This window comes from Grampus griseus, assembly GCF_964374135.1.
Source record: "Grampus griseus genome assembly, chromosome: 20".
Taxonomy (NCBI): Eukaryota; Metazoa; Chordata; class Mammalia; order Artiodactyla; family Delphinidae; genus Grampus; species Grampus griseus.
In genome coordinates, this window is record NC_139014.1 from 19,045,915 (window position 1) to 19,328,869 (window position 282,955).

A 282,955-nucleotide genomic window follows, 5' to 3' on the forward strand; every position below is an offset into this window, starting at 1 on the left:
ACAAGAGTTCCAAATTCTCCACATCCTTGCCAACACTTGTTACTTAAAAAAGAAAAAAGTAGACATCTTAGTGAATGTGAAGTGGTATCTCATTGTGGTTTCTATTTTATTTTAAATTAAAAAATGTTAAACATACAAGCATGATTTTGTATTTTTACTATATATTTTTTTGTTTTGAAATTTTACATAAATGGTACCAGAGTGTGATATCCTTTTGTAACCTGCTTTTCCCACCCTACATTAGATTTTGTGATTTAGCCATGTTGACACATGTAGATTTATTTCATTCCTTTCAACTGCTTCAAAGTATTTCATTGGATGAATAAAACCAGTCTATTCTATTTCCATACAGGGCCAGTTAGATTGTCTCCACTATTCTCTCTTACATCAAGTGAGTACAGGACTCGTCCACTTGTGAATGTGAAGGAAAATATCTCTACCAAGGAGATAGCAGCTTCAACTTTACAAGGTTTGGCATATTTTTTCCTAGATGGTTGTACCAATTTACACTTTTACTAGCAACATAATTCTCATTTCTCTATACTCAGTTCCACACGCGTTATCAGATCTTAATTTTTGTCAATCCCACAGATGCTTAATGGGATCTCATGGTTGTAACTTCCAGTTATGATCACAAGTAAAGTCGATTCCATTTTCTTTTGTAACTGACCTTCTGGAATTGCCTGTTCATTTCCTTTGCCCATTTTGTTTTTCTATTGAGCTGTTTCTCTCAGACATTTTAAGATATTGTACGAATTTCTTCTCGGTTGTATGGGTTGCAAATATTATGGGGTCTATGGCTTGTCTTTACACTTTGCGTGTGATGTCTTTTGCCTTAGAGACGATTTTCATTTTAATGTAGACAAAGTTATCCATCTCTTCATTTACATTTTGCACGTTTTAGACCTTGTTAAAGGAACTGTCCCTTCTCCCACTATTATAAAGCTGTCCTTCTGTGTTTTCTTCCCAAAGCCCCATAGTAGTTGTGCTTGTTTCCTGTAGGTCTTTAGTGCATCTGGAACCTATTTGGAGGCCTGCTGTAAGATAGGGATCTACTTTATCTTTTCCATATGGATGGCCAATTGTCTCTGAACCAATTATGGCAGCGTCGGTGCAGTCTGCCCTCACCCCCACCCCAAACTTCCAAGCACCCGCTCCGACCTGGGCCGGCTTCTGGCCGCTCTTCCGCTCAGTTGGGCTGTCGGTCTGTCCCCGTCTGGCGAGCTTTCTCTGGGAGCCGTTGCAGAGGCGCTGGTGAAAGCACCACGGCCAAGAGTCATGCTCAGACGAGGTGTTTTTCTTGGTTTCTTTGTTGTTGTTGTTGTTGTTTTCTCTCTCTCTCTTTTTTCAAAAGAGAACTCGGCCGCCGTCCAGCTCTGGCCGCCAAGAATCTTCAGGGCTTCGTTAGAAGGCTCTGGCTTGCCCCACGCCTGCCCCCTCCCGGGCTCAGTTTCCCTCCCCTCACCCCACCGGGCCTCCCCGCCCGCTCCCTCCAGCTCCCGCCGGTATGTCGGAAGAGCTCGAGCGACCTCCTGGAGGATCTGCAGCCCAGCCTTTTCAGGGAGGATCTGGCCGCTCCCTTTGAAGTTTGAGGGTGGGGTCGGAGCTCCTCCTTCAGCCCCGTAGCTCCCCTCCCCCGACAGATCCTCTCCTTGGGGCCCCCTGTCTTCAGAGGCTTAGCCAGGCCCCTCTCCGAGTCTGCCCAGGTGAAGTGGAAGGCTTCTGAGGTGGGAGTGAACTTGCCAGCCCTCCCCTCCTTGTGGCTCTGGAACGGCTGTTTGCTTCCTTTAAAATAATAAGCTGAAAGCAGTTTATGAACACTTGTGAAACGCGAGACTTTAATTTCAGCCTTTTTTTTGATTAATAACAGTGCCTTGCTCCTCCTTCTAGTCTCCCAGAAGTGGGAAAGCTTCCTTCAAATCTTAGTTTATAGGCAAACAGGTTAGAACGTGTGAATTTCTCTGAGTTGGAGAAGTTGCAGTGTAAGTTTTCTCTAAGAAGCCATCTCTGACTAGCTAGAGGCTCCTGCAAGTCTGTAGACATGGGTTGGAAACTGAGATGCTTGTGTACATTAGCAGAGCTGAACATAAATCCTCCCAGTTATTCGCAGGCTGTGCTTTCCGTTTCTGCTGAGAACTGACCTGGCTATCTGGGTTAAATGAGATGATGCATGCGCACTTCGCACAGTGTCTGACATAGTCAATGCTCAACAAATATTAGCCGCTGCTATTATCACGAGTTGCAACTGGAACTCAGGTATAGCTCGGCGGCTGCTGCCACAGATAAAGATCTTATTCAGAGTAAAAACAAAATGAGTGATTGCTTTAAATACATCTGAAAAAATTAAAACCTAATTACTGTGTGATGATCCTACAGATTCAGTTTCAGATCTGACTTCTGTTGAGGTTGAACAGAAGGCCCAGGTTCATGGTCCTTCTCATAGGGTCTCAAGTTCATTACCCATGGCTTGATTATTGAGTGTTGAGTTTAATTTGCTTGGCTCCGTATTCTCTAATCCAGGTTATGATAATGTAATGGGGATGTGGCATTCCTTTGTTTGAGGCCTTGGTTTGTGTCTGATAATAAATGTAGCATTTGTCAACTAACAAGTTTGTATATGTCCTAAGCATTTATTGAACATTCCAGGTTGAATAAGACATAATTTTGACTTTTTTTTTTTTTTTTTGCCTCACCTTGCGGCATGAGGGATCTTAGTTCTACAACCAGGGATTGAACCTGGGCCCTCGGCAGTGAAAGCATGGGGTCCTAACCACTGGGCCGCCAGGGAATTCCCAATAAGACATTATTTTGGATATACCTTCATCTCTGGCCTTTCCTGGATGCCTGGCCCGTAGTATGCCGGGAGCATGGGTATCTTGGGAATTAAGGAGGCAGAGGTGTGAGGTTTGGAAATGAGGGTGTGTCTCAGGGGCTGGGAGATTTCGGGTCTTGGGACTGGGATCCTAGGACCCCAGGGACTTTAACTTTCAAAACGATGCCAAGGAAAAAAATTAAACAATGAAGGCAGAGAGCTGAAGCTCTTTCTGTGAAAGGAGTTATGCTAAATTCATATTTGGTTATGAAATAGAATAAAACTGGGTATTTTGTTCTGTATCGTTTTCTCAAGGAATAGGGAAAAGAAAATAAGCCTGAAGTTCATCCTATTTGCCAATTATTTGCTCATTCTTTTATTATGCACCTATACTACGCAGGGCATGCTAATATGAGCTGGGGAAATAGAGGTAACAGACCCAAGCACTCATGAACTTGTGGAGGAGATAAACTCACAGCAAGGTTGATATGTAGACAGTGCAGAGTTGGGGGCTTAACTTGAGGGTAGAGGCAGGGAGAGGCCAGAGAACTGGCGAAGACTTTTTGGAGGAGGTGGTACCTGGCCTATCTTGAATGTCTGGTAGGAATTAGGCAGGTGGAGAAAGTGGGGGTGGGGGAGTGGGGGGTGGATACAAATCAATAAGAAGAAAACAAACACTCAGAAAAAAATGGATGAAAGGAATAGATGGTTCATGATAAGTAAAAAATATATAAACAGATGCTCAGTCTCACTACTAATCAGAAAAACACACATTTAGGGACTTCCCTGGTGGCACATTGGTTAAGAATCCTCCCTGGTCCGGGGAGGGTCTGGGAAGATCCCACATGCCGCAGAGCAACTAAGCCCATGCGCCACAACTACTGAGCCTATGCTCTAGAGCCCGCGAGCCACAACTACTGAGCCCACGCACTGCAACTACTGAAGCCCACGTGCCTAGAGCCCGTGCTCTGCAACAAGAGAAGCCACCATAATGAGAAGCCCGCGCACCGCAACGAAGAGTAGCCCCCACTCGCTGCAACTAGAGAAAGCCCGCACGCAGCAACAAAGACCCAACACAGCCAAAAAATAAATAAATTTACTAAAAAACCCCCACACATTTAAGGCAAAAAATTATATGAGCAAAAATTTTAAAGATTGACAGTATCTAGTGTTGATGAAGATTCTGAGAAATGGGTGCTTTTATACACTATTTTATACACTATTTCTATACACTATTAGTGGTAGTATAAATGGATACATTCTGGAGGTAAACTGGCAGAATGATTGATATGTCCATCAATAGAGGTATAGTTAAATAAACTACTCTTAGCCCTACTAAGGAATATAAAGGAGCCATTTGTAAGAAAGATAAGGTAGGAACTTCCCTGGTGGTCCAGTGGGTAGACTCCACGCTTCCAATGCAGGGGGCCTGGGATCGATTCCTGGTCCGGGAACTAGATCACACATGCATGCCACAACTAAGAAGCCCGCATGCCACAACTAAGAAGCCCACATGCCACAACTAAGAAGCCCACATGCCGCAACCAAAGATCCCACACGCCCGCCGCAACGAAGATCCCTCGTGTACAACTAAGACCCGGCGCAGCCAAAAGAAACAAATATTAAAAAAAAAAAAGAAAGATAAGGTAGAGCTGTCATTGGTGTGGAAAGGTGGCCAACCATGGCAGCTGACAAAAACAAGTTACAGAACAATATGCTCGGTCTCATTCCTTATGACAAATCAGAAACAAAAGTATTTTTTGAGTGCATGTGGAAGGAAAAAAAGGTGTGTGTGTGTGTGTGTGTGTGTTTGTGTGTGTATGCGTGTGTTGAGGGAGTTTATGGTGTGGAAGAAACAGCATATGTACGGTCCAGATGTGGGAGATGGCATGTTGAGTTTAGGGGGAACGAGGGAAATTTCATGTAGTGAACTGGAGAAGTCAGCAGGCACTAGACCTGGATGCTCCTTGAGGACTAGGAGGCCACTGAAGGATCCTGAACAGGGCTGGGACAGACTCAGATTTGCCTTTTAGAAAGATGCTTCTGGTATCAGCGAGACAGGCATGGAGTGGAGCAAGAGGCAAGGTTACCAGCCAGGCCTGAAATGAGGAGGGCCCTGCCCAAGGGACAGAGTTTAGAGATACTGAGTGGAGAGAATCTAGAGCAGTTCAAGATGACTGAACGTGTCATGGGGGTAAGGGAGAGGGAAGACTCTGAGTGGACAGATTTCAGTCTTGGGATGTTGGGTGAAGGTAGGGCCATGTACTGAGACACAGGGAATTCAGGAGGAGTGTGTTTGCACAGGTTGAGTTTGAGAGGCCTGAAGAATATCCAGATGGAAGTCAGGGGCCAGTACGCAACAGGGAATACGCAGGCCTAGAGCTAAGGAGCAATGTCTAGGTGGAGAGTCGGCTGTACCCAAGTGGCAGTTAAAGCCATAGGCCCGAATAGGGTCACTCAGGGAGACTGCATGGTGTGGGATGGTCCTAGCTTGGAAGAGGACTGGAATAGAACCTGATAGAGTACAACACCTAAGGGGTAGGAAGACTGTATTGCAAAGAAAAATGAAGGAGCAAGCAAAAAGGCAGAAGAAAAACGAGTGCATATCAGTGAGGTTTGATTGCCTACCCTCTTCATTCCTGGCAGAGCCCTGATTTTGTTCTGCATTCCACCTTTCCTCCAAGCAGCAGTAAATCCTGATTAATCCAAGCCAACTCTGGTTATCACAGTGTCCTTGCCAGCAACTGATTTAGGAGGTGACATGTGATGCAATTTAGGTCAGTGAGATGTAAGGAAAGACTTCTGGGGTCTTCTGGGGAATGTCTCCTCACTGGATAAAAATAGATAGGAAGAGGGAATTCCCTGGAGGTCCAGTGGTTAGCTTTCGGCGCTTTCACTGCTGAGGCCCGAGTTCAATCCCTGGTGGGGGAACTAAGATCCTGCAAGGTGCGAGGCGTGGCCAAAAAGAAAAGAAAGGAAGAGACACACTCTCTTCTTCCACTGCATGTTGGGGGGCTTCCCTGGTGGTGCAGTGGTTAAGAATCTACTTGCCAATGCAGGGGACACGGGTTCGAGCCCTGGTCCGGGAAGATCCCACATACCGCGGAGCAGCTAAGCCCGTGCTCCACAACTACTGAGCCTGCACTCTAGAGCCTGTGAGCCACAACTGGTGAGCCCTCGTGCCACAACTACTGAAGCCTGCGCGCCTAGAGCCCGTGCTCCGCAAGAGAAGCCCCCACTCGCCACAACTAGAGAAAGCCCGCATGCAGCAATGAAGACACAACGCAGCCAAAAATAAATAAATTAAAATAAATAAATTTAAAAAAAGAACACAGGTTTGAGCCCTGCTCCGGGAAAATTCCATATGCCACGGAGCAACTAAGCCCGTGCACCACAACTACTGACCTGCGCTCTAGAGCCCGCGAGCCACAACTACTGAAGCCCACGCACCTAGAGCCTGTGCTCCCAACAAGAGAAACCAATGCAATGAGAAGTCCACGCACAGCGACGAAGAGTAGCCCCCGCTCAACTAGAGAAAACCCGCGTGCACAGCAGTGAAGACCCAATGCAGCCAAAAATAAGTCAATAAAATAAATAAATTTATTTTAAAAATTGCATGTTGGCACCTGGAACTGCAACAGTCTTCTTTTAACTGTGCAGAGAGCATCTTGAGGATAAGCCATCGTGCTGAGGGTGGTAGAGCAGAAAGATGGAAGGCACCTGGGTCCCTGATGAGGCAGCCCTGGAGCTGCCTCATATCTGGGCCTCTTAAAATGTGGGATATTTCCTTACAGGTTAAATCTTAAAAAAAAAATTTTTTTTTTTACTTGCAGCTGGAGGCATGGCCATAGAGAAGGATACTGCAGAAGCCTAGGAAGGAGAAGTTTCCGAGTAGGAAATGATTTGACATCTGAGGCTGCAGGGAGATGGAGTAATATGGAGATAGAAAAGAGTCCTTCTAGTGTGGGGGAGCACTGGTGACTTTGGTGAGGATAGTGACCCTGGGCTACGAGAATAAAAACTAGATTGCAGAAGGTTACTTACCCTTATACATAGTTGGCACTAATGAATCCTAAAATTAAGACATGAATGAAAGATAAGGAGGTGGGCAGGGAGTATAGACTTTAAAACAGGGGCCTTCATCTGGGGCTCACTGATCCCCTCCAGGGGAATCCATGAACTTGGATGAGAAGAAAATTACATTTTGATTTTTCACTCACCTCTAATTAAAATTTAGCCTCCCCTTCCATTATAACTGTAGGCTCACATTTCACGAGTATTAGCAGTGACTGTGACTTTGTCGCCTGTAAAAATCACAGCTATTTTTAGATCACATGACAGTTGATGCAGATGTTGCAAAGTATTGTTTATAATCATAACTGCTTGCGAATATGGGAGCTATTAGACTCACTTCAAGATCTTATGTATTTATTTTCTTTTTAAAAATATTTATTTATTTATTTATTTGGCTGCGTCGAGTCTCAGTTGCAGCATGTGGGATCTCCGTCGCCATGTGCCGGATCTTTCAGTTGTGGCATGCAGGATCTTTAGTTGTGGCATGCTAACTCTTAGTTGCAGCATGTGGGATCTAGTTCACTGACCAGGGATCGAACCCGGGCCCCCTGCATTGGGAGCTCAGAGTCTTAGCCACTGGACCACCACACACGTCCCAGTATCTCATTATTTAATGCATTCATGGATGACAGAAAAATAAAATGAAAGCAGCACATGTATTACTGTGTCACAAATTTTAATCTATTGTAACAACTGTATTTCAATATAATTGGTTTCCATGGTAATTCTATGTGTATTGTTTTTTTTTTGTTGTTTTGTTTTGTTGTTTTTTGCAGTATGCAGGCCTCTCACTGTTGTGGCCTCTCCCGTTGTGGAGCACAGGCTCCGGACGCACAGGCTCAGCAGCCATGGCTCACGGGCCTAGCCGCTCCGCGGCATGTGTGATCTTCCCGGACCGGGGCACGAACCCGTGTCCCCTGCATCGGCAGGCGGACTCTCAACCACTGCGCCACCAGGGAAGCCCTGTTTTGTTTTTGATTATGAAATTTGTGATTTTATTTCTAGGAATTGGGTTCATAGTTTTCATAAAATTCTTAAAGCCAGAAAAGGTTAACAAACCCTTGAATCAAAATATGCTATTCACCATTCTCTAGAAATGCCCATCTTCCTGCAGCTGATTTCTTGCTCTCTATTATTCTTACTCTGTTCCATCTCTGCCAGTTGGAATCTTATCAGTTTTTCGAGGCCCTTCTCAAAGGCTACTTCCTCCATGGAACCTTTCCTAATGTGATCTCTTCCTCCCTTAAATATCTAAATCTTTTTGTTTGTAACTCTTTGGGGGACAATTAGTATATTTTCCCTCACTTCTACTATTCTTTATGCTTGTTATTTCCCCTTCCAGATTATGAATATCTTTTTTTTTACATCTTTATTGGAGTATAATTGCTTTACAATAGTGTGTTAGTTTCTGCTTTATAACAAAGTGAATCAGTTATACGTACACATATGTTCCCATATCTCTTCCTTCTTGCATCTCCCTCCCTCCCACCCTCCCTATCCCCTATGTGTATTGTTGTATGCATTCAGAAATCTACCAGACTGCCAAAAGCATCCGTGGTGTGAAAAAGTTTAAGAATTCCAGCTTTAAAGGGGAAAAGAGGGAAAGGGAGACTTTTACAGAGGAGGTGGGAATGTAGCGTCTGGGGAACACTGCTGTTTAGAACATGGGAGAAGTTTGCAAAAGCCTCCGTATTTCAACATCATGTTGAAATACTGAAGGGACAGAGAGGATTCTAAGAACCAAGTCCCTGAGGAGACTGGAGCTATTGGGACGCAGGGCTCAGGTGGAGGCATTAACTACAGGAAGGAAACTTTTCCCACAATGAAAGGGAGGAAAGGATGAGTGTGGATAAAAATAAGTGTTTTAGTGGGGTGGGAGTGGGGGGCAGGAAGTTGAGGGGGATTCTGCCTGATGGCTTCTATTTTCACTGTCAAGTAGGAGTGAAGTTATCTGCTTCGAGTGAGAGTGAGAGGGGAGGTGACAAAGGTTGGGAGCAGAAGAGAGGGCTGACAAGGACAAGTAGAAGGACTCCCAGCCCAGGGGCTGGAGAAGGTTGGGGCAGTTAGGGACCATCAGGATGTCAAGGCAATAGTCTGCGGTGGGGGGGGAATGCTGCCTCGGGCAGTGTTCAGCTGCCCAAATGTGGGTGTCAGAGGCAGATCAGTGAGAGCCAGGGCTGGGTTTTACCAGGAGGGTGAGGTAAAGATCTGGGGAATAAAGGAGGGATGGATCAGATTATCCAGACTGCCTGGACAAGAATGTAACGCTAGGAAGGGGCTGATTGCTTGGGAGAGGGAAATCAACATTAGAAAGAAGAATGGGACAAAGGGAATGAGAAGGTGGAGGTGCAGGAAGCTGTGGTGCAAGAGTGAGACAGTCAAGTTTGAAGTTAAGGAGTAGTTTGTGGGATGGCAAGTGCTGAGGTCTGTCCATAGTGTGGGTGACAAGTAGAGAAGTGGTAAAGGGCATTGGAGGTGAGGAGGTCAGGGAACAGCCAGTACAGTCAGGACCATCCATATGATGGTGAGGCTTGGAGTGGAGAGGAAAGTCTGGAGAATGTGGAAGAATGATTTGGAAGTAGGTAGGTCTTTGGAGCAAGCAGTAGAAGAGTGTGGTGGTGGATAACAGGTGCCTCAAAGGAGGAGGAGGGGTGCTTCCCTGGTGGCGCAGTGGTTAAGAATCCGCCTGCCAATGCAGGGGACATGGGTTTGAGCCCTGGTCCGCGAAGATCCCACATGCCACGGAGCAACTAAGTCCATGTGCCACAACTACTGAGACTGTGCTCTAGAGCCCGCGAGCCACAACTACTGAGCCCACATGCTGCAACTACTGAAGCCTGCATGCCTAGAGCCCGTGCTCTGCAACCAGAGAAGCTGCCACAATGAGAAGCCCGCACACTGCATCGAAGAGTAGCCCCCACTCGCTGCAACTAGAGAAAGCCTGCGTGCAGCAACGAAGACCCAACACAGCCAAAAATAAATAAATAAAACAAATAAATTTATTTTAAAAAAAAAGGAGGAAGAGGGCTTTTTCAACCAGGTAAAAGAGTAATTCTCTAAACCTATGGACTGGGAGAAAATATTTACAAACAATGCAACTGACAAGGGCTTAATTTCCAAAATATACAAACAGCTCATACAGCTCAATAACAAAAAAACCAACAACCCAATCAAAAGTGGGCAGAAGACCCAAATAGACATTTCTCCAAAGAAGAATCCAGATAACCAACAGGCACATGAAAAGATGCTCAACATCTCTAATTATTAGAGAAACGTAAATCAAAACGACAATGAAGTACCACCTCACACCAGTCAGGATGGCCATCATTCAAAAGTCTACAAATAACAAATGCTGGAGAGGGTGTGGAGAAAAAGGAGCCCTCCTACACTGCTGGTAGGAATGTAAGTTGGTGCAGCCACTGTGGAGAACAGTATGAAGGTTCCTTAAAAAACTAAAAATAGAACTACCATATAATCCAGCAATTCCACTCCTGGGCACATATCCAGAGATAACTCTAATTTGAAAAAATACACACACCCCAGTGTTCATAGCAGCACTATTTACAATAGCCAAGACATGGAAGCAACCTGAATGTCCGACAGATGAATGGATAAATAAGGTGTGGTATACATACACAGTGGATTATTACTCAGCCATAAAAAAGAATGAAATGATGCCATTTGCGGCAACATGGATGGGCCTAGAGACTAGCATACTAAGTGAAGTAAGTCAGAAAGAGAAAGACAAATACCATATGATTTCACTTATATGTGGAATCTAAAATATGGCACAAATGAACCTATCTACAAAATAGAAATAGACTCACAGACATAGAGATCAGACTTCTGGTTGCCAAGGCGAAGTGGGGAGAGGGATGGACTGGGAGTTTGGGGTTGGTAGATGCAAACTATTACATTTAGAATGGATAAACAACAAGGTCCTACTGTATAGCACGGGGAACTATATTCAATATCTCACAATAAACTATAATAGAAAAGAATCTGAAAAACAATATACCTGGATATCTATATATATCTGAATCACTTTGCTATACACCAGAAACTAACACAACATTGTAAATAAACTATATTTCAAAAAAAAGAGAGTAATGTCTAAAAATAGCAATAAGGAGATGAAAAATGCCTACCCACCATGAGGTGAAAAGTGAGGACCCATGCTGTGTAGTCAGGCCTTCAAACAAATAAACAAACAAACCAACAAAAGAAAAAAACAAAAAAACACTAGCCTTTATCGAAGAGGCCAGGAAGAATCACATGATTTTGGACCAGACACCATATAGTACGATGGTTTCCAACCCCAGAAGGTAGTCCCCTACCATGCTCCACCCCAACCGGAGGTAGCAGCAGCAAAACAGCAGAGGCCTATTTGGTTTTATCACAAAGGTGGGTGTGGGCAATACTGAGTACCTAGAGATCAGAGTTACTAAATGTCCTGCAACGTACAGGACAGACCCATACTGCGGGTGCCAAAATGCCAGTAGTGTATCTCATACACTTTACAAATGAGGAGACTGGGGGGTCAGAGAGCTGAGACGTGTACTGAGGTTTTGGAGCTTCTGTCTGTCTTGTTGTTATATTAAGATCTGTGTCTGTGTCTTAGATCACTGTGGTAGACATTGTTGGTTGGCGAGGCCAATCCCCTCTGTCTAGTCACCTTCCAGTGATTGGTCTATGGTTGCCTCAGTTCTGGCCAGTGGGATGTAAGCAGAAGCCATGGAGCGAGACTCCTGGGAACACTTTTTCAGAAGGGCAAGTGCAGCCGGATGCCCCTTCCACCTTTGCTCTATTCCCTTCCTTCTGCTTGGAACTTGGTTCAGCAACTATCTTGTGTCCATGAGCACAAAAAGCCACACATTAGTGATGGAAGAACACAAAGACAGAAAGGCCATGTGTCCTGATGGCTTCCTAATAGGTACCTCAACACTGAACTCCCCACCTCTGGGTTTACCAAGTGAGAAAAACAAAATACTATTTATTTAAGCTACTCTTCATTGAATGCTCTTTTAATTGCAGCTGACTGCATTTCTACCTGATGGAGTCAGAGGGCCAGTTAGTAACAGAGCGGCGGTTAGACCCAGGTGTTCTCTCTCCCAATCTAATATTCTTTCCTTGAGAGCAGTGATTCTCAAAGTGTGGATCCCAGACAAGCAACATCAGCATTGCCTGGGAACTTGTTAGAAATGCAGGGAATTCCCTGGCAGTCCAGTGGTTAGGACTCGGTGCTTTCACTGCCCGGGTTCAATCCGTGGTCAGGGAACTAAGATCTCATAAGTCTTGCAATGCGGCCAAAAAAAAAAAAAAAAAAAAAGAAATGCAGAATTTCAAACCCCACCTCAGATCTGGGGGTGGGGCCCAACAATCTGGTTTAAGGAGCCCTCCCCATGATTCTCATGCACCTCAGTTTGAAAGCCATTGCTCTCTAGCTATGCTCCTCAGATATGGTTCTGGCCCAGCAGGTTCAGCCTCACTTAGAGACTTGTTAAAAAATAACAAGGTCCCACCCAAGATCTACTGGATCAGAATCTGCATTTTCAGGAGATCCCTGGGTTATTTGTATGTACATTGAACTTTAAGGAGCATTGCTCAACAATATGCTCAATTGAGTCTTTTTATTTCTCTTATTGAAGCAAGAGTGCTAAAAACATAGATCACTGACCAGGCTGAAATAACACACTCAGGATTCAGCTATGCACATCACATAACAAAATCTAAACATTTTAAAATTAGAAAGATATAATCTATAATTAAACTTTCAAACTTTTGATTTTGGACATTTAAAAACATAAAAAGTAGCAAGGATCATATAATTGCACCCTATGTACTTCATACTTGATTTCAAGTGAAGAATTTATCCTAGGTATAAATTTGAGAACGTTCTTTTAGGAATCTCTTGAATGCTAAGGTAAATTTGTGTATGCCATCAGTGCTCTGTAAAAAAATCATACACTATTTTAGGAATAAGTGATTGGGGCTTCCCTGGTGACCCAGTGGTTAAGAATCCGCCTGCCAACGCAGGGGACACAGGTTTGAGGCCTGGTCTGGGAAGATCCCACATGCTGCGGAGTAACTAAGCCTGTGCGCTGCAACTACTGAGGCTGCGCTCTAGAGCCCTTGAGCCACAACTACTGAGTCCATGTGCCACAACTACTGAAGCACGCGCACCTACAGCCCATGCTCCACAACAAGAGAAGCCACCTTAATGAGAAGCCTGCGCACTGCAACAAAGAGTAGCCCCGACTCGCAGCAACTAAAGAGAAAAGTCCGCTTGCAACAACAAAGACCCAATGCAGCCAAAAATAAACAAATAAATTTATAAAAAAAAGAATAAATGATTGTGTTTTAATATCTTTATACCCACTAGAGAAAGGATAGGGGCAAATTTCAATTTTTTGATTTTATTATGTATTTTTTGTATCCTTTTTTATACTACTTATTGGAAATTATGTATTTCATGATGACAGTTTCAGGATTCTGTGTTTGTCCTTAGTTCATGTCCATGTTATCCCTGTAACTGTGGCTGGGGAGAATGTAATGGCTACATTCTCTTAGTTGGAAATAGCTACAGTTACAGCCATCAAATGGATGACCTTAGGCCCTCATTTCAGTCTGCCCTAAAACACATTTTGCTAGGAATGCCTGCTTTAAAATGTATTTAATTTTTTTAATCTTGATATTCTTTAAATGTACTTTCCAGAAAAGTAGCTTTTAGAGAGATAGAAATGTTTCTGTCATTTTCATTATTTGTTATAACTTCTTTGTGTAGAACGGGGGGTTCTGTCTATTCAAATTGTTGTCACTGTGCATTACAATGTTCATTTATTGGAGGCATAGTGACAGCATGCTAGAGCTGGATGGGACATAAAAATCATTTATTAATTAAACCTTCTCAACCTTTCCCCCACAGTGTTCACAGAGAAAATGACAACTACACCCTAAGGAAAGGGAAGGGTAGAGACAGTTCTCCTCGGGAGGGGTTGCCTGGGGGCTCCTGTCACCCCTATAGCTCATTTACCATTATAACCATTTTTAAATGTACAATTCAGTGGCATTAAGTACATTCACACTGATGTGCAACCATCGAGATAGCTTCTTCTTTTCTTTTTTATTGAAGCATAGTTGATTTATAATGTGTTAATTTCTGCTGTATAGCAAAGCGATTCAGTTATACATATATATACATTTTTAAATATTCTTTCCATTATGGTTTATCACAGGAAATTGAATATAGTTCCCTGTGGTATACAGTAGGACCTTGTTTTTTATCCATTCTACGTACAACCGTTTGCATCTGCTAACCCCAAACTCCCAATCCATCCTTCCCTATCCCCCAAGATGGCTTGTTTTTTGTTTTATAAATTTATTTATCTGTTTACTTTTGGCTGCATTGGGTCTTCATTGCTGCGCGCAGGCTTTCTCTAGTTGTGGCGAGTGGGGGCTACTCTTCGTTGTGGCCCGCGGGCTTCTCATTGCTGTGGCCTCTCTTTTTTGCGGAGCACAGGCTCTACGCGCGCGGGCTGCAGTAGTTGTGGCGCATGGGCTTAGTTGCTCCGCGGCATGTGGGATCTTCCTGGACCAGGGCTCGAACCCGTGTCCCCTGCATTGGCAGGCGGATTCTTAACCACTGCGCCACCAGGGAAGTCCGAGATAGCTTGTTAACGCATAAAACGTTTGATCACTAAATACTCAGTCTATTTCAAGTTTTCATTTCATGAATGAGGAAACTGAGGCTTGTTTCTTTTTCAAAACATATCTTTGCATGATCTACTAGTAATAATATTGTTCATGGTCTGTATTTTCTGTATTGTGAAAGTTGTATTTTTTCTCCTTCTTACAGTAAAGATGATTTCTGTTTAAGTCATGATATATTTGTGTTGGTACTCTTGGCAGAATTCCTTTTTAAGATCCTATTTTCCCAGCCATGAAAAAATTAAAGCAGATTTTTTTTCTGATGAAATAAAAAAAAATATTTCCACTGTGGTAAGATGTAATATCTTCTGTTACTGCTTTAATATGTTATATTTAATAATTTGATCTCCTCAGGTATCTGGGACTAAGTTATTATTTCTAAGGCTTCCACTGTTTTTATATGTATGTTGAAATTTGTAGTCCCTTTTGACTCTACTGATGTTTATTATGCTATCAATACGTCTCTCCAGCTATGCCGGGCTAGTATATTTGGCTAATTAAAACTATTGGGCAGATTATTAAAAATTAACTTTTGACATAGTTTTAGTTTCCTGCTCTCTATCATTTGCTTTGTTAAATCAACCCAACAAATTTCTAAGAAGAGTTATTTAACAGTCTAACTGAGAATTGGAAAATCCAGCCCTAGCACTTTTTATTCATGGTTTTTGTTTGTGTGTTTTGGAGCTCTTGTTTTCTGAGTCCTGGCCTGCCTGCCCCTCGGGCTCCTTACCTCTCCAGTTTAAGACCTTGGCGGTTGAACCCCAGGGTTTGCAGGTCTCAGACAGTCCCTTTGTGCAGGCTCTCGGGGGGGGATCTGTGTCTATGCTGAGGTTTCCGAGAGAGAAGTGTCAGAGTCCCTTCCCTTACTTACTTCAACCCCATCTGTAAATGTGTGATAGAAGCAAGTCATCGAGTGTGTCTTCTGGGTGGATTGAGACCAAACAGTGCTCCCTGGTTGAATCACCCCGTGATCAAATAAGATGAGAGTCCAAAGAACCCTGGAAAGCCTGTGTCCACTTCCCTCTGCCATAGTTCTTCTGTGGCTCAGGAATGATACATGACTTAACGGTGTTATTCTGTTAATCACATGTTGAAGCAAAGTCATTCTCAAATTGTTCTCATGTGTTGAATCAAAGTAATTTTAATCTTATCTTCCCTAATCTGAGTTGACATCTGTTGTGTCATGGCTCTTCCTCTTTGGCATATCTTAAAAGCGTTTTAGTGTACAGAAAAGAAGATTTTATATTCTGGTAGTCTTTGCTTTGTTAATGTAGAGATATCTTTTTTTTTTTTTAAGAAAAGAATAAAACTGTATTTACAGAAGACATAAGACAAGATTGTACATAGAAGATCCTAAGGACTATTCCTTCAAAAGCTACTGGAACTAATAAGGGAGTTTAGAAAGATTACAATACAAGGTCCATATACACAAGTCAATTGCATTTTTTAAAATAAAACATTTTTAATTATTTTTTTTAATGTGATAAAAGATACATCACATAAAATTTACTCTTTTAACCGTTTTTAAGTGTACAGTTCAGTGTAATTTTTTTTTGGCTGCACTGGGTCTTCGTTGCTGCACGTGGGCTTTCTCTAGTTGTGTCAAGCAGAGGCTACTCTTCGTTGCGGTGCATGGCCTTCTCATTGTGGTGGCTCCTCTTGTTGCCAAGCACGGGCTCTAGGTGCGCGGGCTTCAGTAGTTGTGGCTCGCAGGCTTCAGTAGTTGTGACTCACGGACTCTAGAGCGCAGGCTCAGTAGTTGTGGTGCACGGGCTTAGTTGCCCCACGGCATGTGGGATCTTCCTGGACCAGGGCTCAAACCCATGTCTCCTGTACTGGCAGGCGGATTCTTAACCACTGCGCCATCAGGGAAGCCCTCAGTGTAATTTTAACGTGTAATATTCAGTAAGTACATTCACATTGGTGTGCAACCATCAAGGTGGCTTCTTAACACGTAAAATTTTTGATAAATATATATTTTTGATAAATATATATCAAATATACATAGATATACTTTTATCAAAAATATATATATAGGGCTTCCCTGGTAGCGCAGTGGTTGAGAGTCCGCCTGCCGATGCAGGGGACATGGGTTCGTGCCCCGGTCCGGGAAGATCCCACATGCCGCGGAGCGGCTGGGCCCGTGAGCCATGGCCGCTGAGCCTGCGCGTCTGGAGCCTGTGCTCCGCAACGGGAGAGGCCACAACAGTGAGAGGCCCGCGTACCGCAAAAAAAAAAAAAAAAAAAAAAAAAAAAAAAAAATATATATATATATATATATATATATATATATAAAACTGATGAAGAATTGAAAATGGGATGGGGAAGCCTTGTATTTTACCTGTATTCCTACTTCAAGATAGAACAAAATCTAAGCACTGAATTGTAGATATAACTGACTTACCAGTCATTTTGCATGTGGCAGTATCAGATTCCACACACTACCTTGGGAAGACAGGAAAAACTAATAAATATTTTAATGGGAGAGGACACACTTTATTCTATGTAAAATAATGACCTTACCAGGTTTAAATATTACAACATCAAAACATTTATTGGGCTTCCCTGGTGGCTCAGTGGTTAAGAATCCGCCTGCCAATGCAGGGCACACGGGTTTGAGCCCTGGTCTGGGAAGATCCCACATGCCACGGAGCAACTAAGCCCGTGCGCCACAACTACTGAAGCCCATGCACCACAATTACTGAAACCCGCATGCCCTAGAGCTCGTGCTCTGCAACAAGAGAAGCCACTGCAATGAGAAGCCCGTGGGCCACAATGAAGAGTAGCCCCCACCTGCCGCAACCAGAGAAAGCCCACGCACAGCAACAAAGACCCAACACAGCCAGAAATAAATAAATTAATTAATTAATTTAAAAAATATTTATTGTAGTAAATATAGAAAAAACAGGTAAGCAGAAAAAGAAAATAGCTTGGAAGGATTGATATTGACCTTTTAGGCATTCACAACTCTGTTCCTCTCAGTATTTGAGGATTTAAATTGTATCAACTAGTGCTTGTGAGTTAATTGTAAGCCACATTTAGCAGACTTTAGTTCAGTAGCATCTCAGTGTGAATGAGTTCCCAGCAATCACAGATCAATAGGTTTTATTTCTGGTTTTTGTTTGAAAGAAAACCTTATGATAGATTCATTTTATGTGTGTATGGGTTTGGTTATTTTCCCCCTCCTAAATGATGTGTTTGTTTCATCAACTGGTTAAGTATATATATGACACAAGTATACATAATGTGTTTTCTGACCTTGGAGTTGGAAGAGACTTGATTTCACCAAGTGTCATTTACACTCGTAGGTAATCATTGGAATTGGATATTGCAAAGGTCTGATAATGAGAATCTGGCTACTCTTCAATTTGAAAGAGGTGTTGGTGCCAAATGGTAAACTGCCAGTGGTAAATGCCTTATCTGCACTAGTGGAGGGTGGTTTGCACACATTTCCCTGAAGTGAAATATCCAAACGGCTGCTGGGCCCTTTTGGAATGCATCATGATCTTAGAGTAACAGACTCTTTCATCTGGAAGTCCAACCCCCTTATTTTTACAGACCCCTCTGCCCCAGTCAGACACAGGTTCTCCCCTCCCAGTTTTCCTCTAGTACCTTGTCTGGCCTCCATTATTACCCTAGTGTGTTATTGCCCTAATTATGTGTTAATGTAAATAACTCATGCAGCCATGTGATGTGTTATTTACATTAATACATAAACAATAGAGTGGGAAATTCTTCAACCAGTCTATATCTTGCTCATCTTTGTTGTCATTAGCACTTAGCACAGTGCCTGGAGCTTACTAGATTCTCAATAAATGTTTGTTGAGTGAATGAATGATGAAACAGAGGCCCAGGGACAGGTGCCCTGCCCAAGATCACAAATCTAGTTATTAACAACGTTCTGAGACATAGGTTATGATAACATTTTAAGTACATTGCACTGCTTGACAGCATGTCGGGAGAGGCCAGAATTGGACTGAATCTTGGAATAAAACTCTGGTGACATGTTATTCACATGGATTTCTAATTCATATGATGGTCCACGGCATCAAGAATTGACTCTGAGGTCCATCCTGAGAGGTTTTTTTTGGTACCTTACAGTTTTGTTTCTCCTGGCTGGACCTCAAGGATGAAATGCTCTACCGGTAGGAAAGATGGTATATGTGGGGAGGAGGAAGCTTTCCCACGATTGGGAAAGGCTAGAGTGGGAGAAGTCCCTAGTCTATGGAAGGGCAGGGAAATCTCTCCCTATCCCTGGGGTCCACAGACTCTAGATTATGTTCATGGTCAGTCTTTGTTAGAAATATGTAATCAGGGACTTCCCTGGTGGCACAGTGGTTAAGAATCTGCCTGCCAATGGAGAGGACACGGGTTCAAGCCCTGGTTTGGGAAGATGCCACATTCTGCAGAGCACCTAAGCCCGTGTGCCACAACTACTGAGCCTGCGCTCTACAGCCCGTGAGTCACAACTACTGAGCCCGTGTGCCACAGCTACTGAAGCCCATGCACCTAGAGCCCATGCTTCACAACAAGAGAAGCCACCACAATGAGAAGCTCGTGCACAGCAACGAAGAGTAACCTCTGCTCGCCGCAACTAGAGAAAGCCTGCATGCAGCAATGAAGACCCAATGCAGCCAAAAATAAATAAATTTATAACCAAAAAAATGTTATGAATGCCATGCAATACATTATTGACTTTTTTTTTTTTTTTTTTTTTTTTTTTTGTGGTACACGGACCTCTCGCTGTTGTGGCCTCTCCCGTTGCAGAGCACAGGCTCCGGACGTACAGGCTCAGCGGCCATGGCTCACGGGCCCAGCCGCTCCTCGACATGTGGGATCTTCCCGGACCGGGGCACGAACCCGTGTCCCCTGCATCAGCAGGCGGACTCTCAACCAGTGTGCCACCAGGGAAGCCCTATTGACTATTTTTTTTTAAAAAAAGATATGTGATCATTTTGGGCATTGGTTGGGGAAGGTTGGTGGCAACCCTCTGTGTGTGTGATGACCACTTAGTTTTGTGCCAAGATCAAGGCTGTTTTGTTTTGTTTTGAGGCAGAGAGGGTTGAAGTAGGATGTCAGCATGAGAATACCAGCTCCGTGATGGCTGTGGCCTTTGAGGAGGTCACAGTGACCCAGGAAATGGAATCTGGACAGTGGCTGGGTGACAGTCATGACTGAGCTCAGCAGAGTCCTCCCTGAAGATGTGCTCTGGGAGAAGTGCTCCGGGGGGGCCTCAAGATGCTGACACTGGCTGTTCTCCTGAGTGACAGCTGGAATGTGTGTGTGTGTGTGTGTGTGTGTGTGTGAGAGAGAGAGAGAGAGAGAGAGAGATGAAGGTAGAAGAAGGAAATATAGAAAAGGTGTGGCCTGGCAGACCTGGAGGAAGTCCTTTTCATCCACTATTTCAAGGTGACAAGGTAGCACCAGAGTCACCTGGCTTGCCTGGATGGCCATAGGGGAAAGGTGTGTAAGGCCTGGGCTAGCCCCATAGGTGGGAGTGTGTTGGTGTGGGCAAGGGCAGGGGCCTGTGTCTGCCAGCCTCAATGAGGAGATGCTGCCTTGGTTGGTCATTATGAGCCTAGCCTGCTGCCTGAGCTCGGTGGACAGCTGAGCACAGCCCCTGGCTGGACCTCAAGGATGAAACTGACAAACTTTTGTCCCCAAATCTTCTGCAGGCTTTTATGCATATGGAGAGCAAGTAGGTTAAGCTGTTGCTCTTTTTTATTTTTCTTTGGCCGCGCTGCGTGGCTTGTGGGATCTTAGTTCCCTGACCAGGAATTGAACCCAGGCCCAACAGTGAGAGCCCTGAGTCCTAACCACTGGACTGCCAGGGAATTCCCCAGAGCTCTCACTCTTCTGACTGCCTGTCTCTTTAGAAGGGTCATCATTTCTTGCCATCAGGAATTGTTAGCATTGGGTTGGAGTCCAAAAGATGGGCTTTAGGAATCAAGAACCCCTTAACATTATTTTCAAATTCATATGTTTACATTCTTCTGGGGAAAGGTTCGTAACAGATTCTCAAAGTGATCCATGCACCAGCAAAGGTTAAGAAGTCTTGGTGTAGGGGAAACAGAAGGAACGCTTGCATTTATAGGGGGCCTTGCTGTTCACATGGCAAGGATATAAGTGCATGGAGTATGGCAGGGTAGGAGAATCAGTTTAGTGGCTCAGGGCCTACGGATTAACAGCTGCTGCATCTCCTGATAACAAAACTTACCTGAAGGCATGCACTCACATGTGGGTTAGAGGCAGTGGTCAGAAACTTACTGAATGAGCAAGGGACAACTGCAGTGTATACAGAGAAATAAATAGCGTGAGGCCAAGGGAACATAGCTGGTTGGAAGAGAAGAGTCACTACGGGGAGATCCCTGAACACAACTGGACCCCAGAGCAGAGTATCCCAGTGCTCTCAGGAGTCCATTTACAATCCACGAGAGAGTGAGGTCACAAGGATTTCCAGGGGCCACACTAGACTTCAGTTAAGGTTGTCCCAGGGCTTTGGGTGGGGGACCCTCTTAAGCTTTATCGTCTATAGTTATGTCCTAGAAGCAGAGGTAGTAGTCTGGCCTTCATTAGCTCCTTGACATGAACCCTAGTATGCTCATCGCTACTTGATCCTTTTCATGAACCTCAGGTGACTTGGTGTTTCTTTCACACCAACTCTGTGGCCAGTGCCCTGTGTGATTCCTTTCTGCCCTTGGGGTCCTCCCTGCTGATAGGATACTCAGAATAGTAGCATTTCCAGAACTGGAATCTAAGTGGGCAAGAGAAAAGTTTTGGGGAGCGGTTCTCTCTAGGTTCTGGAATCCTAAGGAAGAATGGGACATGGTGGGAGTCAGGCCTCTCAGGGAGGACGGTAGGTTGGGGAAAGGAAAACGTTCATTTTCCTTGAATCACTTTCAAGTCTCTGGGCAAGGTCTGGGGCTCTCTGGCCCAGTGTCTTTCTCATTGGCCCAACCCGCTGTAGCTGGGTGTCGATGAGGCTCGCTCTCATTCCTCACCTCCTCCTTTCTGTCATCTCCTGGCTGCGGCCCTGCTCCTTGAGAAAGGCAAGCCGCTGCAAAGTTGTTTCAAAGGAGCACATCCAGTTGGCAACTTTGTCTTACCCTGTGGGTGACCTTCCCGCTGTGCCAGTTCTGACGCCCTCTTTCCCAACTGACTTTGCAGGGAGGGCCTTGGAACTGCCATACCTTCCACTGATTTTCTGTTTTGGTGCAGCCGTCTACAGATCTAGTTCGTGATTCATGACTATGATTTGATCTTGTAGGAAGTAAAATACTCCTAGTCACTAGTTTGTTTCCATTCAGGCGCTAATGGCACATTGTATAATGTATCCATTGGGAAGATTTCCAAAGGATCAAATATCAGAAATTCAGCTACAACAAGCCACTTGGTTCCTGATACCGTAAAGCTATTCAGTGTAAGAATCTGGGGATCGCTTTCCTTACGTCATGCATAAAAGGAATTGAAAAAAATTTGTCTCTGTAAGTTGCAGAAATGACATCTCTTGCCCCCTTTTCCCTCCTTTTTTTTTTTTTTTTTTTGCGGTAGGCGGGCCTGTCACTGTTGTGGCCTCTCCCGTTGTGGAGCACAGGCCCTGGACGCGCAGGCTCAGCGGCCATGGCTCACGGGCCCAGCCGCTCTGCGGCATGTGGGATCCTCCCAGACCGGGGCACGAACCCGTGTCCCCTGCATCAGCAGGCGGACCCTCAACCACTGCACCACCAGGGAAGCCCTTCCCTCCTTTTTGAAAATGGTCTGGGATTAAAGTCACAATGTTCTTGATCTGAAGGCCAATGTAGTGAACACACAAATTTATCCTGGGGTACACTATTATGTGATTGTGTGGCAAGTCTTTTATTGTCTCCTTGTTAAAGGAAAGACAGTAGAAGCTATGGCCTTGACACTGTTCTTTCACTTATTTAACAGATGTTTGTTGAACGGTTACAATGTGCTAGGCCTGCGGTAGATATCAGGGCTACAGAGATAAAAGACCCTCTCCCAGCCCACAAGAAATGCATAGGCCAGCGGGGGAGACAGAGAAGTGAATCATTAATTGAAATGTAGTGGAGTAATTGCCAGGAGAGCAGTGAACAGGGGGCTGGTATCCCAGAGAAAAGATACTACCCCTTTCAGTGGAAAATCAGTAGCCCCTCACTGTTTAACAGGAAAAAAAAAAAAAGATTTTCCATGTAGATAAGTGGATATTCCAGATAACCAGGCTTATCTCTTTAGGTCTCAGAACTTAAAACATTTATATATATATATATATATATATATATATATATATATATATATATATATATATATATATATATATATTTCTGATGGGAGTATATGTAAAATGTACTCTTCTCTTTTTTCTTAAATGGAATATACTGAATGAAATTCAATCTTTTCTCGTTGACTCGAGGCACTGCATGAATGCTAGGCTTTGAGTTTGGCCGTGCTGCCCAAAGACTCTTAAGTTCTCCCCTAAGCCAACTGGCCCTTCCTTATGGCTTTTGGTAATGTTTCTGTTTCTTCTCTCCTTATCAGGATGATTGTGCTGGTCCTGACTGCTTTTTACTTGACAGTCCCTAGTAGCTCTCTCCTTTCTCCTTTCAAATTTGTGTTGGTCTAGGAATTCATGCATCTAAACAGGTCAGACTTTTTGTTTTTTAAAGGATTTAAAAATTTTTTTAACTTATTTATGGCTGCATTGGGTCTTTGTTGCTGTGCGTGGGCTTTCTCTAGTTGCAGTGAGCGGGGGCTACTCTTCGTTGCGGTGCGCGGGCTTCTCATTGTGGTGGCTTCTCTTGCTGTGGAGCCCGGGCTCTAAGCGTGTGGGCTTCAGTAGTTGAAGCACACAAGCTCAGCAGTTGTAGCTCATGGGCTCTAGAGTGCAGGCTCAGTAGTCGTGGCGCATGGACTTAGTTGCTCCAAGGCATGTGGGATCTTCCCCGAGCAGGGTTCGAACCTGTGTCCCCTGCATTGGCAGGCGGATTCTTAACCACTGCGCCACCAAGGAAGTTCCAACATATCGTTATTTTTTTTTTGGTTGCCTTGGGTCTTTGTTGCTGCGTGTGGGCTTTCTCTAGTTGCGGCGAGCAGGGGTTACTCTTCGTTGCGGTTCGTGGGCTTCTCATTGGGTGGCTTCTCTTGTTGCAGAGCACGGGCTTTAGGCACGTGGGCTTCAGTAGTTGTGGCACGTGGGCTCTAGAGCACAGGCTCCGTAGTTGTGGTGCACGGGCTTAGTTGCTCCACGGCATGTGAGATCTTCCCGGACCAGGGCTCGAACCCGTGTCCCCTGAACTGGCAGGCGGATTCTTAACCACTGCACCACCAGGGAAGTCCCAACATATCCATTTTTATATTTCCTGTATTTGTAGAAATTAGTTCTGAGGCAAAGTTTGATTTAGTGTATAACTCTTAGGAATTATAATTTTCACAAATACTTGTTTTTAAACAATAAATCTTTTTTTTAAATTTATTTTTATTTTTTTGGCCACTCTGCAAGCCTTGTAGGATTTTCGATCCCCTACCAGGGATTGAACCCGGGTCCTCGGCAGTGAGAGCACAGAGTCCTAACCACTGGACTGCCAGGGAATTCCAACAAATCTTTTTTAAAATAAAGAGCTAAATTATGGGGACTTCCCTGGCGGTCCAGTGGTTAAGACTCCACGCTTCTACTGCATGGGCTCGGGTGACCGATCCCTGGTTTGGGAACTAAGATCCCACGTGCCTCGGTGTGGCCAAAAAAAAAAAAAGCTAAATTATGTTTGGTGAATATTAAGAAAAGAGAATTTCTTATCTATATTACTTTCTACTATGGAAATAGATATAGGAATGTAACATCTAGTTGATTATGTAACTGTATTATTCAACTCACTTAATAAGGCACTAGTTCTTAAGTTAGCCATGGGGAAATTGGCCTTTTCTATTATCTTGATTGAATCATGGTTATATGACGATTAGAAATTGCCTTATAATTGCCTTCTTCAACCTTACCCCTGGACCCAAAGCAATATTTTATTTTGCCCATATTTACATTCTTATAAAGGGGCAAGCCTTCATATCTGTGGTAGATTGTTGCATTTGGTGGCCCCTAATGACCCTGACTCTCAGTATTCCTGCCTTTGTGTAGCTCCCTCCCTAATCAACTTTGGACTTGACCAAGAGACTCATGAATCACACAAGCACGGGAGGGTAAGCGCTTGTGCACTGGGGCTTGCCCTCTTGGAACCCTGTCCTGTACCAGTGTCTAGTCTACTGGAGGTTGGGAGGTCACAAGAAGAACTGAGACTCCCTGCCCAGCACCAACTGTCAGACTTGTGAATGAGGCCAACTTGGAATAAATTTCCAGCTGTTCCAACCATCTGTAGTAGCCCAAGTGATCCAGAAAAAGAACTTTGCAATCAACTAACAGAATCAAGAGAAACAATAAATCAATATTTTTTGCCTCTACGTTTTGCGATGAATTTTTATGCAATCAATAAATAACTGAAACAATGTCCTTTTACTGTGCTCAAGTTTAACCTTATAAAGGCGGGCTAAGATAGAATTATGAACAACACTTAGATGTTTTACTTTGTAAATCGCTCTGTGGGAGATGGAAAAAATTTTACACCTGGAAAGGAAGGGCTTATTTTGATCTGTTGGTAAAGTAAACTTCAAAACAAGTTAAAATCTACCAGAATTTTTTCCAATTTGAAAATTGTTGGATCACGCTATTATAAATACTATGGTATATGTTATAAATTTCTTCAAGATATTATCCTCATAAAAGTAATGGATTATCACTGAAGAAAAATGGAAAAGACTGGAAATTGTAAAAATAAAAAGTAAAATAAAAAATAAATCAAGCATTATCCACAATCCAGACATCTATTGACAATCGTTTTGCTGTATTTTCTCTCAGCAATTTTTCTGTGCTCCATTTAATATTTTTTCGTATTTAAATCAGGCTGAGGGCAGGGTGAGTGTGGATATAAAAGGGTGGCATGAAAGAGTCGTGGGATGTTGTCACAATGAAGCATCATGTTTATTGTGGTGGTTACATGAAAGTACACATGTGATAAAATTGCATAGGGCTGCACACACACATGAGCGAACTATATGTGACAGGTGAAGTCTGCTTATGCTCTGTGGATTGTGCCAACGTCAGTTTCCTAGTTTTGCTATTGTACTATAGTTATGCAAGATGTTAACATCAGGGAAGGCTGGCTGAAGGGTGTCAAAGACCTCCCTGTATGTTTCTTTGCACTTTCCTGTGAATCTATCATTTCAAACTAAAAAAAAAAAAAAATCAGTTTGTAGCTAGAGTTTTGTACCCTGCCTTTCCCTTTATATTTTCATTTTTAACGAAAAAAGAGAATGTCCATGTTTCATATCCACGTCTTGATTACTTTAAAAAATGAACTGAAGAAACTGTCTTAATTATAGAGTTAACTGCTAAGGAAGGGGGGGTACATTTCAAAACCAACTTTATTTGTTGGAACTTAATTATTGCAAGAATGCCAAAGCATTTTATGGACTACATGGGGTTGTGTTTGAGAGGTTAGAAAAGGAAATTACATGACAAAAATATAATTATAACACTAACAAAATATTGTGAAATTATGCATCTGGTGGACTGCAGACAGAAAGGGGAATGTTGTGGTTGAGCTGGGGGAGGAGGCCCGGCTGAGCCTGTCAGGAATGATTTGAGGGCTTTGGGGGAGGGAAGGAAGCAGGGCAGGCTGCTGAGCAGAACTGGTCTGGGGCAGCTTAGGGCAGGGCAGGCCATGGCTCCTCAGAAAAAAATGATAAAGAGCAGGCCGTCAGCGTGCTGGCAACAGCATCTAAGAATCCACCTTCAGAAAGGAGTGGCAGGGCATAGACAAGAGTTTTGACATCAGATTTGCCAAATATTGGTTGCAGAAAAAGTCAGGGAACAGGAGGGAAGAGAAAGCAGGGGATGAGCAAAGCAATAGAAATAAAAGCAAAAATAAACAAATGGGACCTACTCAAACTTTGCACAGCAAAGGAAGCCATAAACAAAACCAAAAGACAACCTACAGAACTGGGAGAAAATATTTGCAAATGTTGTGACCGACAAGGGCTTAATTTCCAAACTATACAAACAGCTCATATAGCTCAATAACAAAAAAAACAAACAACCCAATCAAAAAGTGGGCAGAAGACCTAAATAGACATTTCTCCAAAGACATCCAGATAGCCAACAGGCACATGAAAAGATGCTCAACATCTCTAATTATTAGAGAAATGTAAATCAAAACTACAGTGAAGTACCACCTCACACTGGTCAGAATGGCCATCATTCAAAAGTCTACAATGGGGCTTCCCTGGTGGTGCAGTGGTTAAGAATCCGCCTACCAATGCAGGGGACATGGGTTTGAGCCCTGGTCTGGGAAGATCCCACATGCCGCGGAGCAACGAAGCCCGTGTGCCACAACTACTGAGCCTGTGCTCTAGAGGCCTCGAGCCACAACTACTGAGCTTGCGTGCCACAACTACGGAAGCCCGCGTGCCTAGAGCCCATGCTCCACAACAAGAGAGGCCACCACAATGAGAAGCCCGCTCACTGCAATGAGGAGTAACCCCTGCTCGCCGCAACTAGAGAAAGCCCACGTGCAGCAACTAAGACCCAATGCAGCCAAATAAACAAATAAATAAATAAATAAATAAACTTTAAAAAAAAGTCTGCAAATGACAAATGCTAGGGAGGGTGTGGAGAAAAAGGAACCCTCCTACACTGTTGGTGGGAATGTAAATTGGTGCAGCCACTATGGAAAACAGTATGGAGGTTCCTTAAAAAACTAAAAATAGAGTTGCCATGTGACCCAGCAATCCCACTCCTGGGCATATAACTGGGGAAAACTCTAATTCGAAAAAATACACGCACCCCAGTGTTCATAGCAGCACTATTTACAATAGCCAAGACATGGAAGCAACCTAACTGTCCATCGATAGATGAATGAATAAAGAAGATACGGTATATATACGCAATGGAATACTACTCAGCCATAAAAAAGAATGAAATAATGTGACTTGCAGCAACATGGATGGACCTAGAGATTATCATGCTAAGTGAAGTAAGTCAGAAAAAGACAAACACCATATGATATCACTTATATGTGGAATCTAAAAATATGACACAAATGAACTTACGAAACAGAAACAGACTCACAGACATAGAAAACAAACTTATGGTTACCCAAGAGGACAGGGGGTGGGGGAGGAATAAATTAGGAGTTCAGGATTAGCAGATACAAGCTACTATATATAAAATAGATAAACAAGAAGGTCCTACTGTATAAGGCAGGGGACTATATTCAATATCCTGTAATAAACCATAATGGAAGAGTAAAAAAAAAATAAGAAAGAAAGCAGGAAGGGGCGTGGGGGTCATTTGGGGGGGAAAGTCCAGAAAGGGCAGGCTGGTGACTGGAGCTTCCCAGGTGGCCTTCAGGGGTTCCCCTTTGCTCCGAGAATAAAGTCCAAACTCTACATGGCATAAAAGGCTCTACATGACCTGTCTGGTCTTGGAATATCTCCCTGACCTGGTCTCCTGTTGCTCCCCCACATGCACCTCTGAGCCTCTGCAGCTTCCAGAACCCTGTCCTGTTTTGGGGGCTCCCTCCTCTCTCAGGTGCTCTTCCCTGTGCCTACCATGCTCTTCCCTCTGGGTGTCAGTGCGTTAACTGCTCCCCGGCATACAAGGCCCTGCTGGTTTCTCTCTGTGAAGCCTACTATCATACCTGGGTTGGGCCACAACCCCTTTTCTCTGCCTTTGGTCTCCCCTCAGCCCCAGGTGAGCGCTGGTGGCCTCATTTGCCTGGTGTGAGCTTCCCTTCACAGCCACTGATGGGAAGGGAGGGGTTGAACTTCAGAAGAGAGGTGAGCTGCAACTCGCGCTCCCCTGCCCAGCCTGGGCCTTTGCACATGCCAGCCCTCCTACTCTCTCATACGTCTCCACTTGGAAAGCTTTCCCTCAGAATTCAAGACCCTGTCAAATGATTGTTCTCTGTGACTCCCACACTGGCCTCTCACAGCCTTTCGTTCTTGCAAGTATTCAACAAATTATATATATATATTTTTAGCTCTTATTTTAAAAATTTATTTATTTATGGCTGCATTGGGTCTTCATTGCTGCGCGCGGGCTTCCTCTAGTTGCAGTGAGCAGAGGCTACTCTTCGTTGTGGTGCGCGGGCTTCTCATTGCAGTGGCTTCTCTTGTTGCAGAGCACGGGCTCTAGGCACGCGGGCTTCAGTAGTTGCGGCACGCGGGCTTCAGTAGCTGTGGCTCGTGGGCTCTAGAGCACAGTCTCAGTAGTTGTGGCGCATGGGCTTAGTTGCTCCACGGCATGTGAGATCTTCCTGGACCAGGGCTCGAACCCGTGTCCTCTGCATTGGCAGGAGGATTCTTAACCACTGCGCCACCAGGGAAATCCTCAACAAATATCGATTGAGCACACACTGTTGTGATCCTTCTGATGTTTGCTTACCACCTTGACTGTCACTTTCTGCATAGATGTCTTGGGCTATGAATTTTTTGAGATTCAGCACCTTAGTTTATTCATTTAGGTATCCCCAATTCCCAGAAAAGTTCAGGCACGCGGTAAGCCCTTAATATATTTGTTTTGAAAATGAATAAGCTTTACTATAAAAGAAAGTGGTTTTCAAGAAATTCCTAACAGTCCTTAAGGCTGGAAGGCACATTGAAGGTCACCTCATCTGGGAATTCCCTGGTGGTCCAGCGGTTAGGACTCTGCTCTTCCACTTCAGGGAGCACGGGTTCGATCCTTGGTCGGGGAACAAAGATCCGGCATGCTGTGAAAAAAAAAAAGGTCACCTCATCCGTTTCCTGGGATCCATCCATTCCAGGCAAGTCGTCATGCAGAATCTGCTTGACCGAGTTCAGTGGAGGGGGACTCACGGTCCATGTGGCCACTCATTGCACCTGGTAGACAGTATTGATCATGGGGAAGTTCTTCCTGCTGCAGAGCTGGACCCTGCCCCCCCCATAGTTCCCTCCACTGGTCCTCATTCTGCTCCCTGGAGTGTTACAGAATGAGTCTCCTCCCTCCTGCAGCTGACAGCCCATCATATATTTGGCAGTCACCACATCTCCTCCTAAGTCTTTTCTTTCCAGGTGGGGAAAGACTACTTACTAGCCATGTGACCCTGAGCTTCACTTTCCTCTAACCTTCGGTTTCCTTGTTTGTAAAAATTGCGCTAAAACAGTACCTATCTATATGGTTGTTGTCAAAATTAAATGAGCTCATATATGTAAAGTGCTTAGAACAGTGCTTAGTGTATATTAAATGCTCAATAATGATTCCAAAATTATTTTGTATTATATTTTACATATAGCACTTAAAATTGGACAACATAGTTTGAGACATTTAATTAAGAAAAACAATATATGATCACATGCAAAAATATTATTAATATTTTATAAATACATAATATAAATTACATTATATATTACCCACTCCCAATAAAATTGGAAACCTCCTTAGGTAGGGTCCATTGTGAAGCTTAATGGGCAACTTGGTCTCTATTTTTTTTTTTTTTTTTTTTTTGGGTTCACGGGCCTCTCACTGTTGTGGCCTCTCCTGTTGCGGAGCACAGGCTCCGGACACGCAGGCTCAGCGGCCATGGCTCACGGGCCCAGCTGCTCCGCGGCATGTGGGATCTTCCCAGACCGGGGCACGAACCCGTGTCCCCTGCATCGGCAGGCGGACTCTCAACCACTGCGCCACCAGGGAAGCCCTCGGTCTCTATTTTTAATAAATGCTTGCTTAATTAGTGAACACATGAACTGTTGTCTACTTGGCCTTGATTCAGCCCTGATCACTCACTTGTACTGCTTTGAGATTTCCCAGTCATTCTCTATGGTGTTCTTTAATTTAGGGTGACCAACTGTCCTGGTTTTCCCAGGAATGAGGGAATATGGGAATTTTAGTTTTAAAACCAAATCTGAGGGGGTTCTTGGGACTCAAGACATTCAGTACTAAAACCAGGATGAGTTGGTCACCCAGGTGATAATTCAGTACCACTGGATTTGAGGGTTGAGGGTTACATAGAAGAACTGCCTACCTCTGGATTCCATGGCCAAGGTTACCACTACAGCAATGCCACAGATATGCAGATGGTGTTTCCAACTGGGTCTCGTGGGGGCGTTAGACCCTGACTGATGGGGCCTGCAGCTTTGCAAGGAACTCAGTTTCACCAATTCACACTTAGTGATCAGGCCCTAGGGAATTTAATTTAAACTTACACATGATGGATTAGTAAATCAGAATGTCAAGTTAAATGTTCCTGTGACTTTTCTAGGGCAGCCCCTTACCTGCTTCAGATCCTCAAGTGGGACTGGAAAGTGAGCAAGTGGTAGAGGGGTGGGCATTACTGGAGGGGGGACTGTATGTTGGATTTTTAATTTTTTTGCGGTACATGGGCGTCCCACCGCTGCGGCCTCTCCTGCCGTGGAGCACAGGCTCCGGACGCACAGGCCCAGCGGCCACGGCCCACGGGCCCAGCCGCTCCGCGGCACGCGGGATCCTCCCAGACCGGGGCACGAACCTGTGTCCCCTGCATTGGCAGGTGGACTCCCAACCACTGCGCCACCAGGGAAGCCCTGTATGTTGGATTTTAAGATACAGTCTGGGCACTCTATCTACTGCAGAGTGCCCATTTCCAGGGATTTCTAGAATACTCGTGTCCAGTGGAGACCAGGGGTAAGGCTTGCTAGACGATTCACCAACTCGGTGCAGTGGCTGTGCTCACCCTGAGCCTCCCTACCCTTGTGCTCATTACCTCTTGCCTTCATCTCCACACACTTTCCAAAATTACAATGCTGAGGTTTCAGATTGGTTTATACCACGCTATTTTTAAAGTGCTTCCTGCTGCTAGATCTCTGTCTCATGCGTGTTTCAGGGTCCCTGGGGTCACATCACACTGGAGTGTTCTAGGAACATTACCTTTAAATGGCTCATTTTCTCTGATTTGTTTAGTCAAGAGAGATTCCTGTTCCGGCTTGAGCATTCTGCTCTCTCCAGCTCTTCTGCGGCAGCCCTCGTCTCACTGTTACTTCTGTGGCTGGCAGGCTCTCAGACTGCAGGGATTTTTCACCACCAGCACCACCTGCTGCCCTGATTCCCAGAGGCCTCCCTCCCTTTCCACCTGGCCTCCTCTCTGCCCTCTGGTTGACATACTTTGGGGTGTGCTGCTGGCCAAGAACAGGGAGGGGCTGTGCTGGTGTGGGGTGATGGGTGATCTGGAAATAGCCTTGGGGGAGGGGCCTGGCTCTGAAGCTGGCATTGAGGTGTTTGTCTGCGCTTAGACACTCAGCGGTCCGAAAAAGGAGGCATCTTCGTTAAGTCCAGTTCTCCCTCTCAGGGATGGTATTCACCCCTCTGGGTTGGTGACTGTAGTAATATCCACACACAATTTACTCCGGACTACCTAGGTGTTCCCTCCCCCTGGGCTCCACACTCTTTAACTAGGTCTTGCAGATGAGGGCCCTGGGATGGCTTGTGGCCTGGAGGGGGACCGGCTGCTATTCACACATAGCAGCCTCACCCCATCTGCCAGCTCATGATCCCTTACTAGCACCGGCCACTCGTGCAGATGCCCCAAGTGATGAAAGGCTGGTCATCAGGGTCAGAACAGGAGCCAGGCAAGGTACCCAGTGGTGCAGGGCTCAGAGGTAGAGCTGAGAAGGGACCCGGTGCCCATAGGTTTTCCCGGAAGTCATCTTCCTCCCTACTGGATGAAGGGAGGAAGCTGGCTGACACCAGCCAGGCTGGCTCTCCCTAGTCAGTCACCTACAGACCCTGGCAACCAAAAGTGACAGGCTCGTGCTATGACGGCGGTGGTGACAGGCTTGTGGCCTCCCTGCCACCCCTCAGGCAGCCCAGGACCTGGCCTGTGACTGTGCGTTCTCTGCCCATCAGTCCTGTGTCCCCTTTGTTCATGAAGGTCTGGCCTGTATGTTGCTCACTTTGTTCACGTCCAGAGCTTTATAAAAGATAAACTGGTTCGTGGAAGGAAAAGTGTGTCCCCAGGCTAACAGGCAGCAAGAAGGAAAAAAGTCTTAGTTCACCCAAAGCTCCTGTGTACTCTTCAGCCTCCACAGAGTTGCAGGAACTTTCTTGGGCTGCTTCATCTGCTTGCTGAGCCCGGCCAGCCCCAATCCTTTGCCCTTTTGATCCTGAAGATTTAGGCCACTATGTATTGACTACTTCCCTGCAATCTTGCACCAGAAGTGGAAGGCTCTGGCCTTTGAAATAACTGGAGACCACCTGAATACACTATTATGGTGCCCCAGATATGGGCCCATTTTGGCCCTGCTTACAGTCTAGACTTTGGATTTGGTCTCCTGATTTGATTGTCCTAGACTCCAGCTGCCTGACCAGGGCTCTCCCGGACTGGCTTTCTGTCACTGCTCTGCCTGCAGAAAGATTAAAGGCACTTGGGCTGACTCTATTGCTTGTCCGGAGCTTGGTGGTGAGGGTGGTGGCCACAGGCCTGCTGCTGTGACGACAAACAGAACACTCTGATGTGGGAATGTGAACCTGATGGAATGGTCACCATACAGGGAGGGGTGGGAGGGAACTGGGATGTGGAGTGTCAGATAGAGAGCAAGGCAGTATTTGTGGACCTTTTTGTCCTGGAAAGGAACGTCTCAGGTGGGCCAACCTCACCCATGTTCTCCAATACTGGGCGGGAGGAGGAAAACCTAGGGGAGGCCATTTGCTTAGAGTTGAAGGTGTAGGAGGTAGAGGAAGACCCTGTCGGAATGATGGAGAAAGAATAGGCACCACCTCCCCCAGTTCTCCAGGGCTTCCAAGAGACCAGTGACTTGATTTATAGCCAGTGCTTTATTAAACATAAATAGTCTCAAAAGAGGAGAAGTACATGTGTCTCCTGGCCATGTACTTGTATGTTTATAAGAAAGAGGTACGAGGTCCCTGATCTGTGCTCTGAGGGGGTGGTCAGGCAGGTGGGGCCTGGGCCAACCAGTAAGGCAGATGAGGGTCCCCATCCTGAGGACTCACTGCTCCTGGGTGCCCCAGGAGATGTAGTCGGGCCGCGTGGCTGCATGATACTCATCGATGAGCTGCTGCACGATCTCCCTGGACGTGTCCAGCTCGTCAAAGTTCTCCTTGAAGATGTCCTCCTTGCGGAACTGCTCCAGGAAGGCCTCCCGCTTCCGCAGCTTGTCGTACTGGCGACAGGTCCGCTCGAAGAGCTTGGGGTGTGCAGAAAGCAGGGGTCACAAAGAACCTCAGCGAACAACATGGCTCAGAGAGCCAGGGAACCAAGGCTGGGCTATCTCCACAGTAAAAAAGCCAGAAGCAGGGGCAGCAGGGGTGCGGCACAACCAGGACAATACTTATGTGCCAACTGTGAGACTCACCGAGGAGATGCTGGTGTGGTTGGCCATCATGAGCCCGCTGACCCTGTGGGCAGAAGGCAGGTAGGGCGACTTTCTGGACAGGGCCACCTGGATGCTGGCTGGGCCCCAGGGGATGAAGTTGGCCAACTTCCGTTCCCGGATCCTCTGCAGGCTCTTGTGCACCTGGGGTGGGCACAGGAGTGGTGGTGGTAGCCTCTCCTCTACCCCGTGGGCTCTGGGGGTAGAACGAAGGGGCCTCACCTACCTGGGTGGGGTCCACCTCCCCCTGGATGATGTTGAGGATGGCGATGTAGCAGTGGTTGGTCTGGCGATCCCGGCCCGTGGACACCATCACGTTCTTGGGCTGCAGGAGCCTCCTCATGACATCCAGGACCGTGGTCTTCCTCACGCTGGCCACCTGAGGGGACAGTGGCCACAGGGCAGGCCAGCACTCAGGGCACAGTCGAGAAACGCATGGACAGAGAGCAGCAGGCAACACACGTCCCCGTCAGACGCCGGGTAGTTTGGCCTCTGTGGGGAGTGTCCTTAGATTCAGGTCCACACTGAGCCTCTGCTGTGGGATCAGGGATCTCAGTCCTCCTGAGCTCAGCAAACTCATGCCCTTGTGCAGGAGCATCAGCAGACCCCGTACAGCCCGGGCCCTGCAGGGAGCCCCAGGCAGAGGGAAGAGGAGAGCAAGTCAGCCAGGAGGTCGCCCAGCCTGTGCCAGTCCCTGAGCGCAGGGCCCCTGGGGGCTGCACGGGGCAGCTCCGGGTGCAGCAGGAAAAGAGAAAGGCTAGTCAGGGCCTGCTGGGCCTGCGGGCTGCTCTTACCGACTGGTCTGTGGTGAGGGGTGTGTAGCCGGTCATGAGGAAGTGCAGCCGTGGTGTAGGAATGAGCGAGGCGATGAGGCCGATGAGGTCGTTGTTCATGTAGCCGGGGTAGCGCAGGGTGGTGGTGCTGGCCGACATGATGGTGGACACCTGGGGACAGGGGTGCTGTGTCAAGGGCCTTGTCCTGCGAGGCCTCCCCTCCCCAGACGGCACTCCGGTGAGGCAGGGTTCCAGTCCAAAGGAGTCTAGGAGTGAGGGCTCACCAGCTGGTTGATCTGAGAGAAGGATGGGTTCTGGATGTGCAGGCGGTCTGTGGCGATCCGGTTCAGGGCTGTGTTGTCCAGCACCACCTGGGGGGACCGAAGAGGGTGACAGATTTATGGGGCCAGAAAGGACAGGAGCTCTGCCTGATTCTGGGCTCTGAAGCTTAATTTCCTTGGCGCCAGAAAGACCCATCCAAAAGGGACTTGAACAGGACTGGGGCACAGGAAGGTCCCAAATGGACATTTAAAAATGCATGAAAATGATAAAATAGGAAGGTTGGGAGTGGAGAAGGGAGAATCCAGGACTCACCACACAGTCTGCGTTCTGGGTCAGCCTCTTGAGCGTGAGCAGTGAGTTGTAGGGCTGGACCACCACATCGCTCATCTCGTCCTGGTTGGGAAACACCGAGTATGTCTGCACCAACTTTTTGGGGTACCTAGCGGTGTTTGAGAGAGGATGGTCAAGGGCAACAGACTGGAGGCTTGGTAAACTCGGGGCATCCAATGACTGTCAGGGTGGGGACATTTGGGTGGGGTCACAGAACAGCAGAGAAGGGAGACTTGACTTTTGGAAGTCTGTAATCCAAAAGCGGGGAAGGGTAGAGAGACATCTTAGGACCTAGGGTTCTAATTCCAAACCTGCCATACTCCTTGAATTTTAATCTAAGGCTGAGATGCTAGACTCCATTTCCATCCACTGGGAGTGTGATTGGGTTCTTGGTCATTGTACCTTGTCTTTCCTCAATACAGGAGGGAATGGAAGGGCCCTTTCCTGCTCCAGGAGGGCCTCCCAGTCACCTGGGAAACCAAATCCTCCCAGCCCCTCAAAACACAGACTTACCTGTCGTTGAGCCGTTCTAACAGGTAGGAGCCCAGGCCAGAGCCTGTTCCCCCAGCGATGGAGTGACATAGCACGAAGCCCTGTATGGGGAAGGGGCCGACAGTGTCTACATATCTAGTGGCAGGATTTCAAACTGGACCCATCTCATAATTTCTTGGACTCCTATCTTCCCAGGCCCTCTCTTCCACTTCCCTCCCCGCCACACATATGCAGCTTAGGAGATTCTGCCTTGTTTCCAGCAAGGCCCTGTGGCTTCTGACCAATGCAAAGGGTACATGGGAAGGTCTTGTACCTAACAGGTGGCTTCTAAAGGGTGTTGCTGAGCCTTCCCCATGTCGGCTCCCACCAGCATTCCTGAGACACTCACCTCTAGACTGTCACTGCCATCTGCCTCCCGGTCTATGATGTCAAAAATGTCCTCATGGATCTTCTCTCCCTGTACAGACATGGGGGGTGTCAGAGTGGGACAGGACTAAGGGACAAGGACTCTGACCTCAGAAGAGCCACCCTCGATTCTCCTTATAGCACCTAAAAGTCCTTTTTAGGAGCACAGTGGTCCTGCTTTTTATTTGCACTGAGAGGTAGTACAGCCTAGCGGTTACAAGCAGGCCCTCTACATCCAGACTGCCTGGGTTCCTATATTAGCTCTAGTTCTAGTTGGCTGGGTGACTCTGGGCAGGTTACTTCATCTATACCTCAGTTTCCTCATCTGTATAACGAAGGTACTAATACAGGTCCGCAATTCCTTATCTAAAATTCTTGGGGCCAGTTACGTTTTGGAATTCAAGTATTTCAGATCTAGGAAGGCAACATAGAATGTATAATACGTACCAAGTAAAATGCCAGTGGGGGTCTGAGGGGTGCTAATCAAATACATTAATATTTCTGCAATGGAAGTTATGAGTAGTGACAAGTTGCAAAGAAACTATAAAATAACCTGTCTCCATTGAGATTTGGTTTTGCTGCTAAATGAGTTGTTATAAATCATCTTTTGGTTTCAGAGGGTTTTTTTTAATTCTGGAAACCCACAGAGCCTGTGGACCTGTAGAACCTACCTATAGGGTTGTTGGGAGGTTTAAATAAGTTAATATACGTAAAGCACTTAGTATGGCCTGGCACACAGCACTAGCTAGTACAGTTTCTTAACAATATTACATAGTTGGCTTAGAACTCCCCTCAGCCATGTCTCTCTCTCTACAGTCACACATCCTCCATCTGGTTCATCTCTCTCTAGGAAGTCATAGGGCCTGTCCCCACACGGGAATGGAGTTGTTCTGCCAGGGAACAGCAAATGACCTGGGAGAATCCGCTGGCCCAGTTGTTGCCAGCTCCTCCTCCATGCTCTGACAGGTAGATGTTCTCTGGGTTGTAGAGCTTGGCATAGGGGGAATTGAGGATGGAATGGATCACCCGCGGCTCCAGGTCCAGCAGCACCGCCCTGGGGATGTAGTGCTCATCGTCTGCCTGTCAAGGAGAGTCCAGGATCGGGCCCAATAAGCTCGGGCCCACCCACTCCTCCAGTCCTCCCAACTCTGGCTCCTGCCTGCCCTCCCTCTTCAAGCCAGCCGCCCTGGCTCCTCTGCCCAGCGGGTTTCCAGTACCAAGCCACTGCCCTTCCCTTCAGGCCCCCTGGGCCACTACCGGCCCTGGCCAAGTCGCTGGGGGCACCTGGTAGAAAAAGACGTCCTTGCGGTCAGTGCCTTCGGTGGCGAACTCCTCCACGATGCCCTCGGGGCTGATACCATGCTCGGCGCACAGCTGTTTCCAGAACTCGAACCCAACTGGGGGGAGGGGCGGGCGGGGGAGAAAGAAGATATCTAGGTCTGGGTAGGTTCCAGCTAGGAGCGGGGACTGAGCGCCTGGGTCCAGGGATAGGAAGTCAAGCTTCGGGAGTCTCCCGTGTCAGAGGAAAGGGCTGTATGTCAGCGACTGAGCAGGGGACGGCCCCTCGGGGTTGGGCAACTGGACACTGGGTCAGGTATGTCCTGCCTTTCGGAGAACTACGATTCTGGGAAGGGCCGATGGAGTCCAGGATCCCACAGCGAGATCCCATAGAACCTAAGGAACCTGGCTAGTGGAGGGGCCGGAGGTTCGCTCACTCTGATTGCCGCACTGGCCCAATTGTAGGGTGATGATCTCCCTCGGCATCGCTCCTCAGGCACCTGCGTTGCAGCCGCTCCCGCCAGCCCAGCCGCGGCTCGCTAGCCCGCTAGCCGGACGACGCAGGCGCCAAACAACTCGCTCCGCCCACGAACATTCTTCGCTCCAATGAGAACTGAGTTCTGCCGACCGCACTTCCTTAATCACTTGGTTTCAGTCTTGCAGACTGCGCGTGCGCGGCTCCTGATTGGGGCGCCGGGGACGTACTTTGACGCAGCGTTCTTCTCTCTGGGTGGACAGGAGTTAGACCCTATGCGCAGGCGCACTGTGGAGGGAAGCGGCCTTCCCGCCGAATCTTGCACCTGCGCAGTTGGTGTTATTGTGACTGTCGAGCCGTGGCCCCGGATGTTGTGGCTGCCGGGGGGAGATGGCGGAGGCTGAGGGGGTGGCCGTGGCCCCAGGCCCAGCTTCGGGGCAGACTTTCAGGGGCCGCCGCAGTATGTCAGGCTCCTGGGAGCGTGACCAGCAGGTTGAGGCGGCGCAGCGGGCCCTGGTGGAGGTGCTGGGGCCTTACGAGCCTCTGCTGAGCCGGGTGCAGGCAGCCCTGGTGTGGGAGCGGCCAGCCAGGAGCGCCCTGTGGTGCCTGGGGCTGAACGCGGCTTTCTGGTGAGAGAACTGGATCCTCGGAAACCCTCCGAGGCGCGAATTCGTCAGGTTTCTCTAAGACTCTATCTCTCGCCCCCCCTTATTTTCTTCGCTGCATTGGCTCCTTCCTGTACCTGCCTAATTTTGCCTCACCTTCCACTGCTTCCCGCCTGCGGCTTTAGCACCGCAGTTCTCCCCAGGGCCTTCCAGTTGTTTCCCGTGCTTTATCTGCTCCCGCACCCTCGCCCCGCACATCTGGCAGGAGCTTCTAGTAACATCTTGAGCCGCTCGCAGTGAGCGAGGGCGCCTCATTTTAGCCAGGGGAAGCTGTGTCCCGTTAAGGCCATCACCTCCCTTCTCTTGTCTGCTCAACAGTGGTTTGAAGACTGTCTCCAGGGATTTTAGTAATTATTATTGGGGTAGATGCGTGAGGTGTGAGCTCTTGAAAAGGTATACATAGGTGTGATAAGAAAACAAACTTGAGCGATCTGAATTAGCATGTTAGATAGATATCCTTTCGCCCACTCGGGAAGTTTGCGAAGTCTGAGCGTCCGTGAGAGCCTCCATAGTTGCAACTTGAAAGAAAATTGTAAGCTTTTAAAGAACAGTTATGAAATAGTGATTGTGAGATTTCACCCGTTTCAAAGTCACGTATGACGGCAAGTCTTCCCTGTTCCAGGGAATTAGAGAGGCATCCTTAGCCACGGTTTATAGCCAGGGAAATTGAGGGTGTCTAATAGTGTGTGTATTTTCCTGAGCTGGAAAAGTGGGGCTACAAGTATGCTTTAAGAATCTGTCTGTGTCATGCTCTGTGAAAATGGAACTGCTGCTTCTGAGTTGTCATCACCTAAAGTGGACTTAGGTCTTCATAAGATGTGCCAAGCAGAGTTTGGATTTATTAATAACTAGGGAAGTATTATTGATCAGATGCCAAGGGAACTGAAGTGTAGGGTGGCTTCTACAGCTGAGTGAAATAAAGCTGTTCTGGATAAGTCTGAAACAGAACAAAGTGTGTGTTTCCAAAACAAAATTGTTTTTGCTAAAAATACATTTCCTCTTGAAATTCTTGGTTTTAAAACCAAAACATTTATTATCCTTTGTCTGAAAGAAGACTTTCAGTGAGCTGGAGCAAAATGAATAATTCCAAGTTCATTGACAGGAAGACACACTGGTGCTTATTACATTAATCCTCTCACAGTTTGAAGGAGACTCAGGTTAGAGGTGTCACAGCAGTTGTTGCTTCTAGAGTCTTGAGCAAACTTGATGATAAACTTCTCCTACAGCATTCTTCATTCATTCATTCATTTATTTTTAAATTATTTTGTGTCCCTCATGACTTTTTTAAAGAGTGTTCTTTTTTTCCTTCATTTATTTATTTATTTTTGGCTGCTATGGGTCTTCCTTGCTGGGTGTGGGTGTTCTCTAGTTGTGGCGAGCGGGGGCTACTCTTCATTGTGTTGTGCGGGCTTCTCATTGCAGTGGCTTCTCCTGTTGTGGAGCACGGGCTCTAGGCACGCGGGCTTCAGTAGTTGTGGCATGTGGGCTCAGTAGTTGTGGCTCGCGGGCTCTAGAGCGCAGGCTCAGTAGTTGTGGCGCACGGGCTTAGTTGCTTCACGGCATGTGGGATCTTCCCGGACCAGGGCCCGAACCCGTGTCCCCTGCATTGGCAGGCGGATTCTTAACCACTGCGCCACCAGGGAAGCCCCATTTATTTATTTATTTTGTTATTTTTAAAAATAAATTTATTTATTTATTTATGGCTGCGTTGGGTCTTTGTTGCTGCATGCAGGCCTTCTCTAGTTGCGGCAAGCGGGGGCTACTCTTCATTGCGGTGTGCGGGCTTCTCATTGCGGTGGCTTCTCTTGTTGCAGAGCATGGGCTCTAGGCGCACAGGCTTCAGTAGTTGTGACTCGTGGGCTCTAGAGTGCAGGCTCAGTAGTTGTGGCGCACGGGCTTAGTTGCTCCGTGGCATGTGGTATCTCCCCGGACCAGGGCTCGAACCTGTGTCCCCTGCCCCTCTTCATTTATTTATTTATATATTTATTCTTTTGCGGTACGCGGGCCTGTCACTGTTGTGGCCTCTCCTGTTACGGAGCACAGGCTCCGGACGCGCAGGCTGCGGACGCGCAGGCTCAGCGGCCATGGCTCACGGGCCCAGCCGCTCCGTGGCATGTGGGATCCTTCCGGACCGGAGCACGAACCCGTGTCCCCTGCATCGGCAGGCGGACTCTCAACCACTGCGCCACCAGGGAAGCCCCTTCATTTATTTTTGATAGTGTTTCTTCCTTGATCCCCAGGTATCTACTTCTCTCCTTGGCTGTCTGTCAAAAACCTTAACTGTAGCACCTCATTCTGGAGCAGTTTCCAAAATGACCTTTTCTTCTTTTCCTGTCACCTCCCTGTCCCAACCTCTAACCGCAGACCATTTAGTCAGAACTTCATTTCCTACATTGGGTTTCCTAGGGGGCCTAGGAAAAAAGTTGATCATAAACCAGTTTGTGTCAGAGTGTGACTGATATATAAAAACTTTATCAGGATTTAAATGAATCCTGAGAAACCAAGGGTTTATTAATGCAAATAGATCAGTAGCATGTATGTTGTTATTTTTGAGGAGAGGGCTTTCCACATCCCCCTTGCCTGAGAGAGATTTTCAAAGTAGAATGTGGGGTTGAGGTCTGCACATAAGGAGCCGCTCTGACTGAGACACATCTTTAAATGTTAGTTATCTTTAATTTACTGGCTCCCAATAGTATATACTTAAGTTTACTAATATGCTGTGTTTAGAATCTCACTCAGATCCCCTTTACCTACTCTGAGTCTCTTAAAGCATCAGCGTGATTGGTCTTTATCTCTGGCATTTCCTGGTAGCTTGCCTGTTGTGTATCCAGAATGCAGTTACTCCTGTTACGTTCCCATCAGGCTCTAAGTAGCTGAGGGAGAGATGTAGCAAAATGAGGGTGTGACTCTTGAGAATGAAAGAGCAATTGGGTATGCCATTTTTGGAGAGGACTCATACCTGTGAAGGGTGCAAAATGACTGACCCCAGAGGCTAGGGTAGTTTTAGCATTGGAATTCACAGGATTGTTTGTTTTAGGAAATGAGCTTCCTTGGAAGGTAGTGTGAGGTTCAAAATAAAAGTTAGACTTCACATTCCAGTAGCGTCAAATTGAATGTGGGTGTTGACATTTTGCTTAGGAATGTTGAAGAGTAACTGCTTTGTTCTCACTTTATTTAAAAAAGCAATTTAAGAAACACAGGTGGATCCATTAGCTCAGGTCAGAGAAAAATCAAATCTGAAACATTTTACTTTTCTTTCATTATTTGTTTTGAATAATGATATGTCATTACCTGAGGTGTTTTATACATTTTGAGGTATTAGAAGACTGGATAGGAATACAAACAAATCATCAGAATTCAGGCAGGTAGCTCTTAACTTTCAGTGTTCTGTCTTCTCATTTGAGGTTTTTCCATACCTGTGAATGTGCCCTCTTACATATTAATAAAAAACAACATAAAAGATAGGGATAGATGTAGATGCCTTGCTCCTATAGTATTTCAAGGCTTTCACTCTTATTTTCAGGTTCCAGAAAAATTATAGTGATCATATTAGAGATCTTCCAGCCTATATTGCTTCTGGTCACTTACGTTATTTTCTCTAGTGTAATAACAGAAATGTCAGGCCTTCCTTATCAATAGCCTATATTTTCATTAGCCTCAGCACCACCTGTAAATGAATGATTTGGGGGAAGAATATGAGTCAGCAAGAGTCTGTCGTGACGGGATCAGAAAAGAAGAGTTTCAGTAACTTTTTAGTTTGACTCATAAGATAAGGGGAGGACAAAGGAGCCCTGGAAACGTGTGTGAACTCTAAGCCCTCGCACCGCCTCCTATGAAGTACATATGGTTCAAGGAGGGCTAGATGACTGCTGAGCTCCTTTTCAGTTTTTAGCAGTCTGTGATTCTAGATGGTCTTCAAATTAGGAATATTGATTTAGAGCAATCCACAAGCTGTTTTTTTGTTAAGATCTCTGTTGGGATCTGCTTTTACAGTCACTAGTCTGAGTTAACCAATCCCCCCCATCCCCCCCCCAAAAAAATGACCGGAGAAGTGATTAAAGGTATACCACAATGCTGATCTAAAAGGTTAGAATTTGAGGGACTTCCCTGGTGGTCCAGTGGTTAAGACTCAGTGCTCCCAATGCAGGGGGCCGGGATTTGATCCCTGGTCAGCGAACTACATCCCGCATGCCGCAGCTAAGAGCCCGCATACTGCAACTAAAAGATCCCGCATGCAGCAACTAAAGACCCTGTGTGCCGCAACTAAGACCGGACGCAGCCAAATAAATAAATAAATATTTTTTAAAAGTTAGAATTTGAGTAAAAAGTAATAGTGAGAGATAGGAGATGGAAGGGGGGGCCTATTTAAGTAGAAACATTTGTTCTGTGGAAAAAAAAATCTACACGTCAAATTTCAGATGAAATCTATTGAGCAAATGTTTCTGATGATAGTTTTGGAGGGTTCTTGTTGCTTTTGATAGCAAGGAAGACTCCCAGAGATGCCTTGGCTTACTTTTTTTTTTTTGCCTCTCTTTTGCCATCAGTTTTTATCTCTTCTTATTATAAGGTTGGGTGCTTTCTTTTTTTTTTTTTTTTGAATTTTATTTTATTTTTTTATAGGTTGGGTGTTTTCTCTCCATTAACATAAGGTAGGTCATTTGCAGCTAGCTGGTTTCATTTCTGGTTTTGTGCAAGCAACAACTATCTCTACATGATATTGGTTGGGTTAATTTGTTTTCATTCTGATTTACCAGTGACTGGCTCATTAAGCAGACAGCCACAAGTGCTCTACAATAGTGGGCTTTCTGTCCCTATAGGATGGGATGCTTTGTTCGAAGTGCCACTGAGCGAAGCTTACTCCATAATAACAAAGGAACCCAGAAATAGTATCTTCTTTGATTGCAATAGACTTGGGATCTTTCTTTTGTTTATGATTATAACAAACTTTAATTTATCTGTACTAATGATGAGGATCCATGGTATATTTGACCTCAGAAAAATTGTTTATTTTTGAAATTTCTCATGATTTTTCTGGACACCAGATTGTTTTTCCAAGGAGTATTCTATTTAGACTGATAATTAATTGGATTTTAGCCCATAATAAAGGGGATGGACAGTTTATAAAAAGACAAAAAAACCCAAATAATAATAAATCAATAGATATATAAATTTTTACGTATTAGTAATAAAAAATTCTAATATAAGTGGCAGTGAGTTACTAATTTCTGCCTATTAGGTTTTTAAAAATGATAGTATTTAATTCCGGGCACAATATGGAAAAACTGGTTTATGGTTGATAGGAACATAAATTCAACAGACTTTCTGGAAAGTAATTTAGCAACATGTATTAAGATACTTAAAAAGTTATTACCTTTTCAGGGGCTGGGAGAAATGGGGAGTGATTGCTAATGGGCATGGGTTTCTTTTTGGGATGATCAAAATGTTCTAAATTAGATAATGATGATAGTCACACAACTCTGAATATACTAAAAAACATTGAATTAGTTTGAAAGGATACATTTTATGGTATGCAAACTGTATCTCAATAATACTGTTACAAAAAAAAAAGTTAATGCTTTTTGACCTGGTACTTCTATTTAAAGTGGCTAATCATAAATAAGGTCAAAGATTTATGCTCAGTGATATTAGTTCAGCTTTATTACATCAAAAATTGGAAACATCTCAGTTCAATTAGGGAAAGGTTTAGAAAACTAATTGTAGGGGCTTCCCTGGTGGCACAGTGGTTAAGAATTCTCCTGCCAATGTAGGAGACAGGGGTTTGAGCCCTGGTCTGGGAAGATCCAACATGCCGCGGAGCAACTAAGCCTGTGCGCCACAACTACTGAGCCTGCGCTCTAGAGCCCACGAGCCACAACTACTGAGCCTGCGTGCCACAACTACTGAAGGCTGTGCGCCTAGAGCCCGTGCTCCACAAGAGAAGCCACTGCAATGAGAAGCCCACGTACCGCAACAAAAAGTAGCCCCTGCTCACCGCAACTAGAGAAAGCACGCGTGCATCAAGGAAGACCCAGTGCAGCCAAAGAAAAAAAAAAAAAAACCACCTAATTGTATCTGTGTATGATGTAATCATTTTCAAGTTGTGGTGCTTTTCTGGTGATGAAGGAAAACATGCCCATGTATTTTTAAATGAAGGAGGAGGTTTTTAAACCAGATATTCTATATACTTCCATGGAGTTTTTATATTTGAATATTTTTTTAAATGAAGAACCTCTGTTGCCATTTTAGGATATGTGTGTAGATAATAGGTTATTTTTTAAACTTTTTACTATGGAAAATTAAAAACATATATATAAGCAGTCAGAATAATAGTATGTATTACAATTGTACCCAGCTTTAAAATTTTTCATTTCATGGCCAATTTTGTGTCTTCCATACCCCAGTTCTTTTCCGCTTCCTTTCTTGTTTTGAGGGAAATCCTAGACATCATGTCATTTAATCTCTTAAGTGTTTCAGTATGTGACCCTGAAAAATAAAGATTTTTTAAAAAATCACTACCATTATCACATGTAAAAAATTAATGGCTCCAGTCAGTGTTCAAATTTTCTCATAAATGTCACTTTGTTTTTTCAACTGTTCTTTGGGGTTAGCATCCAAATGCAGTCCACATATTGTGACCGATTGTTCTGTTTTTAGCATCTCTTTTACTCTGTTGCTTCCCTTTCAGTCTTTTTTCCTCTGCAATTTATCTGTTGAAGAAACCAGTTTGTCCTGTAAAGTGTCCTACAGATTGAATTTTGCTGATTGCATCCCTGTGGCGTAACATGCTCCCCTGTGCTCCTGTGTATTTCCTGTAAATTGGTAGCTAAATCTAGAGTCTTGATCAGATTTAGTTTCAAAAAAAAAATTTTTTTTTTTATTGGCAAGACTGTTTCATACGGGTGATAGTGTACTAATTATTTTTATTTTCTTCCTTAATTAGTAATTATATTTTCTAAAATTTCTCCTGTAAACATGCTTGCCTTTAGAAATATGAAAAAATAAATATCATTAAGGAAAAGTCTATTGTGAGCCTACACTGGGTAGAAGGAGTAATGGGCTATGGGCAGTAACCAAATTAAATAATTCACATGTGAATATCCAGAGTTGACTGCATTTGTAGTTATCTTTGCTAAATTGGAAAGTTCTCATGCTGATTATAGTTGCTGAAAAATGTTTTGCATGTTGTCTTATCAAACTTGTACACATATCTGCATGTGAATTTTTTGGCCTGCGTGAATAGACGTTGCAGGACTAAACTAATCCAGAGGAATCCTCCCTTATTTTTCTTCATTCCTTACCTATACCAATCTCACAAGTACTTTATCTTCAATTTTGTCTTGTCCTTGTGCATAGTTGCAGAGGTTTTTTTACAGGTAGGCTGGCTTCCAAGTTACCTCCATAAAATAAAAGTGTAGTGTGACTTTAGTATATCCCAAACACATGCGCCTGAGATTGACATTTCCTTTTTGTATAAGAATTTAGTATTGAGGGCTGAAGGAAAGGAGCACACACTTATCCATATTCTTTTATATTTGATAGACCCCCTAAGGGAATTAATAATATTTGATATTAATTGTCTGGTTACCTTGGAGAGGTAACTCTAGTGGTTTGAGGTGGTCTTTCCATTAGTTAAGATTTTATCTATATGGAAGAAGCTATTTTTCCAAGAATTGTTATTTTGCACCACACAGAAAAACTCTTCTTCCTCTTAAGTTTCTGCATTGGCTTGTTCAAGGAAAGGTTATCTTATATCTGGCTCTAAAATTGAATTATGGACCAGGATTAATCTGGTTCAAGAAGATGCGCACAGTTTCAGCCTTCATGATCCAGAAAATATACCCTTTGTAAAACTCTTTGCTGATTCAACTTTATCTGCAGGATAAAATCCAGTACGCTTTGTCATGAAAGGCCCTTCGTGATCTGACTTCTGCCTCTCTCCCCATACTCATCCCCTCCCTCTGTTCTTTAAGTTCCAGTTCTATCATACTACTTGTAGTTCCCTAAATACGTCATTCCAGCTGGCTCTTCTCCCTAACTGAATGTCCTCTCTTTCCCCGCATCCTTTTGCCCTGTTGTCTTACCATTAATCTTTCAAATCCCAGCTTAGATGTCCTCTTTGTTATCGTTAACTTGTCATGCTATATTACAAACACGTACTGACATAAATACACTTGAGGGTATGGTCCATGTTTTACTCTTTTCTGTAATTGGCCTACTTACCACAAGGCCTCAGCATATAATAGGCAATTAATAAATGTTTGAACTGAGTTGAAGCATAGGTGGGGGCTCTAACAGGTTACTAAAATAGTCCAGCTCTTGGAGAAACCGTATTTTTATTGCCATCATCTTTGGAAAACTGACCTTTCTTAGGAGAGCTTAGTATCCTTTCCCTACCCCAATTTATATTTGTGTTAATAATCATGATTTGGGAAGCAGAGATTGCAGACAGCCTGGATTGCCTCCCCAGAGAGCCCTTTCAAGTACTCCAGAGAGAACAGTCGTGCCACATCCTGCTGCTGGGACATGGAAGCAGCAGCACTGGGGAGCAGGATGCCCTCGAGCCCTTCTCCTTGGCCTTGTTAAATTTCCTTGTTTGTTGGGATGATGAACTGGCTTTGGAGAGAAGATTAATGGCCTGGGGCAGCTCTAGAGGCTTAAATCTATTAAACTACTTTCATTCTGTAATCTCATATGTAATTACAGTATCCTTCAAGTGATGGAGTGGAAATATTGGAATAGGGTTGTCATTGATGACTGGATTTCTAAGTTCTTGGTTTCTTCCATCCCCCATTCTTTGTATAGTTTAAAAAATTATGTGACATAGATTCATGTTTATTGAAAACAGTGCAGAAACGTCTAGAGACCAAAATTAAAGTTCCTCTGACAATTCCTGCTTGCATATACGTATTCATAGATCCAGATAAAGCTTTTTTTTTTAATGTAAGGATTATACTCTTAGTATGGTGTTCTGTGAATATGTCATTAGGTCATGTGTTGAGGAGAGAAGAGGTCATTTATAACCAACTCTTGGTCATCCTTACTCTTGTTTGATCAGTTGCTGTGATGATAGCTAACGACACTTCTACATTGTAAAACTGAATAGGACATATATTAGGCTATATTAGGTGCCTTGTATTTTCTTGTCTTTTTAGCAAGATCAACTATGATACTTTTTTTTTATTTTGTTAGTTGTTTTCTTGCTGCTTTTCTAGCTCTCTGTTCCTTTCCTTTTTTAAAATAAATTTATTTATTTATTTATTTATGGCTGTGTTGGGTCTTCGTTGCTGTGCCTGGGCTTTCTTTAGTTGCGGTGAGTGGGGGCTACTCTTCTTTGTGGTGTTCAGGCTTCTCATTCTCGTGGCTTCTCTTGTTGCGGAGCATGGGCTCTAGGCGCGCAGGCTTCAGTAGTTGTGGCACGTGGGCTCAGTAGTGGTGGCGCACGCTTAGTTCCTCCGCAGCATGTGGGATCTTCCCAGGCCAGGGCTCGAACCCGTGTCCCCTGCATTGGCAGGCGGATTCTTAACCTCTGTGCCACCAGGGAAGCCCAACTACGATATTTCTATAAGTGATTAAGTATGTTGTTTCTAATACCTACAAATAATCTTGCATGATTTGTTATTTTTTAAAAAAATATTTGTCTGCATTGGGTCTTAGCTGCGGCATGTGGGATCTTCATTGAGGCATGAGGGGTCTTTCATTGCAGTGTGTGGGTTTCTCTGTAGTTGTGGCCTGTGCGTTTTTCTCTCTCTAGTTGAGGCGTGCGAGGTTAGTAGTTGTGGCGCTCAGGCTTAGTCGCCCCCGCGGCAAGTGGGATCTTAGTTCCCCGACCAGGGATCAAACCTGTGTCACCTGCATTGGAAGGTGGATTCTTTACCACTGGACCACCAGGAAAGTCTCCTGATTTGTTATTGTTAACATCACATATAGATGAGGAAACTGAGGCTTAAAGAGGTAAAGCTAGTTTATTCAAGGTCATCAACTCAGAGTGGCTGTTCAGAGAAACAAACTCAAGTCAGTCTAAGAGCCATGCCTGCTGAACCGCCTGTTGTGATGCATTTGGCTTCCTTCAAGATCTTAGAACACTGTTTCTCAAACGATCTGCAGTGAAGGACTAGTGTTGTCGTTTTCCCCAGTCTATTTCTGAGCAATACTTTTGTAAAATACAGTATAAATGAGTTACTAGATATGTTTAAAATGCATACAAAATACAAGCCCAAATATACCCTTAGATTCAAAATTACTTGGTCAAATTGCTAAATTCTTACTTTCAATTTTTATACTTATTTCCTCACAGTCTGGTAACGTCACTGGACTACAGACACTGTACAGGGCATTGCCCTAAAGGCTTTAGAGTTGGATCATAGAAAGACTCATAAGAACTAGCTTTTTTTGAAAAAAAATTTTTATTGTGAAAGATTTTAATTATATAGAGGTAGAGAGAATAGCATAAATAATCTGAAGTACTCATCACCCAGCTTCAGCAATTGCCAGCTCGTAGCCAATCTTGTTTCCTCTTCTTTCATACCCTTTCCCTTGCCAAGCTATTGTTTTGACACAAATCCCAGGTATCATCTCATTCATAAATATTTTAGTATGTATTTCTAAAAGATAAGGACTCTTTAAAAGCATAACTTCCATAACATCATAGCCCCCAAATTACAATAATTGCTTAATATCTTCAGATGTACTGTCAGTGTTCAGATTTCCCAGATTTTTTGTAAATATCTCTTTATGGTTGATGCCTTCTAATAAGAACTAGCTCTTCCTTTATTCTCTTAATGTGATACATTACAACTGTTGAGTTTTTGTATGTTGAACCACCCGTGCATTCCTGGAGTAAATCCCAGGAATTGGTCATGGTGTATAGTCCTTTTAATATGCTGCCGAATGCGTTTTGAATATTTTATTGAGGATTTTTGCATCTATATTCATAGGTATCAATATACTTTAGTTTTCTTGTAGTGTTTTTGTCTGGCTTTGGTACCACAGTAATGTTGCCCTCATTAAATGAATCAAGAAGTGTTCTCTCTTTTTCAATTTTTTGGGAAGAGTTTGAGAAGGGTTGGTGTTAATTCTGGAGAACTGGCTTTTAGATGTAGTTTCAGTGCTCACTTTCTGTGTGACCTTGACCAACTCGTTTTACTTTTTTGAGCCTTAGTTCCTTCCTCTGTAAAAGGATATCTAATTGAATTAGGTGCTCTTTAGTGCATGTCTGTCAGTTTGTTGCCCTGAACCAGGGTCTAATTTGGTAGAACGATGTTTGCTTTCATCAAAACAACTTGGTCAGTACAAGAATGAATTTCGGGAATTCCCTGGCAGTCCAGTGGTTAGGATTCTGCATTTTTCCCTGATGAGGGCCCAGGTTCAATCCCTGGTCAGGGAACTAAGATCCCACAAGCCGTGCTGTGTGGCAAAAACAAAAACAAAGAATGAATTTCTCCTTGATATTAATAGAATCACAGGCTTGAAAGTTGAAATGGGCTTTAAGAGGTTATTTGGTTTAGTCCTCTGCCTTTACAGAAGCAAATTATTATCTCTGCACCATAGGTAAAATAGCTGAAGTCCAGAAAGTTTAAGTGATTTTTCCCAAGGTGTATAACTAACACTTAAGTCTGTTTACCACAGGACCAGTGGTGCACATATGGTCTTTTCTGAAATTAGCTTAATTGGATAATGATCTTCTGTTCTTCCTTCTCTTTAGGTTCTTTGCCCTGACATCCCTTCGTCTTGTGTTTTTACTTGCATTCAGCTCAATGATCATTGTGTGTATAGATCAATGGAAGAGCAAAATCTGGCCTGAAATAAAAGGTAAGTCTGGTAGCATTTAGAACAATCTGAACCTGAAATGGCTTTTCTGTCATTTTTACCTTTAGTTTTAGGGGGTTTGGGGAGAGTATGTGGAGCTGGGAATATCTTTTGAAGTCTGAATTATTTGCTTTAGGAGACGTTTGAAGGGCTAGTGCCCCATCTGTAGTTCCTTAGAGCTGAGTTCTGTCCTTCTCATTGTTTATTAAGCTTAGGAAATCTGTATCCGCCACCTGAGATATTCTTGCCCTCATAATTGGCCTGAGGAATAAATAGTCCTCAAGTTGTTAAAAAATAATTCTCCTCACTGGGTACTACATCATTACCAAGACAGTATCAGTTTGCCTCTGGAATTTCTTTTAAATTGTTTATTTGCAAAGCACTAAGTTAGGTATTATGACTTAGATAAAGTCCTCTAAGATATGGTTCCTTTTATCCAAGATGATACGTACGTAAACATAAGAAAAGTTACAGAACAGCACCAGAGATGTCACAGTGCAGTATGTGATCAGTATGTTTGTCATGTATTTTGGCCCTAGCTCAAGCCTTGAATGAAACAAAGGATTTGGACAGGTAGAGAGATAAGTGGGTTTCTATGGGGGTCAGAGGCTTGATTAGTCTGAGGAACCAGAAGCTGCAAAGCATCTCCTGAGGGCAGGGAACTGATCATTTTCACAGGAGTGGAGAGGTCATTAAAGGGAGTGCTAGGAAATAAAGTGTGTTGGGATTAGATTTTATAAGGGCCTTTAAGTTAGGCTTAGAACCTTTATCCTATAGATAGTGGGTGGTCCCTGATAATTCTTTTTTTTTTTTTTTTTAATTATTATTTATTTATGGCTGCGTTGGGTCTTCGTTGCTGCACGCGGGCTTTCACTAGTTGTGGTGAGCGGGCTTCTCATTGCGGGGGCTTCTCTTGTTGTGGAGCACGGGCTCTAGATGCACGGGCTTCAGTAGTTGTGGCTTGCAGGCTCAATAGTTGTGGTGCACGGGCTTAGCTGCTCCGCGGCATGTGGGATCCTCCCGGACCAGGGCTCGAACCCGTGTCCCCTGCATTGGCAGGCGGATTCTCAACCACTGCGCCACCAGGGAAGCCCCCTGATAATTATTTTATTAGAGCTATGTGCTGAGAAGATATTAAAGATTAATTTGATAGCATTTTACCCAACCACATGGTTAGAGAAAAGGGCGAAGAAGGGAGACTCTGGCTGTATCTGTGTGAGAAGTAGTCAGAGAGGTATCAGTGGAAACAAACGATGGATGGCTTGGAGAGCTGTGAAGACGGAAGACACGTCAAACTGATAAGTAGAGGTTAGGAGAGTAAGGGATAACAGCAGCTTTGGGATTTCAAAGCTAGGAGAGTAGCAGTGGCATTACAGTTAGATGTAGGCAACGTCAGGCAGGGCAGTTGGTTTGGGTGGGGAGTGAGAGAGAGGAAAATTGATGTAGGTCGGACATGGTAATTTTGAAGTGTTGGCAGAATATTCAAACCATAGTATACAGCTTTTAAATACATTCCCATCCTATTTTGGAGAGACTTCAAGGAATCAGGTAGTTCGCCCACCTGTCTCATGGCTAGTGAATGTCAAAAGACTTTACGTCATTGATTGTAGTTAATGGGTCTCTTTTTAAAGAGAATAGGCAGATTTCTAGAGTTGAAGTAGTCATATAATGCCTTCGTAACCTGGCACACACTGATGCATACGCGCAACCCAGACACACTTGAGGGGTGGGATGGACCTTTTTTTATGTGCGCCTTGGCTCTCAACTGTAGTAATTAGAAGGGGCCCTAATGCTCCATTTGGATCCCCACCCCATCCCACCAGAGAAAAGAGCAGGCATCAGCCATCATTCCCTTGTCTGCAGCTCCCTAACTCTGGCAGTATAACATGGTGTCTCCTTTTTGTTGTCTATTACTGTTTCCTTTTCCCCAAACCCATTAAAACTTGAGCTATCAGACCAACAGCCTAACATTTTCATGTTTAAGTTTTCCTTACCAACTAATGCTGGTGTTTGTTTTAATATTGTAGTGCCAAGACCCGACGCATTAGACAATGAGAGGTATGGAACACTAATTAAATCCCTTTTTGTTGCTCTGATTGATTCTCTTGTTGTAATATTCTGGTTATAGGTTGTTAACTCCATGTTCTAGATACAAAGTATAAGCTGAGAACCTAGTCTGTTACAAATAATCATTTTAACAAATCCTCAAGTTCAGGAAGGAATATGTTAAGATGGCTAGTGTCCTCTGATATTTATAAAAGATGTTTCTGAGAAAGAAGCATTACAGTGCCCCATAACCTGACATAACCAAGGAATTGGCTGCATTATTCAGCTCTAGTATGAAAACTTAGAGGCAACTTACTTCATTTGTCTCCTGGCTTTTATACCAGGTCATTTAGTGTTTTCTGTAACCTCTGGCTGTTTCAAGTTCCTGGTCAGAAAACACAGTGGTTCCTGGCATCAGCAAGCCAAAGATTCCCCTTGTGGCTTACAGCTCCTGCTTTCATTTCTCAATTCATTCATCTCATATATTTGACCCAAAGAATTTTCTTTGCCATGGTTTATTTTGGTTTTGCTTTGTTTTCTCTCTCAGGGGCACATCCTTTGCCTCTCGCCTCTGCAGCAGTGGTATCAGACTGTGCTCTACTTTTTTCCCTGCGTTGCAATCACAGTGAATTGCAATGGTCTGAGCCCAGGAAAGATGTTTTTAAGCACAAAGGGCCTTGGAGCTGGTGGCAGGTTTACACACGTGGATTGGGCTGCTTGCTCATAGGGTGGAGTTGTCAGAACAAGTCTGCCCTCCTAGTCCTTAAATTCCAGTTTCAACCTGGTGAGCCAAGAAGAAAGTCATGCTTCACCTCCAGAGCAACTAGGACTAGCCACTTCCCAGACCCTATTTAAACCGGAAGGATTGGCTGACTTCACAGTGAGATGCGGGGGGAACCTTCAACACCCTCCTTTCACAGCTCCCCCTTCTCTCTCCCATAGCTGGGGCTTTGTGCACCCTCGGTTGCTCAGCGTGCCCGAGCTCTGCTACCACGTAGCTGAAGTCTGGGTTAGTGGGACCATTTTCATAAGGAACCTTTTGCTTTTCAAAAAGCAAAACCCAGGCAAGGTAAGACTCTTCCCTTTTTCACTCTCATTTCTGCCTCTCAGTTCAGTTCATGCTAAACTGAAACAGCCCTTTTACTACCTACCCTCCTTCAAGAAAGGAAAGACCATGGTGTTTGTATAGACAAGGGAAGTTGTCGGAAGGGGCTTCTGACTAAGACTAAGGCAAGAGCTTGACGATTCCTTCTTTGGGTGCTTGCTACTTAGATTAGGCCATCTTCCTGCCCCAAGATGGGAAAGAAAGCTTGCTTGTGTGCATTCTGTGTCGTTAAACATGTGGTAGGTGGTTGAGTTTTTTATTTTATTTTACTTTGACTTAAAAAGCCCACCACCAACACTTGTTTTCAGAGAGAACTTTTGGCTGAGTCCTATTCAAACCAGTTTGCCAGCATGAAAGGTGCGGCCCTGTGGGGTTAGCCATGTGAGAAGAGTTTGAATAGAAGTGGACATCCTCCCTTTCCTCCCAAACAGAATCACCACTGGATGCAACAGTAGCTAGGTACATGTCATTCTGACATGTCCATGCTTTACTCAGAGGTCATAAAGAATCATTTCTATCACATCTCCATCTTAGCCGCCCCCCATGCCCAACCCAGTCCCCTGCCGTATAGCAGAAGCTTAATACTGTTTCCTGACGCCCCCAGTTCTGCTTGCTGAGCTGTGGGATACTGACCTTTTTGGCTGTCTTGGGCCGCTACATCCCTGGGCTCCTGCTCTCCTACTTAATTCGTAAGTATGGTATATACCTCCCCCACAAGCTTACCCTCCTCATAGCTTTTCCAGCCATAGCTAACTCTGGGTTTAGGGAGAGGACTTTTATATTTTGGTTCTCCAGGAAATGACCTTTTTATATTTTCATGTCCTGTTTAGTGTCATGAAAATATCTTTCTTCTTACCTGTATCAGGCTCCCCACATATAAAGTCCTTTTCTTACCAAGTCAGCTTTAGAAACTGATGAGGGTCCACTAACATATATTGTGTTACCAGCTATAAAGGACTGTCTGTCCCTATTTCAGGAGGGAATTTTTAGAGTCAGTGTATTGTATAACAGTAGAACATAACACTTAGGGGATCCTCTACTAGCTTCTGTTTACCCTGGAGCACTTTTTTTCCCCCTGGAGCACAGTTCTGTAAATTTAGTTGCTTCATACTGGCATGAACTCTGTCTGCTTGAGACTGGAAGAACTGAGCAGTGATGGCCCTGGCCATTATATATCCGAAGCTCACATGATTTGTTGTGTATTTGCTGAGGCATTGTTACCATTTGGCCTTATTTATGGCTCAGCAACACCCATATGCAAGTGACAGCACTGCCTGGTCCTGCCCTCGATGTGTCAGCATGTACTCCGCTATGCACAGCCCTGTAGGTGACTGCAGAAGTCTTTGCCCTCCGGAACCTTCACATCTGTGAAGATGACCAGCAGAATTAGAATTTGTTGTGTCCAAGCCCTAAGGACACGATAGCAGAGGGACAGTCAGGACTGTTTCATGCAGCCCTTTCTCCATTTTGCCACTCTTTCCCACTCCTCTCAGTTGTCACTGTCATGATGTGGCCCCTTGCTGTGTACCACCGACTGTGGGATCGAGTGTACGTACGACTGAAGCCAGCTCTGCAGCGGCTGGACTTCAGTGTCCGTGGCTACATGATGTCCAAGCAGAGAGAGAGACAATGTAAGTGTCAAGGGGAAGCTTCCTTCCACTTGGACAATTTGGGGAGGAGAAGGAGAAGCCCGTAGGTCTGACATAATAGGTCCTTGAACACGGAGAAGTGGGATGTGGTTGGTGTGTAGGGGGTTGGTGGTAAAAGTGACCTTCTATTCCAGGGAAATCTGTGCAGGCTTACTAGTTTTTCCCGTTTGGAATTCTAGACGCTCCCATTTTAAACAAATAACGAGAAAAGTTCTCCCAAGTCAACTAAAAGACAGACAGTGAAGATATTCCCAGTGTTAGCTTCTTTTTATGAAGCACGTCCCATGTGCTGGCTGCTCTGCATACGTTGTCTTATTTAACGTTTATAACAACCTTGAGAAGAGGGTGGTATTATCTTTTTCTGGTTGAGTTTCTGGTTGAGGAAACTGAAGCTCACGGTTAGTAAATGGCAGAGCAGGTCTTTCAAACTCCTAAGCTCGGCCTCCATTCAGTACTGAAAGCTGCCTTCCAAAAGTAATTTAAAACTGGCTTCAGAAGCCAGAAGTGTACTAGCCCAGGATCTTCCAACACACGAGTGACAGTCGTGCGAACTTTTCCCTCTCTTCTGTGGTATGGTCAGGTTGGGTTTTCATTAAACCCTGGCCCTCTAAGAGCCCTGCACATGGGCACCAAGGCCCAGCTCCCCCTAACGCAGCCAGTTGAATAGTACCAGTCCTCAAAAGGCTGATTCAGCCCAGGTGGGGCATCTCCCTTTGCCCTCTCTGTGACAGTGTCCGCTTTACACATTGACATCTGGTCTGTCCCTAGCTGATCCTGAGAGTTGTTGACAAGCCTGGTAGTTGATCATCTGACCAGAACAAAAAGGGAGGGATGTTGGAAGAGAGATCTTTCTCCTGTGTTATCAGCTTACCTTGCCACTTAGGCTCAGCAGCTCCTCCCTCAGGCGTTGTTATGTAGGCTTAGGGGGTTCATTCTCGTGTTCTGATTTTATGCCTTTGAAAGCCAAAGGGGACAGGGGTTTCCCCTCAAGGGAAGGCGTCAAGGCGTTTTTGCTCTTTCCACACAGTGCGCCGCAGAGGTCTACACGCAGAACGCGCTGGGGACAACCACAGTGACAGTGAAGAGGAACTTGCTGCCTTCTGTCCTCAGGTATCTTGGGTGTGGGAGCTGCGTCGCTGGCCAGGTTTTTTTTAGCTCCTTTTTAACCATCTGGCACTCATGTTTAGACAGTAACCAGGTTTTCAAGCTCCCTGTGGGCTCTCCAGGGACCCAGCTTCTTGCCCTTTTCCAAGGACCTCACTGCCCCAAGAGCAGTGAGGAGAGAAGCTAGTTTTATATTGGGACTTTGTATGTAGAATCTCAGTTTGAGCCTGGTGACCAGCACACCCTCTTCCATGCCTCCTTTTAACCCTGCCATCATGGCAGAACTTCTGCAACTGGTGTGATCATTTTTTAAACAGCCCGGCTTGCCTTAGGTCAGGCAATGTGTGCATCCTCCTGGCACTTGTGAAAAGTATTCTCTGGATCAATTATTTGCTTAAGAGTAAGTGGCTGGTTGACACCCAAGACTGCTTTCCTTCCTGTGCTCAAGACCGATGAAAAAGGGTGTTTTCCCTGGGGGAGCAGCCTAAAAGGGGTCAAGATTTTGACTCAAGTCCCCATGCATGCCTGGTTACACTGTTGGCCTTAAGGTAGCCTTTAGGGCCAGCTCACTGGTGAAGCTGTAACTAGGGAATTGCGCACGTTTCTAATGGCACCATCTCTTCAGGCGTGTTGGTCTTTTCTTTTCCTAAGCTGGATGATTCTACTGTTGCCAGGGAATTGGCCATCACAGACTCTGAGCACTCGGATGCTGAGGTCTCCTGTACAGACAACGGCACGTTCAATCTTTCACGGGGCCAGACACCTCTAACAGAAGGCTCTGAAGGTAGAGGAACCTTGGACCCAAGTTGATATTGGCCCTGACTGTTGCCTCTCAGCTTCCCGGGCAGCGGGGATACTGCCCTCGCTTCTCCTGTTTTCTGAGCTGTGGAGCAGGTGGCAGAGCAGCTTTAGGGGTATGGCTCCAGCCAGGTGGCACTGCTGCTCTCCTAGAAATCCTCAGTCCCTTATAGCCTCAGATTCTCGGCTTATGGGGGACATAGCAGAGGAAGAAAGGGGGAGTTCTCTGGCCAGTAGAGGTCACAGCAGTCTGTAAGTGGAGGGGGAAAGCTGACCGGTGCCAGAAATCCAGAGTGGAAACATCTGGTTACTTGGAGATGACTTGGTGGGGCTAGGGCATAGGAAGGCCAGGCAGTTGCCATGTCTCAGACACTCCTCTGTTCTCCCAGACCTAGATGGTCACAGTGATCCAGAGGAATCCTTTGCCAGAGACCTTCCAGACTTTCCTTCCATTAACGTGGATCCTGCTGGCCTGGATGATGAGGACGATACCAGCATCGGGATGCCCAGCTCGATGTACCGTTCCCCACCAGGGGCCGAGGAGCCTCAGGGCCCCCCTGCCAGCCGGGACGAGGCTGCACTGCCGGAGCTTTTGCTTGGCGCCCTGCCTGCAGGATCCAACCTCACCAGCAACCTTGCTAGCCTGGTCTCCCAGGGCATGATCCAGCTGGCCCTGTCAGGGGCCTCCCAGCCAGGCCCTGCTGGCCTACCTCCCCGGAGAGCCACAAGAGGTGTCCTCCGGGCCCCCAGTTCAGACCTGGACACTGATGCTGAGGGGGATGACTTTGAACTTCTGGACCAGTCGGAGCTGAATCAGCTGGACCCTGCCAGTTCCAGGAGCCACTGAGGCAGAGACTCCCCTTGGGGTCATTGTGGTTTAGGTTTTTTTGCTCCCCATTCCACTTAAGGTGAAGGGGCAAGGGAAGAACCCAGGTCCCAGCCCCCGAGTTATATATGTATGCTCAGTAGCCTGGCAGATGCGCAGAGGCCTGATGAGAGAGGACACTCACTCCTCTGCCACCAGCTGGACACTGACTTCTGAGCTCAAGTCACTGAAGTGAGAATGTGCTCCCCTGAGGGACACTTCTCTCCATCAGGATGGTGGTATTTCTGGGGAACAAAGTAGTCAGGGGTATTGGTTCCCTTTTGAGGGGATGCTGCTGTGTGCTTCTAAGTATGGGTGCTCAGAAGCCCTCAGTGATAGATCCCTTCCTTCCTCCCTCCCTTTATCATCTCCCGAGAGCTCCAAGTCAGGCAGCTGGGAGAGTTACACTGTCATCTTCCTCTTTTGCTAAGCCATGCTTTGATTTGCCTTTTTCTAAGCAAGCTTGTCCTTTGGTTCTGCAGAGCAGGCCTGTTCCCTCTGCCCCAGCCCATCCTCATTTCTTGAGGCCTAACCTCCAGTGCTCCAACATATTGCTTGTGAAATTTAAGAATGTGAACATGAGGTGGGGGTGGGCCTCTTCTACATTACTTTGGGCCATGGGGTCAGCTGGCTGGGAGGGTGAGTGCCTCTATATCTCATGGTCTCACTGAATGTTTTGGAGCTGCCTGGTTATTTTTGGTGCTGCTAACCCCTGGCTCCATTTGCCCATCAGCCTGAGCAGTGAGCAAAGCAATACCATGCCATACCCATTTCCATGTTCCTGTTCCTTCCCCTGCTCCTCCTCTGGAGAAGCAATAATCCCACATGGGCAGTGTCAGAGTAGCACTTTACAGATGGCTCAGTGGCATTCATCCCAGGAGCCACCAGTTCTTCTTGCACCAGCTATTCTTACTCCTTGTTCAGCTCCTTTAATAATTTTGTTTTCAACTCCTCCCCAGTTTGGCAGGGCTTCTTTTAAGGATGAGCCCAGTTAGCAAGAATGTGTCTATAATCAGCAGAGACCCCAGTAAAGGGTATCTGTTCTACTGCCCCTAATAAAATCATGTGAGACAAAAATTTTAAAAGGTCATTAGTTCTAAACCTGTGCCTCCCCAATCAGAGCTCAAGCTGAACTCTTCTGTCCTCTTTCCCTCTGCATTAACCCTTTGCTGATCCTCAGGGACCACTCCCCCAACACCCCTGTAGCTGGGTGAGGGATGTTGGACAGAGCCCATTTTCACGTGCTGCAGGTGGGAGTGTGCTAACATGTTTGCTCTTGGTTGATGGACAAGGTAGAGGCCAAGGAGTGAAAATAGTCAACGGTGAGAAGGGAGAAGAGCTAGGTGTCTGATTCATAGTCACTTCCCTTTGTGGAAGGTTAGGATAACGGCCTCTCCCCACTTTAGTGTTCTCAAACAGACTTTGGATACCTTCTCTCTTCCCAGAGCCCAGATGTCTTACAAGTGAGCTCTGATGTGGAAAAAACAGGTGTGGGAAAGGAGTGGGACTTTGTGTGTTTGCATGAGTGTGTTTAGCTTCAGGCCTTGGAAATTGGCAAGAGGGAGGGAAGGAAGGAGAGCAAAATCTTTGGAAGGTGTTTCTTGTACCTGCGGATCCTGCTCTGAATCTCCTTAGTCCTCCACTGTGAATTGGGATGGGGATGAGGGAGGGAGGGGTGCTGGGGAATAAATCTTGTATGAGAACAATCTTTTAAGAGACTGATGTTGAATGGTGCCTTATCCTTTGATAGGTCTTGTTAATCTGAGATGATATTAATTTGAGGAGGTGATAGCCTCAAAAGAGGAAGCCCATGTGTGAGGGACCCACCTGCCCATCCCTGTTTTTCCTTCTGTGATGGCCGGAACAATCACCATGGTGGGAGGCTACTTCCCCTCTCCAGGAGAGCCCGGATGTGAGCATAACCGGCACTCTCGGCTGGCATCTAGCCTGCAGTTCCGTCATTTCTAATTCTTAATATTGTCCCCTAAACGTGTGAAGACAAGCACAGGTTTCAATGGCTAATGAGATTTTAGGTAATAGAAGCTTTAAACATTAGCACCATGGCCCTCTGGATTGTTTGAACCTGCAACTCAACAGCTGCTCTTTGGCCTTCAGCTGACCTCAGAAACTAGAAATACTTATTTCAGGCTTTGTCCCATTGGCCAGTGTGGGCAGGAGTGGAAAGCACCTGCCAGGTGTTGCCATAAGATTGTCTCGGCCAAGAGGAAACTTCTACAAGCATTGTGGCTTAAGAGCAGCGCCTCCCAACCCTACCTTCAACCACAGCATGTGCTGAGCGCCCCCTGTGTGCGAAGCTCGGTAACGGGCAAATTAAGGCAGCGTTATTCTTTCCAGGGCGCTTACCCCTTCTATTGTCTTCATAACTCCCCTCCTGCAAACACCTCTTGTTGCCGTTTTACAAAAAATGAGAAAAACCGACTGAAAGGTTTGGGCCGTGGGAGGGGACACGTCCGTAGGTAACTAGCCCTGTGACCTTGAGCAAGTCGCTTGCCCAGCGGGAGGTGATGCTGAGGTTTCTTTCCGTTCGAATACTCAGCCCAATTCAAGGTCACGAGTGCTCAGCGGCCGCTAGAACTGGGTCCCGAAACATCAGCGCGTCATTCCCTACAGCCCTGGTTCCGAGAGGAGTAAGTGAAAGGTTCGAAGCGCGCGCCCCGCCTCCCCGGCAGAGGCCGTGACCCGGCCGGCGAGACGTAGGCGCCCGAGTTCCCGGCCGAGCTGAAACACGGTGTCCGGGAAGGACTGCTCCGCCCCTCGCGAAGGCTTCCCTCCGCCAATCACCACTTGAGGCCAGCCCGGTTCATCGCCGGAAGGAGCTGTTGCCCCGAGCAACTTCAACTTCCGGCTTTCGGAGTTTTGTGGCGGTAAAGGACATGAGTAAAGGCCGGGCGGAAGCCGTGGCGGGAGGTAAGGGCCGTGGCGGGAGGTAAGGGCCGTGGGCGCCGGGAGACCTGGGAGAAGGGCGGGCAGGGGTCGGTTGAGGGAACCCCTCCCCTCCTCGTCTCTCTCCGTAGCCTCCGGGATCCTGCTGAGGTACCTACAGGAGCAGAACCGGCCCTACAGCGCCCAGGACGTGTTCGGGAACCTGCAGCGGGAACACGGACTGGGCAAGGCGGTGAGGACCCTCTCCTGGGATTCTTCCCCTGGGACCCCTTGAATCAGCCTGGATTCCTCCCCTCCCGAGGCTGCCATTCTAGCCTTGGGCTTCCTAAGGCTCTTCGGGCGCTTCCCGCCTCATTGGTGACATTCCCCAGCCCGGCCCGAAGTCACTCCCCCGACTTCTCCGCCCCCTCCCCTCTGCCAGGCGGTGGTGAAGGCGCTGGACCAGCTGGCCCAACAAGGCAAGATCAAAGAGAAGATGTACGGCAAGCAGAAAATATACTTTGCTGACCAGGTGAGGGAAACGTGCAGATTAGCACGTGTGGGAGAGTCCGGCATTAGGTGAATCAGTCCCTGGTATGAACTCTCTTTGGGAGAATTGAAGCATCCTGTGAAATTCACCGGTCTTAGGCCAATAAAAGGGTCCCAGCCAGCCTTTAAGTCAAAGTGTGGACCCCCTTTGCTGTCATCCAAACTTCACGAGATTTCCAGACTTGAAATATGATAGAGGACAGAAGATCCTGAGTTGTTGCTATCGAGATCCATTTATCCTTGGAAGTTCTTATTCCCAATCATCTAGATGAGAACCACCGTCTTCCAAATTATCTTCCTTCTGTCTCCACCCCCTTCCGTAAACACGTGACATTAACTTTGTATCTCCAGCCCAGACCCCCCTCACCTGGATGCTTTTCAGGCCATTCAGAATCAATATTGCCAAAGTAGAATGCCTCATCTCTCCCCTAAACTGGCTCCTCTTGTATTCTTCTCCCTTAATGGAATCACTCTTCACCCAGGCCAGAGACCGGGGAGTCATTCTTTATTATTATTATTATTATTTGCTTATTTTGGCTGCATTGCGTCTTAGTTGCGGTGGGGGGGCTTAATTGCCCCCCACCCACCCGCACGTGGGATCTTAGTTCCCTGACCAGGGATCGAACCCCCGTCCCCTGCATTGGAAGGCGGATTCTTTTTTTTTTTGAAGAAAATGAGTATATTTTATTTTTTTTTTTAACATCTTTATTGGGGTATAATTGCTTTACAATGGTGTGTTAGTTTCTGCCTTATAACAAAGTGAATCAGTTATACATATGTTCCCATATCTCTTCCCTCTTGCGTCTCCCTCCCTCCCACCCTCCCTATGCCACCCCTCCAGGCGGTCACAAAGCACCGAGCTGATATCCCTGTGCTATGCGGCTGCTTCCCACTAGCTATCTACCTTACGTTTGGTAGTGTATATATGTCCATGGGAAGGCGGATTCTTAACCACTGGACCACCAGGGATGTTCCTGGAGTCATTCATTCATTCGTTTATTTCTGCATTGGGTCTTCGTTGCTGCGTGCGGGCTTTCTCTAGTTGCGGCGAGTGGGGGCTACTCTTCGTTTCGGTGTGTGGGCTTCTCATTGCGGTGGCTTCTCTTGTTGCGGAGCACAGGCTCTAGGTGCGTGGACTTAAGTAGTTGCAGCACGTAGGCTCAGTAGTTGTGGCACGTGGGATCATCCTGGACCAGGGATCAAACCTGTGTCCCCTGCATTGTTAGGCAGATTCTTAACCACTGCGCCACCAGGGAAGTCCCGGGGAATCATTCTTAACTTCCCTTATTTCACATGCCTAGTCAGCCATCAAGTCCAGTTGTTTTCCTCTTCTTGAATCCATCCTCTCCTTTTCCAGCTGCCACCACTGCTCTAGTTTAGGTGCTCCTCATCTACTGCAATATCCTTCTAACTCCTGGCCTCCTTAAACATATCTTAAACATTGCAGCCAGAATAACCTATGTACGTACAAATCTAGTCATGCCGTTTCCCTACTGAAAACTCTGGTGCTCCCTAGAACAGATGAAAGGCACTTGGAGACCTGGCCCCAGCCTGCCTCTAGCCTCTCCTGTCCCTGTTATTTCTCCATTCATCAATACTAGACCATTTAGATGTGTTTTACTCCTGTGGCCTTTGCTCATTGTCCTTCCTCTGCTCAGAGTTTTTGAGTCCCTTCTTTCTCTTTGCCCGGCTAACTCTTACTCATCCCTTAGGATTTCACGCAGGGCATCACCTCCAGAAACCTTCCCTGAATGCTATGAGCTAACTGCCTTCTTCGGGCACTTACCTCTTTTGAGGCACACTCTATTGTAATTGTCTTTTCACTTGTCTCCCTCACAAAACTGAAGCTGTTCTGGGGCAGACCCCATTTCTCATCTTCCTTTACTCAGTAACCCCACAGGATTTAACATCCACCGTCAAGGCTAATTATCCCAAAATAGATTTCATTATATTACTGCTCTATTGACGATCCCTTAAAGAAGTTGGCAGATTTTTTTTTTTTTTCTGTAAAGGGCCAGTTAATATTTTTATGCTTTGCAGGTTAGATGGTCTCTTGTCCCAGTTACACAACTGTCACTAGTACTCAAGTCTGCCACCGTAGAGCAAAACCAGCCATGGACAATATGTAAGCAAGTGGATGTGGCTACGTTTCCATAAGTTTTTTTCAAAAACATGCATTTGGCAGGATTTGGCCTGCAGGCTGTAGTTTGCTGCCTCCTGCCCTAATGGTTTACCTCACCTGAATGTAGAGTCCAAACTGCCTGGGCTGGTATTCCCATCCTTTCCATTCTGCTTCCCGTCACCACTGACAAGACCCCACTGAGCCCCAGCACAGGCCTTTTCTAGCTGCTGGTCTCATGCAAGAGGTTCCTCAGACTTCACTGGTTTCCTTTATCTAAATACCTCCCACCATGCCTCTTCACCTGTCCAGATTCTTCCTATTGTGGAAACCCATAATTAGGTATCATCACCTTGAGAAGAATGTTCCTTTACTCCTTCAGCCCAGTGAGTGGTTTTGCCAGTAACCTGAAAGATATTTCTGTCCTGTTGTTCAGTATCCTGCACCTCAAAACCCCTTGAGGACGAGTATCAGGTTTCAACTTGTTCTTTTACAGCTTTTTGAGTGGACTGGTACTGAACTGACTGCTCGAAAGTACCCTCTCACTATCTTCCCAGGCCCAGGTTCGCGAGTGTGTATGAACGTGGCCTTCCCAAACATGGGTTCCCTTCTTGCTTCTCCCATCAGCCTGCTTCTGTTTTTCCTTTTGTCTCTGGCAGGAACAGTTTGACACGGCCAGTGATGCTGACCTCCAAGTCCTGGATGCCAAAATCGTGGCCCTCACTGCTAAGGTGCAGAGCTTGCAGCAGGGCTGCCGCCACATGGAGGCTGGTAGGACTGGGCAACCCCCAGAAGGAACCCCTAGTGTCAGGGTCAGTCCGAGGTCAGGAATTACCAAGTGAAGGGTTTGTTGACTGCAGTGTTGTCTTCTTGCAGCAAAGATCCCTTTGCTGGGCTATCATAAGCATTACCTTAAAATCAATGTCTAACAACTAATGGCTTTTGAAGACAAGTGGGCAAGTCAGGCATTTGCCTTCCCTGCTGTGAGTACCAGTATACGGTTCCCACACTTCCCTTTACTCTGCTGCTTTAACTGACTACAGCTAACAGTCTACTCAGACTCATTCCCCTCGACTATTTGTAGATGGGGAAGGAAAGAAAACTAGAATAAACCGACAATTCTGTAAGCCTTAATCTCTCTTGAGGATTTCCAGAATATGGGACCCATTCTGGACCCTGTGTATAGAGCCCAGAGCAAGGTGGAGGCCTGGTCTCCTACCTCAGGGTAGCCAGTGACCTCTCCGGGGGATGTGGTTTTAGAGCTGAAGGAGTTAGCTAGTGCCCTCACCACAGCGGAGATGCAGAAAGAGATCCAGGAGTTAAAGAAGGAATGTGCTGGCTACACAGAGAGACTGCAGAACATCAAAGCGGCCACCAACCACGTGACTCCAGAAGAGAAAGAGCAGGTGGGTGGGGAGGGGGTGGGGAGCAGGGAGGGCTGCCTGTGCAGGTTCAAAGTGAGGAGGGTCGACCCCAGCGGCTGCTGTGGGGCTGAGGGGGTCAGAGGAACCTGTTTCCCTGTCTAGGTGTACAGAGAGAGGCAGAGGTACTGCAAGGAGTGGAGGAAGCGCAAGAGGATGGTAAGTGCGGGGGAACTCTAGGCGGGCCCTGGACAGCGGCAGCCACCGGGGGTATCATGGACGCGTCAGGCAAGCCGAGTACTGCCCATCTGAAAGGGGGCGGTTTTGTTTCTTGTCAGGCAACAGAGCTGTCTGATGCAATCCTTGAAGGATACCCCAAGAGCAAGAAGCAGTTTTTTGTAAGTGATGTTCTCCCTTCCTTGCTCCCCTGGGGCCTGCGTCCAGGGAGGTCTCATTCACTTGTCTTGCTGCCCCTCCACCGCAGGAAGAAGTTGGGATAGAGACAGATGAAGATTACAACCTCAAGCTCCCAGATCCCTGAGGCCCTCCGGCAGGCCTGGGAACACAGATGTCCTGGACTGGCTGCCTTGTTTAGGTCAGCTTTTTTGTTGTTCCTGCTGCTGTCCGCTTTTGGGCACACACCAAAGTACTGGGTGGAGCACTGGTGGCCCAGAGAGGATGGTTTCACTCATTTCGTCATCCACGTTTTGACTGCCTGAACTTAACAGTTAGTTAGATGGGGAACAATGCAAAAGGAAAGCATTTGGCAATATTTATTGTAATATAATTTGATATAAAAATATTTAATTTCCTCTGGATAATCAAACCTCCCAGATATCAAACCTGAGGAAGGCAAAAGAGCTTGGGGGACAAGGGCAGGGAGAGGCTACTATGCACAGCATTCAAGGAGCCCAGGGCCTCACCCAGGACTCTCCTGGGCTCTACACTCCAGGAGACCTTTAGAAAATCTTCTCTACCCACCTTCACCCCACCCTAAGTCCTGGGAGAAATGCAGGCAGCACTGAGGTGGTGGAGACCCAGATACACTTGACAGAAAGCCTGGGAGTGGTCTTGAGACCAGTTTTCCAAAATTGTAACTTTAGCAAAATTGCATTGTTGGTGTTTAGAAAAATTAAAAAATTTAATATGTAGTGTTGTGTCACATTTGACTTTGCTGTGCAGTGCTACTGCCTGTGGGGACACAGAGGGCAGGAGTGGGTGAGGAGGTTGCTTCCCTCCACCACCCAGAGTAGGAGGCAAGGGCAGGAACCTGGCAGCCCTGCCCTGAGCTGGCCAGAGAAAGCTCTGGCCTCACCTTGGGCTGACCAGGCAGCCCTAGCCTAGGCATGAGGCCACCTTTCACCCTTCATGGCTGTGAGAGCATTTTCCCTTCCTCCTTTCTTCCCATCCAACTACTGCCAAAGTGGCCAGACTCAGGCTAAAGGTTGCCAGAGAGACCAGAACAGGCAAACGGTAGTTACCAAACAGGAGCAGAAACCTGAGGCCTAGACAAAGGGAGAGGCCAGGAGCTTTCTAGGGTTCCCAGAGCAGACCCCATCCCGAGGACTTCTATGGGGAGGGGGAAAGACTAGGTAGGTTTGAGATCTATGGTCAGTATAATAAATTAATCAAAGCTTTCATAATAACCTTCCCCCCTCCCCAGCCCCACTGAAGATGGGGCTGAGGGGGAGGGGGGAGCTGGGGAGCCAAACACTGAGGAGAAAGCAGCTGACTGGTGTGCAGTGTCACAGTCCAATCTCATAAGCCCAGTGGCTCCACGGCCAAGTAGGAGACTCAAGGCCTCTTGTTGGCTGTTCTGCAGGTTCCAAGAGCTGGTCAGTAAAGCTGGTTCTTCAATTGATGTAGAACACCAATCACAATCTCCCGTAGGGTCTGGTAGGGGCAGCAGAGAAAGAGAGAGATCATGCTCACGGAGGGCACAGAGCTGCTCAGTGATGCCTGCCTGAACCAGGTGTGCTCTTTAGAGTACAGTTAAAACAAAAAACCTGGGAAGCACTGATGTCTACAGTTTGCAAATGCCCCCAAAACAGGATGGAGTCAGTCAGGGATGGAGAGATGCATTACTATGTGATAAAGCGAATACAAAAAGGTTAATGGTAAACTTTGGGGGGGGATATATGAGTGTTCATTATAAAATTCTCTCAGTGCTGCAGTATGTTTACAGTGTTTCACAATAAAAATGTTGGGACATGCTTTCAGCTGAAAACATTTCCTCTAAGATCAGAAACAAGACAAGGATGCCCACTTTCACCACTTTCATTCAACATAGTTTTGGAAGCCCTAGCCATGGCAATCAGAGAAGAAATAAAAGGAATCCAAATTGGAAAGGAAGAAGTAAAATATCACTGTTAGCAGATGACACAATACTAAACATGGAAAATCCTGAAGATGCCAGCAGAAAACTACTAGAGCTCAGCAATGCATTTGGTAAAGTTGCAGGGTATAAAATTAATGTACAGAAATCTCTTGCATTTAAGTATCAAAGAAAAATTAAGAAAACAATCCCATTTACCATCACATTAAAAAGAATAAAATAAACCTACCTAAGGAGGTAAAAGACTTGTACTCTGACGGAAAGAAATTGAAGATGACACGGACAGAAAGATATACCATGTTCTTTGACTGGAAGAATCAATATTGTTACAATGACCATACTACCCAAGGCAATCTACAGATTCATTGCAGTCCCTGTCAAAATACCAATGGCATTTTTCACAGAACTAGAACAAATAATTTTAAAATTTGTATGGAAAGACAAAAGAACCCGAGTAGGCAAAATAATCTTGAGAAAGAACAGAGCTGGAAGTATCATGCTCCCTGGCTTCAGACTATACTACAAAGCTACAGTAATCAAAACAGTATGGTGAGCTTCCCTGGTGGCACAGTGGTTAAGAATCCGCCTTCCAATGCAGAGGACGCGGGTAAGATCTGGTCGGGGAACTAAGATCCCACATGCCACAGGGCAACTAAGCCCAAGCGCCACAACTGCTGAGCCCGTGAGCTTGAGCCCATGCGCTGCAATGAAGACGAACCTGCATGCCACAATGGACCCAGCGCAGCCAGAAAAACAAAAAACCACAATGAGATATCACCTCACGTCTGTAAGAATGGTGATCATCAAAAAGAACACAAATAACAAATGTGGAGGAAAGGGGACCCTTGCACCCTGTTGGTGGGAATGTAAACTGGTGCAGCCACTGTGGAAAACAGTATGGAGGTTTCTCAAAAAACTAAAAATAGAGCTACCATATGATCCAGCAATTCCACTCCCAGGTATATATCCAAAAAAAAATAGAAACACTAATTCGAAAAGATATATGCAACCCAATGTTCCAGCAGCATTATTTACAACTGCCAAGATACGGAAGCAACCTAAGCATCCATCAACAGGTGAACGGATAAAGAAAATGTGGTGTATATATATATACAACGTAATACTACTCAGCCTTAAAAAAAAGAATGAAATAATGCCATCTGAAGCAACATGAATGGACCTAGAGATTATCATACTAAGCAAAGTAGATCAGAAAGAGAAAAACAAATACCATATGATAGCACTTATATGTGGAATCTAAGTATGACACAAATCAACATCTCTACGAAACAGAAACAGACTCACAGACACAGAGAAGAGCCTTGAGGCTGCGGGGGTGGGGGAGGTAGGGAAGGGAAGGAGTGGGAGTTTGGGATTAGCAGAGGCAAACTTCTGTATATAGGATGGATGCATAAACAGCAAGGTCCCACTGTAGAGCACAGGGAACTATATTCAATATCTCATGAGAAACCATAATGGAAAAGAATATGAAAAAGATTATATGTATGTATAACTGAGTCACTTTCCTGTACAGCAGAAATTAACACAACATTGTAAATCAACTGTACTTTAATAAAATTTTTAAAAGTACCCAAAAAACTCTGCAAAAAACCAAGATGAATGGCTAAAGAAGATGTGGTATACACACACACACACACACACACACACGCACACACACAATGGAATACTCCTCAGCCAAAGAGAAAAATGAAATGTTGCCATCTGCAGCAGCATGCATGGACTTGGAGGGCGTTATGCTAAGTGAAGTAAGTCAGAGAAAGATTCCACATATACGTGTATAACATTACTTATATGTGGAATCTAAATAAATACAAACTAGTGAATATAACAAAAAAGCAGCAGATTCACAGATACAGAGAACAAACTAGTGGTTACCAGTGGGGGGTGGGGGAGTGGGAGGTACAAACTACTGGGTGTAAGGCTGCAAGGAGGTATTGTACAACATGGGGAATGCAGCCAATGTTTTTTGTAATAAGTGTAAATGGAGTGTAACTTTTAAAAATTACATTGAAAAAAATGTTGGGAAACAAAAACGTGAGAATCTCAGATACAAGTCAAGCCTCAGAAAAAGCAACCAGGCCTCAAAAATGGAAGACTCGGTGCAACCATTAACACACTCTCCATTACAAATAATAATTAGAAACCCCATGGAAAGCTACTTTAGTGGGCCTGGGGGTGGGGGCCAGGAATCTTTCCAAAAACCCCAAGTAAGTCTGCTGCAAGTGATCGGGGCTTACTTGCTGGGCGGCCGAGGAGGAATGCCTGAGGCTGCCATTACTTGCCACTATGTGGGTGAAACAAAGGCCAAGAGCTAGGCCTTGCATTAGTGAGTGCTCCAATCCTTCTTGCCAAATGAAACCTTAACAGGAAAAACTGGGCTAGAAAGCAAAGGGGGAAACAAGAATACTGAAAGTTGTAGAAATATCCTCAAGAAACCTAAAACCTGCTACCCTGTCTCTCTGAACAAACAACAGCTTGGGCCACTGTGCCTGAGGGAAGACCCCCAACCCCGTGTCCACGGCTGCCCCATACCTGAGGCTTACAGTGCTCCTCAATCCAGCTGAAGACACAGGCCGACAGCTCCTGGAAGCTTGCCACGGAGATAGAGGCATTGAAGGACTGGAAGAGGGAGTCCATGATGCCTTGAAACACGTTGAACTTCACCTGGTCAGAGACCTGGTCCTCCCCCTCGTGGGGGTTGTCCTGGTGTGCCTTCACAATCTGCTCATAGTTCCTGAGAGCGAACAGGCCAGGGCTAAGGGGTGCAGCAGCTCCACCGGCCCAGGAAGAAGAATAGCGCTACCCTACGTACGCCCCTGGGAAGGAGATTCCCAGAGAGCCTTGGGGAGGTATTCAACATCAGCTAGATACTGCTTCTAGGTCAGAAGTGGTGACCCACCCTCTCCAGCCTTCCCTTCATTAATCCCACAGGCGTTTCCAGAGTATCTGCTACAGCTGGGATAGAGTCCTGCCTACCACATGAGAGAGTGAGAATATTATCTGATGTGGCCTTTGAACAAAGCGAAGGGCGTGAACTGAAGGGGCCTCAGAGTCCCCTCAGAACCAGAAGTCCTGGTTCCCCCAGCCCAGCACCCCCCTTACACTTTCATGATCTTTAGGGCCATGACGTCCTTGCGTAGCGTGGATACCTCCTCCTCCTGCTTTTTCTTCTCCTTGTGCAAAAACTGGATGTAGTCAATGGCTGGAGTGGGGGAGGGAAGAGGGGGTGGGCACAACCAGAAGGACCAGGCTGATTGTGTCTCCCCTTCCCCCAGACCCCACCTCTCCTGTTACAACCACCCCACCAGGGCCAGGCCAAAAGCGGCTCTGAGGCGCTAGCCTTCACAGCCCCCTTGGCTCCAAGCCCTCCAGTGCTCTCCTGGCCATACTCTTCTGCAGAACGATGGCCTTGCTGAGCTTTTGGGAGCCAATGGAGAAGTCCTGCTGCTGACAGGTGGGAACGATGGTCTGCAGGTCATCATAGCCTCTCTGTGGAGACAGCAGGGGACATGGGTTCCGGGGTTAAGGCAAATGAGCACAAAGTTTTTCTTCCATGATACCAAGTTCCATGCTCACTCACTCAAAGGGAGTGGGAAGGAGGGAGAAGTTCATGTCCAGGGCCTAGACTAGCTGCCCCCAAGCCTGCTTGGGACTGCCTGACGGGGTCGAGGCAGAGTGGATCTGAAGTGTGCAGCGCCCTCCTGCGCTGGCTGAGATGCAGGCATCCCCAATCACCTTGATGGCATCCCTCCTCTTCTGCTCAGCCTGAGTGTGTGCTCGCCGCCGCCGGTCCTTGTAAGACTCCTTGTAGGATTCCTGGTGGTAATCGCTGTCCTCGTCATCTACGCTCAGAGTTGGGGGCAGGAAGAGGTCATTCTGGGGCCCAGTGGGGCCCATCTAGCCCACTTTTCCCCAGCTGGGAAGAAGAACCTGGTACCCAGAGATGGCAGATAGATACAAGAACCTAATATCCCAGATGAGGTGAGAGATGGCAATACCCTGCTTCTAGCACTAGGGTTCCAGCGCCTCCACGTGGATGGCTGGAGCTGCCCTGTCTAGGAAAGATACTAAAATGAAGGCATATCTGGTTCCCCCGAGTGGGGGGGACGTTGCTGCCTACCTGTGTTGGGGACAGAAGAGGCACTGGTGGAACCGATGCTATTAGCTCTGGACACTACACTCCCCTTGCGGGTGCTTTCTACAAAAAGCCCTGGAAAAGAGAGGCCCCAATCACTAAGGGGTAGGATAGAGGGAGGGGCCCTGCTAGGGGCATAATGGCTTCCTGGGCCTTAAATACTGACCTCTCCCCTTCAACCCAAAAGCCAGCCATACTGGGCCACCCACTTCCTGTCGTGCCATTTCGCAGTGCTCCTGTCTCTAGTGTCTACTCTGCTCCACAGGCCTGTAGTGATACCTCCTGGCTCACAAAGTGGCATCGGGGCGTGATGATGGTGAGTGACCAACTGTCACTACTTCCATCACGTCCCTGCTCCAGGACATAGGGAACTAGGTGTCACCCTTGGATGCTTCCTGCCCCTGTCCTCCAGCTCCTCCTCCCTCGCTGCTCAGGCCCGCTCAGCTCAAGGGCAGTGGACTGTGCTCAGGTGTGGCTAGCAAGGCCACTTGAATCTATAGGGCTGAAATGGGAGTGTTCCTCCACAGCTGCAGACGGTGGGGGACGCACTCACCGGGGTCCAGGCTGTTGTCGCTGTACGCATACTCGACCTGCGGCACCAAGCAAGGGAGAAGCCCGTTCAGACCTCCGCCCCTGCGCGCGTGTACAAACACACACACACACACACACACACCCCTGGGGTGCGCGGGCAGCCGCAGGACTCCCCCAGAGCCAAGAGTGGCTAGGCCGCGGGAGCGCCACCCCTCGGCAGGACCCCGTCCGCCCACTCCACACCCCCAGCCCTCCAACCCCGTCCCCTCACACCCGCGCGCACACGCCTCAGTTGTCTTCCCACCTTGGCACACGCGGGGTGAGAGCTGTCTTCTCTGCAGCCCCGGGGCCCGGAGAGCGGGAGTAGCTCTGGGGACTTCAGGGAGTCCCCTCGTCTTCCGGACCCCCTACGTGCACGAGCCCGACCCGCCCTCCCCTCGCCGGCGTGCGCGCCCACGGGGCTTGCCTTGACCCAGGGGTCCTCCGGAGAGGCGCCCGGCTCCGTCATCTCCGACCCACCGAACCGGAAACCTGCCCGCGGGCTGGCCCCCTGCGGCGAGGAAGCGGCGATGCGCGCCCACGTGACCCAAACCCACCAACCCGCGGCCCAGAGGCGGGGGGCGGGGCGAGGAGGCTGCGCATGCGCGACCCGGAAGACGCCCGCCCCGCCCCCCGCCCCCCCGTCGCCCCCCGCCCCCCCCGTCCCCCCCCGCTGCGGCCGGTGGAGTGCTGGACTCCGGCTTGGTGTCGGGGCTGATAACCGGCGGTCTTGGGGCCGTCCTACTCGCCCGTCCCTGCTCTTCCTCAGGGCAGGCGTCCCAGCCGCCGCGACATGAAGCACATTCGGTGAAACGGGCTCCCCGCAAAAGGCTTGTACGCAGTGTCGCAGAGTTGCGCGCACGCGCACTGCCGAGGCCAGCCAGCTTCCGAGGACCGGGACGAGTTTCCCGGACCTGCAGTCTTGGCCACCTCGTCCGACCCCTCCGGGGTGCAACCTCTGTGAGGCCAGAGGCCCCGCGTGGCTTGTTGTAGGATGTTCCTGCAACGCCCAGCCCAAGTCTGGCAGGATAGTTGTGGAATTGACGCTTTCACAGAGCCTGTTGGCCAAGTCATGCTACTTTGTAAGCTACGCAAACTGAGGTAACTACAAAGTCCAAAACGTATCCAAAAGCACACAGCTAGTCAGTGATAGGGCCAAGACTGGCCTCAGTCTGGCTAGCTTCAAAAGCCATGCTCTTAACCACTGCATTCCTGGCTTACAGCTCGGGCCTGGGCCCTGCACTTGTGGCTAAAGTGTCGCAAAGATACCCAAAGGCACTGGAGCAGGAAGTAAGCGCCATACAGGCAGCACCTAGCAACGTTCACCTTTAATTCTGCAACAAGCTTCAGTGTTTGCCCTGGCTCCAGCCCACCACAGGTGCCACAGGCCTGTGGGCAAAAGCGAGGACGGAACAACGCTAGGGGGCCTGCTCCCCCAAGAGCCACATTCTCAGTGTTGGCCAAACACTGGCAAGCTGGGTAGGCTTCCTGTGTCCAGCAGGCCCAGCCAGGCCCCGCCCAGCTTAGCACAGAGCCCTCTAGGCCCCAGCTAGGGTGAGCTTCAAGGCCCCAATTCGCCATCATCACTGGATCTCTTGTCAGCTCCAGGGGTCAGTTTGGCCCCACAGAGAACTCATTGTCAGTCATGGGCCTGATGGTGCCTTGGAGATGCGCTTCTGCAGGAGGGCCCAGGCTTTCTCCACCTTTGGACAGGCCAGAATGTTGGGAAGAAAAGAGGACAGGGTCATACAAGCATCCACCAGAGACTCCCTCCCCACAACCCAGCCTTTCCCTGGGCACCAACCTGGTGCTGGGTGACGTGTGGCTCCCACAAGGTGCTCAGCACCACGTGGCTCTGGTCCACAAGCTGCTGCCCACTCATCTGGCTCTGCAGCCGGCTTTGGGCCGCAGCCTCACTCAGGCCGTCCCTCTCCACAATGCGTCGTACAGCCTGGGCAGACAAGGCATTCATCAGCCCACCGGTTTAGAGCAGGATGCAGGCTACAGTGGGGATAGAGTGGGGGGTGGGATCCAGATACCTCAGTCTCAGGGATGACAACGGTCCACACCTCATGGACCATGTTCTGCCAGCCTGCTTCGAGCAGCATGGCGGCATCAATGACGCACACCTGCTTTCCTGTGGGGAGACCCCAGTCACTGCCAGCAGCACCTTGCCACCTGCTACCAGTCAGAGAGCCAAGGAAACACAGTCCCAGGGAAAGTGGATGGTCTGATTTAGGGTGGGAACGCTCCCGAGGGAGCTTCTGCTTAGCTGTTCCCTTGGGCTGCTCACTCACCCTCAGCCATAGCCTGCTCCATTTCCTCTCTGGCCAGCTTTGCGATAACTGGCCACATAATGTCCGTGAGTATCTTCAGCTGCTTCTGAGAAAGGGAATGGAAGGGGTGGGCAGAGTTTACCCTCCCCCAGATGAGATGGAGCCAGCCCGAGGGAGGAGGCAGTTGGGAACAGTTGAGTGGAAACTGGCATTCTGGGCCAGACCAGAGAGGTCCACTGGGTCCCAACCTCTGGGTCTAGCAGCAGCTGCAGAGCCCTTGGAGAGGTGTGTGTTTACCTTGTTCCCAAACACCCGGCTGCCTAGGACCTTCCTGTTGATAATGCCATCTTTATGGAGAATATCTGGATGACAGAGACAGAAGATTGGGCAAGGAGGCCAGCCATCTCCTCACTTCAGGCCACCTCCAGCCCTTCCCAGTTATTACCTGTTCCAAAGGCTTTCACAACAGGCTGGTAGGCAGGACCACCCGGGGCATAGGCCCGGTGGCCCAGGTGGTCACTGTCGATAACATATGCCCCCAGGCCCTTCAGCCGCTGAGCTACTGAGCTCTTCCCAGAGCCACTGATGCCCGTCAGCCCAATCACGTAGAAACCTGGGGGGAGCTCTGGCCTCTTCTATGGGTAGATAAGAGGGAACCCCACAGTTACTAGGGTCCCCAGACTCAGGTTTGAGGCTGAACCCTTCAGTCTCTCCTCTCCAGCATTCCCAGCCCACCCATGCAGGGGAAGGGGTGGGAGGCAGGTGGGTTAGGCTTACATGTGGAGGCCGGAGCAGGTTTCCCAGCATTTGTTGGCGGAAGCTGGAGGAGCTGACTTTGTCCTCTTCGTTTTCCTTGTGGTTTAGGTCCTTCAGCAGCTGGATCTGGTACAAGGTGAGCTCCTCCAGGTCCTGAGGCAAAGGAAGAGTGAGGAGAGAGAAGGAGGGGTGAGATGAGGACAAATCTATCGCCTTATCCTTCCCTGCCTACCCAGAGGTAGAGCTTGCCTCGGAGGGCAAGCTGGGAAGTTCCTCCTTGCCTCTTCCCACCACCTTGAGCCCTCTCTTCCCTCCTCTGGGGTCATGTACTTCCAACAGCCCCCAGTGGCCTTCCCCATCCCCATCCACTCCCTCTGCCAGTCTCCCTCAGGGGTTACATTCTCAAGGCGGAAGCGGTTGACGGCCATCCCCCCACGATAGGTCTCCTCGCTGACCACCAGGAACTCCAGAGAGGGGTCAGAGCCAGCGGGCCCATAGGGGTCCAGCAGGGGGATGATATCAAAAGTCAAGGAGGGCTTGATGTCCACCAGGAACTCACTCAGATGTTCCACGCGTTCTGCGTAGGGTTGGAGCAGCTCAGGGAGCAACTTGCCTGGGGAAGGAGCCCAGAAGAACAGTGAGATCTTTTTACTGGGGAGGAAGAGTGTGGGCCAGTTTAGGGGAGAGCGTCCCTAAGCATCCTATCTCCAGAGGGGAGCTGGGCAGTGGTCTGTACGGGGGAGCTATGAGGAGGCAGCAGGCAAGCACAATAGAGCTACAAGGGCTGGCACGTGTGCAGAGAACTAGCAGTGCCGGAAGGCACCAGAGTCAGATGGAGAATTCCAAGAGCCAGAGAATTCCGAGAGGCTCCTCTGACCGCCTGTGGCACTGCTACCTACAACTTACTCATCCATTTATTCCCTGGGACTCAAACTTTAGGATTCATCACCTGGAGAATTTGTTTAAAAGTGCAGGTTCCTTGGCTACACATGTGGGGGATCCTGATTGAATGGTGACTGGACCACACACCTAGAAAGCTGCATTTATTCATTTAACAAAATTCCCTCCGTGCAAACTGAGTGCCAGGCACTGTGACATTTGGGAGTGGTGGGAAGTAACGGATGGCCCCACCCTTCCTCAATCTTGGCCTGTGGGGAGGGTAAGACTGCCCTAACTCGGTCTCTCTCACTCACTCTTCAACAGGTCTTTGTCTGCTACTCCCACCACAAGCTGCTCCTGAGCCAGGAGACACGCGACGCTGAGCAACACCTTGTGGGCATTGTGCAGGCGGTCAAACGTGCCACCCACAGCACCTCGCTGGTGGCCACGCACTGGCTGCTTGGCAGACCTGCCCACGGGGGAGGCTGGGCTGATGGTGGAGGGTAAGGGGACGTCCAGGGACCCCACGGGCAGAACTCCAGGCCCATAATCGGGGTATAGGAGCACCGAAGACAGTTGCGGACAACAGCTGTAACAACTGGTAGCATAACGCTCGAGCTGTTGCTTGGCTGGGTTGTACTGGCTTCCATCCAGGGTCTGGAAGTCGGTCAGCACCACTTCCGGCGGGTGGGCCAGGTTCTGGACTGAGCCGGTCAGGGGAGGGAGAAAGCTCTTGGTTCGGATATTGGTCAGCAGAATTCTAACGTCCAGGTGCCTGTGGACGTCGGCGCCAGCGTAGAGGTGCGTGATGAAATCGATAACTTCAAACGTGGCCTGCACGGGGCTGGACTGGGGCTGAGCCGGGCCGCCCAGGCACATGCCCGGTTGCAGGTGTACATAGAGCGTGTGATTCACGAGCCGGGCCGCCGAGGTCAGAATGGGGGCCAGGCGAGGGGCCAGGGAGGTCAGCGGCGTTGTCAACACCAGGAGGCCCGACCGGAATACGGCCATGCTGCCCAGGCCTGCGGACAGTCAGGGAGACGAGGCGAAGGTTACTGAGTGGTATGTGTCTGAGGCCGAAGACTGTAGGAGGACTCGGACCCAAGAGAGGGAGACCTGGAGCAGGGATGGCGTTCCCAGTGCGGATCGAGAGGAACCCGGGGGAGGGTACGGGACCTGGCAAACGGCGCCTCGGGGCTGTGCTCTAAATCTCGGTTTTATCATTTCTCAGACGGAGCGGTGAATTCGCTGAATTGCATCGAAATCCCGGGAGGGGAAAACTCGGCAGGAGCCCCTGAGTCATAAGGCTGGGGATCCAGAAATCCTGGGCGCTCTTGCTGAGCGACACCAGGATCTTCAAGGAATCGGAGGAGAGTACGAAAAGGGGACGCTCAGGCTCGGGTCCTACTTACTGAGACCTCCGGGCCTTGGTTCCGCTTGCACCACCGCGAAGGCTTCCCCAGCCGCGACCAGTTAACATTAGTTCCGGTGCTGCGACTCCGAGCTACGGAACCTGAGAAAGGCCAAACATCTCAACTTTGGTTCGGCGAGGGATTCTCGCGAGATTTCTTATGGGGTGGGGCACCTGCATTGATAAGGAGACGAGCTCGGGGGTTTGGGAGATACGCGGAAAGTTATTTCCAAAACCCAACCTCACGAGACCTGGGTCGAGTAGGTCAAGGCGGACTTGAAAGCCCGTTTCACACGGGTGCCCTTCAGACTCTGAGAGAAGAGGTTGGCTCAGCCATGTCCCTCAGGAGACAGCGGCAAAGGCGGAACTAACACCTGGCTTTCCTGCGTAAATCGCGGGGACGGAGGTGGGGGGGTCGTAGGGTAGCACTTGAATGAGGTTTCGGCGTCCCCAGAGCCCTCCTGGCACCCTCCCAGTCTGAGGATCTTCATGTGGGAGGTCACAGGACAATGTACAAGCCCCCATTTCACAGATGGAAAAATTGACGCCCTGTGTGTTCCAGGGACATCTGGGGAGGTAAGGACAGAGGCCATGTGTCGTGGCTCCCGTGCAGTGCTCTCCACATCACCCAGAACCAGTGATATGACAGTTTTTTACGGAGAGAGAGGAGGAGGAGGAGGAGAGCTCTGCGTGTGAGCTCAGTAGAGCCGCCAGAGAATGGTCCCTATGGACGGGAGAAAAGGGGGCGGCGGGGGTGGGGGGGAGAGGGGTGGGACTTAGTGCCGAGGGTTTACCGTGAAGCTAATGAGTGCTGGAGAGGCTGGAACTGGAAATCTCCGTGGGAGGACAAAGCCAGGTTGCCATCAGGAAACATTTCGGGTAAACTATTCAGGACGATCTAAAAAGGGAGGGAAGCCAATCTCCAGGATTCCACTACAGTAATGTGTTGTAGTTTATTTTCCCAAACTAAATAAATGCTCACTTTCATACTTAATTTTGTGGGTTTTGTATTCCTAAAGAGGTCTCCCAAAGTGTATAAGCCTCTGGCCCCACAGAACCTGCATTTGGTCCTGGAGTCAAGGATGGAAGAGTTTTAGTGCCACAAAGGCCTTGAGACCAGGATTCTTGCAAACACATCTTAAGTTGGGTTTTAAAGAGAGGACCAGTTGAAGAAGCAAATCGCAAAGACGGTCAGGAAATTCCCTGAAACATCTGGACACACAGTCTCACATGCCTACTTAGACATTGTTGGAGGAGGTTATCTGGATGACGTGACTGCCAGTTGACCAGTTGCCAGCTGGACACAGGCAGTCAGAGGCTGCTCACCCCTCCCGTGTCCTTGGAATGTAGTCTGCCCACGACTCCCACAGTGGGAGCTGTTTCAAGGACGCAGACTTGAGAGGGCAATGTGTTGTTGCGACCAACTGGATGAATTACATGACTGAACCCAGTTAAGGCCTCTGTAGAAACTTGAAGATTCTGGTGTGCAGGTGCAGAGATCTACTCTTCTAGCACTGCCCAGAACAAGCCTCGTATGTAAGTTCCCTTGCTTATTAAACCTGCCACCTACCAATCTGGAGTGGCTGTCTCTTTCTTCAGTCTCTCTTTGCCCTCTGTGTATGGGGCCAGTTTACAAATCAACATTGGCAAGCCTGCCAGGAGACCGAAGAAATGGGCCTTGGGAAAGAGGCACCTGCATGGGAAATCTTGGGAAACGCAGGCTGGTCTAACGTGCCTGTTTGAGGAACTGTGCCGGGTGCACCGTGGCTAAGACGGGAGATGAATGTCTGCAGGGTGGGCAGGTCGCTGGCCACTGATGCCTAACTAGAGGCTGAAACTCAAGTTGAAAAGCTGGAAGAAGAGCTGAGGTTAGAGAAGGACGTGCATTGTCCACTGTTCTGCTCACTTCGGGGCTGGCAGGCGGGGTGGGGGAGTGGGATGATAAGTTGGAGACATTACTGTGCGGTTTACAAAGCTAGGAGCTCGAGAGCTGCCTCAAATTAAGGTCCAAACGCTTGACAAAGCCCGACTGGATGCTAAGAGGTGGAATCCCCAGGAAAGTGAAGAGAGGGAAGGGGGGTGTGTTGTGGTGACTGACAGTAAAACACACGAAACACCCCATGCCATAGGACCCCTATGCAGAAGAAAACAAAAACCAGGTGATGACCATCCCAGCCAGCAGGGCAGCCCCCATTCAGGAAACGTTCACGATGAGAGAATAAACGTCCACTGAGATTAGTGATACAGCTGCCGAATTCCAGCAAAAGGCCAGGGAAAGTATCCAAGCATGGTTAGTATGGCTATGGAACTGGGGGGTGTGGGGATGATTTCCCTGGCTGGGCAGGAGGCAGAGAAAATGAGCAACGTCACCACACAGCCGGCCCTCCTGAAGCATCTGCATAGGACTTGGCGGCTCGAGGTCCTCACTCCCTTATAGATTGGATTATTCTAACCTGCAGGGAGGCTTGTCCCAATATGAGGGGTTTCCCTGGGCATGTGGGACCCTGGAAATCTATAGAGGAGGTGCAACAACTGCTTAGGGAGTTGGGAGTGAGACAGGCCATCTGTGCTCCTATCTTTGAAGGGCCTGATCAGGCCACATTCACTGCAGGAATGAAAGCCAAGATACTCCAGACTGCCCCCATCACCTGGTATGGGACAGTAATATCCACGCTGAGCCCAGTTCTGGGACAAGACATTTGTGATGTTGGGCAATCCATTGCTGATCTAGAGGAAACCAACAAATCCCAGGAACAGTTACATACTGGCCTGCAGGAAAGACCCAAGACAGAGAGGGAGCTCAAAAAGCCAAAAGGCTATCCTGAAGGGCTGTAAAGGGTTTGGTAAAAGTAACCCGGAAACAAACGTGGTTTGACTTCATTGCTGCTGGGAACGCAACTGAAAAGATACATCGGCCATCCAGTGCTGTGTTGGTTGGCCTGTGGGAAGCCTTAAAACCTGCATAACATTTCAGAACTGCCCACTCGGCCCTACCATCCCTGACGCCCTGACCACTCCAGCAGAGGCCTCAGGGATTCTCCTGTTTGAGGTGGGTGCCTCCCACGTGCGCAGGTTATAGGATGCAGGCCAAGACTGCTTCCAGGTGAGGCCCACTGGAGGCAATCGGAGGCCTCCTGTGGAGCTCGCTACTGGTTGATCTTCCAGAAATAAACAGAAGGTGACAGCTCTGGCGACTTCCCTGTGGTCCAGTGATTAAGACTCCATGCTCCCAATGCAGGGGGCCCAGGTTCGATCCCTGGTCAGGGAGCTAGACCCCGCATACCACAACTAAGACCCGGTGCAGCGAAGTAAATAAATATTTATTTATTTTTTAAAACAAGTACAGCTCTGGTGGATACTGGAGCTGGATGTACTCTAATATCTTTTTCTTCTTTCCTTTTTTTTTTGGCTGTGCTGCACAGCTTGCCGGATATTAGTTCCACGACCAGGGATTGAACCCGGGCCACAGCAGTGAAAGCACCGAGTCCTAACCACTGGACCGCCAGGGAATTTCCCCGGATGTACTGTAATACACGGTCACCCTCAGAAGTTTTCTGGCCCCCTCAGCGCCACTGAATTATAGAGCGCAAATGGTTATAGTCAGGAAAGTCCTTTTCACACAGCAAATTGGGCGTTCTCCTTGCCCCTCCACACCCCTAGAATATGAGATTTGTTTTTTGAATTTTATTTTATTTTTTATACAGCAGGTTCTTACTAGTTATCCATTTTATATATATTAGTGTATATATGTCAATCCTAATCTCCCAATTCATCCCACCACCACCACACCCCCGCCACTTTCCCCCCTTGGTGTCCATATGTTTGTGCTCTACATCTGCGTCTCTATTTCTGCCCTGAAGACCGGTTCATCTGTACCATTTTTCTAGAGAGAATATGAGAGTTTTTATCACTAATACCAGAGAACATAGTGGGCATTGATATCCTACAAGGTCAAGCTCTGCAAACCTATGTCTGCGAATCTGCCTCTGGGTTAGAGTAATCAGACCAGTGATGAGGGGAACACCAACTGGGAATGGTAAGCCTGCCACCCCCCGGGAAGAGTGGAAACTGTCAAACAATATAAATTGCCTGGGTGGGTGGGGCTTAAGGGAATAGAAGAAACTATCCCAGAACTGCACTGAGTGGGAATGGTACGTTCTGCCCATAGTACGTTCAACAGCCTGGTATGGCTGGTGAAAAACCCAGATGGCTCATGGCGGATAACCGTGGACTACGGAGAGCTGAACAAGCCCCATCCATGTGTCTGTGCCCAACAGTGCCACCGCCTTCAGTACCTTGGCCGCCATCCTAGGAACGTACCATGCGCTACCTGACTTAGCGAATGCTTTTTTCAGTCTACACCTGGCCACTGAGTCACAACATCAATTTGCCTTCATGCGAGAGGAGCAACAATGGACCTTTCAAGTGCTTCCTCAAGGCCACCTGCACAGCCCCACCACATGTCATGGGATGGTAGCCCAAGACCTGTCCCTATTCTCCTTCCCCACATCAGTAAAATGGGCTTGTTACATTGATGAGATGATGTTAACCTGTGAAGACTTGCCTCTGCTGCAGGACCTTCTGCAGACTTTGCTGGAATATCTGTGAGGACGAGAATGGGTGGTGAGCCCTCAGAAAATTCAAGGCACAGGCACCCCCGTAAAGTTTTTGGGGAGTTGTTTGGTGGGGTAAGACGTGCATTGTCCCAGAAGCTGTGATTGATTAGGTACAAGCCTATCCAACCCCTAAGAATATGAAAGAGGTGCAAGCGGGACTTCCCTGGTGGCGCTGTGCTTAAGAGTCCGCCTGCCAATGCAGGGGACACGGGTTCGAGCCCTGGTCCGGGAAGATCCCACATGCCGCGGAACAACTAAGCCCGTGTGCCACTACTACTGAGCCTGCACTCTAGAGCCCGCGAGCCACAACTGCTGAGCCCACGTGCCACAACTACTGAAGCCTGCGTGCCTAGAGCTCATGCTCCACAACAGGAGAAGCTACCACGATGAGAAGCCTGCGCACCGCAACGAAGAGTAGCCCCCGCTCACCACAACTAGAGAAAGCCTGCGTGCAGCAACGAAGGCCCAACGCAGCCACAAATAAGTAAATAAATAAATATATATATATATAAAAGAAAGAGGTGCAAGCCTTTGCAGGGATTTTGGGGTTTGGGGGGACTTTTACTCCCCACCTGGCACAGTGCCTCCATCCCTTATGCCGCCTGATGAAGAGAAGGCGCCCGTGGAACTGGGGATCAGGGCAGCAAGCTGTCTTTGAGATGGAAAAAGTACTAGTGAAGCTGATCGCAGCTCTGGGCACCTCCCCAGCAGGGCAACCGTTTAAGTTAGATGTGTCTGTGACTTCGGAACACACTGTGGCAGAGACAACAGGAGAGGAGAGCACCCTTAGGATTTTGGTCCCAGCTCTGGGGGGGGGGGACAGAAACCCCAATGTACCCCTCATAGAACAACAGCTCCTTGCAATGTACACAGAACACCCCACCAGCTATAGCCTCTCACGAAAGAACAGCATATCATGGTAAGAACGTCCCTTCCTATCAAGGGCGGGGTTGAGACTATGTTCTATGGACCCACCTCTGCCATGGCTCAACCCCCACGTTGACTAAGTGGCCCATTTGCAACAGAGGGGCACCCTGCCTGCCAGCCCACTGTCTCTAGAAATTCAAGTGCTACTAGGCCCTGAAGAGTATGTAGATCCTCCAAATTCCCCTGCCTCTATACCTGGGGTGTCCCCTGCAGCCTGTAGAGAGGCGGGGTGGGGGCAGGGATCCCCGCTGATGCCTGGTATACAGTTGGGTCTAGTCGGGGCAACCCACCCACAGGGACTGCAGTTGCTATTCTGCCCAACACTGACACCATCTGGCTGGAAACAGGAATGAACTGCAGCAGCCAATGGGCTGAACTCAGAACAGTTGGGCTGTTCTAAAGGGATTAACCCTATGGCTTGGACGAAGGGAAGCTGAGAGATGGCTGATCAGAAAACAGCCCTCGGGCTTCCCTGGTGGCTCAGTGGTTAAGAATCCGCCCACCAATGCAAGGGACACAGGTTCAAGCCCTGGTCCGGGAAGATTCCACAGGCTGCGGAGCAACTAAGCCCCGTGCGCCACAACTACTGAGCCTGCGCTCTAGAGCCCGCAAGCCACAACTACTGAGCACGCGTGCCACAACTTCCGAAGCCCGCGTGCCTAGAGCCTGTGCTCCACAACAAGAGAAGCCACCACGATGAGAAGCCCATGCACCGCAACGAAGAGTAGCCCCCGCTCACCACAACTAGAGAAAGCCCACGCGCAGCAATGAAGACCCAGTGCAGCCAAAAATAAATAAAATAAATTAAAAAAAAAAAGATCAGCCTTTGTACAAGATGTGTGAAAAGACATTTGAGTTCATCCGCGAGTCTGAGGCAGTCCTCACTGTCTTCCACATCCTGGCTCACAAGGCACTGACATGCCCTGGCAATCAGAAGCTGATGCCCTAGCCAGGATACAAGCCCTAGCAACTGACCCTTCAGTAGATACAGCAGATTGGGTGCATTGAAGAAACAGCCACTGCAAAGCCTGTATGGGATGGCATATTGCCAAGGATACCTGATTGCCCTTGAAATATGGTGACTTGGTTAATGCAGTAACATCACGACCTATGTGTTCTAAACAATGCCCAGAGCAACTGCCAAAGGAGTCTGGGCCGCGCACCGGAGTTCCCAACCAGTGACGGATTGGTTGCTGAAACACGCTACACCTGGAATGGAAGATGCACCATTAAGAGAGGGGAGAAGGTGGGAATTCCCTGGTGGTCCAGTGGTTAGGACTGCTGAGGGCATGGGTTCCATCCCTGGTTGAGGAATTAAGGTTCTGCAAGCCACGTGGCCAAAAAAAAAAAAAAGAGGGGAGAAGGTGAAGGTCTGGTCTGGCACATCCCGCCACGCGGCCCCCGCCCCCGCCCCCATCCTCACAACTGACAGTGTTGCCTCCCCAGCCAACATGTATGGTATGCACAACCAGGTCAAGTGCCTAAAGCTGCCACCTCCCTCTCCTCAAGGCCAGGTGGGCACGTTCTGTTTTCCACTGTTGCAGTCATTTGGCCGCTGTCTTGTTTCCCTCCATTGGCCTGGGGGAAGTTACAGCACACACAGGTGCCCTTACTAACTGCATCCAGCAAGCCTTAAATGATAACCAACAAAGCCCATCCTTAGGTCTCTAATGAGAAAGCTGTCCTCCAAAATAGGATGGCTTCGGACATTACTACTGCCACGCAAGGAGGCACCTGTGCCATTACCCAGAGTGTTGTGAACCTGATGAGTCTGCTAATGTATGTTCTCTACTAAGCCCCTCCTGCGGCACCCCTACTGCTTTCCTCTGCCTGCAACCTCCTCCCCTAGTCTCTATCTCCACCCTTCCTCCGGCACCCAACCTCAGAGGAGGTTAGAGGGAGATTGGCTCTGCAACCCCGCAGGCCCTTTAAGTGGCTGCTGCCACGCCAGCTCCTTTTGCTGCTTCCAGAAGGAGGACGTGGACCACAGGGCAGAGCTGGAGCTTCGGCTTGACCTCCTGGTGAGAGGCAGCTCTGGGCGAGGGGGGATCTCTCCTGCTGAGTGTTGTCTTACGGCAGGGGGCAAGGAGAGGGGTGAGTGGGGCTGTCTCCTCTGGGCTCATTTAGCCTTGTTTCTTCCTTACACATCTGGCTTCCACATGGGAACACAATCACAATAGTAATACCACTAGTAGTAATAATAATAGGGCCTGCTATTAAGACTTCTATACCAGCACTTTTGGGCATTATCTCAATTAATTCTTATCACAATCCACGACATAGGTATTATACCCGTTTTGCGGGTAAGAGAATGGACTCGGAGAGGGTAGGACGTTGCCTAAGGTCCCAGGACTCGTGGGAGCCAAGTCACAAGCCGACTGTCCCCGCACCCAAGTCCACCTAACTCCTACTGCTGCAGACACCCCTCGGGAATCCAGGGACCACTCTCCCTGCCCTGAGGCGCACTTGAGGCGTGACCTTGGGCTAGCTCCTTCCCTTTCTGGACCTCGGTTTCCGTAGGTATAACCTGGGCTAACACCTTCTTTCCTGATCATCCACCCGCCGCACGCGCCAGTGATCACACAGGTGAGGTGCAGTGAAAAGCCCCTTTTCATCCCCAGACCGCACAACCCGGGGCCGCAAAGGAGAGCGCGGGAGACAGCGGCGAACCAGGCCTTTATTTCGGGGCGGCAAGAGGAGCTCCGAGCTCAGGTGCCCCCGGTTCTCCGGCTCCGGCCTCCGCCCCGGCGCCGTCTGAGCCCTCGGCGGCCTGGTCGCCGAACACTGCTTGGTGCGCAGCAGCGACGTAACTGCAGCCGCTGGGGTCGGAGAAGCGCAGCTGTATGAGGGGCAGGAAGCGCTCGGTGGTGAAGTAGCGCAGGGCCGGGCGCGGGGCGCGCAGCGCCTGGAGGAAGACCTGCAGCGGCGGGAGGAGGCGCGCTGGCCGGGGCTGGGCTGGGGAACCGGAGCGCTGCCCCCGCTCCCGCAGTTCGGCCCGGCGCTCACCTCGGTCACGTCCTCCGGGTCCTGCCCCGCCTCAAGAAAGATCTGCTCGGAGTGGCTCAGGTAGCGGGAGAAGAGGTCGCGGGTCTCGGCGTCCGCGCGGTCCAGCACCCCGCCCAGGCCGCCCTCCAGCTTCTCGGGGAAGGCGGTGTGCACCGGGCCGCACTCGATGAGACTCAAGCTGCCGGCGGGAGAGCGGCGGGTGGGCGGGGGCGAATGCGAGTCCGGGAGGGAGGGCCGGAGGGGGGCTGCGCCCGGCTGGCGGGCGCTTAGGGTAACCCGAGCATTTGAAAGCGGTTTACTGCCGGAAAAGAGCCCCCACGTCCCTTGGAGAGTGTGTGAGAGAGGCTCTGGCGTCATTATGCCACCCTGGCTGGGTCCCTTAAGAGCTGTGTGACCTTGGGCCAGTCACCGAACCTCTCTGGGTCTGAGCTTCCCACTAACAATACCGACGCCTCACCAGCTAGGTCGGCAGGTGGCGTGAGAGGGCAGGTGCCAAACGCCCAGTACTGTGCCTGGCACACAACAAACGGGCGCCGCACTAAGGAGGGGCCAGGGAGAACGCCTGAGAGCGGTTCCAACAAAACAGGGTGCTGGGGTTCCCAAAGTCAGTGTTCAGAGGGTCCCGGGGGCGGGGCGGTGACTCACTGGACCCCGAAGGGCTGCAGCAGAATCGCCAGACTCTCGCACAAACCCTCGATTGCAAACTTGCTGGCGCAGTAAACGGCGTTGAAGGGAAGAGCTTGGAGGCGAGAGGAGGCTGCTGAGGCGCGTCGAGGAGGGGAGCCGCGGGGAGCGGGAGGGGCCCGGGGCAGTTTCACCAGGTCCCACCCCTTTTATTAGACCTCCGACTCTCCCGTTGAGCCCCGCCTCCTGCGCGCCTCTGCTTCTTCCCCGGCTTCCACTCACCCATCAAGCCTCCCACGCTCCCGGTCACCAATATGCGTCCCGAGCGTCGCCGCTTCATGTCCGGCAGGAAGGCCTGCAGCATCCGCACGGTACCGGTCAGGTTCACATCCAGCACGGAGCCCACGGCGCCCTCCTCGTGTGCCTCCAGCGGCCCCACCAGGCCCCGGCCTGCGTTACATACTGCGGGGGGAGAGAGACCGAACTCCGCTCGCCTCACGCACGGCCCTCCTCCCCGCCTGTCCCCTCGTGCTCCCTGGGCCTCGGGACGTCTTGGTTTGGACACAGGGTGAGGAAGGCTCCTGCACTAGTTTTGCAGGGAGACTCACCCAGCACGTCCACGCGGCCCTCGGTCACGCATGCCCGGGCAGCGGCTATGGAATCTGCGTCCGTCACATCCAGCTGCAACATCTCCAGGGAGCCGGGAGGGCACCCTCGGGACCGGGCGGCCTCCCAAAGTGGGCCCTGTGCCATCAGGTCCCTCAGCGTGGCGTACACTGGAGGTTCAGGGAGAGGACGAGGCTCTGAATTTCGGGCTTACAACCCTACCTAGGCCCCCTTGGACCAGGAAGGAGCTGGTCTCTCCACCCCAGTCCCCTCACGTACCTTTGAAGCCCTGGGATGGGTCGGACGCCAGGCGCAGGGCCAAGTGTAGGCCAATGCCGGAGGAACAGCCGGTGATGAGCACCACGGTGCGGTCCATGGAGCCGTGCTGCGTAGGGAGAGGCCCCGGGAATGCTGGGCGCTGGTCTCTGGGATGGATATCACCTGCTTCGCCCCGCCCCTGCCTGCGTGGGTCCCCACCCCTTGTTATGTCTGCAGCACAATCTCAAGGCTGAGACCTACTGTGGATCCCTGGCCTTCTCTCCCCAACCTACTCCAGGTCAAGGCAGAGATGAGGCTACCACTTAGAACACCCCTTCTTTAAGTTGCTAGTCAGAGGGAGGGTGAAGCTTTGCAAACAGGAGGTGTGGGCTCCCATGTGGGCACTGAGCGACCTGGGCAGATCTTTGCCTGGCAAGCCTCTGTCCCACAGGGACAATTATAGTTGCCAAAGTTTGTTGCTGAGGGTGTGAAAGTAAATGTTTTGGAAGGGTGTTCTCAGTTCAAAGGTCAGGGGTTAGTTTAAAACTGAGGGGGGCTTCCCTGGTAGCACAGTGGTTAAGAATCCGCCTGCCAATGCAGGGGACACAGGTTCGAGCCCTGGTCCGGGAAGATCCCACGTGCCGCGGAGCAACTAAGGCCGTGAGCCACAGCTACTGAGCCTGCGCTCTAGAGCTCGCATGCCACAACGACTGAGCCCAAGCGCCACAACTACTGAAGCCCATGCGCCTAGAACCCATGCTCCGCAACAAGGGAAGCCACCGCAATGAGAAGCCCGTGCACTGCAACAAGGAGTAGCCCCCACTTGTGGCGTGCCGCAAACAAATTAATTAATTAATTTTTAAAAAGAATATTGGATAATTGGAGCTGAGCACTCAGGAACTCGACGGCTGCCAGGCTCTTGGTTTTAATGCATGCTACCTGCAAAGTAAGACAAGCTTTTGCTAACTGGACATACTTCTCAGTAACTGAAGGAATGGAGCGAATACTAAATGTTTCCCCTGGGGAGGTGTCCTGTCTCTTCAGGGAAACATGGTCAGTATTCTGTAAAGTTACCCTGGCCTAAATGATTACTTGTTCTGACCAAGGTATTTATTAGGCTATTTTAAAGTCACAGCATCCAAAGAATGTCAAATAGTTCAGCTAGCCACAGAGTCTAAGATCCTGTATCTCCTGGCACTGTGGAAACACCACACCACTGAGCTAAGTGATTCCTTTTTTCAGTTTTTCAATATTTTATCAATATAAAACTACTGCCACATCCTTATACTTTCTTTTATGTCTTCTTCAACCTAGGAGAGACCTCAAATCTGAAAGTATTCTCTACTTCTCATCATTAGCAAATGTTTTAGCTTTCTAAATATTTGTATTTAACTCTTGTTTCTAGGGTTTTGTTTTTGCAGTTTAGAAACGTTTAGGAATATTAGGACTTTATCCTTTCTGCTTGACACAGCAGGGGTGGACTACTAGCCAGTCTAGCCTAAGAGAAAAGTGAAAAGATGCTTCACCGAGCACAGCGATTAACCCAATACAAGTTAGATTTAGAAGGAATGTTGTTTAAATTACCTCTTCTAGCCTGAATACATGAATTCTTTCAGATCAGGAAAGATTAGAGGAAGCAGCCTAAAACCTCTTAACAATGTGACTCTCAGTGGTAAATGACAGTGAGAAGCAGCAGCAGATTATAATTTGGTTTATGGGATGTGATGCATGTGCTGTGATAGGAAACCTGAAATGATGGTTGAATTGGTAAAAAATACTGCATAAAATTTGCTGTAAGATATATAGAGACTTATTTTCTGTACTAAATTCTTTTTAAAAAACTTTTAATTTTATATTGGAGCATAGCTGATTAACAGTGTTGTGATAGTTTCAGATGCACAGCAAAGCTACTCAGCCATATATATGCGTGTATCCATTCTCCCTCAAACTTCCCTCCCATTCCAGGCGGCCACATAACATTGAGCAGAGTTCCCTGTGCTATATGGTAGGTCCTTGTTGGTTATTCATTTTAAATATAGCAGTGTTGTACTAAAGTATTCTTTTTTGTTGTTTTTTTCTTTTTTTGCGGTACGCAGGCCTCTCACTGTTGTGGCCTCTCCCGCTGCGGAGCGCAGGCTCCGGACGCGCAGGCTCAGCGGCCATGGCTCACGGGCCCAGCCGCTCCGCGGCATGTGGGATCTCCCCGGACCGGGGCACGAACCCGCGTCCCCTGCATCGGCAGGCGGACTCTCAACCACTGCGCCACCAGGGAAGCCCTAAAGTATTCTTATAAGAAAAATAATTATTTGTAAAAAAGGTTTCCTGTGTCAAGTATTTGCGCAATCAGAGCTGAATTGTAGATATTCTTGTAATATCTAGTTATTTTGAAAGATTTATATAATGAATTCTGGATATATGACCAACAAAACTGATGAAATGAAACAAACAAACAGAACACCCGAGGAAGCTGAGGTAAGGGGACAGGGAGACCTGACCTGACCAGCGTCCGTGCTATAGCCCTGAGTCCTCCCCGGCATCATGGCATTGACATTCTGACACACAGGCCCAGGTGATTCATCAGTTTATTAAGTTGTATTAAAACAGTACTTTGATCCCACATTTGGGATGGTGGAGGAAGGCGGCTCGGCTCCCTCCAAACCTTCCATGCTTGATCCCATCAGCATGAATTCCTTCACCCAGGCCTGGGGAACTCCTGTGATGCTTGCCTAGCCCCAGGCCCTGGGAACCTGCCCAGGCCTGGAATTTGGGGAAAACATGGCCCAAGGGTGCTTAATCTGTCACAGGCGCCAGCCACCCACCGGGGGTAATATTTGAGGAAGAGCTTCTTGGCCAGGTCCACTGTGTCTCCTTGGGGCTGGCTAGGATACCTCTTTGTGCTGAGGACGAAGGTCTGTTCCAGCTGGAAGGCATTCTTGTCAAACTGATGCTGTTGGAAGGGGATGCCTTGGACCAGGCTCTTAGCCAGGGTCTCCGTGAAGAGCCGCCAGCGGGGGGCGTAGTAGTCGGCCACCAGTCCCGCCAGCTGCTTGTTGGCGTAGTCTAGGATGTTGCCCTCTGGCCCCCACAGGGTCAGCTGGTAGCGGCTGTTCTGCTCATAGAAGCGGGCCTCAGTCTCACTGACGGCAGCCACCCGGGCCTGCTCCAGCCAGCTGCCCAGCAGGAAGTGGCTGTCACTAGCCAGCACCTTGTCCAGCGCGGGCAGGAGCTCATAGGCCAGGACGCCTCCTGCCCTCATCAGGGGAACCAGCTCCTTGTTCAGATAGGCGGTCCTCACCTTTTCGTAGTACAAGCTGACCAGCTCCTGGACTGCCTGGCGAGTGACATCCACCAGGTCGTAGCAGAAGGCCGGGCTGGAGGCCAGGGCGGGGGTGGCTGTCAGCAGCAGCCGCCACGCCTCCAGTACATCCGATCGGTTGTACCAGACGTCGGTAACCATCTGTAGGGACGGCCGCCTGACCAGCGGGCTGCGATTGTGTCCACGGCAGCCCTCGCCAGAGCAGTTGTAGACACTCCTGAGAAGCAGCCTCCACGCTGCCTCTGCGTCCCCATGGGAGACCCCGTACCGCCGGGCTGCAAAGCCCACCACCCAGGCCCCCAGATCTGCCACTGGGCCCTTCCGCCAGCCCAGCTCAGCCATGAGGGCGTAGACCACCTCGTTCTGGCCGATGCCCTCAGGGGTCATGCCCGTGCCTACCATGGTGGAGTTGGGGAAGAGGCGGGCGGCTGTGGGGCCTCGGTTCACAGACTCCAGGGCCCCAAACAAGCCGTGGTTGCCCCCGAAGTTATGCAGCATGCACCAGATAAAGGGCTGGCCCTGGAAGGAGGCTGTGCGGACGTACACGGGCCGGCTCTCAGCAAACAGGTCCAGAACCAGGAGGCGGCCACGGGGCACGGCCCCCAGCACGGCCCCCACCTGGGCGGGCCCCCAGAACTCGGGCTGGTGCTGGAAGAGCCAGCCTTGGAGCAGCCATACGGCGTCAGGGTCCACTGTGGTGGGGCAGTGGGGACAGAAAAGAGGGTGGTAAGAGGAGAGGGGGCAGGAGAGCATTCACCGCATTGTACAGATGAGGAAACAGAGGTCCAGAGAAGTTAAATGACTCTATCACAGGACACTCCTTCCCCTAAAACCCACACCACCCCGCCCCACCGCGGCCAGAAGGGCATTCCACAGCACAAGTCCTTCCCATCTCCTCCTCCTCCCACTGGGAGTGCCACGGTATGCTGTAAAGCTTTACAGAGCATCAGAATTACCCAGAGAGCTGGGCCCCAGCCCCAGGCATTCTGATTCAGGAGGTAGGGGAGGTGCTGAGAATTTGCACATCTGACAGGCCCCAGGGTGATTCTGATGCTGCCGTCCCGGGTCACACCTGGAGCATTGCTGCGCAAAGCCTGAGCCAATATGCTCCTTCCTGGCTGACACAGAGGCCTCCCCAAGCCATTCCTGACCTGGCCCCTCTCTGCCCTTCCCCTGTAAGTGGCAGGAAGGAGAGCTGGGTTCACATTTGTGCATCTAGAAGGGCACCTACCAGCTTGGGGCGCATCCCCTAACCTCTGGCCTGTGTTACCTACTTCAGCATGGAGGTAGAGACCAAATAAAATATGTTCAATAGCTGGCACTTAACGACACTTCACTCTGGGCCAGGCGTTACTCTACTTAGGAGGTAGCCCATTTTGCAGATGAAGCAGCTGAGGCACTGGGAGGCACTGGCGGGGAGGTGATTCATTGCAAGTCTCACAGGCAGGAAGAGTGGCAGTGCCTGCGTTGGAGCAGGATATCGGCTCCAGAGCTCACCCCTCAACCACAGTGTCATTAAATAAGATGATGTGTGTGTGTAGAAGTGCTTGGTAAACTGTAAAGTGCTGTGTGTCACAGTCAGGTGTTATTATTCCCAGTCCTGCCTCCCACCCCCCACTGACCTCTGCCACCCCCATCTCCCTGAGGGTCTCGGGGGGGGGGGTCTTCCCTTTCTGACCTCCCCTGGCACCGAACCTGCAATCATGGCCTGGTAGACAGCGGCAGTGGCTGCAGCCAGGTAGGAGGGCTCCGAGGACGGTGGCTGCATCTCGTTGAAAGTATCGGCCCCATAGATGTGATCCGTGCCAAACTCTTTGGTCAGCGCCCGCAGGAAGAGGCTCCCCACCATGGGGAATAGGGGGTCTTCCGGAGCCAGGAGGAAGGAGCAGGAGTACGAGCAGTTGAAATGTCCCCACCTGCCCATCTGGGTGATATTGGCCTGAGGGAACACCCTAGTTGGGTGTGTGTGTGTGTGTGTGTGACAGTTCAGACATTTACTGGAGGCTGACCAGTAGTCATCTCCAGCCTCACTAACTTCTGCAGTTCCTGGGTCGTTCATGCCTCTGTGCCTTTGCACATACTGTGCCCCCGTGCCTGGAGCCCTTTCCTCCTCCCTCCCCGCTTATGCATCTGGCTTCTCCTCGACATCCTTTAAGTTTCACCTGTCTGGAAAGCTTTTGCTGTCTCTCCCCCTCCCACTGGCTGAAACAAATGACATCACCTCTACTCTGAGCCCTTGCTGCACCCTCCCTTCCCCAAGCAGAAGTGACCTTGACAGAGAATTGGGCCCACATATATCCCTGCCCTTATCACTGTATTGTATCCCCCTGGCAACATATCTCCCGCTGGGGGCGGGGCCTCTGTGCACCTTTGTGGCTGCATCCCCAGGCCCCAGCACAGGGCCTGGTTGGGCAGCCCTGGATAGCCCGACAAACGTTGGCTGAATGTACGAATGAGGTTCCTGCTGTCCAGTTGGGGAGGCCAAGGAGTGGCCAGTGAGGCCGGCCATGTGTGCTGAGTGCTGACAGTGGTGGGAACCAGGTGCTCATGTGCATGAGGGAGGTGGTAACCAATGCTGGGGGCCCCCCCTACAAGGCTTCCTGAAGGAGGGGAGGTCTCAGCTGGGCCCTGAAGAATTTTGCCAGCCGCAGGAGAGGATGGGTGGGTAGCACAGAGGAACAGAGGGGCAGGAAGGACAGAGGAGACCAGTGCACCCCTACCATCACTAAGAGCTGCCGTTTGCTAAGACTCCGTGCCAAGTCATATATACATTTTATAAGTGAGGAAACTAAGGCACAGAGCAGTCACGTCATCTATCCGAGGTCACGTGGCTAGTCAGTAACAGAGCCAGGAATCAAGCGCAGGCCTACATCTAGAGCTTATTTTTCTTTGACTCGTGCCTGGCAGGGGAATATAAATTCTCTCTCTGAGCTGAATGGAGGGTGAGGGGGGACCTCACCTTGTGAGAGCCTTGGGGACATGCCCTGCGAACGCTGGCAACACGGGGATCATGCCAAACGAGCGCATCCGGTCAAGGATCCGATGCTGCGAGGAATGGGAGGGGCAGCAGTGAGCACGGCCCCCCGAGGCGGGAGGCCCTCACTCTCTCGGGGCACACGGAGTCCCCACCATTCAGTTAAGGGCCCCGGGGTGGGCCAAACACCACCCCCAACCCCAGGCCTGTACCTGTCCAGCACCAATTCTGCTCCTTCCCTTCCCCATCCTTTTACCTGCAGATAAACCTGTTTGAGGTGCCAGGAGGGGGGCAGGGGGCCACTCCAGGTGTGCAGGTTGCCCATGCGCCCCCAGGCCAGGAAGGCAGGACCAGTGAAGTACTCATCGATCTCTGTCTGGGTCAGGCCCAAGGCCAGATACACCTGAGGAGGAGGGAGAGCCCCACACGTGTAAATCATTTATCTTTATTCATTGATCCATTCACTCAACATACGCACGTTCATCTCTTCTCTGGGCTGCACCCTACGGTTACTAAGACAAAACCCGATCCCTGCCTGCAAGGAGCCCAAAGTCTGGGAGAAACAGATCCGTGACCAGGTGAGTTTGCGAATGTCACCCTTGTTGCATGGGTGAGGTGAGGCACAAAGGGGTTCTCCCCAAGATGTGGAAGGGGCCTTAGAAGGCTGCATGGAGCAAGGAGGGCTAGAAGGATGGGTGAGGGCAGCTCTGCAGGGAGCTTAAGCAGCCCCAGGTGTAGCCGGAGTGCTCAGGGCTCAGTTATGGAAGCTCCCAGGCCGGGCAAAGCCTGAAGGCAATGGGGAGCTCTTGAGTGTGTTAATAGTGGAAGGTCTCCACCAGATTTGCAGTTCAGAAAGGACACTCTGGTGGAACTTGGGGAGTGAGGAGTCTCGCTTTGAAAGGAAAATATTGCTTAGAGAGCTCTCTAAGCTCTCATGGCCGGGAGGCCATTAAGGCAGTGTAACTTTTCACATCTCAGACTGGATGGAATCTGACCTTTTGATCTGATCAAGTTATCCAAAGAGCCTGCGAGAAATTCAAGATACTTATTGGGCTCTTACCCTAAAATAACTCTCAATTCCTTATGAACAAATATTTTCCAGCTTACGTCAGAGTCAGTCACAATTCTCACGAGGCAATTTTTAACAATCTCATGGCTTAAAAAAAAAAAATTAGCCCCTCTTTTTCTTCCTCAGGACACTCTTTCAGGATTACCCGAGCCTGTGTCTCCCAAATTGCAGTCAGTAAAGACCCCAAATAAACTCTTCTTATTTGCAGCCTCCTGCATTATTTTTTGGTTGATGCTGTTCAGAGGCTCTGGCAGACTGGGGTCCAGGCAGAGGGGATGAGAGCCTGAACTGGGGTCATGGATAAGGATGGAGAAGACAAGGCAGATCAAGAGCTGCTAATGAGACAGAATCCACAGAGGCAGCTGACTGACCCACGTGAGGGTGGGGAGAGAGGGGAGGCCGGCTTCTTACAGTGTTTACAGTAGGGTGCTGGGGTCCAGCCCTGGGTAAGTGCTCCTGTGTGTTTGTCTCAACCATGGAAGCTGGGAGGCTGGAGCCATCACTCCTGCTACCAACAGTCCTGGAGCCCTATTCTCTGTGTGCCAGACACTGCGTTGATGTGGGGGAGGCGGGATGCCTGGGGTATGGTGGGCACGCACCTGCTGCCAGATGGCCTCCTGGCCGCCCCAGGCCAGCGCCAGGTTGATGCCGTTCAGCGCCATCCAGTCAATCTCCTGCTCCCAACGGGCCCAGTCCCACCACACGAAGGAGTAGCTTTGTGTGCACACGTTCTGGTAATAGCGGTACCTGCAGGCAGGGGCGTGAGCTGGGGCATGGCCCTGGGGGCAAAGATAATGTCCCTCACCCCTGAGGGTCCACAGCCTGGGGAAGAACTTGGAGGGCATCCCGGTCCTGGAACAGCTCTCCACACCACCCAGATCTAACCCAGAAAGACGCGGCTCCAGACGTGAGCTCTACTGCTTCACTCCAGGATCCACTCCAGGTGGAGCCTGAGCTTCCGAAGGTGCCCACCCACCTGCGCCCAGCACTCAGCTCCCTAGCCTCGCAGATATTTGGGAGAGCATATTCCGTTTTCATTCCTACTCTGTGTACAGCGTTTAAGTGCCATATGGCAAAGTTGGCCCCTGTCCTGAAGGGGGGAGAAATCCCTCTCTCCACAGTCTAATGGGGAGGCAGCTGTGTGAATGCATCACCTCGGTGTAGTGGGGCAAACGCCAGAACAGACGCCTGTGACAGGGCTGGGGGTCATTCCTCAGTAAGCATCTTCGAAGAGAGGGGTGGGGGAGGAAAGTAATGGCATTTACCGATCACCGATTATGCACCACAAATTCTACACCCCGCACCGTGCAAATACTCACAATCAAAGCGGCACCACTGCACGGTAGATGACATTATTTCCATTTTTCAGATGAGCCAGCCGAGGCTCAGAGTGACTTGCTCAAAGATACAAGGCTTTTAGAATCAGACCTGGGGTCTGAAGCCAGGTCGTGCGACCCTAAGGCCAGCGCTTCCTGGCAGCCCGGCGCTGAGGGTGGGGAGGGGCGGGGACTTCAGCTTGGGCTGGCGCCCGGGTGGGTGGAAGCGGCGGGGAGCTGCAAGGGAGCCGAGGGGCGCGGTCCGGCCGCGGTACCTGTTGGGCGTGGCCTCGGTCAGTTCCTCCGGCACCACGGGCAGCGGCTGCGGCAAGCGCAGCTGAGAGCCCGACCAGGCCACGTGGCAGCCGCAGAAGTCGCGCAGGTAGCGGTGCAGCCCCGCGGCGGCGGCCACGCCCGTGGAGCCGAGCACCCGCACCCGCGCTCCGACGCCGCCGCCGCTCAGGCGGTAGGTGTCCAGGCCGGACTCGGCCGCCAGGGCGCGCTCCACCGACACAGAGAAGGCGGCCGCCGGCCCGGGTCCCAGAAGCCGGACCAGCAGCTCCCTCACGGCCGCCGCCTCCCGGGCCTCGTCCCCGGCCGAGCCCCCCGCCGCGGTCAGGAGCAGGAACCCCAGAGCCGCGGCCACCGCCACGGTCTCCATGGTCCACCGGTCTCAGCCCGCCGGGCACCAATGGGGACTCGGGACCAGGGGCGTGACGGCCGCGTCCAATCAGCTGAGGGCCTCAGGTCACGCGGAACTGAAGGTAAAGCACCGGCCGGCGGCTGAGAGACCAGCTTCCGGGTTCCACACCAGCTCCTGAGGGTGTTTTCTGATCACACGTGGTGCAAGAGCGCGTGACCCTGGTGACTTCAAAAGTCCGGGGCCGGATGTGACTCGTAGTCCTTCACAAATGCCTTCAGATACAGCGCGCTTTCACATGCAGATCACTTTCCTTCCGTCCATCCTACCACCCGATAAGTATTTGAAGTTGATTTTGTACCAGGCGCTGCCACCCCTCTTCCGGGGAGACCTACAAACCAAGTACTTATATAAACAAAGATTTACATTATGCAGTTGACCCTTAAACTTTGCATGTGTGTTAGGAGGGCCGACCCTCTGGCAGCCAAAATATAACTTTACAGTCAGCCCTCCTGTATCCAGGGTACCGCATCCGCGGACCATGTAGTAGTGTAGCACGTATTTATGGAAAAAAAATTCCTGTATAAGTGGACCCGGCAGTTCAAACACGTGTTGTTCAGGGGTCCACTGTACTTGTGATGCTGTGTACGGTCCCCAGCCAAAGGCTTCCAAAAGGAAGTGACGTTTAATCCGAATTAAGTTGGGATTGTCCAGGAGAAGAGGGAGGGGAATACCATTCTGTGAAGAAAAAAATGCATATATGAAGACCCAGGAAGGGTAAAGAAAGAGCTGAGCAGATCTGAGGAACTAAAAGGTCAGGAAGCTGGAGGAGGGATGCACCGTGTGAGCCTGGACTGGCCATGGGGCGGGGCCTAGTGGGTGTGACCAGGGCTCTCATGTGATCTGTAAGGGGTAGCAGCAGCTGAACAGGATGGGAGTTATCTTCATTTTACATCCTGGGAAACTGAGGGCCAGAGATAGGAAGTGACTCTGCAAAGATCAGTGACCAGTAAGACAGCAGGTCTGGGACTAGAACCAGGAACTCTTAACTCTCAGATAAGTGTTTTTGCCACTATCCCCCAAGAGATGCAACTTTTCAGGCTGCTTACCAGCAGGGAGGGTTTGAGTGGGGCTGTGTGATGGCCAGGAGTGGTGGGCCCTTTGATAAAGACTGCACTTTCTAAAGGGATTCTGAGTCCTTTTGGAGGCAGGTGTAGATTTTTCCAGGTTGTCAGGCCTGAGTGCAGCTGCTTAGAGACAGGGAAGGGGTCAGAGAAGGGTTGCCAGAGCCTGGACTGAAAGAGTACATGGGAGTCCACTGAGCTTGCTCTGCCCCTCTGCCCCCTGCCCCCAGCTGCAGACTCAAGCTGCAGTGCCCCCTGCCTTGTTCCCAGCTCAGCAAGCAGCTAGTTCAGGAGGTGCAGCCCTGTTCCACCCAGTTCCTAATATCAGAAGGCTCTCAGCTTTTCCCAGAGAGCAGCTCCTAGACCTGCCCAGAGAGATGGGTCCTCATGGAACTATAGCTTGTAGCCCCCCAGGCCTCTCTACACTCCCTCCAACACCCCCTTCCAAACACCTCTAGCTTCAGGTGAGATTTGTCAGACTCTCCTCCTCCCAGGACCTGTTTTACCAGCAATTTGAATCTTAGGGAACACATTGCTTGGGGGAATTGGGCTGCAGGTCCACCGTCAGGCTCAGGGTGCCTCTCTGTGGGGTCTGGATTCATCCAGAATGGCAGACGGATGCTGGCAGGGGCAGCAGGTTGGGGACACCATCCCGGGGGGTTGGTAGCACATTCACAGCCTGAGCTCATGGGTGCTTGGCAAGAGTGTCACCGATTACTCCAGGTGTGTCACACTGTCTTTCTCGTCTTCCCCACCAAGCTGGGAACTCTTTGAGGACAATGGGGGGCTGGTTGAAGAAATTAAGTTGCATCAGTAGGATGAAATACCAAGCATTTGCTAAAAAAAAATAGAAAAGTGAGGAAGATGTGTTGGTGCTGATTCGGAATGTTCTGCAAAGTGTACTTTTTAAAAAGAGGTCAGGGAATTCCCTGGTGGTCCAGTGGTTAAGACTCAGTGCTTTCTCTGCCGAGGGCCCGGGGTTCAATCCCTGGTCGGGGAACTAAGATCTCACAAGCCCACGGCCAAAAAAAAAAAAAAAAAATTAAAAAAGATGTCAAATCAGGGGCTTCCCTGGTGGCGCAGTGGTTGAGAATCTGCCTGCTAATGCAGGGGACATGGGTTCGAGCCCTGGTCTGGGAGGATCTCACATGACGCGGAGCAACTAGGCCCGTGTGCCACAACTCCTGAGCCTGCGCGTCTGGAGCCTGTGCTCCGCAACAAGAGAGGCCGCGATAGTGAGAGGCCCACGCACCGCGATGAAGAGTGGCCCCCCCCCGCTTGCCACAACTAGAGAAAGCCCTCGCACAGAAACGAAGACCCAACACAGCAAAAATAAATTAATTAATAAACTCCTACCCCCAACATCTTCTTTAAAAAAAAAAAAGAGATGTCAAATCACTGGGTAAAGTATGTCCCATTTGTGTGTGTGTGTGTGTGTGTGTGTGTGTGTGTGTTTAAGGCTATGTAAATAGTGCTCGCTTTGGATAAGGTACTGGGACGCTGGAGCCAAAGACTTACTTTTATATTAGGGCCTTTTGTACTGTTTGATCCTTTTACCACGTGCTACATTTTATTACTTTTTCTCTCCGCTCCTATCTCATCTCTTTCGTTCCTGCCAGCCTCCCCTCTGTCTATGCACCCCAGAATCCCTCCAGATCCCTGTCCGTCTGCCCTGCCAATCCAGTTGCCTGCCTGTCACAGCCCTGCTAGGATCCCACCCATCTTACCTGGGGGGAGGAATGAGTCCTTCCCTGTCTGGCCACCAGGGAGCAGCCTACGCCTTGCCTTGGGTAGGCTGGAGAGGGAAGGGCAGGCAAACAGGCTCAGATCTGAGGGGAGCTCCAATGCCCTTTACACCCAGGGCTCCTGGGTAGAAAGAGACACAATCCTGCCCAGGTCCCCAGTGAGGGACAGGAAAGGAGGGGTGGCGGTTCAGAAGGTGGTGATGGAATTGTCCCTATCTTTATAATACTGAGCAGGCCCAAAGTCACCCTCTCCACATTGGTTCTAGGATGGGAAGCATTCGCTGGTTGGGGGCACAGATTCACTAAGCAGATGCTGGGGTCCAGGGATTCCACAGAAGGGGATCAGGGTAAAGGCCAAGACTCTTAAAAATAGGAGCAATGGAGCCATCCTGTTCCCCACCCCCACCCCAGGGCTCCTGGGAATTCCCACACCCTCCAGGGCTCAGTTCCCAGTTGGTCCCATCTTTAGCTGGCTGGGCTGGAGGCAGCCCAAGGCCCTAGATCCTGGAAGCTCAGCTTAGCCAGTGACCCACTGGCCCAGGTCTTCTCATCCAGGCTAGGGGGGAATTTCTTCCCGGGCAGGTCCTAGTCCTCCCTCCCCTGCCCCATTTTATTGATCTATACCAGAAAGTTTACCAGTTTAAAGTGTACAACTCAACAGTTTTTTAGTATGGCCACAGAGTTGTGCAACTGTCACCATAATCTAATTTTACATTTCATCATCCCCCAAAAGAAACCCTGCCCCCAACCCCATCCGGCAGCTGGTCCTAGGCAACCACCCATCTGCTTTCTGTCTCTACAGATATGCCCCTTCTAGACATTTCACAGAAATGGAATTATACATTATGTGGCCTTGTGTCTGAGGTCCATTCTTGTTGCGGCGTGTATCAGCACGTCCTTCCTTCTTATTGTAGAATGATACCCATGGTATGGATATACTGCCTTTGTTTACCCATTCATCAGCTGATCAACATTTGGGTTGTTTCCATTTAGGGCTATTATGAATAATGCCACTACGAACACTTGTGCACAAGTTTGTGTGCACATTTTTTCATTTTTCTTGATATCTAGAAGTCAAATTGCTGGGTCCTAAGTTAATCCTACGTTTAACATTTTGAGAAACTGCCAGGCTGCTTTCCAAAGCTGCTGCACCATTTTACATTCCCACCAGCAGTGGACGGGGGTTCCAGTTTCTCCACATCCTTGTCAACACTTGTTTTTTTTTTTTTTTTTTAATTTATCTTTGGCTGCGTTGGGTCTTCGTTGCTGTGCACGGGTTGTGGTGCATGGGCTTCTCATTGTGGTGGCTTCTCTTGTTGAGGAGCACGGGCTCTAGGTGTGCGGGCTTCAGTAGCTGTTGCACACAGGCTCAGTAGTTGTGCCTCGTGGGCTCTAGAGCGCAGGCTCAGTAGTTGTGGTGCATGGGCTTAGTTGCTCTGTGGCATGTGGGATCTTCCCGGACCAGGGCTCAAACCCATGTCCCCTGCATTGGCAGGTGGATTCTTAACCACTGCACCACCAGGGAAGTCCCTACACTTGTAATTGTCTTTTTAAAATGATTGCCTTCTTAGTGGGTGTGATGTGGTGTCTCCTCGTGGTTTTGATCTGCATTTTCCTAATGACTAATGATGCTGTGTACCTTTTCATGGACTTATTGGCTATTCGTGTTTTCTTTGGAGAAATGCCTGTTCAAATCCTTTGTCCTTTTAAAAATTGAGGTATTTGTCTTCATTACTGAGTTGTAAAAGTTCTGTATATATTCCAGATACAAGTTCCTTATTAGATACATACTTTGAAAATATTTTCTTCCAGTGTGAGTGTCCTGATCCTGTCCTTCGAAGCACAAAAGTTTTTAATTTTGCTAAAACCCAACTTATCTTTTATCTTCTTTTTTATCACTCATGCTTCTGACGTCATATCTAAAAACCACTGCCTAACCCAGGGTCAGGAAGATGTACTCCTATGATTTCCTCTAAGACTTCTCTTATGTTTAGGTCTACGATCCATTTTGAGTTAATTTTTGTATATAGCGGATAGCAGTCCATATTTGTTTGTTTTCATGTGGGTATCCGGTTGTACTAACACCATCTGTTGAAGACTGTTTTTCCCCAGTGAATTATCTTGGCCCCTGCGTGGAAAATCAGTCAACTATACATGTTAGGGTTTGTTTCTGAACTCTCAATTCTAGTCCATTGATTCCTAGTTATCTGAGTCAGTAACAGAGAAGAGGTTAAAAGGGCTCATTTACCTGAATGTCCACCCTCAGCTTTTTGAGGAGTGGATGCTGGGTGTTGTACCCAGGGCTGCTCCAGGGAAGGTGGCCTGTCAGGGAGGAGAGGGTTTGAGGAGCATGGAATGAACAGGGTGTTCCTGCTCCTCCTGGAGCAGCAGTTGGTAGCCTGCTGTTCACATTCCTGGGCAGCCCCTGCCCTGGAGGCCCCAAGAGGGAGGAATGGAGAGGGAGGGCTGAGAAAGAATGTGGTCACCTTACATGGCAGTGAGGAGGGGGAAGGCGCCCGCCCTGGCCCACCCCGCCTGCCAGGACAGCCCGTTGAGCTCTTGGGCTGCCTGCCTCAGCACCTCGAATTTTCCAGCTGCCCTCAGGAACCAACCCTACGCTGAGCCTCCGCCTACACCAAGGCCAAAGGCAATCAGGGCTCAAAATAGCCAGGCTGCTGAGCCTTGGAGAGCACGCTCACAGAAGAGGGAGAGGAGGGTGGGCAGACGTCCAGGTCCCTGCTTGCCCTGGCTGTTTGCGTGTGTGGTGCAGAAAGCAGGACGGAGATGGGTCCCCATGGGTCCCCAAGTCCCCTCCCCCACATGGGTAGTGTCTGAAAAGCTGCCTTGGCTCAGGGAGTGGGGCTCAGGGAGTGGGAAAGCCCTTGGGAAACCTGAGATAAGGTGAGAATTTCACAAACTAACTGCCTGGCCAGGGCCACTGCAACTGCGGTCTTTGATCAGAGGAAAAAGCAGAAATGCTGGCAGAGGGAAGTGGCAGGTGTAAGGATACTAGGTGGGCTCAGGAGGGCTGAGCCTTGAGTGACGCAGGGGCTAGGGGCTGTAGGCACGCAGACAAGCAGTCTCCCTGATAGAGTCAAACACACTTTATTCCGCACAGGAATGTCTGAACAGAAGGGCCTCGGGCAGGGTTCCTGATAAAGAACTCTGCTTCAAACCCCCGCCGTAAACAGAGCAAAGATCATCATGTAAACCACAGGGACCAGACGGAAGGGGGCTCTGCACAAGGGCTGGGTCGGGTCACACTGGCTACTGCGCGGTGAAGCTGGGGCGGGCGGCCCAGCCTGGGAGAGTCCAGTGAGCAGCGCTAAGCAGCTCCCAGACAAGCAGGGAGTAGGGGTGGGGTGGGAAGGGGCCGACCAATTGCGGGGGGTCCTCTCGCCCACTGAAGGCACGGGGATCGATTTAGCTGAGGCAGCCAGGGCTGCTGTGCCAACGCATGATTAAAAGGCCCCAAGATCTACGTCCTGGCGTGGGGGCGACAGGGGCGGTGGCCCTTTGGGGGCGCTCCCCACCAGCCCTGACAGGGCAGGGCCACGCAGCTCTCACAACTGCACGCACTGGTGGCCCTGCCAGCTGCCTCCAGTCAGCAAATGGTAAATGACATTGACTTTCCCTGCCCAGGACCCACTTGCTCCACTTGGGGTCGGTGTGGAAGTGGGGAGGGGCGCCGGTGGGCAGAGCAAGGCAGGTCTGCAGGCAGAACCAGCCCTGATGACTACAGTTCCGCACTCAAGACTCGTGATTGGGGGTGGGGAAAGGTCTCCGGGTCTGCACCAGGAAAGAGCATGGACTTGGACCCTCTGCCCCGAGGGCGTGCTTGTGGCCCACGCATGGCCTGAGAAGCAACCACCAGAGGAGCCAGCCAGGACCTCTGCTTTGGGTCCACCCTGCTGTGTATGTTATGCTGGGTGCTAAAGGGGCATTCTGGGAAGGAGGAGGAAAGGGTGTGAGTTTAGGGTGGGGGTCAGGAAGGTGGTGCAGGGTATCCAGGGGCCCTTGGGGCTGCCAGGGAGAAGCCACGCAGGCTGGCACAGTTGGGTCCAGCTGAATTCCTGATTAACGAGCACACTGAAGACCAGAGGGGATGGGCAGAGGACAGAAACACCACCTTCCTGGACCCACCCCTGCTAATCCAAGAGTGGGGAGTGTTCAAGAGCACCCCATCCCCAACCAGGAAGGAGACTGGCAGGAGCAGGGGCTCAAAGTCTGGGTGCGGACAGCGAACGCGCTCCCTCCTAGCGCTCTGGGCTCCTGTGTAAATGCACAAACGGCTTCACCACCAGGGGGCAGAGGAAGGGCTGGACAGAGGCTGGAAGGGCAAGGAGGGTGCCCAGTGGGAGTGGGTTTGAGTGACCGCTCGGGCCCGCTTCTCTCCAGAAAAATCACTGCACTACAACACACAAAGCTGGAGGTGGCGGGGGACCCAGGAAGGGCTGGGTCTATCTAAATGACTCACAGGTGGCTGGGGGAAGGGTGGCAGGGATGACTCAGATGCCCTGATACCCAGGGATCACAATCAACGGCAAGCGGAGCACAGCTAATCACTGTGGAGGGAGTGGGGAGGGCAGAGGGCGCACAGCCCCCCTGAGGGGCTTATTCGTCAAGCTTCCCTTCTCGGATGTGCTCGAAGGAGAAGGGTAGGAACTTGAAACCCGTCCCGCTGTAGAATTTATTCTGGAATTCCACCCTGGAGAAAGAGAAGAGGAGACTCATCATTCCACAGAAACCTTTTGGGACTCCACAGTTGGGCCAGAAAGATGACCCAACCCCAAGCTCCCCGAGCCTCCTGCCGCCCACAAAGCCCAGACCTTGGCCTGCTCATGGCACACACAACCCTAATCCTAACACAACCTCCTACTCGTGACGCCCAGGGCCTGCCCTCGGCAAGAGTGCACACCAGTGCGCTGGTTTGGCTTCAGTTCCTGCTCCGTCCTGCTCAGCGGAGAGTGTGTTTATGCAAAACTCTCTGCAGAGGGCCATGTGCAAAAAACGTTCAGCTGGCCTGAGCCTCTAACGATGAAAAAGAGTCCCCCCAACACCCCTTTCCTGGCAGGGCCCACAGCGGACCTCCAAGGGAAGCTTGTGAGTAGCCACCAGCTCAGCGCAAGGAACCCTGGCAGGCGCCACTGTTTTCTTGTTTATTTCTCTTCTCGGGGGAGGAAGGAGAAGGGAGGGTTGCTAGTGAATGGTGGAGGCTTTCGACTTAGGGGAGGAAATTCCCAGGAAAGGGGGAAGTTAGGAGGGGAAGTCTTCTCAAAGCAATGGCAAAAACATCCTCCAACTACAAAAGCATCTAAGAAAGAATTCTTCTCTTGGGGACTGAAAGGAAAAACAGCTCTAGCTCCCTTCCCCGGCAGCCCAGCATCCATCCCCGATGGTCTCCCTGGGCCCTTCAAACTCTGAGGGGGCAGGAAGGAGCACACGCCTGTATGCAGAGCCAGGCTGCGACTTCGCCCTGGATGTCTGCCCAGCAACCAAATCACCACCAAATATGGGCAGAAAAATGCATGATTCAGAGGATAAGAAAGCCAAGGAGAGCTGCCCTGAGGAATAGTTTCCACTCAGTGCTGTGTGACTCTGGGGGCCCCAGATCCCTGGGGCAGGCCGCAGGCAGCGGTTTGACTGTGACTGCACAGCAGGGCGCCAAGACGCTCTCCACCTTCATGCCCCTCACTCAGCCTTCAGCCAGGGCGGCCTCCCTCCGAGATAAGGGAGGAATCAGTGAAAAGGGAGTGGGAAGAGGACTGTCTGCTGGTAGCCCCGAGATGTCCTCAGAGGCCCCTTCAGCCCTGGGGCGCTGGCTGAGGAGCTGACTGCAGAGCGGCCAGCTCCACCCGCTGGGGAGAAGAGGGGAACAGAATTTTCTGTGCGGGCGTAAGAACAGGCAGCCTTCTCCCCGACCCTACATTCTGGGGGCCACACCAAGGCCCCCAAAGCCTCCCGGCCCCTGGAGGATTCCCGTCAGTGTCTCGGCCAAGCCTCCCTCAGAGTAAATGCGATCCAGGAGAGGGTATTTCAAACTGCAGTCACTCACAGGACTCAGCCCTGAGCCCCAACACCTGGAGAAGAGGGCCCAGCTCCTGAGGCCTCCTCTGGGGGAATGCGGTGGGGATGGGGGCAGGTTCCTGCTTCCTGCCCACTGCTGTGACGACTGAATCCTCCATGCTGGGTACGCTGTGTCTGCACACGGCAATGGTATTTCACTCCGCTCAACAGCGTACAGCCAGACGGTGGGCAACTCACCTTGGGGTCTGTGAGGTATCTGGAACTCTGACCTCTGGCTGGCTCATCACACAAACAATTCTAACTCCAGACTGGGTGAATGGAGAGGCTGCAGACGTTCTCAGACGCCTGAGGGACCACCACCCTTCTCTTGGCATCACCCTGCCTGCCTCATCTACATCAGGGGACACACGCCTGGGACAGGGGCACATAAGTTCTGCTGTGTGAGCAGATGGGCGGTCCCTCGGACACACCACCTGACACCACCTTGCCCACCAGCTGCTGCTCGAGGTGACTTAGGGTGGCCCCCACCAGGGACATCTTGGGTATCTCAGCGTCAGCCTGACTTCGCCTCCCTTCTCAGCCGTGCTCACCCCACCCTCCCGGCGCAAAGTTGGAAAGCAGTTTCCCTGTTGGTCTCCCCGCCCTCTCCTCCCTCCCAGCCGGGAGCTGGGTGCTTCCTGAGAAAGGATAAACACGAAGTTCTCTGGGCCGGGGCACAGCGGGGCCCCACTGGCTGCCCTGCAAGTTCTTCCTTCTTGAGGGGCTCTGCTCGGGGCACCTCCATGGACCCCGCCACGCCCCAGGCCACTAAAACGCATCTCAGGATTCAGCAAATGTGAGGAGAGCCTCAGGCAGTCAGAGGGGGTTCTCTGTCACCCCCGCCAGCTCCCGCGCCTGGAAAAGGCAACCCAGTGGCCCGGAAGGACTAACTGGGAGTCCAGAGAGAGAGTGCTCCTGCCCCACGACAGAAACCATGTCTTCTCAAGTGAATGAAGGGGAAAGCCTGGGCCTCCTCCCTTGCCTGTGGGGATGTGACCAAGGGGAGGCAGTTCTAGAAAGATGGTTCTGTCCCTCTCCAAGCAGTGCCGGGGCCATGAGGTCACACTTCAGGTGTTCTCGTTCTCCTGGGCAGCCACCCCGCGGGGTCCTGCTGTGGTGCCACTGAATTCCTTACAACAAACTGGTCCCCAAATCTGTCCCTTTAGCCCCCAGTCTGTGAGTGTTCATGTGGAATCCGTTAGCTAGGAAGGGATGAGGTTGCTGTGAAGGCGGGCCATGGGGCGACGGTCTTTCTGCTAATAGCAGTCCAGTGTCCACAGTGAAAACCACAAATCATACCCCTGCCTTTGCCTTTTCTGAGGAAGAAAAGACATCTCATTATGGTGGCCAAGAAGACCAAGCACAATACACACAGCTGGTGGGAGGAAAAGAGACAGACGTAACTCGGGAGGAGACAGAATTAGCAGGCGGGTGCGTGAACCCGCTCACTGCTGTTTCCAGATGTCACCTGCCTCCTCATGACCCTACATGAACCTCAGACCTGTGGTTTATCCTTGCTTTCAAATCACAGGTTTTTCTTCTTGTCCCCACCAAAGAGACCCAGAACTTGTGTAACGGGGCAGCCCTTGCATCAGAATCAAGAAACCCCAGCTGAACACCAGGGGTAAAGTGACAGGTATGAAGATGCCCAGGCTGGACGCCAGGAAAAATTGCAGCAATGTCCCTGCAGCCATCTTCAGTGGGCCCAGCTGTTCCCACCCCCAAGAGGATGGCCTCAACTCGGAATTCCTGCAGTCCTGCTGGACTAAGACCCAGGAATCCTCGAGGCATGTCCACACTAGGCCAGGAGGGGGTGCATGAGCACCAATTTCATTCACTCCTTTCTGGTGGTGGGGGAGATGCTCCAAACAGGCCCCCAGTGATGGGATTCTGAAAGTTGCACAAAGGAGTTTTCACTGTTTTTTCTCTTCTACCCAATATTTCCACTACCAAACAACAGCAACCACCCACCACCCTGCAAGTACAATATGTCTGACCAGACTACTCCTTGCAAACTGCATCTGCGAAGCATTCAAGTGGTATCATGTGCATCCCCCTGGGGTCTCCCTTCTCTCTAACGGACTGGAAGCAGATCTTTACAGGGGCCACAGCCCTCTCCGCAGGGCAGCCGCGTCTGCAACTGAACACAGGTTTACGGTGTGCCAGGGCACCGTGGCAGTCACTTGGTCTGTGCATTATTTCCTACTTAATCACAGCAACCCTGTCACGTGGACATTATCCTCTCTTTTCACATGAGAGCAAGTGAGGTTCAGAGAGGTAAGTGCTTTCCTCAGGGTCACCCAGCCAGCACCGGCAGAGCTGGAATTTAAACTCGGGTCACCCGATTCTGAAGCCTGCTCTCTCGCCACTTGTCACTTCCTTGGGCTCGTGCATGAGGACGTGGGAAGACACCTTCACTCGAAGGCCGCAGGTGAGCCTGAGGAAGAAGTAATCCTGCAGGCAGCAAAGCATGACCTCCCAACCGCCTCAGCTCATTCTGGACAACAGGCCTGAGCCCAGGCGGCCCTCCGTGCTCCGTGGTGCCTGGCTCACTGCTCTCACAGGTCTGTTCCAGCTCCTTGGCTGCTCCCACCCACCCAGGGAGGATGCAACAGGCTCCCTACTTGGGCTGGAGTCAAGGTGGCGTGGTAACTGTTCCCTCAAGCCCAGGGCTCAGGAGGCGGAGAAGGGAATAGGAAAGGAAGCCAAGAGGGCAAGAAAAAGTGAGTCACCCCAGGGCGGCAGCACAGACGTCCCCTCGCACCGAGTAGTAGGAAGTGTGCTGGGGCGAGCGTGCGCTGATAAGCTGAGAGCCGGTAGCGGTAGCGTGGCCAGCCTCCTGGCTCCCAGTAAACAACAGCTGGGCGGGGAGGGGACGGGAGGCAGGAGGAGAGGGCCAGGCCTGAGAAAGCACTGTGTACTGACGCAGCAGGACGGACTCTTCTAAAGGAGCTTTTGAGGGAAGAGTAAGTCCCGGCCACGGCTCACCCTTACATACCTCATGTTCCCCTCTGTAATTTAGAACAACAAACGACGGAATCTTTGAGCAGGCTCAGCTGTAACCAAGCCAGGAGAAAAATCAAAGATAAAGGGAGTGGGGAAGAGGTTTCTCAGGTTCAGATTTTGGTTTTCTTCAGGTTTCCAGAAGTGATGGAGAGAAGACAGTCACGGCCCTCTTCTGACCTTGAGGTCATTAACGCCACAGATCATCTCGTCTAGGGAGTCCTAAGGTAGGGTCAGTGAGTTTGTGAGCCCCTAAACTGGTAAAACTGTGTGTGCACACATTGAGGGGGGTGTTTCTCTGAGGAGAGGGTCTAGAGCTTCCAGAGCCACTGGACCACAAAAGACAGGGAGAATCATAATGTGAAGGGGGAAATGGAGACGCGAAGATGTAGGGTTTGAGGTAGGGTAGCCAGATGAAGTATGGGATGCCCAGTTTTTAGTATAAGTATGTCCCATGGACATTCGGGAAATACAGTAAAAAAATATTCCCTGTTTATCTGAAATCCAAATGTAACTGAGTGCTCTGTAATTTTATTTGCTAAACCTGGCAACCTTACTTTGAGGTCATGGAGTCACAGTCCAGACCAGACCCCAGATCTCCCACTCCCTGGGACTGAGCTATCTCCATGCAGAGCCATTAAGAGCCAAAAACGACATTAAAGAAAACTAACAAATCCAAAACCTGCCCTTCAGAAGAAGCTGCTTCCGTGTACTGAGCCAGCGTGCTATGGAGTCAAGAATCCTCCTACTCCCACAAAGCTGCCAGGGGTCCTGCCCAAAGACACCGGCACGATGACAGAATAAGGGGGACGAAATGAGGGCACAGTGTGCTCTAGCACTTTCCTGGACGTAGAATCTATTCCAGAGCTGCTTTCAGTGCTCTGAAGACAGGAGAGAGTTATATGCCAGTGCGGAAAACCCTCCAAGCAAACAAAAACCCCAGCAGACCTTCTAAGCCATAATCAAGAGCACTGAAGAAGGCTGACGACAGGGAGCGCACCTGCGGCAACACCCACCAGAGAGCCCTCCCTGGCAGCTGTGGAGGTGAGCTGTGCTCTTTGCGCACATTTCCCGAGGCTCGCTACCAAGTACGTCCTCGGGTATGAGGGTGTGAAAGATACTTCCTAGTGTCTCTGCATTCTGGACAGGAGTAAAACTGCCCTCGGTGCAGCTAAGGACACGTCCCCACCCTCGGCCCCGCGCTGCCCCTCACCAGTGTAACCGCAGTGCGTGGAGGAAGGCTGAGAGGCCCTCCATGATCAGGAGGATGGCCACAGTCAGGGTGGCGAAGGCGGCGAAGATGAAGAACAGCGCCAAACTTCCCGCCAAGCTCTTCACGCTTAGGCCGATGTGGATCACCATGGTCCAAAGCACCTCAGACAGCTCTGCGGAACGGGGAGAGACATGACATCCGGTTCAGCTGGGCCAGGGGTGCTGCAGGCCTTGCGTTTTGCTCTGCCATCCCTCAATCGCAGTCTTCCTTGCCCCCTGGCTTTCTGCGACCTTACCAGCTAACCTGGCAAAAACACTGATCCTCCCACCTGTACATCATTCTCTGGATTCAGGAGTCAATAATTCCAGAGGCTTTACATAATTTCCACTCTCTTTAAGCCCCCACCTGAGGGAGTGCCCGGAGAAGGGGAGAAACATAGTTTTTGACCTGAGAGAAATACACTCACGTGCATGAGCGAGGCTGAGGGCCCAGAGCCGCAGGTAGGAGGCGGTGTTGGAGATGCAGCCCAGGCAGTACTCAATGGTGTGGATGGCCTGGTGGACCATGGTGTCCCCAAAATCAAACTGTCACGGGAGGAAACCAGAGAGAAGATATAAGGCTGGGAGGGGCGTGTGCAGGGCTCTGAGCGCTGGCACGAACGGCTTCATGGGCCTGGAGCCCCCGGTGCTGAACTCCTGGTGGGGATTTCAGCCGTGCCGTCCCCAGAAATCCTGCCTGGCTGAGCCCCCGACTGGGACACCCCATGCCCCTCAACACATCACATTTTAATGAACTACATCTTAATGAGACTCTTCTCAACACATCTGCTTTTTCTCCCCACTAGGCTGTCAGCTCCGGAGTGGCTGCCTGTCGAGGTAAGAGCGGTCTGGGAGCACCTGCTCTGGCTGACCTCCACCTCACGGTGCCTGAGAGCGGAGCACCCTCCTCTGAATGAGCCAGGAGGGCAGGAAGGGCTCTTCCCCGGGTCGTACGTCAGGGGACAGGCCACCAGGCTGGAAACCGCCTGGAGACTACATCTCTGCAGCCACTTCTTATTTTCACAACACACTGGCGGCAAGATAACCTCCTTTTACTTTTGAGACTTCTGAAAAGATCACACAGGGACGTTTTAGCAAAAGTTTTACAAATTCCTACTTGGACACATGATGAAGACTAAACAGAACGTGTATTGTTGCTTCTGTTTTCCTCACGCTCCCTTTCTTCCAGTTTTTGTCTCAACATCAGAAATTATCTGCAGCATAAAGCAGAGGGGCTGGAGCGAGCTTCCGGGAGCTCCCTGTTAGGGCTGCTCCAAGCCAGGCTGCTAGAGAAGCCGCAGGCACGCTTCCGGGCCTCACTCTCCTGGGTGGGGCCACAGCCACTGAAGGCCAGGAGGTGGGCCATTCCCCTCCCTGGGGCCTCCCCGCCCCTCCCCACGTGGTCCAGACCAGACTCCAGGAGCACAGGGCCACTGCCCAGTGGGCCTCCCCAGCTTGCCCTGCCCACAGGTCAGAGTCTATTTTTCACCAGTTTCTTTGCAGACTCACATGACTTCATCCCCAAAAGATACCAGAAAGAACTGTCTTGAGAAATCACATGGGGCCAGGAGAGGAGGGCTGGCTGGTAAGGCGCTAACGGCCCAGGCCTCACAGGCATGGCCAGTGGGGAGAGGGGCCAGCTCCAACTCGCCATCTCTGGGCTTCTGCCTCATTTTCCCTCACCTTTGACTATCTACACCCAGAGTACTTCTGGGCTTTTCTTCTGAAACAGGCTCTTCCAAGTCTCCTAGTTACCCTGAAAACTAGGGTAATCACAGTCACCAGAACCCCAACGTGCCGTTAAGAGCTCTTTGCCACCACTGCTCGCCGTCGCACCAAAGCCCACGTTCTGAGGAAGGACAGGCCCCCAGCTCCAAGGAGCGCAGGGCTTTAACTAAGAGCTCTGAGAAAGAAGCGAGTGCGGGGCTCCCTCAGAACCAGCCCCTTGCAGCATTTTTATTCCACCTTGAGTTTCTCCCATGAACAGCTTCCCTTCCAGGCACTGCTCTAGCTTTTTCCTCTCCTCCATTCCCAACTTCCTGCTTTGCAACCTTGGGTAAGTTTTCTTATCTACGTAGTGGGGGGAGATATTAAGTGGGGCGAGAATTAAGCGAGAAACCCAGGCAAGCGCTTAGAGGTCTGTCACTGCCCCATGTGAGTCCGCTACGACTGACCCGGAACCACCGCAGACGCCCCGTCTAACTCTCTACCACCTCCCCGCTGCCGCACCGCGCCTGCCCCTCACCTCCTGCGCCCTCTCGGCTCCGCACGCCTCCGCGCACTCCCCTTACCTCCCAGCCAGGAGGTCTCACAGACATCCTGTGACCTGAGCCTCTGCGGTGTCCGCCACTACTGCCCTGTCCTGGTCCCTCTGGAGAAGGCTCGCCTCCTCTTGGTTCTCCTCCTACCTCTGGATGCTCCTTCTCAGCCTCCTTCTTGGTTCCTCCTTAAGTGCTGGAGTTCCTGCCTCAGCCCTTAACGTCTCTCCTGTAGCACTGCCACGCGGGCCTTCAGTGGCCACGCCGGGAGGGGCTTACAAATGGACACCTCTTTTTCCGTGTTGCCCGTTTCCAACCAGCTGTGCCACATCTCCTCCTGCTGCAGCACAGGTGCTTCAAACTCGATGCCACCCAAACTAAACTCATCGATTGCTCTCCTCTGACCCACCAAGACCTACTTCTACTCCTCGTCCCATGTCTAACAGGGGGTCACTACTAGTGCCCCAGGCACCCAAACCTGGAAGTCGAGCCTGACGTTTCACTCACTCGCACTGCCTACATTCATGAAGGCACTGGGGCCTGCAGTTTTTATTTCCTTCAGCTCATACTGGTCCCTTCCTTTCCAACTCCCACTGCAAATGCCTTCAGGCCTCCCAGTTCTTTCCCGCCTCCTCTCAGACTGTGCCCCTCCCCCACCCAATACACCCTCTACCCGCCACTCGGGTATTTCAGCAATGGCATGCGCTGTGTCACTTCCAGCTTCACTGCCCTCTGACGCTCCTTCTTACCCAAACACTCTACTACGGCTGGTGTCCACCAACCTCTAGCCTCACTTCTCACCAGTCCCTCAACTCCTGACTCCGAGCTCCAGCCAAGCTGAATACTTGTTTATCCCCAAAATGCATCTTGATGACGCAGCCTCTGTGTCTTTATGGTAACTATACATACTGATGCATCCGCATTCCCTCCCTCTCTCCCTCCAGAGACGCCGGCTTGACCAAGCTAACCTCAGCAATCATATCCTTAGGGAGCCCTTTCCAGGCCTCCTCTTCCCTACCCCCACCCCAGTGTTTGTCAGGTGCCCTCTTCCTGTGCTCCCACAGCATCCTGGGCACACCTTGATCACAGACTGTGTCCTAAATTTGGGAGTTCCTTGAAGGCAAGGACTTGTTTTTCTTCTCTCAGTTCCTGCAGCTCTAAACAGAGTGCTTGGCACATGGATGGTGAATGAATGGATGGGTTGGATGAATGTACCTAGAGAGATGACACAGTGGGGAGAGGTCCCACTGACCCCTGCTGAGTGGTTACGGCCTTCAAAAATTTCCCAGACAATTGACGAGCCTGGCTCTGGTTTGCAGCTGGACTGTTGATGCCCCAGGGAGAGGGACTGCTGCTTCCACCTGTGACGTATTTAGGTAACTGAGACAGCTATCTAAACCTGGCTGTAGAGAACTAGACTGTGTATGTACCTAACGATGATAAAATGTCCTCACTACTTAGGACGCTGTGGGAAACTGAACCTCTGATGGAGCTGGGGGGCCAGAGACTGGGGAGGCTGAATTCCAGTCCATCTTGTTTGCATGTCAACTCCCCTGGGACGTGGCTACACGTGAGGACTGTGCTGACAGGGACCTTCCAGGCGGCTCAGCCTGTGGCTCTGCACAGATGAGTGGTCCAGAGGAACGCAGAAGCTCCCAGATGCCAGCAAAGGAGCCTCTCCGGCCTTCTGGAAGATGGACAACTGTCTGCTTTCACACAGAACAGCAAAGGTTTTTCCCATTCCCATCCCACTGCCCCCTTAGAGAGGACCAGGAAAGCCAGGAAAGGGAAAGGTTCACAGGTCTGGGTATTTTAGAGAGAAATTTGGGGGGAAGATGCAAACAGTGCAGCAAGGCCTATTTTAAAAACCCAATTCAAAACTTGTATATTGCTAAATGAACTACTGCTGAGCTAGAGGCCTTCTACTCTGGCTGTGGCCAGAATATTTAGCCAACTTTCTTTCTACTCTCTGTTGTCCTCTATGTGTGACTGGTACAACATGAACTCCTTTCACACAGATGGATTGTTTTTTCTGGGATGCATCTGAGAGGCAAAGCCTCCTTTTGAAAACTGTCTACCTCCCAACTGGGTCACGTGGAGGTAAAGCTGACCCCAAGCGAACGTCCAGCATTCTCACTCCAAGCATCATCAAGCCGATGAGGGCAGCAGGAAGAGGTTGGCTGCATCTCAGACAGGGAGGAAGGGCGAGCTTTCCCATAAGCACTCAGAGGAGCAGGGAGGAAACAGTTATTCCCGGGGCAGAGCGACCATACATAACAACACAGGAGAGGAAGGCAGGGGCCAATGGGATTTAACTCCCAAGGGGAGTCACTTCAAGAATGCCAGTGCAGACATTACTTGTAGCTCCTTTAAAGCCATTCTCAAGGCATTAGATCAGCAAAGTCAATGAAACAAAGACAGAGGTGACTGACGTGAGATGCAGTTAATGGAGATGAGCTTTTTCAGAACACGGGTTCACAAACTGGTTAGAAATGGCCAGTGAGATGCAGAATACATGGGTGTCATGTGTGGCCCCAGGATGCAGCAGGGACAGCAGAGTGATCACAAGGACGGGAAGAGAAGCCCCAGATAAACATGAAGCTAAAGCCAGCTTGTTTCTTACCACTTCATCCTCGGTAGGCTTGAAAACACAAATTTACACTTAGTGGGAAGCCATGCCACACACAAGGTCACAAGTCATGAGCACAAGGCTACTGATTGCTTCTTGGGGGCGGGGGCGTGGGGACTGTGAATGTTAAATGGTCTGACATTGGAGGCAAGCCTCCTCAGCACAAACGGAGAGCCAAGTCAGCAGGACCAAGAGTGTTGGTACTTAATTTTTAAAAGGCATCTCAAGCCTTGCAATTTTTTTTTTAAAGTCATACACATAGCAGACGCGGTCAGTCAGACTGCAAAGTCCAGTCCCCTGGGTCCTCAACTCCTTTTCTATTTATTTTAAAAAGAATATACTGAATAGATGAGGTTCAAAAGTTCAGCTCAGAGGCTTTGTGGTACGAACGGTCAGGCAAGGAGATTGGATTTTAAAAAATCCAATGGTGGTTTAAGGAAAAGTCTAGCTTGGCTAAACTAGACTAAACTTGGCTAAAAAGTAGGCAAGTCACATTTTTAAAAGGCTCAATAAAATGTCTGCAACAAGAGCACATTAGTGGAACAGGAATTCAAAAGTCCCACTGATTAAAGTTCCAACGGGAACCATTCTGGGGAGGGGCAAGGGATGAAGGAGCCGCCGTGAGTGGCCTGGGTTTCTGGCAGTAAGAGCTGGGGCGCTGGGGCTGGCTCTGCCTCGGCCCCGAGGGGAGCAGTCAATAACTGAGATCTGCGTGCAGGGTACTATGGGCCGCTTGGAACTCAGGAAGCCGGACAACAGAACACAACTGCTGCGGGCTCTGCAGGCAACACCTGGCATTCAGAGCAGGGGCCACTGGAAAAAGCTGTAGCGCCCTAAGAGGTCCAGAAGGCAAGCCGATCCTCAGTATTAGTCTTTTCATTGTTTCAAGGAGCGGAGGAGTGAGGCCACTTAGGGACACAAGACTAGGGCTGACCCGAGGTGGGAGGAGAGGAAGCCCGCACCACTGATCTTACCTCCTCTGCGTCCTCTGAATGGGTGGAGAGCTGGTCATGCTGAATAATCTCAGCATCCTCCTCTGTCGGTCCGTTGCCCACCCTGATCCCACCAAAGTTGAGAGTTCCCTACACAGATGAACAGAAAGAGTAGAATTTGCCTGGGCTTTAATGTGACATTCTGTGACGTGGGGAAGGGCGATGGTTAGTACATACAAACCTCAGAAAAGCATATATTCTAACAACAAAAACAAAACCCACTGATCGAACAGCTAAGTAAAACCAAGCCACTGCTCCCATCCCAACTACCACCGCCCAGGCCCAGCCCGAATTACATTTAGCACCTCATCCTGATCAGAGGCAACAGGCAGTTCCTGCTGCACCGAGAGACACCAACCTTGCCTCGGCCAACGCCGAATGAGAGTCCTGCTTGCGTGAAAAGCTTAACACGAACAAAGTCTCCTGACAAGCGCAGCTCTATGTGTAAAGAGTTCAATGGCCTAAGTTTTTCTGGAACTAAAGATTAGACTTTCTAAGAGGAAGGAGAGCCAAATGACATGGTGACTGCAACTGAATCTGTTAAGGTTTCAACAGGAGCCCGAGAGCTCCAGCAACCTCTCCCTGAAACGCACCGGGTCTCTGCCCAGGAACAAAGGACTTCCCAGGTCACAGAAGGAAAAAAAAAGCTTAATGTACGTTAGCTTGTAGCTAGAGAATACTGACTTAAAACCAAACCAAACCAAACCAAAACAACCCTGACCCTATCCTTCAATGGAGGATTCTAGAGTGTCAACACAGCTCTTCCACAGGCAGGTGGGCGGAGGCCGACTGGCTGCTTGCTGCTTCTCACTCCCCAGGCAGTTTTCAGCAGGGTCCCTAGGACCAGGATTTCTAAGTCAACCTGATTTGGAAAAGTTTGGGTTTGCTGAGGCAAAAGGACTTTTTGGGTACGAAAACCAGGCAGAACTGGGGTTAAGTCTGACAGATACCACTTAGTGCTAACCTGCCACAGAGTGAAAAGGAGCTGAAGAAACAGCTCCAAGACCCACTTCATGTGGTTTCTGTCAGGGGAGTCAAACAAGGCAAGAGTTAAAAGACTGCTCTCCTGCAAAATGGCCTCTGAGCAGCAGCACAAAGAATGTGCACGCAGCTTCGGTCAACTGCCCCAAGGTCCCTCCTCGCAGCTTCACCTCTGGCGTGCATCTATGACCACAGCATACGACCATCAACCCTCAGGGTTTGGGCAGATTCTCTCTCTTCTTCTAGCAGTGGTCAGAGAACCAGTTGCATCAGAATCACCTTGAAAGTTGCATTTCATTAAGCAGAGATTCTCGGATACCACGCCCAGAAATTGTAAATTTAGTAGGTCTGGGATGGGGCCTAGAAAATCTGTATTTAAAAAAATATTTCCCCAAGTACAAACTGTATGATCATTTCGAGTGTCTATCAAAATGGAAAAGGCATGCACAGCTCTTTGGTCTCGGCCGCCGACATGCCATCCAGAATAAGGAAGACCCGGAAACTTAGGGGCCACGTGAGCCACAGCCACGGCCGCATCGGCAAACACCGGAAGCACCCGGGAGGCCGCGGTAATGCTGGTGGCATGCATCACCACAGGATCAACTTCGACAAATATCACCCAGGATACTTTGGGAAAGTTGGTATGAGGCATTACCACTTAAAGAGGGACCAGAGCTTCTGCCCAAGCGTCAACCTTGATAAACTGTGGACCTTGGTCAGTGAGCAGACACGGGTAAATGCCGCCAAGAGCAAGACTGGAGCTGCTCCTATCACTGATGCGGTGCGATCGGGTTACTACAAAGTTCTGGGGGAGGGAAAGCTCCCAAAGCAGGCTGTCATCCTGAAGGCCAAATTCTGCAGCAGAAGAGCTGAGGAGAAGATTAAGGGTGTGGGTGGGGCTTGTGTCCTGGTAGCTTGAAGCCACATGGTGGGAGATTCATTAAATGATGACAAGTGAAAAAAAAAAGAAGAAAAGGCACGCACAAAAAAATGCCTGCACCTTTTGAGACAGCAAGTCCACTGCTGGGAACATCTGTGCCTGGGAAGTTTTATCAAGATACAAGGACAAGGACGTTCCCTGTGTTATTTGGAATAGCAAAGAACTGGGAACAACCAACAGAGCCATCAACAAGAGAATGATTACATGATTTAAGCACATCCAACAGAATGTTCTATGGAATGCTAGGCAACTATAAGAGTATCACTACGAAACAATCTCTAAGGACACTAAATTTTAAAAAACCTAATCAAGGGGCAGCAGAGTGCTACAATTTAAAACACAACTGCTAATTTGTGTTTTAAATATATATGTACATACACATATACATATTTCTATCGATAGATGATAGATATATGCTGATATCTGCAGAAAAAAATTCTAAGGCAAACTTCCCCACCTGTTAACAATACCCCGGAGGAGAAGGTGGGGGAGAAGGGCTGGGGATGCGGAGGCTTTCACAGTCAGTACTATCTGCATCTCTAACAAGTGCACCTATTGCTTTGATTTTAGTTTTTAATGTCAGTAGGGGGTTGTCTGGACAATGGCATTACAGGCAATCTTTATGTTCTCCTCCACTTGTCTGTTCTGTCTTAATGCCCTAAGAAACAAATTTAAAGTTCACCAGGTGATTCTGCTGTGTAGGCAGATCTGGGAGCCACTGAAGCGCCTGGCACCCCCAGGTCATGCAAATATTACAGCAGACAACCCACAAAAGGTGGACTAAAGGTGCAACACAGGTGCACTTTCTGCAGCACTTTCTGCACCACACTGGTGACAGGAGAGGACTCCAGAGTATCTTGGGATGGATCCCAGGGTCGAGGAGGCAGGCTTTAGGCTTTAAGGCCTAAAGCAGAAAGCCATTTCTGAAGCTTCCCCCAATCAGCAGATGAAGTGAGGGGCAGACAGGTTAAACCTCCCAGCCAGACACGAATAAGTGTCCCTTCAGAACAGAGGGGATGTGAGTTACAGGAAGGGGGATGAGACACACAGCAGCAGAAAGAAGAAAAGAAAATATCAAATTGTGATACACTGCTTACAGACAACCAAGAGGACAGAGAACAGAACAAAAACAGATCAGTGTTCATGTCCTCAGCCCTTGGGGTCAGGAATCTAGGACCCCCGTGGTAGAATGATCATCCAGATGCCTTCGGGCTGCCCTCCAGAAACAGATGTTTGGCCGCTAAAGAACCAGTGCGCCAAGAAGTCCCTCTGAATGTGCAGGTTTCCAGACCAGGGACTTTTAACTTGGATATTATCATAAAAGAGGATGCCAGACTTAAAAGTATCAAGACTGATGCAGCAGAATCACATCTTAAATAAACTAAGACTAGCAGAAAGAAGAGCACATGGAAAGAATGCCAATATGTGGACAGTGTGTGCTTTAAGGGTTTTTTTTTTCCTCTCATTAGAAAGAAGAGAGTAAGTCCCCATTTGAAAATAATTTTAAGCAGCAACATTTAAGTATCTTCTGATCCAAAATATCAGCCTTTTTAGACTAGTCCTAGAAGGATAATTATAGCAATTTTCTGAGTTAAAATGATCAGGAACACCTAATGAAGGAAACAGTCATCATCTAAATATTTCCTTTATCTAAAGGAGTATGATGCTACTAGAACACAACAGTATATGAGTAATCACTACTGGTGAGATTTAAAAAATATTATAGATTCATTACCTAGAATAGATTGGGCTAATTTGATATTAGTGCATTATAAGATTTTGGTCAAGAGATGTTTTAAGGACAAATATTGAAATGCTTAACATTCAAAGTGCTGTTACCGAATCACGAGTTAGTACTGAAAGAAGGAAAGATCAAAACAGAAGATGACTTTGGTTATTACACCAGATGCAGAGTACACACGAGACACATGGCAGGGTGGAGGTCTCAATGAACAGCTGAGGACATGAGGGCTTCTGAGTCTCTCACAAAAAAGTAGACACATATAATCTTCCACTGGAAAGAGAGTAAGTTATAGCTAAAATGGACCAAATGTCCAAGCATCACTCTGAAGCAGAACTTTAAAGTGCAGGGAAATCAATTCAAGAATCACAGAGATGTTCTCACTCCATGCTAAAAAAACCCATCCAATACATGGTCACAAAATACAGACATGAAAGTGGATGAGTCTAAGAGCTGCCCTCTTGGATTAAGATGATGGGGCTTGGAGAGGGTACAACAACCGCCCTGCTTCCATAGACAGGACTGTACTTACATACTGAATGGAAACTTAGTGGACCAATGGTAAAGATGATATCAGAATCTATTCCTAAGAGGTGGAAATCTTTTCTGTCATCCTCTCAATGAGTAACAAGGACATACTTCCCAAGAGCACACATGTCCCATGCTCTCGATATAATTAAAAAGAATTCTGCTGCACTGTTTGCCACCTCTTTAAACAAAACGTGATGGTTTGTTGGTTTTAATTCACTCACTGTTGCAGCCGCTGCTGCCTCTAGTCCCTGTTGGCTTGGGGTTGGGCAGACTGGGGCCTCCACAGGTTGCCCCTTCCTGGTAGTGAATGGAAGAAAAGAGGAAGGGAGAAGGAAACAAAGGAGGGAGGGAGTGAAAGGGGAGACGAATGAGGGCACATGGAAGGATGAAGATGGTCAGAAAAGGGAGAAGGCAGGTCTTGTAACTCAGCTGCTCTCCAACAGGAGTAACAATCTAACAGCTGCATGAGTCATGCAACACGATCTTTTGGTCTTTACCAGGCAATATAATAAGTAAGCATTATCGCATAGCCAGAAATGGACATCTGGCATCTTAAGTGTGTGTGTGTGTATGTGTGTGTAATTCAGGTGCACACATACATACATTAAGTAAACACAAGTATGTATGCTGTTTTCTAAAAATAAAAAAAGTCAATGTGCTTTAAACCACATCTTTCCCCGCCCCGGATGTTTTGGTTGGTGAAAGTATCACGGTCTCATTTTAAAAGAAAATATATCAGTGTCAGCCCTGTGGTTGCCCAGGCAAACCACATGAGTGGGTTCACCTGTCTGCAGCTCTTGCAGCCTTGCTTTGGCTGATGCTGCATCGAGACAGGCCCAGACCTGGATTTTGCTGAGCACATGAGCAAAGCGTGAACAGGAGGTAAAAACTTATGACTTGTTCTCACTGCCTGGGCTACTCAAAGCTGAATCTGGATGTCTGAGCAGCAATTACATGCTTGGTTTTGGTTTTTTTCATTTCAGCAGGTCTAGTGTTCATGCTGGGATACAACACAAATGCATTTTAAGAGAATATAGGTTATGCACAACTCATTATATCCAATGAGGAATTGCCTTGATCTTAAAAAAAAGTCTAGTAAACTTTCAGCCATAGAAGTACACCCACCAAATGCTTCCTCCTCAAATATTGATGGCGAAGGACCAGTGGTTTAAACAGCAGCATCCAAGGGACACACAGCAGCGCAAGCACTACCAGGAAACACTGAATTCCTTTCTGCAAAGTAAGAAGGACAAGGCACATCACATTAATCAAATGTGCAGTTTCCACCTCCGGCACAAATTCCCTCTAAAATAGTACTTTCCTGCCGATTTATGAATAAATAACCTCAAAATAATTAGCAGATGTTGTGGCAAAGCCCAGGACTGTCCCATAGGATGAGAGTTATAAATTCTACCCTTTCTGCATACAGAAGTTACAGTTCACCCTCCCAAAGGAGGAGGATGGGCTGAATTTAGATTTGGATGTGTGGGCTGATGGGGATTTTTTTTAAGGCTTTTTTTTTTTTTTTTTTTGATGTGGACAATTTTTAAAGTCTTTATTGAATTTGTTACAATATTGCTTCTGTTTTATGTTTTGGTTTTTTGGTCGTGAGGCATGTGAGATCTTAGCTCCCCGACCAGGCATCGAACCCACAACCCCCCTGCGCTGGAAGGCAGTCTTAACCACTGGACCACCAGGGAAGTCCCTAAGGCTTTTTCAGGGTCACAGAAACATCTGGCTTCCTGACCTAGGAAAACCACCTAAGACAGTCTACCTCTGGGTTGACGCACCTGTCCAGAATACAGCATCGAATTACCAGAGTCCCCATAGGAAAAGAGGAACATGTTTATGAAATGGATCAGAAGACTTGGTGCTTTCTCAGATGTGTGAGCATCATAGGCTGTCCACTTGTAAAAAATAAGGATAACCAAGTAGCCAAACAAAGAGGTCATGAAGATTATTTCCGGAATAAATCCAAAGTAGATATTCAGTGGCTTCTTGAAATAGCTAAAAAGTAAGAGAGAAAAAAATGTTAAAGGTGAACAGACCCAGGGTCACCCCTATACCAAGTATACTAGATTTTCTACCTAATGCTCCCTCAACTCTATGTATATCATTTGAAGAAGCAAAAGCCAGAAGAACTGGAGGCAACAGAAACAAGCAGGATTAACTATGACTACCAAACTTTTGGACCGTGAACAGCTCCAATACCGCCCCTACCAATCTCTCATGAGGAAGAGATAGGAAAATCTAGTACATTCTGAGACCACAGTTCATAAGTTTATGTGAGTTACACATCAAGGGAAAAGAACATAACTCTCGTTTTGATGAAAATTACACAAGGCTTTTTAAAAGATCTTGAGTATGACTGTACATCGTTAAGGAACTAATATTAAGCAAGCTTCATTCAAACAAATGAGATTTTTATAAAAGCATTTCTTTAACATAGAACAGTGTTCTGAGTTATTAATCCCTCCTTAGACGTGTTATGATTTCTTTAGGCAAAAGCACTGTCTGAACTAAGTGCATTCTTATGATGAAACAGAGTGACTCACGTATGGTTGAAAAGGCTCAGGCTGACTCCAAACATCATGTGGATGATACCAAGGATAACAGACATCTTCATCTTAAAGGAGTTGAGGAAGGTCAGTTTATTGGTAGCAATGTTCCAAATCTGTCACAACCCAAGAAAACAAAAAGGCATTACAAAGAGTTCTCAAATATTCACCTATTCTAAAAAATAGTTGTTTTTTTTTTTAATTACGGAAAATGCTAAACATATACATAAGCAGAGAGAATAACATAACAAACTCCCATGTGCCTATGGCCCAGCTTCAACGATTATTTACTGACTCCTTGTCAATCGTGTTCATCATATACCCAACCCACTCCCCACCTCCATATTATTTTGAGGCAAAGTCCAGATACTATGTCATTTTACCTGTAAATATTTCAGTATGGATCTCTAAAAGGTAAGAACTCATTTTTAAAACATGACCACAATACTGTTATCATACCCCAAAGCATTAACGATGTTTCTGTAATACCCTGGAATCATTAGTATTCAAATTTTCCCAATTGTATCCATATTTTTTAAAATAATTCATTTATTCAAAGTGGGGTCCAGACAAGGTCTATAACAATGATTGCTTGATAAAGCTTTTAAGTCTCTATAGGTTCTCCCTCCAGCTCTCCTTTTTTATTCATTACAAAAGATTTGTTGAAGAAATTGGGACGTTTATCTTGTAGATGCTCCCACAATCTGTATTTTGCTGACTGAAACCCAGTGGTGCTGTCCTTCCATCTATTTTTAAACATTAACTGCCTTATGCTTTGTCACCTAAGGCTTGGATGCCTGTAAAATTTTCCTGACAGTTCTGCCTCCACTTGGCCATCAGATTATGTTTCCTAAATCGTGACTCCGAGGCAGTCATTCCCTGTGCTAAAACCTCCCAGAACCCCTACTGTCATCTCTACGATAAAGTGCAAACTCTGTACCCTGATAAGCCAGATCTTCCACCATCTAGCCCAGCATCTTTTTTTCTGAACTGGCCTCCTCATGAAGAGCTCATCCTCGGTGACCTCTAACCTGACAACTTGTGGCTGGTTCTCTCTGCAGCCCCACTCTTGCAACTCCAACTGCCTGATGGACTTTTATACCCGGGTGTCCCACAGGCACTTTAAACTCAGTATCTACCCTGTAAGCACCAAATGAGATGTCTGAAAAAAAAAACTCTGTAACTACAGAACACTACCTAAATGTGAGATAATATTATTATTAGATTCCAAGTTACTTGAGGGCAGGAGCTGTGTGTTAGAATTACGTGTTTCCCCCAGCAGGCACTATGCCTTGCAGACAATAGGGATTCAGTAAACATCTGTTAAATGCACATATGAAATCTTATTAAATATCTCCAAGCCTTAGTTTCCTTATCTGTATAATACAGATAGCAGTACCTACCTGATAGAATTGTTTGGGCATAAATCTGACATGCTGAGGGCTCAGTACAGTCTCTGAGCTATAGTAAGCATTTCAGCACCATTAATTTCTATAACAATTAAAATAATTAACTTTGTTATCTCCCTACGTCTATGCTTTTGCACACACTTCTCTTCACCTATAACAATCTGAAATATTTTTCAAAGGCCAGGTTAATTCCCATTTTTTACAAGAAACTTAATCTTTCTGGTCCATAATGATCTGCTTTTCCTCTGGAATTTTGTAATCCTTACAATCTAACGTTTAGGCTTAAATTCCACACACTCCCCTGCCCCCGCCTCCCCTGTTTAAGCACATAACACAAAAGACTTGATCACACTTTACTTGCCAAGTATTTGAAAAAAAATAAAATTCTGGGATAAGTTTTTGTCTAAGTATGTAAAGATAAGAATGGAAATCTAAAATCCATAGAAAAGAGCTATTTTTCTTTGTTAAAACATCTGCTAAAAATAAAAACCAAACTAAGTTAAACAAAAATAAACTGGGAAGGAGTCTTGAAAATCAATCTTCCCAGAGTCAGTATTATTAGCCACCTCTAAAATAAGGAGTACAGGAAAAATTCCTTGGCTCCCCAAGGCATCTGGATCTCTTGCAGCTTTAAAGTGCTCTGGACAGATACACTGAATTTTCTAAAAATATGTTAACTAAAACCCAATAACTATTTATCTTCATTTTCATTCTCTCACTTCTGGGTTTCAGTTAAAACATTTGGTGTCAGACATATAGAAAAGAAGTGCTCTTACTGGATCGATGCCAAAAGGATATGGTCCACCGAAAACTCCATGGACAGCTGGGTTCAGCTGGAGGACAGGGTTTCCCCGAACCGTCTCTTCCCTACCATGTTAGGAGAAAAGCTGCATTTATTTTTTATTCAAGAGAGGGAAATTACTGGGGTCCAAAAACTGATCCCCAAAGAAACCTTTGATACTATAGCTATTTTGTCTCTTCAGTAGAAGAGGAGGGATTAGCATCAGAGAGTGAGAAGGGATCAGAAATAACAAAAAGAAAAATTAAACACACATACAAGACCAGATAGAGAAATTGGGGAACCCGCTTTTAACTTACAAAAAGAATCAATGTTCCTTAACAATGCTGAACAAATCACAAAGCACTTCCCAGGCTGCAGCATAAATAAGAGGAGACACTACATTCTTTTGGAATAGAGACAGTGTCAACCACTTCCTAAAGAAGTGTTAGTTTACCACTTGTCTGGAAAACCAGAGCTGAACACGAAAGGAATAAGCTTTGACTTTCAGCTTCTTTGCAACTTACGTCCAATTGTATAAAGTAAACATTGGCCGCACACTCCAGGATGACCCGAAGATATTAAGAGACTTGGAAAAGCAATCATTGTAGATGAGGCCCGTGTAGATGGAGAACACACCCATGAGCAGAATAATGTACCGTCCGCTGAACACAGTGCTAAACATCTGGGAGCCAGGAGAAAGAGGTCAATGAAATGTACTCATTAGCTGCAGCTAATGTCGTGACAGTGTTATTTATAATGTACTAGACCCTTCCTCTCACACCACTCTTACCCCATTCTGGGTCAGAGAGCTTGAAGTAAAGACCAAAATACAACGCTAACAAGAAATTTACTTTCACGGCACGTGACCTCTTTAGTGTTAAAATGAAAATAACTTCTCTATTCTCTAAATAGTCTCTATAACTTCTCTATAAATTCATGGATCAAAGATTTCCAGATAATTTTCATAATGAATGCTTGAGAAATTATAAAGTTTCAGACCGACACAGATGTAACTTAAACATTACCTCGTTCTTGAATTAACTAGTGGTCACCAGTGGGGAGAGGTAAGTGGGGAGGGACACGATAGAGGTAGGGGATTAAGAGGTATAAACTATTATGTATAAAATAAGTAAGCTACAAGGATATATTGTACAGCACAGGGAATAGAGCCAATATTTTATAATAATTATAAGTGGAGTATAATCTATAAAGGTTTTGAATCACTATTTGTACACCTGAAACTAATATAATATTGCAAATCAACTATATCTCAATAAATAAAAAAATAAAAATATAATAAATACACTTCCATCAGTCATGCTAGAGGAAAGACTGAATTATCCTTCTGTCTGTACAAAATTATTAAAAATGTGTTGCCCTATGAAGAGACAATGATAGTAAGCAGCCAAAGATTATATGAGAAAAATATTAGAAATATGTCAAGAAAATAATAAAATTACCTTATGTTTCTGAGTTTCTATCAAAAACAAACAAAACATTACCTCATTCTCATTCTTCTGGGAGAGGATCCGGCTCTCCCTTAACACCATCCATACAGCAAAAAGGGTCATCAAAATGCCGTGGCCAAAGTCCCCAAACATCACAGCAAATAGGAAAGGGAAAGTGATGATGGTATATGGAGCTATAAAGAAACCAAAGAAGGAAAAAGACCAAGTACAGAAAACCGCAGCAATTCCGAGCATATCACATCCCTCTCCATCATCTAAGATCAATATAAGGTGACTTATTCCCAAGCTGTTGGTCAGAGGGACTCGCAGGGGTAACTTTCACGGCAGGATCTGCACAGCCTCACAAAGCAGCTCTGGTGGCATCCCAGCTACTGCCCGCATTTTCAACAAAGAACCTCACGAGAAATCAAAGTTTTGTCTCTAGTGTGCACCAGTGTGGTTTGTTCTTTGATTCCTTTCTCTCACCCCTGGGACACTGCGCCTGGGGCAGGCCAGCTTTCCTCCCTTGTATAGTAACCAGCTGAAAAAAGCCACTGGGTGAGTGGGAGAAAGCCCAGAACCTGGAGTAAAGCAGGTCCTGCAGAAGGCTCCCGCTGAAAATGAACTCTCAGACTCTGGATTTAATCATTAACTCTCTGAACAGAGGAGAAATCTGCCTTGTGCCTAAAATGGTCAACAATTGCTATATTTTCTCTGTCTAACCTGGAACAGGGAAGCTATTTTAAAATATCAATTACCTTGGAGAAAACTTTTTGCTTAAAGCAGTCCCAGCAAATGGTGTGCGAGAGAAAGCCAGGCGCTGTACAGCCGCGAGGTTAGAGAGGGATCCAATCCATGGAGCTCATTCCTACAAAACTCCTATAAGAGCACCTCCCAAAGGGGTGCCACCCAGCGATAAACCTCACTCCCTGCATCCACACAGGCACCTCCTCACAGGAAATACACAACAGCTGAGGCCTTGACAACATCTTTAGTTTTAAGCCAATTGTGTTCAATTGCATTCAGAGTGAGGCACTGAGAGAAATAACAAAGAATAAAACCTCTAAGAGGGAAAAGATTCAAGCTTTTTTACCTGGATTTATCTCTCGGTAAGTTCCAATTCCATAAGCATCCACTATGTTCTGAAAGCCACATGTGAACTTGTTGGTTTTGTTATAGGTTGGGGGAGTCTGGTTTGTCTGCATCCTGTTCAGGATGGAGGGCACGGTGGAGCCACTGTGTTCCTGGGAAACATAAAGCACATATTTCAGAATCAGGTCACCCTCCTAATTGTGATGGGGGTTACACAGGCATATATATTTATCAAAACTCATCGAACAGTACACATAAAATATGTGTATTTTCTTTTATGTAAATTATATCTCAAGCTTTCCGGTCTTTGGGGAAACTGGAACTAGCTATAAAATTTACAATGAAAGATTTAAATGAAGTCTCAGGAAAACTATCCTCACCATGAAAAAAAATAATTCTAAAATATGTAACCAAAGAAAATGTGGTACCTCCTCTGGAGACATCCTTATCTGCCTGTCTACAAGTGTCATTGTTCTCTTCTCCTTTTATGGAGCAAGCAAAGTTATTCTCTGACCTTCTTCCTTCGCCACCTACTCTTAACTCCCTAATCCTTGTAGTCTAGCAGAACACACTTGGCCAAAGTGGCTGGCTCATCACCGGATCCAAAGGTCTTTTCTCTTATATGCAAGCCCCTGACGCTGGAGAGCTACCTCTTCTGCTTACCAACCATGCCTTTCCTGTCTCTTTGCTGGCTCTTCCTCCCCTGCCTGTAACACTGCAGGGCCCCCAACGTTCTACTATTGGCTCCTTATTTTCTCTCTTGGAGGTCTCACACCCTTCCAACCTCATGCAACCCGTCTCTTTCATGTTGCCCTTTCTTTTGAGAGCCTATCCCATTGTCTGCTTGAGATTTCCATGTGGATTTCTGTCCAACCCCTCAATGTGACTGAAACTGAACTTATCATCTTTCTCAGATCAATAAGTTTCTCTTGCTGAACTTTTACTTCCATCAATGAAACTATTATTCTACCAGCCACCCAGCTTTGATGCCTCAGAAACATTTTTAATTTTTTCTCCTTGTACTTCTCCTGCACATTGCAAAATACCAAATATACCAATTGATACCTCCTTCAGAGTGTCTCACAAATTCATCATTATTTGCTTTTTACTGCAGGGGTCATTATCACTTACTGCTCTGTGTTTACAATTACCTCCTAACTGAACCCCTACTTGTAGACTCTCTCTACTCCCCAATCCAACCCAGATGCTATCAATGGATTACTCATTTTATTCTATTTATTTGGCCACGCCTCGAGGCATGTGGGATATGGGATCTTAGTTTCCTGACCAGGAAGCAAACCCGGGCCCCCTGCTGTGGAAGCACAGAGTCCTAACCACTGTACCGCCAGGGAAGTCCCTGGATTACTCTTTTAAAACCGTTTTGATCATGTCCTTTCACTGCTAAATAACTTCCAATGTCTCTCCACTCCCTCTGGGATAAAATTTAAACCCACTAAGCTGGCATTAAAAACCCTTCATGGGACTTCCCTGGTGGCACAGTGGTTAAGAATCCGCCTGCCAATGCAGAGGACACAGGTTTGAGCCCTGGTCCGGGAAGATCCCACATGCCGCAGAGCAACTAAGCCTGTGTGCCACAACTACTGAGCCTGCGCTCTAGAGCCTGCGAGCCACAACTACTGAGCCCGTGTGCCACAAGTACTGAAGCCCACGTGCCTAGAGCCCATGCTCTGCAATAAGAGAAGCCACTGCAATGAGAAGTCCGTGCACTGCAACAAAGAGTAGCCCCCGCTCGCCGCAACTAGAGAAAAGCCCGCACGCAGCAACGAAGACTCGACAGAGCCAAAAAATAAATGAATAAATAAATAAATGAATTAAAAAAACAAAACAGAAAAAAACAACCCTTGACAATTAGGTTCCAGTCTCCCTGACCTAGGTTTGCCTCCTGCTCTTCAGCTCACCCATTACCATTCCTGTTCTGGCCCAACCACACATGGTCACACTGTATTTCCTGCCTTTGTCCATACTGTTTTCTTCTCATTGTTGCCAGTCGACATCTTACCAATTCTTCAAAGCCCTGAGTAAATGCCACCTTCTTGAAGCTTTTTCTGATCATCCTAGTTGGAAAAGCTAGTGCCTTCCTTCCCTCCACACACATAAACTACTCTTAGCACAGACTGTGTTGTATGCACATCAGCCTCTTCAAGTAAGTCATAGATACCTGAAGGCCTATTTTTTACATCTCTGTACCTCCTGGCTCCTAGATCAGTGCTTTGGATAGGGCAGTAGCTCTAATTAACTACTAAATGGAACTGCGAGGGTTATATTATGGAACTAGTCTAACGGACAGAGAGAGTGGGTCAGGAAATTGATGTTCTGATTTTGAGCTACCCTGAAGGATCATGGGTATATGACCAAATCATTTAATCTTCTTTTCAACTGCAATTTCTACATTTGAAAAATAAGCATATACGAAATGTATTGTCAGGATACAAGATGAGTATATTAAAGAACTCTGAGACTAAATATGCCATAAAAATGTAATTGGTTCATGTTACTATGGATGGGATCCTCTCTTCCTAGCTGTAGGCTGCACTGCTAGCTGTGGGGGACTCACCGTGCCCCTTCTGAGCGCAAACTGGATGGAGTCAAGGTCAGTGACAGGGCACCAGACCTCCGCAATCAGGCACTTCTGGGTCACGTCTATATTGCACAGGTTCAAAGTGTGGTAAATGGCCTTCATCTTCCGCACTTTGATGAACCAGACACGGATGTTCTTAGCAGCTGCCTGCAGAACCCTCTGGCGGTGATCCTCCGTTTGATTCAGAACCTTTTGGGAGAGAAAGGAGCAGACAGGGATCCTTCTAACACCAGTCTTAGAATTCAGGATATGAAGGCAAAGAGGCACAGCTTTCTGAGAAGGGCAGGTGGGGATCTGGGCTTTTTCTTCCTCTGGCTAGAATTTTCTCTTTTTTTTTGGCCAAATTATAAGAAATTAGAGTTCCAATGACTAACATTCATATTCATTTAGTTTCAAGCTGAAGAGAAACCTGAGGAAGTGGTTTTTAGCTTTTCTCTCTAAATTTAATCTGACCACAAAATCCACAGCAGAACAATGTAGGTCACTGGCTTTTATCTGGCTCACTAAAGAGCAATGACTTTCCAAGTGGAGCCTGTAACTCAGAGTCAAAGAAGTCAGCATCACAGGCCCAGGAGCTGACCGAGTTGTCAAATCCCTACTTAAGCACAGCAAGCGGCAGCACACCTTGAACATCAGCCAGCCTCAGGGACCGGGGGACAGAGGTGCTGCTGAACACCAGCATCTGCCTCTGCCAAGAGAGGCTGCCTGCCAGGAGGACGAGACACACGGCCTTTAGAGCGGATTTACACCGCCACATACCACGGGCAGCATGGAGCAGATAAGGCCTGATTCTTCTGTCAGGCTTCCTTTCCCCCCAAGAAGGCTGATCCTTTGGAAACCAGTACAGAGTTCCCTCGGAGGAATCACATTGCCAAGAATAGAGTGGGAGGAAGGGCCAGGAACACTTTACATTCTACTACCTTGTTTATCACCAAATAGTTAAGACTTCTATAGCAGAAGAGGGGCTAAGCCAAGATTGGGCAAGCACCCCACCATTCACACTTGTGCATGAGAATCTACCTTAAATCACATTTGTTTGAAGAGGAAAAAACTATACATTAATCATTTTAGCTCAAGTCTCCATCATAGCTAGCTTTTCAAGTCAGTTTGGGAAAAAAGTCGTCACTGCTCCCTGAGAAACTGCCTTGGGCAGTAGAAAGTAACTTCCATGAGAGGTTTTTTTTTTTTAAAAAAAAGCCATGGCATGCTAGGGAAACTCTTGTATCACTTGAGAATAAAGGAACAAAGCTACTTTCTTTCGTGGTTGTTGACAATTTCACAATCACTATTTAAACTTCTGGAAAGATGCTAAATAAACTTGCAAGCAATGTTCTATTTGCTTTTCTCTTTCCCCACCAGCCCACGCCCACACATCTCACCCCTTGGTATTCAATCCCTTTTAAAATTTTACTTCAGTTTGGTGTTTTAAAAATCAGATTCTAGTCATTTATAACGACTATTGCACATGCTCTTCAAAATCTACCACAAGCCTACCTCATAAGGAGGTGGTAGAACAGTCCTAGAACCCAGAATGTACTAGCATGGCTTATCACCCACCAGCAGTTCTAAAAAAACTCTTCCTTTGCTTAAACAGGTAAGTGTATCTGAAAGGAGCTGGCAACAGGTCAAGTCGGCGTGTCACGTACAGAGGGGGTTGGAGGGAAAGATGAGAAACGATGCTGAAATGGGAGTTACAACGCATCTCTGACAATTTGCCACTGCTGGAAAGAACTGCCTTTGGGATTAAGTATGTTTATTAACGTTTCAAGGGGGCAATCATCACATCCTTTCAATAGGGAACAAAGCTCCCACTGGGCACCCTTTTCCTTCCATGTGTGCATAAATCACGACTCCCTACTGAGAACCCTGTGACAACCATGGTGTGTGCAAACCACACACATTGCGATTTGGGAAATGTCTTCTTGGGTACAAGAGTTACACCAGGACTCACTGGCTAGACTCTGTGGTTCAGATTCAAGGTGACCAGAAGGATCCACACCAAGCTGTTAAGAGTGGCTGCTCTGGAGACAGTGCGTGTGAGGCAGAATTGACTTGATGTGTACTTCTATGTTATTTGATTTTTTTTCCTAACTAAGCACACTTTACTATAAAAATATCTCAGACTCATGAGGAGGGGGACTGAATACTCTAGGCAATAACGATTTCAGATGCGTAGCATCCCTGTCTTATGTGAAGATGATTCATGCCATTTTTAAGTCATTCCCCATGGGAGCTGGGGAAAAGTTTCAAGGAATGAATTAAAAATAGCAAAAAAAAAAGAAATGTATCCTGGGCTGCTGCAGGTGCCTAATAAACTAACTGTTCGTGTTTCAAGGAAGAAGAATGGTGTTCTACTGTAGTATTTCAAAAAAACAAATTCCCTCCAGGCCTCTGTGTACCATTTGGAGATCGTCAATCCTGGTATTAACCCCAGAAGCCATCTCCTTCCTCTCCTGTGGCGTCTCAGGACAGGGATAGATTGAGGCCCGGAACCTGGAATGTGCAGAAACAGCCTGAGAAACACTGAAATTCCTTAACGTAGCCAATTTAAGTAATCTCAGAAAGTAATGTTAACTTACTAGAAGGACCCAAACAGGATTCGTTCAGACTGATGCACTAATTAATAATAATTATTTATGAGAAGGAGCCTACAGATAGAGCAGCAACATTTGAACTGTTTTAACATTCTGTGTAGCTATTAAATTCCTTTAGATTAAAAAAAGAAAGAAAAAGAAATGGTGCTACAAATTACATTATACATTGCTGGAGAAAAATGGCATGGAAAAAAGATCTCACGGGCAGAATTTCAGAAGAGTTTAAGGGCACAGTGCCTATGGTACACTGCTAGGTATGAAGACCCACTGTCCCAGAACAATGTAGAATTTATAAATCATGAGTCCTAACTACTTTTTCTAAGAAAAGGAAATTGTGATTTTGACAGTCTAAAAAAATAAACTTAGGCCATTTCTCATTGTTTAAAATAACCTTAACATTATTAAAAGATATATTCACCGTGTCAAGGTGGACGAACAGGCTTTGTGTTTCTCTGTTCTCTAGGCTTAATAATAGTTAGGTGGCTTGAAGGCACCCTAGGGGGAGGCACCTTCCTCTTACCCTTCACAGATTTTCTTGACTCTGTTTTTCAGCTGATCGCCTTGGAAGAAAATGATGAACACAGACTTGTGCACGTAGTCTCCCTAGGCCCCAAACCAAAAACCAAGAATTCAGACTTATAATCCAGAAGAAAACTTCTTAAGTAAACTTACTTTCTTGGTGACAGAGAAACAACTGGAATCTTTTAAGGGTATGGCAACTGTGTGTTTTAACCATTACCTTCAATCCATTTCTTAAGCTCCACTACAAGAACATTTGCCCTGTAATCTCTGATTCACAAAAATCTTTCTGTACTTGTTTTTCAACTCAACCAGGAGATTGACACGGATGCAAAGATGATTCTCTTCTTAGAACAATTTAGCCCTACTTACCAATTCAACTTTAAACTGAACGAATCTTATATTGCCTAAATGACATAAGTACAGAGAAGAGGAAAGAGAAGGAAGCCATTCCTGCCTAGTCCCATGCTTAGAAACTCCAGATAAAGGGGAATGAATAACTACAAGGGACTGAGTAGTTGGGAAGAATGCTGATGCAGAATCTCATGATTCATGCCCATTTACACCTTAGGGGGCAGGGAGGAAGGCAATCCATTCCAAATACCAAGTTTATACCTGAAGTATGAGGCAAAGGCTAGAAGGAAAGATCAGGAAAATAAGCTATAGTGGGTGTCAACCAGGATTGTCTCTGGTTGCCTGTATTTTCTCCTATTCCTATAGAGCTTTTATTACAGGAAAACAAACAAAATTATAGAAGGATAAAGAGGGAAAAAGAGTGAAGGAGTGAAGAAAGTAAGGCTCAAGAGTCTGAAATTCCTAAGTTCTCTAGGAATAAACTGGAGCACATTCTTTGTGCAGCTGCTCTGCTGTAGATATCCAGACCCTCCCTTACTCGATTTGTTGTTAAAATAATGTTTCTGTTGCCCAAGAACTTGGCTGAATATTCCTGAGAACAGCTCCACACTAGGTGTGATTGCTGACTACAATGTCTCTACAACCCAGGGACAGCCTTCAGTAAGACTGTAACACTGCTCCTCAGTGTAAGGAGACACTCACTGTAACGTAAGTGTCACCACACTCCTACTCGGTACCGAGGAGAAGATCCATTTACCAGGATCATTTCTAGTTGTATGACCCACCGACTCTGAGAAGCCTTATAATTCAACCTCTTTTCTTAGGTAGAAAAAAGAATACTAATTTAAGAAACCCAAAAGACACTTGAGAACATAAAAACCAACTCCAGGTTTCCAAATAATACTAATACCAAAATGAAATAAATTTTTTGCAGAACATTTAATCTTCTTTGCTTGTCATCCCTGAAATTAGGACTCACCATTCTAAATGTAGGTTTATGCTAAGAACTCTGTCCCATTATGTCAAATGCCAAGATGCTAAGCTATTCCTAATTTCCAAAGCATTGGGTGGGGAAGATCATCCCATCTTGTACAATATAAATCTTTAAACTAAGTTCCTAAAACTCCCAACAAACAAGTAGACAAAAAACTTTACCAATTAAAGTTTCATCAGCTTATAAAGATCACAGTTTAGGAAATCTCTCCTCTTTTTACATATGGATGTTACCAGACTTGGAACTAGATGTCTTTCTTTAAGTTAATTTTCATAGAAAGTTAATTTTCTTTTGGTCCCAGATAAGTAACAGAAAACATATAAAGCTAAAGTTTAAAATAACTGGAAAAAACACACTTCTAATCAAAGTAATACCTACACGGGTAAAGCTTGAACATATATATGCATATGTCACATATACATTGTATGTACACATGCGATGGAGGTAAAGAGGAAAAGAGCAGTCCTTCAAATTCATAGATCAAAGCAGAGTAAACCTAAGGGCTCCTCCATGGGAGGGTCAGATTCAGGTGGCACCTGCTGAGTTACTGCTCTGAGCTCCCTTTACAAGACCTACTCCATGAGACGCAATTTCCTTGTCTTACAGTCACAGGATCCTCCAGGGGGTTCTCGATTTCAGCCTGCCGCAGGAACACATTCCCCCGGCACACCCGCCAAAGCATGCGCTCAAAAGTAGGGATGCGCTCCCGGTTAATCACACCAGCCACGAAGCTGTGGGGAGAAGAGCCAGATTGGGAACAATTCCACGCCACGGTATGGGAGGAAAGTGAGAGCAGGGGGCAAAGACGCCAAACAGGAGGATATGCATTGTTATGTCAAAAGGGCTGCCAGGGGCTTCCCTGGTGGCACAGTGGTTGAGAGTCCGCCTGCCGATGCAGGGGACGCGGGTTCGTGCCCCAGTCCAGGAAGATCCCACATGCCGCGGAGCGGCTACGCTCGTGAGCCATGGCCGCTGAGCCTGCGCGTCCGGAGCCTGTGCTCCGCGACGGGAGAGGCCACAACAGTGAGAGGCCCGTGTACCGCCAAAAAAAAAAAAAAAGGGCTGCCAAAGTCTGATTCCTGGACTCAGCAGAAGGTTGACAGAACAACTCAGTAACCGAATGCAAAGCAACTTAGCAACACTTCGCAATGGGCTCAGAAGAGAGGGCATCCTGGAAGCAAGTGAATGCCCAGCAACACCGCTCTTTTGAAAAGCAAAAATGAACATGACCCCACTGAGTACAGAGGGCTGAAGTGGTACATACCCAAGTCTTAAAGGCGTGCCTCTTCCCATCTCACTTGGCTCCAAGAGGGATGAGGATTCTTCCAACAGGTCTGGATCCGCCATCTGCTGATGATGCAATTCAGCCTGAATTCACAAATCAATTAATATCTAATGAAAATAGTTAGTGGCATGCAGGGAACGAGGAACCAGGAGATAAGTTCAGAAAATAAAGATTAAAAAAAAAAAAAAACACCAAAAGAGAAGACATACCTACAAAAAGAAGACAAAAAGAACAGGGGAAGAAAACAAAGGAAAGAAACAAGAGGTAAAGGAAGCAGAATTACCCCAGTAAAGCATCTGGGGAAATGGTTTTAGAAATAAGGAATAAAGGAAAAAACATTAAATGATGGTAACACCTGTATAAATCTGTTACTTGGTGGAAACCATTTTTTCTCTTATGTTTCCCTGCATGAGCCATGAAAGTACCAAGAAATACCTTTGCATATGGATAGAAGCTGAAGTGTTTCTTCCTTTTGAGCAAAAACAAGGCAACTCTGCAGAAACATTCAACACCAACTTTACAGGCAGCTACAAGCTAGAATTTTCTCTGGGTAAGAATGCAAAAGATGGAGACTCTCTTTCTAAGGAAGAAAGCAAGACGTTGTCACCGTCTTGAACAGGAGAAAGATAGAAGGGGCATCTCCAGATTTCTAAGTTTTCCATGCTCTTAAAAATTCAGAACATGAGAACTTTCAGCATGACCACTGTAAAAAATGCTCCAAACCATGGGATTTAAAGAGTATTTCTTTGTCCAAAAGGATAAGAAGCACAATAGCTGGGCAGGCATGAGCCTCCATTGCATCAATAAAGGGAAGGAAAAGTGAAAACATATCTGAATGTCCTAGTTTCTGACCAGGAATCTAGGAATATTAAAAAGTTCACGTACGCTTTACAGTTTAAGGATTCTTGAGAACATAGCTTAAGCCAACAATCTAAATCAAGTGAAGTGAAGAAAAAGTAAGAGATAATAAGCCAATATAGAGCATGTGGACTAGTTTGATTGTTTAGATTTAAAATGATTTCCACCATGACAGTTTATACAATAAAATGACGGAGGAGCAGGACCTTCTCGGATGTAGGTCTACATTTCCTAGTCTCTCTCTTCATAATACAGCTTACCACCTTTCCTCTCATCAGGAAGGAGAAGCTACCCTGAAAAATGAAGGCCAACTGACTTCTCCACTGACTGACCTCCCCAACTTCAATATCCATGCACTACGTGTTTGACCAAAGACTAGAAGTAAGCCAGAATAATCTTCCTTTTCAAAAGCAAAACTAAACAAAAAATCAGGAGAATTTTTCTCTATCTTTTTCACTCTAAATTTCAATTTGATTCTATTTCTGTCAACCCCACTATCGAAAAATGCCACGTGGGAACCCCTCTTGATAAAGTCATAGGACCATAAATGTAAAGTCAAAGGGTGGTGGGTGGGGAACTGAGTATAAACCAGATGATAAGTCTGAAAGTCTAAACAAGTGAAAGCAATTGTTTGGGAAGTAAATTCTAGAAGCAGGATCTACTCTCAACAACCAAAAGGAAAAAAAAAAAAAAGGAAGGATAGGCACTGGGTACACCAGAAGTGCAGAGAAATACTGTCATGAGATTTAGAAAACTTTAAGATGAGATAATGGGGGCACAGGTTACCACTTGCCCTCAAATGGAAGCTTAGGGGGCTCTTTTTGTTTCTACTTAAAATCAGATCAGCTGACTGCAAGCCACAGGCAACTTGTTTGGAGGATCCAGGTGACTACTGCCTTTCAACTTGCTCTTAGGATGTCCCTTGCCAAAAACCAGTGAAACTGATTACTACCCACAAGCCTCCTGTCTACTTCCCTACATGGTTCACAAGACCTGGTTTACGTAAACCATAAAGATCAGACTCGGTGCAAACATATGTGCTCTAAAGGGGAAAACTGATGGAACAGCAAGTAGTGTTTAGCAACTAGACTACTCCAAAGAGTATATCCAGAATTCTCTGGGAATTAAAAAAACAAAAAAAACCCCAGCAGAATTAAAATTAAATAGAAATTTGCAATAATATTCTAATTAATAATTTCACTATTTCATACTTAAGAATCCTAAGTCTTAGAGAGGAAAGTTAAAATTTGTCAAATGAAATAATTGTGCCTGATGAGAAACTAGATGTCCACAACCACTAGCTGAGGGCCTTTAAAGCAATATTGAAAACCATGTCATCAAGTATCTAAATACTAATCTGGGTTCTCTAATAAAAGTACTGCCAAGGTTCTTCTAAATTACTTGCTATGCCCTCTGATTTACCCCTTCCCCCAGTCAGAATACTAAAACCATGCCTTGAAAAAAGGAAGTAGCAGAACTTCAGTAGTTCTATTTCTGCACTTCAGTATAAGTGGCACATCCAGTTTAAGCTACATTACCAAGAGCAAACACTTCCGTTTCCATCTACATTGAGAAAGAAATTATATTTCTTCACCTAAGGTATTCACTCAAGCCCCAAAGGAGATGGCAGATGGGAAAGAAAAGTAAAGAAAGCAGATGGATGGAAAACTCAGAAGGAAAGGAAGGCAGGGATCTGCATGCCATTAACCATTACTTTTCCAGTCTTCTTTACGCTCTCATATGTTATGGTGCTTATGGTAAAAGATGCAGAGAAATCTCTCCAGCTCTTACAGTTCTTCATAAGCAAGAAGACTGAGAAAAGGATAATCATTAACAAGTCATTTTAAATGCTCTGGATAAGAAATGGCTAAATCAAATTTTTAATCATTATAAATCATAAGAATATTCAATATATGTTTACTTCTACACACTTGGCCAATCATAACCCCTATGCCTGGAGATGCAAAGAATCATCTTCTGATTTAGCCATTTTCTGCTAACTCATTATTGTAAATTACTGATCATATTCACCCAATTATATTAAAAAGAAGGGTTTAAAATTGGTAGTGTTTCAGGCCACTTGCAAACATTATAATCTCAGGCATGGAAGAAAGTCTCATGAAATTCCACATCTCTGAGATTTGAGAGTCCCAAGTTTCCTTATCTCTTGCATTAAGTAAAGCGTGCACTCGCATGTGCAGACGTGCTTAACTCTGTGAGGCCTTGTCTCCTATCATGGCAGTGACACCTGAGACTGCTGTATGGCCACAGCAGGGCAGGGGCTAGTGAAAGGGACCTGGCTGAGACTAAGAGCTAATGGTAAGAGCGGGCAAGACACTGACTGGGCACTAGTAGAGAAAAGGAGGAGTGGTGCTTGCCAGAAGACTCCTCACAGGGGAGTGACAGGGACTGATGACGAAAGCAACAGAAGAACCGCTCACAGCCAAGGCCTCGTGCTCAAAAGTACTTCCAGAGATTAAAAACAAACGTTTTGCACAAGTAGGAGAGGGAAAACAATGCAAAATGGATAGGGCGTGAAGGTCATGTCTGCCTTCTCAGGATAAGTATTTCATGTTTAGACCTATTAATCACAAAGAAAATTCCTAAACCCATAGCTACAATTTTAAAATCTTATATCATCTTTCCAAGTGGTTCCTCTTATTTTTTAAAAAATTTTTATTGGAGTATAGTTGATTTACAATGTTGTGTTAGTTTCTGCTGTACCAGTGTACCAGTGTTAGTTTCTGCTGTACCAGCAAAGGGTACCAGTTATACACATACATATATCCACTCTTTTTAAGATTCTTTTCCCATATAGGTCATTACAGAGTACTGAGAAGAGTTCCCTGTGCAATACAGTAGGTCCTTATTAGTTATCTATTTTATATATCCTCTTATTTTGTTTTTACTATTTTTTAACTATAAAATTAACAGTTTAAAAAACTATTTCCATTAAGGGAGTCCATTTGTCAGTCTTTATTCAGAATTTCTACCAGAATGAACTAGACTAGGAAGCCTATCCCAATCCTTAAACTCAGGAGGTTATGAAAAACATTTTCATACATCTCAGCAACATCCCAGCAGTAAACTAAAGGCTATATCAAAAGGGAAAGAAAGAGGGGAGACGGTAAAAGAATTAAGTCCCAAATAATGATAAAAGTAACTGAGCTTTGACCTGGAGGACAGATTTACTTTGGATCTGTGGGCAGCAGCTTGGACATGTATAGAAAAGCACACATCTGTGAGCATAGGGAGGCACTGTGTTCAGGGATGTTTCCTGATATGAGTAAGTGACATATTCCTTGAACATAGGGACCATGTCTTACCCATCTTACGCTTTACAAACAGCAGGTGCTCTTCAAATGCTCTGTGAATTAATGAGTATAAACACAGTAATGTTTTCACAGTGAGTACACTGGAATTCCAGATTATTTGTTTATCAAAACCCTTGGGCGTAAGTGGCCGTGCCTGTTGCAAAAGACCTGTAACACCTGGAAAGAGTTAATCACACTGTCCCACACCCTTTAATGTGATATCGGGGACTGGTGAAAGAAGTTACCATCAGTCTCAAAATTCTCAACTCAGTGAGCAAACTGAATATTCACACCAACCCTCTCCTGGTATGTAGCCAGATCCTGATTCTCAGGAAGACTGGGCAATTAAATTCCTGTGAGATTTTCTCCTTTCCCTGGCTCCAACAGATCCTTTTAATTAGCATGGCTTCTCTGAGTCACATCCTTAGTTACTAAGGAATGTATCACATCTTCAGCTGACTTTCTCTAGCCCCGTGGTTCTCACACTAGCATGCTTCAGAATCACCTTGTGAAAACAGATTGCTGGGCTGGGCACCACTCTCAGAGTTTCTGATTGAAAAAGTCTCGTGTGGACTGAAAATTTGCATTCTGACAAGTTCTCAGGTGAGGCTGATGTTGCTAGTTGGCAACCCCCTGCTCCAGTCTAGAGAGCTAGTGAGACTTATTCTTTCCTCAAAAGACAGAAATTACAAGTAAAACTGAGGACATATAAGATGCTAACTAAAATGGGCCTTCTATTTTTCAAAAGCTTTGCTAATTTTTGTTGTTGTTGAGCAAAGGAAATAAAGAACTTATGGGAAAGTACACTGAAGAGTGACTGGGACAATCTCTGAAACGTCTGATGTTGTTAATCTGGTGGCAAAGACACCTATTGAAAAGAGAGTTACCCATATTTTAGGCCATCAGAAAAAGCACGTCCAGGCTGAAAGCTAAGACTTCTTCTCAGGTTTAATTAGGAGGAGGAAGCCTTCTGAAAGCCTTATTCCAATCCTTTCCATGGGATCACCTCAGCAAGCTGTCACCTGGCAACTTAGTCACCTACATTTTTAACCCAGGAATTCATTAACATTTTTTCCCTACAAGGTAATAAAGTTGAGTTTATATGAAAATCCAGGAATTTCAAAAAGGCATCCTACCAATTTTCCAAACAACGTAAAGAAAAGCTCTTGAAAAATTAAGTGTGATGTGCAATCTGGAGTACTTAAAAATGTGCTCAAAGGTTGACAAGCAAACATAGAGGATAAAAATTTAAATTTAACGACAAAAGGTTTGGAGATTAAACCTTTGTTATAATTTCATGTATAACTAACTGTTTCCTGTTGCTTCAACTTTAAGCATATACTTACCTTAAAATGTAAAAATTTCATCTAACTATGTTTATACAACTATTTTAGGGTTCCTTTCCCCATCTTGAGATGAAAAATTGCTGAAAATGCAAAATTATACAAAACCATGGCTGGCTGTGTACTGCATGAAAAATGGAACATAATCTGACATTTCTTCAAATAAAACAGGGTGCAGAAATGGTACTGCTTTCAAACTAGCAAATTAAAATAATTATTGGAATAAAAATATGGCCCACTTTGCTGGTGTAATATCAGCTGCTCAAATATTAAAAGAAACAATAGTCTGACCTCATCGAAAAACTGCTGAGTTTTGCGAAGTATAAATTTTAATTCAGTCAGTTCCAAGAAATTTCTCTTCAGAGCTTCCTGGTTTGTGTTGATTTCCTTCAGTTCATTTTCAATCTTCTCAAAATTGGCCTACAGAGACAACAACAACAATAACAAAACCAATTTACTCAAAGGAAGCTCAAAATGCTTGCTCTGAAAGACAGATGAATTCATCCATCCCACAGAACACTCGCCACCCAGATGGTTCAAAAGTATCTTTGAACAACACAGCAAGTACAGTCAGCCCTCCATACCCTTGGGTTCCATACCTGCAGATTCAACTAACCATGGTTCGAAAATATTTGGGGAAAAACATTTTCCAGAAAGTTCCAAAGAGCAAAACTTGAATCTGCTGCCCACAAGCAACTATTTACCTAGCATCTACATTGTATTTACAACTACTTACATAGCATTTACATTGTATTAGGTATTGTAAGTAATCCAGAGATGATTTAAAGTATACGGGAGGATGTACATAGGCTTAATGCAAATACTACAGCTATTTTATATAAGGGACTTGAGCATCAGCAGATTTTGGTATCCGAGGGACGGCCTGGAACCAATCCCCCTCAGATACTGAAGGACAACTGTATTGTGTTTTTACCAGGGCAATTTTCTTCATGAAAACTTTTTGGCTTAAAATCGTCTTTCTTTGTCTATAGATTCTGTTGTACACTTGGTTAAATTCCTCAGGGGACTTGGGATAGATAAAATAATAATTGAAAAGTTAATGAAAGGCTATTCATTTAGTCTATGAGATTAATAAATTACTGGATAAATTAACATTGATCCAATAAAGTTTCAATAAGCCAATAAACATTTATTTAGTCGCATGTGATAGTATTTGAGATACCACAGTGTTTTTTATACCATAAAAAAGCAAATTCATTTAAGTCCCATCCACAAGAAACTTGCAATCAATAGACAATGCTGTTGCAATCAACAGACAAGGACAGCAAGAATTATTCTACTCTCCAACTACTCAGGAAATTACTTTCTGCATTTAAATAGAAAGAAACTTATCTGGCTTCCTCAGAAGAATTGTTTACCTCTAAGTCAATCATGTCCCGGGGGAAGGGCACCTCCGGGTTTTCGCCAGTGTCCATAATTGGGATATTGGCTTTCCTTATCTCTTTCTCAACAAATCCTAGAAAGACAGAATCGAAACATTCATGTCTAGCTGCACATGTCTGGAATTGCCAATACTTGAGGAAAAAAATAATAAGACCCCAAACCCGGCTAAAAAGAGCTTCGTTCTAAGAAAGACACTTTTACATAAAAAAGGCAGATCGTATAAATCCTTTTTTCTCCACATTCCTCTTCCTCCTACCCTACTGTCTCTAAAGCATAGCTACCCCAAACAGGTTTATCATCCCACTACTGTCTTCTTTCCCTCTTCTGATATTAAAACTGGTCCTCATCTGTGTCAGCTCTCTACCCTTTGTGACTTCTACTGTATGACGGTTCTGGTCACAGATACTGTTGGCAGAGAGGAGCTACCAAGAGTGCGATTCAGTAGAATAGCTGAAACTTAGCACCCTAGTGAGACAACTCCAGCCTACATGGGTTTCATTAAATTTGAAAACAGGTCAGTTTTGACTTAAAAAATACAAAAAAACAAAGCACAGAATAAGGCCCCAAAACACCAGAAGACAAAAGTGTGTCGGGTGATAACTACTGACTTAGTTTTTAGCACAGGGACTAAATTCACCTAACAGCTAACTGAAAGCTGGCATAGTATAGTAGCAAGATCTTGGATTTTGAAGACAGACAACCTGGATTCAAACACCGATCCCATCATGACAGCTTACGTTCTTGGGCAAGTCACTTAACCTCTCTAATCTTTGGTTTCTTCATTTACTAAATATGGGTACTAAATCACCCATCCTGAAGGAATGCTGTGGGGAATGAACAAAATAAAGTATATGAACACCCTAACTCTCAACAGGACCTTAATAAGTGTTAGATTCTTCCCTCACAAATAGCTCAAATTAAAAGGCAGCTCTGGGGCTTCCCTGGTGGTGCAGTGGTTGGGAGTCCGCCTGCCGATGCAGGGGACACGGGTTCGTGCCCCGGTCCGGGAGGATCCCACGTGCTGTGGAGCGGCTGGGCCCGTGGGCCATGGCCGCTGGGCCTGCGCATCCGGATCCTGTGCTCCGCAGCAGCAGGGGCCGTGACAGTGAGAGGCCCGTGTACCGGAAAAATAAATAAAATAAAATCAAAAATTTAAAAGGCGGCTCTGCTGACATCTAAAATTGATGGTGTTCTGGGTTCTACCTCTCAGAATTCTACAGTGTAATACTGCCATAAAACCCTTCCCATAAAAAAAAACCAGTTTCAGCTTGCAGCCTTGTCATCTCAAACAAAGTTTCTATTAAGCACCACCTAGCCCAAACACCACACGTCTACTCGTGCACAAGAAATTCATCTTTACATCCTCTTTTCTTTTCCTCCTGTCGTATTTTCTTCCTTTATTAAGAGGACTCTAATTTAAGACATTTGGCTCACTAGAGGAACATCAGACAAGGCCAAAATGCACATACGAAGCTTTCGATCCATTTCTTCACATCTTCTAACTTCATTCACAAATTTCCGCTGGAAAACGTTCACATCTGGATTTAACTGCAAAATAAGAACAGAATACCAAATATTCAAATGTTACATTTCCTCTCTTTCATAAGCAACACATCCTGCAAAGTGAAAACCTAATTTAGTGTCAGTGTATGATGCGACACTAATTAAAACTTTCTACTGATCCACACAACCTGCTTTGGGACCAGTCTCACCAATGAAAAGTAAAATCCCCTCCCTCACTGCTGCAACATATTCCTGGAATGGAGGCAGATTAGACAAAGCACAGTGGCACAAAATGTTCTTCCCGGGCCAAAAGTCTCAGTGAGCACAACCACCTCCCACATTTGGGCAATGGATATAATAGAAGCTCTGCCTGGTTTTCCTTCTCTCCTTCTTCCCAATCAGAAGAGACAGAAGGCAAACTTCTCTTGTTCTTTTGACCAAGGGTCTTCACCTTCTAGGTGATAGGCTGGTTTATTCAATCATACATCACAAGTAATTTTCAAAGCAATGTGGCAGATATTCTGGGAAATGCAAATAAGAATAAAACAAGTTCCTACTCATTAAGAAGCTTGCAAACTAATAGAGAAGATGAATACAACCAATAAGAGAGCATGTGATAAATTCCATAAAAGAAATACAAAGAAAGAATTAGTTACTCAACATTTTTGGAGCACCAAATATGTCCCAGACACTGTATTAGGCACTGGCATAAATATAAAGAATAAGAGATATCCTAGCTTTGAAGAGCTATCAGCCCCACAGAAGAGAGACACAAACCAATCAATACAACTTTTGTGATAAACGTTATTAAAGAGTAAGCAAAATATTGCTGGCAGTTTCCTATACAGTTAAACATATATCCACCTACCTCATGACTGAGCATTGTACTGCTAGGCACCCGCTTAACGGGAATGAAAACATGTCCACAGAAATTTGTAAAACAATGTTTACAGCAGCTTTATTCATAATCGACCCAAACTGGCAATGATCCAAATGCCATCAACAGGAGACTGGATAAAGACACTGTGATATGTTCGTACCATAGAATGCTATCCAGTAATAAAAAAGAATCAACTACAGATATATATATATATATATATAAGTAAGATTAAATCTCAAAAATACGAGGTTGAGTGAAAGAAGTCAGACATAAGAGTCTGTAATGTATCATTCATTTACATGAAGTTCAAGAACAGGCAAAACTAATCTATGATGGTAGAAATCAAAACAGTTGTTACCTATGATGGGTTGGGGCTGACCAGAAGTGTGTACAAGATAGCTTTCTGGGCTGCTGGAAATATTCTATACCTTGAGTCGGGTGGTGGTTATAAGGGTATATAAATTTACCAAAATCATCAACCTGTACTCCTAAGATCTATGCATTTCACTGAATATAAAGTTTACCTCCATAAAAAAGAAGAGGGGAAAAAAAAAAAAAAAAAAGAAGAGGGGGGCTTCCCTGGTGGCGCAGTGGTTAAAAACCTGCCTGCCAATGCAGGAGACGTGGGTTTGAGCCCTGGTCCGGGAAGATACCACATGCCGTGGAGCAACTAAGCCCATGAGCCACAACTACTGAGCCTGCGCTCTTGAGCCTGTGCTCTGCAGCAAGAGAAGCCACCACAATGAGAAGCCCACGCACAGCAACGAAGAGTAGCCCCCACTCACCGCAACTAGAGAAAGCCGAGCGCAGCAACGAAGAATTAGAATTAGAGTTACCATATGACTCAGCAATCCCACTACTGGGCATAAACCCAGAGAAAACCATAATTCAAAAAGACACATGCACCCCAATGTTCATTGCAGCACTATTTACAATAGCCAGGTCATGGAACAAACTAAATGCCCATCGACAGACAAACGGATAAAGAAGATGTGGTACATGTATACAATGGAATATTACCCAGCCATAAAAAGGAACGAAATTGGGTCATTTGTAGAGACGTGGATGAATCTAGAGACTGTCATACAGAGTGAAGTAAGTCAGAAAAAGAAAAACAAATATCGTATATTAACGCATGTATGTGGAACCTAGAAAAATGGTACAGATGAACCGGTTTGCAGGGCAGAAATTGAGACACAGAAGTAGAGAACAAACGTATGGACACCAAGGGGGAAAAGCAGCGGCGGGTGGTGGTGGTGGTGGTGGTATGAATTGGGAGATTGGGATTGACATGTATACACTGATGTGTATAAAATGGATGACTAATAAGAACCTACTGTATAAAAAAATAAATAGGGCTTCCCTGGTGGTGCAGTGGTGGAGAGTCCACCTGCCAATGCAGGGGACACGGGTTCAAGCCCTGGTCCAGGAGGATCCCATGTGCCGCAGAGCGGATGAGCCCATGCTCCACAACTACTGAGCCTGCGCTCTAGAGCCCGTGAGCCACAACTGCTGAGCCCATGTGCTACAACTACTGAGCCCACAAGCCTAGAGCCCATGCTCCACAACAGGAGAGGCCACCGCAGTGGGAGGCCCGCGCACCGCGGCGAGGAGTGGCCCTTGCTTGCTGCAGCTGGGGAGAGCCCACGCGCAGCAACGAGGACCCAACACAGCCAAAAATAAATAAATAAAATAAATAAATTTATAAAAAATAAATAAAATAAAATTCAAAAAAAAGACACAATGCAGCCATAAATAAATAAATAAATAAATGTTTTAAAAAAGAATGAACTGTAAGAGAGAGAGAGAGAGACTGGTAACAGAGAACCTAGCAAGGAAATTATTGGTATTATGTATTACATTAATATTAGACAGATGGAATCTATGGTAAAAACCATTATTAGAGATTAAGAGAATCACTACATAATGATAATAAGAACAATTCCCAGGAAAAGGAAACAATTCCAAACTTGTGTGTCCCTAATAAAGTGCTTATTTGTTTTTGTTTTGCTTTGGTTTTTTTCACTGAGCAGGCACTACTCAGCCTCTCATTCAGAAATTTCCACTTCAATAAACAAGACATTCTGAAGTGAAAGTAGCCACAAGACTCATGGTAACTTTACTGGTTTCATAATCAAGAGTCAAAGTTCAACTGTAGCCACACCATGGCCTGCTTTGGGTAAGAAGTCCTGAAATATGTGGGCAAGGCATTCTCAAAATATTTCAAACAAACATTAACAGAACTACAAGAAAAAACTGACAAATCTGTCTACGTAGTGAGAAATTTTAATATAATTTTAAAACTATTGATACACCAAGTCCACCAAATATTATAAAAGGACAGAGAAAATTTGAACAACGTAATCAGCTTAATCTAACACACACACACATTTTCTAACACTGCATCCAATAGTTCTCTCTTCAAGAGTTCTTTTAAAAAAACTGACCACAAAATAGGTCACACAGCAAGTCTCAGTATAGAATTGGTACCATAAAATCTTCTCTATCATGCAATTAAGTTAGAAATCCATATCAAAAATACAACTTAACATATTTGGAAATTCTAAAATAGCTCTAAGTAATTCACAGCACAAAGAAGAAGTCATAATGAAAATCTCTCTCTCTTTTTTTTTTCCTGTGGCCATGCCACGTGGCTTGCGGGATCTTAATTCCCCGACCAGGGATCAAACCCAGGCCCTCGGCAGTGAGAGCACACAGTCCTAATCACTGGACTGCCAGGGAATTCCCTGAAATATCTTAAAATATTTAGAATGGAATGATAAAGAAAATGCTAGAGATCAAACTTTGTAGGATGCAGTTAAAGTGGTATTTAAAGGGAAATTTATAGACTTAGATGCAAATAGAAAAGAGTAAAAAATTAATGTGTCAAGTGTTCAAGAAGTTAAAAAAAGATAACAGGAGGTAGAAAACAACAAAGAGCAGAAATTGGGACTTCCCTGGTGGTCCAGTGGTTAAGACTCCACCTTCCAATGCAGGGGGTGCAGATTTGATTCCTGGTTGGGGAGCTAAGATCCCACATGCCTTGGGCCAAAAACCCAAAAAACATAAAACAGAAGCAATATTGTAACAAATTCAATAAAAAGACTTAAAAATTTTTAAAAAAAGAGCAGAAATGAATAAAAGTTCCTGAACAAAACAAAGTCAAAAGCTGACTTTTTTCTTTTATTCTTCTTTATCATTTTATTTGTTATCATTTTTTCTTAAAAGCTGGTTATTTAAAAAGACAAAATGGACCAAATTTTTATAAGACTGAGAGAAGGCATAAATAAACATAAGAATAGAAAAAGTTCACTACAGATAGAAATTTCAATAGTTAAAATATACTCATCTAGAAACACCAGGCCTAGAAGGTTTAAAGATAGGTTCTTTCAAAGACTAGATAAGCCCAAAGCTAAGAAAAACTATTCCAATGAGGAGACAAATGAAAGGAACATTCCTCAACCATAAGTGAGATTGGCTAGTATAATCTTTATACCAAAATAAGATAGGAATAGTTTGAGAAAGGACAATTACAGACCAATATCATTTATAAATATAAATGAAAAAATCCTAATAAAATTATTAGGAAATTGAACCCTAAAATTCTTTTGAATACACCTCATGACCAAGTTTCCCAGGCTTACAAGGATGATTTTACGTTTAAAAAAAGCTACACAAATGGTCTGTAAGCATATGAAAAAGGCTCCACATCATTAGCCATGAGGGAAATGCAAATCAAAACCACTGTGAGGGCTTCCCTGGTGGTGCAGTGGTTGAGACTCTGCCTGCCGATGTAGGGGACACGGGTTCGCGCCCCGGTCCGGGAAGATCCCACATGCCGCGGAGCGGCTGGGCCCGTGAGCCATGGCCGCTGAGCCTGCGCGTCCGGAGCCTGTGCTCCGCAACAGGAGAGGCCACAACAGTGAGAGGCCCACGTACTGCTAAAAAAAAAAACAGGGCAATATCTTTTGTATAGAAGATAAGTAACAACTAGTTCTATACTGAAACCACTTCTTATACTGAAACCACTCATTTTAATATGCTGCATATTTTCATACTTAATAAAAGATACAAATAAGAAAGAAAAGTACAGATACATGCTACAATATAGATGAACCTTGAAAACATTACGTTAAATGAAAGAAGCCAGACACAAAAGACTACATATTGTATGACTCCATTCACATGAAATGTCCAAGAATAGAAATCCACAGAAACAGCAATGAAGATTAGTGGTTACCAGGGGCTGGGGGTGGGGAGTGGGGTTGGGAGGAAATGGGGAGGGACTGTTAATGGCTACAGGGTTTCTTACTGGGGTGATGAAAATGTTCTAAAATTGATTGTGGTGATGGTTGTACAATTCTGTGAATATACTAAAAGTCATTAAATTGTACATTTTAAATGGATAAATTGTATGGTATGTGAATTATATCTCAGTAAAGCTGTTAAAAAAATTAGTAGGAAAAAATATGGCTATGTAATTCACCAAATTAATAGATTAAAGGAGAAAAAAACATGGCAACCTCAATAAGGAAAGGCATTAAATAAAATTCCACAACCATTTGTGACAGTAACTTCAGAAAATCAGAAGTTGAAAGGAATCTGCAAAATCTAAGAATTTTCCAAAAAATTAAGAATGTCTTATTTAAATTATAAAATATTTAAAAGATTCCCCTTAAAGTTTGAAGCAAGACAGGCATAATACATAATAGATACAAAGCATTTTGCCCTATTTCCTTATTAACAATAATCCCAATTTTGTTTACGGCAGCAACTGCTCAGCTGAAAAAAAAAGAAAACCACCACATTTCCCAGACTCTCCTGCAGCTACAGTATGCCATAATTTTGGCCAATGATAAATTAGCAAAGTCTGCTGAGGATTTCTGGAAAAGTTGTTTTCCTCCGTATGTAAGTACTTCCCCCTCCTCCTTGCACTTCTTTCTTCCTGTCTAGAATACGGAAGAAATGCTGGGAGCTGTGGTGGTCGTCTATAAGGACAAAGGCCAAATGCTCAAGGATGGCCAAAAAGAAACACAGAATGATCTTAGGACACTCATGACAGTGTGAAGCTGGGCTTCACGTTACATGAGAAAAGTACACCCCTAACATTTGGGTCTTCAGTTACATACAGCTAAACACAATCCTAACCAGTATTAGCTTGCTCTTACTCTTCATCCACACGTTATGCTATTGGGACTTCTCTGGTGGTCCAGTGGGTAAGACTCCGAGCTCCCAATGCAGGGGGCCCTGGTCGGGGAACTGGATCCTGCATATGTGCCACAACTAAGAGTCTGCATGCTGCAACTAAGAAGGCTGCATGCTGCAACTATGAGCCTACATGTCACAACTAAAAATCCCGCATGCCACAAGGAAGATCCCACTGCATGCCACAACTGAGACTTGGCGCAGACAAAATAAACAAATAAATATTAAAAAATAAATTTAAAAAAAGTTATGTTATTAAAGGTCCCAATGGATACAGTAAAATAAGAGAAAGAAAAGGAAAAGGATTTGAAAGAAACAGTTCACTCTCTGACAGTGCAGTAAAAAAGATTATATCAAATGTAGCAAAATGTTAACAACTGGTGAATCTACATTAGAGTATTTAGGCTTGAAATTTTTCAAGATAAAAATTTAGGAGGGGGCTTCCCTGGTGACGCAGTGGTTGAGAGTCCGCCTGCCGATGCACGGGACATGGGTTCGTGCCCCGGTCCGGGAAGATCCCACATGCCGCGGAGCGGCTGGGCCCGTGAGCCATGACCGCTGAGCCTGCGCATCCGGAGCCTGTGCTCCGCAACGGGAAAGGCCACAACAGCGAGAGGCCCGCGTACCGCAAAAAAAAAAAATTTAGGAGGGACTTCCCTGGTGGCGCAGTGGTTAAGAATCCACCTGCTAATGCAGGGGATGTGGGTTCCATCCCTCGTCCAGGAAGATCCCACATGCCACAGAGCAACTAAGCCCATGCGCCCCAACTACTGAGCCTGCGCTCTAGAGCCCGCGAGCCACAACTACTGAGCCCACGTGCCGCAACTACTGAAGCCCATGCGTCTACAGCCTGTGCTCTGCACCAAGAGAAGCCACCACAATGAGAAGCCTGCGTACTGCAACAAAGAGTAGCCCCTGCTCGCCACAACTATAGAAAGCCTGTGCACAGCAACAAAGACTCAACACAGCCAAAAATAAATGAAAAAAGAAAAATTTAGGAAAACAGAAAATACTGATAACAAAAAAAGAAAAATAAACTTTATATATATGACAAAATATACCAAAAACAGAGGGAAAAGATAAGCCACAGCCTGGAAGAAGTTATCAGTAGAGGATTAGAAAAAAGATTAGCTTCCAGAGTACATGAAGAACTTGAAAAAAAAATCCTACAGGTCAATACAGAAGACAAGCAAACCCAATAGAAAAACTTTAGGCAGATAATATAGACAGACATTCATGGAAAATGAAACCCATTATGTCCAATAAACAAATAAGATACTAAATGTACTAATCTAGAAAATGCAAATTAAAACAACAAGATACCACTTCACAACCATCAGACTGGCAAATTTCTTTCTGCCAGCGATGGGAGCATGAAGAGGTACATTCACTCTGAAGTTCACTCTGATAACATCTAACAGTTAGGGATGCACACGATGCTCAGCAGTGCGCCTCCTGGTTATAATCCCTGGAGCAGCAGCAGGTCCATGGAATCAATACCCTTTTCTTGTAACACTAGGACATCATTTGCCTTTTTCATTCTCATTCTCTCATGAGTGTTTCAGTGAAGTTTTCCAGAGGCTCATGAGATACATCACAGCAGACTGACTGCAGAAGCAAATGAAAATCCAGCTTTCTGCTAATTCAGACACTAAAAGATTTTCAAAAGTGTAAAAGCAATATCCCTCTTCTCGAAACTATTTTTTTGTTTTGGAAAACATAGCTATTTTTCATAAAAATGTTATGATAACATGTAGTAGGTTTATTATTACAATTTTTAAATGATTTAATAAGTAAATACTTCAAACATTTCTCAGTTTTAATTTCCAGTACAATAATATCGCTAACTGTAACTCTTATAAAAGCCCTCTGGGGTCCTCAATTTTTTAAGAGTCTAAAGAGGTCCTTAGACCAAAAAGTTTGAGAACCACTGCCCTGGAGAAACTATCACACGTGTATACCACAAGACATATATATGAATCTTCCTTGCACCACTGTTGAGCAAAGAATTGCAATCAACCAAAATGTTCATCAAAAGGAAAAAATGATAAACAGTATACTCTTACAATAACTATATAGCAATTTGAAGGAATGAACTAGCACTATCTGTATCAACGTGGTTAAATCTTACAAACATTAAATTTAAAAAGCCCTTGCTGAAGGATACACACAACATGAAACCATATACATAGTTTTAAAACATAAAATTATACTATATATTATTTAGTGATACATACACAGCAAAAGTGGAAAAAAACAACAAGTAAATGATAAAAGCAAAGATTGTGGAGATTACCTTTGTGAGGGAGGAGAGAGACATGAATGGCAGGGAAGAAGGATACACAGGAGCTTTCAATTATTTGTGGAATGTTTCTCTTAATTAGATAGTAGAAACATAGTTACAGGCATAACTCGTTTTACTGTATTTCACATTATTGCACTTTGCAGATATCACTTTATTTTACAAATTGAAGGTTCGTGGCAACCCTGCATTGAGGAAGGTTGATCAGCACCATTATTCCAACAGCATTTGCTCACTTCGTGTCTCTGTGGCACATTTTGGTAATTCTCTGAGTATTTCAAACTTTTCCAGTATTACATCTGTTATGGTGATCAGTGATCTTTTGATTGCAAAAAGATTACGACTTGCTGAAGACTCAGATGATGGTTAGCATTTTTTAACAACAAACTATTTTTTAATTAATATATGTACATTTTTTTTAAGACATAATGCTACTGCACACTTAATACACTACAGTTTAGTCTATAGCCTACAGTATAAACATAACTTGTGGGAATCTTAGTTCCCCGACCAGGGATTGAACCTGTACCCTCGGCAGTGAAAGCGTGGAGTCCTAACCACTGGACCACCAGGGAATTCCCAACATAACTTTTACATGCACTGGGAAACCAAAAAATTTGTGTGACTAGCTTTATTGAGATACTCACTTTACTGTAGTGGTCTGGAACTAAAATAAATATTCATTGTATTAGTCCCTATAATGTTTTGTATGACTGAAATACAACATAAGTAAAAGTTAAGAACACTGAATAGACACAATGGGTGTTAGGTAGGGAGACACCATAGTACCAGACAAAGGATTGCAAATTAAGGATGACTTAGGTTTGATTCAGGTTTCAAGCCTAGAAAACTGGAAGAATATTGATGCATTAGCTCATCTTTAGAAAGTCAGGATGAAGAAATAGTTTGTTAAAAGCCAAGGTGCTGGGATTTAGACATAACAAGCTTGAGAAGCAGAGATGACAAAAATCTTTGTTGGGGGGAGGTGGGATGGGGGGACAAAGGCCTTCTGAGCTATTTTATTTTATTCTTTTTAATTGAAGTACAGTTAATTTACAATGTAGTGTTAGACAGAAATCTTAGAGAGTTGTTAATTCAGGGATGGTGTTTGGGAGGTCAGGACCAGAGACACAGATTTGGGACTCGCTGAGTAAAGATGGAAGATTTGAGGATAGATGAGATCACCAAAAGAAAAAAAAAAAAGTGATAGGGAAGATGTGGGTACAGAGAAGCTTAGCCAGAGAGAGCAAAGAAAAGAGTTTTGGGAACACTGACACCTATGGCAGGAGTAAGGAACATAAGAGAGTGGTTGGTGGAAGATAACAATGAGTTTTCAGAAAGGTAAGAAAAGGAACCAGAGTCAGGGAGGAGAACATTTGAAGAGAGTTGATATAAAAGAGTTCAAAGCGAATAGGGAATAAGACCACATCACTGGATTATATTTGTGCAATTTCGGCTCAGACTGAGAACTTCCTGAAAGCTTGCCAACTCCAGGAAGCCAAAACTGATTAATTCCACCCCTTTCTGACCACTCCTCTTTCATCCATCCATTCATTCCAACAAATATTGATTATCTTTTATGTGGGCACTAAGGATATAATAACGAATGTCTCTGTCTTCCTGGTGTTCAGATCACAGTACAAGAGAGATCCTTTAATCAGCCAGTCGCACCGATGAATGGAAAATCACGACTATGATGACTGTTATAAATGAAAGGTACGTGGAGCTTTGAGACTGCATCACGAGGAACTGTTGCCTGCCCGCTCCTTTCAGCAGCGTAGATTGTGCCTTCAGATTGCAAGCCCCATAGGCCATACTTTTTTTATATTCTTAGACTGCCCATTTTCTTCTGGTATCTCCTCCAAGTGCCCAGCATCATGCTTCAGAACAATGGGTACTCAGTATACGCTTACTTACATACTGTATATCTGTAACTGGGTGCTTCAGATTTTGTAATAAATATGTCCTATTGTATGGAAGAGTTATGACACTTTTTTTAAAATACTGTACTGTGGGTGTTAAGGAGCCCAAAAGCAAAGTGCAAGCCTTGAACAGGTTAGTCTGGTGTCCTCCACCTGCATCCCAAGCAATTACCTTGAGAATGCTTAAGATTATTCTCAAAGCGGTAGCTAGTGAAAGTATGGAAGGATTGGCACAAAACATTCTCATCTCTACAAAGACAACTTGAAATGTACATTCTTCCAATAGAAGCCAGTGCTATAATGTTATTTTTGAAAATAAAAAGCAAAACGTTCGTCTTAAGGCAAATTGGCCATGATATGACAGGAAAAATAGAGTTCAGCGGTAATCAAGAAGCAGCCCCATAACTACTTACATCACGAAACTGAACCTTTCCGAGTTCTCCTAATTCACTGACACAACAATAAGCAGCTTCTGACTGTAGAAAAAGCTGGGCCAGGGTCATCTCCTCACTCCGGAAAAGCTCCCCCATGGCAGCAGAAAGGGCCGGTCAACTGAGTACCTGGATTTCTCTCCAACCTAAGGCAAAAAGAGAAAATTATATGACCTTGGAATTATCAAGAGGACTGAGAGCAAACAACACCCCAGGAAGCCTCTTCCGTTTTGCATTTCATTTCTTCCACTCTATGCTGACAGGTCTTTAACAACTGTTTTGACATCCTTCTTAGAAAGACAGAAAGGAGAAATTGCAACGGCTGTTACTGAATCTTCTCCCAAAGAGTGTCTGATAAACAGTCACTTCCTTTGCACTCGACGTCAGGATTGAATGACAATAATTTGGGACATCTCAATACATAAGAATGTATTCAGATTAAAAACAGAAACTGGGAATCCGAAACAGCTCTTTAAATACCTTGGACACAATATTATGAGGCAGCTGACAATTTTTTTTCCTGTGTCAGGAAACAAACAGAAGAGACCTCGGTTACCCTGTCATAAAGCATGTCTCCGTTGCATCTAGTTTTCTATCCTCTACTGCTAATTTCTAACAGACAAAGTCCCAGGACTGCCCTAAAGGTACGGCTACCTTAAAGGGTTTAACTTTCCAAACTCCTCGGAAAACACCATTTTCTCCCAAAAGAATCTAAACACATAAGCATTAACTTAAAAAACAAAAACAGAAAAACACAGAAACAGCTTACACATTAAGCTCAATTTCAAGTCAAGCATGACAGGAATACATGGTAATGACAAAGCAATTTTAAGTCACAGAGAATAAGCTTTGGACCTCCGCAGCTTTCTGTTTCTTATCCCCACCTTCAAGATTAACTACATTCTTCCATCTGTTAAAGCTTCGCATGAATAAGCCAATAAAGATTTCCTTTTCAGTCGGTCTTACCGTTACCGGGTAGGAAAGACAATTGGCGCTATCAGTGGTCCTGAAACTGCAATTATTTATTCTCAATCAGCTATTGTAAGGCACAGGCTGTACAGAATCTAAACTCAACAAAATGTACGGTATTTTTAGTATCATGAGGGCATCCCTAATGATAGGTGAAACTGGCATCAAAGGAAGAGCTATTCTTCCGGAAGCCTGGGAGACATTTTGAGAAATCTGAATGACAAAACCTTTGTGCATTTGACGTTCAAGGCAGCAAAACCACGCATTCAGATATAAGCAAGAATTTCTCAAGAGATCATGTAGCTTGACTTTAAGACTGCCTACACCTGAATCATCCAGAACAGCTGTTAACAGATCCCACACTATCCTCAACAAGAATAGATTCCACAACCTCTAAACACATAAAATTATGCCAGATCAGCATAGTTCAGAGGCTGCCGATAATGACAGCCTCCAATGAGTTGCCTCCCTGTTTCTGTTCTTTAATGATTACAAGTCTCCCTAGAACATCTCTATCCCACTGGAACCAAAGAGAAAACTAAAAAGGCCACAGCACTTCGGGCGCGTGGGGGTCGCAAAAAAAAATATGAAGAAACAGTAATCCTGCGCAAGAGGAGTCCAAATAAAGTGTTCCCGAGCCCTGCCTCACGACTGTCATCCAGTCCTCGCCTCCTAACGAGCTGTTCGAATTCACCTGCCTCGTTTCCTGTCTACCTAGTGAGAAGGAGGAATTCTCTGAGCCCAGGCACACCTACCTCCCGGAGTGGGGAATAAAAGGTGATAAGCCTCAAATGGGGAGCCCCTTTAAGAAGCCCCCCGATTCTTCAGCCTACCCAATAACCTTCAGTTCCTCCACCTTCCACTCAGATGGGGTAAGGGATCGGGGCCTCCAAAAGGGAGTGAACCTCCTGTTTCTCTGCCCAGAGGAGGGGTGCCCGAAGAGGGGTGAACCCCCATTCTTCTGAGACCTGAAGCCCCTGCTAATTCCTTTGACAACCGAGGGGGCCGTTAGAAGGGTTTACTGTGCCCCTCGGAGGCCGCTCCCTGCCGCGCTGTACCTACAGCCCCAGCTCACCTCCGGCCGCAGGAAGGCCGCCGCCAAAGCAACCGCCGCAGACCAGCGCCGCAGCCTCCTCAGCTCCCGGCAGCAGCACCTCGACGTGCGTGCGTCCGCAAAGCCCCGCCCCCGCGCTGCCGCCGGCCTCCTCCCCCACGATGACCTCATTGCCGTTGGCCAATGGGGTGAGGACTCGGCCGGAGGCCTCATTGCGGAGTCGCGGGGGCGTGGGCGAGACCCTGCGTGCTGACGCCATCTTGTTCCCGCAGCCTCAGCTGCCGGCCCCAGGAGGGCGGGTGTGTGGGGCGGGCGGTGCAGGTGCTCTAGGCCTTAAGTCCTTGAGCCCTTCAGAATCCTTTCTCACTAATATGTATCCTTGAGGCCAGACTGCCTGCTTTCTTTATTTTCATACCCGAGGAATTAATTCACAACTTTTTCCTCCTCGAGGGAAGTAGCAAGAAGGAGAGAAATTATTATGAAATGACTGGAGAGCTCGAGCGGAGCTCGAGCGGAGCAATCTGCTCTGCGCGCGCGCGCACACACACACCCTTTTTCCTTATTATGCAGGGGAGAAAATTTGAGCCCTAGAGTGGAGAACGACTTGCTAAAGGTACTAGATCCTGTAGAGGAGCCTTGATCAGGGGGCTCATTCATTTAAGAATAGAGAACCCCTCTTTAAAAAGGTATTTGCTTCAGTCCTTCCAGCAACTGTCCAGGTTCTATTTTTCTCCAGTTAACAGTGGGAGAAACTGTGGTGCTTCAAGGACAATGGTGCTTCAAGGACAAAGAACGACCCTGCGTGAAAAAGTGTCAGCGTTACACCCCCTACTGGACTCCTAATCGCCCTCCTCACCATGTTGCGATGGTTACGAAATTTGTGAGACCACCTGGGCGATGCCTACCTGGGCAACGGGACCTGTCCCAAGTAATGAAAGGCATATGCCCTGTCCCACTCCCACCCTAAGAAGGAAGGTATATGTGCCTCGACCAATCAGTAAAGGGAATTTTCACCTCGGACCATTTCTTTTGTTTTCTGGCTATAAAAACTGATCAATAGCACATGTTGGGGCTTGACTCTCCCAGGCTATTAGGAAGTTGGCCGCTGTTCTGGCAGTGACCCTTCCCTCTAATAAATTCTATCTTCCTTACATTCTGCCTTGTGTCTGGAAATTCTTTCCCAACCCGCGTTCGGACCTCGTCAGGAACCTTATTAGACCAGGTGTTGTGAAAGTTAATTTCGAATCTTGTTTGATGGATTCCTGTGCGCCCATTTGACCACTTAAAAGTTTTCTATTCCTCAAAATTTGTAAAAGAATAAGTTTTAAAAAACGCGTTAAGTGATGTCTACCTATTATTTATAAAAACGCCTTTCTCAACTATTGATGTCGATTCCCTTTTCTTGCCCTTCTTTTAAGGAAGAGTGGGGATCCCAAGTTGTTTGTCATAACCAGAACCATATCAGGAAAACTCAGAAAACTGGTTATTCATACTTCATGGGTGGTGGAACCCTACTGAGATTCAAATGTAATGACGGAGATATGTCTACCTGGCAAAAACATCATCAATCTTGCTTTACCAGCCTAAAGGAAATAATAAAGGGCAAATACCGACGTTTAATTTGCATTTTTCATCTCACATTGTGAATGAAGATATAACGACTTCATTACGATTTTGTTGAGAAGTAGCACCTTGGAGAGCCCCAGGCCCTCCCTTTCCCTGTGAGCTTAATTGCTCCCTAGTTCTCTCAACTTTCCCCGCAAGGCTGATAGGGTTCCACATTAGAAAGCCTGCCAAGTTTTATAAACTATTACACAATGACTCATTTCCTTCCTTTGAGACTTAAAAGAAAGTTACTTTTTAACCTCAGGGTCAGCTGCTCGCTAACCACAAATTTTCATACTCTTACCTTTAAGACAGCCTTTCATCTGGACTCATATCAGTGCCCTTGAATTCCCTTTTTTCACGGCTTCCTTGAAAGTATCTTCTCTCGGAGCTCCTTTTCTGTCTCCTTTCATTTCCCACCATCACTCTTTCTCCAGTGTTCTATTTCTTTTCCCTCCATGCTCTCTTCCTTGGAAGTCTTGCCTATTGTCAGGCTTAAATGTCTATGTGTAAGACATACCTATTTTTCTACCCACCTCATTCCTCCAAGGCTCAGAAATGGAATTTCAAGCTGCCTGAATAATGCCATTCAGGCAATAAACGTTTGCTGAGGCAGTCTGCTATATCGGAGAAATGGTGCTAGGTGCTGGAGATAGTAAAATGAAACAGACACTCTTCCTACCCTAGAGGAGCTCACAGCTCAGTGAGAAATAAAGTTCCAACAATTATGAGAGAGAGAGAGAGAGAGAGAGAGAAAGGTGAGATGAGATTAATACTTCCCATGTGCCAGGCACTCTTCTAAGTGCTTTATAAATATGAACTCATTTAATCCTCACAACAGTACTAGGAGGCAGACACTATTATTGTCTTCATTTAACAGATGTTATGGTGAAATTGAGGTACACTAATCTGCCAAAAGTCACTCAGCTAATGAATAGCAGAGCAGGATTCGGACTCAGCCAGTTAGGCCCCGTTTCTTGTGCTCTCGAGTACTGCACTGTTCTGACTCTGCTAAGAGTGCTGTCTCTGAGTCCAGCCCGAATTCAAATCTTGGTCTGTCATTTAACATCTCTCACTTTACGACTCTCTAAGCCCTAGTTTCCTCTTCTATAAAATAGAGTTAATAATAGTACTTGCCTTATATGTTTATTGTAAGGAAGAAAAGGAACTTAGTACACGCTTGGCACTCAGTCTGCATTTAAAAACTGTTAGCCATCATCATCATCATTATTATTGTCGAGATACAAAACACTATATCTCAGTATTGGACCTGAGGACATCAGAAAAGTTTACAGGGAGGTGGTGACACGAGTTTTGAAGACTTAGAGCTCTCACTGAATAAAAACTGTCTCTTCCTCTGAGATCCTTAATCCTGCTAATGGCATCATTGTTTTCCTAGTTACCCAGGCTCCAAGCTTAAGCCAACCTTTTTTTTTCTATCTAACATTGTTTACTTTAACACAAGCTAAATTAACACAAGTTGGATATTAAAATATCTCTGAGAACAATTTCTACTATTTATATTGTGAAAAATCAAGCAACCACTCTATAATTTGTAAAAATTTCACTTTCAGTTGAATGTTTTCTTCTAATAATTGTCTAAGAATGTCCAATTGGTCAACATTATGTGTTGAGTTTTCTCTTTTTTTAAAATTTATTTATTTATTTTGGGCTGCGTTGGGTCTTCGTTGCTGCACGTGGGCTTTCTCTAGCTGCGGCGAGCGGGGGCTACTCTTCATTGCGGTGCGCAGGCTCCTCATTGAGGTGGCTTCTCTTGTTGTGGAGCACGGGCTCACTGCAGAGCAGACTCTAGGCACGCGGGCTCAGAAGTTGTGGCTTGCGACGTCTAGAGCACAGGCTCAGTAGTTGTGGCACACAGGCTTTGTTGCTCCATGGCATGTGGGATCTTCCCGGACCAGGGCCCAAACCCGTGTCCCCTGCATTGGCAGGTGGATTCTTAAGCACTGTGCCACAGGGAAGCCCTTGAGTTTTCTCTTGAACAAAATTTGTATAGAGAGTATAAAACTTTAAATAAGTAAGAATAGATATTAAGCTTAAAAATAAATCTGCCCTAAGTCTGTCTTCTGAGGTTTGTACAGAGGCCTAGAAGGTTTGTACAGGGTCAGTAGTGAGGTCCTTGTGGCAGTGTGTTCTCCTTTTTTTTTTAAAATTGGAGTATAGTTGCTTTACACTGCTGTGTCAGTTTCTGCTGTACAGCAAAGTGAATCAGCCATATGTATACATATATCCCCTCTGTTTGGGATTTGCTTCCCTTTAGGTCACTACAGAGCACTGAGTTTTTTTGGTTTTGTTTTGTTTTGGCCGTGCCCTTCACCATGCAGGATCTTAGTTCCCCATCCAGGGATCGAACCCGTGCCCCCTGCAGTAGAAGAGCAGAGTCCTAACCACTGGACTGCCAGGGGATTCCCCCAAACACAGTAGTTTCTACCTGATTTTTCTCCCCTAGCATTGAGCCTACTCATGCAATGGTAAGTACCATTTCTTGAATGAATAGTGAATGGGTAGATGATCCTGAAAGAAACGGGGACCTCCTAATAGAAATCTACTATCAACAAAAGAACACAGCTATCAGACAAAAAGGAATATGATCACATCCTGCATTTTTTCTGTCCCCTTTGTTTTACGGACTTCATTATCTGTGGGGAACAGAGTTCGTGACAGATGCTTGTATGCTTGTGACAGAGATATGAGGGAAAGTTTCCAAGCAGAAGCTAGAATCAGAAACTGTGTGTGAAGTCAGTGAAAACTTTTACAGTCATCAAGTTCAGTACACTAATACTGCTGATGCTTGTATTCCATGTACAGTTCCCAAAGTTATTCTACATTGGAACATTCCTATAAGGAAAATACTCTAACTTCAATGATGAGCACTTTTTTGGGGGGTGGGGCTCATCCTGTGGCATGCGGGATCTTAGTTCCCCGATCAGGGATCGAACCCAGATCCACGGCAGTGAAAGTGCCAAGGCTTTACCGCTGGACCAGCAGGGAATTCCCCAATGACGGCTACTTTAATAAATAGCTTTCAGTCATCAGAAATCCATCATTCCTTCAGCAAACATCTATTAAGTGCACACTTTATACCAGGCATAATGTTAGAAACTGGAAATGCAAAGAGGAGCAAGGAGCTCACAGTCTATCAGGAGAGACAGACAAACAACTAACTGTGATATAACATACATGATATAGCAGCAATTGAAGTAGAAGTCTATGTAAGCCCAGAGAAAAGAGTTACTAATCCTGTTTGGCCTTGCAGGAGGCTTTAAGAAGACGTGACATTTGCGATGGGTATTAAGGGATTAATAGAAGTTTGTTCAGAGGAGGAGGCAAAGGCTAACAGAACAGAAATAGTACTAATATCAAACTAAATTCAGATGTTGTCTTCATCACAGTCAGCAAATACATCAACTTAGCCCAAAACTGACTAAAATATTTTGATACAGAATAATCAGGCATTTATGTTGATTTTATCTAGAGTTACCTGTATGCTTCTCTAGGGAAGAAATAAGTTGTGCTTACGCTTTTCTGTAATTTGAACAAGTACAGCATATGTCCAACAAGATCCAGTATAAACAGGTTGTTACCACACAGCCCTAGAAGACGTGAGAAATTCCATATGAGGCGTAGCCTCTAATACAATTCTGGGTGTCTAAACTGAGCTATTTCTTAGCATCTGTGAAAATGTCTAAACAGTAGTTACAAAAATCAGTTCTACTACCAAGACAAAAGAGAGAACAGAGGCAATGATCTAACCGAGTCTCAAAAAGTTACAAGAATTGTCACTGTAGTGACATGACTAAAACAAATGGTTTTTTCCTCCTTTTTCTTCCTTCCTTTTTTAGTTTGAATGAATGCACAGCAATTGTCTAAATTTCCACCAGTGAAAGGTCACCTCATGTTTGCTCATCCAACTTAGATTCCTAGATGGGAGTGTTAAAGTTAAACCAAGTGTTTTGAAAAACATATTTGCTCATGTTTTTTTCTGCCATATGCTTCCTGTATTAATTTCCTAGAACGGCCATATGCATTACCACAAACCGAGTAGCCTAAAACAACAGAAATGTATTCTCTCATAGTTCTGGAGGACAGCAGTCTGAAATCAAGGTGTCCACAGGGCCATGATATTTCTAAAGGCTCTAGGGAAGAATCCTTCATTCCCTCTACCTAGCTTCTGGTGGTTGTGCAAAATCCTTGGCATTCTTTGGCTTAGGGATACATCACTCCAATGGCCGCCTTCAACTTCACATGGCATTTTTCCTTCTGTGTGTCTGTATCTGCATCCACATTTCCCTCTTCTGATAAGGACACCAGTCATTGGATCAGTGCCCACCTTAATCCAGTATGACTTCATCTTAACTTGCCCATATCTGCAAATATACTGTTTCCAAATAAGGACATATTCACCTATTCCAGGTGGACATAAATTTGGGGGGAGTACTATTTAACCCAGTACACTTCCCTTACCAATTTGGGGAAGGAAATTTTGCTCTGCATAATAGTGCAAGCAGTTAGCAGCTAAAATTTTGATTTAAAAGTTAATTCTGGGCTTCCCTGGTGGCGCAGTGGTTAAGAATCCGCCTGCCAATGCAGGAGACATGGGTTCGACCCCTGGTCCAGGAAGAGCCCACATGCCGAGGAGCAACGAAGCCCATGTGCCACAGCTACTGAGCCTGTGCTCTAGAGCCTGTGAGCCACAACTACTGAAGCCCGCGTGCCTAGAGCCTGTGCTCCACAGCAATGAGAAGCCCGCGCACTGCAACAAAGAGTAGCCCCAATTTGCTGCAACTAGAGAAAGCCCACACGCAACAACGAAGACCCAACACAGCCAAAAATAAATAAATAAAATAAATTTATTTTAAAAATTAAAATTAAAAATAAATAAATAAAAGTTAATTCTGCTTGTCTACATTCATTGAGGTGACAGCAGTGCAGTGTAATGATCATATGTGTCCCGTCAAATAATTTTTTTGTTTTTCCCTTTTATATCAAAATGAACTCTAATTCTTAAACTATTCTACCAAAGATCTGATTTGAGTGTTGGTTGAGAGATTTCTCCTGCACAACCTTTAGGTGACCCGGCATGACCTTGACCATTGTTCTTGAAATACTGATTAGCAGTTTGTCTCCACAGAAACATGTAATTACTTTTGCAGTTTCACTCTGAGTTCCTCAACATAACACTGTGGTTTTACTTGCAAAGCCTGTCAATGTTTCAAATAAAAGTCTTTAAGTAAAAATCCATTCATAATAGATCTTGAGGCTCCCTTTGAAGCTCAGGCAATGTCAGCTTCCTTTAGCTCTGGTAATGATTACATCCACGAGGGGATATGAATGAGACTAAGGCATGTGACATTTTATGCAACCCTTAAGACTCTTGTGACCCACACGAGGCAAAAAGCCTCTTAACTTGTGGGAGTTAAGAATGCCATGGATGGCCAGTCCTGGTGTCTGAGTGATTCCCTGGGCCCAGCACAGGGACCAACTTTCCAGAGCCCTGAAGACAACACCCCAAAATATGGACTCATTTTCCACTCTACCTTCATTGGCTGAGCAGCTTCCAAGAACAGAGGCCGCATCTCCCGGTACCTGGCAAACAAATGCAGTATTGCCTCACGAACTGATTGCTTCTCAGAGGTACCTACCAGTGTATTTGGGGAGAAGCTTCGACAACAAGTTGAGGAGCGGCTGTCCTTCTATGAGACTGGAGAGATTCCATGAAAGAATCTGGATGTCATGAAGGAGGCAATGGTTCAGGCAGAGGAAGCGGCTGCTGAGATTACTAGGAAGCTGGAGAAACAGGAGAAGAAACGCTTGAAGAAGGAAAAGAAAAGCCTGGCTGCGATTGCCCTGGTGTCTTCAGAAAACAGCAGTAGGACCCCGGAGGAACGTGAGGAGACAAGTGAAAGACCCAAAAAGAAGAAAAAGCAAAAGCCCCAGGAGGCTCCTCTGGAGAATGGAATGGAAGACCCATCTGTCTCCTCCAAACCCCAAAAAAAGAAATCTTTTTCCAAGGAGGAGCTGGTTAGTAGCGATCTTGAAGAGACAGCTGGCACTGGAAGTCTTACCAAGAGCAAGAAATCTTTCCCCAAAGAGGAACCAGATAGTGACCCTGAAGAGTCAGGAAACAAGACGGTCCCCAAGAAAAAGAGGAAATTCTATTCCAAGGAGGAGCCTCTCAGCAATGGACCTGAAGAGGCTGCTGCCAGTAAGAGTAGCAGCTCCAAGAAAAAGAAAAAGCTCCGAAAGCTATCCCAGGAAAATCAGAATGGACATTTCCCTAGTAGGGCATAAATTACAGAGATATTTCCCAACCCATCCCCTATAGCCCAATAAAAATAAAAACAAATTCACGAGTCAAAAAAAAAAAAAAAAAAAGAATGCCATGGAAAGAGGCTTCTTAAAGAAATCAAATTGAGAAAACTGGAGATGGGAAGGATTGAGTGTCAGAGAGCAGAGACACCTCTCTGTGACATTAGACCTGAAGTATTTGCCCAGGTAAACAAGAAACCAGCTCAAGATTTCTGAAGTGGAGAATCTAGCAAATGCTTCTGTATTGAGTTTCTAGTGACTTGGAGATAGGAGGTGAGATCTGTAGTAAAGAAATACATGGGAAAATTCCAGTAGGTTCATTGAATCCGGTTGATTTAATGGTCAAGGGATAGATTCACCTTGAACTTTTGTATTCTCACTGCTTATCTTGGTGCATGGCTTCGATATACACTTAATATATTTTTTTATAAATGAAATTTTAAAAAATACATAAATTTATTTATTTATTTACTTTTGGCTGCGTTGGGTCTTCGTTGCTGCGCGTGGGCTTTCTCTAGTTGCGGCAAGCGGGGGCTACTGTTCCTTAGGGTGCATGGGCTTCATTGCGGTGGCTCCTCCTGTTGCAGAGCACGGGCTCTAGGCACACGGGCTTCAGTAGTTGTGGCACGCTGGTTCAGTAGTTGTGGCTTGTGGGCTCTAGAGTGCAGGCTCAGTAGCTGTGGCACACGGGCTTAGTTGCTCCATGGCGTGTGGCTTAGTTGCTCCATAGCATGTGGGATCTTCCTGGACCAGGGCTTGAACCCGTGTCCCCTGCATTGGCAGGCGGAGTTTTAACCACTGACCCACCAGGAAGCCCCTACACTTAATATTTTTGAAAGAAAGAAAGCAAAACTGGGAATTTCTTTTCTATTCATTTATTTATATTTTTTTAACATCTTTGTTGGAGTATAATTGCTTTACAATGGTGTGTTAGTTTCTGCTGCATCACAAAGTGAATCAGCTATACGTATACATATATCCCCATATCCCCTACCTCTTGCGTCTCCCTCCCACCCTCTGTATCCCACCCCTCTAGGTGGTCACAAAGCACCAAGCTGGTCTCCTTGTGCTATGTGGCTGCTTCCCACTAGCTATCTATTTTACATTTGGTAGGGTATATATGTCCATGCCACTCTCTCACTTAGTCCCAGTTTACCCTTCCCCCTCTCCATGTCCTCAAGTCCATTCTCTACGTCTGTGTCTTTATTCCTGTCCTGCCCCGAGGTTCTTCAGAACTTTTTTTTTTAGATTCCATATATAAGTGTTAGCATACGGTATTTATTTTTCTCTTTCTGACTTCACTCTGTATGACAGTCTCTAGTTCCATCCACCTCACTACAAATTACTCAATTTCGTTTCTTTTTATGGCTGAGTAATATTCTATTGTATATATGTGCCACATCTTCTTTATCCATTCATCTGTCGATGGACACGGGTTGCTTCCATGTCCTGGCTATTGTAAATAGCACTGCAATGAACACTGTGGTACGTGACTCTTTTTGAATTATGGTTTTCTCAGGGTATATGCCCGGTAGTGGGATTGCTGGGTCGTATGGTATTTCTATGTTTAGTTTTTTTAAGGAACCTCCATACTGTGGAATATCTTAACTTGTGACAAACTGGTGCAGGTTATTTGCAATCCCGTACTTCTTTAAGGCTGGAGATTGCTATGCTTTACACTTCAGTTGTTTTTGTTTTATAAAAGCAGCTTACCAGGCTTTTGTGGTATTTTCAAGGAGGGAGAATGGTGGGGAAGGAAGCCTGCAGGAAATTTGCAGGGAGGATGTATAAGGGAGTCATCTTCAGAGGAGAAATATTTTTTAGGGGAAGCAGAAAGTTATCCAAGAGGGAACCTTCAGTTGGATATTGCCTTGAGCTGTATTTCCATTACAAGTTTCTTTTTGCTTAGAGTTTTAGAGATTCTGAATACAAGTGAACAATTATTCCTGTTTAAAAAATATACTTTGGGCCCTTAAAATTTTCTGGCAATATGAATAGCTATTGACAACACTGCATTTGAGTAAAATCTGCGAAGTAAGTGAAGTTTAGGAGCTTTTCAGTCAACTTCTATATGCCTCTCTTCTATTTTTTCATTCAATACAAGGTTTTGTGCTTGATATGACCCAGGCCTAGATATAGGAAATTGGACAAGGCCCTAACCTGAAGGAGCTCATAATCTGTAATACAATATGGATTTTATTAGTAATATATAGATAGTCCTATGGATGCACTGATAAAGGTATCACTAAGTATGCTTTGAAACCTTTACAGAGGAGGGCTTCCCTTCCCTGGTGGCGCAGTGGTTGAGAGTCCGCCTGACGATGCAGGGGACACGGGTTCGTGCCCCGGTCCGGGAAGATCCCACATGCCGCAGAGCGGCTGGGACCGTGAGCCATGGCCGCTGAGCCTGCGCGTCCGGAGACTGTGCTCCGCAACGGGAGAGGCCACAACAGTGAGAGGCCCGCGTACCGCAAAAAAAAAAAAAAAAAAAAAAAAACCTTTACAGAGGAGATGAAATTTGAGTTGTCTTAAAGGATGAGCACGTGTTTGCCTGTGAACAGACTATGAACCTGGTCTGTTCTCTGCCTGCATTGGTAGTGATTCCACCACTTCTCTGCAAATTGTTTCCTTCAAGGTCACAAAAAGATCAATCTTTTTTTTTTTTTTCATATATAGCATACAGCAGTGTTAACTAAATTCATCCTGTTGTACATTACATCCCTAGCACTTATTTATCCTATAACTGAAAGTTTATACTTTTGACTGCCTTCATCCAGTTCCCCCTCCTTTCACCCCCCCACAAATTATTTTTGTGGTTCTATAAGTTTGTTTGTTTTTGAAATATAACTGACCTACAACACTCTGTTAGTTCCTGTTACACAACACAATGGTTCGATAGCTTAGTATATTTCAAAATCATCACCACGATAAGTCTAGTTAGGATCTGTCACCATACAAAGATGTCACATCATTACTGACTATATTCCCCACGCTACATTTCATAGCCGTGACTCATTTATATTGCAACTGGAAGTTTGTTCCTCTTAATCTCCTTCACCGATTTCTTTCCTCCCCATACCGTCCTCCTCTCTGGAAACCACCTGTTTGTTCTCTGTATCTGTGACTCTGCTTCCATTATATTATGTCTGTTCATTTGTTTTGTTTTTCAGATTCCACGTATCAGTGAAATCATACAGTATTTGTCTTTCTCTGTCTGACTTATTTCACTTAGCATAATACCCTCTATGTCCATCCATGCTGTGGCAAATAGGCAAGGTTTCGTTCTTTTTTATGGCTGAGCTATGTATCTATATATATCTATATAGAGATATCAAATATGATTGACATATATATATATATATCTATCTCACATCTTCTTTATCCATTCATCTATTGATGGGCACTTCCATATCTCGGCTATTGTGAATAATGCTCCAATGAACGTAGGGGGTGTGATCTTTGCTAACTAGTGTTTTCATTTTTTTCAGATAAATATCCAGGAGAGGAATTGCTGGATTGTGTGGTAGTCCTTCTTTTTTTTTTTGGCCGCACTGCGCGGCATGTGGGATCTTATTTCCCTGACCAGAGATTGATCCTGTGCCCCCTGCAGTGGAAGCTTGGAGTCTTAACCACTGGACAGCCAGGGAAGTCCCTATTTTTTAACTTTTTGAGGAATCTCCACACTGTTTTCCACGGTGGCTGCATTTACATTTACATTTCCACCAGCAGTGCACGAGGGTTCTCTTTTCTCCACATTCTCACCAACACTTGTTATCTGTTGCCTTTTTGATAATAGTCATTCTCACAGGTGTGACATGATATTTCATTGTGCTTTTGCCTTGCATTTCCCTGATGATTAGTAAGCTGAGCAAATATGTTCTGACCCTTTCTCTCTCTTCTCCTTCTGGGACCCCTATAATGTGAATGTTTGTAGGCTTGCTATGGTCCCAGAGATCTCTTAATCTGCCCTCATTTATTAAAAATTCTTTTTTCTGTTCAGTTTAAGTGACTTCCAGTACTCTGTCTTCCAGTTTGCTGATTCATTCCTCTGTATCATCTAATCTACTGTTGATTCCTTCTGGCATAATTTTAAAATTTCAGTTATTGTTTTCTTCATCTCTAGTTGGTTCTTCTTTATATTTTCTAACTCTTTGTTAAAAATTTCTAACTTCTCACTCTGTTCATCCTTTCTTCTCCTGAATTCTTTTTGTTTTATTTGGCTGTGCGAGTTCTTAGCTGCAGCACGTGGGATCTTCGTTGCTGAGTGTGGGATCTTTAGTTGTGGCATGTGAACTCTTAGTTACGGCATGCATGTGGGATCTAGTCTCCTGACCCAGGATCAAACCCGTGCCCCCTGCATTGGGAGCTCAGAGTCTTAGCCACTGAACCATCAGGGAAGTCCTCCTCCTGAGTTCTTTGAGCAGCTTTGAGCATCAGCCCGGGGGTACTGGGCTACTGTCAGCCTGCTGGTGTGTGGAGCTGGTCCTGGGGTCTCTGACTGCAGGGCCCTGTGGGTCCCAGAGTTGGTGTTGGCCCACTGGTGGGTGGGGCCAGGGCCCAGGGGTCCTGGGGCTGGTGCCTGCTCATTGGTGGATGAGGCTGGTCCTGGGGCTAGTGCCGGCCCACCAGTGTCAGGGCTGGGTCCTGGGGCATCTGGGGGTCAGAGGGTCTTAAGGAAGCTGGCCTGCTGGTGGGTGGGTGTATGTCTTCTTCTGGCTAGCTGTTTGGTCTGAGTTGTCCCAGTACTGGTGTGGACGCGCTGATGGCTGGGTCGAGGTTCTAGTGCTAATTAGCTAGAGAGAGGATTCCAAAATGGATCTTACCAGCACTGGGGTCCTCATGGGAGAATGAGTTCCCAAAATGGCTGCCGCCAGTGTCTATGTCCACGGGGTGAGTTACAGATGCCTCCTGCTTCTCTGGGAGGCTCTCCAGGATCAGCAGGTGGTTCTGACCCAAGCTCCTTTCAAATTACTGCTTCTTCCCTGTGTCTTGGAGGGTGTGAGATTTTGTGTGCACCCTTTAAGAGTGGCGACTTCTATTTCCTACAGTCCTCTGGCTCTACCAAAAGTAAGCCCTGTTGGTCTTCAAAGCCAAAAGTTTCAGGGGCTCATCTTCCCAGTGCAGGAGCACTGAACTGGGGAGCCCAGTGTGGGGTCTGGACCCCTCGCTCCTTGGAGAGAACCTCTGCAATTGTAACTATCCTCTCATTTGTGGGTCACCCACCCAGGTGTATGGGTCTTGACTATACTGTGTCTCTGCCCCTCCTACCCGTCTCACTGTGATTCTTTCTTTATATCTTTAATTGTAGAAGATCTTTTCTACTAGTCTTCTGGTCTTTCTCATCAATAGTTGTTCTGTAAATCGTTTTAATTTTGGTCCACCCATGAGAAGAGGTGAACTCAGGGTCTTCCTACTCTGCCATCTTGGCCACTCCCCTCTCATGTTTTTTTAATTAATTAATTAATTATTTGGCTGTGTTGGGTCTTCATTGCTGCACGCGGGCTTTCTCTAGTTGCGACGAGCGGGGACTACTCTTTTTTTTTTTTTTTTTTCTTTTTTGGCTGTGTTGGGTTTTCGTTTCTGTGCGAGGGCTTTCTCTAATTGTGGCAAGCGGGGGCCACTCTTCATCGAGGTGCGCGGGCCTCTCACTATCGCGGCCTCTCTTGCTGCGGAGCACAGGCTCCAGACGCACAGGCTCAGTAGCTGTGGCTCATGGGCCTAGTTGCTCCGCGGCATGCGGGATCTTCCCAGCCCAGGGCTCGAACCCGTGTCCCCTGCGTTAGCAGGCAGATTCTCAACCACTGCGTCACCAGGGAAGTCCAGGGGCTACTCTTCATTGTGGAGCGTGGGTTTCTCTCTAGTTGTGGGGTGCGGGCTTGGCTACCCCACGGCATGTGGGATCTTAGTTCCCCGACCAGGGATTGAACTCACGTCCCCTGCTTTGGAAGGGGGATTTTTAACCACTGGACCACCAGGGAAGTCCCTGTCTGGTTTTCTATATCAGCGTTATACTGGTCTCATAAAATGGGTTGGGAAGGATTCTCTTCTAATTTCTGGGAAAGATTATGTAGAATTGGTGTTAATTCTTCTTTATATGTTTGGTAGAGTCTCCACCAAAACCATATGGACCTGGATATTACCTTTTTTTCAGACTTTTACAAAATAAATTTCTTTACAGTTATAGAATTATCCGAACTATTTCATATAGAGTGAGTTCTGGTAGTTGGTACTATTTGAGAAATTGGATTATGGAATATTTACTTAATCTCAAAATACCACGCTACAAAATACGCATGACAAAGAAGAAAAGAGTAACTTTATACTGGAAAAGTCTGAAAGACATCACCTTAACTGATCAAAGTTAACGGTACTAGCAAAAGGCAAATCAAAATTTTGTACCACCTGATAGGATACAATGAAAAGAGCACAGCCTCTCTTTCATGCTATTCCTGCCAAAGGTAAAATCCAAAATCCAATCGTGAAAAAAAAAAAAAAATCAGAAAGCCCAAATTGAATAATCTTGTACAAAACAATTGTCCTGTAATCTTCAAAAACATCAGTGTTATGAAAGTCAAAGAGAAAATGAGGAACTATTCTCGTGATTGAAGGAGACAAAAGAGATGTGACAACTAAATTCAAAGCGTGATCCTAGATTGGATCATTAAGCTATAAAGAACACTACTGGGACAAATGATTAAATTTGATAGGTTGCTGAAAACCAGACGGTGGTATGCATCAATATCAATTTCCTAATTTTGATGGTTGTACTGTGGTTATGTATCCGAATGTCCTTGTTTGTAGAAAATTCACACTAAAGTATTTGGGGGGTGATGGAACATCAGGATGCCAATTTACTCTCAAATGGTTCAGAAAAAAATAATCTTTTTGTACTTAAAAGAAACTTTTCTGTAAATTTTAAATAATTTAAAAATTTTGTAGGACTTCCCTGGTGGCGCAGTGGTTAAGAATCCGCCTGCCAATGCAGGGTACACGGGTTAGAGCCCTGGTCAGGGAAGATTCCACGTGCCGCGGAGCAACTAAGCCTGTGTGCCACAACTACTGAGCCTGCGCTCTAGAGCCCGTGAGCCACAACTGCTGAAGCCTGTGCGCCTAGAGCCCGTGCTCCACAACAAGAGAAACCACCACAATGAGAAGCCCGCGCACCGCAACGAAGAGTAGCCCCCGCTCGTCGCAACTAGAGAAAAGCCTGCGTACAGAAATGAATACCCAATGCAGCCAAAAATAAACAAATAAATTAATTAAAAAAAAATTTTTTTTTTGTAAATTACAGAAAAAAAGTTTCCAGACAGCCTCTTTCCATTTTGATCACTCTATTATTCTAGGGCTCCTAAACATTGATGGATATATTTTACTTACGCTTGTGCTGGATATCATCTACTCATTTGGAAATCTTTATACTTCTTATGCATCTGTTTCCTTCATGAGATTATTAAACACCCAAAGGACATAATTTTGCCTCTGTTTCCTTTATATTTCCTTGTGGTATCAAGTAGCTGCTCTTAATAACCACTTGTAAACACTAAAGGTTTTGGAGCATGAATTATCTGAATAGTTGAATTGCCTCTTTCAATTTAAGCCCATGCAAAAAAACTAAATCATATCTCTTAAGTCATATGATGGATCCAGGAACCAAGTCTGTGCTGACTGCTCTTTCACACCAATCAATGGCCCCTGGGATTCAAAGAAATATGCATCTTGGTGGAAAAATGAGTCACTCCACCAACGCACAGCTGGACTCTCACACCAGACCACAATGGAAATGTGGAAATCTGAGTGGAGCACAAGGGATCTACATGTAACAGGAGTTCACACTCTTCCTGTTCTGTTACATTGTGAAACGGAAACATTGTTTTCTGGGAAAAGAGCCAGATTCCACAAATGAAATGGTTCTGCCTAAATGTGCACAGCTGCTAAGCACTTACTGTGCTTATTGAGAGTGTCTTGTTTTATAGATTTAGACTTTGTTCCAACTGCAAAGTTTAAAGGAAGAGGGGTCCTATCGTGTGCAACAGAATAGGGGGTTTTTTGTTTCTTTTTTTTTTTAATTTTTTTTTCTTTTTGGCTGCGTTGGGTCTTCGTTGCTGCGTGTGGGCTTTCTCTAGTTGCGGCGAGTGGGGGCTACTCCTCGTTGCGGAGTGCGGGCTTCTCATTGCGGTGGCTTCTCTTATTGCGGAGCATGGGCTCTAGGCGAGCAGGCTTCAGTAGCTGTGGCTCGTGGGCTCAGTAGTTGTGGTTTGCAGGCTCTACAGTGCAGGCTCACTAGCTGTGGCCCGCGGCCTTAGTTGCTCCGCGGCATGTGGGATCTTCCCGGACCAGGGCTCGGACCCGTGTCCCCTGCATTGGTAGGCGAATTCTTAACCACTGCGCCACCGGGGAAGTCCTATTATTTATTTTTTTAACATCTTTATTGAAGTATAATTGTTTTACATTGTTGTGTTAGTTTCTGTTGTATAACAAAGTGAATCAGCTATACGTATACATATATCCCCATATCCCCAACCTCTTGCGTCTCCCTCCCACCCTCCGTATCCCACCCCTCTAGGTGGTCACAAAGCACCAAGCTGGTCTCCTTGTGCTATGCGGCTGCTTCCCACTAGCTATCTATTTTACATTTGCTAGTATATATAAGTCCATGCCACTCCCTCACTTCATCCCAGCTTACCCTTCTCCCTCCCTGTGTCCTCAAGCCCATTCTCTCTGTGTGCGTCTTTATTCCTGTCCTGACCCTAGGTTCTTCCGAAACTTCTTTTTTTTTTTTAGATTCCATATATATGTGTTAGCATATGGTATTTGTTTTTCTGTTTCTGACTTACTTCATTCTGTATGACGGACTCTAGGTCCATCCACCTCACTATAAATAACTCAATTTCGTTTCTTTTTACGGCTGAGTAATATTCTATTGTATATATGTACCACATCTTCTTTATCCATTCCTCTGTCGATGGACACTTAGGTTGCTTCCATGTCCTGGCTATTGTAAACAGTGCTGCAATGAACATTGTGGTACATGACTCTTTTTGAATTATGGTTTTCTCAGGGTATATGCCCAGTAGTGGGATTGCTGGGTCGTATGGTAGTTCTATTTTTAGATTTTTAAGGAACCTCCATACTGTTCTCCATAGAGGCTGTACCAATTTACATTCCCACCAACAGTGCAAGAGGGTTCCCTTTTCTCCACACTCTCTCCAACATTTTAGCCAATGTTTTATAATTACTATACATGGAATATAACCTTTAAAAATTGTGAATCACGGGCTTCCCTGGTGGCGCAGTGGTTGAGAGTCCGCCTGCCGATGCAGGGGACACGGGTTCCTGCCCCGGTCCGGGAAGATCCCACATGCCGTGGAGCGGCTGGGCCCGTGAGCCATGGCCGCTGAGCCTGCGCGTCCGGAGCCTGTGCTCCGCAATGGGAGAGGCCACAACAGTAAGAGGCCCGCGTATCGCAAAAAAAAAAAAAAGAAAAAGGAAAAAAATTGTGAATCACTATGTTGTATACCTGAAACTTATATAATATTGTACATCAACTATACCTCAATAAAAAAATAAATTTCCACAGAATAGCACAGGCTTAATACATACATAATCCAATCTTCTATAGTTTCTACATCTGTACTCCTAAATAATGAAAATTGTAATATTTTAGACTTCTCCCTTTCCTTCATTCTCTACATGTAATCAGTCACCAAGCCCTATTGATTTTCCCTCCTATAGAGTTCTCCCATCAGACTTCTTCCCTCTATGAACATTGTACTGCTTTAGTTCAAATGATCATCTTCTCTTATTGGGACTATTGCAGTAGCCTCCTGATGGATCTCCCTGCTTCTAGTCTCAGCCCCTTCCAAACTATCATTTACATTTCCTCAAGTCAATTTTCTTCCTAAAATGAAAATCAGTTCCTCTCCCTCTTTAGGTTAAAGTCCTTAAATTGTGCCTTATAACCTTGAGGATAAAGTCCAGACCTCTTAGCATGATTTCAGGATGCTCTGTGATTGGACAACATTTCCTGTTCAGCCTCACCTTTAGCCTCTCTGCCGCCAAATACCTCATGCTCCAGCCTCAATAAGCTATTTTCCATAGGCTCAGACGTCCTAATGTCTTTACCAAGATCTTTCCTCTGCTTAGAATCCCAACCCCCAGCTCCCTTTTTCTGCTCAGCAAATGCCTATTCATTCTTCAAGCCACAGCTCAACTCCTCTGAAATGTCTCCTGTGTCCCTGATGCAAACGTAATCACTCCCCTGACTGGTGCGAGGTGATATCAATGGGAGCTTAATATGAAATTAAGCTTCCATTGCTCCTTGTATATGTTGCCTTTTATGGCAGTTATCCCACTAAATTGTAATTGTTGAGCTACATATCTAGCTCCCATGTTACACTATAAGCTCCTGATGGCAAAGACCATGTCTTTCCATCTTTGAGTCCCCAACTCGTAGCACTAGAACTAGCAATTTACAGGTACTTGGTAACTAGTCGCTAAATGTTTGCTTGAATTAATGATGTTCAAAATGAACTTTTTCTAAAGTACTATAAGATCCCAAAGGGCTTTCTGAGTTATCAGAGATTAGAATCATAGAGTCATAGAATATCAGAACTGGAAGGAATCTTAGAACTCCTATACAGATATCCTATATGGTATCCTAATAGATACTCCTATTTTTTTCATTTGTAGATGAAAAAACTAAGAACTAAGAGAGAGGTGAAAAGCTAAGAGAAGGAAAGTCATTCGCTTGAAATCACACCAATTTGGAGACAGATGTGAATAAATATTCTGTTCATCAGATGTGTAGTGTAAAATGGATTTCTCCTAGTCTAATAGATTATGTATAATCTTTTCTAATCAGATTATACATTCAATTAACCAATTATTAAATTAACAAGAGCCCTCCTCTTTTTTGGATAAGTGGACTGTTTATTATAATTCAGTTTGAACTGGAATAAAGTTTTGCTGTTATCATGGTCAGGGAGGCTTTTTTTTTTTTTTGCGGACGCGGGCCTCTCAGTGTTGTGGCCCCTCCCGTTGCGGGGCACAGGCTCCGGATGCGCAGGCTCAGCGGCCATGGCTCACGGGCCCAGCCGCTCCGCGGCATGTGGGATCTTCCCGGACCGGGGCACGAACCCGTGTCCCCTGCATCGGCAGGCGGACCCTCAACCACTGCGCCACCAGGGAAGCCCAAGGTTTATTTTCTTTAACGTGCTGGTAGCTCAGATTGAACTGGAGCAAGTCATTATCTCCAGTGTCTAGGAGATACTCATACTGTGTGTTAATTAAATTTGTTAAACCCTCGAAGGATAGCTATATTTCCAAGTTATTTAGGAGAAACTCATTATTACCATCAGTTCTGCCTATAGGTGACACTGGGCGCATTAAAAAAATTAAACCTGGGCAGAAGACCTAAATAGACATTTCTCCAAAGAAGACATACAGATGGCCAAGAGGCACATGAAAAGATGCTCAATAATGCTAATTATTAGAGAAATGCAAATCAGAGATATCACCTCGCACCAGTCAGAATGGCCATCATCAAAAAGTCTACAAACGGGCTTCCCTGGTGGCGCAGTGGTTGAGAGTCCGCCTGCCGATTCAGGGGACACGGGTTCGTGCCCCGGGCCGGGAAGATCCCACATGCCGCAGAGCGGCTGGGCCCGTGAGCCATGGCCGCTGAGCCTGCGCATCCGGAGCCTGTGCTCCGCAACGGGAGAGGCCACAGAAGTGAGAGGCCTGCGTACTGCAAAAAAATAAAAAAAATAATAACATAAAATTATAAAAGTCTACAAACAATAAATGCTGGAGAGAGTGTGAAGAAAAGGCAACCCTCCTAAACTGTTGGTGGGAATGTAAATTGGTACAGCCACTATGGAGAATAATATGGAGGTTCCTTAAAAAACTAAAAATAGATCTATATAATCCAGCAATCCCACTCCTGGGCATATATCTGGAAAAAAAACATGGTTCGAAAGGATACATGCACCTCGGTGTTCATCTCAGCACTGTTTACAATAGCCAGAACATGGAAGCAGGCTAAATGTCCATCAAGAGACAATGGATAAAGAAGATGTGGTACATATATACAGTGGAATATTACTCAGCCAGTAAAAAGAATGAAATAATGCCATTTGCAACAACATGGATGGACCTGGAGATTATCATACTAAGTGAAGTAAGTCAGACAGAGAAAGACAAATATCATATGATATCACTTACATGCGGAATCTAAAAAAAATGATACAAATGAACTTATTTACAAAACAGAAACAGACTTAGAGAACAAATTTATGGTTACCGGGTGGAAGGGTGAGGGGAGGGATAGCTTGGGAGTTTGAGATTGACATGTACATACTGCTATATTTAAAATAGATAACCAACAAGGACCTACTGTATAGCACAGGGAACTCTGCTCAATATTGTGTAATAACCTAAATGGAAAAAGAATTTGAAAAAGAACAGATATATGTAAATATTTGTATAACTGAATCACTTCGCTGTACACCTGAAACTAACACAACATTGTCAGTGATACTCCAATATAAAATAAAAATTAAAAAAAAACTTTTTTATAGAAGGATTTGTGCTAAGTATTGCTGTTACGCAAATAGATAGTTCTAATTTCAAATTCCATCTATTTGTTTATCATAGAAGGGTTAAGCATAATCTGTACTAGGAAAACTTCTGCGATCAGAGTAATTATACACAGCAGGAAACAATAAAGTTGAATTTCTTTTCAAAATTGTGTACTATTCCATAATTTAAACTCTACTAATTCATTTTCTAAAATGATTCACATTGAAGCAAGTTTCCATTTATGTACCCCACCCCTTCAGGCCTTAGTTTCCTCATCTGAAAAACATTTAATCAGATGATCCCTAAGGTAATTCACGATCCTGAAAGAACATTGTACTACTGAGATCCCTTACTGAGCCAACATTCCATAATTCACTGATTTCAAGCCATAATTCTAAACTGAGTGCCTTCTGAATATAACAAAATGTGCTAGGTGCTGTATAGATTTCAGAAAAGTCCAAGCCTATAAGAATTTAGTTGAAGAGAGCAAACAGACACAGAAAGAAATACTAATGCACGAGATGTCTGAGGGGATGTTGCTCATGGCATGTCTTTGGAATAGGGTCTATCAGGCAAACTGGAATAGCAGGAAGTTAATGTAAAGGAATAGAACGAATTAACAATAATAATCCACTTGTATTAAATCGTACAAAATCCGGCAGCCAGAAACGAATAAATCTCCACTATACTGAGTGGAGCCACAGAAGGTGATTGGTTTTTTGCCATGCCACAGGGCTTGCGGGTTCTTAGTTCCCGGCCAGGGATTGAACCTGGCCCCAGCAGTGAAAGGTCCAACTCCTAACCACTGGACTGCCAGGGAATTCCCCATAAGGCTTTTTTTTTTTTTGCAGAGGGAAGACAACAATCAAAGTAACTTTTTAGGGAGATTAATAGGCAGCGCTGTGCATGCCGGGTGAATTGGAGGGAAGAGATTAGAGACAAAGAAATGGAAATGACATGGGCTTCGCTGGTGGCGCAGTGGTTAGGAATCTGCCTGTCAATGCAGGGGACACGGGTTCGAGCCCTGGTCCGGGAAGATCCCACATGCCGCGGAGCAGCTAAGCCTATGCACTACAACTACTGAGCCTGCGCTCTAAAGCCCGTGAGCCACAACTACTGAAGCCCGCGCACCTAGAGGCCATGCTCTGCAACAAGAGACACCACCACAATGAGAAGCCTGCATACCGCAACAAAGAGTAGTCCCCACTCTCTGCAACTAGAGAGGGCCCACACGCAGCAACGAAGACCCAACAAAGCCAAAAATAAATAAATAAAATTTAAAAAGAATAAAAAAAGAAGAATCCACCTGCCAATGCAGGGGACACGGTTTGATCCCTGGTCCGGGAAGATCGCATATGCCGTGGAGCGACTAAGCCCGTGAGTCACAACTACTGAGCCCTCATGCCACAACTACTGAAGCCCACATGCCTACAGCCCATGCTCTGCAGCAAGAGAAGCCACTGCAATGAGAAGCCTGTGCACCGCAACGAAGAGTAGTCCATACTCGCCGCAACTAGAGAAAGACTGAACGCAGCAATGAAGACCCAACGCAGCCAAAAAAATAAATAAAATTTAAAAGAAAGAAAATAGCATTATGAATAAAAATAGAAAAGAAAATAGCATGAATGTTCATAGACTTTTTCATAAGAGCCAAAAAAAAAAAAAAGGAAACAATCCAACTGTCCATACAGACATGTAGCATAACTATACAATAGGATTTTATGCAACCATTGTGTACTGATAAACACTGCTTGTCCCCACGGATCACTCGGAACAAAATGCTTATTATCAAAACTTTGCTTAAACTTATCTCCTTCCAGGCCCCTGACCTTTGGCCCACTCTTAGCCTGAGCCAACACACAACCCATCCTGAGGATAGGCTGGCTTCAGAGAAAAGCGTTCTCTGCTCTGCTCTCTCATCATGCCACCCTTTCATCCCATTCCCTGATCCTCGTTCTTTCTAGCCTTGTTTACTCCTCTCTATAAAAGAAAACCCTTTTTTGCCTACCCCTTGAGACACCTGCAGATCTTATGGTCACAGCATTCTCTTTATTATATTAGACCCCCTCCCCTGCCTGCCATAGTCCCTTTCTTCCCCTGCAATAATCCTTTCTAATAAAGTCTCTCTTTACTAACTCTGGATTTGTTCTTTATTTGACAGGTTGTTTATTTGGGGGGTTATGAAACTGTTCTAAAATCGATTATGATTGCCACCTCTTCGTACTAAAAACCATTGAACTGTACACTTTACATAGGTGAATTGTATGGTATGTGAGCTGTATGTCAGTAAAGCTAGTGGTTGTCGTTTTTATTTTTATTTTTTGAGTGGTTTCAAAAGCTGGGTTTTTTTAAGACTATGAAAGAAAGAAAAAAAAATGTTAGCAAGCGGGATGAGAAATACTGTAAATAAAAATAATACAACCTCACAAAGGCCAAGAGGGAGAGTCTCAAGAACAAACTGGTCAGCAGTGCTAAATCCTGTGGAGAGTTCAAGTAACGTTAGAAAAGGAGAGATAATTGGTAGAATGTGGAGTTTATTGGTGATTTTTAAGTGCTCTTTTAGTAGAAAGGAAGCCACCTTTTTGGCTTAACTGCAGAAATTTAAGGACTGAATTGAGGGTAAGGGATATGTAGCAGCAGTTCTAGAAAACAATGAATCTGAACAGGAGAAAATGGACGGACCCAGCCTTGGGAAGGCAGGAAGGTAAAACCAATTAAGACTGTAGTTTTGGTTTATGTTTGTTTTTTATTTTTAGGATAAGAGACCAGTGCATGCTGAAGGCAGAGGAGGAAAAGAGATTTGATGGCATTTCCATTCCCTTATTTTCGTGACTTTTCTGTTTATCAGCCAGACTCACTGCTTCCCTGAGACGAAAATTCTCACCCTGCAGCAAATTCCCTGTGTTCTTTGAATGTTTTCAAGCACCATGCTATGCATAAATTAGCACTTAATAAATAATTCTCATTGCTTTCTGGTTCAGGAAAGCTACCCTATATATTAATGTTTGAAGGAGAAGAAAGGAAGGGATTTTTGAGGAAGAGAAATATATAAATATTATAGGCACTTTTCCTATATGTCAGAGAAGCAAGAATAGTGCTTATAAATCTGGGGAGAAAAACATCTCTCTTGTCTTTGGCAGCTGTAAGCCAGCTGCTGAAGACTGGTTTTCCATTCGGGATGGCTTCTCTGATGTGACAACACATCATTCATCCCAAGCATTTATTGTTAACAAAACACACTGTCTCCCTAGGGTCTCTTCCAGCACGACCCCAAACTGAATGGAACATACTGCACGCTGCACCCCTCACACCTTGTTGTGGGCTCCCTCAGTGTAAGCTGGTAAGATTTAAGACAGAACCTCGATAAGAGATGAGAATGCCTGGCTGCTCTCCCACCCACCCGGCCTGTACTTTCACGCCTCACGTCACTGCAGGAAGGGTAGGGGGTGGGGTGGGGAGGAAGGCTGTACCCTGTGAACCCTTCCCTATTCTCCCAGGAAGTAGTGGGAACCTTCCCAGAGCACCTTCCCCTTTGTATCAGAAACTATTTGTGCATCTGTCTCCTCATGCTACGCTATGAGCTTCTCAACAGGAGGGACTGGGCTTTATTGAAATCCCCAGCCCAGTAGCTGGCTCCTGGTAAATAGTCACACTTTGCTGAACAAATGGATGGATAGAGGAACACGATAGAGAGCTGTGAGATTCCAGCTGCTGACAGGGTTGCATCCTGGTGTTCTTTTTCTGGGCCAAAGGGTTGTTTGTTTCCATCTCTCTGTCCCTTTTACAGACTCTGCCTCACCAGCTGAAAGCACACAGTGGAACACTGTGCCTTTCAGCAGATAGAGTGAGCAATGGAAAATGCAAAGCATCAACCCTGAATACAAGCTATGGCATGCTGAACACAATTCCAAATGAAGAGAAACTGCTTATTTTCACTGAAATGGAGTGGAGTCCTCTGGGAAGGATTGTTTGGCTCCAGTTCTGGGTGTCGGTGTTGATAAAGCTGGTGCACCAAGGCTCAGCACGCCCCCTGTCGGATTTAGCTGGCATTTAGTAAGAAGAGGAACAGGAGAGAAACTTTGTCTGGTGCGAATACTTCTCTTGGACATAGGCAAACAGGGAGGGTAGGGCTCTTTCTGCGAAATTCTTCTCTGTTAAAGAGGCATCAAATGAGTCAGAGACTCCACAAATACGGAAATTCCTTTTTGAAGAATAGAAATACTTTCCTGATGGGAAAATCAGATGGCATGGACTTGATTCCTTTTAGCAAGCATGCAACCACAAAAACAAATCAACCACTAAAACTCCTCTTCAGGACCCCTCCCCCACCAAGTGAGGTTTAAATTGTAATGTGTATATGTCCACTGATAGAGAACTGGTTAAATAAGTATAGTATCAATTCATCCCTACATTGGAAAACAAGGCAGCTCTGCATGCACTGATATGGAACAATCACCAAGATATATTAGTAACTGACAGAAAGCAAAGTGCTGATATATATATATATACATACATATATATATATATATATATATATATATATATATATATATATATATGGTGTGCAGAGACTTTCTATAGAAGATTCCACAAGAAAATATAACAACTGTTGTCTCCTTGGCCAGAAATTAGTTTGCTGCAGGCAGGGATAGAAAGAAAACTTCTTTTCACTATATTTCTTTGTGTGCTATTTGCAATTTGTACCTTACGTGTCACCTATGAAAATAATCTAATCAATTTTAAAAAGAACCTTATGAAGGTCCAGTAAGGTTCTCTACGGTCACTCTTCTTCCTCTCTAGAAGTCTTTTCAATCCTCAGTGGAAGGAACTTAAACTGCTAAAACACATTTTCTCTCAAATTCTAAAATAAATTGGCCATCTGTCAGTTCTAGTATATAAATACATGTGATTTATACACCAGTTCATTCTGTTTGAATCTCAGATACGAAAGCCACCTGTTTCTGTGGAAACAGCTACTGAAGTGTCGGGGGAATATTTTGTTCGATAGCTGTTGGGGCTATTCCGGATGGTCCCACGCTACCCCAGGCACTGAGCTCTTCAGCACCTTTCTGGGTTGGTGGCGTCTCTGACTGGATTAATAGGGCCCAGGGTCCCCACCAAGCAGTTTTTCACTCTGCCTAATGATGACGCATGCCAGACTAGAACTGACCTTTTGCCAAGACCATCATCTACCCAGCTGGGGAAACCCAAGGTTGGTTTCCTAACCAGGGAAAAGGTTTGCAGCTTTTCTGGGGGAAAGGGGGCTGGTGCTGCTTCAGGGAACTCACTGCTCCAGTGCTGTGGGAGAGAGCAAAATGGGGGAGAATTGGCACTCTCTCTCCCCCGGACTTCTGAGCTAAGGGCCTTTCTTGATCCTGCTCAGAACTGCCTGCTCCTCGGTACCCATCATGGTTGAAAATATGTTTGTAGTTAAGGCTTAGGCCAACAGGTTGGCGGCACATTCGGGTGAGCGTCTGCTCCTCCCTGACCCAGTGAAAGATACAGCCTGCTAAGGTGGAAAGTGCAAGAGAGGAGTCCTGACACCTGGTTTGAGTGCCAAGCCAACGCTAACCTGCTGGTAACCTCCTGGTAAGTCACTTGCCCTCCGTTTCTGGTCCGTCAAGTGAGCAGGTGGCCTTTGATATCTCAGATTGCTGAGTGCGAGTCTCTGGGCTCCAGAGAGATGGATGACTCCCAATCCTGCTCTCTGAGGTGAGTGTCAGCCAGGGCTCTGGGGCAGGCGGAAACACAGGGAAAGGTGATTTTTAGTGAGTAAAAAGCTTTAGTTTTTACTTTATTGCCCATCTTAATCTTCCTCTGTTAGAATAATTCTAAGAGGAACCTAGAGGAGCTTGGTGGCCCCTTACCACCGCTGTGACTCTAACTTAAGTTCTCCCTTCCCTTCCACAAACGACCCCCAACCTTTTAGAACAGTGGTGGGTAACTTTGTGGGATGGGTAGTTAGAGGCCCCTTCGAAAAGATTGTGGAAGCCATGGGTCCTTTCCCTCTCAAAAACTGGACACAGGCAAATACTACAATATTTTGCACGTAACTTCAGGATATCCTGTCCCACCTGACGACCTAATCTAGAACTTAAAAAGGGGGGAGGTGGATTAGCCGGTGAGCGAAAAGAGCGAGAGGGAAAAGTAGAGCAACACTCTAGGACCTGTTTTCCTACCGCAGCTCACATTCCTCCGCCCCAGTCCCGCTCCCGCCGCCTCCGCTAACAGCGGAGGCCCTAGTCTCCCGCTCCAACTATTCCAACCATCCTGGGAAGGGTGGGGCGCTCGGCTCTTGGGTCCCCCTGGGTCGCCCCCCCTTCCCTAGCATCGGTCTCCCCTTCTGCCCCGGTCCCTCCCTTTCTGGGGCCGAGCCAACCAATGGGGGACGAGACTCCGGGATTTGGCCTGGGAGCCGGGCAACTCACCGATCCCCCGCCCCACAGTTCTGGCCGCCATCCCGGTGCGCACGGACGCGGCTCGAATTTCCTCCGCTATCCGCTCTCTCTCGCTCTGCCCCCTCCCGCTCTTCCTCTTCTCCGGGTCTCCCGCTTCAGCTCCAGATCCACCCGGCCGGCCCCGCACGGCTCCGGGCAGCCATGGAGGACACCCAGCTCCACATCATCGAGCAGCCGCTTCCCGGGTACCCCGACGCCGGGGACCAGGGGTCCTCCACCATGGGGGCTCCGGCGGCGGAGGAGCCGTCGGGGGCCGGCTCTGAGGAGCTGATCAAATCCGACCAGGTGAACGGCGTGATGGTACTGAGCCTTCTGGACAAAATCATTGGCGCCGTCGACCAGATCCAGCTGACCCAAGCCCAGCTGGAGGAGCGGCAAGCGGAGATGGAGGGCGCCGTGCAGAGCATACAGGGGGAGTTAAGCAAGCTGGGCAAGGCACACGCTACCACCAGCAACACCGTGAGCAAGTTGCTAGAGAAGGTGCGCAAGGTCAGCGTCAACGTGAAGACCGTGCGCGGCAGCCTGGAACGCCAGGCCGGCCAGATCAAGAAGCTGGAGGTCAACGAGGCCGAGCTGCTGCGGCGCCGCAACTTTAAAGTCATGATCTACCAGGTGAGCTGGAGGGCGGACCCCGCCCAGAGGCCCGCCGTCCCCCGCCCGGGGCTTGGGGTGGGGGGACCTACCCGAGGCGCGGCTCTCCCGCCAGCCTGGCCCGGCTCGGGGGACCCGCCCTCCTTCCAGCGAGCGTTCCTGGGGTGGAGTGGGATGGGCGGCGGGCTCCTGGAGCGCAGAGGGGCGCGCTCTGCATCCTGCGCTCCCTCACCCAGCCCCTCCCTCTGGTGTCAAACGCGTAGCGGAACCGAGTTAGGGGGCTGGACTCGGGGACACTGCCCCTCGCAGATCGCTCCCGACACGGCTCTGTCAAAAGTCTTCCTACTTGGAGGAAGTTTTGGGGAGAGCCGCGGTGCCTGGCGGCCGTTGGGGCCCCCTGTAAACGGACACTGGCGGCGCGGCCCGTGTTTGGGGCCTCCGGCGCTGCCCGCCCGATATAGCGGGTGATTCAGGGCTCAGGCACGCACCGCGGGGGCTGCGCCAGGCGAGGGACGCGACTGCCAGCACGCCCCCGCGGACCCCGCATCAGCCTAGGCCGCCCACGCCGCCCCCTCGCTGCGATCTGCTCCCGCCTCGCGGCACTTTCGGCCCTCGTGGACACCCTAGCCCGCGGCGTGCATGTACCCTCAGTCTGTTGGAAGCAGCCGGCGGGAGGGTGGCCCGCGGCCTGAGGAGTGCTAGAGGGTCTGGTGGAGGGGAGGGGACAGCTCCCCACACCCGGGGCCCCGCGATCTGGGCGCGGTGAGTCACCCCGCATGCCTGCGGGGGCGGCCGAGGAGCTGGAGGACAGGCGGCGGGAGGCTGGCGCGCCCCAGGCTCCGCCCAGACAGCTTGTTGCTTCCTTTGCACCTCTCCCCATTCCTCCCGCCTGGATGAAAATGGAGTTTTTGTATCCTAACCCCATGTAAACCTGGGAATCTCAGCATTGCTGTTCCTCTCCACTCTGCCTCTCCAATCCCATTAGGGGTGGGTCTGAGCCGAGCGCTCTGTGATCTTTGATGGCGTGGGAATGTGCCCAGCCTTGCCTCCTCTCTGCTTCCCGCGGGCCTGGTTGATGTTCCCACCCAAGGAGGTGAGATCGTGGGGGTGGAAGGGTTAGTCTATGTCCCCTCTTCCCCTTCCTGCCCCTACCGAAGGGAATGGAAAGAAAAGAAGGCCAGATTTCCCACATCCCCCCAGGGAGAGGACTTCTGTCAGGAAGCTGTGGTTTCACTGACTGCCCAGAGGCCCTGGTACGCTGGGTTCTGAGTGACCATCAGGGATGTGGTGAGGTCCTTGGCTTGGTCAGTGTGGTGGAGCTAAGAGAAATGCAGACTGGGACAAGTTTGGGGGCAGTAGATATACGTGAGCTGACACTTATCTGAGGAGGTGGTGGTGGGACAGAGGCTGAAGTGGCGCTCCCCCAACCCACCAGCGCCCAGGGACTCCTCCTGAGAGGTACTTGGCCTTTACGCAGTTTGCTTCCCCCATATAGCACTATCTGATAGAAAATATTTGCCCAGAATTGGAAGTAGGATGGGGTGTGTGTGTGTGTGTGTGTGTGTGTGTGTGTGTGTGTGTGTGTGGTGTGTGACTTTTAAAGAGAACTGCCTAGTGCTGGGGTACATCAAAGCAAGGAGAACAGGGCAGGGGTGTGGGGCAGCAAGCCAGCTCTGTCTTTTCTCCAGAGCCTGGTGTGGTAGAGAGGAGCCATGTAGGGCTTGGATGGGTGACCCTTCTCACTTGAAATGTCCCAGACCGCAGAACCTGGGAAAATTCTCAGCCTGGAGGTAAACCTCCTTATGTCAAAGATGGAGATTCTGAGAGGACAGGTATGGAGAGAGACTTCTGTGCAGAGGCCAATGGCGTGTCTCTGTTACTGCCTCTCGGCAGTTGGCACGGACTGTGTGTCTGTATATTGTGTATGTGCCGTGGGGAGGGGGTCTAATCACAGGGTGGCTTTGACTGCATCAAGGTCAGTGGGGGACAGAGAGTTGAGGGAGAAGGAATAGCTCAAGCTGGGGACCCTGAGCCCCCAAACCACAGGAGAAATAACTAATACCTAAAGTGGTCCCGACCCACAGAGGAGCTCAGAGGTAAGGAAAAGATTCCAGCAACAGGGAATCTTCCCCGAGTTGCAGAGCAGATGTTCCAGGTGGGGGCGAGGGGGTGGAGTACTCAGCTTCTGGAGGAAGTTGGAGGCTGCTCCTCCCTGAGATCTGCAGGCCTGGGAAGAGAATGAGGTAAAAATAGCTCTGGGCCTTGGCAGACCTAATAGGGAAGATTGGGGGCAGCAACATTTACGATAAACTCAGGCTGAGGGGGTAGGATGTTTGGGTGGCCAGGCAGAGAGATTTGGAAAAAGGCCTCCTGGGATGATGTGAGTTTTCCAGTGTGGGAGCAGGGGAAGTGGTATGGTATTCCCCACTGCAGATGTGGGAGGTGGTGATGTGGCAAGGAGGGGTAAGGTGGAGGGAGCATGAAAGGGTGGGAAGGCCTCAGCTGTGGGATCAAGCCACCTGGCCTCCCACACCTTCTTCCTGGGGAATAAAGGAGGGAATCCCTTGTGTGACCCCACCCAGATTCAGGGAACTGCTAGACATAATGATTTCACGGGTTATGTTTGCATTTGACACCTCCCTACACAGACACAGACACACACGAAATTCAGCCCTTCCCATCACAGGATATCAGGGCCCTCACCTTGAACCCACTTCTGAGTCATTACTGTCCTTCTTTGGCATTTCCCTTCCTGTCTCCCAAACAAAAACTAGCAGTTGGCATCCCATCCTGTCAGGTGACACCTCATTAGGCAACAGCTAGTGAATGAGAGAAGTGAATTCTACTAGTAGCTAGGGGTAGTGGACTGAGAACCGCTGGGAAGATCAGGCCGACTGGGGGCACCATGCAATAGGAGGAGCTGTGGTCATTAAGAAGCCAATTCTCCCAGACGACGACTAATTTGGATATTGTTAGAGTTCTTCTAGAATCCAGAAAGGGAGGCTAAACATTTTCCGAAGTAGTTTTGATGAGGCATGGGTCCTACCCATGGACCCATCAGACCTGCTCCAAGTGCTTGAGGACAGGACCAGGAAGCATTTAAGGGCTTAGGTGGCTCATGGGCATTAAAGGGGAGGATACCAGGACTGGAATGAGGGCCTGCTGGCTTCTCCTCCTCAAATCCTAACCCAACCTATAGCTCCTTCCTGGACTCAAAGCAAATCAGGGCTATCTGGTTCCAGAAGAACCCCACACTTTTGTCCAAAATTCTTCCCAACTTGGGGCTCTGGTCCCTCTCACCCCGTACCCCGGTGGCCTAATGGAGAGAGTGTTTACCATACCCTTCCTCCAAAGAGCTAGTTTTGGTTTGTTTTTCCTGGTCACTGGATCCAAAGCAGGGAGCATGGGAGCATATTCTTAGACGTATTCCTAAGACCAAAGGAAATCATATTCTTCTCTCTGATTTTTTTTTTTAAAGCAAATGAAGTCTGACTATTGTAAAGGTCAAAATCAAAAAGGGAGGAGATAGCACAGAGTGCGCAACTGATAGGGAAAGGGAATATTGTTGCTAGGCAACCAACTGCAGAGATGAGTGGTGGTTTGTGCTATTATTTTGAACCATACCATTGTGAATATTTCATCATTCTGTCACTGTAGACTTTTTGAGCTGGAAGATGCCTTGGAGATAATCAACTTCAGCTCTTTTATTTTGTAGTGGAGGAAGCTGAGGCCCAGAGAGGGGAAGTCACTTGCCTACTGTCATTCAAGTGATTGGGGGTCAAAGCTGGGGCAAGAGCCCAGGTGTACCCCTTCTTCTGCTACACTTTCTGCTCCCGGCCTCCCCCTTCTGTTCCCGGGCTGTGCAGAAGAAATCAGGGAGGAGGCTAGCCCTAAGCTAGTTCTGGCTCCTTCATTCTCTGAGGGAGATAGTTGCACAGTCCTGGCACCGGGGCTGCTGTGTGTGCGTGCGTGCGTGCGTGCGCGCGCACGTGCAGTGTGAGCTGAGTGGCTACGGTTGGTGGTCATTAGCTGCTCAGCCTCATGGTGCTGAAGCAGAGGCAACGTGTGTTCACCAATGGCAGTGGAGGAGAGGGGTGCTGGGTATAAGGAGTGGAGCTCCCTGGCCAGCAGGGGTGTCCCCTGGCTAAGAGAGGACCACATTGGCTCCTTTCTCCTCAGCCTCCCTGCCACTCACGCCTTCTCCCTGTATCCTACAGGGAAGGTAGGCACCTGCTTCTTTGGGTATTTGTGGCTGCACGCCTTACTCAACACTGTTGTCGCTGGAGTCTGGTAGTGCCCCTAAATATCCCTCTCCCCTGACTTCTCCTGATTGTCCAAAGCAAGAGTGGCACCTCAGCCACTCAGGAGGGAGAGTTGGGAGCTGCTGCTGGGTGCCTCAGGACATAGGCCCACTGGTTGTAAAAATAGCTTGGTTTGGGGGGGTTTTTTTTGGCCGTACCGCGCAGCATGCAGGATCTTAATTCCCCAACCAGGGATCGAACCCATGCCCCCTGCAATGGAAGTGCAGAGCCCTAATCACTGGACTGCCAGGGAATTCCCCAAAATATCAATAGCTTTGTTTTTGATCCTGATTTCTCTGTGCATCTGGGTGTCTGATGGCCCATAAGTGGGTGGGGGGGATGGGTGGCAAGGGAGGCAGGAGGTGGGGATGTGGCCAAAGGGAAATAGCCAGGATGTCCCTCGTCCATGCCTCTCCCTCTCCTTATCCGGGGCGGCACCCGCGCCCACCCTGCCCTGGGGAATAACTGGGATCAGCAGCATCTGACTCAAGACAGTGAAGTTGTTTGCCTTCTCTTTTACTCCTTGGAGACTCCCCAGTTGGAGTCTAGCAAGTGGCCTCTTAGAAAACTCCTTCCCCGCCCCCAGCAGCTTCTTTCCCCCATCACTGCAACCTCCAACAGCATCATCCCACGACCACAGCAGGGTCGGGGTAGAAGGTAGGAGGCCAAGGATGGGACTGGGGAAGATTCTAGAGGGAGGCAGGGAGGTGGTTCTGATTAAACTGTGGTTATTAATTCATGGGCCTGGGTTTGTCCCTCCCCTTTCGGCCCTGGGGCCCTCTTGTTGAAGCATTTAAACTGTGGTGTCTTTCCATCCTAATCCTTGTGTGCTCCCCTCCCCTCTACTCACCAGCCCCAACTCTGCATGCCAACCAAGGCTTCCTTCCCCCAACTCTGTCCACACCCATCCCAAGCGCCACTTAAACCCCTTTTCCTCATCTTAGCCCAAGAAGAAGCTGAATGTACCCTCAGACCTGGCCACATCCAAGATCGTGCCTTTTGACCTTCTGCCTGAGACTGAGCCTTTTGACCTGAAGCCTGAGACAGTGCCTGAGCTCCCACCCTTTGACCAGACACCTAGGACCCTGCCCTATTACCCAGAGCCTGGGCCTCTGCCCACCCCAGAGGAGCCAACAGCCGGTGGGGGTACTTAGGGTCTCCTGGGTCACATGGGGCCGTGGGCATGGGGTGTCACACACCCAGTCCACCCCCAGCTCACTGCTTAGCAGTGGCCAGTCCAGGGTGGCTGGTCTCTTCCAAGCCACTGCCCCTTGTGACTGGGTGATGGATATTGTGAAAACACTCTCTCATTATGGGGAGTTCAGGCAATGGGGTGGGAGGTGATGGGAAGGGCCATCCCCTACGTCTTGGTTTCTGTCTTAACGGTCGATGCTCCAGACACCACACCTGAGCTGCACCCACGGCTGCCTGCATGAGATAGCCTGCAACTGCCCACACTTCTGATGCCCCCTCCCCTCCCCTCCCCCTCTGCCTCCTCCTCAGGGACAGACCAGTTTGGCTCAAAGCCTCTTTGGAGAGGGCCCTCATGAAGCCCAGGCCTGGGGTCTGTTCTGTGCCCTCTCTAGCCGCTCTCTACAGTTCGGGAAAACACTGACGCTTATCTTTTTCCAGTTTTTTTTAGCAAGTGTTTTGCAAAGCGATCCCTTATGTTTGCCAGATCCTGCCTTGGGTGGGGCACCCAAAAGCTGCCAATCAGGAGGCCAGAAGGGGGCACATTTTCATTGGCTCTGGCCTCCCTATGGCACAGTGTTTCTCAACCTTTTTGTTTGTTTAATAGCATTCTCCTAAGGAGTCCTTTTAGACATTTTTTTCCCCTAATTGTCCTCTCCCCCATGAAATTTTTTTTTATTTGAATTTTCTTTTACTTTATTTATTTTATACAACAGGTTCTCATTACTTATCTATTTCCCATGAAATTTTAACACTACAGATATACTATATATCAGGACTCTTTGGAGCCCCACAAACTATTGCAATATCTAAGATTTGTGCCCTCCCCCGCAAGAACCAATTTCCACCCACTTGGGGGCAACATGCCCCCTGTTGAGAATCATGCTATAGCAGAAAAGAAGGACCCTTCTACCTTTAGTGTCTTTCACCCCCTTGTCCTGGCAACCTAAAGTGGAGGTCCTGAGTTTTTAAGACTGCCCTCTCTTTCACCTCTCCCCATCTGCACCCTCCTCTAACATGGTCTCTGAGCAGATCCAGATCCTGGGTCTCTGAATGACCTCTGCAATGTCTTCTCTGGCCATTCACAGGCAGTGGCTGGGTACAGAACTAAGTCAAGAGAGGCTCTACCCAGAGCCATATGACACCTGTCCCTTCTCCCTGACAAATGTGAAGTGCCTGGCCAAGGACCAGGCAAATAGTAGGTGCTCAATTAAATTATAATAATATAAAAATCTTCCTAAGTCAGAGGATCTTAAGTTCATATAGCAGGGTTAGGGAGTGGAGAGGAAGGGGCTGGAAGCCATCCTGGGGCTCCTCTAAAATTCATCCTGGACTGGCACTTTCCTGGGTTGGGGAGCTGTGTGTGCTTGGTGGGGGGCAGGGGAAGCTGTGCATGCTTTTGTTCAGACCTGGTCATTAAAGGTAACTCTGGAAACTAAGCCTGTTGGGACTGGTGGTTTTGTTTAATAAAAATGTAGAAACAGAACAAACAGAGCTCTCTCTCCTTGCCACCCTGAGGCCCCTCCTTTAGCTTAGGAGCTCTGCCAGGGAAGTAGGGGTGGCACAGGGGTGCCCAGCCTCTGTGCCCAGGGTTGGGGGAGGTGTTTTGGGATTGTGTTGCTGGTTGTTGTAGCAACAGGCCAACTGGGTGGGCCCAAGACAGCACTCCAAAGCTGTGAGTCATAGGGAAAACCTGGCTTGGAAACGGGGAGAAAAGACAAAATCCATTAATGGAGGCAAAAAGCTAAAGTCATGGTGGTATATCCTCTCCAGCGCCAATCCACTGGATATTATCCGGGACTTAGGTCAAACAGTTTCTTCCCCTATCCCCTGACCTTCCACCAAGAAGGCAGCTCCTCTGGTGTAAGCCATCACTCTGGAGGAAGCCTACAATGAATGGCTTCCAAGTACCTTTCTGGACTGGGGGGAGACAACCCCAGATCCAGGAATAAACCTCCCCTCACTGGGATTGCTCCCTGATGTTGTATTTGAGACCTTTCATCAGGCACTAGGAAGACACGATTGGCTACAAGAAGTCTGGAACTCTCTCCCCAGCCTTGTTCACGTTCAAACTCAGCTGGCAAAGACCTTTATCTAGGAAGCCAGAGGCCAGGAAAACCAGCCAGCTCAGCCTTTATGGGTTGGAGTGGAGCAGAGGGGAGAATCAGGGGTGCTGGTGTGGGGCAGGGAGACAATGTGGATCTGTTTTCCAGCAGCAGGGACTGTTTCCTGACTACTTCCCACCCATCAAGCTTAATCCTTCCCTTAATTCATCCACATAGTCTGAGCTTAGTGAAAGGAGGCATTCTCCTTCAAACGTCGGGGAGCGTGGGTGGGTTTTTAGACTAGGAGGCTGTGAAGGAGAGATCAGAGCTGACATTTTTTGATACTAGGGCTGCCGGTAAATTCTGGGTGGAGATGGATGAAGAAGTAGCCAGGAGTTTAGATGATAGAGAGTCCTAACATGGTGTGTAAGAGAGAGCACTCGGGTAGCAGGCAGGGAGAAGTGATTGCAAAAGGGAGACCCAAAGGGTACAACTGGGAATCAGAGGGACTGCTAAGAGAGATTGGGACCCTCCTACACTCAGAGCAAGGAAAACACCCCTTCAATGCCTCCATGAGTGATAAGAAACAGAGGATGGACGGACTGCCACAGGATGCCCATGATAGTACCCAGCCAGCTGTGGCAGGTGGAGACTACAAGTCCCAGCATGCCCTGAGCCCTGGTCACCTTGCCTGCTGGGAGATGTAGTTGAGTAACGAGAGGTTGAGGTGGCTTGGTGCCCAGCAGAGCCGGTGCCCAGTTTGGGAGAAGAGGTAGAGCCAGCATTCCCTCTTTGTCCCTGCTAATAATATTGACAGGGAGGGAAGGAAGTTGGGAGGAGGTGTTCCTAGTTTTCAATGTAAACCAGGAAACTCTGTGGGGATGTGGATGGGAGGGAAGAGGAAAGAGGTTGGGGGCTGGGGAAGGAATTTCTGTAGCAGGTGGTACAGAGATACCAAGCAGTCAACGTATACGTGTATGTGCGTGCGTGTGTGTGTGTGTGTTCATGGGACGGGTCAGCTCGTGTTGCCTCATTTTTCTCAGATGGGGTTTTCTTACAATTCTGCGAAACAATCTTTAGAAAACCCTTTAGAAAAAGTACTGCCTATCATTCCTTTGTAGGAAGTCCCTAAAGAGAGTCTGGGCCAAAGAGGAGAGCCTGTTTACATTCTGGGTTATGTCCCCTTTTCCTGTCTGTGCTCAATCTCCCCTACCTTCTGGTGAGAGGTGATCCTGAGATACTGAAATGTTGGTCCAGAGTCAGGATCTTGGAAAATCTTCCCGGAATGGAAAGCAGTGCTGGTGCTAGGTGTTCCCAGGGCAAGAGGGAAGAACTGGCTCTGAGCTCCAGGATCTCTTGCCCTCCTACTCCTGGTCCCTTGAGCTCCTGTTTGGGGGGAAAAAAGCAAGAATGGAAAAGCAATCTCTCCCTTCCATTCCAAGGCAGGGACGTCAGAACCAGAAGAAACGTCCAGGTTGGGAAGAAAACATGTCCTTGGCTCCCAGCCAGCTTCCTCCTCTTTCCTCAATTTCTTCATGAGGGTGGAGAATGTCCACTGGTGGAGCCAAACAGTATGAGGCGGGGGAGGGAGATAGGGCCACAGCTCTGCTTCCCTAATACTGGTTCTTCTGAAATGATACGAAGTCTGGGACACGCACTCCCTTTATGGTAAACTTGCCTTCAAGTTACCCTACTTGGGGGCCGCCTGAGATTGACTGTGAGCTCGTCCCCCTACCCGCACCCCTCAACCTAAACCGACTCTGCCCTTTGGTTTTGGGCCTGGCTTGGGCAGTGTGGGGCTCAGTGCACCAGAGGGCGCTCTGCCCATTTCCAAAGTTAAGTTGTGGTCCCTGGGACGCAAAGGGTAAGGACTGGTTTAAAATGGGCAGTCGCAGGGCTCAAGGAGACGGTTGGAGGGCCGCAGAGATACTTAACTGAAGTGCGAAAACATAGGCCAGACTCCGATCCGAAGCTCGGTTCCCTCCTCGCCCTGTCTGTATAGTTACTATTCATTCAATACATATTTCTTGAGCGCCCACGAGGTGTCCAGCTCTGTGCCAGGCGCTGGGGATACAACGGCGAGCAAGTCCAGGCCGATTTCACGGGTACCACGCACTCCGCAGGATCACGGGTGCCACCGCCCAGCCCCGGGTTCGCCCGGCGTCCCCCCAAGTCCCCGCCCAGTTCTCCGGCTCTGCCCCCTCATCTGTTCGCTCTGATCTCCCTTTAGGATGAAGTGAAACTGCCGGCCAAAGTGAGCATCGGCAAGTCGCTGAAAGAGTCGGAGGCGCTGCCCGAGAAGGAAGGCGACGAGCTGGCCGAGGGCGAGCGGCCCGAGGACGACGCGGCGGTGCTCGAGCTGTCCTCGGACGAGGCGGTGGAGGTGGAGGAGGTCATCGAGGAGTCGCGCGCCGAGCGCATCAAGCGCAGCGGCCTGCGGCGCGTGGACGACTTCAAGAAGGCCTTCTCCAAGGAGAAGATGGAGAAGACCAAGGTGCGCACCCGCGAGAACCTGGAGAGGACCCGCCTCAAGACCAAGGAGAACCTGGAGAAGACGCGGCACACTCTGGAGAAGCGCATGAACAAGCTGGGCACGCGCCTCGTCCCCGCCGAACGGCGGGAGAAGCTCAAGACCTCGCGAGACAAGCTGCGGAAGTCCTTCACGCCCGATCACGTGGTCTACGCGCGCTCCAAGACGGCGGTCTACAGGGTGCCGCCATTTACCTTCCACGTCAAGAAGATCCGCGAGGGCGAGGTAGAGGTGCTGAAGGCCACCGAGATGGTGGAGGTAGGCGCCGACGAAGAGGAGGGCGGCGCGGAGCGCGGCGAGGCGGCCAACCTGCTGCGCGGGAGCAGCCCCGACGTGCACACGCTGCTGGAGATCACCGAGGAGTCGGACGCCGTGCTGGTGGACAAGAGCGACAGCGACTGAGCGGGGCGCGGGGCTGTGCCCGGGAGGCCGCGCCGCCCCGCCTCTCCCCGCCCCCGCCCCATTCCTTTCTCTCTCCGAACTTTCTCTTTCGCATTCTCTCTCTGCCCCAAACGGGCTGGGATATTTCTAAATTGAGAACACCTCCCCTCAAGTAGCACCCCTCCGAGTCTTACGGCTGTTAAGACGGGAGGGGGAGGCAGCCTGCCCCATGGACAGCCCCAGTTTAGGCATATGCTGGGTGGAAATGCAGAGGGCGGTGATGCACGTCCTGGGGATCCAAGTCGGGGATTCTAGAGGAACTTGCTGTCGTTTCCATGATTGGGCCCCCCTTGGGCAGGCTGCCTTCCCCGCACTTCTCCGTAACACTCACACCCAGCTGCTGTCATTCCTGCTCACTGAGCTCTTCTTTCTCATCCTGATCCCTGGCGGCTTCAAAGCCAAAATTACCGTGAAAGGGAAGAGTGAATCTTGAAGAGTATGGGAGACTCCATACTGGAAGGATGTGAAAGCAGCTTTGGGGAGCATCTGGGGCAGTGTCGGGGGAGAGAGGGCAGAGTGAGCCGTGACCCTGGATGAGGGTCTAGCACAGGCTGTATCTGCAAAAGGTGCCAATAAGGAAGGCTGGAGCCAGGCAGAGCCCTTGGGGAGCGGGGGCGGGGGGCACTTACTGTTTATGCATCTGCACCCAGAAGCACGTGGCTCTGGCTTTGAAAGAGAACAGGAAATAGTAGAAGGTGGAAATGGGTGAAAGGAGAATGTCCATTAGCAGCGTGAGAAACACAGCACAAGAATCCCATCTTACTGGGGTTCTCCGAGGACAGCAGGACCATTTTCAGGATAAGAAGGGAGGGCAATGTGAGAAATCCGCGATCCAAAGAAGAGAGAGGTAAGCCTCACCCCATGCCTCCACTGGGCATGGTGCTCCAGGGGCAGCCCATTTCTCAAAGCCCAGAAAATTAGGGTCCCAGAAGAGGGCAGCACCAGGCTGCGGAGAGCTGGTAGGTAGGAGGGAGACGGACGGGGAAAAGAACGAGGTGCTAAAGGCCAGGCCACCAAGCTGAGAGCTGGAGGGGAGGGGAGGAGAGTATAGAATTCCTGTGTGTAGAGCAGCCCAGACTTGGCCCACTCCTGGCAGCTTCTTCTCAAGATCCTTCCCTAGAGCTAGTTACAATAAAGCTGCAGAACTTGCCAGGACTTCCTTGTGGGTTCCTCTCCTGACTCTTTGGGTTGAGAGGGGTGCTGCTTCCAGTCCAAAAGCCTGATTTCTGATCAGGTTCTCCTCAGGACACTTTAGTCCCCCTGTTCCTCCCCAGTAACGGTGGCTTGTCAGAAGCAAGGACAGACCCCCTCACCCCCAAGTCACAGTCGGAAGAGGAGGGCTGAAGGCTCCCTCGTTCGCCCCCTACCTCCTGTGCTTTATCTTCTCTGCTCTGCATTATAGAATTGCAGCGAATTGTTTTTAAGGGGTGGAGGGAGGGAGCCTGGGGACACATCTTTTTTACAATACAAAGCTTTGCTTTTTTTTTTTTTTTTCCTGTTGGTTCCCTTCTTTCTTCTGGATGGTTGGAGACACATTGGCTGAGGGAGGATGGGGATTGTGGGACGAGGTCCCTTGGTGCTGATGGGCTGAAGGGGCCTGAGTTGTGGGCAGATAGAGTTTCCTGTGGGCTCTGGGGAGCCTCTCGTGTTGCTGTGTCCTGGTGAGCAGCCCGACCAATAAACCTGCTTTTCTAAAAGGATCTGTGTTGGATTGTATTCTCCGAAGGCAGTCACATAGGATGAGTTCCAGGAGGACAGGAGGGAACCAGGGAGGGAAAGAGAGAGAGAGAGGACCTTGGGTTTAAACGGGCCTCACTTACCTGGGTGGGGAGTGGGGGTGGGGTATTGTTATCATCCCCATTTAGAAATGGAAAAACACACACACACACAGTGACTGGTCTAAGGCCACGTAGCTGGTAAGTTGTGAAGCTGGGATTCTAAGGCAGCCTGGCTCTAGTCTGTTTAACTGTGTCTGTAATCTTGTACTGTCTAGATGCGCTTCTCACTGTCAGAGCTTTAGTCCTCCAGACCCACCCAGTTAACTCTACTCAGCCTGAGCTTCCCTCAGATTCACGCTGCCAAATCAGACCTAGAGGAGGCAGTCTAGGGGAGAGGAAAAGTCAGAGGCCCTGACTCAGAGGCCTGAATGTCATAGAGAAGGGATTCCAGTGCATGGTATAGATGCCAGTCATAACCACACAGCATATTTAATTCTCCCCACAGCCCTGGGATGGGCACCACTTTTTTTTTTTAAAGATTTATTTTATTATTTATTTTTGGCTGTGTTGGGTCTTAGTTGCGGCACACAGGATCTTTGTCAAGGCATGCAGGATCTTTTTCGTTGTGGCGCACGGGCTCGTTGTTGTGGTGCGTGGGCTTCTCTCTAGTTGTGGCGTGCGGGTTTTTTGTCTTCTCTAGTTGTAGCGTGTAGGCTCCAGGGCGCGTGGGCTCAGTAGTTGTGGCGTGCGAGCTTAGTTGCCCTGCGACATGTGGGATCTTAATTCCCTGAGCAGCGATCAAAGCTGCGTCGCCTGCATTGTAAGGCGGATTCTTTACCACTGGACCACCCCAGAAGTCCCTGGGCACCTCTTTCATTGTCTGTACAGCCTGTCTTCCCCATGAGCAGCCTGCCCTACCTGCCCACAAGTTATGGATTTCCTAGAGCAATGGACACAAATCATCATGTGGGTTCTGCCAGCATCAGAATCACCTGGGGGAGTGGTGTCCCTAATAAAAACAATGTCATTTCTGGGGCTGTATCCCCGCCTCCTGCTGCTACCTCAAACAAGCTGAGTCCTTCCTCAGGGGCCATACGTTTCCTTTGGACTCCCCTGCCTCCGCCCCCAGCAGCAGGCACAGCAGTCTCGAGTTCTAAATCCCCCAGAAAGAGTCGGCTTTCCTCCAAAAAACATGGCCACTAACACAACATCGTAAAGCAGCTATACTCTGATAAAAATTAATTTAAAAAAAGAAATGAAATTATACTATACTCTACTCTGATAAAAATTAATTAAAGAAATGAAAATTGAGGCTGAAAATTCAGAGCCTGGGAGCCAGGAAAACCAGGAGAAACCCACTAAGGATCCTCCTTCCTCTGGGATGTAGAGGTGCAGCTGTGAGAAGCAGGGAATGACGTCAGTACCCCAGCAGCGGAGAGATAAGCCTGAGGGAAAGGAGGAAGGGCCCTGGGATAGCAAGCCGTTGTTTACTTCTCTTACCCACAGCAACAAGGTTCCTGGCCCCTCCCGCTTTGTTTCTACAAGCTACCCCCCTCACTGGTCCACCACACTTTCAATACCAGCCAAGTTACTTTGCTGTAACTTCCCTACGCAGTTCTATGTCACAGCGTGGGGCCGCAGCCCCAGAAGCTCTCCCCACATCAGAAATTATTCCTTTTCTTCTCTTGCGACTGAAGGGAGTTAGGAGGCTTTAAAGAAACAGCTGCCCACCGATGAACGTTACAAGGTCGCACTCCCACGAAGCATCTTTTTTACCAACCGGTCATGAGCTTGCCCATCCATCATTAACACTATTTCCATGGGTTAGAATCAGACAATAAACTAGGGGTATTTTCTCTCAAAGGATCCCATCAAATGTTACCTGTGTTGACCAAAAAAAAAAAAAGAAAGCACAACCTAAAAGTTGAGTTATGTTTTATTCGGTAGACATGAGGGCTTCAAGCCTGGGACACAGCATCTCAGATAACACTGAGAGACTGTTCCGAAGAGGCGAGAGGGAGAGCCAAGATATATAGGAGTTTTGCAAAAAGGCCAGGTAGTTGGAACATCAAAAGATTATTGTTAATTAAAGAAATCCAGGCATCTCAAGTTAATGAAATTAGAGCTGTTTTGCCTATGGGAAGATGCAAAATCTGGGCTCATTAAAATCATTCCTTTGATATGCACCTCAGCTATTGGGGCCAGTATCCTGAGTTTTCTCATCCTGAGTCTCCTCAGGGTGCACCATTGGGGGTGGCTGCAGCAGTTGACTGCAGGATGGCGGGCATTCTTTGTTTCTATCCTGAGTTCCCTCAGGGCTCACTGTTGGAGCAGTTGTAATATGGTGGCTTGATGGCTGCAACATCCTTTGTTTACTGATAATGGCAGGCAGCGTTCTTAGGTCACACCTGGGATCTAAGGACGTTCCTCTGCAGCCTCAGATTGAGTTATCAGGTCTCTAAATGGTGCCTCCAAAGTCCTTATCCCTAAGAGGTAATTTTCCATTGGGGTCAGGAGAAGACAGCTGCAGCCAATCTTGGACTGGTCCAGACCTCATTTGCTCTCACCTGGAGTATTTGAAATGACTTTAGATGCTCTTTCCAATCCATTCCCCACATTACTGCTAGTTAGAGATGGAGATAGAGATAGATACAGATATAAATATAGACATAGATATTTATATAGATTTTTTTAAATGAAAACATACTTTACGGTTTAAATGTCTTCCTTTGACCAAAGGGTTAAACTCCTTGGCATGGCTCACAGGATCCCTTGAGAGTTTGGTCCCTGCCTTACTGTTTGTTCTTCAATATACTCGTTAGGAGTCTGCTGGTCAGAAACGGACCACAGGGACTTACTTCCCTGGCCCTCCAGTGGTTAGGACTCCACACTTTCACTGCCGAGGGCCTGGGTTCAATCCCTGGTTGGGGAACTAAGATTCCATAAGCCGCATGGCATGGGCAAAAAAAAAAAGAAAAAGAAAAGAAGGAAATGGACCACACGCTTTGAGGCCCGTGGGCCTTGGCTCAGGTTGTTACCGCTCTCTGGAATGGCCTCCCTCTTTCCATGTCCCTGCGTAAACCAACCTCTTCCCCAGCTCCACCCAAGCCAAACTGATCATTTCCTTCTCAGGGCTTCCATAGAACTCTATGTCAATAAACATTTGTTGAATGAATTATAAGACTTTATTGCAAGTGTCATAAACTCACCTCAAACTGGCTTCAGCAGAAAAAACAAAATGAAACAAAACAAACAGTACATATGGTCACCTTATTTTTTAAATTTTTTTGCAGTACGCGGGCCTTTCACTGTTGCTTCTCCCGGGCTTCTCCCGTTGCAGAGTACAGGCTCCGGACGCGCAGGTTCAGCGGCCATGGCTCACGGGCCCAGCCGCTCCGCGGCATGTGGGATCTTCCCGGACCGGGGCACGAACTCGTGTCCCCTGCATCGGCAGGCGGACTCTCAACCACTGCGCCACCAGGGAAGCCCTGGTCACCTTATTTTTGATAAAGGAGGCAAGAATATACAATGGAGAAAAGATAGCCTCTTCAATAAGTGGTGCTGGGAAAATCGGACAGCTACATGTAAGAGAATGAAATTAGAACACTCCCTAACACCATACACAAAAATAAACTCAAAATGGATTAAAGACCTAAATGTAAGGCCAGACACTATAAAACTCTTAGAGGAAAACATAAGCAGAACACTCTATGACATAAATCACAGCAAGATCCTTTTTGACCCACCTCTTAGAGAAATGGAAATAAAAACAAAAATAAACAAATGGGACCTAATGAAACTTAAAAGCTTTTGCACAGCAAAGGAAAACATAAACAAGACAAAAATACAACCCTCAGAATGGGAGAAAATATTTGCAAATGAAGCAACTGACAAAGGATTAATCTCCAAAATTTACATACAGCTCAATATCAAAAAAAAAACCCAATCCAAAAATGGACAGAAGACCTAAATAGACATTTCTCCAAAGAAGATACACACATTGCCAACAAACACATGAAAGGACGCTCAACATCACTAATCATTAGAGAAATGCAAATCAAAACTACAATGAGGTATCACCCCACACCAGTCAGAATGGCCATCGTCAAAAAATTTACAAACAATGCTGGAGAGGGTGTGGAGAAAAGAGAACCCTCTTGCACTGTTGGTGGGAATGTAAATTGATACAGCCACTATGGAGAACAGTATGGAGTTTCAAAAAACTAAAAATAGAATTACCATATGACTCAGCAAGCCCACTACTGGGCATATACCCTGAGAAAACCATAATTCATAAAGAGTTATGTACCACAATGCTCATTGCAGCTCTATTTACAATAGCCAGGACATGGAAGCAACCTAAGTGTCCATCGACAGATGAATAGATAAAGAATACGTGGCACATATATACAATGGAATATTACTCAGCCGTAAAAAGAAACAGAATTGAGTTATTTGTAGTGAGGTGGATGGACCTAGAGTCTGTCATACAGAGTGAAGGAAGTCGGAAAGAGAAAAACAAATACCGTATGCTAACACATATATATGGAATCTAAAAAGAAAAAATGGTTCTGAAGAACCTAGGGGCAGGAAAGGAATAAAGACGCAGATGTAGAGAATGGGCTTGAGGACACGGGGAGGGGGAAGGGTAAGCTGGGACGAAGTGAGAGAGTGGCATGGACATATATACACTACCAAATGTAAAATAGATAGCTAGTGGGAAGCAGCCACATAGCACAGGGAGATCAGCTCTGTGCTTTGTGACCACCTAGAGGGGTGGGATAGGGAGGGTGGGAGGGAGACGCAAGAGGGAGGGGATATGGGAATATATGTATATGTATAGGTGATTCACTTTGTTATGAATCAGAAACTAACACATCATTGTAAAGCAGTTATACTCCAATAAAGATGTTAAAACAAAACAAACAAACATACAAACAAACCAAAGTGGAAAACAAGCATAGAGGGAATTAATGTAATTGAAAAAGTTCCCAGTGATAGGTCCAGGGGTGTCTGGTTGCAAGTTCTGATGTAATGTCTTTAGGAATTTCTCTCTCTTCCTGCCTCCTCTTCTCTGCTGTGGTTGTTTCATTAACAGTCAGATTTTCCACATGTGTTGGCAAAGATGACCATCCATAGCTGCAGGCTTATGGCTTAACAGCTCAACAACCTCAGTTAAGAGGGTTTCTTTCCAAATCTTTCCAGAATCTCAGATATGGCCCTGATAGGTCACATATTCAAATCACTGTGCCTCCTGACCAAATCTAGGTCATGTACCATTTCTAGAACCCACTTGCAAGGTGGAACTGAGAGTGGAGGAAGGCTCATTTCCCAAAGGAAAATTGGGTTGCTGTCAGAGGAAGGAGAGAGGCCAAGGGGCCAACAAAGCGACAGGTGTTCTTTCCCGATGATCTGTTTGTGATGTTGTGCTAGGAGCTGAGAGACTACAAAGACAACATATCTAGCTCTTGATCTGAAACAGTTTGCAATTAGTGGGAGAGGCAGATATTCAAAATAACTCCAAGTGATGACTGTAAGAGAGGTAAAACAAAATGCAACATCAATACATCGAAGACAGATTCATCTGCTTGGGGCATATGGGGAAACTTAAGGAGAAAGGGGGCTTTTGAGTTACAATCCTTAACACAGGGTAAGATTTCAAATACTTGTTGCTGAAGGGCAGAGACCATATTTTACTTGATTTTTGTGTCACCAGAGCCTAACAGTGTCTCGTATACGATTGCACTGGTTAATGTTATTTGGTTGAAAGCATAAGAAAAGAACATTGGCCAAAAGAGCAAAAAGGACCTTATATGGGAAGGCTGCCAAATTATCCCATGGACTCCAAGGCTGGGAAGAGTAGGAATCAGGGGATCTCCAGGGACTTCTGAGAGGGAGTTGATGGATGGCCCTCTTGAAAGTGCTGACATTAATGCAACTCAGCTCTAAGGGCTCCCAGGCTCTGTGTCTCTCAGTTTCAAATTCCAAATTCCTGGCATAGAGAATCTGATTAAACCAGTAAACATGTGTTCACCCCGGATTTAATAATCTATGGCCAGGAGGACAGGACCATGGAATACAGACATGGCTGAAGGGACCCATTCCAGCATATGATTGGGGAGTGAAGGGGGCAATTCCCAGGAAAGGAGGACTTATTGTGAGCCAGGCAGGACCTAAGAAGTATCTATTGACATAGCAGATACTCAATACATGTTAATTAAATATAAGTAGTGATGTGGGACAGGGAAAGTCCTCCTGTCAAAGGGAACAGTGTGTGGAAAGGCAAAGAGGCAGGAACGCTGAAGGCATGATTGAGGAACGGTTAAGAGAATTATGGAATGTTAGACCAAAAATGGTTTTGTTTTATTTTTAATTTATTTTTTGGCTGTGTGGCTTGCGGGATCTTAACTCCCTGACCAGGGATCGAACCCAGGCACTCGGCAGTGAAAGCATGGAGCCCTAACCATTGGACAGCCAGGGAATTCCCCAAAGGTCTTGTTTTATAGATAAGAAAAAAAGTAGGAGTTGTTTTACAGAGGAAGTTGCTGTGGACCTGAGAAAGTAGTTTATCTGTACCTTATAAGACTCAGCATAAAAGAGTTATCAGAAGAGGGGTGGTCTTTGAAGTGCTAGGAATAAATGAGTTTGCCAAGGGAGAGAGGGGGTTAGGGAGAGAAGAGGATGGATTTTACTTTATTTATTTATCTTTGTTTTTAAAATATTTTTGAGGATGGATTTTAGAATTAAAGCAGGAGCGCCCACCTTTAGAGGATGGAGGGGGCTGGGGGAACAGCAAAGTAGACTGTGGGATGGTTGGAGAGGGAGAAGGACATCTTACTGGGTGCAGGGCACTTTCATAAACATGATCTCATGTAATTCAGATGTGTATTGGATGTCCCTCTGCTTGGAAAACCCCTGCCCCCTCCCTCCAGGGCTTCGTCTCTGCTGGGTGACCAGGTCCCCTGCCCCTGTCCATAGCTGCTTTGTAAAGGATGCCTGTCTGGGCCAATGTAATCTTCTCTGCCAGCAGTTTAGAATTTTGAGCCTACATTTACCAGGAAATTGGATATTTAATCTCAGTCAGATGAATCAAATGAAAAAGAATGCTTGAAGTAGTAGCATAAAAACACAAGTGATTAAAAACATTTGGAACCTTTGCTTAACCTTCAAAGGCATTTGTTGCCATAGTTAGAGACTGAACATTTCAGTAGGAGCCTCAAGCCAAGTCAGGACAAGGGAAGGGCAGAGTTTAGTGGGACTTCCACTAACTCCTTCTGGTGAGGTTCCTGGAATTGTCCTTTATAAGGTGTGGTTGTTCAAGTCTTTATTGGAATTTGAGAGAGATCTCAGATTCTTTCCAATAAGTTTCTCCCACACTGCCCTTGTTTTTTTAGTGTTTTTTTTTTTTTTGCATAAGATAATCATAGCTAACACTGTACTGAACGCTTTGCAGGTTACCTCCTTTAATCTTCACGACAACCTATGAGGTAGGTGCTCTCATAGTCTCTGTTCTGTCGATGAGGAAACTGAGGCTCAGAGAGGTTAAGCAACTGGCCCAGGGTCACACTGCTGTGTAGGTGGGCTGCCTGAGCAGTGGATGCTGCCATGACCTGGCTCTTATTTGTCATGTTGCACACTTAATTTGAGAGTATCATCCAATCAAGAACGCTTTAATGCACACTTACCAAGGTCAGAATTAGGTTCTCGATTTGAAGATGAGGGTGCTGATTGCCCAGGGTTGCACTATCTATTCTGTGTCAGAGCCAGGATTCAAACTCTGTGTGTCTCACTTCAGCTTCCATCAGCTTTCTAGTTAATGCAATTGCTTCTTTTAACCATTGTGATGGTTGAGGGAGGAAAGAATGTCTAGGAGGGAGGAAGGGGGATGATCGGCAGTACCAGATTCTACAGCAAGGTTAGATAAAATGAATGACCGAGAAGAAGACATCAGCTTTGGTGAGGAGGAGGTCCCTAGTGGCCTTTAAGAGCCCTGTCGTATGGAGAGGAGAGGGCAGAAGCCACCTTGGTGCAGCAAGTGAGGGTGAGGACATGGGGGCCATAATGGGAAAGAAGGAGCATCTTCAGAGACAGAGAGAGGGAGTAAGTGGAAAAGGTCCGGAGGGAGAGGAGAACGGATAAAGCTCAGAGGGGGAGGGGTGGGACCAAGAGGACTTCCATTTAGTCCATGTGTTTATTGAGTACCTACTATGTGCCCTGCACTGGAGAGATAAGGGAGCAGTAAACAGTCAAGGTCCATCTTCCTGGAACTGACAGTATAATGAGGAAGACAGATAAGAAACTGTTAACAGGGACTTCCCTGGTGGTGCAGTGGTTAAGTTTCCATGCTCTCAATGCAGGCAGCCCAGGTTCAATCCCTGGTCCAGGAACTAGATCCCACATGCATGCTGCAACTAAGAGTTCACGAGCTGCAGCTAAGGAGCCAGTGAGCCACAACCAAGGAGCCTGCCTGCCACAACTAAGACCCAATGCAACCAAATAAATAAATAAATAATTTTAAAAAAGGAAACTGTAAACAGATAAATAAAATGAGAATTATGATAAGAGTTCCACAAGAAACAGCACATAGAGATAGAGACTGAAGTTCCTAGGAGTAACCTTAGGTGGAGGTAGTTAGACAAGGTCTCTCCAAGCAGGTGAGACCAGAAGGGTGAGAAGGAACTAGCCATGCCAGAGCTAGAGAAGGAACAAGAAGGGCATGTGCAAAGGCCCTGAGGTGGAAATGGACTGGCTCGAATTTAGTAAGCAGGAGGGAGTTTGGTGGGATAGGCGGGGCCTTGAAAGGGATGAGAAAGGAGAACTCCTTTTTCGTAAGCCCCATGGAAATGACATGGTAAGAATGATGTTTTAAGCAGCATAGGAAAAGCGCTTAGCCTTGAAAAATAGTGAGTAGGGAAGACTGTTCTTTAGACAAGAGAGAACAGAGCTGCTTGCATGATGATGCCTGAGAAGTGTTTTTGCAGACAGAAAGTAGGAGTCCAAGGAATTCATGTTGCACAGACCTGCTCTTCCCTGTGATTTTAGTGAGGGTGAGTCGGGCAGCCCTGTGTGAGCCTTTCTATTGCTGAGTCCCATGGGGGTCTCATCACCCACACAAGTTGCCCATTGCCCCCTTTGCCACCCCTGAGAGTCTTCTCTAAACCTTCCCTTCCTTGCCGGGCCTTCTTCTTCTTTTTTGTTTTAATTTAATTTAATTTATGTATTTTTGGCTACATTGGGTCTTTGTTGCTGTGCACAGGCTTTCTCTAGTTGCAGCAAGTGGGGGCTACTCTTCGTTGCGGTGAGCGATCTTCTCATTGTGGTGGCTTCTCTTGTTGCGGACCACAGGCTCTAGGCACGTGGGCTTCAGTAGTTGTGGAATGCGAGCTCAGTAGATGTGGCTTGCAGGCTCTAGAGTGCAGGCTCAGTAGTTGTGGCGCACGGGCTTAGTTGCTCCATGGCATGTGGGATCTTCCCAGACCAGGGCTCGAACCTGTGTCCCCTGCATTGGCAGGTGGATTTTTTGTTTGTTTGTTTTTGTTTTTGCCGTACGCAGGCCTGTCACTGTTGTGGCCTTTCCCGTTGCGGATCACAGGCTCCGGACGCGCAGGCTCAGCGGCCATGGTTCATGGGCCCAGCCACTCCGCGGCATGTGGGATCTTCCTGGACCGGGGCACAAACCCGTGTCCCCTGCATCGGCAGGCGGACTCTCAACCACTGCGCCACCAGGGAAGCCCTGGCAGGTGGATTTTTAACCACTGCGCCACCAGGGAAGCCCCAGGCTGCCTTCTTGAATTAGAGTTTTACTGCTAATTCATCAGTCTCAGTTCCTAATCTAGATTATAGTTCCTAAATCTCTCTGAAGTGATAAATGGACACTTATCAGTTACCTATTGCTGTGTAATAAACCATCCTAAAACTTAGTGGCTTAACAATCCTGAGGAAAAAAATAACAAAGCTGGAGGTATCACACTTCCTGATTTCAAACTATATTACAAAGCCATAGTAATCTTCCCTGGTGGGCCAGTGGTTAAGACTCCGTGCTCCCAATGCAGAGAGTCCAGGTTTGATCCCTGGTCAGGGAACTAGATCCCGCCTACCACAACTAAGTGTTTGCATGCCACAACTAGAGATCACACATGCCACAACTAAAAGATCCTACACGCCAAAATGAAGATCCCGTGTGCTGCAACTAAAACCTGGCGTAGCCAAATAAATAAATAATAACTAAATAAATAATTAATTTAAAAAATAGCATGGTACTGGCAGTAAAACAGATACATAGATCAGTGGAATAGAATTGAGAGCCCAGAAATAAATCTACACATATACGGACAAATAATATTCAACAAAGGAGTAAGGACATACAATGGAGAAAGGACAGTCTCTTCAATAGATGATGTTGGGAAAACTGCACAGCCACATGCAAAAGAATGAAACTAAACCACCGTCTCACACCATACACAAAAATCAACTCAAAATGGATTAAAGACTTGAATGTAAGACCTGAAACTGTAAAACTCCTAGAAGAAAACATAGGCAGTATGCTCTTTGACATTGGTCTTGGCAATATCTTTCTAGATATAACTCCTCAGGCAAGGGAAACAAAAGCAAAAATTAGCAAATGAGGGAATTCCCTGGCGGTGCAGTGGTTAGGGCTTGGCACTTTCACTGCCAGGCTGGGTTCGATCCCTGGTTGGCAAACTAAGATCCCACAAGCTGCATGGCATGGACAAAAAAAGAATAAAAAAAGAAAAGAAAAGAAAAACAAATGAGATTACATCAAACTAAAAACTTCTGCACAGCAAAGGAAACCATCAACAAAATGAAAAGACAACCTACAGAATGGGAGAAGACATTTGCAAATGATATATCCAAGGGATTAATATTCAAAACATCCTTGTTGTACAACAGAAATTAGGACAGCATTGTGAAGCAATTATACTCCAATAAAGGTGTATAAAAAAAAGAATTATGGAATCACAGAACACTGTAAATCAACTACACCTCAATAAAATTATATATATATATATATACATATAAAAAAATAAAAATGGGCAGAGAAGATGAATAGACATTTTTCCAAAGAAGACATACCTGTTGATGGCCAATAGGCACATGAAAAGATGTTCAACATCACTAATTATTAGGGAAATGCAAATCAAAACCACAATGAAATATCACCTCATGCCTGTTAGCATGGTTATTATCAAAAAGGCAAAAAATAACAAGTGTTGGCAAGGATGTGGAGAAAAGGGAACCCTCATACACTGTTGGTGGGAATGTAAATTGGTGCAGCCACTATGGGAAAAAGTACGGAGGTTCCTCAAAAAATTAAGAACAGAACTAACATATAATCCAGCAATCCCACTTCTGGGTATTTATCCAAAGAATACAAAAAGACTAATTTGAAAAGGTATATGCACCACTATGTTAATTGTGGCATTATGTACCATAGCCAGGATGTGGAAACAACCTAAGTGCCCATCAAAGGATGAATGGATAAAGAAGATGTGGTATACACACACACATGCACACACATACACTCACACACACACTCTATGGAATATTACTCAGCCATAAAAAGATGAATTCTTGCCATTTGCAACAACATGGGTGGACCTTGAGAGTATTATGCTAAGTGAAATAAGTCAGACAGAGAAAGACAAATACTAAATGATTTCCCTCATATGGGGAATACAATAAACAAAGAAAGAAACAGAATAAATGAACAAACCAAATGAGAACAAACAGGCAGATACAGAGAACAGAGTAGTGATTACCAGAGCGGAAGGGCAAAATGGGTAAAGGGGATCAACTGTATGATGATGGATGGAAACTAAATTTTTTGTGGTAAGTAGGCTATAGGGTATATAGAAGTAGAAATATAATGTACACGTGAAACTTATATATTGTTATAAACCAGTGTTACCTCAATTAAAGAAAAAACCAAACAAACAACTTAGTGGCTTAAAACAATGACAACATTTATTTTGCTTATGAATTTGTAATTTGGGTAAGGCTCAGCAAAAATGGCTCATTTCTGCTCTGTCTGGCCTCCATCGGGGTGGCTTGAAAACTGGGGGCTGGAATCATCTGGAGTCTGGCTGACTCACAATGGATGCTTGCTGTCAGCTAGGTCTTAGCTGGACTCTTGGCCAGAACACCTTCACAAGGTCGCTACATATAGCTTGGGCTTCCTTACAACATGGTGGCTAAGTTCCAAGGGTGAGTGTTCCAAGAGAAAGAGTCAGGTGGACACTGTATCGCCTTTTATGACCTAACCTCAGAAGTCATGTAGTATCAAATCCATTGTATTCTATTTATTAGAAGGGAGTCACTCCTGATGTGGAATGAGAGTCTACCTTTAGATGGGAGAAGTGTCAAATGATTTGCAGACATGTTTATAAACCACCATGGGCTTGAATGGGCTGGGCTTCTGCACTCTGCCTTTATTCACTTGATGGGTAGAGGGTGAGGGCATCATCTTTTCCCCTCCTTTAGACCCTTCCTTCCTTGGGGATCCAAAAGGAAGTTTGAGCCTGGAGATGAAGTCAAGGAAGAGCAGCTCTTCAGGCTCTCCAATGAAACACACTTGGGGACTTCCCTGGTGGTGCAGTGGTTAAGAATCCACCTGCCAATGCAGGTGACATGGGTTTGAGCCCTGGTCCGGGAAGATCCCACGTGCCGCGGAGCAACTAAGCCTGTACGCCACAATTACTGAAGCCTGTGCGCCTAGAGCCCATGCTCAGCAACAAGAGAAGCCACTGCAATGAGAAGCCCGCGCACCACAACGAAGAGTAGCCCCCGCTCGCTGCAACTAGAGGAAGCCTGAACGCAGCAACGAAGACACAACACAGCCAAAAATGAGTCAAAAAAAAAAAAAACAAAAACCGGCTTCCCTGGTGGCGCAGTGGTTGAGAGTCCGCCTGCCGATGGAGGGGACACGGGTTCGTGCCCTGGTCCGGGAGGATCCCACATGCCGCGGAGCGGCTGGGCCCGTGAGCCATGGCTGCTGAGCCTGCGCGTCTGGAGCCTGTGCTCCGCAACGGGAGAGGCCACAACAGTGAGAGGCCTGCGTACCGCGAAAACAAAACAAAACAAAACAAAAAAAACACTCTTGGATTTGAACCCTGACTGTCATTTACCAGCTCTTTGTTCTTGGGTGAGTCACTTAACCTTGGATAAGCCTCATTTTCTTCAACTGTAAAATCAGAGTATCCTCCTCATGGAGTTATTTTAAGGATTAAATGAGTTAATAGATGAGTTACATAATACATGCTCAGAAGCAGGGACGTGTGCACAGTAAACACTCCATGTGTTAGCTGTTGCTAATATGATTATTCAACAAGTTTATTAATATTTCATTGACTCAGGCTTAGGTGAGTTCTGGGCTAGATGCTGGGATTACGAAAGCGAGCATGAAAGGGTTTCGGCTTCCAGGAACCAGAAGCTTAGGGGAAATGTTTTCAAGCATATGTGAGCAAAGAGTCCAGGCTTTGGAGGCAGCCACACCTGATTCTCATTCTGAGTTTGCCTGTAGTCTCTATCTGTGGGACCCTGGACCAGTCTTTCGTCTTTCAACTTTCTCGGCCATAGTTTCCTAGTGGAAAATGAGAATTATAACAGTACCTACCTCACAGGGTTTTGGTGAGGATCAAACAAGATAATCTATGTAAAAAGCTTAGCACAGTTCCTGGAAAGTGGTGATTGTTTTATGAATGTTAATCATTAATTTTATTTATCAGGAAGTAGGCTAACAAGTGGATTCATTAGAGTCCAATGTGGAGAATGCCAAACTGGATGGGGAAACAACCTGCTAAAGGAGTCCAGCAGAAGAGATCAATTTTGCTAGGAAGAATCTCAGAAAGCCTGGAGGCGGTGATGTGGGCACCCGGCTTTGAAGAATGAGTAAGAGTTCTCAGCTAGGGAATGAGGAAAGAGAAGATATTCCAGGTGGAAGCAAGGAGATTTGCAAAGGCATGAAGTTACAGAAGGTGTCGACATGTTTGGAGGAAGGTGATAAATTCAGTGTGGGAACTTCCGGGTGTGTGGGATGGAGGGGATGAGACTGGAAAAGGGAGTTCAGATCAAAGCATTGGCTCAAGTGAGAGAAACTGCTGACTTTAAGCCAAGGGCAGCCTTGGCGGTATGGAGAAAGGCCAGTGGCTGGGCTGGAGGGAGCTTTTGTAGGTGGAACAGATAGATTCAGGGCTAGATGTTCCATGTGAATTGAGCGGAGGGCAGTGAGGGAAACAAAGGCCAGCTGCAGAGGAGTCAGGGAGGAGGGCAGGGTTTGGGTGGATGGAACAAAGTTATGAGACGTGGACTCTCAAATCCACTGCACCACCAGGGAAGTCCCAGACCCTATATTGTTAAGGAGGTAGTCAACTGCATGGGAGAGCACAGCTAAAGCAGAGTTTAGGTGAAGTGGAAGGTGGGGGATATCTGTCCTGAAGTGAAGATTAAGATAAATGCAGCCACCAACACACACACACACACTACGGACACATATAGCAATTTCCACGCTGGGCTGGGTCTACAGGAGGGCAATAGGAAACTCTCAATCCCACCATGAGTGACCCTATCAGTTGCCCTATAGATGCTCTCACCTCTCACTTGCATATAAGGTGGTCCAAGGGTCTAAATTGGGGAACCAGGAGAATTTGTGAGTAAAAGCTCATGCTGAATATTTCTGGGACTAGACTCCATAGTCACCAGCAAACTCTCAGAAGTATCTATGATCCCCCAACGGTTAGGCGTCATTGGTTTTCTCACCAGAAATTAATAAGAATAGCTATCCTTGGGGAGAAGGATTGGTGGGGGAAGGGGGGAGATTTTCAGTTTTAAGTTTTGACTTTTCTTAACTGTCTGAATTTTCTAACCACAAACGTGTGAGTTTCATTGAAAAAACTGTCATTAGGGTTTATTTGGGTGGTGAGATAACAGGCCCTTTTTAGATTTCATCTTACTACCTCTTTGTACTAAACAAACACAACAAACACAAACAAACACTAATAGCTGTTATTTTTTAAAAACCCTGATAGTCTTAACACACACACACACAAAATCACACTATTATGCAAAGTACATCCTCTATTATGTAAGGTAAAATGTCTACATTTCCTATAAACTACTAGTTTTAATGCAGTAAAACTTGCATTTGAAGTAGATAAGGCGAAAAAGAAAAAGGCACACCATTTCAAGTATTTCAACTCAGACGCATAAAAACAATGTGTACATGTGTCATTCTTCATCTGTACTGTCTCCTCATTCCCTTGAACCGGCCAGTGTGCGAGCCGTTGGCCTTTGATGCTCGAAGCCAAGACGGAACGCAGGACTGGGTTAAATCCACTACCCTCTCCCCACGCACTCTAGTAATTACTCTATTTCCACGTCATGTTTCCGGGTGTGTGTGTCCCGACTCACGCAGAAACTGAAATTCAAAGCAGGCGGGAGTCACCCATGTTCTTTTTGCTGTCCCCAGAAACCCAATTCAGGCGTTGGGCCCCTAGAGGATCTGGAGATACCTGGGGACTGTCTAACTGGCTGATTCCCACGTGGTAAGTGGCTCCCGACCTCGCCCCCACGTGGTGTCAAGGGCCGGGAAGAGGGAGAGCAGGCAGAAGAGAGCCGCATCAGGGCCATTTAAAGTGTCTTTGACGTCACGCACTGCCAGGAACTCAGCTGAGTTTTCAGCAGGACATTCCGGTCATCTTCCCTCCCTCCCCCCGGGCCTCTCTGCCCAAGGCCTCGGTTCTTCTCCTGCTGTTACGGAGGGAGGAGCACTAAGCCCTCGGAACAGCCAGAACAGGGGCGTTCCCAACCTTCTATTGGCTCCGCCCTTTCTCCAAGAGGCTCTTCTTATTGGCCAGTGGGTGGGGCATCGGTTGTACAGTACACTCACCAGGACCTCTGGGTGGCCGAGAAAACTGGTTGTCTCATGAATTATGCATGAGCGGCGTGTCACGGCCCGGCGGGGCTGGGCGGGGATTGGCTGGAGGGACTGTAATTCAGCGGTTTCCGGAGCTGGGGCAGCGTAGACTGGTAGGGGGAGGCTGGGGTTCTGACGTCGCCGCGGAGGGAGCGAGCCCGAACCGGATCCTTGACAAGAACCCCAGCTCGGCGCTTACCCCACATCTGCTAGGCGAGACTCCGCGGCCTGAGGGACCCCGCGGCCCGCACCCCGGCGCAAGCGCAGCCCCGGCCAGTCGGGCCTCAGTCCGAGCAGCAGGTGAAGGGGATTAAGGGTGGGGCTGCCCCCCGACGGCCTCCAGGCCTGGGCATCCCCGGGCGGGGGCGGGGGGCGAGCGCTGGGAGCCTCTGGGGTGTTTGGGGGAGTAGTGGATGGAAACTTCAGTGGGTCGAGGGGATACGAGGAGAAACGGAGGGTAGCTCTGAAGGGACAGCTCCCCGGGATGACAGGAGCCGGCCTCTGAAGGGACAGGGTGCGCTGGAAGGAAGTTTCGTTCTTTGGAGAAAGGGGAGACGCCGAGGAAGAGAGAATGGGCTGGAGGGGGAGGACTGTGGGGCGAGGGCACTCTAGGGTGGGGGGGCAGGAGTGAGGGACAGCCCCCCAACTTCCTGCTCCCTGGGGCTCTGGGGACGTTCCGGCCACAGGAGCGACTGTCACGCCGGCGGAGATCTCCACAGAGGTTGGTGGGGCGGGTTGGCAAGCGCCTCCTCCCCGCCCCCCGGCGGGGCCCGGCGGCTCCCGGCTGAGCCACTTCCTCCGCCTTGCCCTGTTCCCGCTCCTTTAGGAGCCAGCTGTGCCCCCCTGGAGGAGGTAGGAATAGGTGTCTTCCCCCTACAGCCTCATGGACTGGTTGGTTGTGGGTAGGATTATTGCATAAGAATCAAGTTTCCTGTAGAGAAATTGACAGTCTTGTACTCTTTCTAAATTCCCTCCCGTCTTTTTCTAGGTTAAAGTCGTGATTCCCTCCTCCCCCTTCTAAAAAAACAGAATAAAACCCCCATCAAGCCAGCTCTAGAGGGAAATAAACCTATTTCCTCCTTGACATTGTTCTTTTATAAACACCTGGTAAACTTGGCCAGAAGATGAATAATTGAGCCCTTGCGTTTACTGGATTGTGGTGTTGCTTAATTGCATAGGACAGAATGAACCAATACAGAGTGGGAGTTTTCTGTCTCAGAGCCAACATTTTGGGTAAATGCAGAGGAGAGGGAAACGAAGACAGGCTGGCCTTGGCAAAGTCATGTGTGCAAACTTTACCTGTGTTTGGGGGTGTGGTTGCACTTAAGTTAGCAAAATTCAAACCATCACCCAAGTTGTTTTTCCCGTGTTTAGTCCACATCCCTCTGTGTTATATCAGGTGGATGTATGGTACTGACACACTTATTCGTATTAAAAATGTATGTAAGGTGTCCCTGCTGGTTTTTATTGTGTGTGCATCTAAAGGGTATATTTATTCTGTGTGTGGGTTGTAATTTTTTGGCTGGCTGGGCTGATACAGCATTGGTTTGAATAAATCAGAACAGTAAATTATCTCAATCTTTTATATGTGGATTTAGACTGTGTTATGACTTGATTCAACCAATTTTCTGTTTTATATTAAATATATCTATTCCCTGAGTCAACACATTTATTTCCTTATTACATGTGCCAGACTGGGGTACTAGTAGAATTTTTGCAGTGACATTTGCACAGTGGGATGGAGGAAAGAAATCTTCAAAACAAAACAAGACAAAAAATGTAGATGTTAGAGACTTGATCTTATTAATCTCTATATCTGCTAGCATATCCACCACAAAGAACCACTAGAAAATTCATAAATCTTTTATATGTAGTTCTTTTGGGAAGAATAGCCATGTAGAAATATCCACAGTTATGACTTGACCCACAAAGGGTAGATAGTTCATATAACCTTAATTCTGTTTTGTAGATAAGGAAATTGAGATCAAAGGAACAAAACACTTGCCTGGGGCAGCAGAGTGTCATAGTGGTGGAATTTGTACCTTCTGTATATTTTGTTTGCTTTTGACTATCTATGCTTAAGTATTAGATCTTGATTTAGTGTGACTGTAGGCCCTGCTGGGAAAGATGTCAGTGAAATTCTGACATATACCTAGACAATGAAATACCACCAGTAGTCTGTAAGACTCCAAGGGAGATATTTAATAAACAGGTGAAAAATGATATACAAATGGGGTTTCCTTAGGTTTTTAGGTTTTGTTTTGTTTTGTTTCCTATCTAACTGCTATGGCTAACTTGGGAAGTAACTTTTTTTTTTTTAATATTTTATATTGGAGCATAGTTGATTAACAGTGTTGTGTTAGTTTCAGGTGTACAGCAAAGTGATTCAGTTATACATATACATGTATCTATTGTTTTTCAAATTCTTTTCCCATTTAGGTTATTACAGAATAGTGAGCAGCATTCCCTGTGCTATACAGTAGGTCCTTGTTGGTTATCTGTTGTAAATATAGCAGTGTGTACCTGTCAATCCCAAACTCCCAATCTGTCCCTCCCCACAAGTAGCTAACGGTATAGTGTACATAATTTACCATCAGAATTTAGCTGTTTGCTAATGGAAAGAGATGTTTATTTAGGCAAGTTTGTAGGTGAAGGACAGTCATGACCTAAATGTCATATAAACCAAAGTGCCTTGTGGCTTGATCAGTGGTCATTTGTGTCTCTAGAAAGTTGCTTTCTCCTCCCTGCCTCTGCACATCTTGACTTTCAGATGGTGAGATGGGGCAGAGGTGGTGGCCATCATTACAGATGCCGAGTCTGGCACCTTTTAATCTTATGGCTTTCTCAGAGGTGATGTACAAATCAACAAATATTTACTTTTTACAACTTTGTGGAAGTTGCTATGAGGAACAAGACGCCTTGTTTACAGAACTTGAGGTCTACTGAGGCAGCTTCATAAATGCTTTATCCATGGTAGTGCAACATGTTTTCCTCAAAGAGGTGGTGAGACATTAAGCCTGTGCTGTCCAACAAGGTAGCTATTATATATTAAAAAACATATAGCACAGATATAGAACATTTCCATTATCGTAGAAAGTTCTGTTGGACAGTGCTTCACTAAGCGCTACAGGTCTTCAGTAGAAGGATTAGTTATGAGGTTGCGGTTGTCTAGAAGTCTTCTTGCTAACTGAGAGCTTTGGTCTAGGGCCCAAATAATGGTTGGCATTTGACAGATATAAAGAATTTGGGGTGAGGAGGTATGGTGATATAACACAAACAAAATCCTGGTAGATTAGGAAGGTAAGTAGGGGAGGAGTGCCTGCATATAAGAGGTCTTGAATGCAAGACCAATGAATTTAAAGATTTTTGAGGCTGAATACTGGTGTTTAATTATGGAGTGCGTACCCCATGCCTGACCTTGGTTAACTTGTACAAAGTAAGTCGGTACATACGGCCTCTGCCCTAGGGGAGTTGTCACTGAAGCTGACCTTATACACTGGGCCAGCACTCAAAAAGAGGGGTCCTGACTTATTGGATTTGTGTTGTTAAGTGCAGAAGTGCTTTTTGAGGATTTTTAATTGGCTACAAATGTCCACTCACATTTTCTGTCTTCCATATTTAAAAAAATTTATCATAACTTTTGGGTCATGTATAACAACCAGCCATAGAGCACTTGAAGGGCATCCCCAGATCCTGGAGAACTCCTGGTGTCCTGGGGCAGCCTTGGTGAGGTCCAGCAGGATGACACCCCTGGGCTACTTCATACTTCAGTCTTTGTTGGTTATCGTGAAAAAAAGTAATATTGTGGTTACACATTAGTTACAAGGAACCTTGGCTTACTATGGGGCACTTTTGTCAGGAATGCTAGATGGTACTTTGGTGGTAAGTTGTTTGAAATGTCTCCAGTTTTTAAAAGGAATAGCATATGCAAGAAAATTTCTGTTATGGTCAGTTCTCCTATATCAGTATTATCACAACTCGGTTCAGATCAGCAAGCATATTATATATTGAGAGCTAACTATTGTGCTAGGCAGGATCCAAGGATAATGCACTATGGTCCCTGTTTTCACAGAACCGGAAGTGGTGTTGTCGGGGCCGGCGTCAGTATGGACTTAGGGTTGGGAAGATGATAGCACAGTGGTTCAGAGGTCAGGCTCTGGAGTCAGACACATCTGGGATTGGATCTTGGATCTGCCACTTCTTAGTCAGAATCTGAACCTCAGTTTTCTTATCTGTAAAAGGATAGGATAACAGTACTTATCTCCTAGGGCTGTTGAAGACTCCAGGAGATAATGCAGGTAAAATACTTAGCATAATGCCTGGTACACATTACCAGGAGATTAACTCTTTTTAGGGGTGAGAGAAAGGCTCTATCTTAGAGGGGTATTCACATGGGAACACCTGAAAATGGTTTTGTAGGATCGGTGGGAATTCTCCCAACAAAGCTGAGTGGTGAATAGTTGCATTCAAGGCTGAGGGAACGTGAGTGTGCAGAGGCTTAAAACAGCATAGTATGTTCAGGGAGCTATAGGTAGAAGTTCTTAATTTAGGAGAACTGAGGGGAAAGGAAGCTACGGCTCTTAGCCCTTCTCTTCTGTTAATAATTGGGTTCAAATGTCATTAAGTTGTTTTGTCCTGTTTATGAAAGTAATGCATGCTACTGTAAATAAATTTATATTTGTAGAAATATAAACTATGTATATTTTATATATATGTCTTATTAATTTGGTGTATGTTTCTCCAGCTTTTTTGCAGCTTTTTCTACTTACCAATTTATCTTGGACAATTTTATTGCAAATTCCTTTTATTTTTATTTTTTATAAATTTATTTATTTATTTTTGGCTGCGTTGGGTCTTTGTTGCTGTGCGTGGACTTTCTCTAGTTGCGGCGAGCAGGGGCTACTGTTCTCTGTGGTGCACAGGCTGCTCACTGCGGTGGCTTCTCTTGTTGCAGAGCACGGGCTCTAGAGCGCAGGCTCAGTAGTTGTGGCGCGCGGGCTTAGTTGCTCCGTGGCATGTGGGATCTTCCCGGACCAGGGCTTGAACCTGTGTGCCCTGCATTGGCAGGTGGATTCTTAACAACTGCGCCACCAGGGAAACCCCACAAATTCCTTTTTAACAGCCTAATAAAAGAATAATAAGGAAGGCAGATCTGCCCCCCAAATAAAATAAGGTTTAGATTGTCTGGCTTTCCTTTCTGCTATGCACCCCCCATCCATATGAATAAATGACTTCCCTAATCACTGAACTTTTCCCTGACTTTTTAACTACATCAAACAAGGAACTTATGTTTTGAGCTTTCCTAAGGTAGCTGTTACTGTAGTGTCGAAATGCTTGGGCAGTGAGTTTGAGGGTTTCATGGTCCACAGTTGCAATAAGAGTTAAAAGAATGGTGATGAGATCAGACTTCCTGGGCTTTAATCCCGGATCCAGCACCTCTTAGATCTTGGGTCAGTTGCTTTAACTTCTCCAGGTTTCAGTTTCTCTGTCCATAAAATGCAAATGCCAGGTCCAGTTGTAAGGGATTTGTGAGGATTGAGCAAGATTTGAAGCAACGTATATGAAGTACTTTGCACAGTGCTTGGGAGATAGCTAAAATTGGAGTGCTTAATAATTACTATTATTAAAACCTGCAATATCTATCTAACTATAAAGTTAGGCCAGTTATGATTCACAGTAACCTTTAATGACCCAGAGGAAAGAAGGAGTAATCAGGAGATTCTAACCTAATAGGAAAAAAACTAAATGAATAGGGATGAGGGGGATTTACACTGTGGTGGGGGAAATGAAGTCTATCACGTAAAAGGAATAGACAAGGCAAACCATAAATTCCTGTTTACACAGATGCCCTTGTCATACATATGTCTCTTTGCGTCTTCTGATTGTGGCCCATTTATTTGAAGTAATATTCAACACATTAAATTTTAATGACCACTTAGGATTTGAACAGTCCCTTGGAGTTCTTCTTGATACAAAAAGTGCACATAATATGAAAGGTTTCAGGGGTATGGGAGTCAGGCAAGGACGGTGGGACAGCATGCAGCTTGGGGGGGTGAGGCAGCATCCTAAGTAGAGTGAATGATCTGTACGAGGCTGGGAAGTGATTTGTCCCTTCACTTCTGTGTGTGTGTGTGTGTGTGTGTGTGTGTGCGCGCGCATTGGAGGAGTCTAGCTTTGCTTTCCTGTCTTGTAACTTTTCTTTGCAAACAAATACTCAAAACAGCCTTGTGGTTTAAGAAGAGCCATTCAGCACCTTCATGAAACGGGTTCTCTTGCACCAGCTCTCCAGTTTGGGGTCAGAGAAGGCTGGAGAGAAAAGGCCTCCCGGCTGTTTCTTGGCCGAATGTGGGGCAGGAGGAAGCCAGCAGAGTTTGAAAGAGAAAGTAAACCTTCTGGTAAATAAATGGCTTCCCTATTGTGGAGGAGGAGTGCAAATTATTAGGGGGATGTTTGGGTAGTTTTTGTAGAAGCCGTTTCTGAAGACTGATTGAGATTATTGAAGGTGAGCCCGATTTAGGAAAACCCTGCCTGGTCTGCTGTGAACTGACTGTTTTCCCGCTTTGTTGATTGATTTTATTAGTTTGTGGCAGCCTGACCTCGCATTCTTGTTATGAGAATTGGAGGATTTGAGTGTGACCTTGAGCACCTGCTTAGGTGAAAGCTTCTTAAAATGCATGTTTTTCGCTTCTATTCTAATGTTAATTTTGTTTTTACTTTTGAGCAAACGCTTTTCCTGACAGAGTCTAAAATCAGGAGACTTTCCTTTTGTTCTCTCCTCACCCCCACCCCCCAGTTCACCCAAATGTAGTCCTCAAAACCTCAAACCCCAGATGTTAGCTGTGTAATTACCTCTCCTCTAAACCAAGCAAAGTGCAATCATCCATTGAGTTAGCATTAAAATCGTCGGCCTTCGAATTTCTTTCTACTTGTGGTTTAGACACAATAAATATTTAATCTCAGACCGACTTTGCCTTTGGGCCTCTTTTTATCAGTAGGTTTAGGGAAAGCAAGTTTATTGAAACATTAGCCAAAATAGAACGTAATTAGGATGGTCACTCTCTTGTGCACAGGGGCAGGTGGAATAATCAAAGCATTCTGAAGCCAAATCTCAATATTTATTCTTCTGGGTATTTTTTTTTTTTTTTTTGCCTCTCACTGTTGTGGCCTCTCTCGTTGTGGAGCACAGGCTCCGGACGCGCAGGCTCAGCGGCCATGGCTCACGGGCCCAGCCGCTCCGCAGCATGTGGGATCTTCCCGGACCGGGGTATGAACCCGTGTCCCCTACATCGGCAGGCGGACTCTCAACCACTGAGCCACCAGGGAAGCCCCTCAATATTTATTCTTAATTCCACGTGTTATTGTCCCTTTTCATTCGAGTACATAAATAAGAGTGGCCTGTAAGTAGAAGCAGCTGGGACACTTGAGGGTCCTAATTACTACGTTGAAGAATCCTAGGTTCATGGAGCCATTTAAGATTCCTGTTTCTCAAATGTACTGCTGTGGTAGGGGATGTCAGTAGGGGTGGGGGTGAGGGAGGTTAGGTGAACTCTGTACTTCCCACTCAATTTTGCTTTGAACCTAAAATTGCTCTAAAAAGTCAAGCTTATTAATTTAAAAAAAATCCTGCAGAAATATCTGAGGTGTCCTGGGTCAGAAGTGCCCGGTGTACAGCTGTGTGATTCCAATGACTTCCTTCTACCTCAGGGTACCCTAAGCTTGGCAATGAGAGTTCCATGCTTTAACCCAGTGAGTATCTCTCAAGTAATGGAGAATGAGATGAACCTGCTTCCTCTTTCCTTAGGAAAGATAGGTTAAGAATGCTAGTCTTAACCACAGATTTGCAGCAAGGATGTATCAGTTTTGTTTTTCAGTTCCAGATTTCAGTTTTCTTATTTGGGGGGGTGGGGTTTTAATTAGTACAGTAAGTGGAAAGTCTCCCCTTCACCTTATCCTCTGAACTCTCTCTCCCAGGGACAGCTAGTTACCTATTTCTTATCTTTCTAGAGTGATTGTGCGTGTTATACAAGCAAATGTGTTATTCTCTCTCTCTTTTTCCTTCCAGAGATAGTAGCAAATTATACGCGTAACTTTGTATCTTACTTTTTGTCACTTTGTTTATCTTAGAAAATATTCCATGTGAATATGTTTATATCCGCCTCATGTTTTTAAGATCTGCATGGTGTGGATTTAGGGTGGGATGAAATATTCAGTATTGTGATCTCAGGAGAACTTGGAGGGGAAATTTCAGTTTATTGTTGCTTTAAAAAAAATTCTTCATAGTAGTCTTCTAGGCTATGGATGTCATAATTTATTTAATATCCTAATGATAGGCATAGACTGCAGAATCTAAAGACAGAAAGCAGTGTTGTAAGTATCATCATGTTTGTCTTGAGGCACGTATGAATACATCTGTACCTGTATACTTTTAATGTTTTAATCATCATATGCATACTGCTTAGAAATGTAGCTTTGCAATGAACAGAGTGCACATTTCCCTCCTTAAACGTATATTTAATTCTGGGGAGAAGTCTAGCTACCTCATTTTTTTTTTTTAATATTTATTTATTTGGCTGCGCCGGCTCTTAGTTGCGGCAGGCAGGATCTTTGTTGCCGTGTGCGGGATCTTTAGTTGCAGCATGAGGTGTCTTTGGTTGCAGCATGCGGGATCTAGTTCCCTGACCAGGGATCGAACCCAGGCCTCCTGAACTGCGAGCATGGAGTCTTACCTGCTGGACCACCAGGGAAGTCCCTAGCTACCTCATAAAATATGAAACTCCAGTGAGTGTCTGTTACTTGGGCAGGTAGGAATTGTTGCACACCCTACCCACCCCCCCCAATATTTTTTAAAGCTTGCTGTTCATATACCTATGATACCAAGGTCCAGCTTCTATTAATGTCAACGGCTCCATCCTTAAATCACCACACACTGTTTTGTGTAAGCTCCTGCTGCTCCTTTGGCCAGTGGTGGTGGGGTTTTTGTATTGTTCCCATGGATAGTTTGCTCATTGATGCTTCTGTTTGAGTTGTCTGTAGGAGCAGTTCTCAGAGTGTGGTCCGCAGACCCCGGTGGGTCTCAGAGCCTTTCTTGGTGGGTCTTTGAGATCAAAACTATTTTCATAGCATTATTTGTGTTTTTTATGTAGTTGGCATTTGCACTTATACTAGTAGCCATTGTACTCAGTGCACTCTCAGGAAAAAAAAATCTGATTTCCCTTAAGAATGTCTGTGATCAAACAGTGAACAATATTAATTTCATTATCTCTCAACTCTTGAGGATGTCTTTTTGATATTCTGTAATGAAATGGAAGGGATGCCTAAACCACTTCTGCTGCATAGAGAAGTACAGTAGAAAAGCACTGTGGTATTGTTTGAGTTGTGATCTCATACTAGCTGCTTTTTTCATGAAACACCATTTTTACTTGAAAGAATGATTGACAGACTGATGGGGATATTGGTAGGTATTTTCCCAAAAATGAATGAAGGGAAGCTTTCTCTTCAAGGAAAACAATTGACAGTATTTGTTACCGATGATAAAGTTTAAGCTTTCGATGATAAATTAGAGTGTGAGAAAACTTGTATCCACTACTGTGACTTTGACGGCTTCCCAGTATTAATTAATCTAATTTTTTGACAATAACAAATGTGATTTTGTGATAGTTTATAATGAAATGTGTTGACATTTGGAAGGTCTGCATGTCTCTGAAGTAGTGTTTTCCAAATGATTAATGCATGGCATTACAAAATCATGCATGGGAAAACATTCTACTCAGAATGCAAGATAGACTAATGGATCTTAATGTAACTGAGTGTGAAGAGTTCATTGCTGTGGTTTCAGAATCTGCATTGCATCTAACCTTTAAGAAACTACTACTTGTCGGGCTTCCCTGGTGGCGCAGTGGTTGAGAGTCCGCCTGCCGATGCAGGGGACACGGGTTCGTGCCCCGGTCCGGGAGGATCCTGCATGTTGCAGAGCGGCTGGGCCCGTGAGCCATGGCCGCTGAGCCTGCGTGTCCGGAGGCTGTGCTCCGCAACGGGAGAGGTCGCAATAGTGAGAGGCCCGCATACGGTAAAAAAAAAAAAAAAAAAAAAAGAAAAAAAAAAAAAAGAAACTACTACTTGTCAAGTTTTGGTGTAATATTAAAGAATATCCAGACTTATCTGCAAAGATAATTAAGATACTCTCCTCCTTTTCCAATTAGTATGAAGCCAAAATTTCTTCTACACTTCAACCAGAACAACATACTGCAACAGACTGAAAGAAAAACAGAGTTGTGAGAATCCAGCTGTCTTCTGTTAAGCCAAGCATTAGAGAAATCATTAAAGAAATTTCCAGAACTTTAACAATGCCAGTTTCCATTTTGTTGCTGTTGTTGTTTTGGAAAATAGGTTATTTTTCGTAGAGATGTTATTTATGTAATAGGTTTATTGCTTTTTTAATAAATTAATAAATATATTTAAAATTTCTCAGTTTTAATTTGTAATACAGTAAACATTGGTATACCTCCATAGAGAAGAACTCTTAGGGCTCCCCAATTTTTAAGGATATAAAGGGGTCCTGAGAACAAAAAGTTTGAGACTTGGTCTAAAGGTTTTAGCATAAGAACCCCTGGGATACTTGTTTAAAAAACAAGATTCTATGGTTCTGTTCTAGAGCCTGGTTTAGTAGATCTAGTGTCATTTTTAACAGGCAGCCCTGATACAGGTGGTCCTTGGTTTGAGAAATGCTGCCCTAATGAATCATAAGCTATAAAAGTCTTCAGATTAGTGAAGTCATATCCACAGGGTTTAGAAATCATTGTTGTTTTGAGGATGAAGGTAAATGGTAGATATGTGGTCTACTAAGTAAAAATGCTTTGGAGATTTCTTTTTATTCTGTTTGTTCTTCTTAGTATTTATGGAACTGAATATTAATCAAACAGATTATGACTATCAAAAGCATCACTTTACCAGATTAATGTTCAGTTTGGTTTTATTGATAGATTATCCATGAACATATTAAGACAGTTTCTGAAGGATTGGATTAACTTCTAAAGACAATTCTGGTAAAGAATTGTCTTTAAATTCTATAAGAAGTGTTCTATTTCAGACATGTCTTTTACTTTAGTACATGTAATGTAAATAAAGCTCTCATTTTCCTTTCTTCTTGTAGTTGCTTGTATTACTAATTCAAAGAGAAATTTATTTGTCAGAGATCACACAGCAGAAGTAAGACTTAAAAACCCCAACCTAAACTGGAATAGTGTTTCTAAATTCTAAATTATTATCTTTATAAGTATTTATTCTTTTTCTTTCTAAGCCATGTCCACTACCTCACTTACATTGCCAGATTATAATTTCATGAGTAATTGAGGCTTTTTCTTAACCTTTGCTTGTGTAGATGCTAATGGATAAGATCAGCTGTTCTCTGAAGAGCGCTCACATCATGCAAAATTATAATGTACAATGAGGTCACTTATTTTTCCAAGTATATTATTCATTTTGATAAGACTTTCATAGAAAAGCTTGTCTAATTGGGGAGATAGCTTATCTTCCTTCTTAAATATAATTGAAACTTTATGGGGTCAGATTTATCTTTTTTTTTTGGCGGTACACGGGCCTCTCACTGTGGTGGCCTCTCCCGTTGCAGAGCACAGGCTCCGGACGCGCAGGCTCAGCGGCCATGGCTCACAGGCCCAGCCGCTCCACGGCATGCGGAATCTTCCCGGACCGGGGCACGAACCTGTGTCCCCTGCATCGGCAGGCGGACTCTCAACAACTGCGCCACCAGGGAAGCCCAAAGACATTAACTTTTTTAAAAAATTTATTTATTTTATTTGTTTTATTTTTGGCTGTGTTGGGTCTTCGTTGCTGCACTTAGGCTTTCTCTAGTTGCAGCGAGTGGGGGCTACTCTTCGTTGCGGCGCACTGGCTTCTCATTGTGGTGGCTTCTCTTGTTGCAGAGCATGGGCTCTAGGCACGTGGGCTCAGTAGTTGTGGCTCGTGGGCTCAGTAGTTGTGGCATGCAGGCTCAGTAGTTGTGGTGCACGGGCTTAGTTGCTCCGCGGCATGTGGGATCTTCCCAGACCAGGACTTGAACTCGTGTCCGCATTGGCAGGCGGATTCTTAACCACTGTGCCACCAAGGAAGCCCGACACATTATTATTAACATTAGAGTTCACTGTTTGCATTCTAGGAATTTTGACAAATGTATAATGACATATATCCACCATTACAATATCATACAAAATAGTTTCACTGCCCTACAAATCCCCCGTACTCCACCTATACATCCCTCCCCCAAACCCCTGGCAACCACTGATCTTTTTTAATATCTGCATAGTTTTATCTTTTCCAGAATGTCATACAGTTGGAATCATACAGTATGTAGCCATTTCAGACTGCCTTCTTTCACTTGGCAACATTCATTCAGATTCCCCATGTCTTTTCAAGGCTTTATAGTGCATTTCTTTTTATTGCTGAATAATATTCCATTGTCTGTATGTACCACAGTTTGTTTATCCATTCACCTATCGAAGGACATCTTGATTGTTTCCAAGTTTTGGCAATTAAGAATGAAGTTGCTGTAAGTACTAATGTGCAGGTTTTTGTATAGACATAAGTTTTCGGCTCATTTGGGTAAATATCAAGGAGCAATGTTGCTAGATCCTAACTGAAGGAAGGAGTAAGAATGGTGGGTTGGAGGGTCACCAAGTTGAAGGGATACTGCTCTGTCACCATCCTGCTCACCCTTTTAGTGGTATTGGACACAGCTGAGCATCTTTTTTTTTTTTTTTTTCTTAAAACATTCTCTTCTCTTGGCTTCTGTGACATTTTCCCTGGTTTTTCTTCAGTCTTGCTGGTCTTTCCTGCTTGCCTTTCCTGGTTCATCTACCTGAACACTAATGTTGAAGTGCCTCAGGCCTCTGTCTGGGGCTCTCTTTTCTCCTCTTTTTCTGTGTTCTCTCCTTGGGTTATCTTATCCATTACTTTGACTTTATCATCTCCATCCTGATGACTGACTGACTACCAAGGGCGTATCTCCAACCCAGGTGTCTCCAGGCTCCCAATTCCTGTGTCCTGATGCTTAATTGACATTTCCCCTTGGGCAGTTGTAGTTATCTCCTATTTATCTTGTCCAAAACATAACTCTTTTTTTAAAAATTGAAGTAGTTGGGGACTTCCCTAGCGGTCCAGTGGTTAAGACTTCACGCTTCCAATGCAGGGGGCACAGGTTTGATCTCTGGTTGGGGAACTAAGATCCCACATGCCGCGTGGTGCAGCCAAAAAAATAAATAAATTAAAAAATTGAAGTAGTTGATTTGCAGTATTGTGTTAGTTTCAGGTGTACAGCAAAGTGATTCAGTTAAATATATGTATAAATTTTTTCAGATTCTTTACTATTATAGGTTATTACAAGATATTGAATATGGTTCCCTGTGCTATAAAGTAAATCCGTGTTGTTTATTTTATATATAGTGGTGTATATCTGTTAATCCCATACTCCTAATTTAAACCTCCCCCCAAGAAACATAACTCTTAAGCTTTCTGACCACAAGCTTGTGCCCTTCTCCCCACTCAGCTTTCCCCATCTAAGTAAATGGCATCACCACCTAGCCCATGGTACAAACCAAAAACCTAGGAATAGCCTTAATTCCCCCTTTCTCTCATACCTCTGCTTCTCTTCAAATCATCAGCAAGTCCTGCTGCTGGTTCTACCTCTAAAGTTTTCTTAAATTCCTTTACTTGTCTCGTCCTGACTTCTGGTCCTGCTCTATGGTAGACTAGATACCCTGAAAACCTCCCCTACAAAACACCAAGAAATGTTGGATACACTGAGCTCTCTAGGAAATTAGGGAAATCTTCAGAGGCAAAGATCAAACAGAATCGCACCAAAATAAGGGAGAAGTCCGCATATGATGGGTGTGGGTGTGGGGGGCATTTCCCTATCCCCATTACTAAAGATTTTTAGTTTAACAGCCCCTCTAGGCAGCAGACAGGGTCTTGCTCTTGGTAAGGAGTCGGCCAAGTCTGAAAGAATTCCTAAGCATAGGCCTGTCCATTTTAAGATTTGAATTTACACTCTCTTTGGTCCTGGAAACTCCAATCTGAGATTCTTAACATAATAAGGTCCCTTTTCCTTTAGGAGTCAGAACAAATAGCTTACATCCTTCCAGACGCCATATCTGAAGTATGACCCCAGTCACTAACTACCCTACATCTTTACTGCTCTTTTCACAAGTGGTAATTATCGTCCTCATTTACTTGTCTGTCTTCCTCCATCTCAAGGAGGGAAGAGACCTGTCTGTCCTGTTCACCACTCTATACTACTGAAGGATTTTTGTATTTTTTTTTTTTAATGAATGAACAAATGAATGGGTCAGTGATTCGAGTAAGTAGGCTCCTTCTGAGAGAAGATAAAATGACGTTGCATCAATTTTATTTTATTTTGGTACTAAGCATTTCACTTTAAGACAGTTTAAATTTTTATCCAGAGTAATCCATACAAATAATTTAGAAGTTGAAGAGTACTGAAAGACTCATGTTGAAAACAATAGTCTTCTGTCCCATCCATTCTCATTTCCAAGTATTACTTCCCAGAGACAGCTGCTTTGAAAGCATTTAGCTTTTTGGGGGGCATATTTACTTCTATGCTTCTAGATAATAAGCTTATGCTGCTATTTTAAAAAAATTTTTATTGGAGTATAGTTGATTTACAATGTTGTGTTTCAGATGTACAGCAAAGTGACTCAGTTGTACATGTACATATATCCACTTTTTTTTAGATTCTTTTCCCATATAGGCCATTACAGAGTGTTGAGTAGAGTTCCCTGTACTCTAAGCAGGTTTTTTTTAGTTATTTATTTTGTATATAGTAGTGTGTATATGTCAGTCCCAGTCTCCCAGTTTATCTCCCCATCCCCTGATACGCTACTACTTTTGAAATATCAAGTCTTAGACATCTTTTAACTTCCTGTTACCATTGATGAAGGTTTTCTTTCACCACTGCTCTTCCTTCCCATACCTCACAATGAAATCATAATTTTTATTTTTTAAATTTTTTATCATCATAATCTTTAAACCACTTTAGTTAAACCACTAAATCATGCATTTTATTTTGACTAAATAAGTATTGTTCACTGATAAGCCAAGTAGTGTACTATGATTACATTTCCTTTCTCATGCAAATATTTGTTTTTTCTGGAGTTAATGTTTTTATCTTAAAAATTGATTTAGTTTTCTTATACCTATTGCTAACTTTCCCCACATGTTCCAGCAGTTCTCTCAAATGCCTGGCAGTTTACTTCAGATATTTAAGCACATTGACAATCTATTCATCATTTTCTTGGCATCCCTCTCACCCCATCATCCTGCTGCAATCTGGGTCTCCTTTTTTTTTTTTTTTTTTTTTTTGCAGTACGCGGGCCTCTCACTGTTGTGGCCTCTCCCGTTGCAGAGCAACAGGCTCTGGACGCGCAGGCTCAGTGGCCATGGCTCATGGGCGCAGCCGCTCTGCGGCATGTGGGATCTTCCGGACCGGGGCACGAACCCGTGTCCCCTGCATCGGCAGGCGGACTCTCAACCACTGCGCCACCAGGGAAGCCCTGCGTCACCTTTTATTACTCTCCTATGTCAGATTCCCTTTTTCCTAGATCTCGCGTCTTCCTCTTTCTGGCTTGATTGCTTCATTTGCTGAACCACAAATTCTAGTAACACGCTATCAGGAAAAAGGTGCCTGGGAAATAAATTTTCTTTTGAGCATCTGAAATCTCTTTATTCTTTCTTCACACTTGAATGATTGGGTTGGGTGGGCACTGAATCATTTGTTCATCATTTCGAAGGCATTGTTGGCTCAGTTGGCTTTGAATCTTTCAGTGTCTGTGTTGAAAGTTTTTTTTTTTTTTTTTTTTGGCTGTATTGGGTCTTCGTTGCTGCGCGTGGGCTTTCTCTAGTTGCGGCGAGTGGGGGCTACTCTTTGTTGTGGTGTGCGAGCTTCTCACTGCAGTGGCTTCTCTTGTTGTGGAGCACGGGCTCTAGGCGCACGGGCTTCAGTTGTGGCACATGGGCTCAGTAGTTGTGGCTCGCGGGCTCTAGAACGCAGGCTCAGTAGTTGTGGTGCACGGGCTTGGCTGCTCCACGGCATGTGGGATCTTCCGGGACCAGGGCTCAAACCTGAGTTCCCTGCATTGGTAGGAGGATTCTTAACCACTGCGCCACCAGGGAAGTCCCTGTGTTGAAAGTTTGATGCTGTTCTGATTTCTGATCCTCTCCAAGAGACCTGGTTCTTTTCTCTGGAAGTTTGTATGACTTCTTCATTCCCACTGTTCTGAAATTTCACAGAATGTGCCTTCATGCGGGTTTATTTTCATTCATTGGATTGGGTTCTAGATGGGTCCCTTTCAATCTGGAAAGGGAAATTCTTATTATTTCTTTGATAATTCCCACTTTACCATTTTCCCCTTCTCTTTTTCTGTGAATCCTCTTGGTCAGATATTAGATCTTTTGGACAGATCATCTGAGTTGTGTTTTGTTTCCCCTCTGCTTCTATTTTCCATCTTTTTTGTTGTGGATTATATTCCAGAGGTTTCCTTGGCTCTTACAACCCATCTATTTAGATTTAAATTCTGGGTGACATTCTCAATTTCAAGAGTCCTTTCTCAGTTGCCATTTTCATCTTCATTTTTATCCTATTCCTGAGACATATATAATTTGTCTCTTTGAGGATACTATTTATAGTTTTGTGAAATTTTTGTATACGCCTAGTATTTTCTGATTCCTGAATTCCTTTTTTCTTTTGTTCATCTCTCTCTCTCATGTTGGAGGTTTTCTTCAAAAGTATTCTTTCTGTCTTCTGCTGGTTTCGGAGAAAGGTAGTTATCTGGAGGATCTAAATGCTTCTTATACAGATTTTTCAACCAATTCTCCTATTTTTAGCCAAACTTCTTATCCCTCCCTTCAACCATATCTACCACCTCCAACTTTGAGCTTTTTCAGGGTTATACAGCATACATTTACTGTTCAGTTTTCTCAGCTGTGCTAGACAGTTACCATCACTCTGCTTTCTGGATTCCAGAATTTTACTGACATCTTTTGTCCACTGTCATCTCATTTCCCATTCTTTGTCCTTGTGGGTTTGTACCCATTGCCCCTGCTTTACTGTCACTTTAGAAGGCCTGTGGGTCATGTTTAACCAGAAGATCTGTGTCTTGTCCTCTTGAGCACCCCTGTGTTTGCACATGCGCTGGTCCCTCTGCTTGGACTGGCTACCCCTTCCTCTCTAGCGTTACCAGCTCTCCTGCAGAACTGCTGTACCTTGGAAAGCCAGTGTACCTTGTAAAGTATAGCACCACTCCATTTCCATGTAATTACCTTGTTATTTGTCTGCCTTTCTTTCAAAACTGTATCTTCCTTGACAGGAGGGACCAGTTTGGACAAGTCCCAGGAACACCATTCACCTTGTTATTTTGGAGTTATGTTCCAGGAGTACACCCTGAACTTGTGCATTCCTCTCACTCTGGCAGAGAGACTATGAATTCTCCAATTCTGTGTTCCTTGGGGCTTAGCAAAGCACCTAGGAAAGAGGCACTCAAATGTTCAGTAAACCAGTGACACCTCTACATGTGGCCTTCTAAATGTCACAAGTTGGCTAGAAAGCCTCTGAGATGGAGATGTAGTGTATAGCATGATGACCATACTTAACCACACTGTACTGTATGGTTTTTGTTAGTTTGTTCAGTTTTTGTTTGATTTGTTTTTAATTTTGGCTGCACTGAACAGCTATGCGAGATCTCAGTTCCCCGACCAAGGATTGAACCCGGGCCACGGCAGTGAAAGCCCAGAATCCTAACCACTAGGCCACCAGGGAACTCCCTTGTATGTTTGAAAGTTGTGAAAGAGTAGATCTTAAAAGTTCTCATCACAAGAAAAAAATCTAACTTTGTGAAGTGATGGATGTTAACTAAACTTACAGTGGTAAGCATTTCACAATATACACATATTTCAAATCACTGTGTTGTATACCTAAAACTAATACAACGTTATATGTCAATTGTAGCTCAATAAAACTGAGGAAGAAAATAAAATAAAAGAAGACCTCTGAGAAAATGATATATTTTGTTTCTGTGCATTTTTGTCTACCGAGGTCACAGTATGTGATAAACTTTTTTTTCAGACCCCAACATATTCTTCAGAAGAATAGCAACTGTGACTCTTTCTTTCTGCCTGGATAGAAGATTTTCTCTTTGTAATCAGACTTTTCCCTACCATTCTAGCCGTATTTTTCTAGTTGTAAAATTGAAGGCTTGACCTACTCCTTGTCCTATTTTGTGGTGGAAAGAACACTAGACTAAGTCAGGAGACTGATTATTGGATGTTGTTCCCAATGGTCATGTCAGTGATCTATTTCCATGCCTGTGAAGTGAAGAGGTTGGATTTTATATATTTTAAGAGCTCTTAAACAACAATAACAACAACTATATGCTTTTTGTTATTGAGTTGGAGCCCAAGTGTCTTGAGGGTACAACATTGAAAAGCAGGCAATAGATTTCCTGTGTAAAGAGATTTACTGTTGATTCTAGGTTGGGTCGTAGACCTTTCACTTTGGGAATATCTCAAAATAAACTTACTCATCCGAGTGGTTTTATGTTTTATGAGATACCTCATTTCAGTGTCTATATGTCAGTATTTAGTTATATAATTTCTTCGGTTCTCCAGTACTACCAACAGGCTCATGTCATGTAATGTTCCCTTTTAGATGGCAGCAGGGAGCTAAAGTCTCATTATTGCGATTTAAGGAGTAACAACTCTACTGTGTAACAGTTTAGCTTGATAGGAAAAGCCTTATAATAAAAAAAAAAAATTGTGATGCTTACATTTTCTTTTTTTTTTTTGATGCTTACATTTTCATATAAATTCTTCTGTTGGGAAACTACATATTTGCTTTGTCACTTATAGAAAATTTTTATGAATTACTGTACCTATTAGATCATGCTTAAGGAAGACTAGCTTATGCCATTATGTGAAGTTAGTTAGCTGCTTAAGGTATTTCAGTCTTTGTGCTAAAAGTATGTTACAGATTTTTTTAACTTATTAATTTTCATTCCTTTATTCAACAATTATTTGAGCATTCTCTAGGTACTGGGGAAGTAGCAGTGAACAGAAGAAAGTCTGTTCTCATGGAGCTCACATCCCTAGCAGGTGGTGGTGGAGGAGAGAAACAAAAAAGAAATCTGTGGCGTATTGGATGGTGATGAGTATGTGAAAAAAATTCCTCAGGGGTAGATGTGCTGTTTTAGATAGTGGTATCAAGGGACATTTGCACAGAGACCTGAATAAAGTGAGGGAGCGAGCCAGGTAGCTGTCCAGGGGAAGAGCTTTCCAGGAGAGAGAAGAAGGTACAAAAGGCCTAGGGCAGAAATGGGTGTGGTGTGTTCCAGAAGCAGAAAAGAGAGAGGTGTGAGCTAAGGAGTGAGCAGTGGAGAGGTCAGAGAGGCATCCAGGGCAGAATGGACTGACTCTCTGGTGGACCATGGTGGGAGTTTGGATCTTCTTCTGAGTGGGTTTTGAGCAGAGGAATGAAATGATCTGGCTTATATTTTGAGAAGATCTATAATGTGGAGAATAGACTGTAGAGGGACAGGAGTGAGAGCATCAAGCATCAGTTAGGAGTTTAGTACAGTAGTTTAGGTAAGAGTTGATGGCGGCTTGGATTAAGATGGTCGCAGTGGAGGTAGTGAGAATTGCTCACGTTCTAGATATGTTTTTTTTTAATTAATTAATTAATTAATATTTTGGCTGTGTTGGGTCTTTGTTTCTGTGTGAGGGCTTTCTCTAGTTGCAGCAAGCGGGGACCACTCTTCATCGCGGTGTGCGGGCCTCTCACTATCGCGGCCTCTCTTGTTGCGGAGCACAGGCTCCAGACGCGCAGGCTCAGTAGTTGTGGCACACGGGCCTAGTTGCTCCGCGGCATGTGGGATCTTCCCAGCCCAGGGCTCGAACCCATGTCCCCTGCATTGGCAGGTAGATTCTCAACCACTGCGCCACCAGGGAAGCCTTCTAGATATGTTTTGAAGGTAGAGTCCACAGGATTTGTTAATGGATTGGATGTTGTGGGGGAGAGAAACAGAGAGAAGGAGGAAGAGGAGTCGGCTTATATTAAAGGTTTTTAGTGTGAGCACATGCAAGAGTGGATGTGTCATTTGCTAAAATGGGGAAGATTGGAGGGGAAGTTGGCTGGGAGAGGGTTTTTTTTTTAAAAAAATTTATTTATTTATTTTTGGCTGTGTTGGGTTTTCTTTGCTGCACGCGGGCTTTCTCTAGTTGCAGTGAGCGGGGGCTACTGTTTGTTGTGGTGCGCAGGCTTCTCATTGTGGTGGCTTTTCTTGTTGTGGAGCACGGGCTCTAGGATTCAGTAGTTGTGGCTCACAGGCTCAACAGTTGTGGCTCGCAGGCTCCAGAGCACAGGCTTAGTAGTTGTGGCTCACAGCCTTAGTTACTCCTTGGCATGTGGGATCTTCCTGGACCAGGGATCGAACCCGTGTCTCCTGCATTGGCAGGTGGATTCTTAACCACTGTGCCACCAGGGAAGTCCAGGGAGAGGTTTTTAATGAAAGGGTTAGTTTGGGGTACATTAAATTTGGGATGCTTGTTAGACACCCAAGTGGAGATATTGAGTAGGCAGTGAGATAGAGGACTCGATTTCATGGGAAAGGCTAGGGCTGGAGATGTAAATTTGGGGATTATCAGATGTTATTTTGAAGGAGTGAGACTGGATGAATCATTTAGAAAATGAGTACATAAAGGAAAGAAGAGATTAACTAGTGAAATAGTTTTAACAGCAAAGCCTTTCCCTTTAAAACTCCAAATTCCTTTCTCACGGAAGTTGGACTCTATCAAGATGGTATTCCATCACTATGTTAGTAAAAATGTTCTGGTCACCAAGTGCCATAAAGCAACTGAAATTTAGCAGCATAAAGCAGCAACCGTTTTATCGTGCTGACAGATTCTGTGGGCAGGGATTTGGGTAGCACGGCAGGGATGGCTTGTCTTTGCTCCACAACGTCTGAGGCCTCAGCTGGGAAGACTTGAACGTCTGGGGGCAGTTATCATCCGGAGGCTGCTTCACTCACATATCTGATGCCTGGGCCGGGATGAATCAAAGGCTGATCTCAGCTGGGACTGTACACCAGCTGCCTCTGTGTGACCTCTCTGGCCCTGGGTTTCTCAGAGGATGTTGGTTGGGTTCTGGAAAATGAGCTTTCTGAGAGAATCAGGCCTTTATAGTTGCATATCAATACTTCTGCTGGTTGGAGCAGTCGTGGGTTTAGCTAGATTCAAGGACAGGGAACAAAGACCCCTTCTCCCAACAGGAGTAGTATGGGAGAATTGGAGGCATTCTAATGTGTGTGGCAACCACCAAAAATGCCCTTTGAATTTGAGGTTCTGCCCCCAAACCATAGTTACTTTGAAGGAAGGGGTTCTAACACAGGATCCGTGGATGTGGATTCTCAGCCCAAGTTATACGGTGCTCCATGCTAAGTGACCAGGATTACCTTAATATCTCTTCCAGGGAAAGTGGCCTGAATAAATTCAAGAAAAGTTTCTTCCTTCTCTTCAGTAAGTGTTGAACTATATTGTGGGTCTGTGACACTGAGATTTAGAAATTTAAGTTCCCTTTCTCTGCTTTATTTGTCTGTCTTAAAAGAATTTATTTCTAACTTACATAGCATTCTAGATCAATGGATGCTTTTTGACTCTTTTATTTGGGCTTTGACCAAAGATAACAGTACCTACAGGCTTTTTTCCCCAGCAACTTGCCCTCCTCCTCCCTTTGTTGCCTTCAAGCCTGGAAATTTTGACATGATGGTTTGCTTGCTCAACTTAACAGTTGTTTCTCAAAGGCTAAACTCCTGTTTGTAAAAGTTGGTAGCTTGCCTCTGATTCCTGTGAGGGTGAGTTGCTCAGCATTCAAAGCTCGTTGGAAGGATGCTTTGCTTCTCTCTAGAAAAACCTCCAAATTTTAGGTAACCAATCATACAGGGTAGAGCTAATCTTGTTTTCCTAGATACGGTTGCGTATTGGTGCCGTACTTTTATATGTGTGAGTAAAGGAAGCTATAAAGGAAATACTCATTTGGTGTCTTAAATTTGGTATCACAATGATATATGTGAGGGTCAGATGGAGGAGATGGAATCAAAACAAAAAAAAGCCTCAGCCACATACCTAAGTACTGTGGGCATTCCGAGTTGAAGCAGTGGTTGGACTATGGGTAGGGTTAGGGAATGCCTCTCCAGCGGAGACAAGAAAGGGACGTATACTGATTCACTTTGTTATAAAGCAGAAAGTAACATACCATTGTAAAGCAATTATACTCTAATAAAGATGTAAAAAAAAAAAAAGGGACATATAGTGCCATCAAGGGGAAAAACATTTTAGGCAAGAGCATCTTTGAGAAAGGAGCAAAATCTGTGGGGGTGGAGGCAAGGGCGAGGGGGAGATGAGTTGACTTGACATTTTGAAAGTCATCTTGAGGCTGGAGAGAGGAGCTGGAGGGGCCAAAGTTGGCTGAGGAGTTGGGGAGCCTTAGCTGGGGGTAAAGATTTTGGGTGGGACAGTGTGAAGCTGGTGTATGTTTGTTTGTTTAATTTTTATTTATATATTTAAAAAAATTTATTTATTTTATTTATTTATTTTTGGTTGTGTTGGGTCTTTGTTGCTATGCGTGGGCTTTCTCTAGTTGCGATGAGTGGGGGCCACCCTTTGTTGCGGTGCGCGGGCTTCTTATTGCAGTGGCTTCTCTTGTGGATCATGGGCTCTAGGCATGTGGGCTTCAGTAGTTGTGGCTCGCGGACTGTAGAGCGCAGGCTCAGCAGCTGTGGCACACGGGCTTAGTTGCTCCATGGCGTGTGGCTTAGTTGCTCCATGGCATGTGGGATCTTCCTGAACCAGGGCTCGAACCTGTGTCCCCTGCATTGGCAGGCAGACTCCTAACTACTGTGCCACCAGGGAAGCCCTGGTGTATGTTTTTGAACTGGGAGAGTTGCTGTGGTTTTACTCTTATTGAAAGGTCACTGAAGGGTCATCCTTGAATTTTTCAAACAGCAAAACTGAAAGAGTTGGTCTGCTTCTCAGAATACTTCTTACTGGACGCAGTGTCCTTGCCTGGGAGAATCTGGTGCGGTCAATGTAGCTGTAATTCATACCAGTGGTTTATTCATTCCATATTTTTTTGAGTATCTGTTATGAGCTGGGCATCCTGCTGGATGCTGCGGGAGTGAAGGGAAGACACACTGGTGATCAAAAGCCCAGGCTCTTCCTGTCCTCAGGCTGGCAGGCAGTCTGGCATAGAGGTTACAAGTGCAAGTTACGGAGTCATAGTGCTCAGGTCCAAGTAAGGAGAACATCAGGGTCTTTCCCAAAGCAGTGTCTCCCGGAACAGCAAAATCGGGGAAGTTTTAAGCTAAGGGACATGCATATTCATGAAGGGGCTTGGGCAGAGGGGAATTCAGCATAGAATTAGGGCAAGGTCTACAGAGTCCAAGCTTTAGTTGATTGAAGTCAGGAGGGTCAACATCATTGTTCTATCCTTCACCTGGATGGGGGCCTTAGTTCCTGCAGAACTCAAAGGTATATTGTCATGTATATCTCTTGAGGAGGAACTAGGACTCTTCTTTATTACCTCGCTGTTCTTTGACTACCTTTTCTTTGTTGTGCACTCCTGTGTTCTCTTAAGATCATTAATTACTGAGACCTGTTCAAGGGCAAGCATTGCAGCCAGGCGTAGATCACAAGATGGCTTAGGCCAAAATGGCTTCTCTTATGTTGAGAAAGCCATTCCTGGTTCACTTTCTGCAGGGACCCCCTAAGCTATCTGCTTACAGACTTGTCACTTGTCTGATTAAAACTCTACAGATCTCCCCATTACCCTTGGGCGAGAGTTCCTGTTTCTTTTTATGGCTTACACCAGAGCCTTCTCCAGCCTCAACTCATGCCATAGTTCCCTGATGCAGTCTCCAAAGGGCTCTGCTTCATTACAACTGCCTGGACCCCATCCTTGGGGATGATTATTCAGTACATGTAGAGTAAGGACCAGCCTCCAGCATCTCAGAGCCCCTCAGGTGATTGTGATGTGCATCCTGGGTGAGACCTGATTCTGCTCTTGTTCCAAGGTTCTCAGTCTGGCCACACCTTAGCATTGTCTGAGGAGCTTTTAAGTATTGAAACCTGGTTCCCACCCTCAGCAATATTCCCATTTGGCATCTGGTTTGGTTCCCGGGCATCTCTATTTTATTTTTTTAAAAATATCTGCCCTTGGGCTTCCCTGGTGGCGCAGTGATTGAGAGTTCGCCTGCCGATGCAGGGGACACGGGTTCGTGCCCCAGTCCGGGAAGATCCCACATGCCGCGGAGCGGCTGGGCCCGTGAGCCATGGCTGCTGAGCCTGTGCTTCCGGAGCCTGTGCTCCGCAACAGGAGAGGCCACAACAGTGAGAGGCCCGCGTACCGCGGAAAAAAAAAAAAAAAAAAAAATCTGCCCTTGTAATTCTGATCTGCAGCCAGGGTGGGGAACCTCTGCATACAGAGGGCAGAATCCAGGAGTAGATGTTGTGGGAAAACAGATCCTGATTCTGGAGTGATTTACCCTTTCAGATCTCCAAGTATTTGAAAAGCCACTCTTCGTAATTTATATTTTTCTCTCCTAACCTCACTTCCTGCTCCCCAAGTCTTCTTCCTGGGCAAAACGTTCAAGTTCTTGGACTCCTCACACCCTGATTGCCCCTCCCTGAATGTGTTTGTTTTTTTAATGCACCATTTAAATTGTGATACAATTAGAATATCACTAGGTGTGGGCCAGTTACAGCTGGACTAATAGATCCTTTCATTCAAATGCTATATATGTCTGTTAAAATATCATTAGATCACACTGGCTTGGTATTATGGTTGACTCATGCGTTACTTAAAATCAATGAAAACTTCCACTGTAGCATTAAGTTCAGGAATTCTGAAAACGGACTTATTTGGGTTAGGATTCCAGCTTCATGCCTTTACTACCTGTCTGATCTTGGGTGAATCACTTAAAATTCTGTGCCTCATTTTACTCCTCTGTAAAATGGGTATAAAAATAGTGTCTATCTCATAGGGTTGTCGTGAAGATGAAATGAATAAATAAATATGTCAAGTACTTAAAAGTGCCTCGCACATAGTAAGTGCTATATAAATATTAGCAATAACCATTAGTTCTTTGGACTGCTCTTAAACCAAGATTCTTATTTTTCATCTTTTTCATTCATTTGCATATCACTTGGTGTTTTCACCTTTAGTCTTTTTAGGACCTGGAGCTATCCTTAGGTGAACTGTGGGTGGAGATATTTGATCAGGGCACCAACCCAACCCTCTCTCCCCTTCACTCACACCAGATCACAGCATTACTAACTCCTCCCTCAGGATGTTACAAAGACCCATTAAAATGCATGTAAGCAGGGAAAGCTGACTTTATCATTTAACAGGACTAATCCAATTAATTAATCTATGTTTCCCAGGGCATTGAGAAAATGGATTTAGTATAAGAAATGCTGATGAAAGGGATGCCGTGAGGGGAAGGAACAATACGACAATGAGGTGTACCTAGCACATATAGGAAGGATGCTGTACATCTGTTATTTTTTTTAAACCGATATAACAATCCTTCAAAAGAGGGTTATTTCCCCATTTTACTAAAGGAGAAGCCTGTTATGTAGTCAAGTAATATCTCCCAAACAAACAGCTGATAAATGGTAGGGAGGGCTTGCACCCAGGCCCATCCAAGGTCAAGTCTCTTGGTACTTGGCTTTACACCACACCGCTTCAGAGGAGCGTGTCTGGTTGGCGGAGGGGACGTGTGACAAAGTGGGGGGCCACGTGATGCTCAAATTTGGTTTGTTTTGTGGTCTTTATCTGGAGCTCAGACCTGTTCTCAGGCAATTTTAACCATGAACTTCGCACTCAGTAATTGACAAAGCGCATCTAGTTGTGTTACTTTCAGTTTAGAGGGAATTATGTTTGTTATGCTCTTGTTCTTTTAATCTGAAATATTTGTGATCAAATATGCTGCCTATCCCAAATGAAGTTTGGAGAATATGTCCGTTTTTGTTTTTGTTTGTTAATTCCATAACACTATTAGATTTGAAATAAGAGGCCTTGACAATTCATAGTTTTCAGAATCTTTTTCTCAGAGGTAGCTGCGTGAGCACTATATTTTGGGTGGTGCTTTTGGTTTTGTTTTTAACATCCTGATTATCCTTCATGGATCAAGGCAGTAGGTTTTCCTTCCTTTTTGTTGTTAGCATTCCTGGTAGTCTCCACCTCTTACACTTAACTGTAAACCTGATACATTTTATTCTCTGTGTTTCTGGATTTAAATTAGATAACTATACAAAAGTAGTGCTAGTGATAAGACTTTACACAGGTCAGGATTTGGAATGGAAAAAATCATGTGCTCAGCACAAGATTCTTGAACTTTTCCAAGAATTAAAGTGAGATAAGAAGAATGAGGGATAGTAGAATTTGGGGGGTTGAATGTGCTCCAGAGTATCATTAAAACTGTTCTTTCGCTTCTCCGAGCTCTGCTCCCCAGTAATTTAGTACTTCTTTCTTTTTTTTTTTTTTAAATGGTACAGTCACTTTTTAATTTTATTTATTTATTTATTTACTTTTGGCTGTGTTGGGTCTTCGTTTCTGTGCGAGGGCTTTCTCTAGTTGTGGCAAGCGGGGGCCACTCTTCATCGCGGTGCGCGGGCCTCTCACTATCGCGGCCTCTCTTGTTGCGGAGCACAGGCTCCAGACGCGGCGCAGGCTCAGTAGTTGTGGCTCACGGGCCTAGTTGCTCCGCGGCATGTGGGATCTTCCCAGACCAGGGCTTGAACCCGTGTCCCCTGCATTAGCAGACAGATTCTCAACCACTGCGCCACCAGGGAAGCCCAGTACTTCTTTCTTTTTTCAATTTTGCCACCTTAGTAGGGAACTATAATTCAAGTTCTCTTATATCTCAATGTCCATTTTTTGCAAAGAAGTGTTTGTTTCTGACTTTAAAGCAAATCCTATTATTTGTAATTGAATATATTTGAATATTACAATGAGGTTAGTTCAGATTGGGCACTCAAGTGTTAATATTTTGTCTTTTTAGGAAATCAAAACTAGATCTCTGCAAAGACTTTTTATTAAAGGCAAACATCTAGTCTTAAACTTTACAAAGGAACTATTTGGATTTGTAAGCAAGGAAATTACATATTTAGTATACAAGTGTACTTATTTCGAATTATCTTTTTTTTTTTTCGAATTCTTTTTAAATTTGAAATTCCAAAGTCTTAATGTCTAGGGTAATTATCATTGGTGAAATAGTTAAGCTATAATATTTAAATGTGGACTCCCTGTCATTCGTTACACCTTTAATCCAACAGTGAAAATGTTATGAAGGTTGAGTGTCTTTGTCTAGTATTAATTGCCTCTTAGTGTTTCCTCATTTTTTTCTCCTCCCTAATTTACTTTAAGGAGTTTGCAGCTACCTCATATTATTTTTGGAATGTGGTATGGCGAGAACAAAAAAATTGGAGCTTATAATTATAAATAAATTCTGTGACCCTTAATGGAATTTTCAGGATTATATTCAAAACACTAATAGAAACCAAACAGTTGTTCTCTGGGCTTTAAACAGAAATCCCGTTGTATAGAACATGTTTACTATAAAATAAGAGTTAAAAGAGAATAGAAAGCTGTAAAAAATCCTATGATCCTAACTTCCAGAAAGAAATAAAAAATATATATACGTACCCTGAGATAGATTAAGAGGAATTATATCAACATATCCAACATGTCAATTGTAGTTCTAGATAGTGTGATGATACGATATGGGTGATTTTATCTTTTGTTTTTTGTTTTTGTATTTCTCCAAATCTTCCACAGTGAACATTATTACTGTTTTTTTTTCCTTAGGCCACACTATGAGGCATGTGGGATCTTAGTTCCCCGACCAGGGATCGAACCCGTGCCCCCTGCAGTGGAAGCGCAGATTTTTTTTTTTTAATTAATTGATTTTATTTTACTTTATTTTTGGCTACATTGGTTCTTCGTTTCAGCTTGCGGGCTTTCTCTAGTTGCAGCAAGTGGGGACTACTCTTTGTTGCAGTGTGCAGGCTTCTCATCGTGGTGGCTTCTCTCGTTACAGCGCACGGGCTCTAGGTGCGCAGGCTTCAGTAGTTGTGGCACACGGGCTCAGTAGTTGTGGTGCACGGGCTTAGTTGCTCCACAGCATGTGGGATCTTCCTGGACCAGGGCTCAAACCCGTGTCCCATGCATTGGTAGGCGGATTCTTAACCACTGCACCACCAGGGAAGTCCCAAAAACGTCTTCTTAAAAGGACTGGTTTCAGTAGAAATTAGTACCATTTCTATGTTATTTTATACTTTGGTTGCCTTAGTCACTGGACCTTTCCTGACAGCAAAGAGGAGCTTAGTGTAGGCAACAGATAATATACAAGTATGAATAAATATGTTCTATTTTAAATGCAGGTATTTCTAATACAGAGTATGGCTAACACCCGAAGAAAAATCTTGGGACTCATTGCAAGGATGAACAGAAATTATCTTTAGATTGCTTTCTGTTCTGGATTATTGTATACACCTGGTTTTCGTCCCTCTCACTTTCACCCCTGACTCACTTACCCTGTCGTAAATCCACTGGTGCCTGCATGTGAAGAGCAGGTGTTAATTTAAAAAGATGTTTTATGGAATGATGTAATGAAGCCTTTTGTAAGTCGTCTTGACTTGTGGTTCTCAACACATCCCTTGGTTTCTTTAGATTGAAGTGTATAAATGAGAACTGTGACTTGGACAGACCTTTTTTGTGTAATAAGTTCCCCGTTAGACAGTAGTCATTTGCCTTATGACTTCTTTTTAGTAAGTTATCCCCAAGAGGTTGAGAAATTCCTGTTTTGAAAAGTCCAGAAAGTCTTTGGTGACTTACTGTTTCATTTTTATTGTTCTTTTCTTTTCGGTTGTAGAAAACAGGATCACACTCACCTTTCCTTTACTATCTGTGAACCTTAAACTGAGTAAACGCCTGGAGAGAATTAAGAGAATGTATTGCCCTAAGCCAGCCACTGTATGGAATGAATTGACTTGTCTCCTCTGCACCCAGAATGGTGCTGGGCACTCACGTTGTTGTGCAAATCGCTCTCTGTGTTCTGGAGTTCAGTGAAAGTGGTTATTAGGTCAGGCTTAGAATTATTCCATAGATAAGAAATACTTCAGTTAGAATTTAGCAGAGTCCTTCAGATTAACTTGTAATTTGAAAAACCAGAATTGAGATTGTTAAAAAAAAGTTTTTTTCCAGTAAGACAATTACTACAAAGCCAGTGGGCAATGGTTTTCCTAGACAATTTGGCTTTTGATCTCTTGAGGATCTAGAGTTCTTATGAAGAGCAATTGGTCTGATTGCCCTGTGGTTCCTGTTAGTTAAATATGGTTTGTAGCTAAGCAGCTGGTAAGGAAATCACTGACTGTTTGCCCATGTTCTCCTTGAAAATACTACCTGCCCTTTGGCTTTAATTTAGAATGATACTTTTTTTAATATAGAGTAGCTATTAAGTATTACCTACAGTGATTAGACTGAGAAGTAGAACATAACATCAGTCATTTTTGGTCCCTTAATTTTATGGAAAATACTGTTAGCTGGTTTCTGGTTTAAGAAATAGCTCGATTATTATACTACTTACTAAAACTAACTAAAACCCAAACAACAAAAACCCTCTTGAGTAATGGACTAGAAACAAATTGGCAAATTTTCAAAAACTTGTAATTTTTTAATGGTATATGAGTGTGAAAATGCAAATATTCATGCATGACTACATTGTTGATCCATGATTGAGCAGGTATAGTGTGGCTGCTTTATAGGTTTAATTTGGAACTTCAGGGAGCAGACTGTGATGGCTCTACATTTGTATCCAAGATCAGCAATTAAATAATTAGTCTATTTTTTTATTAGTCTATTTTTTAATTGATTTATAACACGGGAGTTTATTATGAAAAGTAGGTGTCTATTTCTTTAAATCCTTTATTAGAACATGGCTTTTGGGTTACATAATCTAGAGCAGTAGTGTCCAATAAAAATAGAATGCAAGTCACATATGTAAAGTTCCTAATAGCCACATTAAAAGAAGTAAAAAGAGATGGGTGAAAGTCATCTTAATAATATATTTTATTTGGGGAATTCCCTGGAGGTCCAGTGGTTAGGACTGGGCGCTTTCACTGCCGGGGCGCAGGTTCAATCCCTGGTCAGGGAACTAAGATCCTGCAAGCTGTGTGGCGTGGCCAAAAAATATATATATATGATATATATATATATATTTATATATATATATGTATGTATATATACACACACATATATAAGTAAAATATATATATATAAAATTTAATCCAATATATCTAGAATATTAATATTTCAATATTAGCGAGATATTTTACTTTCTTTTTTGTACTAAGTCTTCAAAATCTAGTGTATTTCAGTTTGAAACCAGCCACATTTCAAGTGCTCAGTAACCACATATGGCTGCTGACTACTGTATTGAATTATGTGGGTCTGGAGTTCCCTACATTCACATGCAGTAGAATCTACATAAATTGGCATATTACGCAGATGTCTGTGCAGATCAAGTCCTGAGAAACACAAGACAGATCATGACGCTTTTAGCCTAGGAGGCAGATTTTTTTTTTTTAAATTGGGGTATGGTGGTTTTACAATGTTGTGTTAGTTTCTACTGTACAGCAAAGTGAAGTAGAGTTCCCTGGGCTACACAGCAGGTTCTCATTAGTTACCTGTTTTATACATGTTAGTGTTTATATGTTAATCCTAATCTCCCAGTTCATCCCACCCGCCCTTTCCCCGCTTGGTGTCCATACGTTTGTTCTCTACATCTTTGTCTCTATTTCTGCCTTGCAAACTGGTTCGTGTGTACTATTTTTCTAGATTCCACAAATATGCGTTAATATGTGATATTTGTTTTTCTCTTTCTGACTTACTTCACTCAGTATGACAGTCTCTAGGTCCATCCACGTCTGTACAAATGACCCAATTTCGTTCCTTTTTATGGCTGAGGCAGATTTTTAACTTGGCCCAAATGTGAATATTGTAAGAGAGTTCTAATGGCCTTTGATTTTTTTTTTTATTTATTTTGTTGGAGTAGAGTTGACTTACAATGTTGTGTTAGTTTCAGGAGTATAGCAAAGTGATTCAGTTATACATATATTTATTCTTTTTCAGATTCTTTACCCATATAGGTTATTATAGAATACTGAGTAGAGTTCCCTGTGCTATACAGTAGGTCCTTGTTGGTTATCTATTTTATATATAGTAGTGCGTGTATGTTAATCCCAAATTCCTAATTTATCCCTCCCCTCCACGTTTCCCTTTTGGTAACCATAAGTTTGTTTTCAAAGTCTGTGTGTGTGTTTCTATTTTGTAAATAAGTTCATTTGTATCATTTTTAAAAATTAGATTACACATATGAGTGATATCATATATTTGTCTTTCTCTGTCTGACTTCACTTAGTATGATAATCTCTAGGTCCCTCCATGTTGCTGCAAATGACATTGTTTCATTCTTTTTATGGCTGTGTAATTCCATTGTATATGTATACCACATCTTCTTCATCCATTCCTCTGTCGATGGACATTTAGGTTGCTTCCATGTCTTGGCTATAGTAAACAGTGCTGCAGTGCACACTGGGGTGCATGTATCTTTTCGAGTATGGTTTTCTCCAGGTCTATGCCCAGGAGTGGGATTGCTGGGTCATATGGTAGTTCTATTTTTAGTTTTTTAAGGGACCTCCATACTGTTCTCCATAGTGGTTGTAGGCCTTTGATTTCCTGTTGAGAGTAAAATTCGACATGGTTACAATGCTTCAGCGTGTAGCGTGCGCTTCAGTTACTGCTTTCATTAGCCAGTGTTTAGCATACATGTACCACTGCCCAGGTAGCATCGCATCGGTCCTGTGGCAGGTTAATCTTGGGGGTGGAGATGGGGGGCTGGGGGTGCGACTGCAAAGGAGTGGTAGCTGAAAATGCTCAGGAGGTGCCTAAGACATTGTTAAAAAAAATCCCAAGCACCTAGGAAACTTAACTTATTCCCCTCTAATGTTGTTGGAAGATTTAGTTTATTTATGGAAACATATTGGCCCGACTGGGGCAAATACCTCATCCTGACATTCTCATCTCTTTGCTTTACTGAACTTTTTCACCAGTGGAACTTAAGCCCTTGGTACTTGAGGAGGGAAAGAAATACTTTAGATCTGTGGCATAAGTGTGAAGCATACACTGGTTTAGAAAACTTAGTACAAAAAGAAAAATGTAAAGTATCTCATTAATAGTTTTTGTATGATCGCATGTTAAGATGATAACATTTTGGTTATATTAGGTTAAAGAAAATGTATTATTAAAGTTAATTTTACCTCTTTTTACTTTTTAAATATGGCACCTAGAAAATTTAAGATTACATATGTGGCTTGTATTAGATTTCTATTGGATGGTGCTGCCTTAGTTTTTTTTTAAATTAATTAATTGATTGATTTTTGGCTGTATCGGGTCTTCGTTGCTGCGCGTGGGCTTTCTCTAGCTGCGGCGAGCAGGGGCTGCTATTCGTTGTGGTGAGCGGGCTTCTCGCTGCGGTGGCTTCTCTTGTTGCGGAGCACGGGCTCTAGGCACACGGGCTTCAGTAGTTGTGGCAGGTGGGCTCAGTAGTGTGGCTCTCGGGCTCTAGAGCGCAGGCTCAGTAGTTGTGGCGCACAGGCCCTAGTTGCTCCGTGGCATGTGGGATCTTCCCAGACCAGGGCTTGAACCCGTGTCCCCTGCATTGGCAGGCAGACAACTGCGCCACCAGGGAGGTCCCTGCCTTAGATTTTTAATTGTTCAATTAAAGACTGCCATGAGGGGACTGACCCTGCTTTCCTGAATATGTGCTTGAAAGCTTGATCAGTTGATGCCATCTTTGCAGTAGCAAGGGGGTATGCTGTTTCTGTCCCCGCAAGAAAGAGAAGGAGAACAGCAGCACAGCCCTCTTGAATTCTGTAAGGACCCCAGAATCTGAACAGCTTGGTGATCATTTAACTTGCTGCTCTGAGAACACAAGACCTGTCGGTTTTGTCACCAGTTTGCCCAGTCCTTTTTATGAAAGGACCAGTAATTAGGTGCTTATTCATGCCTTCTCCAAGAAATAAACCAAGCACTCTAGTAAAGTGTACGTATTTGTATGTAGTCTACCTTTCAGTAAATGTTCTCACTGTCCCAGAGAACCATCTCAATATACTTTTTTTTTTTTTTTTTTTTGCGGTACACGGGCCTCTCACTGCTGTGGCCTCTCCCATCGCGGAGCACAGGCTCTGGACCCGCAGGCTCAGCGGCCATGGCTCACGGGCCCAGCCGCTCCACGGCATGTGGGATCTTCCCAGACCGGGGCACGAACCCGCGTCCCCTGCATCGGCAGGCGTCCTCTCAACCACTGCGCCACCAGGGAAGCCTTCAATATACTTTGATCCATATATACTTTAGTCTTTGGCTCCTACTCATAGTTATTTTTTACAGCTTCTTAAGACTACTTGGTCTGTATTGCTATTTCCATGACCCCAAGCTATTCAGAAAGAGGACTCAAGGTGGTTAGCTGGCTTGGCTTCTCCTTGAGCATTTCCCTGGGGTGTTCATGAACCTGGGGACAACCTGAATGCCTGGTTTTTAGCTTCTCTTCTTTCTCATCCCAGACTGAGAAATTTTAGAAACAAAATTACTCTTTTTTTTGAGTGGGAGAATCCCAGGCAGGTCCTTGCTTATGTGTTTAAACCTGTAGTCTTGGAATTAGCTCTCTGCCCTCCCTGAACACCCATATCCCACATTTTGTTCTTAAAGATCAAACTTAGGTTTACTGTGTTTCTACCTCCCAGTCCACCTAAAAGGAGTGTAGAGTGGAAAGAAAGGAACTCACATCTGTTGAGCATCTGTTGTGTGCTAGACACTGAGCTGGGTGCTCAAGAAATATTATCTCAGTAACCCTGAGGGGTGGGAATTATGGTCTCTGATAGAGGAGGAAATGGAAATCTGGAAGTTAAGTATTTCTCAGCTTCACATACCTCTGAGAGATAATGGGTTCTAGAACATGACGTCATGCCCACATTGTCATCCTGGTTTAGGAGAAAGAAGCTGCGACGTGGTTCCAGAGGTAGAGATTTGAATGTATATGTATTGTTCTGAACTGGGAGAAACATGGAAGATCCTTTCCAAAGCACCTTTTAACCCTAATCACAGACCCGATGGCTGTGTTGGATAGATTGTTTCCCCTTACTGGGGCTTGTAGTGACCATATAAACCTTTCGTTTGCAGTGTGACCCCTGATTCCAGCAGAATGGCCCAATGGAATCAGCTACAGCAGCTGGACACACGGTACCTGGAGCAGCTTCATCAGCTGTACAGTGACAGCTTCCCGATGGAGCTACGGCAGTTTCTAGCCCCTTGGATCGAGAGTCAAGATTGGTAAGTCCTTCTTGAGAAACTCCCCAAATTGTTAGGTTTCAGTTTGAGACAAGAGACATGATCTGCTCTAACTTAACTCTTTGCTAACTATTTCGTTGAAAAGCTTATGGGTACAGGTGATGGGATAAAAGAGAACAGAAGATAGAGAGGTCATTTTAGTCTTGTAAAAACATTTTCTACATTAGAAGGGCATCTGGGCAGCTGTCTTTTGGCACATTGAAGCAGCCTGCTTGGTGGTAGATGTTTTGAAGCCTGACTTTAATCTCATTTGCTTGATGAGATGCTCTGTGTGTTCTGACACTTCAGGGACATGCTATAGATATATATAGATATATATATTTTTAATTGGAGTATAATTGCTTTACAGTGTTGTGTTAGTTTCTGCCGCACAGCGAAGTGAATTTTTTTAATCTGAATGAGAATTCTGTCGTGGGTAAAAGTTTGGGTTCGTACTTCTGATTCCCCTTTCATTAAGGGAAAGAAACACAGAGTCAGAGAAATAGACTCGTTCATAGAGGAGATAATGGTACAGAATCCCAACAACTATTTCCTTCCCTTTTTTTTTTTTAATATTTATTTATTTTATTATTTATTTATTTTGGCTGCTCCAGGTCTTAATTGAGGCACACGGGATCTTTAATTGCAGCATGAGGGATCTATTCCCTGACCAGGGATTGAACCCGGGCCCCCTGCCTTGGGAGCATGGAGTCTTACCCACTGGGCCACCAGGGAAGTCCCTCCTTCACTTGAATGTATTCAGGTCCACCTATTAATTTTGGTTTAATTCAGGCCCCTGACCTAGTTTTTCCAGAATTTGGTAAGGGGCCAGAGAGGTGATACAGAGATGTCAGAAGTAGGCCACCCTAGCTTGGGATGGCTTATTTGCTACTAAAAGTCTGACCACAGAGTTGACTGAGAATTTAAAGCAAAACAACATACCTGTTCACTCAAGTATTTGATAAATATAGAACTATGACTGTGGCTAATAGTATCTGGAATAATTGTTGATAATTTTTAAATGGATGACACTTATGGTTGCTGAGCAAGATGCATCTGAAGTGATGAGTGGGTTGTAGCATCAGGTTTGCCTTGGGTTTTTTCCTCCTCGGTGGTGATTTCTGCGTGCATGCATGTGTACGTATGTGTGCGTGTGTAGGTTTCAGAATCGTCATTCTTTATCCTCTTCCTTTTCCTAGGGCATATGCGGCCAGCAAAGAATCACATGCAACTTTGGTGTTTCATAATCTCTTGGGTGAAATTGACCAGCAGTATAGCCGCTTCCTGCAAGAGTCCAATGTTCTCTATCAGCACAACCTGCGAAGAATCAAGCAGTTCCTTCAGGTGTGATGAGAAACTGAACCCGCAGAGGAGGGTTTTATCTTTCTTTCCTGAAAGTTTCTTTTCTCATTTTGCTAAATAATGAGAACATATCTTGTACTTTAAATCCAAGGAGAAGTAACTAGCCCTTTGAGTATCGTTGCGAAATTCACTTTTTTGGTTCACTGAAATAATAATGTGATTGCTATGTTAATCGTGTTATGTTAGTATGTTAATAACATGACTGTGATGAGGGCGGATGACTAGGAAGATGACTCTTACTTTTCAGTGTTAAAGGTTTGACCATAAATGGATACTCCTTGACAAAGTCAGTTGCCTCCCTGTAAGACTGGGATAACACACTGTCCAAAGACAGACGACCAAGCCTTCTCTCAGTGAAGTACAGCTCCTCATTACTGCCTTTCTTCCTCTCTTCTTCCCTTCATCTCCCACTATTTGCAGCCAGGCTCTGAGGCCTTTGCTGTGTTGTTTCATGTAGTAAATGTCACACTTTCCCTAATTTATGAGGAAGTTAGCAAAGTTCAGTCCACATCTCCTTAGTCTACTGCCACTTTTCATTCTCTTTCTCTCCTACGTACAGAGCAGATACCTTGAGAAGCCAATGGAGATTGCCCGAATTGTGGCCCGGTGCCTGTGGGAAGAGTCCCGCCTCCTCCAAACTGCAGCCACTGCAGCCCAGGTGAGGCCTGGGAAGAAACAAAGTGCTGTTGAAATGTGCTTCCTTTGTGTGTACAAAGATGTGCTTGCTCTTCCAGGGTCTTTAGGATGTGCGCTGACCTATGGGGAGAAGTGAGTGTTCGGGGTTTTGGGGTTCTTTGGTTTTTGTTGTTGTTTGGGCTTTTTTTGGTTATTTTGGCCATGCCGCATGTGGCATGTGGGATCTTAGTTCCCTGACCAGGGATTGAACCTGCGCCCCTTGGCGTTGGAAGCACAGAGTTTTAACCACTGGACCACCAGGGAAGTCCCTGGGTTTTGTTTTATACAAAGAAAATAACATTTTTTTCCTGCATATAAAATGCATTCTACTTTTTAAGAAAAACTTTAAAACATTACAGAAAATTACAAGAAAGAAAGTTAAAAAACAAAGACCTGAAATGTCCCTCATTCCTCTTTTTTTTTTTTAACATCTTTATTGGAGTATAATTGCTTTACAATGTTGTGTTAGTTTCTGCTGCATAACGAAGTGAATCAGCTATACGTATACATATATCCCCATATCCCCTCTCTCTTGCGTCTCCCTCCCACCCTCCCTATCCCACCCCTCTAGGTGGTCACAAAGCACCAAGCTGATCTCCCTGTGCCATGTGGCTGCTTCCCACTAGCTGTCTCTTTTATATTTGGTAGTGTATATATGTCCACGCCACTCTCTCACTTCTTCCCAGCTTACCCTTCCCCCTCCCCGTGTCCTCAAGTCCATTCTCTACGTCTGCGTCTTTATTCCTGTCCTGACCCTAGGTTCTTCAGAGCCTTTTTTTTTTTTTTTTTTAGATTCCATATATATGTGTTAGCATACGGTATTTGTTTTTCTCTTTCTGACTTACTTCACTCTGTATGACAGACTCTAGGTCCATCCACCTCACTACAAATAACGCAATTTCATTTCTTTTTATGGCTGAGTAATATCCCATCATGTATATGTGCCACATCTTCTTTATCCATTCATCTGTCGATGGACACTTAGGTTGCTTCCATTACCTGGCTATTGTAAATAGTGCTGCAGTGAACATTGTGATACATGACTCTTTCTGAATCATGGTTTTCTCAGGGTATATGCCCAGTAGTGGGATTGCTGGGTCATATGGTAGTTCTGTTTTTAGTTTTTTAAGGAACCTCCATACTGTTCTCCATAGTGGCTGTATCAATTTACATTCCCACCAACAGTGCAAGAGGGTTCCCTTTTCTCCACACCCTCTCCAGCATTTATTGTTTGCAAATTTTTTTGGTGATGGCCATTCTGACTGGTGTGAGGTGATACCTCATTGTAGTTTTGTTTTGCATTTCTCTAATGATTACTCACTCCTCTCTTCATTGTCTCTTCCCAGGAATCCAACATTAATAGTCTGATATATATCCTTTCATACCTTTCTCCAGGCTCCCATAAACTATAGAAAATACACACACACACATTATATTTAAATTGGTTTACTTTTCTGCATCTTGCTTTTTTCATTTAATTATGTCATGTAAATGCTTCTAAGTCAAGTAGTATAAAGCTAACTCACTTTATTTGCTGCATAATATTCTGTGGTATAGATCTGCTATAATTTATTCCGTTATTACCCCTTCGATAGACAGTCACTTCTTTCTGGGTTTTTTTTTTCCTCCACTGTAAACACTAGTGCAATGCCTCCCTATATATCTTTATATATTCATGCTTTGATTTCTCTACTATGGATTTCCAGGCATGGACTTGTTAGGTCAAGGGGTGTGTGCGTGTGTGTGTATAAAATATACATAAATTTTTTTATAGATAGTTCTGGATTGCTTTCCCCAAAGGCTGGAACAGGACACATTTGCACCAGGAGGATATGACAATGTATTATTCTTGGGAGCCACCTGGGGGGATGGTTTGGAATTGAATCATTCAGGTTCATATGCATTTCTCTTTGTGGTTAAGTTTGAGAATAATCTCACTAGAGCTAGAGATACAATTAGTTTAGGGAATAGGGATTATGTGATGCTAACAGGCCCATTGGGGGAACACATATTGATATATGATAGTCATCTCTATCTATCTAGATCGTCTAATCTATTATGTGTATATGTGTATGTGTATCCTGCTGTGTGCTGGTTGTTATGGCCCCCTGCTTTAGAGGAGGTTGTGCTCTGGGAGAAACAAAGTCAAACAACTTTATAATGCAATAAAATACAAATTATTAAAATATACTAAAAGAGATGAAAAAACTTAATTAGATCAATAACCATAAAAATATATTGAAAAAGACTTGAAAAAAATTACACTCCCCATCCCACCAAAAAAGCCAATAGGCCAGATGGTTTAAAAGTTTTAACAAACTTTTGTGGTACAAATTGTTCCAGTTATCATTTAAACTCTTCCAAAGTGTAGGGGAAAAAACGAGATGTTTCCAGCTTATTTTATGAGGCTAGAATAGTGCTAATATCAAGACCTAAAAAGACAGTGTAAGTAAAGAAAAGGTTAGGATTTTTGCATCCTGCTTAGTATACAAAGCATGGTTTATATTCCAGGAATGCAAGGGTGGCTTAACATTAGGGATTCTATTAATGTAATTCATTAAATGAGTAAGTTAAGAAGAAAAATTGTATTTTTGTTAGATGACAAAATTTAGTGTCCATTCTAGATTTTAAAAATAAGGAACTTTTGGGCTTCCCTGGTGGCGCAGTGGTTGAGAGTCCGCCTGCCGATGCAGGGGACACGGGTTCGTGCCCCGGTCTGGGAGGATCCCACATGCCACGGAGCGGCTGGGCCCGTGAGCCATGGCCGCTGGGCCTGCACGTCCAGAGCCTGTGCTCTGCAACGGGAGAGGCCACAACAGTGAGAGGCCCGCGTACCGCAAAAAAAAAAAAAAAAGGAACTTTCTTAACAAAAAAAAGAATATTTGTCAGAAACCAAAGGGAACATGATGTACCGTGGTGAAGCACTAATCTCATTAAAAACAGTTACAAGATTGAGGGTGCCTCCTGCCATTGATATTTTTCTGACAGATCCAGCCATTGTAATAAGACAGAAAAAGGGAGTGTTAATGCTGGAAAGCAAAAGACAAACTTTTAAAAAAACAAAACACAATTATTGGAACTAACAAGGGTTCAGAAAAGCGATTGTGTTCAAGATAAATGTTTTAAGAATCAGTAGTTCTCTTATACAATAGCAACAATAACCCTCCATTACATGACAATGTAATGGAAGCAAAGATTTTCATAACAGGAAAGACAAATGTATATGATATGCATATATTATTGAAATGTATGATAAAATGTCTAGAAGGATATATACCGAAGCATTAATGTTGTTGGTTACAGGAGACTTATTTAATTTCCCTGAGGTGTTTTCTTTAATATCGTATAATCAGGGAATTTTTTTTCTTTTTTTTCCCCCTTCTTTTAATAAAAATGTGGTAGAATACACATAACATGAAATTTACCATCCCTTCTTTTTTTCTTTTAGCTGTGCTGTGCAGCTTATGGTTGGGATCTTAGTTCCCCGACCAGGGAGCAAACCCATGCCCCCTGCAGTGGAGGCGTGGAATCCTAACCACTGGTGCGCCAGGGAATTCCTGCATCTTAACCATTTTTAAGTGTACCATTCAGTAGTGTTAAGTTCATCACATTGTTGTGAACCAATCTCCAGAACTTTTTTCATCTTGCAAAACTAAAATTCTATATCTATTAGACTGTAGCTCCCCATTCCCCCTGGACCCTGGCACCACCATTCTAACTTCCTGTCTCTATGAATTTGACTACTCTATGTACCTCATATAAATGGAATCATACAGTGTGTGTCTTTTTGTGACTGGCCTATTTCACTTAGCATAAAGTCCTTAAGGTTTATCCATGTTGTAGCAGGTGTCAGAATTCCCTTCCTTTCAAAGGCTGAATACTATTCATTGTGTGGCTCTGTCACATTTTGTTTATTCATTCATCTGTTGATGGACACTTGGGCGGCTTCCACCTTTTGGCTATTGTGAAGAATGCTGCTATGAACATGGGTGTACAATTTTTTCTTTTATTTATTTATATTTATTTAAATTTATTTTTGACTGCGTTGGGTCTTCATTGGCACGGGCTTAGTTGCTCCGCGGCATGTGGCATCTTCCCGGACCAGGGCTCGAACCCGCGTCCCCTGCATTGGCAGGCGGATTCCCAACCCCTGCACCACCAGGGAAGTCCCCAGTTTTTTCTTTTTAAAGACAAAAATGTAGCAGGAACAAAGAAGAAAGCACATCTAAGTCTAATTGAGAGAGTCAGGAACGGCATCATACAGAAAGGAGAGGTACTGTTTGAGCCGAGACTCAATGCTTATTGTATGGGCATCAGGCAGATGGTAAGGAGACCACAGTGTAGGGAGAAAGAAGATCGTGTTCAGACAGAAACAGGACTGCATGTATTCTTGGGAGAAGTGTAGAAAGTTCAGCATCTGACTCGGTAAAGGAAGATAAGGTGGTCAAGGGCCACATCATGACAATCTTCTTAGTTACTCATGCCTGGCAATTTGGCCTTGGAAGAGCGGTTTGCCACAAGGGCCTTGGGCCCAGACCTCCTGGGTTTGAATGCCATAGATCTGCCTCTTGCTGTGTAACCTCAGGCAAACTGTTGACTCTCTGTGTTCCTCCACTGGGAATGATAATGGCACCGACTTCATAGAATTAAATTAATTCCTGTGTGTAAGATGCATAGAACAGTACCTGACACATAAATACGAAATAAATGTTAACTGTTTTCTGTTGCTGCTGTCATCATCATCATCATCATCATCATCCTCCTCATCCTCATCCTCATCCTCCTCATCCTCACCACATCTGTAGGAAATGGGGACCAACTAAAGAATTTTAAGCAGAAAGCTGATAGGCTCGGATGTGGATGAGGGGGTAACTGATAATACTCACTGTTCAAGACTCGGGCATCAGGGAGGTTAGCCAAATGGCACTTGTCTGTGTATCACTAGAGTTTGCTGTTGTGGAGAACCTTTATGTTTGCATCCTGTTCCATAAGATAAAAATAATCAATTTAAGCCCATTTGGATAGAGGCACCAACTTTGCCATGAGAGTTAGAAAAGCAGTAAGTGTCCCAAGAATGGTCCCAATCGTATTGATCAGGGGCTGGCAATCAACACCCAGGGCCCAAATCCCGCCTGCTGCGTGTTTTTGTAAATGAAGTGTTTTTGGAACACAGTCGCACACATTCACGTATGCACTGTCTCTGGCTGCTTTCATGCTGCAGTGGCAGGGCTGGGTAGTTATACAGTCATACAGACTGTATGGCCGACAAAGCCAAAAAATACTTTCCACCTGGCCCTTAGACAAAAAGTTTGCAGCCCGTAATACAGAGCTACCTCAACCCAGGCCTCACTGTTGTTTTGTCTGTTTACATCATTCTCACATATTCCCACCTGCCTTTCGTGGGTAAAGCCCGAGGAGACAGGAAGACAGGTGAGTGTGATCCCTTGTCTCCCAGGGCTCTCAGTCTAATTGGGTGATAGGTGCACAAACACTTCAAGGGAGAAAGACGTAGAGGAGGATGTGAGTACTTTTGCTTCGGGAAGTTGAATAAGGTTTCACAGGGGAGCAAACATTTGCACCGGGTTTGAAGGTGAGTGAGTTCAGCTGTGCTAGGCTGAGTGGACAGGGGGCCCGGAGTCAGTGTGGAAACACGTTATGTGTGGGGAAGGGTGGGTAGTTTGCAGTGACTCAAGCACGGGGAGGGAAGGTTTCAGTTGTTGGATTGTGTGAAACATCTGTCTGTGCTGGGCTGAGACGTTTATACCTGGAAGCAGTGGGGAACCAATAGATTTTACTAACGTATCAGAAGCAGGTTTCTGTGGGTAATGACTGATCACGTCTATTTTCTCCCTGTAAGTGCAGTACCAATTTAGAAATAGACATGGGAGTTGAATACAGATTAAAATATCAGCTGTATTGTTGGTAAACAAGACCAAATACGTGACTTGGATGGGTAACCATGGGGGCTTTATTTACCTATCTATCTACTTAGATTGTAGTATAGTTGATTTATAATGTTTCAGGTGTACAGCAAAGTGATTCAGTTATACATGTACATGTATCTATTCTTTTTCAAATTCTTTTCCCATTTAGGTTGTTACATAACATTGAGCAGTGTTCCCTGTGCTATACAGTAGGTCCTTGTTGTTTAGATACCTGTCCCCTGGGTCAGGTCTTGGGGTGACAGACTGAGTTTGCAGGGGCAGCACTGCCCCAGTCATCCTTATGGAACTTCAAAGGCCACTCACTAATGCCCACTGAACAGAGACATAGGCCTCTAGAACTGCTTCTAGAAACCGAGCCCTTGCTTCTGCCCCAGGAGTGCCCCAGGAAGGCAAGAGTGGGAGGAGAGAGGCACCAGCTTAAGTGCTGGGCCCTTCGAAGATCTCCATGTGCTAGAGTCTTTCTCCCAACCTCACTAATCCGATGAGTCGCTCCCCCTGTGAAGAGAGTAAGGGTGGAGGTCGCCTTCCCAGAACTTCTAAGGGAAGTCTGTATCCTGTGGGCTTGGACAGGGTCCACTGGAAAAGGAGAGTATGGTTCCCTCTAAAGCTGGCATGTTTAGATCTATTTTGGAGACTTCTGGCAGCAGTGTAGAGAGCAGATTGGAAGTGAGCGAGATCAGACGCAAAGGGGTCAGCAGTCGGGGCTTGAACTGAGCCCGTGGGGCTAGAGATCAGTTGGAGAGATGATGGAGTATAGAACCAGGAAGGTTTGGTGGCTCAGTGTGAAATCAAAGACAACCCAGAATTTCTAGTTTGGGAAACTGGGTATATAATGTCTTTCTTGGACTCTCAATTCAGTTCCATTGGCTGATATCTCCATCCTATGCCAGTAGCACACTGTCTTGGTCACTTGCAGCTTTTACATGGTCTTTTTTGTCCGAAGACTTCCTATTACTTTGACAAAACTTATTTGTAAGTTTCATGTGCAATTCGACCTTTTCAAGGCACCAGCCTTGCCTTCTCCCCTGAGATAGTATCTCTTGATAGGGAATTTCACCCTGGGACAGAACGGTTTTTTTATTATCCCACAGAAATGTATTGGACACCCCCATGCTTTTTTTTTTTTTTTTGGCCGCACCTCCTGGCGTGCGGAATTTTAGTTCCTCGACCAGGGATCGAACCCCTGCCCCCTGCAGTGGAAGCATGGATTCTTAACCACTGGACCACCAGGGAAGTCCCCCTGCCCAATGCATTTATTTATTATTATTTTTAAATTTAATTTTTATTTTATATTGGGATATAGTTGATTTACAATGTTGTGTTAGTTTCAGGTGTACAGCAAAGTGATTCAGTTATACACATACATATATCCATTCTTTTGCAGAATCTTTCCCATATAGGTTATTAGAGAATACTGAGTAGAGTTCCCCGTGCTATACGGTAGGTCCCGCCCGATGCATTAAAATAGGCATCTAGCATCTGCTGTCATAAATTGTTGTGAATTTTTTAATATATATACGTACCTAGAATGAGTTTTCTGAAGGTAGGGGCTGTGTCTTAGCTCAACATGTAGTCTCCTAGTGCAATACGTAGAGTGGGATTATAGTATGACCTAGAGGTAAAAAGCCAAGGATACAGGTAAAAGTGAGCGCTTTCTTGGCACCAAACCGACAGCACCTGGAGAGCACTGGCTGCCGTATAACCACCTTTCCCCTCACAATGGCAGCAGCAGCTCAGGCCAAGCAGGAAGGGTAGTGGGGGTGAATGGGGACTAGACAGAGCTGTTTTTCTCCCCGTATCTCCAGCATTCACATGTACATCGGCTCCCTTTTTTGGCAGCAAGGGGGCCAGGCCAACCATCCCACAGCCGCCGTGGTGACGGAGAAGCAGCAGATGCTGGAGCAACACCTGCAGGATGTCCGGAAGCGTGTCCAGGTGAAGCAGGTCTAGGGCAGGAAGACTTTCCTTGAGGAAGTTGCGTGTGGGTCCTGCCTGTATCTTCTGTGAGGTTTTTAATCCTATTCAGAAACTTCCTTTTCCCTCTCCCCAGGGAAATCCTTTTTACTTCTGTTTTGGTTTGTTTTAAACAGGATCTAGAACAGAAAATGAAAGTGGTAGAGAATCTCCAGGATGACTTTGATTTCAACTACAAAACCCTCAAGAGTCAAGGAGGCAAGTGACTATTAGAGACGTTAAAATCTCCCGTAGAAAGTGAGTTTGTGCTGCTTGAGTCTCGGGACTTGCTTGTTCAGACTCAGGGGAGTGGGTGCTCAGGGGCTGCTGGCGCTTAAGGGAGCCTAGTTACTGAGGATAGGAGTATTCCGTCAGCTCAAGGAGTTTCTCCTTCTTTCTCAGATATGCAAGACCTGAATGGAAACAACCAGTCAGTGACCAGGCAGAAGATGCAGCAGCTCGAACAGATGCTTACTGCGCTGGACCAGATGCGGCGAGTAAGAGCAGTGGACACCTCCACCTCCCTGTCTCACTCACGTGCAGGACTTGGGCATCTCAGGGAAGAACTTGCTTGTTTTCTAATGAGTTCCTTCTCTGGAATTGACTAAAGACTGTGGTGAGAGACGGTCTGAGGAAATGTTTTCTGACTTTGTTTTTGGTTTCCAACCAGAGCATCGTGAGTGAGTTGGCAGGGCTTTTGTCAGCTATGGAGTACGTACAGAAAACTCTCACGGATGAAGAGCTGGCGGACTGGAAGAGGCGGCAGCAGGTTGCTTGCATTGGAGGCCCTCCCAACATCTGCCTAGATCGGCTAGAAAACTGGTAAAACAGGAAAGAGAAGTTTTTCCTTTCTTTTTAGAAAGCTGTGCTAAATTATGGTCAGAACTGCAGGCCTAAAGAGTCGCTACTACATTTCAGGAGTGGGGACTTTAACATACTCAAACTTAGTCTAAGGGTTAAAGCTTTTACTTTACTTGGACAATTTTTTTTAATGAAAATGTACTTATATTGCTATATTTTATTTTTTTAATAAATTATTTATTTGGGTTCTTTTTGGCTGCATTGGGTCTTCGTTGCTGCACGCGGGCTTTCTCTGGTTGCAGCGAGCGTGGGCTGCTCTTCGTTGCGGTGCTTGGGCTTCTCATTGAGGTGGCTTCTCTTGTTGCGGAGCCCAGGCTCTGATGCGCGGGCTCCAGTAGTTGTGGCTCACAGGCTTTAGAGCACAGGCTCCGTAGTTGTGGTGCACGGGCTTAGTTGCTCCACAGCATGTGGGATCTTCGCGGACCAGGACTCGAACCCATGTACCCTGCATTGGTAGGCGGATTCTTAGCCACTGAGCCACCAGGGAAGTCCCTATATTGCTATATTTTAAATATATTTGACTAATTGAAATAAAGCTTTTGGTTTAACTGTATTTAACACGTGGACTAAATTTTAAATTTTAGTTACTTTAAAACTCTCAAATGACATGCTTTCTATAAGGGGAAAAAGTTCAAATACAGGATATTAATAAAGAGAAGAAAAGACTTTAAAGATCAAATCATGCAGAGGTACTTAGAGTTAAAATTTTGGTGACTGTCACTCTAGATATCTGTTGTATATATAAAGATAGAAATCTGTACATTTCACATTAGTAGGATCGTTCTTTATATGCTCCTCTATAATCCGCTCTTTTACTTTCATTCATTCGGAAAATCTTGATGGAGCACCCTTGATGTGCAAGGCCCAGAGATGAATACGCTGCACCAGCTTAAACTGGGAGAAACTTGACATGAAAGGGAACCCAGATACACAGAGCATGAAACTGGAAATTTAGGACAGCTCTACATGAGATGCCTGTTTGTTCATATCCTCACTAACCCTGAGCTTTGCTGATTTACTGAGAGCAGTTTTAAATGCTTCCTGATCAGGGAACCAAAAAGCTTAAGTTCTGGGAATGGAGAATGTAGATGCCAGAAGGGAGTCAGTGAGCTCAGAAGTCCTGGTGCCGTCCTCCCCCGCCCCTTGCCTTCCACCTTCTCTCTTTGGGGTCTTTACTAAACTAGTCGGGGGCCATCAAAGAGAGGCACTAATATTCTCCATTCCTGGGGACAGACTTCATCAGCCTTTGTCTCCCTGTCTACTTTATCTATATGCATGTTATCAATATTTTGAAACATAATATCACATCCTTTGATCCACGGTAGGTGAGGTTGAAAGGGCTCCTGGGGATCATGCAGTTCAACCCCCCATCTCTCAGGCAAGGGGACACCAAGGCCCACGAGAGTGAAGGGACCTGGCCAAGTTCGCACAGATAGTGAGGGACAGAGCTGGCTCAAACCCATCTTCGTGGGCTGTCTGATGTCCTGCGCTTCCCCAGTCCTCACATTTGGGTACAAAGACAAGTTAGGCTGAGGAGAGTGAGCACCAAATTCCTTATTTCATGTTCTCCATATCTGGGTTCTAATGTTTGTCACTTTCCAGTGGTAACCCGATTAATGCCTCCTAGTGGCATAAGTTTTGACACTTCTTCCTCTATGCCTGCCTTCCTCTTTGAAATGTAAAATTTTAGGAAGGCACTGTTTTAAAAAGGCAAAATAGGGGGCTTCCGTGGTGGCACAGTGGTTGAGAGTCCGCCTGCCAATGCAGGGGACACGGGTTCGTGCCCCGGTCTGGGAAGATCCCATGTGCCGCGGAGCGGCTGGGCCCGTGAGCCATGGCCGCTGAGCCTGCGCGTCTGGAGCCTGTGCTCCGCAACGGGAGAGGCCACAACAGTGAGAGGCCCGCGTACCACAAAAAAAAAAAAAAAAGAAAAAATTAAAAAGGCAAACTAGGGAATTCCCTGGCGGTCCAGTGGTTAGAACTCAGCACTTTCAGTGCCAGGGACCAGGTTCAGTCCCTGGTCAGGGAACTAAGATCCTGCAAGCCACACAGCATGTACAAAAAAACCCAAAAAAGGCAAAAATAAGTTTCCCTTTTCTAATCTAATGCTGCTGAACTGTACATTTAGAAACGGTCAATTTTACGCTATGCATATCTTCCCACGATGAAAAAAATGCCCCTTTCTTATGTCAGGGGACTGCGCAGAGGTGTTTATACCTGTTGTATTCCCTTCCCCCTTCTCCAACTCACCTGTGTACACCCACTTAGGTAACTGGTGTCTTCCTTATTTTATTGGCAGGATAACCTCATTGGCAGAATCTCAACTTCAGACCCGCCAACAAATTAAGAAACTGGAGGAGTTGCAGCAGAAAGTTAGCTACAAAGGGGATCCCATTGTACAGCACCGGCCAATGCTGGAGGAGAGAATCGTAGAGCTGTTTAGAAACTTAATGAAAAGGTAACTTAGAGTCCCTGTCCCTTTCCCCCATCACCCCCGCCCTCCACCCCCCCTCCCCAAAATGTCATTGAACAAGAGATTGGCTGACTTCCGAGGAACAGGACAGGGACTGGCCCACTGAGTTGTGTGTGAACCACTGCCCTTCTCTTTCCCTTCCAGTGCCTTCGTGGTAGAGCGGCAGCCCTGCATGCCTATGCATCCTGACCGGCCATTAGTCATCAAGACCGGTGTCCAGTTTACAACTAAAGTCAGGTGGGCCACGGAACCTCCACTTCTGGCAGATACTGTATCAAGGGTCACTCTCAGGGCCAGAACAGAGCTGGTGGCTAGGGTTGTTCTGTATCCGCGTCGCAGGCAGTACTGTGATGGGTATGGAACTTGTTGGCATGCTATCAGCTTGCTCTTTGATTCTCCTGTCAAAAGCTAAAGAATGGTAATCTTTTTGAGGTTACCTGGGCATATTCCTATGACTCAGGCCCATTGTATTCCTAAGATTCCAGGCCTAAAGTCTTAAGCCAATATAGAATCTCCATCTCTCCTGCAAAAGGGGCAGAATAATGCCAGTTATCTTTTGTTCTTTGAGCCTACTTTCCCCTGAGGATTTTAAGGGAAAGACTAAAGCTTAGTGATAATAGAAGCTAAGAGGCCACAGGGCAGATGGGTGAGGGGCCTGCAGGTGGAGCGTTACTTTCACATTCAAGTAAGAACAGGTAAGCTGGGGTTTGCCCTTCTGCAGTGAAATTTCCCTCCTCAGAAAGGTTGTATGGTGTTAGGTTTCAGGTTTAATAGAAAGAATACCACCTGCAGAGCATGTATTCCTGTAATATTTTTCATGAAATGGCTTTCATTATCCTTTGGTGAATCTCTCACAACTTTATGTAAGTTCTTAGTTCTTAGGCTTTCTTTCAGTCCCTTTTGGCCTGATGCTTGACTTAAGGTCAAACCCAGCACTCGTGGGAAGAGGAATTTGGGATTATGACTTACCTCTTTAGAATTGAAGAGTTAACGAATTTTATATTATTTCAATTAGAAGTTGCTGGGGGAGCCTAGTGACTTTTTTTTTTTAATTGGATGTTTTTTCTTTGCTCTGAAACTTTTTTTTCTTTCTTTCTTTCTTTTTTTTTTTGAGATAGATTGCTGGTCAAATTTCCTGAGCTAAATTATCAGCTTAAAATTAAAGTGTGCATTGACAAGTAAGTACTCCTTATCTTAGCTCTTTTTTTTTCTTTTTTTTCAAATGAGGGACAGAGAAATGGGAACTTTTACAGACAGCATGTGAACTGAGAGGCTTTATCTTCGTTCAGAGATCTTCGTTTCTTTAAAAAGTTTTCAAAAGCCTTGCTGTGCATTGTCATTTATGTGCCTGAACAAAACCACGAAGCTGGCGGTACAGATTTGAGTTGCGATTGCTGTTGTGACCTCGAGTTCCTCTTTTTCTTTATTCATTTTTTTACTTATAAATGTAATGTATGCATATTATATAAAACTGAGAATATATGGGAAAATTGATTTTTGTTGCTGTTTCACACTTTACCACATAATGGAATCCTTTTCAGAATTTGACAGTACCTTTAAAAAATTAAAATGCACTTACCCTCTGAAAAGATTAAAAAAGAGAAAATGTAGGTGATATAATTGTTTATCTGGAAATTTCATGAAAATGAATTGGAAAATAGTTACTAATGAAATTAGGGACTTGAGGAAGGTGGTAAGTTTAATAAATAAATAAATAAGCAAAAATTGATTACTTTAACCATAAATTAGCATCAACCAGTTAGAAATTATAATAGAAAAATGATCTCACAATAAGCAACAAAAATAAAAAATATATGGTGATAAACTTAACAGAAATATTTAAGACCTACTTGAAGATCACTGTGAAAGTTTAGTGAGGAAGTGACTTTTTAAAAATGAGGTGATAAGTCATACTTCTGGATTGAAGACTTTTAATTTTATTATAAAGATGTTGATTCTTCCCAGTTAACATAGAACCAACCAAAACGTGAATAGGATTTTTAAAAACTCTTGACTTGCTTTTCAAGTTATATCTTAGATGAAAAAAATAAGCAGAGATCGTTTTTAAATAGGATTTGTTTATTTTTAATTGTGATAAACATAAAATTTACCATCTTAGCAATTTAAAATCTTGCCCCAAATACTTCTTTAATATCATCAAATAGCCAGTTACTGTTCAAATTTACCTCATATTTTTTCTGTTTTCTTTTTTTTCTTTTTATTTTTTTATGGATGTATAGTTGATATCAACCATTTGTAAGGGTACAGTTCAGCAGTGTTGAGTATATGGACATTGTTGTGCAACAGATCTCCAGAACTTTTTCATCTTATAAAACTGAAACTCTATATCCATTGAAGAACAAATCCCCATTTCCCTCTCCCTCCAGTGCCTGACAACCACCAGAATGGTGATTCTTTTGCTATTCACTTTCCAAAAGAATTTTTTTAACAAATAAAAATTATGGGGGGTGGTATGGGAAGCTGCCTTGCCCAATATTAAAATGTATCACAAAGTTTCAGTTGTTAAATGAGTGTGTTACCAGGGCAGGAATAAACTGATCATTGAAGCAAAATCTAAAGTCCAAAAATAGACTTCAGGTTTATATAAGGAATTAATATACGTTTTAATTGATATCTTAAATTAGCGAGGGAAGCATGGATTATTCAGTAAGTCGTCTTAGGGAAACTTGGTATTGGGGGGATTTGAGTAAGAAGTTAAACTTTTCACTGTCCATCAGAATAAATTCCAGATATATCTTAAAAGCACAGCAAATGTATAATATAATGGTGGTAAAAATGGCAACCACTTTCGGAAAACAACTTGGCACTTTCCTAAAAAGTTAAACATGCACCTACCCTATGACCTAACCATTCCACTCCTAGGTATTTACCCAAGAGAAATGAAAGCATGTGTCCACACAAAGGGTTGTACAGGAATCTTCATTAATAGACGAGTGTCCATCAACAGGTGAATAAACAGTTGGTGGTATATCCATGCAACGGAATATTATTCACCAACAAAAAGGAATGAACTATTGATACCCACAACACAAGGATAAATCTCCAAATTAATACACTGAATGAGAGAAGCCAGACCAAGAAAAACACAGTACATACTTCATGTTGTCATTTATATAAAATTCTAGAAGTGCGAATGAATCTATCATGACTGAGAGCAGATCATTGGTTGCCTGGGGACAGGGGTGGGTGGAGTGTGGGATTGGGGAATGGGTCACATAAGGGCGTGGGGAAACTTGGGGATGCATTATCTTGATTGGGCTGATGTCCCAGGTGTGTATAGTATACATATATCAAACCTCATCAAATTGTGCATTTTATATATGCAGTTTATTATTTGTCAATTATATCAAAGGTATACAAAAAAAAAGAATGTGGAAAAAAAAGTAAATATAGGCTAGACATGAGGGAAAATTTTCTGATAACGAGAACTTTAAGTTCTCAAATGTGATATATGGGGAATTCCCTGGCAGTCCAGTGGTTAAGACTCTGAGCTTTCACTGCCGAGGGCCTGGGTTCAATCTCTGGTCGGGGAAGTAAGCTCCCACAGCTGCATGGCCAAAATAAATAAATAAAAATAAATAAAATAAATAAAATAAAATGTGGTATATGGAAAGGTACCTTTTGAATGGTTTAAAAGTTGATCCATTTTAATCTGTAAACTCCCACAGACTGTACTGTTTAATAAATAGTAGCTGTTTTTCTAAAAGTATAAGTGAGTATATAGCAATGGAGAAGGACTTTTTAAACAGAACTAAAATAATTTTAAAAAGAAAAGAAAAAACACTGAGAAATGGTGACTATATAAAAAACGAAATATTCAAAAACACAGGGAACACACTGGGAAGAATATTTCCAGCTACATCAATGGGTTGCTCTGAGTTACAGGTAACAGTAAACCTCTGCAGAAAACCCAGTGTGGCTTAAATAATAAGGAAATTTGCAACCCAGTTTAACTAGAACTGCAAAGTTAGAACAGGTTTCTGACGGTGAGATCAGTGACTCAGTTGATGTCATCAAGGACCCAGAATCTTCCGTCTCTCTTCTCTGCCACCATTATTGTCACTGGCATTCTAGGGTTCCCTTCTGGGTTGCTGCATGGCTGCTTGTGGTAGTTAAGGCCACATGCCTCCTTGCTCATGTTTAGCTGAAGCTATGAAATGTAAGTACAGCCTGAGAGAGAATCCTTCCCAATCTGATTGAGACAGTAAAGGTCCTGTCCTCACCCCTGGACTGCTGCACTGTGGGCATGCTCTATTCTGGTGAGCTTAATGATCAGGATCCCCTGGAGGTGGGGATGGGAAAGATACTTGACAGAGTCAAGGTTCTGTTAGGAAGAGGGGAGTAGAGTTTGGGTAGGCAACCAGCTGTGTCTACTACTTCAGCATGTATAGGGTTGTTAATTTCACATAGAAAATGTAATTGAGTCATTTACAGAAATCCCCAGGAGAACAGCAGTTTTTCCATCAGAATAAATTATAGGTGTTCAAAGTAGTCTTTTGAAGAAACTCAGGGCCTTTTTTGTTACCACTGGTTTGTGTTCTTAACAGAGACTCCGGGGATGTTGCAGCTCTCAGAGGGTAAGTTCAGCCTGGAGGCTTCCTTGTGTTCCCGTTTAATCTCACTTTGTCCTCTGACCACTCGCTCACCTATGTGGTTGGTTTTTTTCTCCTGTGATTCAGATCCCGGAAATTTAACATCCTGGGCACAAACACGAAAGTGATGAACATGGAAGAGTCTAACAACGGCAGCCTCTCCGCAGAGTTCAAACACTTGGTACACGGGAGAAGCCTGGACTCACCTTCTCCCAGGGCCTCTGGCAGGGGGAGTGGTTAGGGGAGAGCCTCAGGTGACAGGGGATGCTCTTTGCTTTTCTTACAGACCCTGAGAGAGCAGAGATGTGGTAACGGGGGCCGAGCCAACTGCGACGTAAGTTTTGTTGGGGATGAAAGCCAACTATGGGAGGGTTTTCTTTGAGCAGGAGAGAAAAAGAGCCTTCTTACTGCCCAGAAGTAGAGACACCTGACCAGCTGCAGTCACCACAGGCCAACATGACACGTCAGAAGTCACTCATGCCTTGGAGTACTCTGGCTCGGAGCATTTCCTTGATTGTCCGGGGAGTTAGCTCATCATTAAGGAGTGGAAAGTCCCTTGCCCACACCCGTGTAGTGGAAAAGAAGCCTTCCACCTTGCCTGGGGCTTTCCAAATTCCCCTTCCAACTTCTGTGCGCTGACATGGCTTGGCCCAGCTTTTGGTGACCTGTTTTGGTCACTGAGGTGGGATGGAAGGTTTCAACAAATCCGAATTAAACACTTTACCAAAAGAAAAAGAACAAGGCAATACGAATCCCCTTATTTCTTCTCTGCCTCCCATTTATTCAGATTATTGGACTCTTAGTGTTAGGAATAAACTTAAGGGACTTCCCTGGTGGTCCAGTGGTTAAGAATCAGGGCTTTCACTGCCATGGGCCTGGGTTTGATCCCTGGTTGGGGAACTAAGATCCCATAAGTCACGTGGCATGGCCAAAAAAGAAAAAAAATAAACTTAAAAAAAAAAAGGTAAATGTGACCAAAAACTAGTTTTAAATATTTTTAAAATAAAACTGTGACACCCTATGCTTTTTCTGATATTTGTCCCCTGAGCTATTCTTACCCTCTTCTCTAGAACGTAGCAGGCCTTTTGAAAAAAAAAAAAAAAAAAAATTGAATTTATAATACTTGACAGCAATTAAAAAGTGAGGTATGCAACGATACAGGAAAATGTATGTGGCATATTTATTTAGGAAAAAAAGATGTAAAATAATTTGAGTAGTATATTTGTTTAAAAAAACTTACACTGTATTTTGTCTATTCATGTCTGCAGTACAAAATTCTAGAGGAATATCTACCAAACAGTGCTGCTGTTCTTATCCAAGGCTACTCTGTACTATCTCTGTAATATTTGCGTTTAAACTGAACGTGTATTACTTTTGTAATTAGAAAAAGCATTTTAAATATGAATTGGAATTTCTAATAATTCATTGGCAATTCTCATTCAAAATAATGTCGCTATATTGCTGGTGGGAGTATAAATTGTTACAGTCACTTTGGAAAACAATTGGGCACTATAAAAATGAACATACCCTGTAAACCAACAGTGCTACTCCCAGGATTTAACAATAGAGGAATCTTTGCACATAGGTAGCAGGAGATATGTACAAAATGTCAGAGCAGCCTGATTGTAAGCCCTAAATACAAACCAAATGCCATCAGCACTAGAGTGGATAAGTGATCTGCAGTATGGTCAGGTGATGGAATACTATACAGCTGTGAAAATGGAGAAATTGCAGGTGCACGCAGCTACATGGATGTGAAAAGCAAGTCACAAAAGAATACACAGGGTGTGATTCCATATGTATAAGATGGAACTAAACAAACTAAACCACACATACATTGTTTAGAGGTATAAATGTGGTAAAACCATAAAGAAGAGCTAGGAAATGATGAACTCAAAAGATAAAATAGCCATTAATTCTGAGGGAGGAGGCACAGGGATGGATGGGGTTGGGAAGGGTGCCCAGAGAACCTCAGTAGTGATGGTCTTTCCCTTAAACTGGGTGGTGGGTACACAGGTGTTCACTGTTTTGTCATTCTTTGTGCCTTACCCATTTTATACATAACCTATTGGATCTCCTTAGTATCACAATAAAGCTAGTAGGAGGTCAGGTTGGGGACCATAGCACTGGAGGGTGATAGTGTTGAAGAGACCACGTGCTCCAGTTGTGTCTGTGGCCACCTGGGGGATTGCCCTTCTGGATGGTGTAGTGGTGGCGTCAGGACTGAATACCATCCTCTCTGAGGAATAGCGTCCTTCTTCTTCTTGTAGGCCTCCCTGATTGTGACTGAAGAGCTGCACCTGATCACCTTTGAGACTGAGGTGTATCACCAAGGCCTCAAGATTGACCTAGAGGTGAGTTCTGTGACAGAACTGGGTAGGGCCGCACGCAGTGGTAATTCAGGACAAGACTTCTTCTAGTTGAGGTTTTTACTCCAGAAGGTGGAATGGTGACTCTTTGCTAAGCACTGTGTTTACTTTTGCTTCTCTTCCTCCCCAAAATCCTTCGTATCCCACCTGAGAGTAAAGTCTTGCCTGAGTGCTTAGAAGATACATGTCTACTCAGCTTTCAGCAAACTTGATATAAAAACTCATATTTAGACATTGATCATAGCTGACTTTATAAAGTTTGGGCAAAACAGTCTTTCAACAAGCAATGTCTTTAGTATACAGACAATCATGGCATTTACATGCCCTTTCCCCAACTTTCTTGATCTTTAAATTAAAGATACACCGGAAAAAGCAGGAACCCTAGTCTTTGATCCCTGGGACCTCTCTGTTTAATGGGCAGGTACAGCTTCGATTCGTGGAGGATGCCTTACAGGTGTTTTAAATGGGGAATCCGTGGACTGTGAGTCCACCGTGAGCAAGTTAGCTTTACAAGTTCCTGGTGATGTTCAGACAGCCGCCGAGTTCGGCATTCTTTCCGCTCTGGGTGTTGAGCTGACTCAGCCCCGCTCCTCCCTGAGGGCTGGAAGCGGGTGTGCTCCACCACGGCCTGTCCTTTATTCCAAACCCTGCGGGATATGCGTGAAGAGGTTTTGGAAGCCACGAGGGCCTTCTGCCTCCCCAGCTCATTCCCCGCTCCCTCCACAGACCCACTCCTTGCCAGTTGTGGTGATCTCCAACATCTGTCAGATGCCCAACGCCTGGGCGTCCATCCTGTGGTATAACATGCTGACCAACAACCCCAAGGTGAGTCGGGCCCCCATTTTTCCTGAGACTTCTCGGTGCCTCGGGGCTGTCACAGTACCTAGCGCAGCTCATCAGGCACTACCCTCTCAGCTAAAGGGGTAAACGTGTCATTTCCAATAGAACGTGAACTTTTTCACCAAGCCCCCAATTGGGACGTGGGATCAAGTGGCCGAGGTGCTGAGCTGGCAGTTCTCCTCCACCACCAAGCGCGGGCTGAGCATCGAGCAGTTGACAACGCTGGCGGAGAAACTCTTAGGTCAGCGCTTTACCTCTTCTCCCCTCACCCTCCTCGGAAAAGGAATCTGGCCCATGGGGCTGTTCATTCAGAAGAGAGTTTACTGAGCAAGGTGCTGTGCCGGGGCCAGAACACATGTGCTTCCGCAGGTCAGGGAGTCAGGCTACAGAGGAGGTGTGCATCCTGGGGGGTGTTTTTATGAGGCGGGAGGCAGATTTCTTTTCTCTTGGTGGCTGTCTCCCTCACCCTTCCAGGGTACTACTTTATCCAACCATCGGAAGATATTTTAAGTGTGTGTGAGAGCTACAGGCTTGGTATCCCTGTCTGTTTCTTCAAGAAACCGTAGGCTTGTTTTTAATTTTCTCCCTGGAAAAAAAGCCTTAGTAGAATGTTTTGCGTGCTACCTATGCTTTGTCCTGTGCTGCCACCAAATGTGACCCTGTAACTCAAGCTGTCAGCTTCTTAGTGTGTGCTGCTGGTCCCCGGACCACCACACGAGGCTAGTAAGGGCAGCTGGGCTAAACAACAACTGGGGTGGGGGGGGTGTCAAATGATGGGGTCGGGTGTGGGGCGGACGGGTGCACCATATGCACACAACAGTGGCAACATTCAAATACATGAAAACCAACGGTTTCAGGGCCTGCCGTGGGGCAGTTGTGCACGTGTTCTGTTTGAAGAAATAAGATCTTGATTCAAAACTGAAAATTATAGTACTTTATTATTTTTTTTCCTTCAGGACCTGGTGTGAACTATTCAGGGTGTCAGATCACGTGGGCTAAATTTTGCAAAGTAAGCAACCGTGTGAACTCCGTGTGGCTGCCTCACGGGAGGGGGAGGGGAGGGGGAGGGGTGCTTACCTGCTGGGAGGTCGTGGAGGACGCTGGGCCCGAAGGCCCTAGGCTCTCGGTCCAGCGGCCAGTAGCGTCTGCCTGAGGCTAGATGGGCCTGAGGATTCTGGTGGCACCTCACGCCTAGGAAGGAAAAGCCTGGGACGGTGGTGGACTTGGCTTTCCCATTATTCTTTTCTCCAGGAAAACATGGCCGGCAAGGGCTTCTCCTTCTGGGTCTGGCTGGACAATATCATTGACCTTGTGAAAAAGTACATCCTGGCCCTTTGGAATGAAGGGTAGGTTGGAACTCTTGTGTCTGGCAGGGTGCGCAGGTGTGACAAGTCCCCTGCTCTCCCAGCAGGCCAATAGCAGGGCAGCCCTCAGCCCAAATCTTGCTGTTTCTCCTCTTTGCCTCCAGGTACATAATGGGCTTTATCAGTAAGGAGAGGGAGCGGGCCATCTTGAGCACCAAGCCCCCAGGCACCTTCCTGCTGAGATTCAGTGAAAGCAGCAAAGAAGGAGGAGTCACCTTCACTTGGGTGGAGAAGGACATCAGCGGTATGCTTGGCTCTTCCCCACCCCACCTGGTGGCGAGCGCCGCTGCCGCCGTGGCCTCTGCTGGTTTCAGACACAGGCTGCCCCCTCGTGGGCAGAGATGGCCTCGCACCCCCCGCCCAGGCTTGTAAGGCACGTCAGGGTGACTTCTTTTCTCTAAGTTCTACCAGCTGGAGGACTGGTTTGCCAGTTTTGTTTTGCTGGCTCCAGGGACTAATATTTGCCTATTAAAATTTCATTCTTCATCTCCTTTCTTTCCTACCCTGTTACTATATCTTATGCAAATAGTTATCCAAGTGCATTACCTGTGGCCCAGCTGGATAGCCTCTCCCGAAGCCAGCGGAACATTTCCCCAGCGCCAGGCGACTGGGCAGGATATTCAGGGTATCGAGCGCTGGGTTGGCATAAGCCTTTCCCCCTTGAGGGAAAATAAGTCAGGTGGTTTTCTCTGAGATCACCTGAGTCTTCCCTTCCCATTTCCCCTGACAGGTAAGACCCAGATCCAGTCGGTGGAACCATACACCAAGCAGCAGCTGAACAACATGTCGTTTGCTGAGATCATCATGGGCTACAAGATCATGGATGCCACCAATATCCTCGTGTCCCCGCTGGTCTATCTCTACCCTGACATTCCAAAGGAGGAGGCGTTCGGAAAGTACTGTCGGCCAGAGAGCCAGGAGCATCCCGAAGCTGACCCAGGTAGTTGTTGATTTTCCACAACAGCCATTTAGTTCTGGGGAAAAGTGGGAAATTGTAGGATCCTGGGAGGACAGATAAGGTAAATGCCTGAAGAACCTCTTTCTGGGAAAGAACTTTGTAGTGAGTGCCTTTGGGGGTGGCTGATGGGGTTAGAGCGAGGAGAGGAATCAGTCACCAGGCTCTGCCCTCCGAGAAGCACCAGTCTCAAGGGGGAAGCAGCGTGCACACACCCAGCCATACCTGAAACACCGTGGAGAGAAAGCGAGGGCAGAATTCTCTAGAAACAGGATGCCCAGCCGGCACAGCACTTCTTACAAAGCAGATGCTGGAAGGTTTGCGATTCAGACTTCAGACTAGCGTGTTTCCTTTCCCCCATCACGGAACAATGTGAGCAGCGCCAAGAGGGATGAAGAAAGGCTTTCTGGAGGAAATGAGTGTTAGCAGCGCTGGAACATGGTTTAAGAGCACAAGAGTGGTGATTGAAGGGGAAGACAGCAACTGGTGGGAGGGGCGTGGAATTGGTCCTTTGAATGTGCAGCGCTTGAAAATAAGATGTTTTTTAATGTGCAAGAGCCCATGTGCTTATGTAAGTTACACATACATTTTCCACACTAAACCCTCGCTCTCTAGCACCACCACCAGCGTGGAGGGCAGAGCCCCCTAGTCTGTTCCCATGGGCGTCTGGGGCTCGGACACTGGGTTCTCTGTCCAGATCCTGATGAGAACACTATAATTTGCTGTTCTTTGTTTTTATTTAAGTTTTCTTAATCACAGAGCCAGTAGTGGTTTAAAGGGATCCTTTGAGGTTGGCTTCCCTGCCCCAGTTGCTTTGGAAAAAACTGTTTTTGTACAGAGCTCTCCCACACACAAACACAAACCCACCAGCTTCCTTCCCACTTTTTCACAGGAGTTCCCTGTGAGGGATCTCTTGGGGTGAGAAGAACGAGACTTAGAAGAGGGAGTTGGGGCTAATTGGCAATTGACCTTCCTTTGTTCTGGGGTTGAGTCTTGGCCACACTCTAGGCCAGCGTAACTCTCACTTCCTGTCTGCCCCTTATCTCTCCTCCCACGTTGTGCTTCGGTTGGGAGATCTGTTTATCAGCCCCCATCACACTACCCTGTTCCTTCTGCAGAAGGCATTTAGGTCCAAGTGCTGGGCCCTTGACTAATTTTGCTTTCAAGGTCCAAGTTTCAAGTCTGAGGCTGCGCCCTCCCTCAAGCCTCCTGTGTGACTGGGAGGCAAGGCCCTTTCCTGCCTGGAGACCTCAGTGTTTCCTCAGGGGCAAGACTGGCAGTCACAGGAAGGGAACTAATTACTTGAGTGCTTGTCTGCCTCCTGGGGCTGGGTGTGCGCATGGCAAATGGGTCAGCAGGTGTGGGGTGCCGGCGGGCTGCATGTGGGGTCCTCCAGAGTTGAGCAGCTAGAGCAGCTGACCATTTCCTCTCCGTTCCCATCCTGAAGGTTGGTTTTTTTGTAAAGTATGAGCCCATTTTTAGAGAGCTCGTTAGTTGCTCCACGGCATGTGGGATCTTCCCAGACTAGGGCTCAAACCCGTGTCCCCTTCATTGGCAGGCGGATTCTTAACCACTGCGCTACCAGGGAGGTCCCTCATCCTGAGGGTTTTATTGTCTCTAGGAGATAAATCTGTCTCCTAGATTATCTTCCCAGGACTCTTCCCTCCTTCTTACTCAGAAGCTCACGCGGTATTTCCTCATGGCTTGAGGGAGACATTCCTCTGTAGAAATGACAAATTCCTTATCTTACAAATTAGATAAGTACATTTACAACCTTGTACGGAGCCATAAATCAGCTTTTAGTTTTAGTTCTCCTTTGCTTCTACTGTGGCATCTCAGGCCGAAGGTGTTTTTCTCAGCAACGTTGATCAGTTAGGGAATTAAACCCTTTTCTGTCTGGGGTGTCAGCTCCCCTCAGGCCTGGGCCAAAATGGATTCATAAGACACCAGAACCCTGCTTTGATAGCTTCTTTGGATTCGGTACTGAGTTAACCTATTTCTTGGCCGAAAATAAGCTCATATGGGAGTCTACGGGCCCCTCGGCAATGCCCTTTCTCAGGTTGTCATTGTACTTTCTGATCCCTCAGTTTCACCGTAAGCCCCAAGCTTTATAGCTGTGCTTCTCTCCGCCCACCCCACCCTGCCCCGCCCCATGCCTCCTAAGTGGTTTGTTCACCTGAATCCCCCAGATTCCATGCCAGTGTCCCAGGGCTCTTTGGCCTCTTGCTGTAAGCATTTAGCACTTAAAATTCATTTGTTTCAGTCGTCACATTTCTAACTGTAGAACAAGAATCATAAGTGACCAAGATGGGCCCCTCCCTCTTCTGCCTCCCTCTTATTTTATACTCGAGAGAGAAAAGCCCTTGGCCGGGTCTCTTAGCTGTTGAAGACGTAAGGCCTCCTGTCACCCAGTCCAGAGCCGTCCTCCCCACCGAGAGGCTCTTCTGTGTGATGTAGTTATTCAACTGGGGGGTTACTAATACCCTCACCGAAAAATGTAATAGAGGCCAGATAAGTGCTGATGGGAACAGAAGGTGTCACCCTCAGCTTTGGAACTGCACATTAGCCGTTTCCACGCTCTCTTAAAGACTCGGTGACTTCAGTATCTGAGCAGGACGTGGTGCCCAGACTGCGTGGGCTCAGTCCTGCATGCGGGGGACTCAATCTAAGAGATACAACCAGGCTAGAATACAATCCTCAGTCCACATCCAGGCAGTTAAACTCTTTACATGATCGAGGGGAAGAATGAACACAAGGCTGGAGCTCATCTGAGCTTGGGTGGGACCAGGGTCGGCTGAAGAGTCTCAGGAAGGTTTGAGAGAAAGAACCGAGCTTCCAGCTGCAAGCACTGGAACATCAGAGTATACAGTGAGGGAGGGCAGCCCTGAGGGGAGACGGAAGTTCCAGACAATCTCTGGTCAAGGATGGAGTGAGTTTCAAGTCAGCCCTGGGGAGGCAGCCGGCTTCCTGCTGCCTGGTACCCGAGAGTGGAGTCACAGTCAGTAAGCCCGAGTTTTCTTCCACCCAGGTGCTGCCCCATACCTGAAGACTAAGTTCATCTGTGTGACACCGTAAGTGGCTTCCCTTCCCAATTTTGCCTCCATTTCTAATGTACTCAGTTATCCCTGGGAACAGGACACCGGGTGAGAGTTCTCTTGTGAAGGGTTGGAACCCTCCGAGCTATGTTCAGTCCTCAAAGTGACCTTGTGTGTTTAAAAAGCTTGAGCTTTTATTTTTCTGTTGGAGACCAGAGTTTGATGGCTTGTGTGTGTGTGTTTTGTTCTTTTTTTTTTTCTCCATTGTGTCTTGTCAACCCGGCCCTCTCCCCTCCTGCTGCTCCCCATTTCCTACAGAACGACCTGCAGCAATACCATTGACCTGCCGATGTCCCCCCGCACTTTAGATTCATTGATGCAGTTTGGAAATAATGGTGAAGGTGCTGAACCCTCAGCAGGAGGGCAATTTGGTGAGTATGTGGTTGCCGGACTCTGTCCCTGTGAAGGAATTCAGTCCCCTTGGTGTGATGCTCCCATGGGCACAGCCAAGCGAGGGGCACCTGGATTGGTAGAAGGAGTTCTCGAACAGCGCTGTCCTATAGACACGCGCACCCCCATGCCAGAGTAAATTTTCTAGCAGCCATGTTAAAAAAGTGAAAAGGAACAGGTGAGGTTAATTTTACAAATGTATTTTCTTTAGCCCAGTAAATCCAAAATAGTGGCATTTCTGCACGTTAGAGACAAATGAGTGTGGGATTTCCCTGGCGGTCCAGTGGTTAGGACTCCACGCTTGCCCTGCATGGGGCGTGGGGTCAATCCCTGGTCAGGGAACTAAGATCCCCGCAAGATGCACGTGTGGTGCAGCTAAAAAAAAAAAAGAAAAAAATGAACCACTAAGTCTTTGAAACCTGCCCCGCGTTTTATAACCACAGCCTACCTCGGTTGGGACTAGTCACATCCCAAGTGGCTCCAGCCTGCTGCGTTCAGCAGGGCAGCCTTAGAGCTTCTTTAAACCTGGAGAGTTGGGAATGAGTTAAGGTAGGAAGAAGGCTGAGCCCTTCCAGAAGGGAGGGGAGAGAATCTGGCTTCTCTGACCCCATCTTGATGACCAAGGGGCAGGGGCAGGAGACTAGATGGCGGTGGCAGCCTGAGCCTCTGTGCCCCGAAAGGCTAGGGGTGCGGGCCCCGCCAGCTGTGGGGCTCAGGCGACTGAACTGGCTCTCCCTGTGTGTCCCCCCAGAATCCCTCACGTTCGACATGGAGCTGACCTCGGAGTGCGCTACCTCCCCCATGTGAGAAGCCGAGGACGGAAGCTGCAGAGAGAGGTGACAGAGGCACCGACCCATGTTCCACCAGCCCTTAAACAGCCCAAGCCCAGATCAGCTCAGCTCCCAACTCAGTGGTTCCAGATTTTTTTGTCGTCTCTCAGTTCGGTTATCTTTGAGCAATCTGGGCGCTTTTTAAAATAGAGAAATGAGTGAATGTGGGTGATATGCTTTTATCTAAATGCAAATAAGAATGCGCTCTCTGAGGCTGTGATCGGGGGGTGTGGAAGGGGTGGCAAGAGGGAGAAAGAGGAAATGTCTTTTTTGCCCCCCTGCCCGCCTTTCTCAGCAGCTTGTTGTTGTCATTGTCAGACAAGTGCCTCTGGTGCCAGCGGCATCCCTCTGCCTATTTCTGTAAGCTAATGCCACAGTTGTCTCTAGCTACATCCTCCTGGCATTGCACTTTTAACCTTGCTAACGTTCAAATAGAAGATACGACTTTTAAAGCCCCTAGGTTTCTTTTTAAACTTAAAAAAAAAATGTTTTTTAAAGGGCAAAAAAACACTGTATCAGCATAGCCTTTTCTGTATTTAAGAAAACTCAGTTAATTTCCTCCTTGGTGCTTTAGGCATTCAGCTTTCTTCAGGCTGATAATTTATATAAACCCTGACATGAGCTTCAGATCCAGCCCTTAACAGACATCTGAAGATGTGGCTTGGCCTTTGGTTTTCATATAGGAAGGTTGAAGGAGACCCTAAACATTTTAGACTTTTTTTGATAAACAAAATTTTTATTTTCCCCTTTCACCTACTGGCCTGTTAGTAGGTGAGGCTGGGCAGAGGGGCACTTTCAGCCTGCTCGCCTTTCCTCCCCGGACTTCGCCCCTGTTTCCGAGCCTGTGTGGTTTCTGTGGGTGCCTTCTAAGGGATGGGATGATTCTTCCTCTCCCCCAGTTTACCTGAGCCCCTCTTGTGGCGTGGCTCCTTCCCATGTCTAAAGGTCCCTTGTCCTGTTTGCTTTAGGCATCCTGGTCTCAGGACCTCCTGGAATAAGAGGGAGAGAGCTACAGGTCGAACATGAGTCAGACTGCGGGGCCCCAGTCAAGGGTCTAGTTGAGCTCAGGGATTATGGTTCTTATCCCAGCTTCTTGGTGATTTCCTGCGGCACCTGTAATCACTTCTTCACTTGGTTAAGCCAGGGGCAGAGGCTTAGTGATAAGCTCGAGGTCTGTCCCTCACATGAGGGAGCGTACACCCCAGCCTTCCCCCAGTGCTGGTGACGTCTCCTCCCCATGGGGGCCCCCCTCGGTGAGGCAGAACGACTCGCATTTTCTGTGCATCTCAGAACACTTAGCAGCATGAGAAGTGGTCTCTGATATGGGGCCTCCTCAGACCCAGAGGCACGGCCAGATTGGGTGGTCCATAACTACCTTGTCTCAGTCGACCAGAGTTTCTAGGGAATGCTATGCGTTACACCCAAATTTACCAGTTTTTGAAGGAAGAGGACGAGACCTTCTCTCCAAGACAAACGGGTTTGATAGGTGGTACGGAGCAATCTCCCTTTAGCAACACTCTCTAGATCATAATTAGCTTAACTCGAGGGACCTCAGGTGAGGATCCCGGCTTCGCTGGAGCAGAAACTAAAACCCTGTGGCTTTTAGGTCGCATGTGTTTCTGGTTTTAACCCTGATTATAGCAAAAGCCCTGAGAGGAGCTGAGACTTGTTTTGGTCCCTCCTTTAAAAAACGCAGTCCTGCAGGACCTGCCTGCCTGCCCCCTGCCCAGCCGAGGGGTTCCCGTGGACGCCTAAGCTACCCACACGGTGGTTTGTGAGATGCTGTCCTGACCACTGCATTCAAATTTCAATGTATACTTACTTAATAGTGTAAAAATTTATATTATTGTGGGTTTTTTCTTTCTTTTTTTTTTTTTTTGTATATTGCTGTATCTACTTTACCTTCCAGAAATAAAAGTTATATAGCGACCGTCTGCTGGCACGGCAGCTCTGTCTGGCTGGAGGCTCGGGGTGGTCCCTCTTCCCCTGCTTCAGCTCTGAAGGGGTCTTACAGGCTGAGCCTGGGTCTTGAGAGCAGGTGGTTGACCGCGGCCCCGGGCTGGTGGCCTTAGCCTCTCATGCCCGAGTAGACACAGGCCCGCCTCTGGGGCACCGAGCGCCTCCCATCTTAACATTAGCCGCCAGCCTCCAGCTCAGGGGTACCTGGAGGAGCCAGGGGTCCGACCCCTCCCGCTCGGAGGCAGCTTGAGTGGAGGCCTTCCTGCTCCCTCTTCCTGCCTCCCTCCGCCCTCCCTCCCGGGGCCTTTGCAAGCCGCGGTGTCCTGTCTGGGGTCAGATAAGCTACCTAAGGGGGGTTGGGGCGCAGACACTCCCACCACCCCAGGCCTCCCCTTCCGCAGTTGGCTCCATTATCACTTTCTCTTCAGTTCGCTCCGTGGGTCAACACTTAACGGGCCGCGGCTGCGGGCCCGGGCCGTGGGTGGTGATAATTCAGACCGCGGCGCGCGCTCGCCTGGCTCCCCTCCCCCCCCCGCGCCGAACACCATGGAGACGAGCCGGTGCGGGAGATACGCGCCGCCTCCCCCTGCAGAGATGCAGCTCCAGATTAGCGCGCTCCCGGCTCGGCGGCTGCCTCCTCTCCCGCCCACCCCCGACAGCCCCGCGCCGGGCCCCTGCGCCGGTCCCGGCGGGCTGCGAGCCCTTCTTCCCTCGCTTTGAGCCCTGAAGAAACCTTGTCATAGGCTCTTGTTCCCCGCCCCCGCCCCGGCCCTCGGCGACAGCCCCTGGATCCCCGATGCCAATGGGGCCAAATGGGGAGACTGTCCTCTCGCCCCAGCCTCCCTCCCAGGCTCAGGCCGACCGTTTGAAAACGCAGGAACAGTGGGATGGTGCCACCTGCTGGCCTCTGGGAAGAGGCCAGGGGAGGAAGGACCGTTGTGAGGCTCCTGCAGCTTCCCCCCCATCTTCCATCCAGAGGGGTTGAGAATGGTCTGGGCGCTGGCGCCCAGCTGCCACCTTGGAGACTGCTTATAGCAGCAGCTGATAAGGAGAGGCAGGGACCAAAGTTCTCCCCTGCCCCCGGTAATTCCTGCCCCATCTTTTCCCAAGACCTCAAGTTCTCTAGTCTGAGAGGCACCGAAAGTAGTGGGGTGGGGATGGCACCCTTAAAACCACAGAAATGGGAGCCGACTGGCAACTTCAAGCTACACCGTACAGCACCAGCTGCGCGGGAGGAGAGGAACAAAACGACTCCAGCGGCCCCCACGGCCCAGGAGCCACTCCAGCAAATTTATGAAAAAAATATTTTATTCAAAAACACTGTTTACACAGATGTGTAGCCTTTGTACAAATGCTTCCCGTCCCCACCTTCCTTGAGACACGTTTCAACCTGGGACTCCTTCTGGGACTCCTTCCACCGTCAGCTGCCCTGGCTGCGTGTGGCAGCTTCAGAGGGAGGAGCGTGTGAGGTTGGGAGCGAGGCCTTCGCAGACCACAGCCGGTTATGCAACTGTGCTGAGGCCTATTCCAGGTTCCACCTCCCAGCAGAGTGGGCCTCGATCAGCCTTTACCCCGCCCTCCAAACTCCACAGGTGAGCTGCAAGCCCCTGGTGCTGCCTCTTGCTGCAGGGTTTTTCCAGGAGGGGTTAGGGGACCAACACTGCAAGTCCTGGGCCTCCTGTTCACCACATCCTTGACCAGTCCCTCCCCCACTCCCCACCCCCACCTCTTCCATAAGTAAGCAAGGTTGCAGATAGAGAGGTGAGGAAAGAAGGCTGGGGCCAGATGGAGGGAAGGGGATATGGGATGGAAAGAGCAGGAATGTGGGCAGCAGCATTATACACTTGAAGCTGGAGCCCCCTGGCTGGGGACCAAGAGGCCAAGAAACTCCATCCTCACAGCAGCTCTGATAGGCCCGATGCAAAAGACCCGTTTCTGCCGTGTTAGGGACATGACCGCGGATGGCCTAGATTAGCTCTCAGTTCACAAAAAGCCTGGAGTCCATAGTCATTAGATAAAGTATAAAATATCACTCAGAACTGGTCTCTTGATTCTTCCAACCTCCATCCTGAGGGGAAGAACCAAGAGACCAACATGTATGTTGCTCTGTACGAGAGCAGATGCACGTATATATATATGCACACACACTTGGGAGGCAAAGCATCTAACCCAGGAGTAAAACTTGAGCTTAGAGACGTTACCTGTCTCCTTTCCCTTCTTGAATCATTCCATTCAAATAGCTACTGAGCAGACAAAGGCTCTGGCAGGAATAGGTTTGCCTGCCCGGCGTACCTGCAACTACAGAAGCAGCTCAGTCTCTTCCACAACAGACAGACCCAGTGGGCTCTTGGAATGCCTCCATCTGAAGAAAAAGGCAGCCACATACCTAGGACTGCAAAGGCGAGGCAGGCACACCTTGTACACAAACGTGCGCATATGCATGTGGACACGTGCTGCCGGCAAAGGCATCAATATGCACAGCGATACAGAAACAAAACCACAATGAATATGAACCCTGTACGTTTCCAAAGAGAAGTGCAGGGTTCAAACAAACATTCACGAGAGCGAGCCTCTGGCAGAGGTGAAGAGCCCAGTAGGCGGGGAGAGGCGGGGGTCCAGACTGTCCATAGGGCGTCGTAAGAGTTCCTCCACGTGCCGGGCCACATCCATGGTCTCATCCAGGTCGAATTCTCCATCCTGGTCGAGGACGGGGTCAGGGCTGGTAGAGAGAGAGGGACGTCAGAGGGAGCTGGCATGCCTCACAGCCCCAAGCTCCTGGGGGACAGCGTCCAGCCTGCTCCCCACTCAGACCAGAGTCTCATGGGAGCAGGACCCGCTCTGGCTAGACTCTCACACCCCACGTTGAATAAGTCAGTCACTGGCTTGTTGGGAGACACCCCAGTTCTAGTATCATCGCTCACAACCTCATGGAGCCATCTCAGGGGAATGAGGTAGTTGGGTGAATGAGCTACCCGTGAAACCCCAGGCACCATTCACTGAGCACCTATGAAGGCCTGGGCCTTTCAACCACGTTACACCAACCCTCACAGCTACCCATAAGGCAGGTATTTACTCCACTTTATAGAGGAAGAAACTGAGACTCAGTCATGCTAGGAAACTTGTTCAGGGCCACCTGGTTGGCTGGTGGAGTCAGGATTGGAATTCCGGTCTTTGTGACGTCCAAGCCTGCGGTCATCCCACGGCAGCAGGCCACCCACAGCTTGGAAGAGAATTAATTCTCTTCTCTGGGAACTCCAGAGAGGAGCAATTGACACCCTGTTCCCACACAGCTCCTAAGAACAACTACCCCATCCATAGCTACCCTGTATCAAGCCCTTATAACAGTCTCATCTGGGCTAAATGCTCTACCTGCACTCTCTCACTTAATCCTGACCCCAGTCCCACGTGGTAGGTCTTTTTGCCTCCATTTTACAGATGAGGAGACTGAGCATCAGAGAGGCTCAGTAATTTCCCCAAGGTCACACAGCTAGTCAGCACCAGAGCAAGGACCCTGCTACGTGTAGTTTCAAAATGCTCTATGCTTTTCATTGGCTGATCTCACCCACCCTGTACCTGGGCATGTGCCAGAGCCCGGCCTGGCCTGGGCGATCTCAGACCTAGAGGAGCTCTGGGTTCCTCGCCCACCAGCCCTCTGGTGCCCAGCCTGAGGCCAAGTGCCCAGTTCCTCCCCTCGGAGCCCCAGGAGAACACAACCTACTTCTGTGGGTACATGTTATAATGAGCCTGGGGGCACACGGCTGGGGAGGGGGCCTGGTCCATGTAGGTGGCACTGCTCCCGGCAGAGTCCGCAGAGGCGCTCACAAACCTGCGAGAGGAAGCAGAGCACAGCCTCAGTGGCAAGGGGCTCGGGGGCCACCTTCGTGTCTTTTTCAGGTGCGGAAGGACAGAGTGCCCACTGAGCCTGGGGCCCTGGCTGCAGGAGCGGGGCCCTGGGTACCGACGCCCTGGTGACCAAGCCCAGCTCCCTCCCCAGGAGGGCTGGCGGTGAGGGGTGAGGAGAGCCAAGTGCCGGGGGGTGAGAGGAGAAGAGAGGCAGCAGGAGACCAGAGCTGGACCCGGGACACTTACTCAGGGACCACTTGCTTGATCTGTGGCTTCACGTATCCGTCCACTGCTTTAGCTGCCGAGGGCGGGGGGAGAACGGTGATGAGAACTGAAGTCTCTGGGAGCTCCCAGGGGAGTGGAAACCCACCTATGCAGTCTGCCTCCCCCCACATTGCCATGCGGCCTCAGCAGGGATGAAATTTCCCACAGATTCCCAATAAACACCCGCTGACAATAAACACCACCCAGGCCCTGGCTTCAGTCTCATTTTGCTTCCTACACTCAACTTGAGGGTAGGTTTGAGGGTGGAGAGTGGTGAGGGCAGCTGATCGAGATGGGAGTCGTGCACTATCTGTGGGTTTGCATTACGGCTCCTCCCCCAGCCCTGCAGCCTCTTCCTCCAAGGGCACAGAAGTGAGTCCCACTCAGTGTTTTGCTTTGCAGGGAAGAAAGCTGGGTCAGAGGTTTTGCTTTCCTTTTCTTCAGTTGTGAGCCCTGAAATCCTCTCCACGTGCCTTGCACCATCCCACCGACAAACACCCACAGGGGAAACGGCCCCTCGGCTCTTCTTGGGGCGTCCCCACTGCCTAGCCCCGGGAGTATCTGGGCAGCACGCACCGAGCACAGGAGTATAGTACTTGGAGAAGACCTCATCCTTGGGCCGGTCGGGAAACACGTAGATGAGATAGCTCAGGTCCCCCAGCCGGTCGGCCAGGGACCGGATGGAGAAGTCCCGCGTGGTGAACGGCTTCAGATTCCACAGGTTACGGTCAGCTGTGAAAAGGCCAAGCTCATTCCCACAACCCACCGCCCTGGGGAGGAGGATCAGAGCTGTGGGGCTTCAGGGCAGGCTTGCAGAGACATCAGCGCTTTTACTAGCCTGCACGGCAACCCCACCCCTGTGCTCCTCGGCATAGGGCAATGAAATGACCACGGGCAAGCAGATACCAACAAGGCTGGGTCAGGGCAGAGAAGGACTCGCCCGGCAGTTCTGGAGTCCAGGAGGCCAATGATTTTAGGTTCTCCCCAGTGGAAAACAACAGAGAGGGAAAGTGCTTCTGAGCAACACTCCTCCCACCCTCCAAGCTCAGTTCCCATGTCTCCCACCGGATACCTTCTAAGGATGCAGGCCTGATGGAGAATAGGCAACGAGGAAATGGAAGACAGGGCCACTGGGGCTAGAGTGTGGGCACGTAGGGAACTCACGAGAGTCAAACTTCCAGGCAATGGTGATGCCCCCTATTTCTGAGTCGCTAAAGCGCAACAAGAAGGTGCCGTCGGGCTTGTTGATGAGCAGGTCATGGGCCTGTTGCTTATTCACAAAACCTAGGATGGCCCTGGGTGCATCAAGCATACAGTGTCACTGCTGGCAGCAGCCACTGTCCCCTGAGCCCATGACCTCCCAGACCCCATTCCTCTCACCCGTCATTCCAATGGGGCTTGTGATGTTTCTTCAGCACCTCCATGACCCCATCGAACCACTGCCAGAAGGTGTAGTTCCAGCCTGGCAAGTTCTCCTGAGAGTCCCCAGGAAACCCCAAGTCAGGGCTTGTGCCCCCGTCGTCACGGGTGGTTCAGGGAACACTCAGTGCCCCCTTGTCCTCACCCAGACCTTCTCCCAGTTCCTCATCCGACTTGCCCCACACTCCAGCAAACTGCCACAGCCCCTGCTCATATCCTAGGGAACCAGAGAGTACACTGGCCTCTTGCCTCGCAGACACAGGGGTCCGGGACAACCCCACGGGGTGGGGGCCGGAGGTGCAAAGAATTGTCCAAGCTGGATAAGACCTCCAAAGTTATTCCTGCCCAGCCCCTTCGCTTTACAGATGGGAAAAGCGCAGCACAGAGGAGGGAAGGGGCCTGGCCAATTAGTTAACACATCGAGGGCTAGAGCCCAGGGACCCTGACTCCCAGCTCCGGGTTCCTTCCATCGTCCTGCTTCGGCTCTCATGGCTGCCTGCGTTCCTTGGGGTACTAGCCCCCGTCTCTCCTGGTTGTAGAAGAGGGGGGAGGGGGGTAGAGGGGGGGCCACTGACCAGGGGCAGTAACCTGTGTGTGAGGTGGGGGAAGGGTGGCAGGGTGGTCCCAGGCAGGCAGCGGGCGGCGTCCCTCACCCTGTTGAACTGGGACCAGGACACGGACATGCCGTTGTAGTCC

General features: G+C 46.3%; 12 protein-coding genes across 24 annotated transcripts in view; 5 read left to right on the forward strand and 7 right to left on the reverse strand.

Moving 5' to 3' along the window:
- Positions 1-33,493: 33,493 nt before the first annotated feature.
- On the reverse strand, positions 33,494-38,151 carry LOC309837792 (tubulin gamma-1 chain). Its single transcript, XM_082678630.1, has 11 exons — positions 38,016-38,151; positions 37,585-37,697; positions 37,213-37,380; positions 36,284-36,352; positions 35,917-35,996; positions 35,386-35,512; positions 35,076-35,162; positions 34,813-34,962; positions 34,245-34,397; positions 34,001-34,162; positions 33,494-33,832 (listed from the first exon to the last, which is right to left on the reverse strand). The coding sequence occupies exons 1-11, from the start codon at positions 38,062-38,064 to the stop codon at positions 33,635-33,637; spliced, it is 1,356 nt and encodes a 451-aa protein (XP_082534756.1). The 5' UTR covers positions 38,065-38,151; the 3' UTR covers positions 33,494-33,634.
- A 265-nt stretch (positions 38,152-38,416) lies between these two features.
- RETREG3 (reticulophagy regulator family member 3) lies at positions 38,417-59,771 on the forward strand. Of its 2 annotated transcripts, XM_082678628.1 has the most exons (9): positions 38,417-38,682; positions 50,420-50,526; positions 52,551-52,581; positions 53,512-53,638; positions 54,279-54,363; positions 55,168-55,305; positions 56,351-56,433; positions 57,079-57,211; positions 57,615-59,771. In XM_082678628.1, the coding sequence occupies exons 1-9, from the start codon at positions 38,444-38,446 to the stop codon at positions 58,070-58,072; spliced, it is 1,401 nt and encodes a 466-aa protein (XP_082534754.1). In that variant the 5' UTR covers positions 38,417-38,443; the 3' UTR covers positions 58,073-59,771. The 2 variants fall into 2 exon arrangements, with proteins under 2 accessions (XP_082534754.1, XP_082534755.1); XM_082678629.1 differs by lacking the exons at positions 52,551-52,581; positions 53,512-53,638; positions 54,279-54,363.
- A 1,213-nt stretch (positions 59,772-60,984) lies between these two features.
- On the forward strand, positions 60,985-65,723 carry PSMC3IP (PSMC3 interacting protein; the record flags this gene model as incomplete). 2 transcript variants are annotated; one of them, XM_082678650.1, is made up of 8 exons in its annotated part: positions 60,985-61,018; positions 61,126-61,226; positions 61,416-61,505; positions 64,301-64,412; positions 64,902-65,047; positions 65,168-65,221; positions 65,341-65,400; positions 65,487-65,723. In XM_082678650.1, 8 exons carry the CDS (start codon positions 60,985-60,987, stop codon positions 65,541-65,543), a joined length of 654 nt encoding a protein of 217 aa, XP_082534776.1. In that variant the 3' UTR covers positions 65,544-65,723. The 2 variants fall into 2 exon arrangements, with proteins under 2 accessions (XP_082534776.1, XP_082534775.1); XM_082678649.1 differs by having other exon boundaries at positions 65,341-65,723.
- A 37-nt stretch (positions 65,724-65,760) lies between these two features.
- On the reverse strand, positions 65,761-73,102 carry MLX (MAX dimerization protein MLX). Of its 4 annotated transcripts, none has more exons than XM_082678647.1 (9): positions 72,786-73,102; positions 72,491-72,574; positions 72,047-72,083; positions 71,479-71,568; positions 71,094-71,200; positions 70,748-70,847; positions 70,461-70,560; positions 69,891-70,092; positions 65,761-66,895 (listed from the first exon to the last, which is right to left on the reverse strand). In XM_082678647.1, the coding sequence occupies exons 2-9, from the start codon at positions 72,530-72,532 to the stop codon at positions 66,839-66,841; spliced, it is 735 nt and encodes a 244-aa protein (XP_082534773.1). In that variant the 5' UTR covers positions 72,533-72,574; positions 72,786-73,102; the 3' UTR covers positions 65,761-66,838. The 4 variants fall into 4 exon arrangements, with proteins under 4 accessions (XP_082534773.1, XP_082534771.1, XP_082534772.1 ...); XM_082678645.1 differs by having other exon boundaries at positions 72,329-72,574; XM_082678646.1 differs by lacking the exon at positions 71,479-71,568 and having other exon boundaries at positions 72,786-72,880.
- On the reverse strand, positions 73,046-77,589 carry COASY (Coenzyme A synthase). The gene is made up of 10 exons (XM_082678626.1): positions 77,387-77,589; positions 76,289-76,996; positions 75,494-75,708; positions 75,117-75,248; positions 74,785-74,974; positions 74,637-74,701; positions 74,361-74,445; positions 74,103-74,200; positions 73,868-74,014; positions 73,046-73,766 (listed from the first exon to the last, which is right to left on the reverse strand). Exons 2-10 carry the CDS (start codon positions 76,983-76,985, stop codon positions 73,707-73,709), a joined length of 1,689 nt encoding a protein of 562 aa, XP_082534752.1. The 5' UTR covers positions 76,986-76,996; positions 77,387-77,589; the 3' UTR covers positions 73,046-73,706.
- Positions 77,590-85,593: 8,004 nt separating this feature from the next.
- Positions 85,594-87,540, reverse strand: HSD17B1 (hydroxysteroid 17-beta dehydrogenase 1; the record flags this gene model as incomplete). The annotated part of the gene is made up of 6 exons (XM_082678642.1): positions 85,594-85,845; positions 85,935-86,112; positions 86,580-86,673; positions 86,841-87,020; positions 87,167-87,334; positions 87,444-87,540. 6 exons carry the CDS (start codon positions 87,538-87,540, stop codon positions 85,606-85,608), a joined length of 957 nt encoding a protein of 318 aa, XP_082534768.1. The 3' UTR covers positions 85,594-85,605.
- A 2,447-nt stretch (positions 87,541-89,987) lies between these two features.
- On the reverse strand, positions 89,988-96,758 carry NAGLU (N-acetyl-alpha-glucosaminidase; the record flags this gene model as incomplete). Its single annotated transcript, XM_082678614.1, has 6 exons — positions 89,988-91,430; positions 92,434-92,690; positions 93,698-93,783; positions 93,969-94,115; positions 95,381-95,528; positions 96,373-96,758. 6 exons carry the CDS (start codon positions 96,756-96,758, stop codon positions 90,115-90,117), a joined length of 2,340 nt encoding a protein of 779 aa, XP_082534740.1. The 3' UTR covers positions 89,988-90,114.
- A 5,964-nt stretch (positions 96,759-102,722) lies between these two features.
- ATP6V0A1 (ATPase H+ transporting V0 subunit a1) lies at positions 102,723-164,457 on the reverse strand. 4 transcript variants are annotated; one of them, XM_082678611.1, is made up of 21 exons: positions 164,082-164,457; positions 154,776-154,939; positions 144,020-144,098; positions 142,526-142,623; positions 141,438-141,566; positions 135,611-135,714; positions 134,951-135,077; positions 133,000-133,082; positions 132,285-132,378; positions 129,862-130,074; positions 127,288-127,438; positions 126,249-126,388; positions 125,271-125,428; positions 124,742-124,832; positions 122,554-122,672; positions 121,789-122,005; positions 121,124-121,231; positions 115,788-115,895; positions 110,355-110,472; positions 109,889-110,060; positions 102,723-104,314 (listed from the first exon to the last, which is right to left on the reverse strand). In XM_082678611.1, the coding sequence occupies exons 2-21, from the start codon at positions 154,890-154,892 to the stop codon at positions 104,221-104,223; spliced, it is 2,520 nt and encodes an 839-aa protein (XP_082534737.1). In that variant the 5' UTR covers positions 154,893-154,939; positions 164,082-164,457; the 3' UTR covers positions 102,723-104,220. The 4 variants fall into 4 exon arrangements, with proteins under 4 accessions (XP_082534737.1, XP_082534739.1, XP_082534736.1 ...); XM_082678613.1 differs by lacking the exon at positions 164,082-164,457 and adding an exon at positions 156,838-156,945 and having other exon boundaries at positions 135,611-135,693; XM_082678610.1 differs by lacking the exon at positions 164,082-164,457 and adding an exon at positions 156,838-156,945.
- LOC309837809 (large ribosomal subunit protein uL15-like) lies at positions 117,243-117,736 on the forward strand. The gene has a single exon (XM_082678654.1). It carries the CDS (start codon positions 117,259-117,261, stop codon positions 117,703-117,705), a length of 447 nt encoding a protein of 148 aa, XP_082534780.1. The 5' UTR covers positions 117,243-117,258; the 3' UTR covers positions 117,706-117,736.
- A 19,308-nt stretch (positions 164,458-183,765) lies between the features above and the next one.
- Positions 183,766-196,581, forward strand: CAVIN1 (caveolae associated protein 1). 2 transcript variants are annotated; one of them, XM_082678637.1, is made up of 2 exons: positions 183,766-184,397; positions 194,144-196,581. In XM_082678637.1, the coding sequence occupies exons 1-2, from the start codon at positions 183,927-183,929 to the stop codon at positions 194,843-194,845; spliced, it is 1,173 nt and encodes a 390-aa protein (XP_082534763.1). In that variant the 5' UTR covers positions 183,766-183,926; the 3' UTR covers positions 194,846-196,581. The 2 variants fall into 2 exon arrangements, with proteins under 2 accessions (XP_082534763.1, XP_082534764.1); XM_082678638.1 differs by lacking the exon at positions 194,144-196,581 and adding an exon at positions 189,622-191,309.
- Positions 196,582-212,611: 16,030 nt separating this feature from the next.
- On the forward strand, positions 212,612-276,703 carry STAT3 (signal transducer and activator of transcription 3). 4 transcript variants are annotated; one of them, XM_082678615.1, is made up of 24 exons: positions 212,612-212,833; positions 246,903-247,052; positions 248,249-248,393; positions 248,971-249,069; positions 256,871-256,966; positions 257,122-257,203; positions 257,387-257,481; positions 257,655-257,806; positions 260,145-260,303; positions 260,463-260,555; positions 261,437-261,496; positions 264,887-264,916; positions 265,019-265,112; positions 265,218-265,265; positions 267,202-267,285; positions 268,027-268,125; positions 268,246-268,381; positions 269,097-269,149; positions 269,392-269,486; positions 269,609-269,748; positions 270,235-270,447; positions 273,488-273,530; positions 273,813-273,925; positions 274,696-276,703. In XM_082678615.1, the coding sequence occupies exons 2-24, from the start codon at positions 246,925-246,927 to the stop codon at positions 274,749-274,751; spliced, it is 2,313 nt and encodes a 770-aa protein (XP_082534741.1). In that variant the 5' UTR covers positions 212,612-212,833; positions 246,903-246,924; the 3' UTR covers positions 274,752-276,703. The 4 variants fall into 4 exon arrangements, with proteins under 4 accessions (XP_082534741.1, XP_082534743.1, XP_082534742.1 ...); XM_082678617.1 differs by having other exon boundaries at positions 273,863-273,925; XM_082678616.1 differs by having other exon boundaries at positions 270,235-270,444.
- Positions 276,704-278,079: 1,376 nt separating this feature from the next.
- The window catches only part of LOC309837725 (signal transducer and activator of transcription 5A), a 19,371-nt gene continuing 14,495 nt past the window's right edge, over positions 278,080-282,955 (reverse strand). The window contains exons 13-19 of the mRNA XM_082678483.1: positions 282,913-282,955; positions 282,221-282,315; positions 282,005-282,135; positions 281,417-281,572; positions 280,823-280,874; positions 280,452-280,559; positions 278,080-279,452 (exon numbers count right to left, since the gene is read on the reverse strand). The exon at positions 282,913-282,955 is cut by the window's right edge and continues 164 nt beyond it. Coding sequence (XP_082534609.1) covers positions 279,290-279,452; positions 280,452-280,559; positions 280,823-280,874; positions 281,417-281,572; positions 282,005-282,135; positions 282,221-282,315; positions 282,913-282,955 — 748 coding nt within the window. The 3' untranslated portion in view covers positions 278,080-279,289. The remainder of the gene's footprint in view (positions 279,453-280,451; positions 280,560-280,822; positions 280,875-281,416; positions 281,573-282,004; positions 282,136-282,220; positions 282,316-282,912) is intronic.

Bases quoted from the DNA above. Each gene is read 5' to 3' on its own strand.
- LOC309837792 (XM_082678630.1), bottom strand. From the start codon at position 38,064: ATGCCGAGGGAGATCATCACCCTACAATTGGGCCAGTGCGGCAATCAG. The intron at 36,353-37,212 runs GTCATTTGCTGT...ATGTCTGTACAG, and splicing joins GGGCCAGCGGATTCTCCCAG to GGAGAGAAGATCCATGAGGA. The intron at 33,833-34,000 runs GTGAGTCTCACA...GCACACCCCAAG, and splicing joins ACCACACCAGCATCTCCTCG to CTCTTCGAGCGGACCTGTCG.
- RETREG3 (XM_082678628.1), top strand. From the start codon at position 38,444: ATGGCGGAGGCTGAGGGGGTGGCCGTGGCCCCAGGCCCAGCTTCGGGG. The intron at 53,639-54,278 runs GTAAGACTCTTC...TGACGCCCCCAG, and splicing joins AAAAGCAAAACCCAGGCAAG to TTCTGCTTGCTGAGCTGTGG. The intron at 57,212-57,614 runs GTAGAGGAACCT...CTGTTCTCCCAG, and splicing joins TCTAACAGAAGGCTCTGAAG to ACCTAGATGGTCACAGTGAT.
- MLX (XM_082678645.1), bottom strand. From the start codon at position 72,532: ATGACGGAGCCGGGCGCCTCTCCGGAGGACCCCTGGGTCAAGGCAAGC. The intron at 70,848-71,093 runs GTGATTGGGGAT...CTGTCTCCACAG, and splicing joins AGAGGAGGGATGCCATCAAG to AGAGGCTATGATGACCTGCA. The intron at 66,896-69,890 runs GTATGGGGCAGC...TGCCCCTACCAG, and splicing joins AGGAGCACTGTAAGCCTCAG to ACCCTACGGGAGATTGTGAT.
- COASY (XM_082678626.1), bottom strand. From the start codon at position 76,985: ATGGCCGTATTCCGGTCGGGCCTCCTGGTGTTGACAACGCCGCTGACC. The intron at 75,709-76,288 runs GTGAGTGAGAGA...CTCCTTCCCCAG, and splicing joins AGACAAAGACCTGTTGAAGA to GCAAGTTGCTCCCTGAGCTG. The intron at 74,975-75,116 runs GTAAGCCTAACC...ATCTACCCATAG, and splicing joins ACCTGCTCCGGCCTCCACAT to AAGAGGCCAGAGCTCCCCCC.
- LOC309837809 (XM_082678654.1), top strand. From the start codon at position 117,259: ATGCCATCCAGAATAAGGAAGACCCGGAAACTTAGGGGCCACGTGAGC.
- ATP6V0A1 (XM_082678611.1), bottom strand. From the start codon at position 154,892: ATGGGGGAGCTTTTCCGGAGTGAGGAGATGACCCTGGCCCAGCTTTTT. The intron at 124,833-125,270 runs GTAAGTTGCAAA...CTAACATGGTAG, and splicing joins TTTACTTTATACAATTGGAC to GGAAGAGACGGTTCGGGGAA. The intron at 110,473-115,787 runs GTAAGATCAGTG...CTCCCGTGACAG, and splicing joins ATTCAGAGGACGCAGAGGAG to TTTGATTTTGGGGACACCAT.
- CAVIN1 (XM_082678637.1), top strand. From the start codon at position 183,927: ATGGAGGACACCCAGCTCCACATCATCGAGCAGCCGCTTCCCGGGTAC. The intron at 184,398-194,143 runs GTGAGCTGGAGG...ATCTCCCTTTAG, and splicing joins TTAAAGTCATGATCTACCAG to GATGAAGTGAAACTGCCGGC.
- STAT3 (XM_082678615.1), top strand. From the start codon at position 246,925: ATGGCCCAATGGAATCAGCTACAGCAGCTGGACACACGGTACCTGGAG. The intron at 248,394-248,970 runs GTGTGATGAGAA...TCCTACGTACAG, and splicing joins GAATCAAGCAGTTCCTTCAG to AGCAGATACCTTGAGAAGCC. The intron at 270,448-273,487 runs GTTGTTGATTTT...TCTTCCACCCAG, and splicing joins TCCCGAAGCTGACCCAGGTA to GTGCTGCCCCATACCTGAAG.